This window comes from Camelus ferus, chromosome 11 (assembly GCF_009834535.1).
Source record: "Camelus ferus isolate YT-003-E chromosome 11, BCGSAC_Cfer_1.0, whole genome shotgun sequence".
NCBI classification, from domain to species: Eukaryota; Metazoa; Chordata; class Mammalia; order Artiodactyla; family Camelidae; genus Camelus; species Camelus ferus.
Window position 1 is genome coordinate 25,724,620 of NC_045706.1, and position 225,864 is coordinate 25,950,483.

General features: G+C 40.4%; 7 protein-coding genes, 1 long non-coding RNA gene and 2 other non-coding genes across 20 annotated transcripts; 7 read left to right on the top strand and 3 right to left on the bottom strand.

Moving 5' to 3' along the window:
* Window positions 1-12,310: 12,310 nt before the first annotated feature.
* On the bottom strand, window positions 12,311-27,630 carry SCD (stearoyl-CoA desaturase). The gene is made up of 6 exons (XM_006182922.3): window positions 27,161-27,630; window positions 26,354-26,636; window positions 22,362-22,492; window positions 20,714-20,919; window positions 19,033-19,265; window positions 12,311-16,281 (listed from the first exon to the last, which is right to left on the bottom strand). Exons 1-6 carry the CDS (start codon window positions 27,185-27,187, stop codon window positions 16,082-16,084), a joined length of 1,080 nt encoding a protein of 359 aa, XP_006182984.1. The 5' UTR covers window positions 27,188-27,630; the 3' UTR covers window positions 12,311-16,081.
* A 22,574-nt stretch (window positions 27,631-50,204) lies between these two features.
* PKD2L1 (polycystin 2 like 1, transient receptor potential cation channel) lies at window positions 50,205-91,746 on the top strand. Of its 3 annotated transcripts, none has more exons than XM_014557781.2 (15): window positions 50,205-51,139; window positions 51,668-51,781; window positions 82,931-83,058; window positions 83,635-83,888; window positions 84,850-85,074; window positions 85,244-85,472; window positions 86,137-86,307; window positions 86,481-86,662; window positions 86,968-87,088; window positions 87,412-87,510; window positions 87,720-87,841; window positions 88,979-89,105; window positions 89,868-89,983; window positions 90,233-90,356; window positions 90,667-91,746. In XM_014557781.2, the coding sequence occupies exons 1-15, from the start codon at window positions 50,905-50,907 to the stop codon at window positions 90,838-90,840; spliced, it is 2,421 nt and encodes an 806-aa protein (XP_014413267.2). In that variant the 5' UTR covers window positions 50,205-50,904; the 3' UTR covers window positions 90,841-91,746. The 3 variants fall into 3 exon arrangements, 2 of the variants coding, with proteins under 2 accessions (XP_014413267.2, XP_014413269.2); XM_014557783.2 differs by having other exon boundaries at window positions 51,068-51,139; window positions 51,646-51,781; XR_004323839.1 differs by lacking the exon at window positions 89,868-89,983 and having other exon boundaries at window positions 90,667-90,798.
* On the bottom strand, window positions 87,869-96,664 carry LOC116667069. The gene is made up of 4 exons (XR_004323840.1): window positions 96,530-96,664; window positions 96,323-96,372; window positions 93,457-93,488; window positions 87,869-89,090 (listed from the first exon to the last, which is right to left on the bottom strand). It is a non-coding gene; the product is annotated as an uncharacterized LOC116667069 (long non-coding RNA).
* Window positions 92,665-99,085, top strand: BLOC1S2 (biogenesis of lysosomal organelles complex 1 subunit 2). The gene is made up of 5 exons (XM_006182920.3): window positions 92,665-92,773; window positions 93,132-93,248; window positions 96,038-96,157; window positions 96,852-96,956; window positions 98,255-99,085. The coding sequence occupies exons 1-5, from the start codon at window positions 92,677-92,679 to the stop codon at window positions 98,284-98,286; spliced, it is 471 nt and encodes a 156-aa protein (XP_006182982.3). The 5' UTR covers window positions 92,665-92,676; the 3' UTR covers window positions 98,287-99,085.
* Window positions 99,086-101,098: 2,013 nt separating this feature from the next.
* CWF19L1 (CWF19 like cell cycle control factor 1) lies at window positions 101,099-129,161 on the top strand. Of its 6 annotated transcripts, none has more exons than XM_006182919.3 (14): window positions 101,099-101,253; window positions 103,971-104,055; window positions 104,903-104,981; window positions 105,501-105,602; window positions 107,047-107,261; window positions 109,401-109,519; window positions 113,194-113,278; window positions 114,838-114,978; window positions 115,884-115,998; window positions 116,765-116,844; window positions 124,722-124,931; window positions 125,752-125,871; window positions 126,322-126,419; window positions 128,727-129,161. In XM_006182919.3, the coding sequence occupies exons 1-14, from the start codon at window positions 101,231-101,233 to the stop codon at window positions 128,869-128,871; spliced, it is 1,617 nt and encodes a 538-aa protein (XP_006182981.1). In that variant the 5' UTR covers window positions 101,099-101,230; the 3' UTR covers window positions 128,872-129,161. The 6 variants fall into 6 exon arrangements, with proteins under 6 accessions (XP_006182981.1, XP_014413280.1, XP_032346995.1 ...); XM_032491104.1 differs by having other exon boundaries at window positions 101,190-101,253; window positions 104,919-104,981; XM_014557794.2 differs by lacking the exon at window positions 126,322-126,419.
* Window positions 117,616-117,687, bottom strand: TRNAA-UGC. The gene has a single exon. It is a non-coding gene; the product is annotated as a tRNA-Ala (tRNA).
* LOC116667385 lies at window positions 125,410-125,557 on the top strand. The gene has a single exon (XR_004324274.1). It is a non-coding gene; the product is annotated as a small nucleolar RNA SNORA12 (small nucleolar RNA).
* A 2,068-nt stretch (window positions 129,162-131,229) lies between the features above and the next one.
* Window positions 131,230-160,456, top strand: CHUK (component of inhibitor of nuclear factor kappa B kinase complex). Of its 2 annotated transcripts, none has more exons than XM_032491103.1 (21): window positions 131,230-131,429; window positions 134,900-134,994; window positions 136,714-136,828; window positions 137,538-137,607; window positions 138,488-138,576; window positions 139,745-139,834; window positions 139,972-140,096; window positions 140,362-140,469; window positions 141,076-141,211; window positions 145,306-145,500; window positions 146,508-146,610; window positions 148,430-148,553; window positions 148,958-149,109; window positions 149,833-149,894; window positions 150,836-150,945; window positions 151,583-151,632; window positions 155,263-155,359; window positions 155,624-155,771; window positions 156,309-156,425; window positions 158,409-158,508; window positions 159,249-160,456. In XM_032491103.1, the coding sequence occupies exons 1-20, from the start codon at window positions 131,325-131,327 to the stop codon at window positions 158,475-158,477; spliced, it is 2,160 nt and encodes a 719-aa protein (XP_032346994.1). In that variant the 5' UTR covers window positions 131,230-131,324; the 3' UTR covers window positions 158,478-158,508; window positions 159,249-160,456. The 2 variants fall into 2 exon arrangements, with proteins under 2 accessions (XP_032346994.1, XP_032346993.1); XM_032491102.1 differs by having other exon boundaries at window positions 131,242-131,429; window positions 156,309-156,442.
* A 2,012-nt stretch (window positions 160,457-162,468) lies between these two features.
* On the top strand, window positions 162,469-195,481 carry ERLIN1 (ER lipid raft associated 1). 2 transcript variants are annotated; one of them, XM_006182917.3, is made up of 12 exons: window positions 162,469-162,585; window positions 162,909-163,032; window positions 164,817-164,898; window positions 168,652-168,698; window positions 170,124-170,185; window positions 172,523-172,648; window positions 174,527-174,600; window positions 181,338-181,396; window positions 183,295-183,386; window positions 190,752-190,841; window positions 191,733-191,812; window positions 193,213-195,481. In XM_006182917.3, the coding sequence occupies exons 2-12, from the start codon at window positions 162,920-162,922 to the stop codon at window positions 193,432-193,434; spliced, it is 1,047 nt and encodes a 348-aa protein (XP_006182979.1). In that variant the 5' UTR covers window positions 162,469-162,585; window positions 162,909-162,919; the 3' UTR covers window positions 193,435-195,481. The 2 variants fall into 2 exon arrangements, with proteins under 2 accessions (XP_006182979.1, XP_006182980.1); XM_006182918.3 differs by having other exon boundaries at window positions 162,508-162,643.
* Window positions 195,482-202,892: 7,411 nt separating this feature from the next.
* LOC102505530 (cytochrome P450 2C23-like) lies at window positions 202,893-222,458 on the top strand. Of its 2 annotated transcripts, XM_014557792.2 has the most exons (9): window positions 202,928-203,107; window positions 205,159-205,321; window positions 212,822-212,971; window positions 213,597-213,757; window positions 214,245-214,421; window positions 217,044-217,185; window positions 218,159-218,346; window positions 220,255-220,396; window positions 221,816-222,458. In XM_014557792.2, the coding sequence occupies exons 1-9, from the start codon at window positions 202,928-202,930 to the stop codon at window positions 221,995-221,997; spliced, it is 1,485 nt and encodes a 494-aa protein (XP_014413278.1). In that variant the 3' UTR covers window positions 221,998-222,458. The 2 variants fall into 2 exon arrangements, with proteins under 2 accessions (XP_014413279.1, XP_014413278.1); XM_014557793.2 differs by lacking the exon at window positions 212,822-212,971 and having other exon boundaries at window positions 202,893-203,107.
* Window positions 222,459-225,864: the final 3,406 nt, after the last annotated feature.

A 225,864-nucleotide genomic window follows, 5' to 3' on the forward strand; every position in this document is an offset into this window, starting at 1 on the left:
TCAAATTCAAGACAGTAGGAAAGGAGATGTGATTGGGGAAGTTTATAGAAGGCCCTCAATTCTATTGACCATGTTTCATTTCTTAAATTTGATGCAGGGCGTATGGGTGTTTTGTTGTGTTCGTTTTTAAAATAGTCTGTATATCTTAAATGTTGCATAAACATCTTATTTTAAAGTTAGTTGGATCCATATTGTGGCAGGGCTAGAATACCACACTAAGGAGTTTAGATACTGTTTGGCAGTTAACAGAGAACTCTCACAGGCTCTTGAGCAGGTAAGAGATATCCTCACAGGTGTGCTTCGAGTCAGCTTAGACTAATGCTGTGTAAGATACTGGGCAAACTCACAAAGGTGTTAATGCTGTGTTGGTAGATATAATTGAGATGGATTCCTTGTCTGTCCTCTAGTTCTCTGACCTACACTATTTCTTTAAATCCTGAATAGCCTTTCTCCATTCTTAAAAGTATGTCTTTTTTTTTTTTAAATCAGTTGATTCCAGATGCTTCTGTCAACTCTTGATATTCCTTTCTCATTTTATTTGTTTTTATAAAGTCCTCTCAATACTCACTCTGTCCAATTTTCCTGTTCTGGCCTCCTGACCATTTACTATGTTATTCTTTATTTGGGAATATCTCATTTCCAGCCTTTTTACATTTTTCCTAAATTTACCTCTGCTACAAAGTTTTCTTGGACTAACTCAAAACCTTCAATTAAAAATTTCTAAGATATAAAGAAGATGTGATACACACACACACACACACACACACACACACACACACACACACACACTGGAATATTACTTAGCCATAAAAAAGGATGAAATAATGCCATTTGCAGCAATATGGATGGACTTAGAGATTATTGTATTAAGTGAAGTAAATCAGAGAGAGAAAGACAAATATCATATGATGTCATTTATATGTGGAATTAAAAAAAATACAAGGTTAATTTATAAACCAGAAATAGACTCCCAGACATAGAAAACAAACTGGTTAGCAGGGGGGAAATGTGATGGTTGGGGAGAAGGATAGGAGTTTGGGATTAACAGATATACATTACTATACATAAAATAGATAAACAACAAGGACCTACTATATGGCACAGAGAACTATATTCAATTCCTTACAATGAGCCTTAATGGAAAAAAAAACTGATAAAATATATATGTACGTATGTATACGTATAACTGAATTATTTTGCTGTACACCTGAAACTAACTTTGTAACTTGACTATACTTCAATAAAAAATAAGAATAAAAAAATTCCAAGATAAGTATGTTTGCAACACAGTCTATCCTACATATAGGACATTTATCCTACAATAATAGCTGACTAAATGGCTGAGTATGTGCCAGGCATTGTTCTAAACACTTTATATGTATTATCTCATTTAATCCTCATAACAAATCTGTATGTGCTGTTATGATCTTCATTTCACAGATAAAGAAACTGACCCAAAGAGAAGTTAAATAACTTGCTCAATAATTCTCTGCTGGAAGTCAGTGCTGGAGCTTGGAGTCAAACCCAGGGAGCCTGGCTCCAGAGCCCACATGCTGAATTCCACCTCATTGAGCTGCTTCCCCATGTCAATAAAGATACCCCCAAGTGGGAAGCAAATGTAGGCTGTCCTGTGGGGTCTAGGTTCAGTTAAAGGCAGAGTTATTCTATCAGTCTGGGTCCATTTAGGAGACAGACAGAAATTACACAGGAGTATACAAAAAATTGGAGCTAAGTAGAATATTTACATACCGAAGGTTAGACTCCACAGTCCCTTCTCCTCTTTCAGCTTGTAAAATGCTGGCAGTCAGGCTGAACTATTCAGGCAGGAAATTGAAGGATGCTTCTTTGCAGACTCTAACAGCCTTAAAGGAAAACTCTGTGATATTGAGAATGACTCAAAGAAACAATCCAGTATGGAAGACAGAGATCTGCTTGCACTGAATGTGCTGTCACATGCTCAGAGCTGCTGCTTGGCTTTTTAGTGCCCTGCTATTATACATGAACAGACAGCTAAGGATCTTCGGTTACTGGTGGAAACACATCTGCCAAAAGAAAAAACAGGAGAAAGAAAAAACCTGGAGGATAAGAAACTATGCAAAGAGAAGGAAAATATTCCCTCAAATTATGATTAATATTCTTAAAGGAATAAGAGAAAATATTGCATCCATGGAACAAGACAAGATGCAATAAAAAGGAAAATTCCTAAAGAACTTTCAGAAATTAAAGTATGATAGCAGATCTTAAAAACTCAATAGAAGGTTGTAGGGTGAAGTTGAGGAAACCACCTAGAAAAATCAAACAAGAGTAAAAGATGTGGAAAATAAAAGAGAAAGTTTTTTTTTTTTTTAATTGAGGATCAATTCTGGAGATTCTAGAGTGAGAAGAAAGAAAATGGAAGGGGGAGGAAATAATTAATAAAAAAAAATTTATCAGAACTGAATGACAAACATTTCTAGACTGAAAGAGTGCACCAAATGTCCTTTATGCTGGACAAAATGGTTTCATTCCAAGGCACAGAATCATGAAATTTTGGAAAACTGAGGACAAAGAGACTATCTTAAGAACACTTTTTTTTCATGAGACTAACAGAGGATGAGTTTCTTCAGAATAAGGAGAAACCAAGAAAGAGGGACACAAAGGATCCAGGAGCAGGGAATCCAACCCAGGAGAAAAGAAAAGGGAATCTCTGGAAGAATGCTGAAGAGGATTCCTGGGACAAGAGCTCTGCAGCAGCTTAGAGACCAACCAGGCAGGGTTGGAGCAGGTGAGAGGGCTCCAGGGCTGAGTTCTTCAAGAAGATGAAACTGATAGAATATCCAGTGGGACCAAATGTATTGAGAAGAGACATAGACAATTGGTGGATAGGTTGGGTTGAGTTAATGATTAAGTACATAGAAAGCTAAAAGAAAATAAATGGTAATCATTAGGTCCAGAGAAAACAAAATGTTGTGCAAGAAAGAAATCGTGGATATATGACATGGCTCACGCGTGCAGTATTTACACAGTCATAGTAATATAAACACTGAATTACACAAAAATTACAACACAACTGTTTTGTGAGGACAGGGAAAGGGAACCCTACACATGTGTATGCAAATAAGTGAGAACGTGATGGTGGTGATGAGGGTGAAGAAGGTGAAATTTTCATCTTCTATGGTGGGAAGTCCATAAATAATGTATTTTAAAAATCTAAAAATCAACAAGTAGCCATATAAGCATGTCATTTAGAGATACAGAGGTAAATGCCAAAAGAGTCAGCTAAAAAGAATTGAAAATGGTTACCTCTGAGGAGTAGAAAATGGTGAGGAGAGGTGGATGATGTACTGCTATTTTCAAAACAAGTCTTATAAAACTATTTGACTCTTTATGTACAAGTATAATTTACGTATAAATTAAAAACAAAATTCAAAGAAACTATAAGAGACTTTTCAAGTGAACAGAGCCCATTGGGAGATTTCCCCAATACTGCTCCCCCACCAATCTTTTATTACAACATTGTCTGATCTCATATCTCACCAACCTCCCCCTAATATCACCGCCACCTCAACAAACCAGGTACTAAGAGAGGAAAGGGAGATGCTGGTTGAGTCTGGGATCTGCTCTGCCAGGAGCTTGTTAGAAGTCCTGGGTCATCTTTAGTCCATTATCAGTAGATAACTTCTCCCTAAACCGTTTAAAGGTTTTCTACTGAAATTACAAATGTCAAAATTCAGATGGTTTCTCCTAATGTATTTCCTCTTCGTTACATTTCTCTAACTAACTTGACTCCAACATCCTTGATTCTAAATGCACCTTCTATTCCTTTCTTTAGGTTGTCTTTCTTTAGAGGCAGGGATGGCCTGCTTTTGGCAAATATTCACACTTGCCAAGGGTAACAGACTCTTTCTGCTACCCTTTCACCTCATTCTATTGCCTTCACCACGGATGAAAGACAGAGGTACTATTAGCTATGGTTACTTTTTGTATAGGACATTACCTGTAACCTACCAGATTCTAGAATATTTTTTCTTTTCACTGGCTAGTCTGCTGGTTCTGATTCTAAAGTTGGTCTATGACATAAATTAGGGAACTTTTTGGAGGACACAGTTAAGTGACCCTGGTAGATCAGGTGAGCTCATCCATTCACTGAACAGTACTCAGGGGAGAAGACTACCTTATTTTAGATCAGTTCAAAAGCAAATAAAACATTTCACACTGTCCTTGGCTCTGACCTAGACAACCCTCTCATCTGTGACAGACAAGGTATACTTACTCTGTTTTCAATTAAACAAAATTAGAAGAGGGATTTAATATCTTGGAGGAATGAATTGAGGATTCAAAAAGCTCTCAACTGGTTGCAAAGTTAGGATTAACAAATTAATGAAATTTACCAGGGATACTTTTAAAGTCCCATATTTATGTTTAAAATATTACTTTTCACAAACATAGCATGTGGAAGATTTAGCTTAACAGTTCAAGTGAAAAAGGCTATGAGCATTGACTAATTGCAAGCTTAGCTAGTTGACAGTAGGAAGTGGCTGCAGAGTGACTACCAAAAAAATAAATGTTTCTCTTTCTACCTCCCTGAGAACATGGGCAAGTTGTTTTATGCTCTATTAATCAACTCACCAGTAAATATTTATTGAGGATCTGCTAGGTGTTTAGTATGAGGAAAGCCCCAAGGCAGAGAATAAGAGGAAGAACTTGATCTTTCAACAGGTTGACAGTCAATATACATGTAGGAAATGAGAACAGTGATGATAATTTATATTTGAATAGTGCTTGAATTTCTCATGTCCAATCATTTATATCATCTCTTTTGACTTTTATCTGCCCTATGAGGTGGTAAGTCAAATACAGTCACCATTTTCAAGATAAGAAACTGAGGCTCGATTAAGTAAATCCCTGATTCTCAAGTATTTTGCTCTCTGGACCACTTTACACTTTAAAAATTATTGAAGTACCTCACACCGTACACAAAGATTACACCAAAATGGATCAAAGATCTAACTGTAAGAGCTAAGCTATAAAACTCTTAAAATAAGACATAGTGTAAATCTTTGGGATCTTGAATCAAGCAGTCATTTCTTAGATATTGACATCAAAAGCATAAGCAACAAAAGAAAAAAATTAATTGAACTTCATCAAAATTTTAAAATTTATACCATCAAGATACTACCAAGAAAGTGGAACAACCCACATAATGAGAGAAATATAGTTGACCCTTGAACAATATGGATTTGAACTGCATGGGTCCACTTTTATACTTTTTTTTTTTTTCAATACATTTGGCCAACCATAATCAGCTGATTGATTCCACAGATGCAGAACCCAGAGATATGGAACCTGCAGTTACCGAGGGATGACTGTATTTGCAAATTGTATATCTGATAAAAGACTGGTATCCAGAGTATATAAAGAACTGTTATAATTCAATAATCAAAAATAATAATAATCCACTTTTTAAATAGTCACAAAGGATTGCATATTGTATGATTATTTATATTCATACAATATGTGAAATGTCCCAAATAGAAACATCTATAGAGACAGAAAGTGAAATAGTGAGTGGTTGCCTAGGACTAAAATAGTGAGTGGGGGAAGGGGGTAACGGGAAGGATATGAGTAATGAGTACTAGTGAGTAGTGCGTTCTTTTTTTTGGAAAAATATGTATTTTTTCAGTATAGTTGATTTTCAGTATTATATTACTCTCAGGTGTACAGTATAGTGATTCAAAATTTTTGTAGATTTTAGTCCATTTATAGTTATTTAAAATATCAGCTATATTCCCCATACTGTACAATATATCATTGTAGCTTATTTATTTGCTACATAGTAGTTTGTACCTCTTAATGGGTAGGGAGCTCTTTTGGGGGCATTGAAAATGTTTTAAAATTGATTGTGATGATGGTTGCACAACCCTGAATACATTAAAAACCATTGAACTACACAGTTTAAATAGGTGAATTTTATGATATGTGAATTATATCTCAATAAAGCTATTATTAAAATTATTATAAATAATGCTGCTATTAATAACAGGATATATGTATCTTTTTGAATTAATGTTTTTGTTTTTCTCAGATATATACCCAGGAGTGGAATTGCTGGGTCATACGGTAGTTCTTTTTTTGGGGTTTTGAGAAACCTCAATATTGTTTTCCATAGTGGCTGCACCAGTTTACATTCCCACCAACAGTGTACAAGGGATCCCTTTTCTCCAAAAACAAGTACTATGCATAAAATAGATAGGCAAAAAGGATATATTGTAAAGCACAAGGAATTACAGCCATTATCTTGCAATAACTTTTAATGGAGTATAACCTATAAAAATACTAAATGACTATGCTGTACACCTGAAACTAATACAATATTGTAAGCCAACTTTACTTCAATAACTAATAATAATTAAACTTCTACCAGAGGCCTAGCTGGAAATGCATTTAGTAGTTATCAGCCCAATATGATCATTTTAAGCTCATTTAGTCCAGGTCATAAAGATAGCTTAAATAGATGTGCCTAAAACCATGAAGAGACAGGATATAGCTAGAAAATCAAAAGAGGCAAGGCTGACATCCATTCCATGGACTGAAAATAACAAAACATAACTCCTATAACCTTTGGAAAGGGCTTTCATGTACTTGAAATCATAGTCTTAAATCTAGGTAGAGCCTGAGAGGTAATTTCATCCATTATCACATCCCACATAGGAACCTCCTCACAGAATCTCTAGAGGTTGAACAGATCTGGTAAGGAGTGGCTTACTCTTCCCAAGATCTTGTAACAGCTGTCCTTGGGTTTCATTTTAATTAGGGGACCCCTGTATGTATGCAATTAAATTTGATTTTCTCCTGTTAATCTGTCTTAATGTTGATTTAATTTTTAGGCCAGCAGAAGAACTTAGAAAGGGAAGAGGAAAATTTTTTTCCTTCCTCAACATTTCCTTCTCCACTGATTAAGCCCTTTTTGTGTTCCAGGCTCTGTACCATTTAATTCCCAGAATAACCCTAGAAAGTAGACATCACCAACAGCCCCCAGCTCCCTGCCTTTTTTAAGGCATGGTTTGAGGACTTTTGGTAATTGTATACAGCTGTGTAACTACCGCTCCAATCATGATATAGAAAATTCCCCTTCACCCTAAAATTTCTCTCATGCCTTTTTGCAGTCACACGTATAATTTTTAATAAAATAATTTTGTACATAGTATTTTTAACCTAAATGTTTCTTTTAACAAGATGTATCAAACATCTTTTGATGGCAATTAATACTTTTACAAGATAATCTTAATGTCTGCATAGTGGTTCATTAAATGAATGTTTCATAATATATTTAACCAATCTCCTTTTGTCAGATATCTTTTTTTTTTTTTTTACAATGTCTTGCTCCCTCTTCCTGGAATTAATTTTTTATTTCTCTATTTCTAGTTTGCTTGGTTTGTTTTTTTGTTTGTTTGTTTGTTTCGTATCTCATACTTCCTTAGTCTAGGTTTTGCTGTGTCCTCTTTCTATCTGTTAAGTATTGGTACTTCCCAAGATACTGTCGTTGAATCTTCTTACTCTGTAACCCCTTCCCAGGTGATCAGTCCTAGATTCACTGTAAACTCTTTGGACCTAATTTTTATTTCTCTTCTAAACACCCCTGTCTACTGAGTCTTTTTTCTATGTGGATATTCTTGTAACTCAAACCCTACACGTCAAAAATTGAACTCCTGCTCCCTTTCCAAACTCTGCTTCTTTCTCTTTTGTTAAAAGACCTGTTTCACTCAGTGCAGGTGCTACCTTTCCAGTCACCACAGAAGAGAAACCTCAAAGTCATCTCTGACTCCTCGCCCCACTCATCTCACATATCCAATCATTTGAGTGCTATTGATTTGACTCCAAAATACCTTTCAACCTATGTCCTTCCTTTCCCTTTCCACCATCACTATCCTAGTTTTTAGGTCCTGTGACCTCCTCCTAACTGATCTTCCAGCTTGAATCTGGTCCTTCTTTGATCTGTTCTTTACGTTGCCCTCAGTGTCAACTTTCTGAAACACGGAGATATTTTCCTTTCCCTTTTGAAAATAACCAGTGGTTCACTGTAGTTTACAGAAGCAAGTCTAAGCTCTCCAGGCAGGCTTTCAAGCCTCCTCTCCACGTTCCCTCCCACTTGCTCACTCCTCCGGTTACATCAGCCCTCACTGTTCCCAAACAAGCTCCTGCTTCTGCTCGGCCCTGTGACTATCCAGTCTTGAGCCTGTTTTGCTGATTCTTTGCGCTCTTACATGACGGGTGTTTGCACCATTGCAGATGAGAATACAGATTAGCTGTGCCTTCTGGGCTGTCATGGTTAGTAAGGTCTCACACCACCTCAAAGGCAGCTGTGGATTAAAAGTCCACGTAGATAATTCTGCCTTAGGGAGGGGCAAGCAGTGAGGGGGGAGAAACTTTCTTTACATTTCTTCAAAGCGGAGAAGCTCTGGATCTGTGCTGGGAAGGAACAGCGTTCTCCATTTCTATGTAAAGCTCTCCCAGAATTCCCCAGTGCACGTATCTCCCAAGCCGAACGGTCTTTCAGTATTTTTCCCATTCCAGAGAATGGCAAACTGAGGTCTTGGGGAGCCGAGCTCTGAGTCAGGTTCCCCTCCCCAAAAGAGGCCGTGGCCGACCTCTGATTCAAAGAGAGAGAGGCTGTAAGGATAGCACCTCCTGATTGGAGCAGCCGGAGTCAGACAAGCTCCGGCGCTGCTGATTGGCTCCGGCTAGATCAGGCGCTGTTGGGCTGTTGTAAATGTAAATAGCTCTGTGACCGGCAGTAACCCCGGTGAGAGGGGTGGAGAGGGAGGCTCTTCCCCTCCATTCATGTCTGCTACCAGCCAGGCCCAGACAGGCCCAGACAGGCAGGCCCTTTAGCGGGGAAGCTTGGGCAGGACAAGGCTGGAAGTTGTGTCTTCGGAGATTTTAAGCTTGAGCTGAGAGTTAAAACACTTGCTTGCAGGTCTGAGCCAGGCTGGCAGCTTCCGGACAGAGCTTCCTTTCCTGCTCTCAGCTTTGACTGCTCAAGATGGTTTAATGGAATGTTCAGTGTAAGGATGGAGGTGTTGGAGCGCGCTCAGGGGTGGGGGTAGTTTTGTGGGGTGACACAAATGGCTGTGGTGGGTGTGCCGCAGGGAGATGGGAGCCTGTCCTTTCTTGTTCCTGGTCACAGAGTCCTATTTGTGGAAAAGGCAAAAGCAAAAAGGCAGAGCATGACAGAGGGGTTCCCACTGCCCAGCTTTGTGCCATGATCATCTTTCTACTAGAGGTGCAGCTTCTCCCACCCTCCACTCCAGGGTAAAGGGAAGTCTGTGGGGACTGGCTTTCTTGGAAGTAAGAAGGAGGAAAGGAAAAAATGGGCACATATTAAGAATAAAAGGTGACCTCACCCGTTGCTGGTGGGAATGTACAATGCTGCAGCCACTGTGGAAAACAGTTTGGTGTTTTCACAAAGAGTTAAACATAGACTTGCTGTATAACCCAGCAACTCCACTCCTAGGTAGAAACTCAGATGCATTGAAAACAGGTACTCAGTGACTTATACACGAGTGTTCATAGCAAAACTATTCACAGCTGTCAAAAGGTGGAAACAGCTTAAATAGTCATGAGCAGATGAATAGAGAAACCAAGTCTGGTATATTTATACAATGGAATATTATTTGGCCATAAAAAGAAAATGAAGTACTGGTACAGGCTACAGTGTGGTAACCCTCGAAAGCATTATGCTAAGAGGAGGAAGCAAGACATAGATGGTCATATATTATAGGATTCCATTTATAGGAAACATCCTGAATAGGTAAAGCGATCGCAACAGAAAGCAGACTCGGGGTTGCCAGGGCCTGGCAGGAGGAGAGGAGATGGAAAGGGGCTGTTGAAGACGTACAGCCTTCTTTTGATCTGATGAAAAGCTTTTGGAACTGGATAGAGGTGGTGCTTGTACAACGTTGTGAATGAATGAAATGCCACCAAACTGTTCACTTTAAAATGGTTACTTTTATGGTATGTGAATTTTACGTAAAACATATATATAGGAAACCAACAAACAAAAAGACCCAAGGGTGAATCCTGACTGCTGTTCAGAATTGTCTAAGGATTCCAACCACCATGCTAAGCCATTCTGTGCCCTTTCAGTTTCACTTTCCTCTCATCGCTCATCCCTCTGGTCTGTCACAAAGTTCTAAAGTCTGGCATGGCCCCAGCTACTCACTGCTCCTATGGGAGCTGGCCCCTGGGCCCCTCTGAGCTGGCCTTAGCCTGGATGCAGAAGTGCCAGGAGTCAGTACAGCAGACACTTGGGCTCTGTGAGCTCTCTGTGGCCTGAGTACAGCAGGCTGGGCTGGCCCGGGTAGGGGAGGGGCAGAACTGGGTCCCCAAAAGGGACTTTCTTTGCCTCCAGCAATCCCAGTATAGAATCTCAACTTCTCAGAACCTACAATTAAGGCCTGTGGCATTTGCTCCAAAGTCAGCCTACAAGAATCATCGCTTTGCCAGAGGCATTATAAGTTAACTATAGGTCACAGAATACAGCTACCACTCCCTGTGACTTTTCACACAATTTGTTGCAGAGAGAGAATTTTAAAACAAGACATGAGCTCTTTCAATAATTTTAGCAAGCACTGATTGTTTAGGTGCAGGAGACATTTGTAAAAGAAGAAATGCCCGTAAGGATCTCAAAACATGACAGGAGGGTGCAGTATGGTTTGCAGAAGTTTAGAGGAAATGTCAAAGTCAGGTGTGGCTGAATGTTAAAACAGGGCATGGGGTGGAGTGATTTGGGTTCTTCTGGGACAGAGGACACACCTGCAATTTGACTTTGCAACCAAGCTTTGCCTCTGAGTAGAACTGAAGAGCATGGGGCATCTACTTGTATATGTGAGATTTACGGATTCCAGGCTTATCTAGTTTGTCATCTACCTCACACCCACATGGCGGGCAGTTAAAGAGCAAAGTCCTGGAGCTGGATCACAGCAGCATAGCTCACTCTCTCAAAGCATATTTTCTCTCTCAGTGAATTCAGTTACCTTGTCAGTAAAACTGGGGTGAGAATAGCACCTGCTTCTGATATGATGCGATAATGCACTGTCGAGCCCTCAGTACCATGCCTGGTTATGTCATCATGGCGTCTAGGGGTCTGGTGGACTCAGAACTTGGGTTTCCTTCATCAAAAGTTTGCAAGGTTTGTGTCAATGCATGGCCTCAACCCCTTTATCTAATAGAAAAAATGGTGCATATATGGATTTTCCCAAGGCACCTGGTATCACAAAAGTATCATCCTAGACTCGCTAGAGTTTATAGCAGCCGTCCTTTTCTCCTGTGTCTGGTGTCTTTGTCTCCAAAGGCAAAGCAGAGACTTGGAAGGAACAGTACAATTATAGAATAACAGAAAAAATGGTCCAACCTGAACATTTCAAACAAAACAGAGGGAAAGAGGTGGGAAACCAGATATTAAGGAAGTGTCACTGTCAAGTTAAGTTATTGAGGTCTGGTAAGGCCTCAATGAATATGGACTTGATTTTAGATGCTTAGAATCACTGAGGGAGCCTTGCTCCTTGTCCAAGGTGAGGACAGCCTTAAATTAGAAAATGAGGGGGGTTGGTTCTGGGGAATGTTTAAAAAGCCTAGTTATTGTCCAGGTGGCTCCTGTTAGAGGATGGTGCTTCTTCAAACTGTAAAAAGTCTTTTTCTTTCCCACGCAAAGTTTCTCAGATAAAGTAGGTAAAGCTAAAGCCTTTCCTACCTAATGATCCTGAAGCCCTCTCTGTTTCAGGAATTTACAAGCCTTCCCTCAGATTGTTTTTCCTTTCTGCCTGCTGTTGTTAATCAGCAGTTTCAGGAAGCTACTCCCCTCCTCGCCCCCCACCCGACCCCACCCTCCCAACCCCCAGGAGGAAATACATTTTAGAAGAACGACCTGGACGGGCCCAGCCTGGGTTGCAAGGTAAAGCACTGCTCTCCAGAGTGTGGCTCCTGCTGCTCTCTTCCTCGCTCAGTATCTTTATTTTGGGGCCATATGACTATGGGACACACACAGAGACCTGGGGAAACCTAGGTCCAAAGTGCCAGCTGGCAGTTAATGTGTTTGCTCTAATGGCAGCAGACTCCTGGTTTCCTGCGCCAAGGCTGAGTTTAACCTAGAGTTACCCCTAGGAAAGGCAGGGAGGGCAGGGCCGGTTACTGGGGCATGAGTCAACCATTGCAGCTTCTGCTTCTTTTTCACTCTTAAAGGTACAGGAGCAGGACATAAATAGGGTGGTAGGTTAAGTCCCAAGAGACTTTGAATTGCAGCCCAAAAAACTCCCAGACACAGGCAGGGCAATCAGATTCACTTCACTTTTATTATGAACAAACACAATCTCAGATCAGTACTACTAGCTTCAGAGTTGATATTAATAGAAATTATTCCGAAATTATTCCAAAATTATTCTTAGATCACAAATAACTACTATCCCACATAAAAAGGGAAAAATCCCACCCAATCAAGGAAAAGATATCCTGTGTATGTTTCCATGGCAATGAGTTTGCAGTCTCAACTTTTGTCTGGCTAGTTATCCACCACTTATCTAATGGGTTTATATTCCATCACTCAGAGAGAACCATATGGATTGAGGATAGCATCCAGGACACATGGTTCATGGTGGACATGGTTCATGGTGGATACTGCTACTATAAAAATACTCAGGACATAAGAGAATTCCTCTGCTGAAGGATCCCAAAATGCTTTATAAAAAGCATTAGTCACGCCTCAAAACTGCCCTTTGAGGTAGGTCAGTATTATTATTCCATTTTAACAGAAGGAAAACTGAGGCACATTATAGTTAAATGACTTGCCCAGAGTCACACAGCAAGTCAGTGGCACAGTGGTAGGAGAGGCCCTGGCCGTAACCAACTGCATTAACATTGACATGGTGCTTTCTTTAACTTTTCACGCTGACCCATTTGAGCTACACTTACAGAGAATACACTCAGGATACTAGCTAACCAGGAGAAAAAAGTTTCCATTTTAAATGCTATAACCATCTTTTAATCTAAAAAAAAGAAATTATAAACCAAATACATTCAGATTCCTTCCACCCTCCATCAAATGCGGGCACTTTTAATAAAAACAGCCCTACAGAAGTTTCCAGAAGGGAATCCTGCAAATAGCTATACTGATCATTCTCCAGTCAGGCCCCCCTTTCTCCCAGCCACTTCTGCAGGCTCTCAGGTGCAAAGGACCTCCACAGAGGGAGAAAGGAGGGAGCAAGAGCAGGCTCTGACGCAACACTGATAAGAAAAGATGTAAGGCACCCTGATAAGTTGTCAGCATGCCTACAAAGCAAGGACTGTTAGAAATTCACACTCCATCAGATCTGAGTTTCTGGGTCATTAATGCGTCATTTGAATTCAGCTTTAGAATCTTGAAAAAAGGATTCCTTACTCAGCAGACACCCCCTCGCCCCACCTACATGTCCACATACACACTGGGGCCTTCGGCCTGATGAGCCCATCCAGCCTTGCGTAGAGTTGTGGTATGGATCAGATCCATCAACACAATCAGAAGAGAAGGGTAGAGTTGTCTTTGATCATCAATTAGAAATCTATTCAATTGATATAGGAAGAAATGCCCTCCTCCCTTCCATCACTGGGGCTCAACCATGGACAGAATGTTTGGTACTGTACATTTCCAATCTTAAGAGAGTAAAGCCAGGCTGCTGCATTGACAACTAAGGTTACAGGGACAGGAGTGGTCCAAGGTACTCGAAACACTGATCTTGTTTTTCTCAGACCTCTTCTATACTATTGTCTGCCCTAGGCTATGTTGTGGGGAGGGCTGGTTAGTTTGTCAAACAGAGAGTTCAGTAAAGTTCATGGCCTCTCAGATCTCAATTCTCAGCCAAAGCTTTGCCGTATACCCTGGCTCCGGGGCACGGGGCCTCCTCTGGAGTGAGGCACTTTGGAACTTTACCTTTGCTTTTTGTGCTTCCCAGTGAAGACTAGGCTCCTCCTAACTCTGCAAGCATCGCACCCATCAGCTGGGAGCATTGACTCAGGTTGGGCAGGCCTACCTGAGTGAGCAGAGGCACCCAGCATGCTCTCTGGTTTGACCCAGACAGAGGAGACTGAAAACAAACCCTCTTTTGCTCCGTGGCTGGCTCACTGACACAACACGAGCATTTGGCTTGGCTGTGCCTCATGAGAGAGAATGCCTGTGCTCGGGATGTTTCTAGCAGGATCTGCCAGCCTTGTCTTGAGTTATTAGTGTGGCCGAGGAGCACAAGGGTGTAGGTGGAGACTCTGGAGGCCAAGTGAAAGTGGCAGCTAGCTCAACTTTATAAAGAGAAACAGTGGTTCAGTGACCCTGAGCATTCTGTCTGTAGGAGAGGGAGCTGCCTCTGAAAACACACAAAGGAGGTGTGCCTGTCCAGAGAAAGAAGAAAACATCAGGGAGGAGATAGAACTGGCAGGAGAAAATGGACAGATAGGGCAGGAATCAATAGTCGGGGTAGTTAAGAGATTCCCACCTCACCCCCCAGGCAGTCCTATACTTTAGGCTAGGAGTTAACAGAAGGAAAGGGTGAAAGGGTTTGACACCGTAGGGAGAAGCCTTCTAGTTTTCACTCATTCCGAGGGAAACTGGAATGAATGAATGGGCCCAACATCTAACTTGTTTGTATAACCAGCCAGCTTCTGTATTAGGGCACCCAACACCTTACTCAGTAACCTTCTGAATCCCCCAGCAACATGTGTTCTCAGAGCCCTTCTCTTGTAATGTTGTCTCTTAGAAACTGCCTACAGACCCTGCCCCTCAACCTCTCCATCTCCTGTCCAGCAGTGAGAGGAAAGCAGACAGATCACCTAATTCTTCTTCATCTTCAAAGCCTCCCTCTCCTTTAGAGGAAAATACTCCAAGTGAATGATTTTAATATTCCAAGCAAAGTACGTGTGTGTGTGTGTGTGTGTGTGTGTGTGTGTGTGTGTGTGTGTGTATCGTTATGTTTGACCCAATTCCACTGCCTAAAATCCTCTTTTTTGGAAGGCATATATGTTCACCACTGTCCCACCAAAGCATCCCTTCTTTGGCTATCTCAAAATGCTGCAGCCACCTTATTACTATGAGGGGAGTTGACCAACAGCCCCAAGATGGCAAAGCAGAAAGATGAAAGAATTGTGACGATTCCATAAGCTGCCGCATTCATCAATTCTGGAAACAGCCAAGCTGAAGATTTCTTGTTAATATGGAATAAGAAATCTTCCTACCATTTAAGAAGAAGAAGAAAAAGATTCTTCCCCAGCAGAGACCACTTTTACCAAAAACTAAATACTTCTTTATCTGCAGCCTAAAGTATACTGGGACGTTGAGATTTGCTTTTGAGTTTGAGCATTGCTGAGCTCTACGGCCGTTCCCTGGGCAGAGTCAGGGGAGAAAGGCGGCGTGCTGTGTGGTGGGGCTTGAAGCTCTCACTGGGCAGGCAGCTGGGTGTCTGGTCATAACAGGAGCTTCATGCCTTGTTTCCTACCTCACCTCATCCTCACGTATCCATCATACCATGAATGCTAACTCTCTCCCCTGAAAATTTACCTGCTTTCAAAGCTGTGCCAAAATACAGTTATTTTTCCATTTCATCTAGAAAAAGCCTAGGCTGAAGATAATTAACAGGGGCCTTCCCAGAAGATGTCATATCTCTAGCTTGAACCACCCACCTTAAAGCTCAGGACAGCTCCAGGAAAGAGTTATCCTTTGGACTCAAGGAAGACTGTCTAGGCTTTGGAAGCTGGAAACCCACCAATGACTGACCAGCTGCTTGCCTGGGAGGCAATGGGGGTGGGGGGGAGAGACAGAAAGAAGGTGATAGGAACAAAGCAAAGAGAAGGACAATAGGACTAGAAGAGAGAGAAGAGAAGAGAAGAAATAAGAATATTAGCTTAGCATCATGAAGGCAGACTTGTTGGCTCTCAATTTTAAAAGAAATTTTAAAAGAATACTGTACTGGAATGGGTTAACATCATCATCTTTAGCATCCTGGTAGCATTATTCAGTAGTTAATAAACAGAACATTAAACCTCTGCCCAGCTGGCTTTTGGAAGAGGAGCCCGAGGGACCCCAAACTCAGCCACTCTTGTAGCTTCCGTCTCCAGTTCTTTTAACCTTGGCCAAGATGGCAGCCTTGGATACTTTCTTCCGGTCATAAGCCAGACCAAGGGCAGCCATGCAATCGATGAAGAACGTGGTTGGGTTGATGTGCCAGCGGTACTCACTGGCAGAGTAGTCATAGGGAAAGGAGTGGTGGTAGTTGTGGAAGCCCTCACCTGGAACAAAAGTGGAGAAAATTAAGGAGCTACACTGTAGATTGCTGATTTCCTGATCTTGGCAGACTGATTACCTAGCAGAGTACCTCAGACTTAGTAGAAATTGGCTGTTGTGGAATGAATGAATGAATGAACATAGTTTTTCCTAACTTTTTTTTGGGGGGGTGGTACCTTTATTTATTTATCTTTGGAGGAGGCACTGGGGACTGAACCCAGGACCTCATGCATGCTAAGCATGTGCTCCACCACTTGAGCTATATCCTCCCCCCTAGTCTTTTCAACTCTGAACCAAACAGATCCCCTCAGAAGCATCTTAAGAAATGACAGGGTAGATGCTGGTTGCCATAGCTCTCTGGGAGCCTCTGTGGGAGGAGGACTGCCCATTTCCCTGAGGAGAGATGACTGGAGAGAGGACTAGAAAGAAACTGCTGTTGCTGAGAATGGATTTTAGATGGGACAGTTTCAGAGCTTCACTAAATATCGGTCTGACACCCTCAAGGCTCTCCATTGTATGTGCAAGTGTTAGGGTGGGGAGAGGAGAGAGCCCAGAATGAAGAACTTTTGCTATGTTTTTTACAAAGGTGAAAAAGGAGTACACCTTTCCCCACTGCACTGGTACTATCTCTAGGCATGGAAGGTACCAACAGAATTAGGCAGCAACAATCAAAAGTCAGAAGAAAGTAGGCCCAGCCCAGGGGCCTGATTCAGAGTGGATTGTTCTGGCTTCTAATTCTTTTAACTTTAACCCTGGTGCAGAGGTGATGTCGATAAAACAGAAGATCTCAGAGGGAACAAGAATCAAAAGGCTTAGGTATTCCCTCCAACCTCGAACAACCTGAAATGAGCAGTTCACTTGGATGGACAGAGGAAAATCAAAGAAATTCTCGATTCAGGATAATTTTTGTAAAGGGTAGAATCGTGGAAACTCCACAGACAGAGAGTTCTCCAACATTTGGCAGGATCTTCTTTCTGAACCCCCTTCAACAATAACAATACCAGCCCTTATAAGGTTGGGGTAAAGTCGGGTGGAGAATAGCTAGTAAAGGAGCAAGTCCAGCCCTTTGAAGATGAAAGGGCCCCAGGAGAGCAGTGAACTCAGTAGGAGGGTGAGAGGACCCTAAGGCTAAAGGTACCGAAGGAGGATTGCTCATTTTCATAACTGACTTTGCAGCTAGGCTCTCTTTAGGCACTAGCCAGGCCGGTACTCATCAAGCTTAAAACAGAATCAGACACACACTTGTTGCCAAAGGAGAAAAAAAGAGAAGGGAGGTAGAGATAAAAAAGAGAGTGGGTGGAAGGATAAGACTTTGCAACTGGGGCAGTGAGATACAGCCCAAGAGAGGATCAAGGGGGGAGGTCAGCTTTGGCAGAGAGAAGATGTGCGTGTGACTTGGGGGAGGTAATTCAAGAAGAAAAAGATTCGAATGGCAGAGAAGCCAGCTACCAGAGAACAGAGGGTGAGGCGATAAGGGGGAGAACCACAGGTATGGGGGAACGATTGATAACTGAGACAAAGGAAGATACTGGCAGTCACTTTGAATGGACGGTCATAAAGAGGTCGGGAATGGGGAAGATCCATTTGCAGTTAAAGACCAATCTCATTCCAGAAACTTCTAGAGTGTTTATAAATTTTCTGTGAAAATAGACTCTATGATTGATTTCTAACATGGTTCAGAATAAGAACATGTACAAAGGTGGAAGGTCCCTGAAAGGAAGGGAAGATGCATAAAGGTTAAAAGGAGATGGGGGGAAAAAATGCCTTTAGTACAGAGAGTAAAAAAAAGATGGTCCGAGTTGAGAATATAAAGGAAGATTTTAGAGAAAAAAGTGAATGCCAGGCCATGGTGCACATAAATGTGTGGTGCGGGGAGGTTGCCTAGATATGCTGGATGACCAACAGCACTGATCACTAGTGTGGAAGAGGCTGTGGGGTTTGCATAAGGAAAACTGACTCCAGGCCTTAGTCAAGATCTATATTTAGTTCAAAAGAGAAGCAGAAAAAAAGTGCAGACAGATGGTAGAACCCTGTTGTCTTCAGCTCTGGCCACTGGAACTGGAATGATAGAAATAAATTCTTGAATAGTCGGCATTAGATCAGTGAACTTGAGTTGTGATCAAATGAATGGCTTTATCAGGAGTTTCCTAAGCCATGCTGAGGGGAAAGAGTTCCCAGAACAAAATAGCAGCAGAAGACAGAAAAATAAAGGATAAGAGATGAGAGTGGTAGGTGGTGATAAAGGGCCACAAGCAGTTGGTTTGATGACCCTCAGACTGGCATCACCAAGCAATAAGGCATAAATAGAGCAAGGTGATGAAAGAGAAGCTTATTGGATTAAATGACAAGTGTTTGTTCTACATGTTGTCCAGCATGTCGAAATATAAAACACTAGGCTTACCAGCCACCCAGATGATCCTCCTGGTCTACTTATATGTATTCCCTACCCCAAGCAAGACCACCACCCAGCCCAGAGATGACTGGAAAAAGGACAACTCAAAGGAGCTCATCACACACAACATCTGGGGGTTATTTGGGAACCTGGAATCAAAGGCATTGCTATTTTTTTACCCTTTTCTCTTTACATAGGACTTATCTCACCCTCAAGGATTTTCTAATATGCCCCTTAGTTTTATGGTGGAAATACAGCTAGAGAGGGGTCATAAAACAGGCTAAACTGGTTTTTCCTCACTCCTAGCCTAATATCCCAACCAACAGACCACTTGATGTGTTCTTTCTGTGGACTGCAGACTTACCCACAGCTCCCAGTGAAACCAGGATATTCTCTCGGGGGTTAATAGTCTTGTCGTAAGGGCGATATCCGTACAGGTGAGCAGCACTGTTCACCAGCCAGGTGACATTGAGCACAACGGCGTAACGAAGGAAAGTGGCAAGGTACAGGCTGTGTTGAAAAGTTTCACCCCAGAAATACCAGGGCACGAGTGTGGGCATGATGAAGCACATCAGCAGGATGCCGGGTTTATAGTACCTACATGGAGAGATCACACGCCTGGTCAGCAGAGACAGGACTCTGAAAACCTACCTGATTTTCCACTCTCACAGGGTTGGGCTGTCTCCTTCCTTCTACACTGGTGAGTACAATGTGGCAGGAAACAGAGCAAGAGGGAATGGGGTGGGAAATCTTTTGAGAATTATCATACTTTTCAGATGAGGTCATGAGGGTCAATGACTTTTCTAGGGTCATACCACCAGGAACCGGTGGAGCAAGGATTGGAATGCTTTGTCTCCTGACTAAATCTATCGCTCTTTTTTTTTAACTGCAGCATAATACCCTATTGGTTAAAGAGGTGAGGTCCAAATTATAGACTAATGTACTGAGTTCTCCTTCCCAGGTTTTCCCATTCTGCCTTTGGGCTCCTTCCTGTCTGTCAGTGCTCTGTGCAGAATCTATGTGTAGTATCTTGCCTCCATTTCCTGCTAGCCACCCTCTAAGCTGTCCTCTTCTTTTCCCTCAGCAAGGCACACTGAGTGTCCTGGACGTCTGCAGGCCTGTCCCTCTGGAGGCCCTGTCCCATTCCCCCAAATGGAGAGCAGGCCACTGACTCCCAAGGGACTGATTGCCTGCATCTCTTCAGCAGTCAAGTCTGATCCGCTCATATCATTAGCATTCCCTGCCTCCAACTCCTCTCCATTCTTCCTTCCACTTCCCCGGCACCAATCCCCATTTTCCTGACTTGTCACCCCGCTTCTCACCTCAGTGGCTCAATGGCTTCTCTCACCTATTCCGAGAGTCACCTTTCTAAAGCACACCTCTGACCATGCGACATTCTGGCTCAAAAACCTTTCCATGGTTTCCTACTGCCTGGGTTCAGTTAAGCCCTGCCTGCTTTGAAAACTCCGCAAGAATGGTATTGGTCTCTCTAGTCTTATTTCCTACCACACCCTGTACTTCAAGCAAAAGGACTCTGTTGCTGGAACATGCTTCCCACTTCAGCTCATTCTTTGTTTGCTCTGTCCCTCCCCCCCGCCCCCACACACCTGTGAAAATCTCTCCCCATCAGTGGATTCCAAAGCTACTTTCTTCACAAACCCTTCCCTGATGTTCCCCACTCCACGATCTCCCTCCCCTTGGTGACTCTCATGGGTATAGAAAATATTTTGCCACCTATCAAAGGTATTTGGACCCTTGGCTTGTCTCTCCTCTCCCCCATGGGCTGCAAACTCCTCAAATGTAAAGACTATGACAACATTCAGCTTTGTATCCATCATTGTCCTAGGTCAACAAACATTTGTTGAATTTAATTGGTTTAATTAAGAAAGCTGAGAGAGAAAGAAACAACAACAGTCTAAGGCTGTGGGCCCTTGGGCTGTTAAAAATTAGGGTTTTAAACTCAGTTTCTCAGCTTATTGTTGTTGTAGGAGTAAAAAGGGGTCCCCCGAATGCCAGGTGCCCATCTCCATCATGGCGCCACTCACCTCCTCTGGAACATCACCAGCTTCTCGGCTTTTAGGTCAGACAAGTCTAGCAAACCACCTTTCTCTTTGACAGCGGGGTGTTTGCGCACAAGCAGCCAACCCACGTGCGAGAAGAAAAAGCCTCGTCGGGAATTGTGGGGATCAGCATCTGTTTCCGAAAACTTGTGGTGGGCGCGGTGGTCTCGGGCCCATTCAAAAACGTCATTCTGGAGGGACAGAGAAGAGGAATGAGGCTTGAGGAGAGACACCCTCTCAGGGGATGCCCACGTGAGGTGTCTTCAAGAGCCCAGGGCTCAGCCCAGCCTCACAGAACACCCAGGAATCGAGGCTCCAAAGGAGGAGTTATAGAGTTGCCTCCTCTCTTCCCCCAACTTGCCGCTGAAGCTTAGGTGGAAAAGCAACTTAAAGCCTCAGGGGCATTTGAATAGGGCTGCTGCTTGAGGGTTACATGGTGGGCAGAATGGAGGTAGATCAGACAGAGCTCAGAGAGTTTCATCAGGAGAGAACACTGCAATTCTTCAAGCAAGAAATCGTGGCAGAGGTCTTCGTGGGCTGCCTAATTCCCTGGGCGTGGAGAATAAGAGGCAGGCAGCCTTGTGACCAAGCGTCCCAGTCAGTGGCTGAAGCTATGGCCAGCTCCATTCTGATGCCTTGGCAAGAGACAGCTCATACAACTTAACAAGGCCAGACACATAAATCATGATTTGACATTTCCGAAGGAGCTCTGGGCTCCTCTGGGGCCCTTTGTATCCCTTAGAGAGGGTTCCAATATCTTCCTCCTTGTTGCCCTACAGGGACAACATCAAAAAGTGTAAAGCCCTATGGCCGAGGTGATCATGTGACTGTGGGATATTGCCATGACGAAGGGGACCAATTTCCTTCTTTTTTCCTCTTGCTTCAAGCTAAGCCCCACACTACACGTCATCCTTTGCTCATTGCTGCTGCTGAATAACTGTGAGTTCTCACCCTCCAAATCCCTTCATTCTATCTGTTACAAACTTTCTGCTTCAACAAACCTCAATGCTTGACTTAGGCAGCCTGGCAGCCCAACATAGGACTATAATGTTGGTCTACCTAAATGCTCAGTGACACTATTTCCCCATCTGTGAAATGGGAATAATAATAGTATCTACCTCCTAAGATGGCTGTGAGGATTTAATGGAGTAATCTACGTCAGGGGCTTAGAATAGTGCCAGGCACATACGCAGCACTATGAGTGTATGTTCTTCTTACCTGAAAACAACAGAGTTCATGAATGTGTGAAACATTAACTTCAACCCCACTGTGGTGAAATAAGACATTCACCTAAAAGAGTGAACTTATTGTCCAATGTATGCCCAGGAAACCAGGGTCAGTCCCTACCTCAAGCACTTCCACAACAGCCAAACTGCGCGATAACAGGGCATCAAAAACGATCCAATACACTGCGAGTACTTCCTCTTTATCTCCTATTTCCCTTTTCCAGCGACTCAGAAATATGCTCATGTTTTATGGCTGTGAGGACTGAGCCTGGACTTGAGGTGACCGTAAGGAGAGAGGAAAGTGAAGTGGCTCTCCAGGTGCTGCTCCTCTCTAGGCACCGATCGCCACCATTCTGCCCTCGTCGACAGAGTGAGGAAAGAAGAGCTGAGCACAGCTGGCTTCTTACCTGGAATGCCATGGTGTTGGCAATGATCAGGAAGACCCGCAACGGCAGCCGAGCTTTATAAGATCGGTGACTCCACAGGCGATGAGCTCCTGCTGTTATGCCCAGGGCACTTATTATATAGTAGAAAAGCACTGCCGGGAGAAGACATAGTGGGAGTCACTAATTTGGGAAAGCATTTTCATGATGTTCTCCCCAGGTCAGAGTCTGTGTGTTCTAATCTCAGGCTTCTGGTAAGACGCTGCTTTACCCTGAACTTGATGGATACCCTGATCTCTTGGGCCTCTTTGATTTTACCACTTGAAAAATACCATCACCTCCCATCCTCCCAACCTAGGAGCTGGAATAAGCTTAGGAGTTCCAGGAACTTCAGAAAGGCAGGATGGAGAAGAGAGCTCTCACCCCTCCCCGCCGCCACCAGCCACTTGTCCTTCTCAGTCATGAGGGATGTTATCCCAGGTCTCATCTCCTCTGACCTTCAGCTCACCTTCTCCAACATTTTTTGGACCACAGACCACTCCTACAGAGCTTAAGACCCATAAGCAAGGGTAGTATTAAAATATTTAGCAGACAGTATGGTTTGGGCACCAACAATTTGGGGGACCCTAGATTCTAGGGGACTTTAAGGGGGCTTAGGACTAGGGCTACTGACCCACTGGTACAAAAGCATTTCAATCTTTTAGCAGGCATAGAAGGGGAAAATTCACCCTGCACTTAAGTCATATCTGCACAGTGTCTTAAGCCTCACCAAAGATTTTATATTCCCAGATTCACTGGATACCCTGAATGGGGTTTAAGAGCCTTACCTTGCAGTTGAAGAAATACATGCTCAGAGAGGTTAAGTGTTTATCCATGGTCACACAGCTAGTAAGAATTGGAGCCATGGTGTGAAACAAGGTTTTCTGTTAACAAGCAGTTCGTGTTCCTGAACTCTGGCATGAGTATGTATACCATCCACCTCCCCAAGATATGCACACAGTTCCCGCATCTCTCTTTTGCCAGGTCCTTCCTTCAGCCATACACCCTCCGTCAAGGCTAATTCTAGACAATGGGACAGGCTCAAAGCTGTGGGTGGAGCACCCCAAGGCTGTCTTGCCTCACCTTCCCGGAGGCCTGCAGCCCCGGGGGCGCCAGATAGTCTCTAACTGGGAAGTGAATAGCTGGGTGTACCCACCTTCCCCTGTTCAGTAGCTCCAGCAGGCAGAGGCTGGGGCCTTGGTAGAGCAGTGACTGTTGACAATGTTTCATTCCTAGGGAAGCAGCTAGAAACAATGGATCCTCAGTGGCCACTGAACTTAGTTGCTGTTGGAGACACCACACATTGCAACAAACTGTCCTGTGTTCTTCACCAGCCACAGATACCAGTTTCCTAAACAAGCCCCCACCCTGCCCATCTTCCTCTACCCCATCCTGTTCCCCCTACAGGATCGGGAAGATAGCCATGGAGCCAGAGTCCGTCTCAATGAAAGTTCTACCTGTAGCCCCTCTGGACTGGATTAGGGCCCCAGGTGGTTTGCTGGCCTCCGATGCAGCCTTTGTCTGCATTTGTACCTGGATAAATGACAGCTGAGCCAAAGCCTGCCAATAACCAAGGGCGAAGAAAAATGTCTTTGGCACAAAAGAAGAAGCACTCAACTCAGAACCAAGGAAGCTACTGGGGTTGTTCCATGCCGCAGAAGACCCTGGCAAGTTGACTCAGAAAGCACAGAAGATCCTAGCATGAACAGAGGAATTGGGAAAAGCACGCAAGACCTCTGGTGCCTTCTTCTATCAGCCCCTCTAAGCCTATATAATAGAAGGCCTTGTGTCAGTTGGAAATTCATTCTCTATTAAAGTCCAGATTGATAGTTAAGCAAAACCTCATAGCTATAGCCATAAGAGACTGGAGAAGTTTTGCCCCATGGCCCCTCAGGGGCCAGAGATAACTCTGCTGCTCTTCCCTCAGGGCTCTTCCAAGACACACTCAAAATTGCTCAGTCATGAGAAATACTGGAATCACAACCATTTGCTGATTTAACACTGTCCTTAGGGATAAAACAAGAAAAGGTGAAGTCAAGCTCCTGAACTCTGAAGGTGAGACCTCTGACCCTCCCCCCAACCCCTCTTGTTCCTTAAGGCAGAGAAGTTCTCATATCCCTTACCAAATTGCTCATTCCGTCAGCTAAGCCATCCACTGCAGGGCCCAGGGACAGGAGTGAAAAAGTCACCAGTCTCTGCATGACATGTTTCTCTGTCCAAAGGCACAGCACACACCCATGGGCAGGGCCCCGAAAAGGTAGCAGGCACAGCCCTGGTTTTGGGTTCACATTCTGCCTCCTGCACTAGCAGCCGATGGGGAAGAGCGAAGCAGCCAGTCTGGCCAAACTCTGGACTTAAAGAGGCTACTGGGACTCCTGAGGCTGGAAAGGGCTTGGAAGTGACTAAACACTTTGTGAAGACTCCTCTATTGGTCAGAAGGGGTAGAGAGAGGAGTCCACAGTCTCCCTGGGGAATCCTTGCCCCTGCTCTTGATTCCTTATGCTGCAACTGAAGTTCTGCTGGGTTCTCAGAAGGGCTGGAGAACAAATGTCCCCTCCGCTCACAAATATAAGAGCCTGTCCTGGTCTATAGATGAACTGATTTCCTGCACCTGGCCGGCCCCACCAAATGACCCATGTGTAACTTAAGGAGCACCCTTTCTAATCTTAAAAAAATAAAAAGTACTGTTGTCCCCAGTTTGTACCTGGAAAAATTGAGAGAACGGATCTACCCAGATGCATTTCTCTGCCTGTGGCATCAAGAGGATTTCCTAAGACAAAGCTCCACGGACCAGATCTACCATCTTTAGACCAAAGAGGTCCTGGAAGACTCAGGTGAAAGTAGGCCTACCAGCTCTTCTACTACTAACCACCCTCCAAGAGCGCAGCCAATTTCAAGCAGCCCATGCCTGAGACTGCTCTAGAAACCCTCAAGTTGTTTTCTGGAGAGGGAGTTCTGGCCCACCCCGCCTTAAGGAGTGGCAGTATGGGGCCCCTGGGTCTTTAGAGTTCCCTGCTCTCCCTTCCCAAGTCAGACTTACGGTGACAGAGGTGGAAATGCCTGCAGAGCGCATGTGTGTGTGCAGGGGGCAGGGCCCTGCTGTCAGCCAAAGCCCACGGATTCCTGAAAGAGCTGAGCTAAGGCAGATCAGGGACACATTGGAGACTGTCTCCCTACTGCAGCAGCCTCAAGGCCAGGGCTGCTCAGGGCTTTCTTTTCTGGTCTGGCCTGGCCTTCCCGGGCAAGGAGGCACTTCATGGCATCAGGAGAGAGGGGCTAATGGGACCCGAAACACTTCTTCAATCTTATTTCATGCCAAGAACATTTTGTTGAGTGGCATGTACAGTTCCCTGGAGAGCTACGTGGAGTCCTAGAGCAACCCATCTTGGTAATCTGGGTTATGCAGGAGCCTTCTTCATCTTTCTGGATAACTAAGCAGCCTGATTGGGCCACAGATCAGGGCAAAATCATTTCATGAATGACCACCTCTCTCTTTCTCCCTCTTCTACTAACTCTCTTCTTGAGTAGTTTCTCTCGCTATCCCATGACTGTGTTCAGCATATACCCCCTAAAGCCACTGGTCTAGTCCCATGGTCCCATGCCTTCTAGGCAGGGTCCCTGATTCTTTCGTGGCTGGCAGGGCTGGAATAAGCAGTCAAGCAAATGACCTGAAACAGAAAAGCTCTTTCAGGGAAAGCAGACTCTCTGGCACAGGTCTACTCACTTTAAAGCCTGCAGCACATGGTCTCAGTGTTCCCTCCCCAACACCTAAATTAAAGGACCCCCAGAACTGACACTCCTGCATCCCAAACCCCCTAGGCTCTGTTCCCAGCCCACCCAGCCTCTCATGACACCAAAGTGAAGTGGCTGGGAAAGCCTGCCCTGGAGGCGCTGGTGTTTTTATGTAAGATCCTACTTTATTAAAAGAGTGGAGAGAACCTGGGGTACTGGGTCAGGAGGACAAGGAAACCTCTTACCCCAGCAGAAGGTGTAGAACTTGCAGGTAGGGATCAATGTGATCCCATACAGGGCTCCCAAATGCAGCAGACCCATGAGGATGATGTTTCTCCAGACATACACAACCTTGGGCTTTGGGCCCTCCTTATCCTGGTAGCTTGGGTCATATATGTCATCTTTCATTTCAGGGCGGATGTCTTCTTCCAAGTATAGGGGAGTCTTCTCCAACTTGTCGCCTCCATTCTGCAGGACCCTGGAGGGAGGCGCTGTGATGGTGGTGGTGGTTGTGTAGGAGCTAGAGATCTGGAAGGGAGAGGAAGTGGCGAGTCAGGAGAGAGGAGAGGACACGTGGAGATAGTAGGAGCCACTTCACTCCCACAGCAAGCTGGGGAAGGGTGGAGTATAGGCACAGATCTTGCACCAATACCCAGATTAACGGAGGGCAAGGTCTATGCTAAATGGAAGTGAGGTTAAGTCTCCAGGAACTGTGTAGAGAGATTGGGGAGGAGGTTGAAACCTCAAGGTGAAGGGGCAATAGGAAGGAGTAAAACACTCGCATCCCTACGGACGCACAAAGGAAAACCCGCAAGTCTACATCCATAAAGATACCGGCACAACCGGATTTTTCTTTAAAGCTTAAAAGACAGCAGTTGGGGAACTACGTTCCCAACTTGAAATTCACATTCCCAACAAATTGACGGTAGGACAACTCGCAAAAGATGGCTATGTCCTCCGCGGGAATCTAAGCTCTCTCCTCACCGAGTCACCTAGAAGCCCAACCAGCGCCGGCGAACCCGCGGTCTGGGAGCCATTACTTGGAAGCTCACCTCCTCCTGCAGCAAGTGGGCCGGCATCTGGGCTCTCGGACACCGGGATCACTTTCCCAGGGCTGAGACTGCGGAGCTGAGTTCGGGGCAGCCCGGACTGAGCGTAGACTAGTTCCCGAGCCCTCTTGTGCTCGGCGATCCTCGGCGCCACTCTCGGAACCCTTTGCTGCACCGTGCGCGCTGGATTGGTGTCCGGACTGGACCCGCTGTGCGTGGATCTCCCCAGGTTGGGGATTTAAAGGCTACAGCTGGCAGTGGGTGACCGTGTCCCGTATTTCCTCAGACCCCTTTTATTCTCTGCCAACAAGAGGCAAAGTGCGCAGAGTTGGCTCACAGTGGGAGAGTCGCATGGGCGGGAGAGGGGAGGAGACAGAGAGCCGAGGCGTGCTGAGGGCTGGAGGCGCAAAAACTGGATGCTGCAGACACACCGCGTCTCAGCCGCCGCAGCCCTAGCCTCTGCCCCTGCCCCTGGGGAAATGCTAATAGGCTTCTGTAGACTCTGGCGCGTCATTGGCCGAAGGGAATTTGGTGCCACCTCGTCCTGCCGTTGCCATTGGCTCGGCGCAATCTGCTGTTCCCCCTGCCGCGAGCTCCTCACTCCCCCTCCCTTTCTCCTTCTCGGCTTCTCTTCCACCGGCCGCTGGGCCTCTGCCCGGCATCCTGCCGACTCGGGGGGCGCTCGGGAGCGTTCTCTCTGGGAGAGAGAGAGAGACGACCCGGTCCCGGAATGGGGGGGGCTGGGTGCCAGCCCAGGACTGGCCCCAGGCACTTCGGGAATGGATGGTCACTGGGGAAGTTTCCCGGGAAAGAGTGGGGAAGCCAGGCGGGCGACCACTAAGCACAACTCCACCCCCGCCTTCCCGCTTGCCGAGACGCGTGGGAGGGGAGACGGCATGCAAGCCCCGGGTCGGGGGCCGCCGGGCAGGGTGGAGCCCCGCCTCCCTCCGTGGCGAACGCGCCGGGAGGGGGTGGGGGGAGTCTGTCCGCGGCTGAACAATGGCTCTGCCCTGCCCCCCGGCGGCGCGGAGCAACCCCGGGACTGCTGAACTCGCGGGTCTACGGGCGGGAGGTCGCGCACACACACGTAGATGCACAGATGTGTGGACCTGCACGCGCGCACGATGTTCAGCCACTGGGCACGCCCAGCAGGGGACGTTCACCGCCAGGCAAAAGTAAACGATCTCATCCCTGTGCCAACGCCTCCGGAAAGTATGCGGGATGTTTCGGAGATTCTTCAGATTGTCGTGTTTGTAATTTTGGAATCGCCTTCATAAGAAAAGGCAGGAAGCACAGGCATGTACTTTCTCCCAAAAGCAGGAGAAAGGACTTGTATGTGGAACAAGAATATCTAACAGGTATTGAATTATTACTGTAAGCCAATTAATTCACATTTAATACTTACTCGTGACCTGTGACCCTGTGAGGTGGGGAGTCCATTATTCCTCTTAAAGATGAGAAAAGTGAGCTATGGAGAGATTAAATAACTCGCCTATGGTCACAGCAGACAGTAAGTGGTGGAGCTCGGAGTTGAACCAAGAAATGTGATGACAGAACCCAGGGTCTTAATTCCTGCTCAGAATTCTTGGTCCCTGAGATTTTCTGACTCCACTGATCTGTACCTCATGCCCCTGCCTTTTCTGGGGCTGTGGGAGCCTTACCATGAGAGTAAGCTGGGAACCAGGCAGGCTGTGCATCCTTCCAGCCTCCTGCCACACCCGTTCGTCCCCAAATACTGTCCCAGGACCCTTCCTCTGGGAAGAGGAGAAAGTGAGGAGTTCTGTGCCCACGACAGGCTCCTCAGGAAGAGGGCATCTGGGGATGCCTGGAAGGAGAACTAAGGAGCTCCTTAGCTGGCCACCAGTCTTGGGTTCAGGGCAACTCCCTGGCCAGTCACCAGCCACCTCCATTCCAGTCCTGGCTCCCCGTCCAGTGCAAAAATTCTGAATGAGACTAGATGTTTTCAGATGTGGAGAGCTGGTCTCATCATGGCTCAGAAACGCTCGACGTGTGGAAGAGACGTCTATGGACAGCTGTTCCTCTCCAGGCTCTGCCTGCAATGTCTGGTTTGCCTAATTCCTTTGCCAACTAGAGGGTTATTCTTCAAGGGAGAAGATTCAGTTTCTTTTGGGGTGTACCTCTGATTGTGGCCAAAGGTGGCTTTATGACTGAGACCAGCTTTCTTTCTCTTTAACTGTCCAGGTATATTTGAGCTTGTTTCCTCCAGATCCTGGACTTCATCAGGGAATACGCTGAAAAATCAGAGTTCCTGGAAACTGCCCTCCTCGCTTAGGTTCTGGTAGGTATCATTGCTGGTATAACTTAGTGCTGGCATTATTATTTAAGTCAGCTGCTAGGTCATTCATTTTCTGCCAGAGAAAGAAAAGGGAGGCCTGCCAAGACAAAAATGGAGAACAAGAGTATTTTATTCCTCTCTGAAGACAAGATGCTATCTTGTAGGGGAACCTTTGGGAGTTTAGGGAAGGTCTGGATTAGGGAGTTTCAGAGAGAAATGGTCAGAGCCCATCTCACTGTTGATGACTATGGTAGAAAGATGAATGGTTCCCTAGCTTGGGCTTCCTCCCTGAAGTTCATCTGAGGCATAACACATGGCTATGAATGTGTCTCCCACTACTTTAAAACCCTAAATAGCTTGCCACTGCCCACAAAACAGTAATATCATGGGGAAAGCATGAGCTTTGATATCAAGAAATATCAATCCGTGGCAATTTAAAAGTTATAAATAAGTATGTGATCAATATTTATATCCAATAGTGTTTATACATTGACTAAGATGATAGATATTTTAGCATATAATAGGAAGATATAAAGTATGCTTGGGAGATGGAGATTGGAGCTATAAATCTTGCTGTATGAAATGGGGCACAGGGAACCACAGCAGTTTCTGAACTTTGTGTTGATTCTTCAACTCAGGAGATGAAAAAACAGACCCTGTTTAGTCATCTTAAGTAAATAAGATGTCATTAGCTAGTAGTCACAGGTAATGGTCTCCCTGTTCTTCAGCCCTTCTCAAGTATTCCTGGATCTGGTTTTATAGGCCAAGAACATCTACAAAAAGCCTGTAGCTATTATTCTACTTAATGGTGAAATATTAAATTTTTTCCCTTAAGATAGGGAAACAAGCAAGCATGTAATCTCTTACCACTTCTATTCAATGTTGTGCTAGAAAACCTAGCTAGCATAATGGGCAAGAAAAAGAAATGAAAGGCATAAGGATAGGAGAAGAAGAAATAAAACAGTCATTATTTGCAGAAGACATAACTGTGTATATAGGAAACTTATGGATTCCACCTACCCCCCACCAGAAAAAGTCAAAATTCGTAAGTGAATTTTAAAAGATCAAGGATATAAAGTCAATATGAAAAATTATTCCATCCTATATACTATTAAAATATCAATACCTCTAGTTATCAGAGAAATGCAAATCAAAACTGCAATGAGGTATCAGTGCACACCAGCCAAAATGGCCATCCTTCAAAAGTCCACAAATGTTGAATGCTGGAGAGGGTGTGGAGAAAAGGAAACCCTCCTACACTGTTGGTGGGAATGCAGTTTGGTGAAGCCATTATGGAAAACAGTATGGAGATTCCTCAAAAGACTAAAAATAGACTTATCATATGATCCAGCAATCCCTTTCCTGGGCATATATTCAGAGGGAGCCTTAATTCAAAAAGATACATGCACCCCAATGTTCATAGCAGCACTATTTACAAAAGCCAAGATACGGAAACAATCTAAATATCCATCAACAGATGACTGGGTAAAGAAGTCGTGGTGTATTTATACAGTGGAATACTACTCAACCATAAAAAATAATAAATGCCATTTGCAGCAACCTGGATGGACCTGGAGATTGTCATTCTAAGTGAAATAAGCCAGAAAGAGAAGGAAAAATACCATATATCACTTATATGTGGAATCTAAAAAAAAAGACAAATGAAGTTATTTACAAAACAGAAACAGGCTCATAGACATAGAAAACAAACTTATGGTTATGGTGGGGGGGGTGGAAAGGGTTAAATTGGGAGTTCTAGATTTGCAGATACTAACTAACATATATAAAATAGATAAACAACAAGTTCATACTGTGTAGCACAGGGGACTAGATTCAATATCTTATAGTAACTTACAGTTAAAAATTTATGAAAATGAATATATGTATGTTCATGTATGACTGCAGCATTATGCTGTATACCAGAAATTGACACAGCATTGTAAACTGACTATACTTCGATAAAAAATAATATACAAAAATTGGAGAATGAAATGGCATCAAAAATATCACATACAAAGACTAAATTAACTAAATATTCACAGGATAGCTGATAGCTAGACTGAAAATAACAACTTTGCTGAGAGAAACTTTAAAATACTTAAAGAATTGGGGGGGAGAAATTGAGATATACTATGTTCATAGACGGACAGACAATGTTGATCTGTAGAATAATTTAATCCCTGTAAAAATCCAACAGGTTTCTTTGAAGAAATAGACAAGCTGATTCTAAAATTTAAGTGGAAATGCAAAGGGTCTAGAATAGCCAAAAACAACCTTAAAAAAAAAATAAAGAACAAAGTTGGAGGAATTAAATTGTTTTAATTAGGGCTTACTGTAAAACTAGAGTAGTCACAAGAGTGTGGTGTTGGAAAAAGTAGGAGACAAATAGATCAACAAAACAAATTAGAAGTTTTAGAAATCCACCAACATATATAAGGTTAACTGACTTTTTACAAAGTTCCTAGGTTTATACAACATGGAGGGAAAAGTCTCTTTAATAGATATTGCTGGGACAACTGGATATCTGTATAGAATACATGAAACTCAACCTCTAACTCACTCCACACACAAAAATTAATTTGAAAGGAGTCATAGAGCTAAATGTAAAACCGACATCCAAAAAGTATCTATGCAAAGCAGAGGAAAAGATCTTTGTGACTTTGAGGTAGGCAAAGGTTGTTTGGACAAGAGAGAAAAGGCAATAATTTTAGGGGGAAAAATTGATAAACTAGACTTCATGAAAGTTAATATTTTCTGATACCAGCAGGAACAATTAAGAAAACAAACAGGACAGAGAATGGGAACATATATCACAGCACATAAAGAGGTAAACACTCAATAAAAAGTGGAAAAATATTTAAACATACATTTCACAAAAGAAGGTATAAAAATGGCCAATAAATGCATGAAAAATTGTTGAACAGCACTAGCCTTAGATGTGACACACAAAGCATGGGCAACAAAAGAAAAAAAAATAGATAAATTGGAAACTTCATCAAAATTAAATTTGTACTTTAGAGGATATTATCAAGAAAGTGAAAAGACGACCCACAGAACTGGAGAAAATGTTTGCATATATTTGATATGGAACACATATCTAGAACATGCAGCATACAAATAACTCTTACAACTCAGTAATCAAAAAACAACTAACCCATTTACAAATTGAATAGACATTTCTTCAAAGAAGATTCACAAATGGTCTATAAGCACATGAAAAGATGCTCAACATTGTTAACCATCAGGGAAATGCAAGTCAAAACCAAAATGAGATACTTCATACACATTATGATGGCTGTATTCAGCAAGACAGATAATAACTATTGGTAAGGATATGGAGAAATTGGAACCCTGCTGCTGGGAATGTAAAATGGTGCAGCCACTTGTTTTGAAAACATTTTGGCAGCTGTTCCAAAAGTTAAACATGGGGTTACCATCTGATCCAGCAATTTCACTCTCAGGTATATTCCCAAGAGAAATAAAAACGTTTGCCCACACACAAACTTATACACAAATATTCATAGCAGCTTTATTCATAACAGCCAAAAAGTGGAAACAACCCAAATGTCTGTCAACTGACTAATGGATAAATATGATGTAGAGTATTTTTACAGAGGAATGTTATTCAGCAGTTAAAAAAAAAAAAAGTGCTGGTGCACCCCACGACGTAAATGAACCTTGAAAATATAATGCTAAGTGAAAGAAACCACTAAAAGAACCACATATTGTGTGAGCCCATTTATGTGAACTGTCCAGAATAGCAAAATCTATAGAAACAGAAAGTAGATTAGAGGTTACCTAAGGCTTAGGAGGGGGCAATAGGGAGTTTGGGGGTGAGGGTAGGTGGTGGGTGATGGCTAAGGAGTGTGAGGTTTCTTTTTGGGGTACTGAAAATGTTCTAAAATTAATTGTGATATTGGAGGTACAACTTTGTGAATATACTGGAAACCGCTGAATCATACAGTGTAAATTGATAAATTGTGTAGTATGTAAACTATATCTCAATAAAGCTATTTTTTAGAAACAACGAGATACCTCTGATACTAGAATGGCTAAGTTGTAAGGACTGAGAACACTCAATGTTGGTGAACATGTGGAATCACTGAAACCCTTGTACACGGCTGGTGGAAGCATGAAACCGTTCAACTACTTTCAAAACCCTTTGGCAGTTTCTTCAGATATTAAGCATGCATTCATCCTAAGATCCAGTAATTCCACTCCTAGGAATATCCTCAAGTGAAATGAAAACATACGTCCACAAAAAGACTTGTTTAAGAACATTCATTGTAACTTCTTTCGTTATAGCCTCAAATGGGCAGCATCCCCAAAGTTTGCCAAGAGGAGAACAGATAAGCAATTTATGGAAAGAATGAACTACAAACATATGCAACAACGTGGATGATTCGAGAAAACATGCTCGCCAAAAGCTAGACGCCACAAGTACATACTGACTGATTCCCTTTTTATGAAATCCAGCAACAGGAAAATCTAATGTACAGTGTGAGAAATTAAGAGTGTGGTTCCCTGGAATAGGGGGATTTGACTTGGAAAGGGGCCCAATGGAAGATTTTGGCAATTGAAATGTTCTCTTTCTTGTCTGAGGTGCTGGTTACCTGACCATATACAATTGTCAAGATTCATCAAGCATGATCTGGACATTTTATTGCATGACAGTTTTACTTTTGCTGAACTAGGAAGAGTCAGTGACCAGAGCAGAGCCCAGAAATGGAAGTCCTAAAATTTGCTTCATTCATTCATTTCAAATGCAACAGATAGTCATTGGGCCCTGACTCTAGAGCAGGCGCTGTTCTGGGAGGTGGGGACACTGGCAAAAAAGCTCCATGTCCTTACCTTCATGGAGCTTACATTCTGAAGGGAAAAGCAGTCAACAGAGTAAACAGTTACCTAATGTCAAGTGTAGAAGGAAAAAGAATAGGGAAATTTAGAGTAAGTTGTTCTATGGAATGCAGGACCTTGGGAAATTCTGGGCATGATCTGTGCTCAAAGCTCACATCTTTTTTTTTTTTTTTTTTAATTGCTGTCCAATGGCCTGAGTAGTCTCTTGCTTCAATATTTGGGCCTATTTCTGAGCTGAGTTCCCACTTGCCTATGACTTTTCTCTTTGGGACACAAACATTGTACTCAGGACTTACTGTCCTGGGTATTCCTGGGGCTGGACCCAGAGTGGGTGGGATCTCTGCCGGGTGAGGCTGATTGCTAGAGTGCAGGTGGTTGCAGGAGGCAGCCTGTGGGCAGAGCTCTCCAGAGGGGCTGAGTCTCTTCACCTGGCCTCTCATCCCTTTCTGACCTCTGCAGGCGTTGAGGATGTTACTGAGGCCTTCTGTGCCCCAGCTCTCATTTCATTTTGTCTCCCATCAGAGTCTGGCAGCTGAACTGTCTGACTTGGGCTGTTTGTTGCATATACCTGACTTCTGACTCACAGGGACACCTGACATAAAGGAGGACAGTTCAGAGGACTTTTCTGCCTCTTCCCACTGCTGAGAGGGCAAAGATGTTGATTGTCTTGTCAAAATTTCCTTCTACCCACAAAGAAAGGCCATGACCCCAAGCAGGTCACTGTCAGGAGAGATGAGAGAGAGACAGAGGGAGAGAGAAACAGAGAGAGAGGCAGAGAGAGAGTTAGTTATGCCTCTGGGATATAGAGGCGCTTCTCGCTTCTCAGTGAGGCATCAGCCGCTCCCCTCGTGTGAGGCCTCTCTTTAATGACCTCACCTTCCCGAGCATGGCTTTGGGGGTCCCACTCTAAGCAGCCCAGCGAGAGTGCAGTAGACTTCCCTGGAAAGCCAGGATCTCTCTGGAAAGGGAGTCCTCCAGGTGTTGGGGGTGGGGAAGGTGGCCCCCTGCCAGAGCACTCCCAGACTTTCAGGAAGAAGCCGATTTATGAGGTAAGGTTGTTTCACCCTTTCTCTCCTCCTGTGGTTGTGAGTCACTCTTGGCTGCATAATCAGTTGCCACATCTGTCAAGGCAGTCTTCCTTTGGACTCTTGACATGGCGTGGGCAGGGGTTTTGAAATGTAGGGGCAAACTCTGCATGCTGGTCCTTCTGACCGTATGTTAGTGTCTCTGTGCTTCCTGGATTCAGGTTGAAGCCTCCAGAGTCCTTATTAGAAAGACCCCGGAGTCCTGGGCGTTAAGACAGTAGCTCCGCATTGCTCCGTGGCAGACCAGAGCACACCCTTGTAGGTTTCAGTTTCTCTCCCTGTGCGCAGTGGGCGCAGGGGTGACACAGTAGCCGCCCCTGCTGACACCTGGGAGTATGGAAAATAACAAGATTCCAGAGCCTGCTCTTTTTTCTTCCAACTCTAATCCCAGGTTTCATCTCTGACTTGCTCTTTCAATGCTTTGTCCTTCAGTTTCTCTTCTCTGAAAGGGAGCAAGCAGACTTAAATTGCCATGTACTTCCCTGGCAAGTGAGAAGTTGATAAATATCTAGCTCTGATCTCCCAGGGGCTTGGGGAGAGGATGAGCGCCCCTATGATAGGCTTTCTGCACATGCATGACCTTTATTCTAAGAAATCATGTGATTCTCATGAATACCTACTTATCACATGGACAGGCTTGAACTGGGCACAGTTTGGGCCTCCCTTTTCCTTTTTCTTGACACATTTAGGGAGAGGGAGCTTCCCCAAGCCACATGCCTGGGATTATGGCACATTAGTCTACAGAAGAAAAGAGGGAAATGGAGTTGCAGCTTAGTGGTGGTGACTGGTCCTTGGGTAACGCTTCCCTTGAGGGTCTGTGACTGTCCCCAGTCAGATGTCAAAGGGGGGATGGGGGAGGACGTTCACAGATCTTCATGCAGCCTGGAAAGCCCACTTGACATTCCCTTCCTTTTGCCCAGCAATATCCACAAGTTGTGAGCCTGGGAAGGTAAGGCTTACAGACAGACTAGCTGTGAGCCTCATAGGTGCTCAGGGACCTCAGGACTGTCTTCTGGCCCAGCTGCCTCCAGCCTGTCCTTCCTTATCTCCTTCCTCACTCTTTTACACAGATCTAAGCCAAACTTTAGATGTACATAAGTAAAGATAACATATCCCCTTGACCTAACGTCCTACCCAGTGGGGACAGAAACTATGCCCATCTCCTCACCTATGACTGACAGGTACCCAAGACTTCTCCCAGCCACGATTGCTTCAGCCCCTCAGATTCTGAGATTAAAGTGCCAGTTTACTCAAACAAACAAGCATGCCAAGACAAGCTGTGATCCAACCAGCACCACATATCTGTCCATTCACACTGCCCGTGACATTGTGATATCAGGGCAAGAGGCCAGAACTGTACAAACTGTCCTCACAACCCTGACTTCAGGATTTCCTGTGGGGCCAGGCATCATGGACAAAGCATAGATGCCAGCACCCTGGCTGAGGTTTGCCCCAGCCTGTCCTCTGTGCCAAGAGAAGGGCAGGACCCTCCTAGGCTGTGGCATCTTCCTTGTCTCATGGTCCAAGCTGAGTCACAGGGAACAAACAGCCAGGAGAGCTAGAGTGGACTCCCTTCCTCTTGCCCAGAGGAGAGGAGACCAGACTGGTCTGCCCTTCTGGAGCCCCTCTGGATACCCACTGGCTTCCAGGGGAGATTGAGTGAAAGAAGGAATGGGGCCCCCACACCTCCATAAATGTATTGGTTCACTCATTCAGCAAATGTTTGTGGAATGCCACATGGTCCCAGGCACAGTGGTAAGTGCTGAGGGCTCAAGGAAGTCTTGGCCATTCACCACTGTGGAGGAGATCCTTATAACTCCAGATGATGGAGCTTAGCACAGGGTGCTATGGACTTCAGAGGAGAGGCATACACCAGACCAGCTTGGGAGAACCAGGGAAGACATCTTGGGAGGCAGTGGCAGTACTAAATCCCAAGGGGCCATTGTATGGATGGAGAGAAAGGCAGTTGACAAGTTTAGAGGCCCAGAAGAGGGAGAGAGACTCACAACTGACACTCTACTGACTAGGACCTGGAAATTGCTCCTTCTGGGCCCCAGTCAGAAAGGTGGTGCGAGGTCTTGTGCTGTGTGACCCTGGTTGAGAAGAGGCCAGTATGTTTATCCAACCAGCTCCTCCATGTTACCAGATGCCTACGTATCCACACCATCTGTAGGGCCATCTCTACCACTCTGCACCTCTTCTCCCCCAGATTCTCACCTGTCAGGCACAGAACAACAGGGTGTGTGTGTGTACATGTACACGTGTACACATATACTTGCCTGTACAGCTGTGTGTGCTGGGAGGGGCCTCTACTAAGTAATTACTCCCTATCTCTGGGAACTGAGGCTAAGTCTGCAGATCAGAGTGAGTGCCCCTGGGAACAGTTAGTGCTGTGGGCAGAGTGTGTGACCCAGGGACTGACAATCTGGGCAGGTGAGACATGGGAAGAAAGGTCTTAGGACCAGGCCAGAGCCAGCAATTTCACTGACACCCCAGGTAGATGAGATCTGGGAACAAAGATCACAGGACCCGGGCCACACCGGTGATTTCAATGGTGGCCGGACTTTGCACAGGGGATCCTTCCCCAGGCTGAGAGGGTATCGCATGCCTCGGACTTTCATCTAAGTTGGGCAGCGGAGAGGACAGGCACCTACAGGCCCCAGCCCTCCAGCAACAAATGTGCCAAGAGAAAAGTCTTTCTTGCCCTGACTCTGTTCTGAGCTGAATGGAGAGGACAGGGGCTTGCCTCCGTTGCCTTTGTGAGAGAGAGACGTGCCTGCATTTGCTTCCTGTAGGGGCTAAGAGCGCCCTAAGGGAGTCATACTGTCTTCTAGAATTCCAACCGGTGCTTCCTCTCTCCTGTAGGTGAAAGGTACCAGAACTTAGCCATTCCTTGCCCTTCACCCCCTCACTCTGGCTTCTCTCCTCCTTTTCCCACCCTCTCTGCTGCTCCCTGCAGGCCCCTCACCCCCAACAAGGCACCCTCTCCCCAGTCAACCCAGCCTCTAGCCTGATGCACCAAGGGCACAATCAGCCTGCTCAACCCTGACTTACTCTTTGCCTGACAGTAACCTCTTCCACAGCTGATGTCACCCTGCTTTGCACTGACACAGCAGCTGAGCTGGCCACAGCAGGGCTCTGAGGTCCAGAGGGCAGCTAGCAGTGTCCTAAGCCAAGCTTCCCTCTGTGTCCCCCCAACCCCCCAGCCTTTCCCAGCCAAGATTCTGCTGCTTTCCCTCTGGGCCAATTCCATCCTCTGAGCCAATGTATCCACCTGGGGATTGAGTGTTGACTGAGCCTTCCCTGTGTCCAGTGGAAAGTCAATTCTCTGTTCTGATAAGCCGGGCAGGGGTGTGCAAAGAATGGAGCCAGAGTTCTGGTCCCGCCCCTGGGGAGCTCGCCGATTTCCAAGAGAAACAGGACAAAGCACAATAGCCAACTGGGCATGATAGTATCTGATGACGGCAGAGTGTAAACATACCATATTAAGTAGGGTAAAGGTTCAGGAAAGGGAGAGGGGCCTTCCTAATAGAAGTGCCCCTAGAATTGGTTATAGAAGAAGAGGATGGGCTTGAGACAAACTCATTTAGCACTTTCCAAAGTGTCTACTCATATGCACTAGGCAGGTGTTTTAACAATCTACTAATATTTATTCACATATTTAATCTCATTTTGCACAGCTCAGAAAAGTTGTGCCAGCCAGGGGTTATTGGGATGGGGGATGATGTGGTGGGAATATATCAGCTGCATCTGCTAAGTGTGTGGTAGGTACTTCATAGATTGTGTCTAGCAAGTAGTTCTTTCCAAGCACTGAACAAATGTGCTAAGGGGAGTGTGGGAAGGCATCCTACGGGGTCCTGCTTCTCCACCACCCACCATTGCCCCCATCCTGGTTCCAGAATCCCAGAACGTAGGGTCCTGGCTTCTGGACAAATTATAGTCTGAAAGTCCCCCTGGGTCACCTAGAGGTGTCTTCCTTCTCCTCCTGTCCCCAACTCCACCTTTCTTCTCTGCCCAAGAGGAAAAAGGGGAAATCCCACATTTGCCCTCAGCTTTGCCTTTGGCATCTAAGGTGTACATAATATAATCAGGGTGGGATTTCCAAGCTATTTATGTGCTATTCCCACACCAGGAATTGGCTGGATCCCCTTTTAAAGCCCAGAGTTATTTTCATCTACCTCCCTAGGGGATTCTGGGTTTGCAATGTCTTCTGGCCCAGAGAAGCTCTTGCAGAATTCTTGGTGTCCCCATGTGCTCCTTTCAGGCAGCAGCCCAGGGAGCCAACTGTCTTCATCTCACCCCTCCCATGCCTGTCTTTCAGCTGAGGACTGGTCAGGGCGAGAGAAGTGCCAAACACAGAGCTCCACACACAGTGGGACCCTCAGCTCTGAGAGCACTCAGGGAGGCCCTCAGAGGCTACTTACTCAGTCAGTCCCTGCCATGCCAGGTACCCAGCAGTCTTCTCCCCTAAAACCCTTCTTACCAAACCTCTGCTCTCCCTGGAGAAATGCCAGCTTCTTCTTCCTGGTTCCCAAGAGCTACCTGGCCCTCTGGACCATCTGGCAAAGTTATGGCTGCCCTGTTATGTGCATGGCCTTGGGTGAGGCCAGAACTACACTGCCAACTCTGGTGCCAGGGGAGGGTCACCTGAGACAGGAAGACCCCAGGAAAGGGCTGGGGCCTGGTGCTGGCCAACCAGCTTCAGACTGGCGCCCGGGCCCATGGGTCAGGGCTGAAGCCAACACCCAGCTAATCCCATTACCACCTTTCAGGGCTTATAAACAAGAAGATGCCAAAGGCAGAGGCCAGGAAAAGGTAGGGCTTTCTTGGTAGGGTGCGTGTACCTGGATTCCTCCAGGAGAGAGGAAGAGAGTCTAATGCATGGGACAGGAGGAGCCTATTCTCTGGTCGCTGGGGGAGGGGTGGGCAGTGTGGAGTGAAATCAGCACCTGAGGTGAGAAGTGGGGACTGAATTATGCCCCTCAGAGGCAGGGAACACAGATGGCACTTGGCGGAGATTCCTGATGGCTGGGACTATTCCCTCTCCAAAGGAAAGCGTGGAGGCCACGAGAATAGGCCTCCCAGACCTCCAACTACTGGTGGAATAATTGACCAAGATCTTTCACCTGGGCCACGTCTAGGTGAGCAGCCTGGGAACTTCCACTTCCTAGGAGCAGCCCAGCCAATAATTGAGCTTAGCAGGGATGCTAAGGCAGGCCCCTTCCTGGGAGACACAGAATTCCCCTGGTGGTTTGTTTTGGCTCCCTGCAGGTCTTGGCTAACCTTTCTTATACTAACTATACTGCAGAAATCCACTCAACTTTCCTACCCTCTCTCCTTCACTCAGGGTCGGACTTAACGTTATGGTCTGACAGCTCTCCCGGCCTTCCTAGGCTCCCTCTCTGCTGTCTCTCACAGGTGTTGCCCCCACTAAAACCCTTGCACCTTTATCCAGTCTTGGCTTCTGCATCTCAGAGGACCCAGATTAACACTGAAGGCTACTGTGCCTCCAGAATGATAAATCCCTGTGGGTTAGGACCTGGTAGCAGGGCTAGATATGAACCTTTAGAGTTGCCCAGAAGAAAAGAATAAGTAACAGGAGAGAGCCGGGGAGAGAAACAGTCCCTAGGTTGGAGACCCTTTAAGTAAATAGCCTTCCAAATTGGTTGCCTGCTCTTTTACTACCGAGATAGGGCCAGGGTCCTTCTGCCACCTGGTGGACATTTTAGGCAAAGCACTTTTGCAGCTTAACAACTCTTGTTCTATGATTCTGCTCAAAGAGGGTGGGAGTAGAGATTTTATTCTGGTGTTTGGGGTCCTCTCTTCCTCATTTACAGCATAAATGATAGGAATTGGAATCCAAACTTTGTACTCAAACATTTATCCTTTAAAATTAGCACCAAGTTGCACATGTCTGTGAAGATATGAAAAGTCACTGGATTGTATGTTTTAAAGATTTGAACTGTATGGTATGTGAATTATATCTCAATAAAGCTGTTTTAAAAATTCGGCACCAGAAGAGGAGTTGGAAAGAACCGAAGCTTTTAGAACATGAGGATAGTTAGTTTCAATTTCTCGGGACATCCTCAAACAGGTGTGCAAAAAGGTCAGACAGGAGGTGTTCAATAAATACTTAATAAATTATGTGTGCAGTTAAATGGGGCTAATTCTTCCATTTCCTTACCACCCACCCTTTAACCTCTGCATCCTCATTCCTCCAAGTCAGGCATCTAATAGCCTTCTCTCTTTCCAAGGTCTCCTGAGAGATTCTAGTCTAAACATCCAAAGGCTTTTATCAGAATCCTTGACCTTTTAGCACCATTTGATACTGTCGATCAGCACCCCTTTCTTCAAACACTCCTCCTCTGACTTTTGTGTCTTGAAAGTCCTTGGTTCTCCTCCTATCGCTAATGACCATCTCTCTCTTTCTGGCTCCTCTTCCTTCCTCAAACTCCTTAAACTCTTTCCTCAATCCAGTCCTTTGGCAATCTTTTTTTTTTTTTAATTGAAATATAGTTGAATTACAATAGTTACAGTTTCTGGTGTATATAGCATAGTGATTCAGTAATACATATATACATATTCTTTTTCATTATAGGTTATAACAAGATATTAAATATAGTTCCCCATGCTATACAGTAGGACCTTGTTGTTTGTCTATTCTGTATACTGTAGTTTTTATCTGCTAATCCTAAACTTCTAATATATCCCTCCCCTACCCTGCCTTTCCACTTTGGTAACCATGAGTTTGTTTTCTATGTCTGTGAGTCTCTTTCTGTTTTGTAAATAAGTTCATTGTATCATTTTTAAAGATTCCACATGTAAGTGATGTCACAAGATATTTGTCTTTGTCTGGCCCACTTCACTTAGTATGATAAACTCTAAGTCCATCCATGTTGCTGCAAATGGCATTATTTCATTCTTTTTATGGCTGAGTATTATGCCACTGTGTGTATATGTATACACACATACGTGTGTGTGTGTGTGTGTGTGTGTGTGTGTGTGTGTGTATACACACATACTACATATTATTTATCCAGTCATCCACTGATGGACATTTAGGTTGCTTCCATGTCTTGGCTATTATTGTAAATAGTGCTCCTATAAAAATTGGGGTGCATGTATCTTTTTGAACTAGAGTTTCCTCTGGCTATATGCCCAGGAGCGGGATTGCTGGATCATATAGCAAGTCTATATTTAGTTTTTAAAAGAATCTTCATGCTTTTCCATAGTGGCTACACCAAATTACATTCCCATCAACAGTGTAGGAAGGTTCCTTTATCTACACACTCTGTCCAGCATTTATTGCTTGTCGACTTTTAAATGATGGCCATTCTGACTGGTGTGAGGTCAGACCTCATTGTAGTTTTGATTTGCATTCCTCTGATAATTAGCAATATTGAGCATCTTTTCATGTACTTATTGGCCATCTGTATGTCTTCTTTGGAAAAATGTCTGTTTAGGTCTTCTGTCCATTTCTTGATTGGGTTGTTGGTTTTTTGTTGTTGTTGTTGTTATTGAGTTGTATGAGCTGTTTGTATATTCTAGAAATTAAACCCTTGTCATTCACATCATTTGCAAATATTTTCTCCCGGTCTGTAGGTTGTCTTTTCATTTTGTTAATGGTTTCTTTTGCTGTGCAAAAACTTAAATGTTTGTTTAGACCCCATTTGTTTATTTTTGGGTTTTGGGAGACTGACTTAGGAAAACGTTGCTGTGATTTATGTCAGAGAATCTCTTGCCTATGTTCTCTCCTAGGAGATTTATGGTCCTGTCATTTGTTTAAGTCTTTAAGCCATTTTGAGTTTATTTTTTTTATGGAGTGAGGGAGTGTTCCAACTTCGTTGATTTACATGCAACTGTCCAGCTTTCCCAACACCACTTGCCAGTCCTTTGGCAATCTTTACTGTTCCTACGACTCCAGTAAATACTTCTAGTCCCATGATCCCCACATACTCTCCCCAGTCTTTATTACCCTCTCAAACTCTAGCCCAAATTATTCAATAGCCTCTCAGATTTCATCATCTGAATGTCTCATTAACGCTTTAGACTCAGATGTACTTAAAGCTGAATTCACCACTTTCCTACTGAAACCTACTCCTTTTGGACCTTCTCCCCACCCTCCTTTTAATAGTATCACCATCCTTCCAGTTCTCCAGGTTTGAGACCTTAGATCTACCTTTTTAAAAAAAAATTTAGATATAGTCAGTTTACCATGTTGTGTCAGTTTCTGGTGTACAGCATAAAGTTTCAGTCATACATATATGTATATTTTATATTCCTTTCCGTATTCTTTTTCCTTAGAGGTTACTACAAGATATTGAATATAGTTCCCTGTGCTATACAATAGAAACTTGTTGTTTATCTATTTTATATATAGTGGTTAGTATCTGCAAATCTCTATCTCCCAATTTATTCCTTCCCACCCCCTTCCCCCTTTGATAACCATAAGTTTGTTTTGTATGTCTATGAGTCTGTTTCTGTTTTATAAATAAGTTCATTTGTGTTTTTTTTTTAGATTCCACATATAAGTGATATCATATGGTATTTTGCTTTCTCTTTCTGGCTTACTTCACTTAGAATGATGCTTAGATCTGCCTTTGATTTCTCTCCTCCCATCCAATCAAGCGCATTATAATCCCAGCAGGTTCTGCCTGTGGGATGTCTCAAATATCTTTCCATTCCTTTCTATTCTTTCACCACCATAATTCAGGCTCTCGTTATTTGTTCCCCAACTAGCACAGCAACCTTCCAACTGATTTCCTTGCTTCCAATTTCCCCCCAAACCAACCCATTCTATTGTCAGACTATTTTTCATAAAATACAGCTTTGATTTTGTTACTGTGTTCAGCTACTTCCTTTGTCTTTCTGTTGCCTAACGAACTAAATGTCTGGCAATTGAGGTCTTCCATATTCGCTCTCAACCCTCTTTACAGGCTTGCTTCCTGTTCTCCAGCCAAGTGGGATTATTCTTTCAAAAGAGCATGCCCAGTTCCCACCGGCCTGCCTTTGCACATGCTGCTGTCCCTGCATGGATGATACCCAGGAAGTCATTATCACCGTAGCCAGACAGGCCTGATTTGGAAGCCTGAAGCCACTGTAAGTTCTCTCTCTGATCCTCGATGTAAAACAGAGATAATGAAAAGCTATCCCATAGGCTTGTGTGAGAATTAACTGAGATAATGTGCTGTAAAGTGTCTGGCATGTGGGTGGTTAATAAATGGTAGCTATACTTCATTACTGTCTCTTAAAATATTGTCTGTCCTTCAAAATCCATCTCAGTGCCATCCCCTTCAAAATTCCCTTCTTGACCTTCCCACTTTCGAACCTAGTCACCTTCCTTCCTCTGTGAGATGCTGTGTCTCTCATTACGTTGCTTATCATTGTCGCTGTTTTCATACCTGTCACACATTGCACCCATATTCTTCTCCAACTGTAATCTCCAAAGAAGTAGCAATTAGTCTTAGAGCAAAAGCAGGTGGTAAGCAAATCTATTGCATGATGACTCACATGTCAAGAAATGAACTACATGGATTACTTGCTGCCATGGAGAGCTGTTGTGGAGAAGGCAGCCAGCCAAGCGGTTCTCTGAGTCTGAAATGAAAATGAACCTCAACACTTTATAAACATAACTACTGATGGCTGGCTTTTTAAAAATAATTGTTTTTTTCTGAATATGAAAGTACTCATGATCATTGTAGAAAACTTAACAAAATAAAAAGCATCTGTAATCACACCATCCAGAGATACCACTACTAAATTTTTTTATTCTTTAATATTGGTTCCTATTTCCTATGCATCTAAGTAAAAATCTATACAGAAAACTTGGCTTCTGTAGATGTGTATGCCAGAATTTTTCGTATAGCATATCATGAGCGTTTTCTTAGGACATTAACTATTATTCAAACATGTTAATTTCCACACAATAACCCATTATGTGAATGTGTCCTAATTTATTTAATCTTATTAATCAAAATTATTGTTGGACATTCGGGCTTCCGCTCAGCTTTTTTAAAAAACTGTTATCAGTCATACTGATAAAAGTATTTGGATAGATTTGGAATTACAAGGCCAATGGAATAAAAGAAAATTAAGTTCTTGGTTCTGAATTCCTGTTCAGGAAGTTAAAAAAAAATTTTTTTTGAAGTATGATTGACCTCTATGGAGGTATGACCAACATACAAAAAACTGTACACATGTAATGTATAGCAATTGGTGCATTTGGAGATGAGTACACCTGTAATACCATCACCTCAGGACATTTTTAACCAATTTGTAGTTTCACCAGCTACTCTAGGTCTTTTATTAATCTGTCTCTTTGTCAGGTTTTGAAGAGAGAACCAGTTTCAGGAATGAAACAGTAGCTGGATTCCATGTCTTTGGGAAGAAGCTGATGCAAGAGTAATACACTCTTAGCTCACATTCCAGTGACCACCAGGGGTAAAGAGCACTGTAAGTGTTAACATTTCTTGTGGTGGTGTAACTTCCTCCTCATTCGGTCTTTTAACTCCGCTCATTTCCTTGTGCATACTAGCAGTAAAAGATTTTTGGATCTCAAAAAATGTCTCTTCAGGGACAAGAAAGGGGAAGAGAGATAGAAATCATCATTCCATTCCTCACTGGCCTCCGAAAGCTGGGCATCCTACCGTAAATCCTCATAGCACCTTGTGCTTCTCCCGTGCAGCACTTCTTATGATTATAAGTCATCCGTTATTTGTGTATTTGTTTAATGTCTATCTTCTTTACCAAAGTATAAGTTTCACGAGGCAGGGGCCCTGATGGTCTTTTTTGCTGCTTCATCCCTAGAGTGAAGCATAGATCCTACTGTATAGTAGGCAGTCGGTTAACATCTATAGAATGAATTACGACTGGAATGAGGACTCAGGATGGAAAAATATGTGTCTTCTGTACCTCAGAGACTGAGACAAGGAGTTGTCTTGGGTGCTTGCTCTGAGACCCTGAGATGATGCTGGCAGAGTGAGCCCCAGGGACATCTGCCCTGGTGCTCCAGTCTCCCCTCTTCAAGGCCTGGGACATTCAGCCAGCTGGGGAAGAAGAATTGCATTCTTCCCTGAGCCTCTCTGTCCTCCATCCTTTTTCTCTCTCATGCCTTCCTTTCTCCTCCCCATCCCTTTCTTTCTCAAACTCACGTGGAGCTCTTTCCTTCCTCACTCCACCCTCTCCAGCAGATGGCCCAACTAACACTCAATACCAGCGACAGAACCCTGCCTGCCACCGTAGGAGCTCTGCCCAGAAACGATCATGTTGATGGATTACTTCAGGACACTTGAGCCCTCAGTGTCTGGACTACACTCAGCAAGAGGATATGATTATGGCCTCAGATCTGAGTTTCCAGGTGCTTAGTCAACTGACAACTGATTTCTTTTTATTTATTTATTTATTTATTTTTGAGTTATCATAACATTTTGTGTATATTTCCCTGTGCTATACAGTGTAATCTTGTTTATCTATTCTACAATTTTGAAATCCCAGTCTAGACAACTGATTTCTTATTTTTGTTGGTGATGTCATCTGTCTTCTACCACTTAGGTGTGATTGCTTCCCTCCCTCTGTCCAATTTTCTGTAGAAAGGGAGGTACAAATGGACATGGATGTCCAGGAGGGTCCTCTGGAAATGGGAGGAAAGCTGAGGGTCTCATTCAAAAGGGTTCTCTTTGGAGACATGGAAGATGCAAAATGTATTCCAGAAGGACTTTTAAATCAGTGAGGTGATAGGAAGGGAGAAAAAGGCTAAAGTGGGCCATTTTGATGGGAGGTGGTTCACCTACAGCCTCTCTGTGAGGTCCCTTATTAAACAGAACCAAAGCCATTCCCTTTGCTTTCCTGGGCTGGGACAGCTGCAGCAGGGCTTCATACACCTGACCATTCCAGGAGATCTGGTTTGTTCTTCCTGATGTATGGAGAAGCTGGGGCTTGTGAAGGCCCCTGGTGTAGTGTTGCGGTGTTTGTTACACGAGAACAGGCAGGGAAGGAGTGCCTTTGGCTTAGCCTACTTCAGGTCTTGCTTGGTCCATTATGTTTGTTGTTGAAAACTCGGGCTACTCAAATTTCAGTATTTTTGTCAGGAAAATGACTCTGGTGGTATATTGGTGAAGGTTAAGTTCTTATACTCTTTTACTTAAGAGTTCTTTCTTACAGATAAGTGATTTCCAATGTCTTCTTATGAACTGTTTCCTACTGTTTATGTCTATGGGGGTGAAAAAGGTTGAGTCACTATGTAGAACACAGAAAGTGGTCTACAGCTTGCCTCTCCCTGTAGAACCTGGACTGTGAATCACCCCAGGGTTTCTTTCTCTAAAATACAGAAAGTGTCTTATCCTAGGGGAACTTCTATGGAGAACTTATAAGGAGATGGACCCAGCTTTCCATTCTCTAGGCTTTGATGTCTCTGGAGTCTTTGTCAAGGCCTAGTAGATCTGGGTAGCACTGAAGAAGCTGGCTGGGATGGGGATGTTGTAAAAAGGAAACGGACGGGTGGTGGGAATGGGGTAATCAATCCTCTTGCTGGTGTCTGCATGAGGATGGCATGTGACCAAAAAATTAATCCCAGTGAAGCAATGAGACCAATTCACCAAGGGGATAAGAGGCTTCATGATGAAGAGGTACTTTTGCTTTGGATAAGCCACAAGGCTTGACATGTAGTTTTGAAACTCTTCTAAGATGTGCTTTCATTCAAAGACCACTTGTGTAATACTCTTCAGCTGAAATGCTGTCATTCCATTCTGTCAGTGTCAGCTGAAATAAAATGGGTGGGGACACAGAGAGTCCTGGGACTGTTGTCCCTCAGAGACAATGACAACAGAGTCCTGGCTGAAGGTGGCTGTGTTAACCATGAACTGTTGTATATGAGTGGAATGCACAAGGATGAACGCTATGGTATGATCATTACATTTGTTGTGTGCTTCACAGTGCACAGTTTATAAAGACTTCTATTTTAATTCTAAAATTGTCCTTAAAGTCAGCAGGGCAGGCCTTGTTATCAACACTGTGTAGGTTGATACCCCAAGTCTCAAAAGAGACTTGCCCCAGAGCATACAGTTAGTGTGTTGCTGAGCCAAGAGTTAGACCGAGGAGTTTTGTTTTCAAGTTCAAGCCTCTTGAGTTTTGCTGAACTGGTTAGAGGCAGCCTGAGCCACAGGACTCCCGTGAAATGGGTTGCCCTTTTTAACAGAGCAAAGTCAAGTGCCAGTAGAAACTTGAGGGTGTGGAGAACTGCTGGCCATAAGATCATCAGCAGATCCCATTTTATTACCGCATTTCCAACTTCTTGAGTAAGACTAAACATCCTCAGAATGCAGAACACCTCTTGAGAAAATTTCTCAAGTTCTGTTGCATAACGCGTGCCTCCCAGGGTCACTGTAGGTTGATCAACACGTGGGGAGTGCTCAAGACTGAGGAGGGAAAAGAATGCTGGCTAGGTAGGTGACCACGACAAGTTCCACACCCCTGGCCTTAAGCTCCCGGGGGTCTGGGACCTGTCTTGTGATGAACCTCCTGAAGTCCATCCAAACCCCTGCTGATCCTTTAGAATACAAGCCTCCTTCAGAATACAAAATTACCCCCTAAAGCAATCAGAAGCCAGCTCCTGTTCCTCTTCCCTCTTCTCTGGACTATACTGCTAGCTTCTTGTTTCTCACCTCTGTCACAAAGTTCAATTTTACAAGCCACGAGTCCTTTTGCAATTGTTTGAAAAGTGTGTGGGTGAGAGGGGAGCAGCTCCTGTTTTTTCACTATGAGAGAATTTCAGACAAAATGTTCAGCACAGGCCCAATCCCTTACCTTTTATCTTCCCAAAGAAAATATACACCTGGGAGTGTGTCTCACTAGCCAATAAAATGAAGAGATGGAAACTCCTACATCTAGGAAAGCTCACAGAGTGGCCTTAGCTCCAGCCCAGACAGAGAGTTAATTCCCTTAATAGTATCTGAGCCTAAGGCAGGAGATCCATGCAGCAGACCCAGGTGTAGGACAGCCACTCATTTTTCAATCTTGTCTCAGATATTGAGGTACACTTATTTATTAAGGAGCTGAGCCCAAGCCTGGGTCGTCTGGGATCAGGACCTCTTTAAGGGGACACTTCAGACTGGTGACTTCCACCAGGCTTATGTTTTACTGAGCGTGAAGGTGAGCTTCAGGCCAGTGCAGCAATAAAGGAGCCCATATGGGGAACCAGGAGTTGGAGAGAGGGCAGGCCCCACTCCAGCCATCAAGGAGGAAGTAACCACCTGCACTTGTGAGGCCAACCCCATTCTGGGCCACCACACATGCCTGTAGGTGAGCCAGGGCAGGTGATCAGAGGCCAGAGCTGGGCATAGTCAGGGATGTGCTTAGGAGGTCCTTGCCAGGGTTTTAATTCAGAAACCAGAGACTGGAAAAAAAAAAAGCAGATCAGATGAGCATTTTGTGCTCCCATTTACAGTTCTAGGTCCAGTACTAAGCAGAGCCATAAGGTAAGATTGTCAGCTGAGCAGGGTCCAGTTATACACTCCCCTTAAGGAGTTCCAAGCCACAGGGTCCTTGCCCTTTGCTCTCTGATCCATTTTCCAATCAGGGCTTAGCCTTCAAGGCTTAACCTCTTCCCTAGGCTGATCCCCACACCCTGAAAGAAGACCTTTCTATCAGTGTAGCTCACCCATAAGCTGCAAGAGGGCAGATCTCAGAAAAAAGGATACAGATAATCTAGAATTCTGCAGGCTTTTCCCTTCTTCAATGGTCAGAGACCCTGTTCCTCAAGTATCTGAAACAGGGGGTCCTCCTGCCACAATCCTTTTCACCCAGCTGTGGGGGTGGAGTGAGGGATGAGAGCCCCCCTTCTCCACCCGACCAGGGGACAACTCAAGGTAAGAAGGTAAAAGATCTCCCTGACACCATTGGCCGAGCCTAGGAGGGAGGCAGTGCGTTTCAGTCTCCCTGCCCGGCCTTGGTCCCCACCCCGATCCATGGCAGCCCTTTCAGAAAATTTAGTGGAAATTAATTCAGACCTGCAGTGGAGTCCGCCAGCCTCCCTCTTCTCCCAGCTCCTCCCATGGCGCCTTCATCACCTTTTCTGTCAGACTCGGACCATCCCTCCTGGGCTTCATCTGCAAGCAGCCCTCGTCTCCCTGCCAGCACTCACCTCTTTCACCCCTTCTTCCTTCCAACCCCAGTCTCCACATCCTCCTGTTCCCCCTTCTCCCCCCTCAAGCCCCTGCCTCCCAGTTGCCTCGCACCCTCTTTCTTCTTGTCCCTGGCACTTGCAGCAAGAGGGAGAGAGAAAGTCCCTGACAGGATTGACTGTCACTCCCCATCCTCCCCCTCCTCTGCTCCCTCCCCCTAGCAGGTCCAGATTTCTCCCTACAAAAGGCTGGAGGCAGAGGCTGTGTGAGACCAGCTGCCTGCACCTTCCCTTTCCTTTGCCTTCTGCTGGCTCGGTTGGGCTGTGTCTTTGTTTTCTCTTTCTCCAGGTGAGAGTGGGTACCTGAGGTACCAGGTCCCCCTCCTCATTCTCCATGAATGCTGTGGAAAGCCCCGAGGGACAGGAGCTGCAAAAGCTGGGGAGCGGAGCCTGGGACAACCCTGCCTACAGTGGTCCCCGCACCCCGCCTGGGACACTGAAGATCTGCACCATTTCCAGTATGGTGCCCCCCCCACCCCAACTCGAGAAGCCTGAAGATGGACCCCAGGAAAAGACACATAAGACCCTGGTGTCCAGCTGCTGCCTCCAAATCTGTCATGGCATCAGAGGTACTTGGTAGAGGGGGCATTCTCCTGTGATCCCAGAGTCAGGAGAAGGGGTCACCAGAAGCTTTTGGAGGGGGATGTGATCTGAAGAAGAGGTGGAATCTCAGTCTCTCTCTGGTATTAGAGAATTATCTGTGTTAGAGCTGAATGCTGCAGAATACAGAAGTCAGGTGCTCTCCCAAAGAGAGAGCCTGGTACAGTCATCTCTTGGGGCCCAGAAGGTTATGTGGGGGCTAGTTTGAGAGAAGACATGGATGTGCTGATCCCCTGGATAGCCCTACCTGGAACAAAGACTCCTTTCCGTGCCTTCATTCTCTGTAACCCAGTGCCTTCACTCCTGTCTACCTCAGGGTGTTTGATGGGGAAGGACAGTCATAGGTGTGGTTAGAGTAGCCAGATTCAGTGAAAGGATAAGATGATGGGGAAAAGGGCTGGGGTGGAAATGGGAATTAAGTCCAGGGACACATGTGTGGGGTAACTGGGGGGAACCCTGCTGTTGGGAATCTTAGGCATCTTTCCAATGTCCCTTAGGACTTTGGGGAACAACATTGACTGAGAACACAACTGAGAACCGGGAACTTTATGTCAAGACGACCCTGCGGGAGCTTTTGGTGTACATCGTGTTCCTGGTAGACATCTGTCTCTGTGAGTAACACCTATCTCTGAGCACATCTGTCTGTGAGAAGCATCTATATATGCACAACTGTGTACATACCTCTGTGGGCAGCATCTGTGGGGACAGCATCCGTCTGTGTGAGCAGGCTGTATCCGAGATCTTTAGATCAATAATAACATTCTATTGTGTACCTTTTCAGCTTAAGATATTTTGATTAAAAAGGGTTTGTCACTGAGTTCAGAGGAAAAAGGCATATTGTTGGAAAACTTTTAATAAAAGTTGCTATGTCAAGAGTTACAAGGGGAATCCACTTTTTAAGTTCAGGTTCCTGATACCTACTTAGCAGCCACTGTTTTCAATCAGCAGGTGGAAGTTTTCACCCTTCCATAAAAAGTGGAAGCCACTCCTTTCTGTTTGGAAAAATATGGTTTGGTGGGTTTCATGTAGTTATTATACAATGTCTGATCCGCATTTCTTTAGAGGCAGGAAGAAAAATATTCAGCTCAGATCCTTGATAAAAGGGTTAAAGATGCAAATGGTGTGGTGGTCAATACAGCTATGGTTCTCGCATGTGAGAGGCCACCATGCCACAGGCACTGAGGGAAGCTTATCTGAAGCTGTAGCTATAGGTGCACACTGGGAAGGTTTGGTCTCCAAGCTGAGAGATCAAGTGAAAAGATAGATCGGTGAACTATGGAAGGATAGAGTCAAAGAACTGTAGATAATAATAAAGATGGAGCAAACATGCCATGAGGCCAATAGGTAAGCATGCTTTATACTTAGTTAATTGTTTCTTTAAAATGTTGCACAAGTGAATTTCAACTAGTCTCCTAGAATTGTATGTGTAGGTGTGTGTTGAGTGAAGTGGCAACTTGAACCATACAACTAAGGTGTCTCCATTTCTAGGTGGCTCTGTACCCCAGCTAGTTCTTTTTAGGATGCATGGATCTTTTGCAAGTAGAATCTGAAAGTCTGATAACATAAGTTTTGGTCACAAATTTCACTGCCTTTATGAGCCATACACTTTTATTTGAGCCCTCTAGGAAAGCTGAGCAGAAAGCACTTGCTTTTGGCTGTCCTCTGTTGAGACTCACTTCATGGGGATGGAGGGGACAGTGCTGAGTGTTTACCACAGGCCTTCAGCATGGAAAGAAAGGAGACAGTACACGTGGGGAATAGGAGTCGACCCAGTGTACATTCTTTGGAGCCCATTTCAGCAAAAGACTGACAGAAATTCATTTGTTGACATACTGATTTTTCATCTTAACCATCTGCTGGGAAGGACTATGACAGACTATGACAGGCAGAGCCTGTCTGTATAAATGACTCAAGTGTTTCTATTTTCAGATTAGCCTTTAGAGAAAGATTAGGAAGTTTCTAGCTGTCCAAAGTTAGGGTGAAGTATGCTTGCTCTTTTGTATGGGGCTGGAGAGAGTGAAAGCTTGGGTTCTGGAAACCCAGAAGTACAACCCACTCGTGTTCTCCACTTTTTGAGATCTCAATGTACTGACCATTGCTAGAGGGACTGTGACTTGCCAAAGTCTGAGTCATAAACTCAGTCTGATAATTATAGAATCCTTGAGTGGCCAGAAGCTTTAGAGGTCATCTAGTTCAAGGATGCAGAAATCTTTTCTCCATGATCCCTCCTGTGGTGCTCTGTCAGGTGACCAAGCAGCCGCATCCTGGGGAGCCTTCATGGGGGTTTCACTGCTTCATGGGGCAGCCCTTTTACTGTTGGGCAGGTGTATTTCCTTCCATCCATGGAGCTCCCCTTTCTGTGCCAGACATTGGACTGAGATAGGCAAAGATAACTGATCCTTAGACCTTTCAAGGGCTCACCTTCCCCTCTTGAGAACTTTCTTCTATTGAGCCATCTACTTCCCTGTTGCTCTCCGAAGCAACAACCCTTCAACTGTGTGAATGAATGTGTTTATTATGTTTCTCCTAGGTCGTCTGTTCTCTGGATTAAATATCTTCTAATCTCTCACCAAATCAGTAATTATAATATGGTTTCTAGAGGTGGTATTATGCAAAGATTGAAGGCAAGGGTTCTGAATATACACAGTCTTGGGTTCAAATCCCAGGCTCTACCATTTACCAGTTGAGGGACCTTGACAAAGTTGCTTAACTTCTCTGAGTTTCAGCTTTCTCATCTGTACCTATCCAATCCATAGGGTTATGTGAGGTTTACATGACGTAATACCTATGCAGTCATTACCTCAATGTCTGGCATATAGTAAAAAATATTCCATAATGCTCACCATCTTGGTTGCCTATCTCCAGTCCTGATCTAAATGTGCCCAGTACTGGACAAAGTCCTCCATGGGTGATCTGACCGGTGTAGAGTTCTGTGATGCTGTTACTTCAGTTGTGTGCATATTTGGGGAATCTGTGATGACATGCAGAGGAAGTGATGTCTGAACTAAAATCTGAAAGATGAGGAGGATTTAGCTCCCCAAAAATGAAGTGAAGGCAAGGGAAGTTTCTGGGAAGAGAGAACAGCATGTGCCAAGCCCCAGAAGTGACAGAGGGCACCGTTTAGTGAGAGTGCATCAGTGTGGCTGGAGCAAAGAGTTTGAAGAGCAAAGAGGTAAAAGATGACAAGGCTGGCCATTTAAGCATGAGTGGGTCATGAAAGGCCTTATAAGTTATGATAAGGAATTGGGATGTTATCCTGTGGACCCTGGAGGGGAAGCATTGAAGATCTATAAACATAGGAGTGACATGATAAATCTTGAGTTCTTCTAATTCTGGGAAGAGGACAAAATCCTGGATTTGGGGTCAGAGAATATCTCTGGGGAAGTTGAGTGAAAAAGATAGTCCTGTGCTAAGTATAGGAATGGTTATTTTATTTAACCCTCACAACAACCTTATCAAGGCCACTGAGTCAATTTAGTGGAAGTAAAGCACGCTGGTTAAGCACTAGAACTTTGAAGCCCCAGAGGGTTCAAGGCCTGGCACTTCCAGTTATCAGCTGTGTGGTCCAGAGCAAGTTTGCTAACCTTGGATAACTTGGGTAATGATCATATCCACCTGATAAGATTGTTGTGAAGTTTAAATAAAATGGCCCACGAATATGCCCAGCACAGTGCCTAACACGTGATAAATAATACATACTATTATTTTCAGTTCACAACAGACACTACAATACTGAAGTGGCATGAACCCAACCAGTGATGGAGGTTGAGGGAGAATTAACCTGATACCTTCAAACTTCTGAAAACCTCCAACTCCTATGAAATTGGGCTCTCAGTAAAGACCTTGAAATCATTAAACTACCCGAAGATATACCATTAACTGCCTTTGACTTTGAGAATTGAAGTCCCTGTCCACAAAGTGCCAGCCCCCTCAAGAACTATCTTATGAAAGAGGATTTGGAGGCCTTCACATTCTGATCACTCCTACAACATGTAACAAAATGGTACTAATACCAGGTTCCTAGACACCATCCTGTTCCAGTCCCTTCCTTCCTTCAGGCAGATCTTCAGGCAATGTTGAGCTGATATTGTCTCAGTAGGGCTTTTTTGATGCTCTCCAAGGTCCTCACCTTTGTGGCCTCCTCACCTTTCTGGCCTCTCAGCTTTTTGTCCGCCTCCATGAGTTCTGGCCACCTGCAGCTAGACTATGTATTCTCAGTCGGAATGCTATAGCCCCCAAAGGGGTGGAAGTAGTTTCTTGGATGGCAAGAAATACCCCACTTAGATATTTCAATAGCTTTTGGCTCTCCAATGGGCCACAGTACATAAGCAAAGGTAGAGTATTAAAATGTAATTAGAATTGTGGGTGATTAGGATAAAGTGTCTAAAGAGGCTCCTGGGTTGGAGTACAGTACAAAAAATTGTTAAGAAACACTAAACTAGACCCATCTAATTTTGCTAGTCAGTGTGCTAAGCTCTCCTGCCAAAGGACTGGGATACAAGCCCTGGCCTTAGAATCTGGCATAAAGTAGGGCAGCTGTTGTGTTGTTCAATCAGGATGCTGTCTTTTTTTTTTTTTTTAATATATCTTTATTGAAGTATAGTCATTTTACACTGTTGTGAGGATGCTGCCTTCTAAGAGCTGCCATGACATGTGATTGGATATGCACTTTACTGGTTTGCTTTTCTCTGTCAGTTCCTACGACTGGGTTCAGGTGCTCCAGGACCCATATTTGGTCTTAAGATAAACCCTGTGGCATAATGGAAAGACAGGAACATTGGAGACAGACAAACTGGATTCAGATACCAGCTCTTTCACTTACTGGTTTTGTGACTTTAGGCACTTCCTTGCTGGTAGAACAAGGTTGACAGTATTTATCTTATGGAGATAGCATGTATAAAGAATCTAACACCATTATTGATAGTAATTATCTTTGTGTTACCTAGTGGAATTTCAGAATACTTGGTCTTTTAGATTGGTTGTTAAAAATACCTTTCAATAAAAAAGCAAATCTAAAAAGGCTATGTACTCTGTGATTCTAACTGTATGACATTCTGGAAAAGGTAAAACTATGATGATAGTGAAAGGACCAGTGGTTGCCAGGGTCCAGGGGGAGGAGGAGATGAACAGGTGGAGCACAGAGAATTTTAGGGCAGTGAAACTACTCTGTGTGACACTATTATGGTAGATACATATCATTATATATGTGTCCAAACCCATAGACCATATAACACCAAGAATGAAGCCTGAAGTACGGACTTCGGATGATAATGATGTGTCAACATAGGTTCATCAATTATAACATGAACCACTCTGGCTGTGTGTGTGTGGACGTGAAGGGTATATGGGAAATCTCTACCTTCCATTCAATTTCTCTTTGAACCTAAAAATGCTCTAAAAATTAAAGTCTAGTTTTTTAAAAACATCTATTTGAAAAATACCTCTCAAATTTGTACTTGGCTTTACATTTAGGGATAGTATCATTTGAGCAGCATCCACTTCTGACATTAAACCTTTAAGGCATTTTCTCCAAAAGACCTCAGTTTATCACAACCACTACCACCATCATCATTATCATCAACAGCACTTACAGCAAACCTTTATTAAATAATTTTTCAATGTGCCTAGCACTACACCATGTACATTATCTCACTGACCACTCCCAATAAGTCTACGAAATTGGTTCTGTTATCACTATTTTACAAATCAGGAAAGGTTTAGATATCGCAAATAGCTTGCCCAAGGCCACGCAGCAGGTAAGTGGCAGAAGCAGGAATCCAATTAGGCGACTGTTAGCCTGACTCAAATTCCAAGCAGACTCTTTGCATGCAAATATGCTACACATTAATTATTGTCACCCATCAACATCTTAGCAAGAGTAACTGCCTGCCTTACCCTAAAAGAAGCAGACTCTCGAGAGAATTCTACTAGCTGATTACTTTTCTTTTTATCACTGTATTTAAAAGGTGATATCAAAACATTAAGGAACATTTTAAAATATAATTCACCCTCAATCGACCACCACAACATCAAAGATATTCTCCCATTACCAATCTTATCCATATATTTATATATTTGGCCTAGTTGTATCATATTGTACAGTTTCACTTACAATTATATCATAGTTCCTCATGTTTGTAAGTAATTTTTATATTTTCATTTTAATGACTACATTCACACCACAGTTAACTAAAATATATACTATACATGCTGCTTTTTCCCCCCACTTTTGTTGAATTATTGCCTTGGAATTTCCAGGGAGAGAGATTACTACGCCAAAGACAAAAGTATCTTCTTAGTGCTTGCTATGTGTTGTCATTTTGCCTCTGTAAGCAATCATACTAATTTATGATGCGGCTATTACTGTAAGATCACACCAATTTTGTCACAACTTCATCAACGTTGGATATTCTCATTTATAATTTTTATTATTCAATAATAAAAGGCCTAAGGCCTAACATAGTACAATTTGCCTTAATTTGTTTGTCTTTGATTACTACTGAGGCTAGACAGTTTTCTCGTGTTTTAATATTTATGTATTTATTTTTGTGTAAATTGCATAAGAAATATGTCTTAAGTGGGGCAAGGAATAGGATTGGAGGTAAAGTTTGGCACATTAGACCCTAGGTGAGGGGCCAGCCATCATGGGGCTCATTTCTCAGATGTGGGTTCCTGGGGCTGGAAAGAAAAGTCAGCTAAGCCAGGCAGCACCTGCACAGCACAGGTTCGGCCTGGGATGGGCTCTAGTAAACTGTAATGGTCAATCGTATTGACCATATTTCTTCTCCTTTATGTTTTATTCTAGGAACTAGGTAGGGTTAGACACTAGGGATATCTGGAGTCTCATCCAGCTAAAATAGATCTATCTTTTTAACACAGGCATTGTGGGCAAAGCTATCAATCTTTTCATAATAACCATATCAGGTGTGCAGCCCTTTAAACCTTACAAAGAGCTTTCACATCTATTATCTCAGTTGATTCTGACTGCAATCCTGTAAGGGATAGATACTATTATTTCCGTCCCACAGATTAGGAAGCTATTGTTATTGTCCTTATGTAGTCCAGGAATGATCAGTAATTCAGAACGGTCCCTGGTGGGTAGAGTCCATCCTATTCCTGAGCAGAGAAGCTGCTAGGGGGGCGATCTTCCTGCTTCTGCCCCTTCCCTCCCACTATCGTGATAATTCTGAAAGGACTTCCAGCCCTTTGTCTTCTTGGCAGGATGGCTGTAGCCTTTTGTTGATGGAGGAAACATTGAAGGTCTTTGTGTGGAAACAATGGCTGTTTGTTTTAGGAGACAGTATTGTTATCTCAAAGGTGCACCTGGGACTGGCTCCCATATAGGAGCGGCTCTGAGCCAGGACAAGGCTGGGTCTGGTCACCATGGAACTGGGGGGGAGAGCAGAGACCCTTGGCCTTTGGTGACTTGCATCTATGCATCCATTAATGTCAATTGGATGTTCTTTATCCATCACTGGTTGTAAGGAAATGGCTGCCTCTGTTCACTCTGCTTTTTTTTTTTTTTTTTTTTTGGTGGATTTTTAAGGTTCTGTTCATAGACTGGTGAATCTTGCATTAACAGGAAAGCCTAAAGTAATCTTGGAGATCAAGAATAATAAGTCTTTTTTTTAATTGTGATATAATTGACATATAACATTGTATTAGTTTTACGTGTAAAACATGATGATTTGATATACATATATATTGTGAAATGATTACCACAATAAGTTCAGTCAGCATCCATCCATACATAGGTACAAAATTTTTTTTTCTAGTAATAAGAATTTTTAAGATCTACTCTCTTAGTAACTTTCAGATATACAATACAGTATTAATTATTATAGTCACCATTTTGTACATTACATCCCCAAGACTTATTTATCTTATAACTGGAAATGTGTACTTTTGACCACCTTCACCCATTTTGCTCACCTCCTGGCTCTGGTAACCACCAATCTGTTTTCTGTATCTATGAGTTCAGGAGTTTTTTTGGTGTTTTGTTTGTTTGCTTTTTAAGATTCCACAATTAAGTGAGATCATGCAGTGTTTCTCTCTTTCTCTCTCTCTGTGTACATATGTACACACATTACCTTTTCATTATCCATTCATCCATCAGTGGACACACAGGTTGTTTCTATATCTTGGCTATAATAAATAATACTGCAATAAGCATAGGGGTGCAGATATCTTTTTGAGATAGTGATTTTTGTTGACTGTGATTAGGTTCTTGTCTCGTGGCAGAAAGAATTCAGAGACGAGATGTGGAGGTTAAGAAAGTAAAGTGAGGATTTATTAAGGAATAGATAGTACGCTCTCAAGAGGAGAGCGGGCAGGCTCAGGTGAGCAGCTGCCCTGAGTTTCTTTGGCAAGTTGGTTACACAGAGTGCAAAAATGAGTGGGTGCAATATTCATTGGGGAGGGAAGGGTTTGGAGTCAAATTCCTTGATTTTTATCCCAACTCCACCTTCCTGAGGGCAGGAGGGGTTTTGTCCTTATTCAGTCTGGATCATCATGTGTTGGTTCATGGTGTCAGCACCCTGTTGTTTACATGATGTATGGTTTCCTGCATTTCGCACCTTGCCCCTCTCTTTTTTTGCCCAATTCCTGCCATTAGGCCTGTGTCCCCCTTTCCTGGCTCATATCTACCTATCTGTGTGCTCTAACAATTTCATTTCCTTTGAACAAATACCTAGAAGTGGAATTATTGGATCATATGGTAATTTTATTTTCAATTTTTTGAGGAACCTTCATAGAAGATGTCTTTTTTTGACAGAGCATACTTAGAATTAACAAAGAAAGGAACAGAAAGCTATTGGAGGTTCAGGAAATGTCTGTGGGTGAGCCCCCATCCCCCATGTGGTTGTAATGATGGCAGAAGAAAACTGATCACATAGAATCATTACATTAGAGAAGGCACAATGGTGATGGAGAGAGCATGGGGCCTGGAATAAGATGACTTGCTTCAAATGATAGTGCAAGCAGTTATTAGACATGTGCCTTTCACAAGATATAGGTCAAGATACTTAAATCTCTGGAAGCCTTGATTTCCTTGTACATAAAGTAAGGATAATGTCTGCCTTTGTGAGACTGGTAGAAAACAAATAAGGTATTTAACACAGTGCCTGGCATATAGAGGGCTTTCAATAAATATCAGTTGTCATTCTGTTAGCGGGTAGAGGGACCCCTAAATTAGGAAGCTCACCAAAGTGTGGGTCCTTGCCGATGGCTGTGAAAGAATTCACACAGCAAACACAGAGGGACAAAGTGAACAGCCGCTTTGTTACTCAGAAGGGGAAATGGAAGGAAAGAGTACAAGCAGAGAGAAGAAAAGAAGGGAGAATCGAGCAGGGAAAGGAAGCGCTGGAGCGGGGAGCCATCAGCCAAGATGGCCAGTGGAGACAGCTCCGGCCCTGGACGGGCTGCGGGGCCTTTTGTTAGAAGGCTCTGCCATCATTGTCTTCATTCAGGTGCTGGTGTTAATAATTTTCTGCTACAAGCCCCTTCCTCCCTCAGATCTCAGCCCTGAAACAAAAAGCAATTAGCAGAAACTTTGGCAGTGACAAAGGAAGAGATACTGGGGTATGTCCTTGGATTTTTAAGGAACCAGCTGTGGAATAAGAGAAATGTCCTACCTTTTCATCAGCTGGGAACTTCCTTTCCCTTGTTAATCAGCCAGGTCAGTAAGCCTGCCTAACCACCTCTCTCACCTACCCCCGAGAGACTTCATACTCAAGAATCTTGGGAAAATGGACGGAGGGCTCTATCTTCTGTAGTTGCTTCCAGCTGTACAGGGGTGTAGGTCTGCCTACCAGGGTAGAAGTCTCTCTATCTTCTGAATCCAGATAACCTGACCCTGGGATAGGCTTCCATCCATACAGCAGCAGAATCTTATTTTGAAACTGCTGGAGATGATTTGAAATGAAGCAGGAAATTACTTGAATTAAAAATGGCCCAATAAGCCGGGCTAACAGGATAATAATGGCAGAGCCTAAGAAGGGCAATAGCCAAGGCAAGACATTGGGCATTTGCCCACCAAGTTCTTCATCCCATTTTCTGATGCTTTCTTTCTGCTCTAATAGACTTCTGATCTCTTCTTATACCTGCTCTGATTGATTATAATCCCCTGTGTGGCCAGGTTTAGGGCAGGCAAGGGAGAAAGAAATGGATTTAAATGTTGTGTGGCCTTAAGAGCTCGATTTTCCATGTAGAGAGTGCTGCCTCTTGGTTTCCACCACAGCGTACGATTGGGAGGGGCTGGGATTCCTGACAGGTAACACTTGTTGGAATTTCCATATTTACTTAGGAACCAGGAGGCCATGGTATGATTTTTTTTTGGTCATCCAGAGCAGAAAAGGGGTACTCTGTTGATTCTAAACAGTTTTTATTTCTTCTCTGCAGCTGCCTCCTGAGACTTAGTTGAGGGAGGGGCAAAGGTATAATCTTGAAGACAACAGCCTTGGTAACAAAAAGGAAAGTTGCTTTAACCTCCCCAAAAAAACCATCTCCAAAGATTCTGTTCAGCCATGACAGTTTTAAAGGGAAATGGGGGAGTAATCTCAGTTAATCGTTGAGATAGGTGGTCAGAGTTGTTGCCATCCCCCAATGCCTGCAGGCTTGGCCTAATCAACTGCTTGAGCCTGCTCTTCTAAGACTTGGGGAGGCCTGGGAGACTTCAGTTTTTCTATAAACAAGAGGCAGAAGCTGGGGGGATGGCCCACAAGGTCCTGTTCCCTTTCAATTCCCCCTTTTCTTTGATATTCCTTAATCTTGAGGAGAACAGGTGTTGAACAAGAAGGGAATAACATTTTGGATAGACAGAGAAATCATAAATTTACCAGAGTAACTCAGTTTTAGGGGGACTTGGCTTCAACCCCCCTTTTTCTTTCAACCTTCCCAAATCTTTCAGGGAATGGGGCAACAGCCATTCTGGCTACTTCCTACTGAAACAGGGAGTAATCAATTTGGGGAATAGACACTGAGTTGGAAATATTCCAGAGTTTCAAGTCCTGGATCCGAGTCTAATATGATTAAGAATCAACCCCTTGGCCCACCACTTTGGTGTAACATCCAGTTAAAAGTAGAAATGACAACCCGAACTTTAACAGACAAAATAGATCTCATTCCCTGAGGAATTCAGGATAATAAGCCTGAAACCCAGTCTGGACCTGGCACTTTGGGGAGATTTGTAGCCAGGTAGCCAGTTGTCTAATTTTAACTTCTGATGTGGTATTTACATGTATATAATAGGAAGTGTTGACCACTATATGTCTCCCTTTTTTGTTAATATCTGATCTAAAGCAATTTTGTTGTCTAAAAACTTAGTAATTACAAGAAGAGACCTTGAAACCATAAGGTTGCAGCTATCAGTTTCAAGCAGACACTGTTTTGAAAATGGCTGGTGATGTTCCAAGTCTGACACAGCTCTGAAAACTCAGCAATAGGTAAACTTGTCTGAAATCACGTCTAAGATGGTTACTTAGTTTTACCTTGGATGTCTGAAGTACAGTTACTCCATTTTGACTTTCAAATGCGTTTCTCTCCGTAACGGCCAAAGCAGATGTCACCTTGAATGATTTTAGTGCTTTTCTAGATATGAGGAGATGCAAGAATTTGGGCCCATAAAATCTTCTCCTGAACATATCTAACTATCTAAACGCCTGTTTCACCAGTTTTCCCAGAGCACAGAGGGCCTCATTTCTGATCTCCACCCTGAACTCCTTTCAGGGTGTGATGAAGGTCAGCAACTGCAGTGGCTTGTGACCTAATCCTTGCAGAGGCAGATGGCAAGTGCCAACTTTAATTGGCAGGGACCCCCATGATCATCAATTCGACCATGGCTTGGGAGGCATTTCATGACCATTTTGTCTAAAGGTGGTAGGAATGCTCATTCCTAAGTCAGGTGAGGATTTCACTCATAGGCCACTCAATGTGCTATTACTGGACTAGGCCCCTTATTAATAGCAACCAAAAGTCTTTGGACATCCTGTCTTACTAGTCTGTTATGGTCCAGGAAAATATTCCCTCTTGTTCCCTCTTCTTTTCATATCTAGAGTTACACTGTTATAACTACAAATCTCCTATAGAACTTCTGGTTAACTGCTTCAAATTGCCTAGTCGTCATTTTATAAGAGGCTTAGCCACACATTTAGTAATGTAAGAAACAACAATTTTGTAAAACAGGCAATATGCAAATAATATAACTACCAGTATGTTAAGTTAGGAATCTCCATTAGGTGCAGCCCAGTATATTCCCAGGTCATCTGACTTAGTCTGTTCTCTACCAATCCTTATCTTTAAGGGAAATGATATATTGGCATTGTCCATAAGACACCCAGCCCAATTTCCTAGTGTTATTAGGCTGGTTATCCTCAGGATGATTTAATCTTCCCCAACGTAAGGGAGCCTTTAAACTTAAATGACCATAGCCTGGTGTTAATCATGTAAGTCCATCCCATAATTGTGGGAGGTTATATTTTTGGCTGAAGTTCTGCTTGTTGCTCTGATTGAGCTTGAGTGACCTCATGAGAAAATTTGTATTTATGGCCAGGGTCAGAGCAGGTATTATTAATTGGCCAGGTGAGGGGATCCCACCTACTAATATTACTAGTGGCCTGAACAGAACTATAATTTATTTCTTTTAGGATAAAATTCCTAAGGGCTAACCAATTGTAGCCTTGGAGTGGAGAAATCCACCAAGGTAACCTAGAAGTACTGGATATAGGTGGTTGGCCATAAACCTAACAATTGGATTAACTTCAGCTCTGCGTAAGATTGTGAAATACATTTCATTCATAAGCAAAGGTGTGAGTGGTTATCAAAGTAATTGGTATACAGACTTGGTCCAGTGTCTAGGGTCAGCTGTCTACCTCAAATGTCATCTTCTTCTCATCCTGGTCTGGTAGCTTCTCTTTTGTTTGAGCATTGTTTTAAGGTGATTTTTGAAGTCAGCGGCTTTCTCTATAGGCCAGTCCAGTGCAGAGGCCTTTTCTGAGTGGAAATATGAATCCAAGAGTCAATTTCCTTCAGTTTCATTGTGCATGGGCTAGTCAAGAATACCTGATAAAGGGACTTTTCATCTAGGTTGGAGGTAGTCCTTTAAATCTTGTCTGTTTCAGTATGTATAATCTCCTGGTTGCAGGTCATTGGGCATCCGATCTTCATCCAAGGATAGATTATTGAGCTTTAGAAACAAAACTTAGAGTGTCCCTTTAATAATTTAATTAAACTTTGCAACAATATAACATAACAGCAAGGAAATGAGTCTTAGTAAATACAGACCTCAATTAACAAAACTAAAATATCCACTGAAACATAATCTTTTTCTCTCTATAATTACGCTCATTTTTATCAAATATTGCCAAGTCAAGATTAATTTGTCTGTAAATTAAGTCTGATTAATTGATCATATAGGCTCTTTTAAATTGGCTGTGCTGGAATTTCTCAGAAAGGAGTCTCAAACTGAATTCCCAAAAGGCCTCTCAAGGCCAGGAAAGCCACGTCAAGAACCTGTCACAGATTTTGCCTTACAGATTTAGGTGAATTTCTCCCTTTTTGAAGTCCCTAAAATACTTTGAGATTTTTGCACCTGTTAAGAGGTGGCCTTTCTAATTTACCTGGTAAAGCTTCTGGGAACCTAAGAGTTTACCAGTTTCTGGAGAGAGAATAGGTAGAAAGAAAAAGATAAAAGTTTCAATTCTGCTTACAAAGGTATGGTTTACCAAATTGCTGTAAGTCATTAACTAGCTTGAGGAGAACGGTTTCTTTATATCTGGAAAACACAAATTAAAAGCTAGTAATATTTCAGATAAAACCAAAAATTATAACCATATTCATCAGTTTGCTCAGTCCCATGTAACTAATCCTTTTTGTTAACAGTTTTCTGAAATCAGAGTTTCCATTAGACTTTTAAAAAAATATCTTACCCAGTTCAGCAGTATGATTTAAAAGTTATCAGAAACCTGTACTTGTCAGTAAAGAAGTCTTTTCTATAAACCTTTTTGAAGACAAGGTACTTTGCAAAGGCATCAGTGTAAACCCATAACTGTCCTTAAATGGTAAAAGACTTAAGGCACAGTTTAAAACCTGATTACAATGCAGTTGACAAGAAACTTGGTTACTGCTGTGACAGAAAACATTTTAGGATAATAACTAGAATTACAACTAATAACATTTTACCAAGACATAGCAGATCGTTAGGATTCTTTATAATTTCTAGAATCTCTGTATTAACAACATTTTCCCATACAATATAATCTAAGAAAATTTATTATTCATTTGACAATACTTCCCATGTAATTTAACATTCCAAATGAATCCTAATTAGTTTAAAGTTTCTCTTTGGGACGTTTCAGGGGCTCTCCGAAGCATCCCAAAGTTAGGATGAGTTAAAGGACCTTTACTACAATTTGATATTTGGGAAGTTTGTCAAAAAGTTTTAAAACATTTGGTTAGATAAGATCATAGGTCACTGTGAAACAATACTTATTCATTAAACCAAAATAACAATAAAAGATTTTAAAGGCAAACATAGAACAGATCACCCGAGAGGCAAAGAAGCTTTACAATCTGTTTCCAAAAGCAGATTAACATTTCAAGAAAACTTTGTCCTCTTAACAGAGAGAATGAAAATCAAATTCCAGTTTTGTACTAGCTTACTTTTAACAACCAAATCTATTTAGTCATTTAAGTCAACCTAAATTTAACCAATCCTGATCAAACACAAGAGTTCTTTTCTTAGGGTTCCTTTTCCAGAAACCTTCCATCACTTTTTGTATCCATTAGTCTGTCCCTTATTTTTTCCCCCATCTAGAAACAACCAGCTACAGGACAAACCTACTTTTTTTTTTTTTTTTTAACAAAATGTAATTCCATTTCTCATACCTTCTTTTCCTGAAAACACACATCTTACTTTCCTAGCATATTGAAACACTTCCCTCATTATAGTAGCTTTAATTATATATAATTTTAACCCTTGAAAACCATAAATTTTTAGTGAAAACTAAGCAATTATGAACTGTCTTTTACATCAGCATTCTGTAGATTAGTAAACATAAATACCAACAAAAATTTCTAAAAACACCTGCTTTCGTATAGAGAATATCTCAGGGTGGCACCAAGCATACTCATTAATATTCCTAAATACCTTTAGTTTCTCTGCAAAGGGAAGCCAATGTTCAGTAATTAATGTTTCAGTATCTTATTTTATTTGAGAATGACCTAATCATTTAACAAACCTTCATCATTTGACTTAATTTAGCACAATTCTAAAATCTTAAGTTACCAAATATTTAGAGAGATTATTTTTCAGTAGACATTCCTAAAATATAGTTATTTCTAAAGAGTTCACCTAAAACCTCTTATCTTATTGCATTTAATTTACTTGTAAGAATTTCATCTTACCTAGTTATTTTTCTCGCTGACAAATTTACAACAAATATAAAATCTTATTTGATCTCTAGTAAACGTAGGTACAACAGAGATATTATGCTTAACGTTGATGACTCTTAAGACATGTCTATATTAATCAAATCAGCAAACTGTAATACTGTTAGAGCAGGCAGATAGCTAGATACGAGCAGAGAAATGAGGACGCAGGCCAAATGGTAGGAATTAGGCAGAAAGGAGGGGCACAAGCCAAAAACAGGAAACCATACATCATGTAAGCACCAGGAGTCCCTGGGCAGAGAAAGAAAAGTAGAAACCTCTGGGCTGACAAGTGGTCACAAATTTGGGGGTGACGAGTGGCCTAGAGGCTGATAAGGAAAGGTGGAAAAAGACAGGAATCTCCAGCATCTGAATGCAACCTTTTGCTCATTATGCCCTCATTTCAATAAAATTAGCCTTGCAGGTTAGAAGTACCCATCATTCACTGAGGCCATGACACTTCCGATCCAGGCAAAATAAGGATAAAAATCCCTCCTCCCTTCAAGAAGGTGGAGTTGAGATGAAAATCAGGGAATACAACCCCAAACTCTTCTCTCCGCAATGAATATTCCACCCATGCATTTTTATACTCTATGTAACCAACTCGCCAAAGAAACTCAGGGCAGCTGCTCACCTGAGCCTGCCCGCTCTCCCCTTGAGTGTACTATCCATCCCTTAATAAATCCTCACTTCACTTTCTTAACCTCTTTGTGTTGTCTCTGAATTCTTTTTGAGACAGGACAAGAACCTGAACATCGATTACATCTACTGGCAACAATACCAGGTATTAATTTAATACTGAATATTTCCCAGTTCATGTGAACCCGAAATTCATTCTGGCCAGTTTCCTTTTATATTTCTGAGAATTTATATAAGCGCTTAATTTCCTCTAAGCCAATTAAATAGAGCTCTCATACAAATTTAATTTTGATAACTTTTTTTAGAGATAGAGACATCTTATATGTATAATGTATATATAGACATATATACATCCAGACACAGACAGAGATCTCATAGGTTTTCTGCTTGAGTTTTTAAAAGGTCTTTTACCACTTTTTTTTCTTTGGTTTGAAGTTCTGCTAATTAACCCAAGGCCGAAGTCTCAGGCACAGCAGGCTGTGTTTGTATTTCAACAACATGATAACAGTTAACTTCAAGTTTTCTCCTAGGAATATTTTTATTCTCTCAGGATCAGAATTCTGAAAAGACATTTCTATCAAGCCAGCTGTATTTAATCGTGCACGCAAAAAGTCAGTTTTGGAATGTCAAAAAAAGTCTCATCTTGGTCATTTTAGGGTTAGACAAGTGCTTGCAAGTATTGGCTCCATGCAAATTGTGGAAGCCAGCCAGAGTTCCAGGGGTAGCTGCCAGTCTGGGAGCAGGAAGTCTTTAGAAGCACGATTTCCTGCTTTTTTTAAGTTTTATTTTGTTATAAAGTGCAAATCTAAAATTAAAATTAAACTTTCAGTTTTAAGCCACATTAAAAAAAATATCAGCCAACCCAGTTTATTTCGAAATTCCCTCCAGGCCATTTTGCCTAAGAATTCCCTCCAGGTCCTTTGCCTAGAAATTCTCCCTAGGTTCTCTGCCTAGGAATTCCCTCTCCTGTGCAGGTGCAGAGCTAAGGCAGCACTCATAAAAAAGCCTGATAGCAAGGAGAGTAAGGATGGCAATAAGTACCCAAATCCACCAGAGTGTATTATTTAGCTGGAGGGTGGAAGAGAGGGAGGGAGAGGGGGCGGTGGTGGTGGGGAGAGAGAGAGAGAGAGGGAGGGAGGGTAGAGTGCGCCAGCTTAAGAGGGAGAGAAAGGAACAGAGATTAGTGGCCTTACAGACATCTCATGCCACAATCTGTAGGCTTCTTTTTGGGACTTGAACCCACAGGTGGGACATGAACCCATACCCTAATGAGTTCCCTGCCCACTGGGTGTGATCAGGCCCCTGCTCCTTTGTTCCAGGATGGGACTCCAAACGCACAATCATACCAAGGACTTTCACTTCTGTCCTGCTTCCAGGACTTTGAATTTCTGTGGGATTCAAACCCACAAGTAAAAAGAGAGAGAAATAAGGGCCTTTGGAAAGACTTCCTCTGGACAACTTCCAGCCAAGGGTGGAGATTGTTGACAACCCAGGTTTTGAGGACCGACTGAAGGGTAGCCTCAGCCACGGCCTTGCAATCCCTGAGAAATCAAACTGATCTGCAACTGTCCCAATGAGGTCCTCCCTTCAAGAAGAAAAGAGGGAAGAAACAGGGAGGGATAGTGAAAGAGGGGGAGAGAGAGGAAGGGGAGCAAGGGGAACAGATGTAGGTGCTGGCAAGAAATATGGAAAACTAAGAAATGAGCAAGAAAGCAGTCAAATGCTTACCTGGTCCGGTGTCCCCTATGGGCGAGTTGCTTCCGGAGGGAATGAAGAGGACAGAGAAGTCCTAGAGGCAGCCTCCTGGCTCAGTCCCATTTGTGAGGTCCGATGGGGAACCCCGAGCAAGCAGCACCCACAAATGTCCTGTCTGGAGTCCCACCTGGGGTACCATTTGTTAGCAGATAGAGGGACCCCCAAAGTGTGGGTCCTTGCCAACGGCTGTGAAAGAATTCACACAGCAAACGCAGAGAGACAAAGTGAACAGCCGCTTTGTTACTCAGAAGGGGAAATGGAAGGAAAGAGTACAAGCAGAGAGAAGAAAAGAAGGGAGAATCGAGCAGGGAAAGGAAGCGCTGGAGCGGGGAGCCATCAGCCAAGATGGCCAGTGGAGACAGCTCCGGCCCTGGACGGGCTGCGGGGCCTTTTGTTAGAAGGCTCTGCCATCATTGTCTTCATTCAGGTGCTGGTGTTAATAATTTTCTGCTACAAGCCCCTTCCTCCCTCAGATCTCAGCCCTGAAACAAAAAGCAATTAGCAGAAACTTTGGCAGCGACAAAGGAAGAGATACTGGGATATGTCCTTGGATTTTAAGGAACCAGCTGTGGGATAAGAGAAATGTCCTGCTTTTTCATCATCTGGGCACTTCCTTTCCCTTGCTGTTAATCAGCCAGGTCACCTGCCTAACCACCTCTCTCAACTCCGTATCATTTCCATATATTAAGAAAATATTGAAGTGTAAAGTTTAAACCACCAGAAACCTGAGATCTGTTTGAAAACACCAGGATAATGCTTAGCAAGGATCAGAAAGTGGTTGCCAGGGATTAAGAATGGCCATGGGATAACGATGTCATGCCCCTTCTAGCACACTCAGTTACCCGTGGCCCATCTAGACAGAGAAGAAATGTTACGGAAACGACAGGCCAGCCAAGAAACAAGCACCACTCGGAGGGTTGGAGTACTCAGATGTATTACGCCGGCGGGCTCAGAGGGGCTTCTGCTCCGAAGCTCTGAGCACCTCCAAGACGTGCACATGAGGTTTTATAGGGTTAATTACAAGTATGGGGCTATTAGCCAATAAGGTTCAAACAACAAAAAGCAAGGAATCAGTACACTGGAGCTTATCAATTTGGAACAGAACACGTTACTGACACTTGTTGAGCTTGGATTTATGAGTTAGCTTGTTAGCCCAGTAAACTGACACTAAACTTCAGATTTATGAGTTAGCCCGGCAGAACTTATATCAGTAAACCGACACTTATCACACTTAGATTTGTGACTTAGCTCGTTAGCCCATCTGGGCTTTTCCTTCACGTTACGAAGTCCTTCTAGTACTAGGGTGAGGTGATCTGAGCCAGTTTAACCTAAATAATAGGGATTTAGGCACCACCAGCAGGCCTGTATTTGCTGTAACAGAATTTCCTGGTGTCCCAGAATTTCCAGGGCCTAGATTACTGTTACAAGACTGGTGGGCCTGAACATATCCTTTTGTCCAATGCTGAGTGATAGCTTATCATTTAGTTTTTCCCCATGTGGGGCTGTCATTGATCTCTAGAGATACAGTAGTACATTTAAGTGCTAGATCTTAGGATTGGGAAGGGGTTTTGACAAAGAACTATGCATCGCAAGCAGAGAAGTGCAGATAGCATCAGCTGATGAAATCTGGGGCACCACTGATGTAAGCCAGAGGAAGAACGTGAAGCTTGTCTCATAAAGGCATAAGTCTGAGGGCTGACTCTGCTTCTTGCCAGCTGAATGACCCTGAGCAAATTGAATAAACTCTGAACTTCATAATTCATAGGAAACTGCTCATAGGTCAGGAGGAATGATCAGACCATGTCTGACAGGCTATAGGGAGACATTGCCTGGGAAAGCTCCCATTGCCACGCTATGGAGTGGTGGCAATAGGAAGTCTAGGGGTTTAAGTTCAGGAAATTCTCAGGTCTGGGTGGAGGTGCTAGTCAGAAATAAAGCATAGGGCAGTGGTTCTCAAAGGTGTGTTCTAAGGACCCCTGGACATATCCTGAGACCCTTTTGGGGTTTCATGAGGTCCTTTCTTACCCAAATACATATTTGTGACAGGTCATATTTTCTTCCATATTCTTCAACTAAAGCAACATATTGCAATAGGTTGAATGCTGAAGCACATATGAGAATCCAGCTGTCTTCTCTTAAGGCAGACATTAAAGAGACCTGCGAACATGTGAAACAGTGCCACTTTTCTCACTTAGTTGTTTTGTTTTAGAAAACGTAGTTTTTCATAAAAATGTTATTTATCTTCATGTATATCGGGTTTATCTGTGTTTTTAAATGAATGAATTCATAAATATTTAAATTTCTCCTCAGTTTTAATTTCTATAAAGTAATTATTGATAGGTAATTGATAGATAACCCAAATAAACAAAAACCTTCTGGAGTTCTCAGTAATTTTTAAGAGTTCCTAGGGATCCTGAGAACAAAACATTTGAGAAACACACTGGCTTAGAGAATGAGTCTGAGCTGGTCAAATCAGATTATTTCACAGAATGGTTGGAAAGGACAGATGAGACAAGGAGAGCCGTTGGCAAAAGTTCAAACTATGGACAAGAGCCTGCGTATTCACGCATTTATTCATTTATTTACCCAAATATTTCTGAAGTCCTACTATGTGTCAACTTTTAAAGGATTTGAAATACAGAGACTCATCCTCTGCCTTCAAGGAGCAAAGAGGTGGACACGTGAACCAACAGTGACATAAGGAATGCAGTGGTGGAGGGCTGCTCCAGGACCATGGCAAGATGTGGGGGACAAAAAGGTCAGAGAGACCTGGTAACTGTTGCAGGTCCCAGAGGCAGACAGCCACTGACATCTGAGGAGGCCCAAAGGCAGTGCCAGGGAGGTCTAAAGTCTCTGCAGTTTGTTTGCTTGTTTGTTTTAACGTCTTTGGCTCTCAGCCTGGAGTGGGCAAGGGTTGGCAGAGTTAACAGGAGCCAATGAGGCCTCAGGCTATGGATATGCAAGAGCTTTGCTGTACTCAGAGTCTGAAAGGGTAAGTATGAGAGGAAATGTAAAATGGGATTTCTCCTCATTCCATTACAAAAAAATTCCTCCCCCTGCAAAACAAAACAAAACAAAACAAAACAAACCCCAGGGAATATCTTTACTGAAATTTTAACTACTACATAACCCTTGTTTTAAAAAGTCCAATAATTTAGAGAATGTTAAAGCCCACTGTTATTAGCCACTGTTAATAGTTGGGGTATATCATTTCAGCCATTTTCTAGGCACATCAGAATATATATGAATTTTATTTTATTTTTTAATTTCTTTCAGGCTCACTAATTTTTTTTATTGAAGTATAGTCAGTTTACAATGTTGTGTCAATTTCTGGTGTACAGCACATTGCTTCAGTCATACATGAATATACATATATTCATTTTCACAAAAATATATATAAATTTTAGGTAAGAGGCTTCGGTTTGTTTACACTAGAAGGCTGTCTGTGAGATGAAATGTCCGCTGAAGGTGATAAAAACAGTATAGGAGGCTTTTGTAAGGTTTGGTGGCTGACGACAATAAAGTCAGCATAGGAGGATCTCTTGACACACTTGGCAGAAAATAAATCACACTTCAAAATACCTGCCAGGAACTGCTAGCTTGCAGCGAAGGTGAGAGGTAAGAACAGTGCTTCTTGCTGGGTGTTTCTTCATCCTGGACTGCCTCTTCCACACCTTCTTTCTTCTCTCTCATCTCTGGTCCCCTTTTCAGTCTTTGATTCTTCTTTCCCTTTTGACTTTCTTCTCTGGTCCACTGTCCATAGCCTTTTCCCTGTCCTCCTCCTGTCCCTGACACAGCTTCCTGAGAGTTCTTTGAAAGGCTCTCTCTGCTGGGAACTTCAGGGAAACATTTTTCACTTTTGATTCTTGAACCCCGGGGAAAGTTTGATCATGTATTATTTCAAGGAGTTCGTGTCCTTCAAAGTGGTAATGACATGGTCTCCATTTAAATTATTTAAAAATCAGTCAACATGTTAATTACTGAAATATGGCTTCCCTTTATATGGAACCATCTGAGAGCCTCCTGTTGTGTATTGAATGAGCATGCCCTATAGTAAAGGAGGTAATGCATTTATCTGCGGTGTCTGAAACTGTCTTCATATATATTTTTTTCTGGACTGCCTTTATTTTGCAATGTCTCATGAGCTAATCAATGATGAGACTACCCTTAACAGACTGTGTCACTCCAGAGAGAATCAGTTCCTGGCATTGGATAAACATGGTTTGGTCATGGTATTGATTATCCTATAATCTTCACAGAATCATTGATGCATGCAGCTTGGACTGCAAAATTACAGGTGAAGTCTAGGGCTTTTATATACTGAAATCACTCATCACCAACTCTACTATCTCAGTCACCTTTATCTGGTATTTTGTTAGGACAGTGCATGAAATGGTGGCATCATAATTGGGGTGACCCTTATATATGTGAGTTAGGTCTGTCTTGCCTGGTTTCCCATCTTTCCTGGGTCCACATTTTCAAGGATTCTAGCAATGGCACCCTTTAACATCAAGGGTTCCTCTCTTAGTGCTTCCTCAGTGTTAGTATTAAATATCTCTTTGGTGTAGTTAGATACAGGCAGCAAAAGTCTTTAAACCTCAGCTCTGTATGACTCTCCAAGGCCTTGGTTTTTCAAAGATGATCTGGGAAATCTCAGGCAAAATCATTCAAGGAAACACAGATAAGAGCAAGCATAGTCTTCCTGTGTAAAATTCTAGGGGAATATGTATAGAACCACTTCTGACTCATCAGCCAGAAAAGTACTGAGTCAGCTCTCTTATGCTATACTCCAGTTGGCACCTTCAGCTCTCTTGAGACAGTGTGCCCTTCTTCTTAAAGACCAAAGCTATATGTGTCTTATATATCTCTCATGGCATTGCTGAAGTTCATTCTATGTCTTGAGGTCTCTGAACATCATAAGAACTATGCTATTTGAGGGGCAATATTTTTCTTTACAGGATGGCTCTGAAGAAGACAATCCATCTTCCTCAGGACCTCTGACCTCCTGGTTTAACTGCTGTCTTAAAAAACTTTTCAAGTCATTCTGAAACCATGTAATAGTTTACAGTCCATCAGCTAAGGTTATACAATCTATAAGATTTTAAAGGTTATAAAATCTATAAGAATCAATTGCTTTTGTTCTCCCTTTCATCTGCACTAAGAAATTGAATAGAACAGAGAAGTTCCAGCAGCCAATCACAAGTGTATCCTTGTGGCCAGTTCAAGTCCCATCTTCAATCATCTAGGTATCTTATATTTCAGTATTTCATCCCCTGAGATAATCTGTTACATTGATTCAGCATGGACAAGTATTTACAGATCTTTCTTACCGTTGTCCTAAGATACCAGAGCTACTAGAAACTTCAGGGGGAAGAGGGGAGGGTATAGCTCAGTGGTAGAGTGTGTGCTTAGCATGCATGAGGTCCTGGGTTCAATCCCCAGTACCTCCATTAAATAAATAAATAAACCTAATTACCTCCCCCCAAACATTTTTTTTAAAGAAGAAACTTTAGGGGGTCACTAATTAATTCTTGGGTTCATTTTCTGCTTCTCTGAGTGATTACCTTCAGCCTGATTGAATTCTTTCAAAAGCAACTCAAAATTCTTTGGCCCTGAATCTGATTTCCTAAGAAGGACCTGGCCATGTGTAGTCATAGGTTCTCTAGAACTTTAGTCTTCTCAGCCTAAGTCCCAGAAGGCTTAACAATGCTCGTATACGTCGTTACCAGACTTAGTAAGGCAGACGTGAGTGATCTGGTTCTCTCAGCTGTACTGTCTCTAGGTACACTGGTGTGAAATCCTCCAGTGAACACTCTGCAGATTTAATCCTTCTCTCATTTCTGGGTCCCAACTTCTGCCTACTGTCTATCTTAAGAAACATGAGGTATTTGGAATCCAACTTTGAATGATCTGATGGCATTAATCAGAATGTGTGGGTGGTATAGCAAGCAAAGAAGAGTGAAGGGAGGAACTGCCCAAGAAGAAGAAGAAGAACAGAAGAACTTCTTAATAGGGGATGTCCTACTAAGAGAAGGTAAAATGTTCTGTGTGTTCTGTAAATGGTTTCAACCAAGAAGTCTGTGATTAGACTTCACTTTTCTTCGGATAGGAATTTTGTGCTATTAGCTTGTTGACTTCAACTCTTTTTCCCTCTGTGCTTCTCCTAATTTTCTTAGAAAAGTTCCTTTTGCAAAGTATCATCTAACATGGATGTATTCATATGGAATGCTTCTGTTTGGAGATTGATTTAGCTGCCGTAACAGTGGCTTAATTAGATAAAAGTTGGGGTTTTTTTCTTACATAATAATCTGAGGTATAAGAAGCCCTGGACTAATGTGGGGCTTTGCAACCATGTGGGGCCCAGGATCCTTATTGCTTTGCCATTCTCAACTTCTATCTTGTGCTCCGGCTCCTGCTTTTATGTCTGTGCTCCGCTCACAGGAAGTAGAAAAGTTGAAAGGAAAAGCACTTCCCTTCCTTTTAAGAACATGAGTCAGAGTTATAAGTGGAAACAGATCACTCCACTCATATTCCATTGAACAAAACTTAATCAAATGGTCACCATATCCTGCTGCAAGGGAAGCTAGGTAATGTGGTAGTTGGTTGGGCAGCCATGTTCTCCTTGATAAAATCACATCATTATGCAAGGAGGGGAGGAAAGGTATTGGAGGAGTAATTAGCAGTCTGTGCCAGATGGGAGAAGAAATCTTGTCCATTGTTTGGTATGGGAGCAGCAACAGCTAATGGAACCCAGGGAAATCAAGGAATTTATACCTCCCTGACAAAATCATCATGAAGGCTAGTGAGACCTGATTCTTTTCCATCAAGAGTGGGTATTAAAGTGTTTTGCTAAGCTGTTGTAAAACTATCATCAGAGGCTGTTGGAAAGGCATTAAGAGGAGTCAGTTTCAGGGCATTGTATTTTATTTCACAAGAAAGTAGAATCACCCTATAAGGGTAACCAGAGAACTTTTCCCTCCAAATTTTTTATATAACCAAAGCCAAACTGGATCCAGTGTTCTAAGAAATTGTTAGAGGTATTTCAGAGAGCTTCTTAGCAAGCCAGGGCTCAGGAAGAAGCCATCAGAGGAGCTGTAAGGTAAATTTATAGAACTGGTAAAGCTCAAGGAACTCCCAACTCTTCAACAGTTGGAGGATTGATGGAACAGTGTGGAAGTTCTATCCACATAATGACTGTCAGGGCTGGGATTAGGGGAGAAAGAGACCCCAGCTTTCTAGAGAAGCATCCTCAATGATTTTCTTCCAGCTTAGGGAAGAGCAGTTGGCTTCTGAGTGTCAAAAACTTGAAAGCGCAGAGTTTCCAACAGAGAAGTAGTATAGACAAATAACGAAATTATACACTTGCTGGCAGAAGCACCCCAGCTCTTCAAGGTTCTTTGTCAATTAGTTGAGAAAAGGGATCTCATTTCTGCCCAAGGAGAGTGCTGTTAGAAAAGGATGGCTATGTTCCTTTAAACAGTAAATGGGGACAGGGAAGAAGCTCAGTAGCAAATGATGATGGCCTATATAGCAATCACCTGGGAAAGGAGACACACAAAGCAATTGCTGACTTCTTGTTATTGCCCTGAGCTGTAATAATTCAAAAGAGAGGGCAAGAATATTCAATCTCTGCTATAAACACTGGAATAGATAAAATCAAGTTCTTATCCAAGCTCATGATGATGACTAAAAATAATTACTAGTCATATTTCTTTAATAGCAATATATTTATGCCCCACCTGTGTCCAAAGGGATCTGAGCCAGGTTACATTAAAAAGCACAGATGCAATAAAATATAAACCATTAGAACTATAATACGAAGACTTAGCAGCTCACAGAGAAAAAAATGTGACAATGAATATGTATGTTCATGTATAACTGAAAAATTGAGCTCTACACTGGAATTTGACACAACATTGTAAAATAATTATAACTCAATAAAAAAAATGTTAAAAAAAAGACTTAGCAAATGAAGTGGGAAGAGATAGGTGAGGAAGATAACGCAAGATAATTTAAGATCAGAAAATTTAAGATAAACCAAAGTACTGCAAATGAGAACAAAGCCTCAGGTTCCTGGTAGCCAAAGTGAAAAAGAAAACACAAATAGATCGCATAGTTCTCATTGTTGAGTAAGAAAAAGCACACCAGTAAGTAAGAAGATGCTAACTTGGGAAGAATTGGCTTTGTTGGATTTTATATAAGGGACATGGAATATCATAATGGATAAAAGCAATGTTAAAAATTGGAGCTACTTTTTTTTTTTGACTGTTTCTTGTATCTGTCTTCCTTAAAAATCCACATTATATCCTTATTATGTAAGGGCAATTTTTAGGAGTAGGAATGTGTGTGTATATATATATTTTTACATACATATATACATAGGTATATATATGTATTATATGCATATATACATATATAAATATTTATAAACACACATGTACATGTGTCTGTGTCTATATAAATTGTCATGATATTCTAAAAATCTGGCTTTACCTAGAAATAAATTTCAGAAAGCTTTGAGAAATTAATGGAAGGCATGTTCCTAGAATATCATCATCAGTTGGCTTGGTCAGCAAGCCGCCTTTAATATAGGGTAATAATGTATTTAAATTAATGTAGACTTTGGCACAGATATGCTCAAGTCATCCACTGCCCTTTAGAGATGTTCAGACAGTAGCAGTTTTTCTAGTTCCATTTTCCTCAGAAATGATGCAATCCTTTTGAAAATGTCATGGTTTCCATATAAATAAGGACTGTGTTACAATAAAATAAAACCCAATGAAAACAAGTTTAAACCTGAATGGGATTTTTTGTCTAAGTAAGTAAAATCCGAAGGACAGCAGGGTTCAGGGCTGATCAATCCAGTGGTTTAATGACATCATCAAAGACTCACCTGTTTCTGTTATTCAATTCTGCCAGCTGTGCCATCAGTTTCATTCTAAGCCTGGATCACCTGGGCTTTCTTATTCATATCTAGTATGAGAGAGTAGGTCCCAAAAGGTTCCAGAAATCTCTCTTCATGACTCCTTGGTCTGAAATGGATTACATGTTCATCCCTGAACCGATAATGGTACCGAGGGAGGGGGATTTGTAGATTAGCTTAGGCCTGAGCTCCCTGTCCAAGTCCTAAAGCCAGGGTTGGATTTAGCATCTGGCAACATATATGAGATGATCAGGAGAGGTGTGATACCTCAAACAAATCATGGTATGAACCAAGAAAGGATCTTAGGGAAGCAGTCACAAAGCCCAGCACAGCATCCAGCAGCTGGAAATTTCAACCAGTGACTTATTTCAACCAGTGAAATTTCAACCAGTGAAAATATTTTTTAATGATTTTATTATTTTTATATTCTATTATGATCATAGCATTAATTGAATTCCATGGGAAAGAGAAGAGAAATAAAATCCTATTATACTACTCTTTCACTGAAAGTCCATTTTTCCTTTAAGTTTTTATATACTTAGTATCTTTTAAAATATTTAAATGATAGCAGGAAAACAATTTTGCATTCTGTTTTTATTATCATTTCAATGGCTGTATTGTACTCCGTTAAGTGGTTCAGTGATATAATTTACTTAACCATTGCGTCTCTGTAGGACTTTAGGTTGTTTGTAATTTTTTGATATTATACATCACCCAGGTGACATATTTGTACATGTGATTTTTTTCCTTCTTTGGGACTCACCTATGTCAGAGTATGATTCTTGATACAGATTTATGTACATTTATCCATTTATACCAGAATGAAGAAATTTGAAGCTTCTTTTAAGATGTTTAAGATCTTTTGAGTTTGCCAAGTGCTTTTGTAATTTGCCTCCTAATTCAGATATTGAACTCTTCAAATAGTTTTCTTATAAGGACACCTTATAAACTTGCACAGTCCTAACCATTTGTTTTTTTTTTAACTTTTTTTTATTGATTTATAATCATTTTACAGTGTTGTGTCAAATTCCAGTGTTCATCACAATTTTTCAGTCATACACGGACATATACACACTCATTGTCACATTTTTTTCTCTGTGAACTACCAAAACATTTTGTGTATATTTCCCTGTGCTATACAGTATAATCTTGTTTATCTATTATACAATTTTGAAATCCCAGTTTATCCCTTCCCACCCTCCGCCCCCCTGGCAACCACAAGTCTGTATTCTCTGTCTATGAGTCTATTTCTGTCCTGTATTTACACTTTGTTTTTGTTTGTTTGTTTGTTTTTGTTTTTGTTTGTTTAGATTCCACATATGAGCGATCTCATATGGTATTTTTCTTTCTCTTCCTGGCTTACTTCACTTATAATGACATTCTCCAGGAGCATCCATGTTGCTGCAAATGGCATTATGTTGTCGGTTTTTATGGCTGAGTAGTATTCCATTGTATAAATATACCACATCTTCTTTATCCAGTCACCTAACCATTTGGATTGACTTTAGGAAAGAGAGTCAGAGTTCTTAAACAAAAGGATTTTGAGTAGTAGAGTGATGTATTAGTATAATGTAGAGCAGTGGCTAAATCCATGGTCCTTGGAGTAAATCAGACCTGAGTTTGAATCCAAGTTCTACTTGCTTGCTATATTATCTTTGGACAAGTTATTTAATACATTCTGGATCTCAGTTATCTACATAAAAACAGAGTTCCTACTTTTTGAGGCTTTTCAGGATTATGGGAGACAAGGTCTGGAGAGCGCTATGAATAATAAATGTCAGTAATGGTGACTACTCTTATTATTCAGCAAATGTGAATTTGACCCAAGCCAATGTTGAAAGGCATAGAGTGTGTGGGAGAACTTTGTTTCTGTCCAAGAGAGAAAAAAAATCAGATACTCTATGTTGGATGGCCACCTTATCTCTGAAGCATTCTCAAGCAGTCATTGTCCAATTTCTGAAAATTTCCTGGAATGAGGCCCTCACTGTACCAAGAAGATAGTAAAGTACTGGCATGCTGACATTTGATACACTGACGCAACTTCTGACTGCTCCCTGTTCCCTCCTATTCTCTGGCTAGTGTCACCTTTTGAAACACACAGAGCACTTCCCGTCCTTCACTGGATCTTAAAGGAAGGAACCAGGAAGGCCTGCAGCTGCCCGTTGCAGGAACCCCCTCCATGTGACCCTCAGTAGGCAGTTCTTTACTGGCACTCTCTGGGTGAAATGGAGTCTGGGTGAAATGGATGTTTGTGAAGTGGTCCATTTCATAATAGAAAGCACTAATGGTTAAGAAGTTCTGCCTTTTATGGAACTTATGTTTTTCCTCCTGTAACTTCTACCCCTTGGTATAGTTCTGTCCTTAAAGCAGAACAGAATTCATTTACTATGGAGGCAACCAGATTTGCATTTGAGTCCTGGCTCCATGAGTTGTTTACCTCAGGCCAGTTACTCAGCTCTCTCAGACTGGAAAATAGGGGAAACAATAGCACTTAATACATAGGGTTGTTGTAGGATTAAATAAATTAGGCATGTCAAGGACTTAATATAGGGCATGTGATAGATATTCCGAGTATCAGTGGGCATTTGACTAGGTGGAGCCATTTTTCTCGGAATATGTGGTCTTTACAGTCTTGGATAATAATCAGAGATGTTATGCCTCCATAAAGGATTGACAACCATTTCAGAGCAGTTCTCATTCTGAGCCGTAACAGAATTGGAGAATTGGAAAAGAGAAAAAGATACAGCTATGACTACCACCTAGTGGCCATACAGAAGGTATAACAATGTAATCAGCAAATGTCTTTAGGAAAAGTTTAGCTCACTGACCACCAGTTCTAACTGTGGTGGCTTTCTGAAGACAGAAGTTTGATTTTCAACCCATTTTCCAGATCCAGAAGAGCTGCATCTGAGTCCTCCAGATACGAAGATTGGGTTATCGCAGATTTGAGTTAGAGAGAATTAGTCTTTTCTTGGAATTAATGGAGTGGAGCAGGGAAATGTGAAATAATAATGCTTTCTTTCTGCTAATCTCCCACCTGGAAAAGTTTAATGTTGCTTGTGCTTAATCTGGGACCACTCTTTGGCCTTTCCTCCAAGACTGTGGATGAACTTCAGTCCACCCTAAGGCATTCCCTTTCCAGATGGAGTAGTACAAGAAAATATGGCCCAAGATTTGAAAGTGAAAATTCTGAAAGGGGATTATTCACAAGAGGTTGGCAAATCCTACTTTATTTTTTTGATGCAATAACAGACTTACAGAAAATTTGCAAGAATAGTACAAAGATTTCTCATACACATTTCACCCAGATTTCCCAAAGATGAATATTTTACCATGCTTGCTTTTCCTTTGTCATTCTCTCTCTCCACCCCACCCCCGCACACACACACACACACACACACACACACACACACACACACAAACTGTTTGAGAGTAAATTGCAGACATAGTGCCCTGTCACTGCTAAATACTCTCATGTGTATTTTCTAAAAACAAGAACATTCTCTTATCAAAATTAGGAAATTACCTATGATCCAGTACTATTATCTAATGAACAGACTACTACAGTTTCACCAGTTAATCCACTAATAGCCTTTATAGAAAAAGAAAATAAATTATGGTCCAGGACATAATGCTAACTAGATGCACATGTTGCATTTATTTTTCATTTTTTATTTACTCTATCTTAATCTAGGACATTTCTTTAGCATTTTAGGGCAATTTCTCTGTCTTCCATGACCTTGCTAAGAATTGAGTAAAATTCATAATCTTAACAAATTATTAAAAATTTTATAGAATTATAGAAATTTTAAAGAAAAGACAAGAATCCATGAGTTCCTACTGATATACATAAATGAATAAATTAATGAGGAAGAAGGGAAAGCTCTCCTTGAAGAGAATGCCCACTAATAAATGCATGAAGAATGATGGAATGAGAAAACCACAGCTTGACAACCATAATCAGGCAAATAATCAGGCAAAGGTCATCAATGGATGCTAAAACTCACTGATGAATAACAGAATATTTGCATAGTTTCAAAGTATTTCTCTGCAAAATACGTATTAATTACACAGAGAAAAACAATAATTGTACATTGAAGAAAGCTGGATGATACTGCCTTAACGAGGGATCAAAGTTAATATCACCAGTAATGATACATTTAGACACCTTGTGCCCCCGGATATGATGCACTGAAAAGGGCACAGTCTCTCTTTGGCACTCCTTGCCAAAATGCATAACCTGAATTTAAGCACAAGGAGACACCAGACAAATCTAAACTGAGGGCAGTCTATAAAGTAAACGGCTTCTGCTCTTCCAATTCTACCTTTTAACCAGAAAATTTATAGCTTCCCTTGACAGCCCTACTTTAGACTGGATGTGTGTGCTACAGTGGTTAAGGGAGATCTAGTTCTTCAGGGCAAAGGCCAGATTTGTTTTTGATCTGGGGATGCTCCGAGTCCCTCTGTCAGGAGACAGCTGTGTCCATCAGAATGCACCAGGACCAGAGGTTCCATGTCTACCTTCTCCTCCCATGACTGCAGAGTCACTGACTCCAATATCCAGGAGACATCTCTACTGTAAGGTGTTTGGCCAGGGCCTTGGTGTACTGTAGAATTTGGAGGCATTTTCCCCGGTCATAATATAAGACAAATAAAAGGAAGCACTTCCTAATACAGCAGGTAGAAATTTCTTGGCTCTGAGAAGTAAGCAGTAGAAAGTTGAGCTGGTTCAGGAAGAGAAAAGTGAATATTCAGAATGACAGTGTCAAGAGAGAATCACTGAATGGAGTTCAGTCTTTCTGAGGTGAGCTGGGAGGAAGGGTGGAGGGCTTGTAGCCACAACTCTTACATAATGTATTCCCTGGTTTCCCCAATGCCACCATCAGCCTCCTCAGCCAATTCTAGGGGCAGATCCCATCTAGGCAGCATCTCTGGTCCCAGGGCAATGGCTTTACCATCTCCTCTGGAGAATGGAGATGGGAACAGTGTTCAGGACACAGCCTCTTGGATTGATTTCTAGTGACCTATGGAATGACAAGCTCCAGTGCCTATTACTACACCAAAGTGATGTCTGAGCTCTTCTTACATACCCCGTCAGACACTGGAGTCTCCTTCCAGGCCATCAGCAGCATGGCAGACTTCTGGGATGTGAGTATGAGATCTCCCCTACCCATATCGTCTTCTTCTCAATGGCCTAAAGCCTGAGGCCACAGGCCAGGGTTCAGGGATGTCAGATAGTGAATAAGGCCATATCCAGCAACCAGGATTGAGTCAAAGGGTCAGGCAAGAATTAATGGGATAGACTAGAGTTCAGGTAGAGTTAGGTGAGAGATCAAGATGCTAATCAGAGTCAAGTCAATAGGTAAACTAGCATTGGGAGTCAGAGGTAAAGCAGAGTATGTTTTTTTCCTTTTTTTTTTTTTTTTTTTGGTAGGGGGAGGTAATTAGGTTTATTTATTTTTTTATTCTTAGAGGAACCACTGGGGATTGAACCCAGGACCTCATGCATGCTAAGCATGACCTCTACCACTTGAGCTATACTCTCCCCCAAGAATATATTTTAAATAAAGAGTAAGGCCACATCAGGTTAAAATCTGGCCAAGGTTTATGGATCAGTTGAGAGCCCACCAGAAGCAGGCTGGAGACAAGCTGTGAGGGGTCAGGAAGTGGGGGAAAAGGTCATTCTAAGGATAGGGGTCAGGCCCAACTCAGATCTTGGTCTAGTTTGCCCAGGGCCCACTACTGGACAGTTTGTATTGGACCAAATGGTACAACAACCGGAGCCTGGGCCGTGGATCCCACTCCTTCATCTACTATGAGAACCTGCTGCTGGGAGTTCCAAGGCTGCGGCAGCTGCGGGTCCGCAATGACTCCTGCGTGGTGCATGAGGACTTCCGTGAGGACATTTTGAGCTGCTACGACGTCTACTCTCCAGACAAAGAAGAGCAGCTCCCCTTTGGGCCCCTCAATGGCACAGCGTGAGTGAGTCCCCCCACCGATGTCACAGGGCTTGTCCCTCTGAGCCTGACACCATCCCAGGTTTGGGAACCATTTCCATTGAGTCTTAAGGAGACTTGGGGGCACTTGGTGGATCTAGGGGACAGCTTTCTGAGACCCAGCTGTGATTGAAGACCTTGGTCCACATCACTCAGGAACAGAGAAGGTACATTAGCAGACAGAGCATCACCTCTGAACTTGTTTCCAGGCAGAGGTGACAGTCACAGTCACTCTACTCTGGAGGCAGTCCTGCCAGAGAAATCATCCTTTCTTGCCCAGAAGTCCCTCAGGGGTATGGAGAGTGGATGAAGTTTGATACTGCCACACAAGTCATGGTTGGAAGAGTCTAACCCTTGGAACTGACAAGGGAAACAGAAAGGGGCCAAGGACAGATGAAAAATTAGGGAAGAAAGGGGGGAAAGGTGGCTAGAACAGGAGAGAAGGGGAAGGAAATAAAGGTCCAGGGAGGAAAGCTTGTGGACAGAACAGAGAATCATGGGGTCAAGTAGCCAGATGGACAATTTATAAGAGCAGAAAGGGTCTTTTCTGGCTGGTATAGGCCAGGTCCTTCCCTTGTGGGGACTCCTCAGGCTGGGGATCAAACATGGGCTTGGATTTGTCATCCATAGTCTTAGGTGACATCATGAAAAATTAGGAGATTGACATTTGTGTGTTTCAGCTGTGCCATTAACTACCTGGGTTATCTCAGACATCTCTGAGTCTTAGTTTTCTCGTCTGTAAAATGTGGGTAATATTTACCCTCCCTTCTCAAACAGTTACATTAAACAAGATATTATATGTGAAAAATATATTATATGTGGTATGTATATATAATATATATGAAACGGTAAAGCCCAATCATAAAGTGTTGCCATTGCCTTGGGAGACTAGTTTTTGGGACTGGCTTAGACCTCTCTGTTGAGATGAATTCTTCTGTGACAGGTGGACATACCATTCTCAGGATGAGCTGGGGGGCTCCTCTCACTGGGGCCGGCTCACAAGCTACAGTGGAGGTGGCTACTACCTGGACCTTCCAGGAACTCTACAGGCCAGTGCAGAGGCACTTAGGGACCTTCAGGAGGGCCTGTGGCTGGACAGGGGCACTCGAGTGGTCTTCATTGACTTCTCTGTCTACAATGCCAACATCAATCTCTTCTGTGTTCTGAGGTGAGTCCCCCTTCCCTGCCTTCCCTCCATCCATGGTTCCTGGTTCCCTGCTCCTCTGACTGAGACCCTTCCCTAAAATTGTACCCTATGGTGGGAGTGAGGAGGGGAGGGGATAAGAGGAACTGTCCCAGCTCAGGCCCCATCAGGGCATCTCTTCCTCCTTCCACAGACTAGTGGTAGAGTTTCCAGCCACAGGAGGTGCCATCCCATCCTGGCAAATCCGCACAGTTAAGCTGATCCGCTATGTCAGCAACTGGGACTTCTTTATCGTTGGCTGTGAGGTCATCTTCTGCATCTTCATTTTCTACTACGTGGTGGAGGAGATCCTGGAGCTCCACATCCACCGGCTTCATTACCTCAGCAGCATCTGGAACATTCTGGACCTGGTGGTCATCTTGGTGAGGGACAGATATCTTATACTTGGGACATACTGGGAGGTGGAGGGGGATCCACCCTGATAGGGGCTCCAAATTCTTCCTTTTGGAGTCCCAAGTCCTCCTTATGGACTTCCTGTCAAATAATATGTTAACAGCTCCCCAAGCCAAAGGCTGATGCTCCCCTCGCTCAGCCTTGGAAAACCCTGTCTCCCACATCTCCTCTCTTTCTGGCCTGTGGTCCAGGCCCTGCTCTTTTCTTTGCTATTACATTCCTCTTCTGCCTCTTGCCTTTATGACCTGTCCCCTTGGAATGCCTGCCTTTTCTTTTCTCTTATTAAAAATTTTTGACCTCTTCATTTTTGTCTCCTTCCTATTAACAAGACACATTAATTTCTGACCCAGGCTGGGAAGTGGTGGGGAAACTAAAATTGCTCAGCTCTGGTTCTCCATGGTCCTTCACAACATAGATATTTACCACTGGCCCCAAAGCCTCCTCTTGGGCTTTAAGACATTCCTCAATCCTATCCAGTTCTGTATGAACCTGAGATAGTCAACAACTCAGCAGGGAAAGATGTGTTTTTTCCCTACCTGTCTTCCCCACCCCAGCTCGCCCCGGGACCTCATCTTTGAACCTCCCTTGAGATCCTCTTGATTTCTCTGACCCCCCCGACCCCTGTGGTGGCAGCTCTCCATTGTGGCCATGGGCTTCCACGTATTCCGAACCCTCGAGGTGAATCAGCTGATGGGGAGGCTCCTGCAGCAGCCAAACACGTACGCTGATTTTGAGTTCCTTGCCTTCTGGCAGACACAGTACGACAACATGAATGCCATCAACCTCTTCTTTGCCTGGATCAAGGTACCCTGGGACTCCTCACCCCCAGCAATGCCTCATTCTCCCTTCCTCAGTACTTGTCCCATTTTCCTCGTCTGGCTTGGCAACTCCTGTGGTCTTCTTAGGCCCCTGGAGTGGACCATTCAAAGCTTTTCTCTTTTCTTCCTTAATTCCTTGGTTCTACATGGCCCTTCCAGATATTCAAGTACATCAGCTTCAACAAGACCATGACCCAGCTCTCCTCCACGCTGGCCCGCTGTGCCAAGGACATCCTGGGCTTCGCTGTCATGTTCTTCATCGTTTTTTTTGCCTACGCCCAGCTAGGCTACCTGCTTTTTGGGACCCAAGTGGAAAACTTCAGCACTTTCATCAAGTGCATGTGTGTGTCCTGTCCCCTTCACTTCTTTCTAGCCCCTCACCCTCCATCTCTATGTGTCCTTGAGGCAGCTAGGTAGGTGTGTGGGCATGTCTGTGCTTAAAGTATCTGTGTGAGAGTCCCTGGAAGCGCTGGTGTGTGTGCTCAGTACCTCTGTACCTCGTTCTGTCTCTATCAGATTGGGCTGGACCTGCTGTAAGGGATCTGAGTTCACCAGAGGGCAATAGTTAGAAGAGTGGGATGGGGGTGTGGATTGGGGTCAGGGCTATGTTTGGGCTCTGGGTGAAGCCAAGACCCTGGTCTCTCAGCTTCACTCAGTTCCGGATCATCCTTGGGGACTTTGATTACAATGCTATCGACAATGCCAACCGCATCCTGGGACCTGCCTACTTTGTCACCTATGTCTTCTTCGTCTTCTTTGTGCTCCTGGTAAGGATCCCTCTGGGGGGGGGGGGATTTGGGAACCTGAGGAGTGGAGGCATGGATGGCCTGCAGGGTGGAGTTTTGACTCCCTCCATGTTCCACACTAACGATTATGATCGATTTCTCAAATCAAGGATAAGGGAGCATGACCCATTGCTAACAGCATTGTGCTTGGGATCCTGAGATGTGGGACTTAGTAGGCTGCAGAGATGAGATGTTGAGAGCATTGGCTCTTTAGAGCATGTGTCTGGGACACTAATAGGGTCAATGGGTTCAATGCTGTTAGTGGGTCTGGGAGTGAGGACCCAGGTCCCTGCTTTATCCTCCAGAACATGTTCCTGGCCATTATCAATGACACATACTCAGAGGTCAAGGAGGAGTTGGCTGGACAGAAGGAAGAGCTACAGCTTTCAGACCTCCTGAAACAGGTGACTACTCCCTCTCCTGGAGCTGCACATCTGCATCAGGGTCCAGGTCCAAGGCTCTGAGTCCTGGTCTGTGCCTGACTGGTTAGGAGCCTGTGCCCTCATGTGCCTTGGACTTATCCCTGGGATCCTGTCACCTTCTAGGTGCGGGTGGGGGCAGGAGATGTTGAGGAGGCTGTGAGAACTGGTGCCTGTTTCCTTTCCCCTTGCAGGGGTACCACAAGACCCTACTGAGGCTGCGTCTAAGGAAGGAGCAGGTTTCGGAAGTGCAGAAGGTCCTGCAGGGTGGGGAGCAGGAGACCCAGTTCGAGGATTTCACCAACACCTTGAGGGAGTGAGCAACCAGAGATCCAACCTTCTCTGACATTAGTCTATAAGTCCTTGACCCTCAACCATCCACCCTTTGCCTATAAGCCTCTGATCTTGGCTTATGGTGCTCTGACCTTGGTTTATAGGACTATGAGCTTGGCTTATAGGTCTCTGATCCTGACCTTCAGAATTGTGCCCTTGGTTTAAAGGACTCTGAGCATGTTCTATTGTATTCTGGATCTTGTTGAACAACTCTTAGGACTAATGTAATAATATAATTCCATAATCACTGTATACATCCCTCACTCCTTGAAAACTTTGATCTTGGTACTGTGCTCCCCAACAAACACAGATCTTTTCCTTTAACCATCCTCTCCCTGCTTCCCAGTTAAACATATTAACAAACATTGAACAAATATATTGTGAGCACCAGCTGTGGGCCAGACACACAATTAAATGAGACAAAGTCATTGTCCTCCAGGAGTTTATAGACATATAAGCAAATAAACAGAATCAGAGAACAAGTTTGACAACAGAAGTGACTAGAAGAGAGGGGCATGGATTAATAAAAGCATATACAAAAGCAAGGAGGTCTGAAATTGAGCAACACAGACAGGAGTCACTAGTAGCTGAGTATTGTTAAGGTATCAAATGAAAGGTGGAGCACAGGGGGAGCTGAGGCCAGTTAAATGGGCTCAGGCCACACTGGGAAAAGCCTTGGACGCCACTGCTCTATGCAAAGAATAGGGTGCTCAGTAGGGATTTTAAGCAGGGAATGGATATGTTTAGACTTGTATTTTAGAAAGATTAATTACTCTAGTAGCATTATGAGGGATGGATTTCAGGGATAAGGAGTGAAGGGGAGGCTATAGGACAGAGGGTGCAGGGAGGGGTCAGGTTATCTGGAGGCAAAGAGATTTTGCATAATCCCCATAGAAGATCACGAGGGCCTGAACCTAGTCAGTAGGAGTCACAGAAGGAAGAAATAGATTCAAGTGATTTCTTAGGGGATCAAATTGCTAGATCTTGGAGATCCTGGCTTTTCTACATGGTACCCTTCTTCCCTCTTGCCAGAGACTGAAAAAAACAAGTAGGGAGTCCATAACTGAGAGACCACAGCCATGGCAGCTCAGAAGTCATTTCATCACTCTGTTCTCCTCAGGCTGGGGCACACGGAGTATGAGATCACTGAGCTCACAGCTGCCTTCACCAGGTTTGACCAAGATGGGAATCGCATCCTGGATGAGAAGGAGCAGGAACAAATGCGACAGGACCTGGAGAAGGAGAGGGTGAGACTGGCTGGCTGGTGGAGAGGCAGTGTGAGGAAACTGCTCACCCTCCCCTCCCTGCCTGCACACCCAGAGAACACAAACCCAAACTGAAAATCCCCTGATGGTTGGGCAGGAAAGAGCTCTCTAGAATAGCGGTTCTCAAATTGCTGCACATTAGAACCCCCTGAGGAGCTTTTAAAAATTCTCAGGCCACATATCCTATACCAGAATCTCTGGGGAGTTGGGAGGCTCAGCCATCAGTCCTCTTTAAAAACTCTCAAGTAACTCATAGCCAAGGTTGATCGCCATTGCTCACCGTCATTGACTACAACCTTAAGGAGAAAAGGGCCAGTTGCGCAAGAATTCCTGACAATTCCTTCAGAGAACTTGCCCTCTCCTTGGGACTCCTAGCCCCTGCTAGGCCTGCTTCATCCCTATCCAGTGTACACCAAAAAGCCAGGGTCAAAAGGGACGGTGCCAGGGCACTGTCCCTTCTCTCCCAAACTGAGCTGGCTTCTAGTGAGCACCTTGTTAATCAGTGCTTCAAGGAGCTTGCATTTTGTTTCCTTGGAGGTGTTTCCCCACCAGAGGTTAGGCCCAGCTCTGTGTCCAGCACCACCACTCTGCTTCTGTCATCCCCAGAGTTTGAGAGGGAAGAGGAATAGCAGGAACTGGAGCCCAAGGCCCAGTCCTGAGAGCCCACTGGAGCAGGTGAGGGAGCAGGAGCTGATGGCTTCCCAGAGTCACCTTCTCCTCTCTGACCTCTGACTTCCTGATCAGGTGGCCCTCAATGCTGAGATTGAGAACCTGGGCCAGTCCATTGTGAGTAGCCCACCAGGCGAGTCAAGTCCAGAGGCTGCCAGAGCAGGTGGCTGGGTTTCAGAAGAATTCTACACGTACGTGCAGCCAGGGGCCAAGGGTTGACTGTGTTTATGATATCCTACCTTGAGTTTCTTTCCACAACCTTCCAATTCCCTGTCCTATCCTGTGAAGAACTTCTGTACCCCTTTAATTCTCCCTACAAGGCTGGCCTTACCTTCCTTGCTCCCATCCAAACATACACTGTTCTGTACCCCCTATCCCTGGAAACACCCAGGCCCCTAGACACATATTTCTGCTCCTTTGGTCTCTCAAATCCTGCACAGGCTCACAAGGAGAGTTTTGCAGCTGGAGACCACCCTGGAAGGAGTCATGTCCCAAGTTGATGCCGTGGGCTCAAAGCTGACCATGCTGGAGAGGAAGGGGCAGCTGGCTCCCTCTTCATGCACGGTGAGTGGCCCTTTATCCGGCTCCTGTTGGCTCCCCACAGCTGAACTCTACCATCTTTTCCACTCAGTGGGTGGAGGCAAAACATTTTTGAAAGACCAATGATTTCACTGCTCCTTGGGCAACATGTTCACAGTAGTCAGTGTATCAGCGGAGGTGGCGGGGGGAGGGAAGACCTGAAGTTGGTTGCTCTAGCCTGAGGGCTGCTTTGGCCTCTAGGAGATGATCTGGGGTTGGAGAAACAGATCCAGGTAAAAGGAAAGTGGGACACAAACTCTTCTTTCAAGTGACTTGTCTCTTTTTCTTCCAACAGGGGGAACAAGGCATTTGGGAGCACCTGCAGGCAGCCCCAGCCATGGCTCCAGCCCCCTGGGAACTCCAGAGTGGACAGGAGAGTGGTGGGGGAGGGGTCCTAAGGCATCAGACAGCAGGCTCCTCCCTCACCACCTCCCTGGAAGGACCCTTGGCACGTGCCCTCCACTTCTAGGGCAGCAGTTCCCACCATTGCTGCTGCTGAGTTCCACCCTATGTCTGGCCATTTGAGCCAATGTTTCTGTGTGTAGCCATGTAGCTCTGTGAAATAACAGAGCTCTCACTCCCTGTACTCTGAGCTCTGTTTAGATGATTTAAAAAAAATAGTCAGTAACAAACAAAATAAAGGAAGGGAGGGTAATGACTTTCCTAAGCATCTGGATAGCCACCATTTGTGAAAAAAGTAGAAGCTGAGAGAATAGCAGTATCTACATGTCTTCCTCCTTGCCAGTGAATCTTCTCCTCTGTGCATCTAGAGATATGTTGCCAGCACCCATGGAGTTCAAGTCTTCTCCATAGACCTTCCCTGTGAAAGAGAATGGGAAGCCAGAGAGGAGAGGAGCCTTTCTCATGTGAGGAGGTTATAATGTCACAGAGGATCTGGAGTGATGATGTCCCCCAACTTTCCCCCAGCAAAGTCCGTGAAGACTCAGTGGAAGAGCCTGCCTTCAGACATGCCACTGAACACTGTGGGGGCTGTAAACCAGGATGAAGATGGAGCCTGAGGAGAATCCGGCAAAGAAAGGACTTCAGGATTCCAAGATCTTTGGATAAAATGTGGTGGGCTCCGATTCTGTCCTTCCATAGGACAACGTGGGTTCCCCTGGTGATAGTCAATAAAAATTCTTAGGAAACCCAGGACTTGGCAGTTGTTTCTGGGATTGCATGGGGGGAGAAGAGAGGCTGGAACTGTGAGCCATTCTTGTACTTGGGCTGGAGAAATCTCATCCCTGCTGGGAGGTGTAGAGTCTGGCAGTGACAATGTGAAGAAGCTGGGCTGCCCCAGGAGTCCTAAAATAAAAACTCTGGCTTATAGGAATGGTTTGAAATGGTGGGCACTATGATTGTACCACTGGAGAGAGTGGAAACAGTGATCTAGGGAGACCTTAGAGTGAAGAGAGTAAGGTGTGTGTGCGCACGCGCGCATGCACGCAGGGTGTGGGCAGTGAGAGTGCAGCTGGAGGATAACCAAAGACAAGACAAAAAACTCCTACAGCAAGATTTCAGGTATATAGGACTGCATCTTGAGACCTGCTATATAACCGCTCTCTTGCCTTGTGACCCTTATCCCTACCTTATTTTGCACCTTCCATTGCTCCCCAGTTTCTTTTTTCATCCATTCCCTTCACCCACCCCCATTCTCTTACCTCGTCAAATACATTCTGTACACCCAGGAGTCTTGTGAAACAGCTGAGTGTAATTAAGATAAACAGAGTGTATCCTCAGCCCTAAAAAAGTTATCATCTAAGCTTTCTTCAAGAAAGGCTGTATCAACCGAAGAGAAGTAGGTGCCAGCCTCCAGCTTAAAAATAAATGGTCCAATGTGTTGATGTTAATCCAGGACATTGGAAGGGAGAGTATTTCAGCTCAGGTCTAATGCCTGAAGGTTTCCCCAGAGCCTAGATGAGACTACCTTCAAAAGCATGGATTCCCTAAGCAGGCTTTCAGCGACTAGTACCAGCCAGGGTGAGAATTCTCTGGGGAGCGGCTAATTTGTCTCCGGTCACTTCAGTCAGTAGGCCACACCGGGCTCGACCCCTCCCCTCCCATACACGTTGTGTGTCTTCCTAGACTAGTGATTCCTCCAGGAAGGGGCCGCAGGATTGAGCGCATCCTTAGTTCCAGACGTTGGACTCTTGGCAGCAGATTGACTCACGAAAGCCCATTCTAGCTTCAATCCCGCCTTGGTGCTTACACTTTGTTATTATTCATAACGTACGGTACGACTTGAGGCTCAAGATCACAGGGCAGCGAATTCAGGGCGGGAGTGGGTGGGGCACGCCCGGCGCGCATGCGCAGGTATCCCAGAACCGGAAGCAGCGCGGGGCCGGGCATGGCGGCGGCGGCTGAGAGTGTCCCAGCCACCCACAGAGAGGAGCCCGTTCGAGGTATGCGGAGTGGATGGGGATGAAGTGTCGCGGGAGGCCTGAGGCTCCGGGTACGGGCCCGGGATGCCGGAGCGGGCAGGCGGGCACAGCGAGGCGCGCCTGTGTGTGCGTGCGTTTGTCCTGTCAGGGCGCCTGAGATGGTTTGGCCGCGGGGTCGGGTGTAAGCTGAGGCGGATTCAAGGGAGCAGAGTTGGCGTCTTTTGTGGCAAGGACGAGGCGAGGGACTTGAAATTATGACACATGAAGAATGGAGCCGATTTGATGGAATGAGGACAGGTGGGGATGTGGGGAGAGGCTGCTGTGCCTGGATTAGGACCAGGTGTAGGGCAGGGCACTTACTTATCCTCATTTGATCCAGATGATGCCGCCGTGGAAACAGCTGAGGAAGCAAAGGAGCCAGCTGAGGCCGACATCACTGAGCTCTGCCGGGATATGTTCTCCAAAATGGCAACTTACCTGACTGGAGAACTGACGGGTGAGGCGGGGCTTGGGTTGAGCAGGGGTCTGGCTCCAGACCTGGGAGGTGCTTTAGCAGCATCAGTCTGCGGCTCCCTTCCTAACCCTATAAACCTTGAAACATGCCTGTTTGAAGTTTGGGAGGTCAGGAATAGGTAGGAAAGAAGTCCATCCCTTCCCTGGAGAAATTTCACGAACTACTTTCAGAAACACCTAAGAATACTTACATTCCTGCAGGCCTCCGTAGTGTGGGCTGAAGCTGAGAAAACAAAAAAGAATTTATCAAGAAGTGCTCCCTTGGAGGAGGTGTATTTTGAACAGAGTTGTGAAGCAAATGATTGTCCCAAAAGTGGGAAATGACTAGTGAGTGAGGTGTTATAAGCAAGCAGTTTGTTTGGCTAAACTTTCATATTTACTACGTTAAAGAGAAATGAAATTGGAACTGACCCACAGATTTGGGGACCTATTAGGTTGGTCTGAGGATTTGGTGACCCACCCTTTGGAACATGATTAATTTTTTGGTCCAGTGTGTATTTCTAGGTGAACACATGACCCCTGTGTGGAGGAGGGTCCAAAAAATGACATCTGGCTTTTCATAAGGGTCTATTATATTGTTTCACTTCCCTAGGAAGTTGCTGTGAGCTAAATTTGTGAATCAGAGTCTATGAGAAAATGTTTGATACAGAATAGGAGGAGTTGTGTAATCAGCCTGATTACTTACTTGTTTATTTATTTCTGAGCAAGAGAAACCAGGCAACAAATCTATTTTTGGCTTTTCTTTAAAAATTCCCAAGATTTGGCAATACTAGTCCCTCATTCTTAAGAGGCTCTAGTTTACTAGAGCTGGGCACCTGTCTCCTTTAAATGGACCAGTGCTGTTCAATTTGTCCCCACTACTCCCTATTTTCTCTCTTTTACTGAGACCTGGTGTCAGTTGCCATTTATTACTGTTCTTATATTGTTTTTAGTAGTGGTACAGAGTGGTTTTCTGTACCAATATCTATCAAAATTGGTGAAGTAAATGATAGACTAAGAGGATTATGTTCCAAGAAGTAGGAGAGAGCATATTTCTATGTGGAAATGGATAATTTTGTGTTTAATTTTCAAATCCTTGGCTTGCTTCACTCATTTACATTATGTTGCTGGCTTCTAGGTATTTGAGTGGCCCTTGTTTTAGAGAGACTAATTTGATAGCAGTGAGAGTATGGATATGGAGGAAAGAGAGAAGAGCAATATTGCAGATGAAAAGTAGTGGTCTGTGACAGAGTGATGGGAAAAGGAATGGGAAGGAGAACATGATGCAAGAACATTACAGAAGTGGAATTTATAGAACTTGTGGAAGTGGGTATTGAGGGATGGGAGCCGCTTAAGATGTGTCTGAGGTTTTAAGCCTGGGTAGTGCCATCAGCCAAAATTGGCAAGTTCGAAAGAGGAACCATGTTTAGTGTGAAAATAATATTTTCAGTTTTGGCTTGGCTGATTTTAGATATTACTGGGACACTCAGGTGACTATTACCAAGACATTCAGGTGACTTACACATGTTAGTCCAGAGCTCAGTGTGTGATCAGAGCAGGAATAGAGTTGGGAGCCACCCATGTAAACATCAGTCATGTGTGACAGCTGAGGAAGAGTGGGGCACTGATAATTAAGTGAGTTGGCTGAGAAGAGATCTGGCATAGAAACTCAGAAAGAGCTGTGAGAAAGAGATTAGAAAATGCTACAGCGGCCAAGGGACATGAGCATTTCAGGAAGAGAGGGAGATCAGTAATGTCAGATACTATGGGGAGGCCTAGGAGGATAACAACTGCAAAAAGGCCATGAATTTGGGGGTTAGGATAGTGCTGATGACCTTCGAGCATGTAATTTCTCTGGATGATGGGAGCAGAGACCAGAATGGATGGGCTTACAGGAGTGAATAGTGAAGAAGAGGAAGCAGTGAGTGTAAGGTACTCTTTCAAAAGGGTTAGCAGTGAAGCTCCTTTGCTTTACTGAGCAAATGATGTAGGTGTAGAATAGAGGGAGGGCTTTTGGGCTGGAAGAAACATGAATATATTTCTAGATAGAGAGGGAAGTGCCAGGATGGAGAGGGTTTGGAAATGCGGGGGAGAGGAGGTGATTGAAGAGAGGCCCTGAAGAGGTAGAAGGGTTTGGGATCAGGAGCACAGGAGGAGGAGTTGTCTTGGAAGAGTAGGAGCACTTCTGCCTCTTGGGAAGATGTTAAGGTACAGAGAAGTTTAGAAGTGAGGCAAAAAGATTGAGGCAGCTTATGTAAGTGGGCTTGGCTTTTGGGAAAACTGGAGTAAAGGCCATTTGCTTTGAGCAGGGCTGGGGAAGGGAATTGAGGGTATGAGAAACAGACAAATGGTTTGAATAAATGCATAAAATGCAATATAGAATCACAAGTAATAAATGAGTTACTGAGAAGTGTTGAGGTCCTAGTTGATTTTATATGTATTTTGATATTTACATTTGCTGCAATCTGCCGTATTACATGTTTTCGTGCTGTAGAGGTACCAAGACTATTTCACTTCCCTTTTCTTGGTACATGAGTTTATCATTTCCCTTTCTAACTAAGATCCTGAAGCTTCTGAATCTCACTTGATTTAAATAGTGTGTTGATTGTTGCCTGAGTTTCTACTTAGACATTCAGAGTATGCAGGCTGAGTATAAATGTCATAGATCAAAAGTGGCTTGCTCCTTTGTCATTCCCTAGGTCCTCCCTTGAACTACTATTTGGCCTATTAATTCCATATTCCAGGGATCTAAGACAAATCTTAAAAGCATCACATCTTCTGTTTGTTTTAAAGCCACCAGTGAAGACTATAAGCTCTTGGAAAATATGAATAAACTAACCAGCCTGAAGTATCTTGAAATGAAAGATATTGCTATAAACATTAGTAGAAACTTAAAGGACTTAAACCAGAAGTGTAAGTAATAATTTTTACAATTAAATATGTTTGTATTTAATGTTCTTTTGTGCTTGGGGTGGTGGGGAAGGGAAGAGAATATGGCCTCTATCCTCAGGAAGCTCATTTTCTAAAAGTGAATTACAAAGTTAAGGTGAATTTCTTCCATTCTGAGGATTAGCGTACCTTGGTGTATGGTTATTCTGCTTCTGAATCTTGATTTGATCAGCTTATTCCTGGAAAACAGGGGGCAGAGGAAGGGTGGCCAGATTCTAGTGAACTGATTCAACAATGAAATCCATGAAGGACTACTCTATAAACAGAAAACCAGAACATCTATAAATGGAAAACACTGCTTTAGACTAGTAAGATATATTATTTCTATTGACTTACCTTTGTGTTCCCTGTCTTTAGAGCCCTCTTTCTTGGTCCGGGAGTACCCAAGAAACTGAATCAGTAATGGAAGGATTGCTTGAGGAGCAAGGAATTTAAAAGAGAGGAAAGTCAAATGAGAGAGGCTTAACTTTGTCTAGGTCATCTGATCAACTAGCTACTGTCTTCTGAGGTGTCTGCCCTACTAGTGATCAGAGCCATGTCACTCTACCTACTGGGTCTTAGGCAGAGCTGGAGAGACAGTAGCATTCTTACTTTTCCACTGTTTTCTACACTCCTTGTTGAAGCCGTATAAACCTGTGGTCTATCTTTGTTTTTAAAGATGCTGGACTGCAGCCTTATCTGGATCAGATCAATGTCATTGAGGAGCAGGTAGCAGCTCTCGAGCAGGCAGCCTACAAGCTGGATGCATATTCAAAAAAACTGGGTAACTATTTTTATTTCTATTTTCATTTGACAAGAGTACCCTCCTGCCAATATGACCTTATCTAATATGATAGCTAACGTTTATGGTATGCCTGCAGTTATCTATTTTAATCTTCACAAACCTCTTGAGAGTAACTTTTTATTATTGGTAGTAGTAATAAAATAACGTTTCCCGAGTACTTAATGATCTGTCAAGGCACTGTTTTTTTGTGTCTTTTATGTTTTTTATCCTTCCAATAATCTATGAGCTAAGTGTGTGATTTTTATCCCCATTCTATAGAAGAGGAAACTGTGGTTGAAGGGGTTATAACTTCCTTAAGGATACAAAGCTGGTATATGAAAGAGCTTTATTCCAAACTAGATCTGATTAATTATAAAGCTCAAGCTCTTAATTGTGGTTCAGCAGGCTGAAGCATCTTTAATGATGTAGTTCATGTCTTAAAAAACAGGATTGCTAATCAATGCCTTCTTGAAGGATTACTTTTCCTTTGAAGAGGAAACTGGCACTTTCAGTGTTGATGCCTTGCTAACTGGCTCTGGCTCTTGTATCTATAGTTAAAAATAATAAAGTTGTTTTTAACCAAGGTATAATTTACAGATTATTTTTATCATTGACAGTTGTTGACTACTTCAAGAGACTGGTCTTTAGCACACTGAGATTTGACATGGGTGGTGATTAATGATTTCATTGGCCACCGTTAAATTTACTAAATGGCGACTGTGAACTTTAGAAGGTGTTGTACCAGATGCTTTCAAGCTTTCAAAGAAAAAGAGATATATCATTAAGAGGCTTATTTGATTGTTTTCCTAGAGTGAGGGGTAGGGTTAAGAATATAAAAGGTGAAACCTACACTTACACTTCTTGAGACTTCCAGTCTGGCTCCCACAGGGTTCCTGGGACAGAGCCTAGAGAAGCAATTTCCTGTGCTTACTAAAGCTCCCGGGTGGCTCAAGTGTCCTTAGAGCTCCTTAATCCTGGTGGAGCCATCTGAGCAGGTGCTGTTAACAGGGTTAGAACTTAGGGAACTTGTGTTAGGCTCTCAATTCTGTGTGTGTGTGGTTGACTCTTTATCTTAAGTTGTGTGCATTGATTATATTTGGACAGATATCCAAATATCTGTCTTTAGCTAATATGATAGCATTTATGGACACAATTTGGATAGCTAGGAAGACTGAAGCTAATAGATTTTTTTTAATGTAATAGACATTTTTGATTTTGCCTGGAAATGCTAACTAAAAAGTATCTTTGTGAGAGTCAGTTTTAAAAGATACAACTTTCTCTCCCCCTCCCCACTGCAGAAGCCAAGTACAAGAAGCTGGAGAAGCGATGAAAACTTATTCCTATGGGACAAAGTCTTTTTTAATGTGGAAGAATGTTTTATAAGACCTGAATCCTGAGGCTGATGAATTGTCAGAACTCCTCAAAAGGCAACTATGCTGGTCATCCCAGAAAACATCCCAACATTGGAGTAAACTGGAGAACCGTGGCTACTCCTGAACTTCTTTGGAGGCAGTATCCCTCAGAAACTCACACTTATAACTCCTTACTTTTTACTTGAATGCTTCATCATCTATTCAGGACAGAGAGTCTCTCAAAAGTTCAGGATAAACCTGGGCTTGCCAGTAGAATCAAATGAGAGGACCTGTTTTCCCTGAAAGTAGTTGATTACTGCATTATTTTCTTAAATGGCTGGTTTTTGAGTGACTGTATAAATTTTTTTTTTCTGTTAAGGACGCTAATGTATTGCTAACAAGATTCTAAATTTAAAAAGGAAAACAACAACAACAAAAAGGAAAAAACAGTCTTGTTCTTGACAGTTTGTCACCTTGTGAATGTCAGTAATTTACTTTTCTATAACATTGCAAATAACAGAAAATGAAACAATTTCAGAACAAATCTTCTAGACTGAGCGGAAACAGTGAAAGGAGTGTTGTTGCAATAGCTTGGTGTATGTGATGGGCCCCTCCTGTCTTTTCTCTGTGTGAGTCGGATGGCTGGGGATGACATCTTGACATGTGCTCCCTTTTGGAAATATAAGGACAGGATGTGTATGTGTGTGTACATGTTAAGTGGGGAGGTGGAGCTGCCACTTGGGCTGCTACTTATTAAATAAAGCATTTTATAAAATATCTTCCTACTTGTGTCTGCAGGATCAGGGAGGCTCCTGGGACCTGATCGTGTTCCTTTCGTACTAAAGACATAAGTGCATGTGACTGACCTGTCTAGTTTGAAAGACAGGCAACCATATTCAGAGTTGGATGTCAGCAGTTAGGAAGGTCCCCAATTCTATCTCTGAAAGAGTTCTTTGTTCTGTTTCTGTCATTTCCCACCATTTATGTTCCAGCCTACCATCATTTATCCTCTGCTTCTCTGGACTATTGCTGTGATGTCTTCTCATCTTAACTATCCCTCCAACCCGCCCTCCACACTGCTGCCAGACCAGTCTTTCTAAAATGTAAACTGGCCACATTCTTATGCTTAGAATCCTTTTGTGACTTCTCATGGATGAAGGTTTTTTCTTCATAAACTTTCTACTTTACAATAGATTTATATTTGCAGGAAAGTTGTAAAGATAACACAGAATTCCATGGATGAGTTTTCATATCTCACTGTTTCCTCTTCCTGAAATTATTACCTGCCCATGTTTGACAAACTTCTACTCTTCTCCAAATTGTCTTAATCTCCACTCCTGGGCTGTGCTGTATTACCCCCCAAAGTAGAAAAAATATGTCCTTTGTGTACCAGTAATACAGGAGCATCAATATTTGTGAGGCAGATAACTTCATTTTTCCCAAAAAAGCATTGTAGAAATTGTGAGGAAAATCAGAACTTTGTTTTTCTTCCTTAAACTTATTTTACATTAATTTTGAATTTCTTGGCTGCCCTTGGTGAGTTTTTCCTGCCCCTCAGTTGTCAGAAACTTGCTTTTGTTTCTACTTCCTTAAACACTGTTGTCTCCTACCAATTGGGCTGAATTCTCCCAAAAAGTCAATGTTACAAAAAACAAAACTAAAAAGGTGGGTGGGCTATTCTAGATTAAAAGAGACTAGAGATAGAATTGAATCCAAGTGTGAAAGTTGATTGGATCTTGAATGAAAACAAATAAAGTTATAAAATAAATTTGGAGAGACAAAAAAACTTTAAATATAAATATGTGTTGCGGGGTGTTAGCTAAAAATTGGCACTTGCCATCTGCCTCTGAAAGAACTGGATCACGTTGGCACTTGTCATCTAACTCTGTATTAAATTACAAGCCGCTGCAGCCACTGACCTCCAACAATCCCTGAAAGGAGTTCAGGATAGAGATCAGGAATGAGGCACTCTATGCTCTGGGAAAACTGCCTGAACAGGCCTTCAGGTAGTTAGATATTTTCAGGAGAAAATTTTATGACCCCAATTCTTATGTCTCCTCATATCTAGAAAAGCACCATAGTCATTAATGGTGACATCTGCTTCTTGTGACTACCCGCAGCCTCTGCCTAAACGTGTGCTTGATTGCACATACCCCACTTCACTGAAATCAGATATAATACTGAGTTTTCCCCCTGCCTCTTTAGAACAGTTTCACAGAGCTATCTGAGGTGCTGTCTCCTGGGCTATAGTTCTCATTTTGCCCCAAATAAAACTTAACCCACAACACTCACATTGTGTGATTTTATTTCAGTCGACGGGGGATATTATTGAATTAATGTTGATTTTCTTAGATGTGTTAAATGGTATTTTGGTTATACAGGAGGATATTCTTAGGAAATACATGCTGAGATATTCCTGATGTCTTCAATTTACTTTCAAATGACAGAATAAATTGCTTATATACCTCGAAGGAGAGAAGGTGGAGGGAGAAGTAAATTTGCCAACTTGTTACTAGATCCAGATGATTGCCTTTGTTCTTTCCACTTTCTGATAGGTTTAAAACTTACAAAAAGCATGTGTGGAGGGAGTCTGTCTTCTCCACCAGAGTTACATTATTAGGTTGGGGCCGACATTGTTCCAGGAACTTTCTAGCAACTCAGTACTTTTAATTGGCCCCAAATAAAAAATTACAACTGGATTGCTTTTCATCATTTCACTTTCCCCCTCCTTCCCTCTCCATTCCTCCTATAGGTGAAACCTCCTGAGAGAGGCTTCTGTCCCTCGGTGCTCTCCGTAGATAACTGAGTTTTCATTGGCTGGGTTCGTTGACGTCTTACTGTAGTGCGACCGCATTTTCCGGAGGAGCGTGGGTTTGGTGTCCCAATTTGCCGTGGTCGTCTTGACCCAGGCTGTTAGGGCGGATGGCTCAGAAGCCCTTGCGCCTGTGAGTGACCCTGAATCTGAAGAGTGTGTGTGTGTCTGCTGGTGGGGTGTGTGTGTGTCTGAGTCTGCTGGCGGGGGGGGGGGGGGGGGGGTCTTGATCTAAATGGGAAGGGAGGAGGAAAAGGCGAGAGTGGGAGGAGGATAGAGAGCGCCCAGCGCGTTTTTGCCTCACCCGGTGCCAGCCTCTTTTCCCGGGCCATTTTCGCTCCCGAGGAGGGGAACTCTTGGCGACACTCGCTGGGACAGGCGGAAGCACCCAGCGTCAGGCCTCCTCCGTGTTAGGTCGTTCTGGCCTCTGACATCATTTCCCCTTCATTTCTCCTTGCACTCTTACTTACTTATTAACACAAAATTGTAGGCATGGGGTCCATTGATGGGCCCTGAGCAAGTGGTAGGCTAGAGAGAGAGGTGAGGTCTCTGCCCTGGCATTCTTTTTGAGAGGTTGGTTAGGAGAGGACTTCCATTCATCTATTCATTGAATAATTGCAGTGTGCTAGGTACCGTGCTAGCTGTTGCACAGATGGCTCTTCTGCCTTTGTGGATCTTACAGTTTAGAGGAACGGCTATTAATCGAGGAATCCAGATAAATGTTAAATTACGGTACTGATAAATGTCAGGAGGAAAAGTTTGACGATTCTGGGAAGATGTATAATAGGGTATTTGGCTTAAGGTGAGGGATCAAGGAAGTGAGGATTGAGCCCTGATTAATAGCTTTGTCTTTATCCTAAAAAAGTCATTGGAATGTTTCAGAATGTCTTGGCATGAATCGTGTTTTCACTTTGGAAAGCGATTCTGACTGCAATCTGGAGAACAAATTAGAGGCAAAGTAGGGGACAGCTAGGATTAGAGTGAAGGCAGAGGAGAAGTGTGGGAACTCAAGGTTTATTTAGGAAAGGATATCATCAGGGTTTGGAGATAGTTTGGTTATGAATGAGAAGGAATTGGCACTGTCTGGGTCCTAGATTTCTTTCTTCAGTGAGATGGGAAATACTGGAAAAGGGCCCACATAAGGAGATGATGAATTTTGAGGTGTTTTGATGGTGTACGAACCAGGCAGTGGCTCTCCCAGAAACAGCTGTAATTCCATGTGACAACTGCTATGAGAGAGAAGTGCAGGATCCTCTGGGAGCAACAGAAATTAGTGGCTATAGGGGTTGGAGGGCTTCCTTGAAGAGGTGGTGCTCAGAAGATAAATGAGAATGCTTAATAATTTATTACAGAGCTTGCTCTGAAAAGCTAAATGGGTTTCTGAAGTTTTGAGAAGAGATCTTTCTGAGCTGATCAGGAAGGCTTCAGAGATGTGCTAGGCCTTGAAGGATGGGAAAAATTTAGACTCAGGATGGGTAGGGTGGGACTGTTAGGAGAAATAACTACCCCAGGAGAATGGCAGAAGCAGAGAGTTATCAGATGGACAGTGGTGAAGGTTTCTGTTATGGAAGCTTGGAGAAAGCACTGGGGAGAGACATCAAGGACTTGCAGAAAGCTGTGGATCCTTAGGCAGTGGAGTTGTCTTAGTGTTTTTTAAAGAACATTAAACTGTTAGTTTTATATAGGATGGACAGGAAGAAGAGGAGGCATTGGAGAAAATATAAGCAAAGTATTCTCTTTGTATCCAATACCAGAGTCATTGTATTTCTCTCTGATTCTGCCTCTGCTGTAACTACAGGACTCTCAGTTGCTCAGCCTTGTAATTGTCCTCCATTCCTACTTCTCCACTCCAGTTTGTGTTTAAGTCTTGAGAGTTCTAAATTTCTCATCATTTCTCTCCTCCCCATCTTCATGTAACATTGCCCTCTTTGCCAGCATTTTTGCTTATAGTCACTTGTTCCTCCAGACCATCATTCACTCTGTTACTAAAATGATCTTTCTAAAACAGTCACTACCTAGCTTGAAAATGTTCAGTGATATGGACAATAAAGCACACCAGAAAGACAAACTGACAAAACAATAAGATCTATAATTTTTCAAGATGAGTTAAAAGACATTAAGAAAATGATATGAGAAGTGGAGAAACCATATAAATCATATACCTCACAACCTAGGGTCAGTCCCCCTTACAAACTTTAGCTCTTGCCAATTTCTACCTCCCTGCCGCATAACACTTTACACATACGTCCTATTACTGCCCTTTTTCTATAAATTTGTAACTGTCAGAGTATTTCCCCTTCCCTGATAGTGAGCTCTCTGAGGCTTAAACTGAGTCTTCATCTTCTTTATACTCCTAGCATGTCCTTAGCAAAGTACTTGGCATATTGTACTTAGCAAGCATGTTACAGGTGTCCAGAGTGTTTTTGTGGAGTGGATGACTGAAGCCTTGTGCTAAGGTAGTGGCAGTGGAAATGAAAAAGACGAAATGATTGTGAAGGATGTTTGTAAAAAGAGATTGATGATACTTGATGACTGGAAGGGAGATTTTTGACTCTTGATAACCAAGTCGACAGTAGACCCGTCCACAAAACTTGGCAAGTGAGAAGAAACTGGTTCAATTTTGGAGGAAATGATAAGCTAAATTTTAGATATAGTGGGTTGAAGGTGTTGGTGAGATCTGTAGGTGGAGCTGCCCAGTAGTCATTAAAGTTCACATGCATTGAACCTCTCAGGTAATCTCAGAGAGAGTGGGTCACATGCCTACCTGATCCAGGAAGACTAGTATGTGTCATATCTGGCAGGCCTATTTGGGTGTCCTGAATTGCCTTAACATTTATCTCTTACTTGCAGCTTGGCGTGTGGAGATGTTGAAGGGAAATTTGATGTTTTATTCAATAGAGTTCGAGCAATTCAGAAGAAAAGTGGAAACTTTGATGTAAGATGTTTCCTTTTACTGCATTTATTTGGACTGTTGTAGTCAGACACACTAAAATAATGTTTGGCCTCCTTTATACATTTCTCAATTGAACACACACTCTCCTTGCTTGTTAGATTGCGTTCCTTTTGTGTGCATGAGAACTTAGTAGCTGCAGAGTGGTATGGGAAGGGAGACCTGTTTACTGTAGACCTTTGAATACTTTTTGAATTGGAATCATGTTACTTTATTACCATACACAAAGCTGAGAACAAACTAGCAAAACTTCCGTGATTCTGACTACTGGGTTTGGGAAGCACAGATCTATTTCATAGGTATATGGTATAGATTAAGTCAGATAGCATATGTGCAAATGCTTCACAAACTAAAGAACCTTATGTAATTGTTACAGATTGCCAACTAGACTGTAAATTCCTGTAGTACAGAAGAGTATTCTAGATATGAGGATAATTTGTTCATTGGGTTAAATGTTGAATAAAGGCAGCAGCAGGCAGGAAATGTGTCCTTTATACCCTGTTTCTCTCAGGGTATCTAATATTTAAAGTTTTGTATTTCACAGAGGGATTCTTGAAGGTCGGATTTCTCCATTTTTTCCCCAGTCCTCTCATCCCCTTCCCCAACTTGAATTTGACAGCCAGTGAGCCAAGATTTAGTAGTTTATATAGAGTCAGAGTAACCACTACAATCACTGTGAAAGAATTATGTATAGAAATTCTGTAAATTGATTAAGGAAAAAACCTGGTTTGAGACCATTAAGAAGGGTAATTAGCTGAATAATGTTACTATCAGTTAGTTATGTATTATTTGATAATAAAAATCTCATATCTGTTTAAAACGCTCATTTTAGCTGCTGTTGTGTGTAGGAAATTTCTTTGGCACCACTCCAGATGCTGAATGGGAGGAGTATAAAACTGGCATCAAGAAAGGTACAAAACTTATTTTTAGCATATGATTTTTAACAAAATTTCAAGGCTAGGTAGTTCTTGCCAGGTTGGTTTTCACAAGTGTTAGTGACTTAAGAGCTTGCCTTTGATCTCTGCATTGACGTGGGAAGAATGCCTATGCATCTAAATGTTCACATTTTGAATTTGGTTGGATGTAGTTCCAGAGAAAGAATTCTCTTCTAAGTAGGAAAGAATTGAATAAATGCAATCATATGTGTCCTGTCCTTCTTCCAGTTTTGGTGTTTTTTATTAAGCAATTTGAGTCTGTGTTTCCATAGTTATATATTGACTATCCACTCTAAGATGTTACTTCATCAGTCTTGTGGTACCATTTAATAGTCAGACCACAAGGTTGGATGTAGGATATTCTAAGTGGTGAGCATGTTCCACACACAGGATTGCACACTCTACTTTTGCTGTGTTTTTCCTATGGGCAAGCAGTTCTCCGGTTCCAAAGCAGATCTGTTAACTATTTGGTGTGATGTCTGTTTCTCTCACTAGCTCCTATTCAGACATACGTGCTGGGTGCCAATAACCAGGAAACAGTAAAATATTTCCAAGATGTTGATGGCTGTGAATTAGCTGAAAATATTACTTATCTGGGTAAGTTGATACTTCTTGTGTTTGTAATGGGCATAATGTTTCCCAGGAATTAGTCTCCCAGGAATTTGTGGCTGGATTCTTTTGCCACTACTGCCTGAGAGAATGGGGGTCAGTGGGGTCTTGTCTGACGTTTACGTTTATACCCTTAAGACTATGGCATTTTTTCCTCTGTTGTCTCCTGCCTCTTCCTAATCTCCTTGTTATTCCACAAACCAGTATACACTCTTCCAGCCAACAAGAGGAGTAAACTACTTGACTACAGTGTTTGGAGTACCTAAGGTATAAATTGTGTTAAAAAAAAATTCCATGCGTGTGGTCTCACCATGTTACATTGCTCAATATATACAGCTTATTTGTAGACTCCTAATTTGCTATAGCTCTAGGTTTCACTAAGGTTTTGGAAACTCAAGTTTTTCGTGTTGATCCTTGGGTTTTTCACTCCTTTTGCCCTATTTCTGGTTCTAGGTCCACTCTTCAATTCCAGGTTAAAGTTGTTCCATCCACTACCCCCTGAAACTCTTCTAGTAGTTCTTTCAATGTCTGGCTGTTTTAAAAAGCACCGTCAAATTTTGCTTTTGTTCTCCACTTGCCCGCCTCCCCTCACTGCTACTGCTTCTTGGATCATTCAGCTCATTTTTTTCCTAAAATGGCTCAACTTCTTTTCACATTTCCTCTCTCTTGGTGTCTCATTTCTCTAGAAAGCCTCTACATTTCCTTTGCTGTAAATGCTCCTTTTATAGTTCTTTATTAGTATGTGTGTTCCTTTATTACTTTATTATTTTTTGTTAATATGTATGTTCCTTTATGAGTATGTGGAAAGAGCCATTTGGGAAGAAGATACTCAGTAGATGAAAGGGAGGTGAAAATTGATGAAGCAGGGTCTTGGAGGCAACAGAGGAACGGAATCAAGGGCACAAGTCAGGAATAAATTTAGAAGATGACAGTGTCTTAATTTTTCCCAAACAGTTGCTTTTTCCAAATGTTTTCCTTTTTTTGGAAGCGTCTGCCTTCATGAAGAGTACATCTATTCTAGACTACAGCTTACTCAGAACTGCAATTATTTTTTCTTATCATTGCCTCTTTCTGTGTCCAGGTGTCTAGATTTCTTTTAGTCCATATAGAGTCTCTAGAAAGCAGAAGTCCTTTTTATTAATCAGTGCTTCCCAAGTTTTTCATCTGTAAGTCACCTGGGATGGTCAGACAAGCCTGTGGGCTCCAGGCTCCCTTATGTGGGCTCCACATAAGGGCTGCTGTTGCTTACAGAACAGAAGTACTGTTGTATTTCATCCAGCATAGAGACCTAGCAGCCAGAAGTGTGGCTGTAGGAGAGTTTAGGAAAGGCAGAAAGGTAGGAGAGTCATGGCATGGGGCAAGAGATTCATCACCAGAGTGACATTTCATTCTGCAGTTTGACTAAAACGTGTCCATTTTTCTTTGAACACAGGTCGTAAGGGTATCTTCACTGGAAGCTCGGGGCTGCAGATTGTGTACCTCAGCGGGATGGAGTCCTTAAATGAGCTGGTCCCAGGTTACAGTTTTAGTCCCAAGGATGTGTCTTCCCTGAGAACAATGCTGTGTTCAACATCCCAGTTTAAGGGTGTTGATATCTTGCTCACATCCCCATGGCCCAAGTATGTGGGGAACTTTGGGAATTCTTCTGTGAGTAGTGTTTGTTTGGTTGGAATTTCTAAAAGCAAATTGCGCTGGCTTAATTTGAGCTTTTTTTGCTTTTTGTATGAGTATTTCAGCTCTTAGTTCCTTTCAGTGGAAATCTTTTGTGAATTTTTTCAGAATACTTAAAGCTATATCAGCTGACCAAAGTAAAAGTTGATCTTATGAAAGCATGATTCACAGATGAGATTGTGAAGTCTTAATTATAAATGAATGTTTTTTTAAATTATATTGTCCATTTCAACTACCCTTTCTCAAGCTGCTTCTTCACATGTTTTGAGGGGTCACTATCTTTCAGTGAAAAAATTTACAGCTAGTAGCAGCTCTGCAGTATTATTTCCTCTCTCCCATTCCAGATTATATCTTTTTGGCTATCAAAATATTTTAAAACATGGAATCATTATGAGATTGAGGATAGTAATCTAAAGATGGGAAACTAAATTGAAAACTTGGTACTTCTGTAATGGGAAAGCGTTAGTGTTGGAATGTATCAGAGCTAGCCATTGCATTTGATCTGAATATTTTTATAAGCAATCTGGAAGAGGATGTATGCCAGATTGGTGAGTGACAACTATTATGGGGAGCTTCATGGGTGGAAATAAGCTTAAGGAAGAGCTTGAAAGGTTGTATGTGGGGGCAGAAAGTATCAACTGACTGACCTTCAGTGAAGGAAAATGTTTAGGACAAATACCAATTCATAGATGCAAAGTTACCAGTGATGATCCAGAAAAGGGCCTAGTAGACAGACCACTTTCTGCCAACTTTAACACAGTGTGTCCATGACCAGAAAGGCCAACAAAATACCAGGCATTATCAGGATATTGAAAGGAGAAGGGACAATGCTCTCTTCCCCTTCCACAAACCCGTGGTTATTCTTCCACTAGAATACAAGCATAGCATAGAGAGGATACAGCACAGCTAGGGAAGATCCAGAGAAGAACTACTACAGTGATGATGGAGAGGAGAAACACGTGGGATATTCTGTAAGGAAGAATGAAAAGAATGAGGCTGCTTCATTTTGGGGGTGCTAAAAAAGTTTACAGTTTTTGTTTAAAGTTGATTAAAAAATTATTTTTGGAGGAGAGTAATTAGGTTTGTTTGTTTGTTTGTTTGTTTATTTATTTATTTATTTATTTATTTATTTATGGCAGTACTGGTTTTTTTTTTTTGGTACTGGGGATTGAATGCAGGATCTCATGCATGCTAAGCATATGCTCTACCACTGATCTATACCCTCCCCCTCAGTTTAAAGTTGATTTTGATGAAAGTTTATAAGTAGTCATGCAACATATACATAGAAGAGAAAACAGTATAGTTTACCAGTCTCTAAAATACTTCAGCTAACCTCAAGGCTAATTCCTTGCCCTTTAGTAGAAACCTGAAGGAAGCAAGCATAAAATGAAAGGAAGTTCTTGATTTATTTAGCGGAAAATTAATTTTGGTAATTTCTTTACTTGCAGCTAATATCTTCTCTTAGAATGAAGTTCATAAATAATATGGATAAGAGATCACACAATTTGTTGTTAGTGGAAGCTAGGGATGTACTGGGAACAAGCCTAGCTTTGACAAATTTTATGTTACAAACATTGTAACAAGGGTGTGATTGTGCCCTTTCAGAAACCATGCCTTCCTTGACAGAAGCAAAATAAAGGCTTGTGTGCTTTACATGATGAAGTCTTTGAATATTCCATGCCATATATTCAATGGCTACTAGGGGCCCTGAAGCTAGCTTTTAATTTTGATTTTCTGCAACGACTAATTTTGATTTTCTGTATTGTCGGAACTTAAGCAAATTACAGAAGCAATCTGTGAGCTCCAGAGAGACAGCACTTAGTTTCCAAAAAAAGATTTTGATAAACCTTGTTTTAGGTGTTAATATGGAGGAGTTACCTTCCCTTTTAACCTGGCTTCCAACAGTTGTTCCTATTTCTGCATTCATAATAGCCCAGTTCCCCTCATGTGTTCGAGAGTTTTCTGATTGCCATAAGAATGGAATTCATGATGTAAATCCTACTGCCCACATTTGTAGCCACAAGTAAATTCCGAAGACATTTCAGAGTGCCTTATTTCTCTGTATTTATTGATAAATCATCAGTCGATTATGGTGACTGTGTTTCTATTTTCTAGGGAGAAGTAGATACCAAAAAATCTGGCTCTGCTTTGATCTCCAGTCTTGCCACAGGCTTGAAACCAAGATATCATTTTGCTGCTTTGGAAAAGACCTATTATGAGAGACTTCCATATCGGTGAGTAGAATTTCTTTTCTTCTTTTTTTTTTTTTGGTTTTTTGAAGATTTTGCCTTGGATTTTCTGTGTAAATTTCTCATGTTCATTTCAGCCTTATAACAGCTTGGTTCCTTTTAGTTACTCAGGCATGAAACAAGTCAACTCTCAAATCATTCCACTTCTCTGAGTTTAGTTTCCTATTTTGAAATGCAAGGGATTGGACGATATAGTAGAGCTCCTTGAAGTTTTGAAGGTCTCAGTTGACAATGTGGTTTCATCACCATAGTTTGATGTAGTACAGTAAGTCCTGTTTTGATCAGGTTAAACAGTACTCTTTATAATCTTAAATTCAGTATGATCACCTTAGAAGTATTTCAATTTGGAAATCAAGAACTTGTATCAGTTTTTTCCCTCCCTCTCTCTCTCTCTCTTTTTTTTCAGTTTAGTTTGGAGGTGGGGTTTTTAAAGGATGTATTGCAGAGAAAATAAAACTAGTGTTTTACAAGTTATACAGCTAAGTTAACTCTGAGTTATCTTCATTGTAAGGGGCATGGATAATCCCTAAAATAATTTTTGAAAACTTTTTTTAAACACAAAAGCCATATATATGTTGCTAAAAGTTCAAAACATAGGGGTGAGCAAAAAGAATATAACTTACCCTTTCCCTGTACTCCACAGCCTAAGATATAACTATAGGTACTACAGATTTTTTTTTTCATATCTCCGTATATGCATTCCAGAAAAACTTCTTCTTTAAAACCGTGCACTAAAAGCAGAAAGCTTACAGGACAAGCCACTCACAACCTGTTTTTTGGGGGTGGGGTGGGGCTGGTAATTAGGTTTTGTTTGTTTCTTTCTTTCTTTATTATTTTTAATGTAGGTACTTGTGGTTGAACCCAGGATCTTGTGCATGCTAAGCGTGCACTCTACCACTAAGCTATACCCTCCCCCCTAAACCCTGTTCTATTTTTAAGGATCCAAATATACATTTCTCAGAGAACATAAACCAGTGGCCATTAGGCACATGAAAAGATGCTCACATCGTTAGCCATTAGGGTAATCCAAATCAAAACCACAATGAGATCCCACTTCTCACCCTACTAGGATGACTATAATCAAAAAGGCAAATAATAAGTGTTGGTGAGGATGTGGAGGAATTGGAACCTTCATACACTGCTGGTAAGAATAAAAAATGGTGCAGCTCCTTTGCAAAATACTTGGTATTTCCTTACCATATGACTCAGAAATTCCACTCCTGTTGCAAGTGAAATGTAAACATAGGTTCACACAAAACTTGTACACAAATGCTCAAACAGCATTATTTGTAAAAACCAAAAAGTGAAAACAACCCAAATGTCCATCACTTCATGAACGGATAAATAATGAGTGGTATATCTGTGCTATGGAAAGTTACTCAGTTTAAAAAAAAAAAAAGGAATGGAGTACTGATGATAAGCTACAATATGCGTGAACTGTAAAAACATTATTCTAAATAAAAGAAGCCAGACACAAAATACCACATATATGATTCCATTTATCTATAGTGTCTAGAATAGGCAAATTCATAGAGATAGGAAATAGACTAGTGTTTGCCAGGGGCTAGTTGGAGGGAAATGGGGAGTGACGGCTAATAAAGAGTTTCTTTTTTTAGGTGATGAAAATGTTCTAAAATTAGATTGTGGTGGTGGTTTAATATATATGAATATACCCAAAACTGTTGAATTATACGGTGTTTGAATTAGATCTTAATAAAGCTCTTTAAAAAGCAGCAAAAAACCCTGTACAACTTTTAAACCAGAGCTGTAACAAAAATTGTCATAACTACCATAATAAAAATACTAGCATAGTTAAATCTACATCAGCATTTGCACTTAAAATTTCTGTCAGGCCCTGCTTTGCATCCTGCATTGTGAGTCTTATGCTTCCAACTTTGAAAAGCAATTTATAATATTAAAAATACCCTTCAGTGGTAGCATTCGTCATCAGACATTTTTATTTTAAAATAAGTGAGGGAAACATCTTCACAACTTCTTTATCTGTACTTGCAGTTTCCTTGCTGGTTTAGTTTCCATTGCTACTATGACAAATTACCACAAAGTTTGTAGCTAAAACAATACAAATTTATTATCTTACAGTTCTGTAAGTCAGAAATTTGACACAGGTCTCTTTGGGCTACAAAGTGTTGGCCAGGTTGTGTTCCTTTCTGGGGGCTCTAGGAGTAACTGTTTCCTTGCCTTTTTCAGCTTCTAGAGGCCACCTGTCTTCTTTGGCTTATGGCCCCTTGCTCTGTCTTAAAACCACCAGCTCTGGTTGCATCCTTCTTACTACTCTCACCTTCTACAGTCACTTTCCCCTCTGACTCTCTTTTGCTTCCCTCTTTCACTTTTAAGGACCCTTGTGATTATGTTGGGTCTACCCAGGTAATCCAGGATCATCTATCTTAAGGTCAGTTGATTTGCAACTGATTAATCCCATCTGTCACCTTTGTTACCCTCTGCCTTGTAAGCCAACATTCACAGGTTATGGGAATTAGGACCTGGACATCTTTCAGGTAATGGGTGATGTGTGTGCATTATTTTGCTACCACTCTCAGATAGTTTAACAGTGGATACTGTTAGCAGTTTTTGAGGCTGCTGCACTGGTCACTACTCTCAGGGTATGTAGCTATTTTTCCTTAATGTCTTCATATATTGTTAAAACTTTTAATTGTAAGTAAGCTTGTTTCAGTCATCTTTAAAAGTTGGGGAAAGTTGCATACGAAGGAGCATGACTTTCACCATATACTGACATCAGTCCCATTTGTCAACAGTGAATGTTCTTACTATCTTTAAAAAAACAGGTTGTAGCAGGCAGACTGTATTTTGGTTTATTTGCTTTCAATACTGTGAATATAAAACATGTATTTGTGTATTTATTTAAAATGGTTTTATACTAGCTTTTTTAAAGATAAAATTGTATTTTGTGACAGATTCAGGAAATTTCTATAGCAGAAGGAAAGTAAAGAACTCTAAGGATTGATATCTGTATTAATAGTCAACTCACTAAATATAAGAAATATATATAACACCATTATTTTTTTTCTTTTAATTATAAATAATAGTTGCTTAATGTAGAATGCTTGTAAAACAGAAAAGCTCAAAAAAGTATTTTGGTATATGCAGTTCTCATTTTTTTTTTAAAAAAAAAACGTAGACACTCATGTATTTTTATATTTTTCCTAGAAAAATGAAATTATACTATATATTACTATTTGAAGCATGTTTTTTGCACTTAAAACTCACTTCTTTTTGGTTTTCATTATTATAGCCTTTGATTACACAAAAGAAGAGAGAATAGTATGATGGACCCTCCTGAACCTATCATCTAGCTCCAGCAATTATTTTGCCAATTTTCCAACTCTTTTAAAGCCAAAAGTTGGTTGTTGGTTTTTGTGTGTGTGTGTGTGTGTGTGTGTGTGTGTGTGTGTGTGTGTGTGTGTGCTTTTCAGATATGTGATCTCAATTTTTCCTAACAAGCACTGGGAAGTAGGGATGATTATCCTAGTAGATGGACAGGCAACATCTGAAATTGTTACTGGTGGTGATGGACTTGGGACCTGTGCTCTTTTCATAGCCTCACGGAGTCCACATATTTCATAACTGCAGATCAAAAGCAGTGTTTGTTGGTAACCTATTATCTCTCAAATATATTGTAGAAACCACATCGTTCTGCAGGAAAATGCACAGCATGCCACCAGATTCATAGCTCTGGCAAATGTTGGAAATCCAGAAAAGAAAAAGGTAAATTTTGAGTTTTTGGTGGTTGGTTAATATTCATTGTCTGCCTGATAAATGTTCCTCTTGCCCAGTTTAGCATTCAGATACTCTCTTATGTCCCAGCACTTCAGTGACTTTACTCTCTGTAATGATGCAGGAATGAAAGGTCAGGTTTCCGTGGGCCCTTTGTAGGCTATTTTAGAGAAGGGTATGGGCAAATTGGCCCAATGGAATAAAGGCAGAATTTCAAAAGAATGATATTCCTTTCTTCTCACATCTATGTGGTTGCCTCTATAGGTATTTTTCATGAGTTTGATGGTATTCTTGCTTTGCTTCTTTTAGCAACTTCATTTAGCAGAAAGAATAAAATCCTCCCAAGGATTTACCTAAGCCCTCCTTGGCGCTGGGAAATCTTAGTGATACCTGGAATCTATCTTTGTACTGAAAAACAGTGCAGGAGAATGAAAAGAGAATATACCAGAAAAGTATGTAGTTTTCCTCACTTCTCTGAGAGCATTTCTAATCTGTAGCATGGGCCAAAAGCAGGATATTGTGGATTGGGATAGCTAAGATCAGAACAATCAGTCAAGTGGGAAAATTAGTAATTTGAAGATTATCCCACTATAATATGTCATAAACAATGTACATACAAAAGATAAGCAAATTCATATTTTGTTTTTTCCATAATATCTTAAGCTTTTGAGCCCAGTGCGTTCTTAGCAAGTTGAGTTTGTAATTTTCTTAACTGCCCTTTCAGGACTGAGTATCACTCATAGTATTTTTAGTCTCTTGCTTTACTCTCAGGGATATGTTAGCCTCAGCCCTAAGCAATGCATTCTTGAAGAGTGCACATTTTAAAATTTGGCTAGTGTTATTAAATTCATTTCAAAATTTTTGTTCCAGTTTATACTTAACCAGCAGTGTATGAGTTTGTTTTCTATCCACATTCTTGTTGGGTAGTGTCAAATTTTTATTACAGTTTTTGTTATCCTGATAGACAAAGATCATATACCATTGTTAATTAGTTGCATTTCCCTGGTAGTGAGGTTAAGCATCTATTTATATCTCATGTCAAGTTTTCAGTATTTGTGCCATGAATCCAAGATTCTAGATATTTATGGGAATATTTACTTTTTTGTGACTAGTCCCGAAGAAAATTTATCAGCATATATTGGAGAAATTGTATAAAATCAGAGATAAACACTAGGTTGTCCAATTTAGTTTTCGTAAGAAAAAAAGAATGGCAGTGCAGTCGTTATTGACAAAGTACACAAAGATAAAGGACTCGGAAACAGAAGTAGTTTGTCTTGAAGGGTTATGGAGCAAGTCCTTCTGGGCCTTGCAGTGATAATTGTTTTGTGTGAGGGCTGGGGCTTAGATTAGTTGCTTGTTACTTCGTCAGCCTTCAGAGATCACTAAAATGGCATTGCTGTGGATATTGTAAACCACAGATGTGTTGGTTGCTGCTCTTTTAATCTTGCTCAGTTTTTGAAGCTTTATGTGAAATTTTCACAATAAAATAGGTTGATCGTATTTGCATAAATAGTGTTTCCCTTAATTTTATGTTTTTTTTTTCTCCAAAGTATCTTTATGCATTCAGTATCATTCCTATGAAACTAATGGATGCAGCAGAACTGGTGAAACAGCCTCCAGACGTCACTGAAAACCCTTACAGAAAATCTGGAAAGGAAGCATCCGTAGGAAAGCAAATTCCTGCTCCTGAGGTATGTTCTGATTGAGAGGTGGCATTTTCTGGGCAGGATTGCCCATTGTAGCATCCTTTTCCTGGTTATATTTTAGTTCATAAGACAAATTTCATCCCCAGAATCTAAATCTTTTTTTGCTCTCTTTGGAAAATCATGGCGGTGGTTAGAAAGCCTTGGTAGGTTTCAAGAAAGTTCAGTGTTTGTTTTTTTTTAAATGGTAATTTGGGGTTAACAGTTTCATATTTTAAGTCTTTCTTTGCCTAAACTTGGTTCATATGTTAGGGCTACACATGTGAAGTCTTTCCTTGTCTAAAGTTAGCTCTATTAACTTTTTAGGCAGGTATCTAACTGCTTGGTAGCAGTGTAATTTGCTATTTTATAATGAGTGCTAATAGGTAAATGAGATTCACTCTGAAGAAATTTTTTAATAGTAGACTTTTCTGAAATTCATTTTTTTTCCCTCACTAAAGAAAGACCATCAAGTTCCCTTACTAGTATGTATGGTCTTCTTTCTCAGACTGTTTTTCTTTATGAGCAGTCTTCTTATCTTTTTAATTAAACTTCAGTTAAGAGTTATTTGACCTGTGAAATTGTAAGACTGCATTACAGCCATACTGAGAGAGAAAGGAAAAGGAATTTGGGTGGCTTCATACTGTTCTGTTTTAGACAAGAATTGCTGCATAACTTGCATTTTAATTTGCTTTTCCAAAGGGGTGAATTTGGTGGTAGCTTGGACAAGTGTTGAGAAGTATGACTGAGAGTCCAGGCATCAGGATTGGGAAGATACTTTTCTTCTCTAGAATACGCAGCAAGGGCCAGGAGGAAAGATAGACATGACATGCATGGCAAGAATGTTCCCTTGTATGTGGACGGTGTAACAGTTAGTTTAATAACGTTTACTCTTCTACCTTTGGCCATTCCAGGAGGAATCGGCCTGTCAATATTTCTTTGATTTAAATGAAAAGCAAGGAAGGAAGCGTTCATCTTCAGGCAGAGAGAGCAAATCTTCTCCTCACCCAAAGCAGCCTCGCAAACCTCGTAAGTACCTCCATTCCAGAGGTCTCTTACCTGAACAATAACTATTATTTTGGGTCTTGTTTGGGAAGCAGCATTGCTAAGAAAGCCTCTTCTGGCAGAAGAAGATTGTATATTCAGTCATTAGACCAATAGTAAATAGAATAGAATAGAATTTTTAAAATAAATAAATTAAATTAAATTAAATTCAGATATGGCCTGACTTTGAGGCTAAGGCTATTTCTGTAAGAACTATGGAAAAAGCTTCTTTCCTTCGTGTCTGTCAAACATGAGATTAGAAGCCTACAAAACCAATGTAGGTGCGTAAAATAATAGAATAATCAAACTAGTAGACAAGATTTATGGCTGTTTCATTGAGATCCTCTTTCTCCACCCTCTTGTTTCAAAGATGAAGAAGCTGACTTTGGGAGGGTAAACTGACTCCCAGGGTCATGTTGCTAGCTAGTGGCATAGTGGAACTAGAACTGGGGCTCCAGACACCCAGTTGAATGTTCTTTAATTGCAGCTGGTTGCCAGTTACATGCTGTTGTAGTCAATATGTGGTTATCACTTGTGGATCACCTACCTATGGATTGGTTACAAATTTGGAACTCTTAATAGAGGTTTAGTTTTATTGCTAATACTGATGGGGGCAGGGATCAAGTAGACCCAGCCTGTCGTGCAGTGCTGTATCTGTACCAGTCTTTGCAGGATAGAGATCAGACAGGGCTGAGTTTATAGGGTAGTTATATGCTGGAGGGCTTAACATTTGTCTTTCTTCCACATGAAGCTCAGCCTCCAGGACCCTGCTGGTTTTGCCTTGCCAGCCCTGAAGTGGAAAAGCATTTGGTGGTCAACATTGGGACACATGTGAGTTACTTCCATGGACCTTTTACAGAGAAGGAGATGTTTTCTATTAACTTTATTGAGTCAGTTTACATAAATCATAAAATTAGCCTACTTTAAGTGTACAATTCAGTGATTTTTAGTAAGCTTACCGATTGTACAACTATCATATAATACAGTTTTAGAACATGTTCATCCCTCCAGTAAGATTCCTCATGCCCAGTTACAGTTAGTCCCCATTCCCACCGTAAGCCCTGGGCAACCATTAGTCTGCTTTCTGTCTCCATTTCTGTCTGGACATTTCAGATAAATGGAATCATATAATGTGTGGTCTTTGTCTCTGGCTTCTTTTCCTTAGCATAATATTCTTGAGGCCCAGTCATGTAGTATGTGTTAGTTTTCTGTTCCTTCTTCTCATCAAGGAGTATTCCATTGTATGGATAGACTACATTTTGTCTATTTATTCAGTTGATGGACATTTGAATTGTTTCCGCTTTACAGCTATTAGTGAACATTTGCAAAATGTCTCTGTGTGAACATGTTTTTTTAAATTGAAGTGTAGTTGATTTATGATGTGTTAGTTTGAGATATACACAAAGTGATTTAGTTATACACACACACAGAGACACAGACACAGACACATACATATATATTCTATTTCAGCTTCTTTTCCATTACAGGTTATTGCAAGATATTGGATATACTTCCCTGTGCTATACAGTAGGTCCTTTTTTAAAGCTTTTTTTTTAAAGCTTATTTTTGGTGGAGGCGGTTAGGTTTATTTATTTTTTTCAGTGGAGAAACTGGGGATTGAACCCAGGACCTCCTGCATGCAAGGCATGCACTCTACCACTGAGCAATACCCTCCCCCTATCTATTTTATATGTAATAGTGTATATATCTTAATCTGAAACTCCTAATTTATCCCTCCCCACCCCCTGTCCTCTTTGGTAACCATTTGTTTTCTATGTCTGTAAGTCTATTTCTGCTTTGTAAATAAGTGTTTTTTTTTTTGTTTGTTTGTTTGTTTTTTAGTTTCCACATATAAATGATACCATTTGATATTTGTCTTTTTCTGTCTAACTTATGTCACTTACTATGATAATCTCTGGGTCCATCCATGTTGCTGCAAATGGCATTTTTTTTAATCACTAAGTAATATTCCATTATATATGTATACCATATCTTCTTTATCCATTCATCTGTAGGTGGACATTTAGGTTGCTTCCATGTCTTGGCTATTGCAAACAGTGCTGCTATGAACATTAGGGTGCATGTATCTTTTCGAATTAGAGTTTTCTCAAGATATATGCCCAGGAGGGGGATTGCTGAATCATATGGTAACTATTTTTAGTTTTTTTAAGGAACCTCCATACTGTCCTCCATAGTGGCTGCACCAAATTTCATTCCCACTAACAGTGTAGTTGGGTTCCTTTTTCTCCACACCCTCTCCATCTTTTATTATTTGCAGACTTTTTAATGATGGCTGTTGTGACTGGTGTAAGGTGCCTATTAGTATGCCTTCTTTGGAAAAATGTCTCTTTAGGTCTTCTGCTCATTTTTTGATTGGGTTGTTTGGTTTTTTGATACTAAGCTGTATGAGCTGTTTGTATACTTTGGAAATTAATCCTTTGTCAGTTGCATTGTTTGCAATTATTTTCTCCCATTCCATACTTTGTCTTTGCGTCTTGTTTATGATTTCCTTTGCTCTGTAAAAGCTTTCAATTTAATTAAAAATGTAATTTTTTCATTTTTGCTTTTCATTACTCTAGGATACAGATCCAAAGAAAATAATGTCAAAGAGTGTTCTACCTATGTTTTTCCTTAGGAGTTATAGAGTATGCTGTCTTATATTTAATCCATTTAATGTAAGACTTTAATTCATTTTGAGTTTATTTTTGTATATGGTGTTAGAGAATGTTCTAATTTCATTCTTTTACATGTAGCTGTTCAGTTTTCCCAGTACCACTTATTGAAGAGACTGTCTTTTCTTCACTGTATATATTTGCCTCCTTTGTTGTAGATTAATTGGCCTTAAGTGTGTGGGTTTACTTCTCGGCTTTCTATCCTGTTCTGTTGATCTATGTGTCTCTTTTCGTGCCAGTACCATACTGTTTTAATTATCGTAGCTTTGTAGTATAGTCTGAAGTCTGGGAGTGTGATTCCTCCAGTTCTGTTATTCTTTCTCAAGATTGTTTTGGCTATTCAGATCTATTGTGTTTCCATACAAATTAAAAATTTTTTGTTCCATTCTGTGAAAAACAATGCCATTGGTAATTTGATAGGGATTGCATTGAATCTGTATATTGCCTTGAGTAGTATTATAATTTTAACAGTATTGATTCTTCCAGTCCAAGAACATGGTATATCTTAGTCATCTTCCAGCTTTGTCATCAGCATCTTACAGTTTTCCAAATAAAGTCTTGCCTCCTTAGGTAGTTTTATTCTTAGGTGTTTTATTCTTTTTGATGTGATAGTAAATGGATTGTTTCCTTAATTTCTTTTCTAATATTTTATTGTTAATATATAGAAATGCAGCAGATTTCTGTATTTAATTTTATATCCTGTAACTTTACCAAATTCATTGATGAGCTCTAGTAGTTTTTTGGTGGTGTCTTTAGGGTTTTCTATGTATAGTATCATGTCATGCAGTCATGGTTTTACTTCTTTTCCAATTTGGATTCCTTTGGTTTCTTTTTCTTCTCTGATTGCTGTGGCTAGGATTTCTAAAACTATGTTGAATAAAAGTGGTGAGAGTCGTCATCCTTATCTTGTTCCTGATCTTAGAGGAAATGCTTTCAGCTTTCCACCTTTGAGTAGGATGTGAGCTGTGGGTTTGTCATATGTGGCCTTTATTATGTTGAGGTATGTTCCCACTTGATCCTGGCATATGATCCTTTTAATGTATTGTTGGAGTTGATTTGCTAATTAGTATTTTGTTGAGGGTTTTTGCACCTATGTTCATCAATTATACTGGACTGTAATTTTCTCTTTTTGTGATATCTTTTTCTGGTTTTGGTATCAGGGTGATGATGGCCCCATAGAATGAGTTTGGAAGTGTTACTTCTCTGCAATTTTTTAGAATAGTTTCTGAAAGATAGGCAATAGCTCTTCTCTAAATATTTGGTAGAATTCTCCTGTGAAGCCATCTGGTCCTGGACTTCTATTTGTTGGGAATTTTTAAATTACTGATTCAATTTCAGTACTGGTAATTAGTCTGTTCATATTTTCTGTTTCTTCCTGGTTCAGTCTTGGGAGATTGTACCTTTCTAAGAATTTGTCTATTTCTTCTAGGTTGTCCATTTTATTGGCCTATCATTGCTTGTAGTAGCCTCTTATGATTTTATGTTGTTCCTTTGTCTGGAACATATTCCTCTGCCTCCTCATTTTGTCTAAATTTCTATTTGTATTTTTATGTACGTGGTAGGTTAGTTAAGTTTCTTGACCTTGGATAAATGGCCCTCTGTAGGATACGTCCTATGGGTCCTAGCAATGCACTCCCCTCTTGTCACCCAAGGGCCAGAGGCTAGCTGGTCCCAATGGTAGGGTCTGACCTATGTTTGCAGACTCATTCTGCAGGCTGCAGGATCATAGTTTTCTTGCTTCTGGTGTCTGCCTAATGGTAGGTGAGGCTGGTCTAGAGGCTTGTGCCGGCTTCCTGGTGGGAGGGGCTGGTGTCTGTCCACTGGTGGGTGGAGCTGGGTCTTGGCCCTCTGGTAAGCAAGGCCTTGTTTGGGAGTGTGTCTTGAGTTGGCTGTGGGCTCAGGAAGTCTTCAGGCAGTCTGCTGATGGGAGGGGATGTATCCCCACCCAGTTAGTTGTTTGGCCTGAGGTGTCCCAGCCCTGGAGCCTACCAGGATGTTGGGTGGGGCCAGGTCTTGGTACTAATGACCCAGGCAAGATGTCAGCCTCCAGGAAGGAGAGTTCATGCAGATGAATACTCCCGAAATGTCTGCCAACATGTCTGTGTCCTGAGAGTGAGCCACAGCCACCCTGTGCCTTCCCAGGAGACCCTCCAAGACCAGTAAGTAGGCCTGGCCAGGGTCCCATGAAATTATGGCTTTTGCCCTTGGTCCTGGTGAGCATAAGATTTTGTGTGCATCATTTAGTAGTGAAGTCCCTATTTCCCCGAGTCCCATGGAGCTCATACAGTTAAGCTCTGCTGGCCTTCAAAGCCATATACTCTGGGGGCTCCTCTTCCTGGTGCCGGACCCCCGGGTTAGGGAGCCTAATGTGGGGCTTAGAACTCTCACTTCTGTGGGGGAATCTCTGCAATACAGTTTTTCTCCAATTTGTGGGTTGCCCCCTGGGGTGTATGGAATTTGATTATATTGCGACTCTGTCCCTCCTACCTGTCTTGTTGTGATTTCTTCTTTATGTCTTTAGTTATGGAAGATCATTTCCAGTAGGTTCCAGTCTTTTACTGATGATTGTTCTGCAGTTAGTTGTGATTTTGTGAGTGTGTTTGTGAGAGGAGGTGAGCTCTGGCTCCTTCTTGAACATATGTTTTCATTTCTTTTTGGCTGGACACCTAAGAAGTGGAATTGCTTGTAGATTTGTGTTTCATTTTTTTTAAGAAACTGCCAAGCTATTTTCCAAAATGGCTGTATTGTCTTGTTTTCCCACCAGCAATGTATGAGGGTTCCTGTTTTTCTACATCCTTGCCAACATTTGTTGTTGTCTGTCTTTTTTGATTATAGCAGTTCTCCTGTAGTTTAATAGAGCCAGTTTCAAAAGCTTGGTCCCTCCTTGCCTCCTCTCTGACGAATAGGTGTGGATCTCCTGGGGTGCTACTCTTATATAATCCTTGAACTTTCTGTATTTTTAGTCCATACTACTTGGGAGTGATGAGTTGCTTTTATTAATTACTATTTAAAACAGGGATTTTCTTTGTCCCGAAAAAGGGATCCTTTGTTGCCTATATATTCATATTGGGTTAAAAATGTTGGTATTCTTATATCTTCAGGTTTAGAACTTTGCATTTGTTAATTTTTATCTATAGCAATTATGTAAGGTTGGGACTGATTCATAGTAACTAATTATATAAAAGACTAGAGTAATAGATTCTGTTTTGCCTAGTAGTAGAGGATATAACTTTCTAATGACAGGAATACCTACATCCACATTCCTGGTATGGGTATCTGGGAACCCAAGATGATAATTATAAAGTTGCCCAGTAAGCACTGAATCAGACTATGAGAACTGGATGATCTAGAGGGTGATTTTACTCAGGCTGTGAAAAACTGATGAACTATGTGTGTCTCACAGTAAAGTCATCTGGCTTCAGATTTCCTCAGATACTTTTCCTTGGGCAGGGCTTGATTAGGTATTAAGTAATATTTACTAGGCTTTGACCCTCATTTCTCTGGGACCCATATTGACAAGTATCCTTTTTCATTCACTTAGAATGAAGAAAGCTTAATTTTCACAGTACATTTGCACCTTAGTCACCCATGACTAGATCGGCTTTTTCCCAAGGTTCCTGAGGGAAATATTTACAAACATTTCTTAGCATGTGATGCTTCTGCAGACAGATACTTTCATCTGGTTTTCATTGATTTGTTCTAATTTTGGTTTCTGGGGATGGCCTTTTCTTTAACTTATCCTGACAATCCTGACTGAGGGCCCTTTCCTGAGGCCTCCTATAGACTGACCAGAGCCTCAGTGTCATCTTACACTCTTAAGTCATATCCTTCTCCTGCCATTGTTGTTTCTGACAGAGGAGTCCCAGTCTTAATTTGTGTGTCTTGGTCATTGGCACACTCCTTTCTTTAGAGGGAGGACTTATGGGGTCAAGGCCTGCAACACAGTTGGGCCAGGAAGCCTGTGGATGAAGCCTTAAGTGAGAAGCAAACTTGAAAAGTTCTTGCTTTTACAGGGATGCCCTTTTTGGATTATCTCTCTTGGACCTTGTTTTCCTCCTTGGGTTAGTTTATTCCATCGTTCTTTCCCACACAATTTGTATGGTAAGACAGACTTCAGACTGCCTTCTGTTTGGAAAGCTTCAATAGGTTCACAGTGCAGGGGAAAGAGATTTGGATTAGGTGACTTGGCTCTGTGCTGCTCTGGGCCACTGGGAGAAATGGCCTTTTCTTGCAGTTCACCCTTCTGTTGCCCAGGGTATCTGACTCAGGGTCTGAGCCTGGGGGATAATAAAGGAAATGTGTTTGCTTCTCATCTCAGCTTGAAGCTAGAGAGACAAAATGCATTTCTGGTGTTAATTGTGGCCTAGCTTGGTAGCCCAAATAGGAGGTCACATGAGGATTTTAGTCTAGTCTGCCTAGTAATCACGTTTACATTTACCTGTGCTGTTCTTTGTTGATAGAAACCTTTTGGGAACCTCTGGTGACCTGTGGGTGTCTGGCAAAGGGTTTGGTGTCCCTTCTTGTAACTATTCCTCTTGATCTCCTTTCACTACTTCCTTCCCCTGGTTTTCTCAGTCTTTGCCCTGCCTTCCTCAAGGGATATACGTGGAACTGTGCTGATGGCCCATGGCTACAAATTGGTAAAAGGATGGGTGGACTGCTAAGAGATCAGACTAACTACTGCAAAATCCATGCATTTTACTGGGGGAGAAACATTCATTGAGGTCCTATTTATACATTTGAGATATAATTGGAGGTAACCCAAGTACAAAACAGATTAGAAGGCGAGAGTTTGAAAGGGAGGGAGGAGACTGGGCAAGAACTGAAAAGTCCTGCCTCCAGGGGTGCTACTTAGTCTAGACCAGGAACCTTCTTCAGTAGCCTCGATGCACATCACAATATAAAAACTATGGTGGTAACCTCCCTGACATAAAGGAAAGGCTAGAAAACTCAGGCTTCTAGAGTAACTTTTTAAAACAAACACAGTGAAAAATGGTTATTTTAAAAATTTTAAAAATATTTTAGTGCTTATGAGGTTTTGATAAACTTTTGTCTTTTGGGAAATTAACTCTGAACACAGCTACATGTGTTCAGTCTTCTGCCAAGTAGATCATAGATGATCATGCTTTAGTTTCTGATACCTATCCTGTAACTCTATTGAACTTTCTCAGTGTGCATGAAAAATAAATGACTCTTTCCTTCAGCCTTGACTTCAAACCCACCACTCTAAAGCTATCATTTGGATTTTTTTTTCTAAAGCTCTAGTACCTTCATTTGCCTGCATCAATATTCACTGGCCCTTTCTCTACTCACTCAGTGTCTTCCTTCAAAGAAAGTCCGAGTAGTAGAGCAGTCTTGCACGTTTAGGTTTTGGCAGAAATATTTTTAGCTGCTATTTAGCTGCCGACATCCATTGTAGGGAAGCATAGTTTTCTTTGGTATACCTGAGTTTGAGGTTTCTCCTTCTTCCTCCCACCCCATTAGATTATATGTGCTTTCATTTTGTAGAGGTTAGTCAGCAACTTAAGGCTGTAGGGACATTGGATGCTAATCACATCATCTTAGCCTTTTTCGTGAGCCCAGGGGTTGTAGTTAGGGGTGGGATTAGATGCCACTGAAGGGAAGGTGGTCATTTTGAAGTCAGAAATGATGTCTTTATGTGGCTGAAGGTGACAGTAACTGAAAAAATTTGTTTTCAAGTTTGGAGCCTGGAAGGGGAAAATGAACTGTTTATTTCCACCTCCTTCAGCTCTGGTGTGTTTGTTGCCAAAAGCCTATCTATATGCTGTTCATTTGTTCCCAGCTTATTGGATACTTGCAGAGAAATTTGTTGTATCTAATCTTGTTCTTCAGCAGGTACTTGAGAAAATTGGTGTTATTACCTCTAAAATCAGATTTTACAAGTGGAGAATTTCTACTGATAGCCTCTTGACTACTTTTTTCCACACCCTCGGGCTCACTATTTGTAAAGGCTTTTCTCTCTGGAGAATCACACGTGTGGTATTGACGTCTCGCTTCTGTGTGCTTCCTCTTCAGTGCTACCTTGCCCTGGCCAAAGGAGGCTTATCTGATGATCATGTCCTCATCCTGCCCATTGGACACTACCAGTCAGTGGTGGAGCTTTCAGCAGAGGTGGTGGAAGAGGTGGAGAAGTATAAGGCTACACTGAGGCGGTTCTTTAAGAGTCGAGGGAAATGCTGTGTTCTATTTGAGAGAAATTTTAAGAGCCATCACCTCCAGCTACAGGTAGGTGGTCTCTGCCTAGGAACTTGGAAGGGCTGTATGGGGACCTGGATATTGATAAATATTTAAGAAATGTTAATTTAATTCTTATTTTTAATTAATGCTTAAATACCTGATTCTAATATAAGATTAAGTATTTAAATATTTAATTTAGTATTTAAATATTTAACATGAATCTTTATATTAATATATAATGTTCATTTAAAAGGTTAAAGAGTCTCTGGTGATAACTCCAGAGATTTCACAGGGAAGTGAACGGTCAATACAAGCAAACAGCACAGACAGTAAGTGCCTTATGAGAAAGGGAGTGGGTAGTTGAGGAAAGTTCCAAGAAAGATTTGGGCCTTGATAGGTAGAGCTTGGAAGAGAGTGGGTGTTTTGTGTGCAGCCCAGCATGAATGACAGCTCAGAGGTAGGAAATAGTCTCAGAGCCTGCAAAGGGCTCACAGCTCAGAAATTCAGATTGTTATGGATAATTTGTAGTTGTGGTAGTTTTCTTTCTGGCACATTTGTTAAGTTTTCAGATGGGCCTGACTCTGCCACATATATCATATAGGAGCTGGCAAAGGCTTGATGACAGAGAGATCTCTTCCTAGCCTTTCCCGTATCACAGATAGGCTCCCACATGTGGCAGGCAATCTCATAAGTTTAAGTCCTTACAGGCAGGCTGATGTAGACCTGTCTGGCCTGAGGAGAAATCTTGGCTGAGGGGTGTTTCCCCACCCCTGTGATGGATTTGCTACTTCTCAGGGACTGTGCAGAAAGCATTACCTCTCTGGGACCTGCTCAAAGAATTTCTCCTATCCCCCTGCAACCCCCCAAGGTCGTTCCTGTACCACTCAGCCGCTGCACTACTGATGACATTAAAGATGCCTTCATTACTCAGGCACAGGAGCAACAGATAGAGCTGTTGGAAATCCCAGAGCACTCTGACATCAAGCAGGTAAAACAGGAGGGGAAGGTGGTATTCAGAGAGAAGTAAAGACCTGATTTCTGACATGTTGAGCCTGAGGTACTATCAAGGCATTCAAAAAATGTTAAATAGGCAGGTGACAGCCGGGTACTAGAGCACAGGGTGTTGATTAGACTGCAGACAAAGATGGCATTATAACAATGCCTCAGTGCTTTCCTGGGAAGAACAAGAAGTTAGAAATTTCCTGAGACAGGAACTTAGAAAGGTGGGTGCCACTGGGGGGATCTTTATAATAGCTGCCATTTTGGCCTTTTATACTCTTGTTCCATTTAGTGTCTTGGGATCCGTATCTGCTCAAATCCTTTTTCTTATACTTCTAAATTGAATTCCTTGCCAGATTAAAGCTTTTAAGAGATGAGCTAGGATTTTCGATTTTTAAAGCACAAATTGCATGTCCTCATACTACTCTGTTTACTTTAGATTGCACAGCCAGGAGCAGCATATTTTTATGTTGAACTAGACACAGGAGAGAAACTTTTCCATAGAATTAAAAAGAATTTCCCTTTGCAGTTTGGAAGGTTTGTATATTTTTCTTATTTTAAATGTGTTTTCGCTAGACCTACTCTGAACCAAGTAGTGGGCTGCATGGCCAATTGAATAAAAAGCCGAACAAGAAACAATCCTTGCCCCAAGGAACCAGGAGTCTTAGGGCAAGTCAGGTATTTATGTATGTGACAATAATGTAATGCAGAATGTAGAAAATACCATAAGAAAGTTTTGAGGAATGATGTACTTTAGACATTCAGAGAAGGGAAAGCTCATTTCTGCTTGGTGGAAGGCGTCATGACAGGGCTGAAGTGGAGCCTGAGAGATAGATTTAGAGGGTAAGCGTTGGCATGTGAGCATTCTAGCCTAAGGGAGGAATATGCTACCATTAATAAACGTATGCTCTGTGCTAGACACAGTGCCAAGAACTTTCCATGCATTGCTTCATTTAATCTTACCAACTCTGTAGGGTAGGTACTGTCAGCCCAATTTACCAGTGTGGAGAATGAGGCTCTGGAGCAGTGCCCAATAGAACTTTCCACAATGATGGGCATGTTCTGTGAATCTACACTGTCCAAACAGTAATCATAGCTATATCAGTAATGACTAGTGAGCACTTGAAATGTGGCTAATGTGGCTGAGGATATCAATTTTTAACTTAATTGCAATTAGATAGGATTAAATTTAAATACCTGTGTCTGGCTAGTGGCTTCTATAGTGGACAGCATGGCTCTAGAGTGGTTAAGGAGCTTGTCCATGGTCACACAATGACCTGACCTGCTGGACCCCAAAATGTGAGGTCTTAACCTCATTACTCTGTAGTGTCCTAGAAGTCTGGATGAGGCTTCAGAAATTTCTGCTCCTCATATCATGCAGAACATGATGCAAAACCGTACAGGGAGTGGTATAAATTAGGCAAAGACTGAAGGCAGGAATTTGCTGACAAGAAGAGAAAGAGTATGGAGGGGAGCTGAAAATATGCAGAATAGATTATCTGATGCTGGTGTCTGTGATTTGCAGCAGTTTTTTCCCCCTAGTTAGAACTGAGCTTGGAGTCAACTTTGAACCCTTTCGGACCAATTTGGAAAGCCCCCAAGAGATTGCCACTATTGGATATGTCCAGAAAATGTAGTCTACATTTTCAAAAAGATAATTAATAAATGAGAACAAGTGTGTCAGGAGCTTCAGACATCTGACATTATCTTTGTGTTGCTGTTTCAGCTACAGGCACAGTTGTGGACACTGATGACATGGACACATGACTGCAGACATGCACAGGCACATAAGCTCACACAAGAGAGATTCTTTAAAGGATTTTGTGCTCTTGATAGTTGATTATATTTTCAACATTGAGTATTTTTCAAAATAGTGACTTGTAGTTACATAGCATTTCATAGTTAACAGAATATTTGAGAAAACATCTTTTTTTCCTGCTATATGAGAGGGTTGGTTCTATCTTCATTTTACAGGTGAAGAGGTAGGCTCACAGTCTGCCCAGGGAACTAGAACTTGAGCTTAGGTCCTTTGACTTTTAGAAGTTTCATGTAATTTGTTTTCGACCTGTTTACTGTAGCTTCAAAGTGGAAAGTGAACAATATATATGTGTACAAATAGAGTTATTTCTAATCTATCAAAATAAGTAAAATGGAAAGCGGTGGCATTTAGGAGGTAGCTTGTGTGTGTGGTTGTTTGTTGCCATGGAGCCTGTGCTGTTGTGCCTCTGTAGGCCCAAGTGTGCTAGGAGGAGAGGCAGAAAGTCAAAGTGAGTTGATACCAGGTGCCTGACTTTTGACCATGCCCTCAGCAAACTCCTGGCCTAAGTGAGATGACAAAACAAGAGTTTAAGGCAGGGTGTAATCACAGCTAGTTTGGTGCTTTGTGTTACCTCCATATATCAGAAAACCCTTATTTTGCATTTCATAGGTGAGGAAATCAAAACACAGAGACGAAGTAATCTGTTCAAGTCATAGCACGTGGCAAAGCTAGGAATGGAATCCAGTGTCTGATCTTTCTGATACCAAGGCCTGACCACTTTCTACTGTGTCATGTTGCTTCTCTAGGTACCAACAATGTAGTTCCAAGCTGTTCTGAGAAGTAAATGGGACTTGAGGGGTTAGAGAAGAGTAAGACCTGAGCTGGTCACTTAAAACAGGTGTGATTTTGATAGAATGGCAGAGATGGCATTCAGGGCAGAGAAAATGGTATGAGCAAAGTCAGAGGAATTTGCATACCTTCTTTGGGTGATGCTGAGGAGAGCTCTCTGGCTGGAGGGGAATAATGGAAGGAGGGGGTTTGGGGCTGACACTGTTTGTTTTGACTTCTTTGTGTTCTTTCTGCAGGGAGGTTCTGGCCAGTGAAGCCATTCTTAATATTCCTGACAAGTCTGACTGGAGGCAGTGTCAGAGCAGCAAGGAAGAGGAGGAGACCCTGGCTCACCGCTTCCGGAAAGACTTTGAGCCCTTTGACTTCACTCTGGATGACTAAGCAAAGGGAAAAGCACTATATGAACTTCACAGGAAGTAATAGCAGCCTGTTTTTTAAGAAATTGCAGTCTCCCGTGGGGACTGTTACCCTGCCTCTTTTTTGTGTATTCCCATGGAACCTGCCTGCAGCAAGAGGCCTAAGATTGAATATTTTTTGAAAAAGTCTCATTCTAGGATGAAGATCTTATGTTAAAAGCATGTCTGTCATCCAGCTCCAAGTACCGCTTGTGTTTATGAACATTTTCAAAAACATTTAAACTATCAAATAAAATCCAAATGCTTGCTTTTTCAGGGTTGGGAAGTATCTTGTGTTCATGTTACCTATAACCATTGAAATGAAGTAGTGTGTGGTAATAGTAGGAGGGGCCAGGGCTTTAGGCCCAGCTGTTATCCCAGGATCTTACAGGTAGCTTCTCTCTCAGCACCCAGGATGGAGAAGGGACCCACAGCCTTTGTCGTTTTTCTCTCATAGCATTCATCTTACTGATATAAAAGAGCTCACTCAGTCCTTCAGCAAATATTTAACTCCTGTGTGCATGCATTTTTCTAGGCTCTGGGAGTATAGCCATGTCCCAACATTATCCCTATTGTCCTAGAATTTACATTCTTTTTTTTTTTAACTGAAGTATAGTTGGTTACACTGTGTCAATTTCTGGTATACAGTACAATGTCCCAGTCATGCATATACATACATATATTCGTTTTCATATTCTTTTTCACAGAATTTACATTCTAGTTGGAAAGAAAGGGGGCAGATTTTTAAAAAGATGAGTTCTACTTAGGTACTGAATATTAGTTGCTGTTTGATAGTTATAAATTCATGGAGATCTGGGTTGATGATATTTGGTGTCTAGAAAGATTAAGCAAAGTGGTTTGGGGAAGGTAACATAATAAAAATGTGATACTATTTATTTCTAATTTTCATGACTAAAATAGTTTTTTGCTCTGGAGGCAAAAATCTGAGCTGTCTGAGGTTTTGAGTCCAGACAGGGTTCCGAGGATCATCAGGTGTTGTACACCCAGCAAACGAGGGCTTCATGCTATTAGAACAACCTATGCCACAATTATCTGTGCAATCTGCCTAGTTATAAGGGACATGCTCTTAGAGTTGTCATCACATCCAATTCTGATGCTCCAGCTCCATGGCTACCAAGCACATATGGGGAACAAGAATCTCTGATACCTCCCACTGCTGTGATACCAATGACCTACAACATGATGCGGTTTGTGTCATACAGTGTTCAACATTCTGCTTGCAATATTCAGGGATTCTGGTGACAACACATTTGCTCTGCCAAAGTTAACACTCAGTGCTTTCAAAGTAGCCAACAACACTGCTATGGTGCGCATGTGGTATCCACCTTTAGAAGTCTCAATATGTTACATCTGTGTGGCAAAATCATGTGTCACTAAGTGCTAGCTGGAATTCTAAGTATCTCAAAGGCCAGGTGGCACAAATTATGGTCCAAGTGCACATAATCTCAAAGGAGGCTCAAATGACCATGCAAAGGACACATTTCTTTACAGAATTTGATTCTATGCTGATGTTATACTTGAAGTGATGAGATCCCCAAGTTCTGTGAAGCTTACGACCGACTCAAAACAGGGACCTAGTTCTCCTATTCTAAGGCACCACTCAGAAGCCCTTCTTGTTGTACCAACTCTGCAGCGCTGCATCGGAAACAATCCCCACAATGAGGAACTACCGCGCTGGCAAAACTGTAACTGGAGGTATGCAAGCTCCGTGAGGCATTTAGGGAAAAACTCCCTGAGTCAGGAGGAGCATACTTTCCTCGGGAACAGCGTCACATCCTTAAGTATTTTGGGATTACAGGGGAGATCCTGGAACAGGTGTATAGGAAGTCAAGCAAAAGAAATGCTGAGCCTGACTGTGGATGATGATTAATCATTTAAGGAAAAAAAAGTGAACTATGAAGCCTAAGGCATCAGGGTGCCTGTTAGCGCAGGATTATTTCTAGTTTTTTGGATTCTGCAAAGTTTAAATCATTTACCAGTACCAACTCAGCAGGTGGTGGGGCTGGAGGATAGATGGCAAAGGTCTGAAGAAAGGTGAAGTGTAGATAGGGGTGGAGAAGGCGTTAAGTTTAGAAAAGACGGATACGGGCGAGACTAGTTTGGAAAGTGATTTGAAGGGAAGATAGGGTCTGGAGAGAGCTCAAATTTTTGAAGGCTAGAAAAACACATCTGAGTTCTCTCAGTCAGGAGAATGCCCAGGAAACTTAGAAAAGGAACAGAAGGCGCCCACCTCCTCTCCGGACCCTTTCGCCCGCTAGACTCTCGCGCCCTGCGGGGAGGAGTTGGGCGGGGCTTTTCCTGCCGCAGTTACCGGAAGTGATGCATACCTCTCGCGAGAAGAAAGACGCGCGAGCCTCGGTGGCCCGGAACCGGCCTCGGAACAGTGGCGGAACCCGAGGTCGCTTTCCCTCCCGCCCCATGGAGCGGCCCCCGGGGCTGCGGCCGGGCGCGGGCGGGCCCTGGGAGATGCGAGAGCGACTGGGTACAGGCGGCTTCGGGAACGTCTGCCTATACCAGCATCGGGTGAGGAGGGGAGCGCGAGGGAGCGGCGGTGGGTGTTTGTCAGAGTGCCTGTGGAACACAGTGACTGTCAGTATGTGAGAGATTATCGGTGAAACCTTGAGTAGTATCGTGAGCCTGTGTGTTTGTGTGTGTGTGTGTGTGCGCGCGCGCGACAGAGAGAGAGAGGGAGGGAGAGAGAGAGAGGGATTGTGTTTGTGAGCCTGGTAGCTGAGTCCGGAGTTGTATCTGAGGTCTTGGTCAGTGTGTGTGAGTTAGAGCTATTAGGGGAAACTTTTGTTATGACTGTGAAGATGTGACAAAGTGTTTACAGAGTGTGACGGTGCGTATGTGTCCCTCTGAACGTAGAAAATGTCAGGGTGTGTGAGGCAGGCGCACATAAGAATGTGTATCGTGAACACAAATGGGTGAGAAGATGGGGCTCAAGAAGGGGCTGCCTGTTGGAAAGTGTATGTTTGTATGTGTGCTTGGAGGCCATGTGATGTCAGTAGGGACTGGAGTAGACAAGGATGGTGTCATGATGGGTCCAAGGTTAAGCTTTTGGGCACATTGGGTAGGCTTTGGAATTGGGGGCTGTGTTCCAGGTGGGGAACCGTTTGAGGATCAGCTAGTGAAAATGATCATGGGTTCACAGGGGAAGGAGATAGATTGGGGGTAAGGTGCCTTCGCCGGTGGAACACAGCTAACATCAGACTTGGGAATTTTGCTTTGATTTAGTTGAGAATGTTTAACCATTGTAGCAACAGCTAATAATCACGTTTGAGCCATTTAGATACTACTAAAATGCTTGCATTGGCCTACGAATTAAGAAGTGAATTCAAGAGGAGGAATGATATTTGCTGTCTTATGGAATATGGGTGTGAGTAGAGAGGCTAGAATATAGAGCTGGAGGTAGGGTAGATGGGAATCTACTTGGAAGGAATAAGCTTGTTTGTGTGGCAGTTACAATGACAAATGTCACTCATAGAACTGAAGAATATTTGTGAAGTAGGTTTCTAGATAGAGCTTAGGAGGGAGTCTTGGAGAGAAGGAGACAGGAAGTTGAAGGACTAAGGCATTAAGTACTTTGACATCCAGACAAGTAGTAAATTTAATAATTTTCACCATCAGACGTAAGGCACTCAACGAGTAGAGAGAGAAACAGCCAAGTACCTCCAGCAGAATGTTGCCTATGGCCTTGTTATCTAACCTGCCCATCAGCCTGGTCACAAGAAAAAGAAGTATGCGTGCTGGCATGCTTTTGTGACTACTTTGCTTGGTCCCTGGCTGGGGATGAATGAATACATCCAATTCTTTTGAAATTGTGGTAAAGAGTATATTACAAAAATTTTACCATTTTAACCATTTTTAAGTGTACAATTCAGTGGCATTGTATGTTTACATTGTTGTGCAACAGCCATCACCTATTTCCGGAACTTTTTCATCTTCCCAAATTGAAACTCTGTACCCTTTAAACAATAACCCTCATTCTTCTCCTCCCCCAGCCCCTGGCAACTACTTTTCTACTTTCTGTCTGTATGGAATTCATCACTTTTTAAATGGAAGAGATTTGGGTTCCTCTAGAATCTTAGAAATCTCTCAGTAACTTTCCAGATGTCCACAGTGGTCCTTCCCCAGAATGGGACATGTGACAACTGGCCTGTAGTGAGAACAGAAGAAGTTCTCTGTCATAAGACTTGGAAACAGCATCATTATTTTTCCATTTACAGCTTTGCATTTACAGATTTCAAGATCCTTGTGTTTTGATGGAAGCCATATCTCAATAGTTCATCTACACCTATTAAATCACAATGAGAAAGGGAAAAGGATATGAGATGGTTTATTTAACTGATTACTGTGCTGGGTGCTGATGGTACCAGAATCAATAAAAACTGTATTTTCTGCTCTCAAGGAAATTTCAACTCTAGTGAAAAAGGTAGACACAGAAACACTTTAAGTACAATGTAGTAACCTGTATATCGAAGATATTTGTAAAGTGATATGGAAGCATGGCAGAATAACCAAAGAACTCTTCCTAGGGAATAGCGTCGCTATTTTGTTTGGAAAACAAATAGTTTGGAGAAACTAATCTCCGTGAAATGCTTTTAAAAAAGGATACTTTGGCCAATACATTGTATAAATGCTGCATGTAATATTTCTTCATTTGGAGAGTCATAACCCACATCAGCATATGAAAGCTCTGAGAAGTCCTATAGTAAAGAAATTAATTTAACTTAGTATTTTCCGGTTTTTTAATTGCAGTAAAATATAAATAACATTTACCATTTTTACCATTTTTAGGTGTACAGTTCTGTGGCATTAAGTACCTTCACATTGTTATGCAACCATCACTGTCTATCTCCAGAATATTACCATTGTTTTAAAAACACAGAACTCGTTTTGTTTTGGTTTGGTTAGGTTTGCTGGGCATATATAAACTTTCCACAGAATGTTCTTTGTGAAAAGGTAGAGTAAGAAAGGCCCTCACCGAGTAAGTAAAATATAACCTGAGAAATTGAAGGATCTTACAGGTAGGGGTCTTTTTGAAATAGATAACTTCCTACCTTATTCAGAAGATAATTTAGGGCTTAATGTTGTCCATGGTTGTACCAGATTGTCTCTGTGGTGGTAAAAGCTTACGTGGGACCTAGAGTAACCAGGTACCTACTCAAAACAAAAGAAAGGTTGAAGGGAGCGAGGCATGTGGTTAGGCTGGTTTGTAGTCTGTCCTGGTTCTTTACTCTCTCTATACGTCAACTGTCTTACCTCTAGCTACCCCCCATTTCAGACCATTCCATACAAGTTGTGTTGCTTCCTGTTCCTGGGCTGCATTATTACTATTGCTAGAATATGATGAGATCTGGCTACTTCCTGTAATGTGCATCAGGTTGGGTTTAATTTTAGTCAGGATTGGCTAAATTACTAGTCATAGGCAAGAGCTGTCAGATTTATTTTATAGATATGGAAACATAAGTACAATCGCTGTTAGGATTTTTTTATTTTAGGTAATTTGAAATGTAAAGATTAGGAACTAATTTTGGAATGTTTTTGTATTAAGTTTGGTCATATTAAAACTATTTCTTGCTGTTGAGGTCAGGGATCCCTGAATTATTCTTTTCATTCTTGTTATGCTGGAGCCTGTGACCCTTGTTAGTTGTCTTGACTAAGCTCAAAAAGGGGTTTGTTGGGGAGATAGGGTCTTTGTATTTTTTAGCAGTGTTTATGAGACAGTGTTCTGAAGAGATCTGTTACAGAATCAGCTGCTTTTTGCTTGTGTGCTTTGGTGTGTTTGAAGGTCAGTTTTAAAGCATTAGTTTAATAGTCTCATGGTTTATCTCGCAAAAGTATTGGCTCAAGAGTGCTGTGGATAAATATATTTAATTAGTAAAGCCAATGAGTTTTGTTTCCCCAGGTTGGTATTTCTTTGATAGCAAGTAAATCTGCACAAGAATGTAATTTATAATTTTTTTTCTGTTGATTTTCTATTTTGGCAGGAACTTGATCTCAAAATAGCAATTAAATCTTGTCGCCTGGAGCTCAGTACCAAAAACAGAGAACGGTGGTGCCATGAAATCCAGATCATGAAGAAGTAAGTGTACTTGATGACTTAAGTTTCCTCGGTTCTGCACCCAGCCAGGGAAGGAGGCCAGGAATCCATTCTTCTCAGGATCTTTTGGGGAACTTATTTTTCTCTTTCTCATTAAATATATGTGTTCTATTTCTAATAATAACATCACATTATGCTTAAGTAGGTGGGGTTTAAAAAGTCAGCTAAGTGTTACCAGAGTCAGCTCTCTGAGAGCAGAATCTCTTTCTCCTGGAACTTGGGCAGTGCGCCTCTATTATATTTTATAATTAAATAACAGTCACTACTTTCATTTCTTTACTCTCACCTACTTTTGTTAGATAGTGTATCTATTGCTTCGTAAAAAATTATTCCCAAACGTAGTGGCTTAAAACGACAAACGTTTAGTATCTCATAGTTTCTGTGGTTTCGGAATTTGGGAGTGACTTAGCTGGGTGGTTTTGACTCAGGGGATCCCTCCTGAAACATCACCAGATGTTAACTGGAGCTGGAGTATCTACTTCCAAGCTCATATATGTTGGCTAGAGGCATCTGTTTCTCACCATATGAGCCTCTTCATAGCAAAGATTAAATGTCTTCGTGGCATGGTAGTTAGCTTTCCCTAAAGTCAGTGATCTGAGAGAGAGAGCAAGTTGAAAGCTGATGTACCTATGGTCTTTCCTCAGAAGTCGCATTCTATCCTTTCCAAATAATTACTATTTGTTAGAAATTAGCCACTAAATATAACCTCCATTCAAGGGGAACAGAATTAAGTTCTTGAAGGGAGAACTGGACATATTTTAAAACCTTCACAGGTAGTGTGCTAGTAGGTACTTACAAATAATTCTTCTAATTGTCTCAGTAGCCCAGTATTTAGTCATTATCCCTATTTTATAGAGGAGGAAGTTAAAGCTCATAGAGTCATACACCTGGTAGGTAATAGAGTCTGGATTTGAAATAAGCACTTTCTGACTTCATTGTTCTTGGTGCCCTGTACTGGTTCTCAAACTTAGCTATGTAGCAGAATCACTAGGAAAGCTTGTTAATGATGTAAATTCATAGGCCCTATTCATGGGAATTGTGTTTCTTTAAGTCTCTAGCCACTGGGAATCAATTCCAGTTTTGAGATCCACTGCATGATGATGGTGATGGTGATGGCTGGGATGATATATTGTTAAGTTAGGAGAAAAAGATGTTAGGAGACAATAGGTAATGTGATTCAGTATTGGTAAAAAATGTATTTGTGCACAGATTAAAAACTGGGAGGAAATATGCCAAAATTTTAAGTGTTCAGAGCTAGGTGACATTTTAAGTGATTATGGGGGAGGCAGTATGATACAGACTTTGGAGCCAGACTGCTAGATTTGAGTCCTTCCTTGACTGCCTGCTCACTATGTGATCTTATGTTACCTAACCAATTTGTGTTTCAGTTTTCTCCTGTGTGTTGAGACTCTTGATAAATTTATCTATAGTAGGATTGTTGTGACAAGTAAATGAGTTAATGTATGTAAAGTGCTTACTATTTGGCATATAGAAATGTGATAGTAGTAATAGTGATAGTATTTTTTATCTAGATTTTCTTTTTAACAAATACTAATTTTTGATTACACAAATGAGAAATTAGAATATTATAAATAATGTCAGCCTTTCTTCCCCTGACTGCCCCCCAGTTAACTACTATTTCAAACTCATTCCCTTTTCATTGGAAACAAATTTTTAATTATACTGTTTTCCCCTTGTTAGGTTGAACCACGCCAATGTTGTGAAGGCCTGTGATGTTCCTGAGGAATTGAATTTTTTGATTAATGATGTGCCTCTTCTAGCAATGGAGTATTGTTCTGGAGGAGATCTCCGGAAGGTAGTGTGGATGTTTTGAGATGATGAGATAGTAAATCACGAACTTTATTGGCGATGTTTCAACCCCACTCCACACGGTAATCTAGAATAACAGTCAGTAAACCATGGCCTGTTACCTGCTTTTGTGGCTGCTCTTTTACTGTAGTGGCAGAGCTGAGTAGTTGTGACAGAGACTGTATGGCCTGCAGAGCCTAACGTGCCTACTGTCTGGCCCTTTACAGACCATGTTTGCTGACTCCTGATTAAGAACGTGCATTTTTTGTTGGTGGTGGTGTTTGCAGGATGGCACTGTATTGATGGTGTTTCAAGGGTTTATTTAAAAGTTGTTTTTTCTGTTGCAAACCTTTCTTTCCTGTCTCATTTTAAATCTGCGATATGGCTGTTCTTACTTATATCTGTAAGATTTTTCAACCTTTTTCAATTTCAAATACTTTTTCCCTTTTATCTTTTTTTTCTTTTTGTTATCTTTATTATCTTTTTTTTTTTGTCATTTCATTCTTTCTCCCTTTATCTTTACTTGTGTAAGCCTTGTCATGAAATTTACATGTCCTCAGTATAGATGTGGTAATTTTTCCCCCTTATCTTTTCTTAATCATGACTTCTTTTCTTATTTGAATATTCTCTCAGAGTATAGTGATTAATGATTGATGTGTCACTATTACAGCCCAGAAATATTGGCAATATACATTTTTAGACTTTTTTTTCTTTAGCTACTCAACAAACCAGAAAATTGCTGTGGACTTAAAGAAAGCCAGATACTTTCTTTACTGAGTGATATAGGTATGTAATTGATATGAAAATACCATCATAATTTTATGCCCCTTTGATCTATAAAGATTCTATGTATTATTTGGGAATTAAGGAGAATTTTTGATGTACATACAAAGCATAGATTTTTCACTATAAGAAATTTTATCTTTATGAAATTTTTTATCTATAAGAAATTATCAGAAAAATTTAACTGTTATCATTGGTGCTAAATTAAAACTAGGATATTTCGTTTTTTATTTTTTGTTTTTGGCTAGATATCCATTCAGCTAATAGATGTTCCAATTGCTGGAAAAAAAGTGGTGTGAAATGACCCTATTCAATAGTACCCCACCTCCCTGCTTGCTTAACACAGTAACTTTATTTACCAGTGGTATTGCATCTCGTGGGCCTAGGTCTCAAGTCAACTCTTAGGATGAAATCTCTTTTTAAACAGAATTACTCCTGAAAACTCTCTGAAATAACCAGGACCTAGGCCCTTGGAGGACACCTAAAAGCCATGACAGTGTTTCCCTATATATTTTTATTTTGCTGCTTTTCTTAGGTCATGGAAACCAAAGTCTACTTGAAGAGGGTGATTTAGGTGGGAGGGAAAGACTATAAATATACAGCAATTAATATAGGGCTTTGGGCTTTTCTTAATTGCTTGTTCCATTTCTTTTTAATATTAATTTTCATTAGTTAAAGAGCATATATTATAATTCTGCAGTATTTGTTTAATGTTACTGGATTTTCTGTGGAGAAAATCTGAGCTGCTATACTATCACTAATCATGTAGTTATGATGGTCCATATAAATTTGAGCATCAGAGCAGATCTGTACAAAATGTGAGATGATTTTTTTTAATTCAGTGTTTTCTATTACCTCAAAATATATTTTAAATTTTATTTAGGATCTGGGATCCGATATTTGCATGTAAACAAAATTATACATCGTGATTTAAAACCAGAAAATATAGTTCTTCAGGATGTTGGTGGAAAGGTAAGTGAAACCTGAAGAAATATTCCAACCAGTTGAATAGAATCTCCCTGGTGTAGTCAGTCTTTGAGGTTTGGTGTCTCCATATCACTCTATACTTCTCTATCACAGCCCTTGTTACACTGAACTGTGGTTTTATGTTTAGTTGCTTATCTCCTCGGCCAACGCAGTAGATTGTTGTAGAAGAAACTGCATGTGTCTTGTTCACTTCTGTTTTTCCAGCACAGTATCTAGCAGAGATAGTAGGCAGTGAGTAAGTAATTTGTTAATCCTTATAAAGCACATCCCCAAAACACATCCTCGATCTGCTTTACTTTAAGGAAAAAAAAAGTTTACTTAATTACGTTTCTTATTTAAGAAAAGTAAAGCAAAACTCATTTGCCTCCCCCAAAGTCCTAAGTTCTATATTTAATTAAAATTTACAACCTTGATTTCTCAGATTCCTAAAGCAGTCATCTTGGGAAATTATGAATTGACTCTTGAAATATTTATTTTTATCATAATAATTTGAGCAGTTTTCTTGCTTCTAGCCCCCAAGTTCCATTCCAATAAAGACCTTAAGCCAAGAGTCTGAACACTGAATTGGATTGGGTAGTCTTTAGTTAGTAAAGATAGAGGTCATTTGGAGGTGATGAAACCTTGATGATGCTTATTCTCTTTGGAGCCTTACATGTATGTTTTGCACCATTTGCTTTTTTTGTATCCAGAGACGTGAGGATATTCTTGAAGTTAGATAGGTGTCTACTCACATCAGTCCACTCTAAGATGGTATGATGTTTCCTCAAGTTTGGAAGTCACCCTCACCTTTGCCTTCCAGTTTAATGGATCAAGCTTATTCTGAACATACCAAAATAAAAATTAATAGCTAATCTGTATTTAGTTTTTACCATGTACCAGGCACTGTGTTAAATTACTTTTTTTCACTATGTTATTGAATCCTAGTAACAATTCTTTGAAGTAGAGATTGTTAGTAATACTGTTATGTAGGAAACTGAGAGAAGTAACTTGATCAAGATCACATGGCTGTTTAAGTGGTGGAGCTCAGGCTTAAAACACTTTTGTGTTATTCCAGAGCACATGCTCTTCACCACCACCCTCTCCAGAGCTTTGTAAGGACATTGTTGCCTTTCTTTTCAAATTTCTCAACCATTTAATACTTAATATTTGATAGATTATGCATAAAATTATTGACCTGGGATACGCCAAAGATGTTGATCAAGGAAGTCTGTGTACATCTTTCGTGGGAACATTGCAGTATCTGGTAAGACATATTGTTTTTTTGAATTTAAGTGTACAAAATTCTCATTCTTATTTCTGAAGGTCATGAATATAATAGTTCAAAAATCAAAAAGCTTTTCTCTTTTAGTGCTGATGTTTAAAGCATTGTTTCTCTTTAAGGCCCCAGAGCTCTTTGAGAATAAGCCTTACACAGCCACTGTTGATTATTGGAGCTTTGGGACCATGGTGTTTGAATGTATTGCTGGATATAGGCCTTTTTTGCATCATCTGCAGCCATTTACCTGGTAAGAAATGGAAAAGAAGTTTGGTATGCATAATGGGAAGGGAAATTTTCAGTTTCCTGCTCTCCCTTCCTTCTTTAAATGGTATAATTGCCTTTTAAACACATAATTAAACAAAATTAAATGGCAAAAATTCTTTTTTTTTAAATTTTATTTTATTGAATTATAGTCAGTTTACAATGTTGTGTCAATTTCCAGTGTAGAACCAAAAATGCTTAGTGTTTAGTGAGAACTGGGTTGTCAACTTAGGTAGCTTTTGTTTTTATAGGCATGAGAAGATTAAGAAGAAGGATCCAAAGTGTATATTTGCATGTGAAGAAATGTCAGGAGAAGTTCGATTTAGTAGCCATTTACCTCAACCAAATAGCCTTTGTAGGTATGTATATTTCAGTTGAGGAAGTTCACGTCAGTTTCTTCAGGGTTGTAAAAGAACAGAGTTGCTGTCTGTTTCAAATAGCATTATCCAGGGGAACTCTCTGTGACGATGGAAACGTTTTATATGTGTGCTGGCGATGTGAGTCTGTCTGAGCACTTGAAAGGTGGACGGTGTGACTGAAGAACTGAATTTCAAACTTACTTACTTTTATTTAACTTCAATATAAATACAAATAGCCAATTGTGACTGGTGGCTACCATACTGGACAGCACAGGTTTGGTGGAAACAAGAACTGCCATTCAACTGATTGGCTTAGGTGCTAAGAAGACTCTTGGGATACTGCAGTAAAGTGAGTTCCTTAGGGAATGGAACCCTACTCACCTGTTGGATTTGCCAGTAACTAACTTGCATATGTGAGTTTTGGGTTGTTTTTATGGAAAAAAAGTTTATCACCTGTCATTTCATGAATTATTCAAAAGTAAGATACAAAATGGGACAGGTGAATAGTGACAAAGGAAATGGACAACCTATAAAATAACCTTTTTTACAAACTAAAGGAAAATGGGAACATAATGATTTTTTATCCTATTTTTGTATGTTTTCTAGTTTAATAGTAGAACCCATGGAAAACTGGCTACAGTTGATGCTGAATTGGGATCCTCAGCAGAGAGGAGGACCTGTCGATCTTACTTTGAAGCAGCCAAGATGTTTTGTATTAATGGATCACATTCTGAATTTGAAGGTCAGTTTGAATAGGGTCTACTTCATAAGACTTGCATTGAGGTTAATAAATTTATTTGGAAAATGAGCATAAATATATTTTAATTATCTTTTCTTGATGCTTATTTGGAAAAGAAAATGATATTCTTAGAGCAGAGGTATTTTTCATTTCTTTAGTAAGCCTTCTCAGTTTTACATCTCAGTGGTCTTTGTTGATTACTCCTTTAATCTTTTGGATTTTTCCCCTTCTTCGTGTCAGTGCCATTTTACCTCATTCATTTAGGTCTAATCATACTGGATTTGGTTTGGTGAGAAATGTTCCTATCTGGCTGTCATGCCTCTATGCTTCCTTTCCATTCTACAGACCATGCAGCATGAACTGCCTATCTCATCTTCTGAAAACACTTTTTTATTCTCTTGTCCAAGAGGCTAACAGTTCTTTTTTGCCTACCAAGTCAAGCCTAAAGTGACCTGCTTGGCTTCTGGGGGCTTTCTTAATGCAGGTTCACCCCAACCCAAGTGCTTGTTTGCTTACCCTTTACTTCACTCACTGCTCCTAATGCCATCAAGCCCGTTATCCATTTTTGTGCTTTGACAGATGCTATCCTTTTGCCCTAAGTGATCTCTATCTCTCTGTATCTCTTCATCTATTCAGTTGGCACATACTCAACTCTCCTTTTCTCTGAATGGTTTCTACCTCATAGTTTGTAGTTTAATCATATTTACTATATTCTCTATTTCTTTTCTTCCACTCATGTCTCTCCATATACATTGTCTTCTGCAATGCTGGGATTTTTTTTTTTTTTTAACTATTTTTATTAACAGTCGCCTACCCTGCCACCACACTGTCCCTCTACTGGCATTCTGTACAAAACAAGGCATGTACTAGATTCCTCAGTAAATATTCCTTGATGTGAATAAAAGGTTCTGTTATGCTGTAAACCCAGAAACAGTTCTGATCTATGGTCTTTTCACATTTGTTGTTGGGTTTTTGGTTTTTTTTTGGGGGGGGGGGGTAGGTAATGAGGTTTACTTATTTATTTTTAGAGGAGGTACTGGGAATTGAACCCAGGACCTCATGCATGCTAAGCATGTGCTCTACCACTTGAGCTATACCCTCCCCTCCTTTTCACATTTGTTGATTGCTTATAGTAGATAGGGTTTCTAACATTGAAACAAGAAAGAGTCGTTATGTAAGGTTTTACTCCTATCTTTTTATACTTTATTAAATAGGAATTTGAGCCCATGTTGTTGTCATTCTTGGCTAACATTGAAAAGGTATCTGGCTTCTTGATTTGGTTTTCTTCTACTGTACCAAGAAATAAATCATCCCCCAATGTGTTAGACAAGCAGCACCTGGTGACACCTTTTAGTTCTTTGTTCCCTTCAAAAAATTTGGTTTTTATCTCAGATTTTCTTTTTCAGGCTTGTCATGGTAATCATAGCATCATTTCTACCTGGAAGGGGTCTGTGAGCATGTGCTTGTCATAGAGCCTGGGGAAAGGGTCCTCCTTGTGTGTTTTGTGGTCCGTAGACTTTAGTTCAGTTTGCAGCACCACTATTTGCATATCTGTGAATCTGGGACCCCGAAAATGTATGTGTGTATGCGTGTGTATGTATATATATTTATAGTTCAGGTACAGTAGTATCTTCTTTGAATAGTCAGTATTATTGTGAGGTACAGAATGAAGTTTGTGTAGGGTACTATTCATTGTAGTTCAGGGGTGCTTTCCAGACATGATAATAGGACTGAATTTTGAATAATAAGGGAGTGTCAATCCAGAGAATGGGCAAGGGTGAAGATTTACAGGCAGGGGAATGTCATGAACAGAGAAGCATGAACTGCAATACAGGTTGGTGTTATTGTAGGGCATTTTTCTGAGGAGTTTATTACATTGTTCAAGGAGGGAATAGTGTCTGTTTTATTTTCATTTAAAGAAGACAACAACAAAAGTTACCGAAATACTTCTTTCCCTTAAAAAGAAAAATAGTTTAGAGAGTCTTCACTGCATATTTTTCTATTTATTATGAAAAACTTTAAATATGGAAAAAGTTGGAAAAAGTGTACTGAGCTTGCCTAAAGATAATAGTGAAACAAGTATTTATTTATTCCTTCTTTGCCTCCTTTTTCATGCCCTTAAGTGTAACTGTATCCTAAGAGTCTCTCCTTGGCTTCCTCTTTTTCCAATATTACTTCTCTTCCTTTTCTTTGGCAATCTCTTTAACTATAAATTGCATATGGGTAACTCCCAAATTTATCTCCTCAGTTGTTACTTTGTATAACTCTCTGCAGTGTATTTATAACGAAACTTGGTGGTCCCAGTGGTACCCAAGACGTAATTCATTACAGATGGAGCACATTTGCTCCATCAGCTGCTTCTATAGCTTTTCCCTTGCTCTTTACTTGCACTATCACCTTTCTAGTTACCTAGGTTGGAAACTTTGGCTATCTGACTATTCCTTCTCCTTCAGTCTACATATTCAATTATTTTGTGAAATTTTGTGAATGTTTTAACAATTCTGAACTTGTCAGTTTCTCAATTTAGAATGCCTTCCCTAGTTCCTTTTTGCTTATTGAATAAAGTTCAAACCCTTACATTGGTGTTCAGAATCTATCTTGGTCTCATTTCATCCTACACTTCCAGTTTTATCTCCTGTTATGCCCTAAGGGGGCATCATTTTAGGTACATTTGAACTGAATAATTTATATTCTCTGATTATGCTCATCCCTTTCTACTTTTCTGCCTGCCTTGTTGTTTTCTGCCTAGAAGAATCTTTCTTCTTTTAGTCTTTTTCTTCTTCTAATCATTCTTCCTTTTCAAAATTTAGCTCAAATAGTGCCTCCTTTATAAATGCCCTTTTCCTCCCACCAAGTAATCTCCTTTGGAATCTGTACTAGTACTTTACAACTAAAAGTACCTATTGGATTTTGGTTTGTATTTTGGTTCTTTAAATGTTTTTTATTATCTTTTATTTGTCTATTATCCCATGGAGGTCAAGGATCATTAAGTTACTCAGTCTGCATGCCCACTACTAGCTCAACACACCTAATAGTATGTACCATAGTAGGTACTTATTAAATGTTTGCGTGAACAAAAGGATTAATTTAAGTTGTGTTTCCTCTACTTTTTTTTTTGCTCCCTTCTAGCTCTGCTTTGCTAGTGGGATACTGTGATCACTTATCCTAGTTTGAAATATACTCTGTGTAAAAATAAATGTCCACCTTAGGATTTTCATACTAAGTTTCTGCTATTGCTCTTAGTGGCCACTGTCATAGTGTGAAATCTGCCTAGGCTGGCACGGAATGGAAGGTCTCAGCTGGTGCACTTGTATCCATGTCAAGTTGGAAGATTCCCTTCTCTTCCCCCCATCTTTTTTAAACTTAGAAGGTTATTATATATTAAAGGAAAGTTTATACTTTACCTCTGTAATAAACATTTCTAGCAGAGATAATTTTAATCATTTGTATACACTAGTCAATTGTAAGGCACTGGGGAAACAAAGGTATTAATTTTGTATGGCTTATCTAAGGACAGTGGAAGGAAAAGGATTTAAAGTTATGTTGTGTTCAAAAGACTTACCTCTAACTCTGTAGCTGTCCTTGATTACCTGGGTAGAGCCCCACCTAACTCAGTATTAGGCCACTTTAAATGGGGCTTTAGGTGATAAGTTCTCAGAACTCTGGTTTCTTTCTTTGCCAAAATGGAGATTAGAAGATCTAATTAATGGGATGTTATGTGAAAGCACTTAACTTGTGCTTGGTATCTATTAGGCACCGTAAATGGGAACATTTCCTCCCAGGTCAGCAATATATTTCTCAAAATAAGCGTTGTCTTTTTAAATTGGGGTTTTTAGTTCTTGATTTTGTACATTTCTAGAACTTTGGAACTTTATTCCTTGGAACTAACATCTGTTGTAGTAGAAAAGTAAACTCTACTCTTCAGTTTTCAGAATGTCATTTTGTAATTAGAGAAGGAGATCTCACTTTGGAAAATGATTGAACCTTGTTTAATGCAGAGATAATGCCTTTTGCTCATATTTCCTTTAGTACCTAGCACTGAATCTTTTATGGAGCAAATGATCAATTATTATTTCTCCTTTTTCTTATTTGAACAGATAGTACACATCCTAAATATGACTTCTGCAAAGATAGTTTCTTTTTTGTTGCCACCTGATGAGAGTCTTCATTCACTGCAGTCTCGTATTGAGCGTGAAACTGGAATAAATACTGGTTCTCAAGAGCTTCTTTCAGAGACCGGAATTTCTCTGGATCCTCGAAAACCAGCCTCTCAATGTGTTCTGGATGGAGTCGTAAGACAATTCTAATATACCTAGAGTATAAGAAATCTGTTAGCATAGAGGGATTGCATGCTTTGCATTTTTGATGCATAGTTGGAATCCTTTGGGGTGTCATACGTATCTTAGAATTATTTTTTTAGTTTTATCCTACTCATTACTCTTATCATTGCTTTGCAAGTTGAAAAGATAGAAATGAAACTTTTATTGTTTTGAACTTTACATGATTTTCTTTTTGGAACCGGTTATCTCCTTCCTCTTTTTTCCCCTTTTTGTACTTGAAGCCTAGAACTTCGAAATTAGATGTATAGCCCCATAGTCCTGCCAGAGGATAGATGGGTGGTAAAATATGATTGTGATCATCACTCTTTTTTCATTTTTCTTTCTTTTTTTACTTTATTGATGCATATTTTATATATCATTGTAATATCATAGAATTTACCCATTTCAAGTGTACAGTTCAGTAATTTTTTTTTGCAGCTACCTTAATTCTACAGCCATCTCCATGAATCAGTTTAAAAACATTTCCATCTCAATAAGATCCTTCATGTTTGTAACTGTTAATATCCATTCTGCCCACCCCAGAAAAGCACTAAGTTACTTTCTACCTCTATAGATTTGCCTTTTCTGAAAATTTCATGCAAGTGGAATGATATAATCTGTAATCTCTTGTGTCTGACTTCTTTCACTTACTGTTACTCATTCATGTCATAGTATATATCAGTACTTCATTCCTTTTGATTACTGAATAATATTCCCATTGTATGGATATATGTTGTTATGACTTTTTGCTTTTGTCCTTTAGGGTCTAGTGATTGTTTTTCACTTTATTCCATACTACAGTTATTTATTTATTTTTCCTAAACAAAAGTTTAGACCTTAAATCTATGAGATATATGCTAATGAAATTGACTTCACCATTTGCATTTCACAGTAGGAAATCTGGTGCTTAGGCATTTAGAGAACCTAGGATCTTCAAGGACCTTTTTCCTTTTTTAAAAAATTGCTTATTTCTTTTTCAGAGGGGCTGTGATAGCTATATGGTTTATTTGTTTGATAAAAGTAAGACTGTATATGAAGGACCGTTTGCTTCTAGAAGTTTATCTGACTGTGTAAATTATATTGGTAAGTATAGTCCATTTACTGACTGAGCTTTAAATCTGAAATAATGTAATTTAAACTCAACATGATTAGTAGAAATGGTCTTTTGGTATTTCTGTTCTGTATCTTACACTTCAGGTTTCTGTGTGTGGTGAAAAATGGGTTTGTATGGTTTGGAAGGTGAAGAGGTAGATTTTAAATTACCACCAGATCCCTCATTTGGGAGATTTACTTTCCTGCAGATAGGGCTCTCACATTTAAAAACAATCTCCACTGTTAATTAAGCCCACTTTTTAGTTGCTCTTTCATTATTTAAGCATGTTCAAATACTTCATTTTATCCTTTGAATACTGTTTAACATTCAAATGATTTCATTTATCTTGAGAGTTACTTCCTTTTGGAGTAGTTAAGTGATCAGTTTCTGTCTACCCAAAACTAAAAACAAGCACAAAATGGTAAAGTCAAGAGCAAAATTGGGTATAAGGGTTAAAGGTATATAATCTTTCCTTTTCATGTTTCTTTTTTTAAACATTTCTAGATTTATAGAAAAATTGAGCAGATAGTACAGTTAGTCCCCTCCCCTACACATATAGTTTACCCTGTTATTAATATCTTACATTAGTATGGTACTTTTGTTATAGTTAATGGACCAATATATTATTACTAACAAAAGTTCATACTTGATTCAGATTTCCTTAGTTTTTATCTGATGTTCTTTTTCTGTTCCAGGATCCTGTATTACATTTAGTCATCACATCTCCTTAGGCTTTTTCTTGGTTGTGATAGTTTCTCAGATTTTCCTTGTTTTTGATGGCTTTGAAAGTACTGGTCAGGTATTTGTAGGATGCCCCTCTGTTGCAATTTACCTGATTTTTTTCCCTCATGATTAGACTAGCATAATGGGTTTTTGATAGAAAAATCACAGAAGTCAGGTACCATTTACATCACATTATATAAAGGATACATACTGTCAATATGATTAATGACTGTTGGTGTTGACTTTGATCACCTGGCTAAAGTAGCATTTGTCAGGTTTCTCCACTGTAAAGTTTAATCTCCCTGCCCACCCCCACCCCACCCCCCAACTTTCCATACTGTACTCTTTGGAAGGAAATCGCTATGCCAAGAACCCACGCTTTAGGGTAGACTAGTAGACATATAATTTGTTCGGAATTCTTCTGCACATGAGATTTATCTCTTCTCTCCCATTTATTAATTTATTTAATCATTTATTATAAAAATTTTATTTATTTTATATCATGGATTATAATCCAGTATGAGTTTATTTATTTTGTTGTTCAGATTGTTGCAAACTTCATTAGGAGCTCTTTCAGGAGTCTTGCATTGAAGAAAGCATATCTTATTAAAGTGCTGTTTACCCTGTATGTTTTCCTGAAGGTGGGTTGGTAGTCCAGGAGATGAAATTTGTTGTTCAGAAGCAGTAAAGACCATGGCACATTGTGGAGGATGTGGGATTTGATTTAGAACTTCAAAGAAATAAAGAATTTGGATTAGTGGAGAGAAAAAAAGTATTCTAGGCTGGAAAGAAGCAAGGGGGAAAAAAGACAGATACAGGAATAACTGTAAGCTTTGTGATTATGTAGTAATTATGTCTTCATTTCTATTTCCCTTTGTATCTGGAGCAGGGCTTACGTATTGCAAGTGATCAGTAAATGTACATTGAAATTGAATGAAGCAGTAATAAGTGGTTCTTTCTGGCATCAGTTTCTAGCATCTGTGGGAATGCTGTGCATATGGACAGGAAATCACAAAGAATAATAAAAGAACTATAAAATCTTAAAAAGTAACTCCCCTTTCTTTTTCCTTATCTTCTTACATGTAGTACAGGACAGCAAAATACAGCTTCCAATTATACAGCTGCGTAAAGTATGGGCGGAAGCAGTGCACTATGTGTCTGGGCTAAAAGAAGACTACAGCAGGCTCTTTCAGGGACAGAGAGCAGCGATGTAAGTGGCTTCTGTTGTTCATAGGTGCAGCGACCCATGCATTGTTGCTCGAGAATTAATCTCGCCAGTTTTCACTAGTCAGTATTCCATGCAATACTAAATTGCTGGGCCAACTTGGAAAGTAGTATTCTGATCAGACTTGTAGAATTCTTACCAATGGTCTGAAACCATCCAGTTGCAATAGTTTAGCAGTAGTTCCTGAATGGTCCTAGTATAAGAAGATTGTTTATTATCATAGAGTATCACAGGCAGGAAGTCTTTAGAGATTAGATTGTAGAGATTAGCTATTTCTTATAGATTGATAATAGAAACATAAGCTTTGGGCTTATGGCAGTTTGAGGTTTTAAATTTTTGTCCAATGTTTCTGAAATGCTGATGCCTTTTTTTTTCTTGCTATGATTTAGGTTAAGTCTTCTTAGATATAATGCTAACTTGACAAAAATGAAGAACACTTTGATCTCAGCATCTCAGCAGCTGAAAGCTAAATTGGAGTTTTTTCACAAAAGCATTCAGCTTGACTTGGAAAGATATAGTGAGCAGATGACTTATGGGATATGTAAGTGTGCGGTAATGTGTTTGAAAGAACTGTCTAGTCTCTTGAAGATAGCAAGCTGTTTCATTTACATTCATATTAGAACAAGAGACAGAACATCTCAAATCATCATAAACCATATTTGGTTTGAATGTTAGTGCTTTTTTTTTAACCTTTAATTGAGCAACTTTACTGTCGCCCCTCTCTCCCCTACTGGACTAAAATTGTTCAGCTCCAGAAAAATACAAAAATGATTTAAGAACTTGTGATTGTCAAACCTCATTTAAAAAATAGATACAAAGTCTGTAGTGGAGTGACTTCTTAGCCTGGGAAGTCTTAGACTACTTATCTTCCTGTAAATAATAATACAAATAATCCCAGGGTTTTTTTTTTTCCCCCAAACCTCCTACTGTGGAATCCCACCATTTTTTATTGTACACAGCCTCTGCCTCTATTGTCAAATGGAACGCTCCCTTCATATGTCTGTGTCTCTTCTCTTCTTCTTATAAGGACACTTGGCATGCTGGATTAAGAGTCCATCTTAATTTAGCTAATTGCATCTGCAGTGACCCTTTTTCCAAATAAGGTCATATACTCAGGTACTGAGTTAGGACTTCAGCGTATCTTTGGGGGCCACAAGTCAGCCTATAATGCCGTTTTTGATGTTGTTACGACAAGGAGATGGGTAGGTCAGTAATTGAAACTATGGCTATTTCTCAGATAACCAATTAAGACTTTTTTTTTTAGCCTCAGAAAAAATGTTAAAAGCATGGAAAGAAATGAAAGAAAAGGCTATCCACTATGCTGAGGTAAAATCACTGAGCTCATTCTGTGTGCTTATTAATTCCTGAGGTCTCCCTTAGAAATTGTCTTTGGTTTTGGTACATAGAATATTTTTCATCCTGAATATCAGATATCTAGTAGATGCTTTGTGTACATTGAGGGAAGTACCATAGTGGATAAAAACAGAGGCTTTTGTTAAAGGAGACTAAATGGAAGCCTCACTGAGCTTTAGTTTCCATATTATATTATGGGGACTATATCTTTTTCAGTAGGGTTATACAAATTAAATGGGAGTGAATAAGGAATGGTAGTTATCACTTATTTTTATTACTGGTTTAGATAGAATGGCTGGACATCCTGGTTTACCTGGGACAGTCTCAGTTTATACCTATTTTTCCATAATTATCAGTACTATTCACTCTCAAAACTATGCAGTTTTGGATAGTAAATTATATGCTATAGGTAGGTATAGATGATTCTCTAGGTGGCAGATTCCTTCCTTACCTGGTACATCTGTCCATGGTCCCACTAAATTGTTGCTCTACTTACCTGAGGACATGGGTGGGGCAGTTGGTACCCTGCACTGGGAAATCCAGTGTCTTTATCTTTCAGTATCCTTTTTCAAGGCAGATGGGAACAAGAAGTGATGAAAATCATAGAACTGAGATGCAGTGGCTTTGATGGCCACTTTTTCTTGTTAGTGACACTTCTATCTTTTTGCTTCTCAGGAGGAGAAAGAAAATGCTAGTAGTCTACTGTTGTCAGGGGAGAAAGGGAGAGGCATAGGAATAAGTTTGGTCTTGTGTGAAAGCTAAGTGTCATAATCTGAAGGATAAAAAGGCTTGAACAAGATAGTGTTTTGCATTAAATCATTTAGTTCTTTTATTGCAGCAAGTTATTCTCTGAGTTCTTCTCTGTGTTGTGTGGTAGTGAGACTGTCATTTCTTTTGTGTTTATTATATTTTAGGTCGGTGTCATTGGATACTTGGAGGATCAGATCATGTCTCTGCACACTGAAATCATGGAGCTACAGAAGAGCCCCTATGGACGACGTCAGGGAGACTTGATGGAATCTCTGTAAGGGTGCACTCGTGTTGTTGGTGTTGGTGTCTGTAATTTTTGGTAGCAGATTGTTCTTTCTTTGTAATTCTGGCAGATTAAGCCTATATGTGGTTCTTTTGTATAGTTTTCCTTTCTCCAAATATATTGGCACATATTTCAAAAGGAAGTTCTTTTTTAGTCACAGGAAGTTTTGGAAATAACTCTTTGGGTTGATCTTTGCATTTTTAATCAAAGCATCTTTTCATGCTAAGAATTTTCCAAGTATTCTAAGTTACAAACTATTTCCCTACTTACCATACTTCTGGTTATGAATAGACAACACAAAGTTATTGTCTATTAAATTCCCTAAATGAGGTTAACTTCCTAAGTGGATTAGAAACTTCAGATTTTTCTCTCTAATCATAGGTCATAATTTTTGTCATAATTCAACTGTTTTTGGCACCAAGGGTAATATATATGTGACGTAATCTTTGCATCTTAAGATCTTGCTTAGTACTCAATGAAATGCTCTGTAAAATGTTCGTTGGCAATATGTACTTGGCTTTAAAATGGGATTATTACTCTATTCAGGTAGTATTGTTCATTTCATGTTGGGGACTATTAAAGTCATTAAACTATATTCACATATAAAAGTATGTTTTCTCTTTCATAGGGAACAGCGCGCCATTGATCTATATAAGCAGTTGAAGCACAGACCTTCAGGTAAGACACTTTTTGCAGTATACAAAGGCATTTTAGGAAACTATCACTAGCTTAACAAATCTAGGAGATTGGATTTTAAATCAGCTGCAGAATAAATTCCAGTTTTGATATTGCCATCGAGCTGTTTATGGTACAGCTTTTTAGTTTGTGAGAGTTTAAGAAATTAGGAAGGCAAAGTAAAATTGAAATAGAAAAAACTTTAAAGGGAAGTGAAAAGAAGGAATGAAAGAGAAAAAAAGGAACTCACAGAAGGGAAAGAGGAAGCAAGAAAATGTGTGGAAAGATGGGAAAAATAAGTGCTGCTTAAAATTAGAGATTGGAAAGAATTTGACGTGGAATGTTCAGATGGATGGCCCACGTGCTAGGCCAAAGTAGTTTACTTTGAAAGTAATGCCTTCATCTACATCTGGTCACTGATTGCTTATTTCATTGGCAAAACTATTCCTGTTGAACTCTGCTGAATACAGAGCATGATCTGCTGGGAAGAGTACTGGATTGGGAACTCGAAGACTTGAATTCTAGACTGGGCACTTTACTGACCAAATGACCTCAGGCAAATAACCTTTTCCCCCTGTATCTCATTTCCCTCTTCTGCAAATTGGGGTTGAAACCTAGCTTTCTTAACTCAGTGAGTGTGTGTGGCAGTGTATTTGAGAGAATGTGAAAATGCTTTGAAAACTATAAAGTATGTATATCCACGATATTATCCTTCAGTTAAAAACTGATTTGTTTTGAAGGGTTATAGAAGAAATAAAAGGTGAAGTCTGTGTCCTAATTTGCTATATTTCTAAATTGTACATAAACAAACAAAAAATATACATTTTACACTTTAAAATTTATCAACACATGCAAATTAATACACATCTTAAATTGTATTTAACAAAGAACATGGTCTCTACATTAGTTTGGTGGGTGTCGTAATTAGGTTTGTTTATTTATTTATTTTTGGAAGAGGTATTGGGGATTGAACCCAGGACCTTGTGTATGCTAAGCATGCACTCTACCACTTTAGCTATACCCTCCCCCTGCCACATTGGTTTTTATTGTAGTGGAATTTGTTCAGTTAATTTCTGCAAACATTTATGAGGTACACATACGATAGGCATCTAACCCTGACTTGGGGTCAGGGTTGGTTAGAGGAGGTTTCCTGCAGGAGATGACCTCTGAGATGAGCCTTAAAGGATAAGTAGCAACAGGTAGGTGAAAGGAGGTGGGCTCTTGTATATACAAGTATAATAGGTAAAGACGTGTACCAGCGGTAGTTAGCATGTTTGAGGAAATGCAGTGTGACGGATCGTAGAGCTTCAGAAGGAGAGAGGATGTAGCTGGATTGTAAAGGATCTGTTATGTCATGGTAACAATTTTGGATTTCATCATGATGACAGAGAGAAATCCTAAGAAGTTTTTAGCAGGGGAATGGCATGATCAGATTAGCATTTTAGAAATACTTCTCTGGTAGCATTGTGGATAATGGATTAAAATGTCACTAGACTAGAGACACGTATTAGTTATGAGGTTGTCAAAATAATCATGGCTTAGGATAGGGCAGGCCATGAGCTAAGGCATAGAGCCTGAACTATGACAGTGGGGTGAAGAGGAGGAGGGTAAGGCAAGAGAGATGATAGGAGGTAGAACTGATAGTGTTGGGTGATGGGGTAGAGAGTCATGGATGCCTGCCAAGTTTCTAGCTAGAGCAGCCAGGTGCATAGTAGGACCATTCACCATAATGGGAAGTGTAGGAAAGATGACAGACTTAATGGGTAAAGAAGATGAGTTCATTTTTGAACATGTTGATGTTAAGGTGTCAGTGGGACATTCAAATAGACACGGCTAATTGTATTAGATATATATGTATGTATGTATATATGCATGTGTATATAAACACACATATGTATACACATATGTACATGGATTTAGTAGAGAAGTCCAGGTTAGATATTTAGCTATTTTGAGAGTAATCAGCCATAGGAGTAAAGTGATCATCTTGAAAAAGTATGTGGAATAAGAAAACCAAAGATGGAATTGTAGGGAGTACCAACAGTCAAGAAATCGCTGGAAGCAGAAGTGCCTACAAAGGTTGAGGAATGGACAGAAAAAAACAGCAGGAATGATATGATAGGAACAGGACAGAGAGAGTTTCAAGAAGAAAGTGATCAGTAAGGTGATACATCCATTAACTTAGTCAAATTAATTTTCCACAGTCATTGATAACATTTGTTTGGATTATCTTTATAAAAACCTTGCAGTAGCCATGCATATCAGCATTTACAGGACCAGAAATAAATTTGCTATCCAGGTAGCTTCTTTAAACCGATAGTCATCTTGAGTGACAAGTTGTGAGAAGTCTTGTCTATTGTCGGGCCTTATATAATCACACTGAGGTGTGGTCTTGGTGTCTTTTCTAGTTTAGAGTTGACTTGAGACCCTGTTTTTCAACTGAAAATGGTGAAAATCAACTTTCTTCATTCTTTATGTTGGAGAAGGTTAAAGTTCTGAGGTCTTTGACCTTCTAAAAAGGCTAATTATATGAGAAAGGTGTTGGGCCTGGTCCATGGTATTTAGGAAGAAGTGCTGTTTGGAGAGGAGCCTTTTTGGAGTCTCTGTGTCTGGTTGTTGGTGAGAGAGAGATAAAAAAACAAAAAAAGATGTGTGGGGAATAAAATTGAGTGCTAGGGGAGGTCTTTGCAGTGCTAACAAAGGACACAACTCTTTTAAAACACTTCTTTGAGACTCCTTTCATAGTAAAATGTGGGTAACAACAGTAGCCATCTCACAGGACTCCTGTAAGAGTTAAATGAGAAAATTATGGGTAGGTATTAGCAAATAATAACTATTATTTTTGCATTCAAGATTATTGTCCAGGGAAATACCAGCATGATCCATGAGCACCCTTCCAGTTTTTAACACTTAAATAGCCATTTTCTGAAATATAGCAATTAATGCTAGTTGTTTTGTTTTTTAAATGAAGTGGCTTCTCCTATAAACAGTAGAACTTACTCACTGTGACCACACAACCATCCCATTTGAGAATATTTGTCAGCTGCCAGTTTGCTTTAAAATGTCATACTACCCTCAGATTGAACTTTCAAGGTGTCTACAGGTCCTTTTATTAGTGCATCAGATTTCGCTTAAGTTGGTCAGCTTTTTTCAGCATTTGTTCATGGGTGTAAACAGATGGATAACATGAAACTCCAGTCGACCTAGCTTGGACTCCTTCCTTTGAGTCAGTGAAAGATTGATGAATTGTCCTGTTTTTAAATAAATTATGTTAATCATTCAAGGAATATTGATCTCTTGGCCAGAAAGCTGCCTATGTGTCTGGGGCTTGGGTTGGTAAGGGTTAAAGGTAGCCAAGATGATTCTTTTCAGGACAACTAAGGTCTCTGAAGATACAGTGATAAATTTATACATACATTACACACACACAAACAGCACAGATTTCATTTTTAGATATATGATTATTTATAGATATATATTATATAATCTTAAAATCTTTTATCCTAATCTAGTTTTGAAATTAAATGGAGATGTTAATTAAAACTAGTTTCAGATTTTTAGGAATTTTTTGTTTGGAGGCTGATATGTTCACCCAGTAGAGAGGCTATATGTACTGACTGAGATCTTTTGTAGATCACTCCTACAGCGACAGCACGGAGATGGTGAAAATCATTGTGCATACTGTGCAGAGTCAGGACCGGGTTCTCAAAGAGCTGTTTGGTCATCTGAGGTAGAAATAATGTTTTATTTTCTGTTGAAAATCTGGGATACTTTCATCATTTTCTTTTCAAAGTGTAGTACCCCTTTCTGGCAGTACGTTGGGTAGCTTGACCCCAGCTGCATGCATTTAGGTGTTCTGTTTGTGTCCTTTGCTTTGCAGATTAGTCATTAAATCTGATGCTGATTGTCATTCATTTCCCTAGCTGGGTTTGGGAGTATGAGATACGGTCTTAGAGGATGTGTAAATGTCTGACACAAATTTTTACCTCTCCAGCAAGTTGTTGGGCTGTAAACAGAAGATTATTGATCTGCTGCCCCAAGTGGAAATGGCCCTCAGTAACATCAAAGAAGCTGACAATACTGTCATGTTTATGCAGGGAAAGAGGCAGAAAGAAATATGGCATCTCCTTAAAATTGCCTGTGTAAGTAATTTTTAATGAATTATGTAATATGACATTGATTTGCTGTTATTTCCTGCAAAAAGGGACTTATATCAGCACGATCTGGGTCCTCTTGAAGATGTGTGTATTTTGTGTTGGTGTTCTTTGCCTGGTGTCTGACTAGCAATTCAGATGCAGGACTTTATGATCATCCCTCATTATCTGTCTCCTTTCCAGTCTCCTGTTTTTATACTTCTCCCAGCCCTAGACCACTGTGGTATCGCAACGCAATTTGGGGATAGATGTGCCTAACAAGTTAAAAGAAAACAGCCCTTTGTTCAACTGGAGTTTTTTTCTCCCACTAAAGTAGGATAGAGGGATAGATACATTTGGTTTTAGTCAGTGAAGAAAGGGGACAAGGACAAGATAGTAGTAATGTGTAATGGTGGGGATAGTTTTGTACAGAAATACTCTGGTTATGCATAAAAGTGGTGATGGAAATGTAAGTCTTAGGAATATGAACGCGTGGAGATGCGTGCCTGTAATTGTTTTTGTTTGTTTGTTTTATTTTTCTTTCAGACACAGAGTTCTGCCCGATCCCTTGTAGGATCCAGTCTAGAAGGTGCAGTAACCCCTCAGGCCTCAGCATGGCTGCCTCCAACTTCAGCAGAACGTGAACATCCTCTGTCATGCGTGGTAACTCCTCAAGATGGGTGGGTTCACTTTATAACAATAGATAGTTGTGTTTTCAACGGCATTGGTGGGAATGAGGCAATAGTAGAGTGTAGTGGTTACAGCATAGTCTTCAGTGCCTTACAGACCAGGGCTGAATCCTGATTGTCCCTTTGTCATAACCTTATGCAATTAACTTGACTCTTTTAATGTTCACATTTCCTCACCTGTAAAATGAGAAGTACTGTGAAAATTCAGTTAGATGATGTATATATTGTCTAACTTGGGAAGTGAATATTCAGCAAATGTTACTTATTAGTTCAGTCTGTGTTCTGAGTTCTTTATCTGTTGTTGGCTTATCAAATCTTTTACCGAAACTTTATTCCTAACTTAACCGTTTATCTCTGAGACATTATGCTCTTTTTGCTGTTATTATTTTGGGATCTTTGATCACCCCTCTAATGAATTGAGTTTTATCTACTCATTTTATAATTTATTATTTCTAAAATCAGACTTTTTTCAATGCCTTTAATCAGTTTTATAGATACCTCAAGTTTGAAGTCCTATATTTTCTTTTAATTCCTACTCTTCTGCTAAAAGCTGAATGACTATCCATTTCTGTTATTTTTCTCAGCATAAGATGTGCCGTATCCAGAGCCAGTGGCTCTTTGATAGCTTGTGTATTATTGCTTTTCTCACAACTCATGGAGACCTCTACAGGGCCAGCATTTCCTGGAAGCTCTGCCCTTAATTAGTTTTGCAAAAGTGCTCAGGAAGGCAAGCTGATATCAGGTATTTTATCTTTTTAAAGAAAGCAAGTTCCAGGGTATATTCTTGGGGTCATTATAGATTTGGCCCAGTGTAATACATACACAGTTATAGCACAGGCTGTAATTAATTATATAGACTTCAGGAAATATTCCATTAATCAGAGTTGATGCAAATAAAATTTAATACCTTTTTGCTTTCATTAAAGGCATTTAGATTTGTTAGGGGATGATAATGGTTGAAAATGTGATCTCTATACAGGTAATTTCCAATTGGAGGTTGTGTTTGCTTGCAAAAGTATATCCAACAGGAATTTTGAAACCTATTTTACAGAATATATTATAAAGGAAAACTGATTTAAGTTACAACATACTTGTGGTACTTAAGCATCAAGGATTGGGAACTGCTGGCCTCAATTTTTCCATCTGTTGAATAAGCTGAGTGAGAATTTAGTTCTAAGCTAATAGTGGCTATCATCCATGGCCTAGAACTGATTCTGGTAGGGTAGGAACTGAGGGTTAGTAAAAGGTAAGGATAGAAGCCATATGGAGGAGGAAAGTGTGGAAAGTGGAAACCAGATTCAGGATTTCCTTCATATACAAACTTTCAGGGATACTTATTGGTTCCGGGCAGCTCCCCTGTCACAGTGTTTTCTTCTGCTGTCCTCAGGAATCAGCTTGCTTGTTTTCTTTTTTCATTGCTGTCATCTATAGTTTCCAAACAGTTATTTCACCTTTGTTGATCTTTGCAGAACAGAGTGTACTTCTCCCCTTAGATTTGTGTCTCTAAAGTAATCATGCTGATATTTTTACTACTTGTAAGCAAGGGGAAATATCCCAGAAACAAAAAGAGATCTTCCATAGATCTCTTTGTGTCTGCGCCACAAGGATCTCTTTTTTGTTCCCTTGGTGAGCATTTTTAGGGGGAAAAATATTGGGGGAAAAATGTTGGGTATAAGCGCCACTTGTATTTCAGAGGAAAATCAGATTGGAGTTATAGTAGACTCCTTATCATTAGAGCTAGGCAGAGGCAGCAGCTTGGAGTAACAAGCAGGACTCTGTGGGGAGGAGGATGAGGAAACTGAAGACTACAGGAATCAGCTGCATTGGGTTGCTGGGTTGCTGGGTTGCTGGGTTGCAGCAAAGGCAGTAATCATCCTGACCCTAAAGACCAGAAAGTAGAGGAAATTCATATGCCCCTTTGCTGAATTTGAAAAGGCTTTGTTTTTTCATTCCACAGGGAGACTTTAGCACAAATGATAGAAGAGAATTTGAACTGTCTTGGCCATTTAAGCACTATTATTCATGAGGCAAATGAGAAACAAGGCAATAGTTTGATGGTAAGTTTTATGTGGATATGGATGTGTGTTTCAGGTTTGCTGGGTACAAAGGGTTTAACTTTCCACACCAGACTTATCTGGCATTTGGGATCCATGTGGGGGAATAGCAGAATTGGGCATTTGAGGAATGCTTGACCTCAAATCCCCATCTTCTCCTATTCATGGATATACTAGGATTATGTTATCAGTAATCTTCAACAAAAGCATTCTTGGTCACATTAAATGAGTGGTGAACTTTCTTTGCAATGTGACCACTAAAATTGAATGGTTTGTACTGTTTTGCTTCTGCAGTCAATTTTCTCCAATAAGATAGGGCATGATTTGTACTATAACTCAAATACAGCTGTCATATGCAAAATAAATAATGTTAATATGGTTGTAATTAATAGAAGTGCTTATATTAAGATTTGGTTACTGTGAATTGTTGATTTGTTAAAACTTGGAGAACTGCAATAAAATGTTTACTGAATTAAGTTTTACTATATTTAATCTCAATGTCAGTTCTTTATATTTCCTCTTTCATTAATTATTTGCTTTGAGTATTTATGAAAACTCTTTGAAATTTTTTTAATTAGCAGAAAATAAGGTAAAACTAAACCTTTAACTGTAACTTATACTTCTGGTTTTTCAACTTTTGATTATAAAATGTTCAAATATACAGAAAACTTCCAAAATGAGCACCCATATACCTACCATGTATAGTCAATATCTAATTGTAACTTTTTTATGCCTGGTTTTAGAATCTTGATTGGAGTTGGTTAACAGAATGACTTGCCACTTACTGACTGTCCCCAAACCTATGAAGTTGTTGCTGAATGTGTTGGAAATTTGTTTCTCTTCCATGAAACTATTCTTCAAACACCAGTCAGTGGAAGAAATGAGCATGATCAGAACCTACACATGAATTTACAAACACAATGTTTTGACTTTGGGTAATTTTAAACCCTGAACAGATAAAATTTTATACGTCAGTGGACTTGTTTAAATAGTACAGCTACTTAGGAATATCATTGGAATCGATTTGCCTTCAAACTTGGTAAAACATTACTTATTTAACTGTCTTTTAACATTTAACTTTTGGGCATAAGGCCAAAATAATGTATACAGAGAAGACCTCAACTGACATGTATTCTAAGTAAAAGCTGTTTGTGTGTCTGTGGAAGAGGCTGCACACAAGTAAAATTGTACTTCTTAAAGAATAAACCCTACCTCCTTGTGTTACTCAGCAGTTCTCTTGGCATTATAAGTAACTAGTTTAATTGCATTTTTCAATTTTATTGCACATTTGACAGTATCCCTTTCCTACAGAAGGGATTGTGCATCTGTGCCTTTAATACTATTTGATTCTTACAAATCTTAAGTGTGCTGTGTGTATATGTATTTAAGATGTACATTTAATAATATCAAAGAGAAGATGCTTGTTAATTTATAATGTATTTGAAAGCTTATCTGTTTTTTCATTTGTAAAAATGGGTCTTCTTGTTTAAGAAATGTTTCATGTCTTGTCATAGAAATTTATAAAGGTCTGCATTCCCTTATCTGTAATTCCAAAATCTAAAAAACTCTAAAAACAACGTTTTTCATAAGCTTGGTGACAAAACCATCTGCTTGCACATCTTACCTGAACTGACATTGAATCTACTTATCCCATTTAGTGTGAATATTCATTTATTTTGCTGCATAAATGATAATTTGTTTGATTGGGAGGAAGGTGCTGCCACAGACCCCGCTGGGGGTTCATGTAGTATGGTATATGCACTGAATTGCCTTTCTAAAATCTGAAAATTTCATAATTCTATAACATCTGGCGCTAAGGGTTTCAGATAAAGGACTGTGGATCTATCATGTTAAATAATTTAGAAGGTTATCACTTGTTTAAAAAAAATGTGAAATGCTTTTGTATTCTAGACAGTTTTTCACTTTGTGTATTAAATGATTTTTAAATTACTTTTGAATCTCTAGTCATTAAATTCAGATTAGAATAGAGTAGTTGAATATGCTTTGGAAAAATAGGAAGGCTCCATGAATAGAGTTGGAGCACAGAATAACGTAATGGTCTCTCACTGTACTTCCCTTAGGAATTAAACAGGACTTACAGTAAAGACAGCATTGGGTCGCTTCTTTAATATAGTCCTTTCTCCTGAGATGTCCTTACACCACTATCCATGTCTAAAATCCATGCTCATACCTTGCCCTATAAAGTGATGTCTTAAGTTACACCATAGCCATTTTTGCTAGTAGTGTCATTTTCCCAGTCATCAACGTTTGAAACCTTGGGGTTGTCTTCTCCTCTAACTTTTTAGTTGTCTGGTACTACTGTTTCTTTGAATATGGAAATTCTGACTACCAGCTGATAAAATAGGCAGTCTCTCTCTTGCTTCTCTAGTTCTAGAAGGTTTTAATCAATAGATATGTATTGGGTACCTGTTGCTTGAAGTATTGAGCAAGATGGCAAGACCAGAAACCAGTAACGTAGACGGTACAGTAAGAATGATTATCTGGGAGTCCGAACCTTGCAAGCCATCCAAGCATTGAAATTACTATTAAATGATTTTTTAAGTGATGGTGTATTTTCTAAATATTGTGATAACTGATTAAAGACTTGGTACAGGGTGGGGCCATTTTTATGGTTTGTGACTGGTGTGACATCAGGATAGCCTGATCTATGTGATCAGGTGGTGGTGTGAGCCAGAACAGACAGGTGGTGTGAGCCAGAACAGACTACTATAGTGAGATCACAGTCAGATCTGCTTTTGATACACAGGTTAACCACTCTTATTTTTAGCTGGGTGACAACTTTTCAGAGTTGAATGGCAGTTGTCAATTGTATACATTTCATTCTCTAATTCAAGCAATATTATGAAAAACTAAGAGAATCCATCCAGAAAACAGGTTGGACAAGTTATTTTTCATTCTTTTTGCTTTCTGGAAGTTAAAATAAGCTCTGCAAATATAATTTACCTGATGCAGACAAGGTCTCATACATTCCTAGGTAATAAAAGTCAAATGAACGATACAGGTAAGTGCATTTATTGAAGGCAGAGTGTAGAGTGGTCTGGGAGGGCTTGCTTTAACTAAGACTTAAATTGATTCTATTTACCCCTTCCCATTTTCATTGTTACTACGATCATAACCTTGGGCCTGCAGTTTCCTAACCACTTGCCTTCCCCGCTCCAATCTGTCTCCACTCTAAGCCATTGTGTAGACTCGTGGCCCTAAAGCACTGCTTTCCCATACTTCCCTGCCCAAGGGGTTATGGAGCCCTCCAACCTTAAGTCGACCTTGTCCATGGTCACACTGCTAGCATTTCAAGGCTTACTCATTACTGCCCAACCTATTCTAACATGCTGCCCTTATTTCCCTTGTATACATCTATCTCATTCCCATTTCCACTCTTTAATTTTGTTCTCTCTGCTTTTGGTAATAAAGGCAGATAATGCAAAATTTAAAAGAACTGGACAATATATAATGAAAAGAAAGTGTGTCTCTATTCTCTGGCCATCCAGTTTCCCCTTCCTACAGAAAAAGTGCATTCAAGCCTTTCACAATCTGGGCCTAGCCTAGCATCTCATTCCTAACCATCACAAAGGCTTCAGGAAGCTCAAATGCTTACTCTTCTTTTTAGTCTTCCTGGAGAAGCCCCCAACACAAACCTACGCTTACTTACATGCTTAGCTTTTTCTGTTCCTATTGCTTGAATGGCCTTCATAAAGCCCTCACTGAATAGCATTCTGACACGTCTCTGCACTAGAACAAACTGACCATCCCTTGTTCCAGAGGCCCTCTCCTTTCCTCTGCACCCCTGCTTACTCCACATTACCGACTTCCCTTCTCTTCCGGAGCAAGAAACGAGCAGGACACAGAGAAGAGTCCACGTACCTTCCCGCGAGATTGTCCAGCTGGGAGAATTTTGTCCCGTCCGCTCCCCGTCCCTCTAGTAGCTGGGCGAGCGCGGCGTCGGCGTGCGTGTCCGCGCAGCCGCAGTGCCTTGCGAGTGGGCAGGGCCGTCTATTGGCGGCGGTTGGCCCGGCCGGGGAGGCGGCTGCACGTGCGGCGGGGGCGATGCGTCACTGATCGGTGAGAGGCGGCGGAGGGCTCGGCCTCCGTCCGGAGTCTGCGGCTGGCCCGTTTCTCAGTTAGTGCTTTCTGCCCGGCGGGGGTCGGCGGGGAGCGGCTGTTGGTAGGGGGTTGTCACGACGCTCACCGAGCAGGGGCGACCCACGGGCCGCCTCGGTCTGAGAGGCCGACGAGGAGGAAGCGGGCTCTGCGAGGAGCGAAAAGGGGAAGGACTCCCCGGCTCTGCCGACGGGAGGGCGCCAGGTCGCGGGAGGGAAAACTGGGAACGGGAGGAGGTGGGCCTGTCACTCACGGGGCTGGGACTCCGTTCCTTCCTAATCCAGGAGGAACAAGGATGAATATGACTCAGGCCCGGGTTCTGGTGGCTGGAGTGGTGGGTCTGGTGGTTCTCCTCCTCTACGCCTCCATTCACAAGATCGAAGAAGGACACCTGGCCGTGTACTACAGGTGAGCGGCATGTGCAGTCAGCACAGGTTCTAGAGCAGGTAGAAAGGGAACTCCCATTAGAGTCTGGGAAGTTGTTCCCTTTGCAGTGTCTGGGACCTCTCTCCAGTCCTAGGAAGCGGTTTCGTTGCAGCCCTAGGGAGAGTAGGGGGCCTGTAGTAGGCCTCTGCAGAGCACCCTCCAGGTGTTGGACAGTTTCAGTGCTATGTACATCGGGTGCAGAGGTTAAGACACCCTACCGTTACTGCTAATAGACAGCAAAATCAGTTACTTGCAGAAAAAAAGTGAAGAGTGGAAGGCAGTGGTCTTTCCACCTGTAGATGAAAAAAATGGATAAATCATTGTTAAAACTCCATACAGCTGCACTGGCTTTCGGTTTGCAGCTGTAGATACTGTTTAGAAACTCTGGTCCTATTTGTGGTTGTTTCTTAGATTTCTTTTTTTTTTTTTTTTTTTTTTTTTTCCTTTTAAAGGTCCTGGTGTCTGATTTTGACTTGTAAGGCCATAATGACCACGACAATTGTTAAATTCCTGGACCTCGGGAGGCAAACACAGCACTGATGGGCCACCCTCCTCCCACCTTTCCCTTTTCAGGTTGAGGAAAGGAATGGTGTGGAATATGTTATTCTCTGGCTGAGATGAATAGCTCTTCCTTCAATGTAGTTACCCCAGTTCTTTACATATAGACAGAGAGAGGACAGTTTGGAGAATTTCAATAATGTATTTGAAAGAGTTCCAACTTTTTGCTGGCTTCCATCATCACCTAAAACTCCTTTTAGATCCGTATTGAGTCTTAGAAAGTCTTCCCTGTGAAGTGCTAGTTTCAAACACAGTTTTAGTAATATGTCTTAGCAGGTGGGGGTCTTGCATTTAAAAAAAAAAAGACAGATTAGTCTGTATTTCTATCTAGTTCAGCATCGTCTTCCTGATAGTAAAGCCAAGGAGAGAACATTTCAAGATATGGTTCTCAAAGAATTAGGGATGGACCTCAAACAGTTCATCTTTTCTTAATTATTTGTTATGAATTCTTTGCAAGCCTATTCATATTTTCAAGATAGGAAGCTAAGTTCTATGAATTTACTATTCACTATGTAAAGCAGGATCTTTTTTATATTTGCCTCTAAAATGCCTCCTTTTTATAACTTCCAGGATGTGCTTTCAGGTTTCTTACATTCTAGAATTTGGTGAACAAGTCCTTACTTATATCCTATCTATTTATAGTCTTATCCCCTCACCCTTCATTTTCTGTGCTAATTTCTTGTTGTTAGTTTTATCGAGACTTTATGCCCCCAGTATTTTCATTGCCTTGTAGGTAGATTAAAAGACTCTTGAGCCTCAGAAATTTTCTCCGTCCTTTAGAGTTTATGTTATCTTTTTTTTCCAGCCTGGTGACTAAATGTATTATGTTTTGATCTGGCTCATGTTATGTACAATTAAAGTACATCAACCAAGAGCCATTTGAATTTTTTTCACAAGTATTTCTTGGAAGGTTAAAGACTAAGGAGAATCTTTGTACCTGAGAGTGGTGCTGGAGACCCAGAGGTCTGGTTGGCAGAGCTTATTAAACAAGGTGTAACATGAGCAGTTTAATTTGATCTTTTCACCCTTTTAGGTGTGGCAGATATTTTAGGGACCAGTAGTTAGTTATTCATCATGAGTAACTCATGTGAGTGAGTTTTTAGTAGGTCAGTAGGGTGCATAAGAGTGAATATTTATTATAGCATTTTAGATTTGGAAAGAGAATTTCTCTCTTTATAATCTTGTCCAATTAAAACATCTTTTTGCAGGGGAGGAGCTTTACTAACTAGCCCCAGTGGACCAGGCTATCATATCATGTTGCCTTTCATTACTACGTTCAGATCTGTGCAGGTGAGTGATTCCTACCTAGGGAAGCCCCCACACTGGATAGACAGGTGTGACAGGAACAGTTACCACATTCATGGGTGGAGACAGATTTTCTTACTGCTTAAGCAAATGGTGCTATTTACTTAAATGCAGGAGTTAAAGTTCAAAGTACAATTGTCACAGTGTAAGTTATGATTTTGAACAGCCTCACTCTCTTGAAGTGTATTAGCAGCATGAGCTAGATAGCTTGGAAGGACTGACTTCTCCCATCTATGAAGTAGTATGCAGCAGATTTTCTGTTGGTGCTGTCAAACTAAAAGCAGGACTTAAGACAACTCAACCAGAGATACAAACCAGTGATTATTTGGTTTAGGATGGTGTTTGGTATCCATAGTAGCAAGCTCCTGGGCTACTGTTCATATGGAGGATCTGAATTTTTATACACAGCTTCTCTGCCACACATTTTTGCCTGGAACGTTAAGCAGAGTTTTATGTGGAGCCTTAGTGAGTGTTCTGTTTTGACAGCATCCCAGGATATTTGAAATGAGTGCCTGGTTCTTACGAATAGTGTCTTGGCCATGGGAGACACTTAGTAAATATCTTTTGATATAACAAGATGACAAAACAGGATTGGATGGTTACTACTTTTGCAAGTTCTGTGTGATCATAAATCATTGGATTCAGAAGGTTGTCTATTATCTGCTGCTAACAGGACTGAGGAAATTTGAAGTCTAGGCTTCCTGCTAAGTGAGAGTTTCATTGTGATTACTTAACCCTTCCAGTTTTCCTTCCAATTCCCTTTTAGATGGCTTAGGGCAAGAATCATGTCTGTTAAGGTGAAGTATAGGTTCTTCAGATTGACTTCCATATTGTTTTCCCATGTTTATTGTATTTACTCGCCTTGGTTGATGCTGTCACCTCTTCTCTTACCATCTTTCCCTTCGTTCCTTATCTCCTGTCTAAATCTTGCCAGTCTTTTTAAGGCTCATCACAAATCTCTCTCCTCCTATTCTGTATTTCTTAATGTCTGTATTGTGAATTGTGGCCCTTGATCTTATTTCCTTTAATATGTTGTCTGGTATTATCCTCTTAAGTTTTTGTATGTATTTTTTTTTTCCAGAAAGTCTCCAAGCTTCTTGAAGGCAATGGTTGTAACACACTTAAATTTCTAACTTTTCTACTTGTGGTGGAAGTTGTTAAATTGAGCTGATTTCTCAGGAAGCAGTATGGTGTAGTGAACATGGGGCCAGAAACCTGCAAACTTTGGTTCTTGCTCTGGCTTTGCCACCAATTGGTTGCATGACTTTGCAAAAATCACTTAACCATTCTAGACTTCAGTTTCTCCTCTGTGAAAGAAGAAATTTTAATTATGTGAACTTACCTACAGCTTAAATAGTTTATAATGATATGGCATTGTCAGACCCTTAGAAATTGGGGGCTCTTTTAGATCTTGTTCAAAGCCAGGCAGATCTGTCTCTGCCTTCTTGGAGCTCAGTACCTTGAATCATACTGATGCAGAGAAATATAAAAGAGATACAGACAATAAAAAATAGGTTTTAAAGTTTAATTGCATATATAACAAATATATGGTGTGTGTGGATATATATTATATGTATATGTGTTGTGTGTATGTGTACATATATGTACCCACATACACAAATAGCATGATAAACTATCATAAGACATGAAAATGAAATTAGTAAAAAGATTTCTGTGTAAACTATTTTACTTTTCATCTACAAAAAAGATTAAATGCTGGAGCCAGTGTGACTAAATAGGAATGTTCTGTCCTTATATGTGAAATAGCAATGTTCTAGGAAAGAATTATATTAATAAAACCCTTTTAAGAAATTGTTCTTATAAGAATAAGACAAACTTATTTTAGAAACTTTTGAAACACATAAGAAGACATAGCCTACATAAACAAATAGCTTAACAGACATGGCATTTGAAAGGAATATATAAGAAGCATCTTGGGGAAATGTGAGATCCTATATATAATGTTAGGAAAAAACTATGCTTAGGGAATATAAAAACCTTCAGCCTTTAAAATGTATATAACATAACCAAAAACTTATAAAATAAATACTAATACTGGGAAAATAATTTTTGAGGTAATATAAAAGAAGTATAAAAGTACATGAAGATAGGATGTTACACTGAAGACACAACATCTGAACTCTTTCCTAGTTCTTCTTGGTTTGAAAATTGGGTACAGAGTATCCTTTAGGTTTAAATAGGAATGTATATTTGAAGTTGATGCGGAATATGGAAATTGAATTTGGTTAAAGTTTTGAAGGAAATAAATTGAGCTCATCTCTTTATCAGCTCCTTCACTCTACCTAGATCCTGTCACTAATGTTTAGTATTACCTTAATCGTTTAGCCCCAGGCTTAATATTCTATTCCTTTCCCTTCTGGAATTTTATATGCAATTAGTTGTCAAACCCTTCCTCTATTATGTCTCTTAGATGACAGCTTTCAGTTTTCATGGCCTTTACTTCATTAAGGTGAATAAATTACTACTTTAGCTACCCAGCTGGTTTCCTTGTCTCCAGACATAATAGAGAACCACATCAGGCGCAAGCCAAGGGATGAAGGAGAAGTCATGTTTTTGAAAGGTACATTTTGTGGCTGTATATAAGATGGACTAGGGAGAGCCCAAGCCCCCCAGCAAACATTCCAGGGTCCTCTAACTAATGTCATCATGTGCTCTTCTCAGAATTCACCTCTGGTCTATATTGCCCCTACTGTTCCAGGCAAGCCAACTGCTTCCTGACACCTAGACACACAGGTTGTCCTCAACTTTGTGTACTTGAATAGAGTATTTATTGAACCTAACATGTTCCTCTGCCTTATCTGTTCTTAATTCTCCTCTAAACCTGGCTTATAAATACTTCACCTCAGAGAGCTTTTCAAACAATTACTTTACTCTGTCACTTAATACCTAACAATTCAGTGTACACTCTGTTATTTGTACCTGTTATGGATTGCTTTGTAAGGATCTTTGTTTCCTGTTGGATTGTGAGCTCTGGAAATGGACCATGCTTCCTTTTTCCTTTGTATTCCATAAAGTACCATGTTTCTGTGGGCTTAGTAATTAGGTGTAGTGTGTCCAGAATATAGTCAGTATGTACTCACCTATTGGAAGCCTTAGAGGGCAGTGGAGAGTCATTCTGGACCCGAACTACATAGTGACAAGGGCAGAGTAATTAAGTACAAGATTGTTGGTTCACTAGGAGAAAGCAGTGCTGATGGTGGCACTCTTACTAAGAAGGAAGTTGAATAGACTGAGATCACTACAGCCTGAGCTTTAGATGAAAAGGTTGCTGTTGAGTTCAGGGGCCCCTTGAAGTTGTAGACTACTTGTATGCATATAATAGTTACCTTTTACCTTCATTGTAAATAGTAATGTTAGTATTAAATATCAAAGTTCAGAGTACAAGTCCTAGCAGTAATATCCTTGTGGGTAATCCATGTAGTTTACAGTCCCAGGCTAGCTCCAGGCAAGTAAGGGACTGATTGAGAGATTGAATGTTGAAACTTTCCTGGTATGTTTTGATTCAAACATTAGCTATAAAATATTTTGTCTCTAGTCTTTCATGTCTGCTAGGATACAAAATGAGGTTACTCTGATAGCTAATCTTTGGGGACTGAAATAGTAATGGAGCTCTCCTGTACTTACCTCTCAGCACTTCTCTAGAGGTTTTCTTTTGAGACCAGAGGTTCTTTGGTGATATGTGTGCTGAGTATTGATGAGATATTTTTTCCTCCCCAGACAACACTACAAACTGATGAAGTTAAAAATGTGCCTTGTGGAACAAGGTAAGCATTCCCCTTGCTTACCAACCTCCCTTTGTTTCAGATGTAGTTTCTGTTCATAAACTGTGAGCACTTAAACACCTTTCAAATAGGCATGATAGGAACCCAGGGGGCTTTCTCTTCTGAGTATTATTTGAGAAAAGCCATATCTCCAAATAGGAACTTCCCGTCTTAGGAGCCATTTTAAACTCTCAGCGGCAGATAGTTTAAAATGAAATCAGCTCACATTCTTATCATCTGTAGTATTAAATGCCATCTAATTGAGAGTTTCTGATTCAGGAAGTCTGGAAAGAGACCCAAGAATTTGCATTTTCAGAAGAAGTTCCAAGGTGATACTGGTGCTGCTGGTCTGAGGACCTTAACTTTGAAAATCACTGCCCTGAATGGTTTTAGGGAGAGAAAGGCAAGCAGGGCCCAGATTATTTCTAAAATATAATCAGTACATTGAAGTGCAGTTGAAAAGAAAGTAAAGTTTAAAGTGTATTTTAAATTCTGCATTTTAAATGACTAAAATATCACTATTACAAGCCTATAAAAGAGGCTTGACATTTGTGGAAGGACAGAAATATTCTTAAAAACGGAGCAAATCCCCTGTGTTTTAAGTTAACATGTTTGATATCAGGTTCTCCCTAGGTCCATCTGTAACACACTTTTATGGGATCCCTTTAGAGATGACTCAAAATTGGCAGCTGATGAGCTGTTGGGTAGATTTTATTTTTATCTTCATGCTTTCCTGTGTTTGTGAGATTTTTTTTGGCAAACAGGTATTAACCCTTTTTTATCAAGAAAAAATTGTCATTTTAAGTTGGTTGAAGGGCTTACTTGTGTAGTTTCAAAATCTCTTAACTTCATGTGTCTGAAATTGAGGTTCACATGTCCCTCAGGGTCTGTGCTGGTAGGCCAGGAAGTGTGGGTAGCCAGTAATTAACAAGATCTGTCTTTCTGAAGTGTCGATTTTACTTCAAGTTTTGAGGGGGGTGGTTCTTTTTTCATATTAGAATAAATACAGATGAAAAGTAGACCAAGATAAGGCAGGAAACCAAAAGAATTTAAGCTTGCGGCTAGCCTTCCTACCTCTTTACCTGGTTCCTTAATGGAAGAGTTTGAGAAGTGCATTGCTTTAGCTGTTGACTTTAGTTAATACGGTCAAAGTGCTAAGCAGCTCTAGGTTATAAGTCTAGTCTTCATGTGAGCTGATCTGATCACAGAAGTTACAGAGGTGAGCCTTTGGTTATGAAAAGAGGCAGATGAGTATGTGTAGGGTCACTTGAGTAGTGATTAGTGAGATCCTTTTCATCAATCAGTAGTATATGTGTAGATTTTCCTTCTAAATTTCTCTCGTGTGGGATATGTTTGATGATATGGGATTAATCTGGGACTATAATAAGTTTGTACTTGGCTCACATTTCTCTGTTTCTTTGTTTTTAGTGGTGGGGTCATGATCTATATTGACCGAATAGAAGTGGTTAATATGTTGGCCCCTTGTGCAGGTATGATACCCATCTATTCTGTTATTTTTATAGTTATAATCAGAGTATTTGTAAATGAGACATTCCCTGAGAAATAGAAAGGTACCTTTAAAGTTTTATGACCTCATACATTTCTGAGATATATGTATATATAATCACTGCAATATTTTCCATTTCTAGAGAGTGGTGACAGAATTAGGTCACAAATCCTGGACAGACTTGACTTTCTCCAACTGTATGGGTTACTCTTCTCTGAGCCAAGTGTATCTAAGAGCATGCCAGTCACTGATTATTTCTAGAATTTCTAGAAAGTGGCATTTTATCCAGTCAGGATGAGGAATGATTTCCTTACATTTCTGTAAGCAATCATTTCCTTAGCCACATTGATTTTGACTGTAGAAAAATCTTTTCTAGTTGAGATTTGCCAGAACTTGCAAAGGAATCTGAAAGTCCTTAGTATGGGGAAAGCATTTTCTTGGTAAAAGATGAAAACTCACAGAGGTGGAATGGGAGTGTTTTTCAAATCAAAAACCTAATTAGAAGTTGTGAAGTAAGATTGGCCTTTTTTAATGTTTGATTTTTTCCCCCAGGTTTTTTTTTTCATTGTGCTAAAATATATATAACATAAAATTTACTATCTTAACCATTTTTAAATGTTCAGTGGGTATTAAATACGTTCACATTGTTACGTAGTCATCACCAACATCTATCTCCATAACTCTTTTCATCTTGCAGAACTGAAACTCTTTACCCATTAAACAGTAACTCCCTGTTCCCCGCTCCCCAGCCTCTAGCAACCATTGTTCTCCTTTCTGTCTCTGTGATTTTGACTACTCTAAATACTCTGTGTAGGTGAAATCATACAGTATTTGTCTTTTGTGATTGGCTTATTTCACTTAGCATAATGTCCTCAAGGTTTGTCCATGTTGTAGCATGTGTCAAGAGTTTCCTTCCTTTTTAAGGCTCAGTAATATTCCATTGTATGTATATACCACATTTTGTTTATCCATTCATCCATCAGTGGACACTTCGATTATGTCCATGTTTTGGCTATTGTGAATAATGCTGCTATGAACATGGGTGTACATGAAAAGATCTACCATTTTATTTTTATCCTTATTATTCAAATTTGCATGCTTAATATGTCAGGATACTGTGTTCGGCAAAAAAAATTCAGAAAGGTGAAGTTAGAGCCTTTTCCTTAAGGGGTTTTTATTTTACTTGAGAAAACATGATACTGACCTAAAAAAATGCATATTGGTGTGTAAGGTTATGTTAAAATTCATGTTACTGCTACAGGCACAAATAGCAAAAGGATTTCAGAGCAGAGAGCAAGGTGTCTTACAGTCAAGTGGATTTAGATTATATTTTTCAGCAATTAAGTATTTTCCTGTTTTTTATCATCTACTTTCCCTGGTCACAAATCAAAGGAATGGAATATGATTGGAAAAATAGATGAAGGGGAGAAATTGCTCATTTTCTGGCCAGAGATAAAATGAAAACTGTTGGATCACCAACTCATCTGGAAATGACCAAGGGAATGAGTTAATCAGCAAGTATTTATTGATGGCCTGTCCATCAGTTGTGATCTGGAATCCAGTTACATCTAGTCCTCCATGGCAAGACCGGTAGAACACGCCTTCAGTCTGAAGGGAGAAAGCAGCGTGTTTTAACAAGTAGAGCACAGATTCTGGTCTGGTCTAGTATGTACCCTTAGGCGCATTTCTGAAATTCTGTTTCATATTATGCAAAATTAGTAGATTTTTTGTGAGAATTAGTGTTAATGTATATAAATTGCTTGACATAAATCCTGGTCCTGTAAATGTTAGCTTCTTTCCCTCGTAACCTTTAAAACTTTTATCTTTTTTTTTTTTTTAACAACCTTTAAAACCTGCCTTTTTGAAAATGGTGTCTTGCAGCTGCTTCCTTCTTTCATTCTCACTGTTCCTCAAATAATCCAGGCCCTCTTTACCTCTTAGCGAAACTTTTGCCTTGGAATAATTACCTTACACTTCTTCCCCTGCCTCTGATTTCTGTGCCTCACAGTTTTTCACTCTGCTGCCAAAGTACAAATCTGGTTGTGTCATGCCCTTGCTCGAAAAATTTGACAGTTCCTTATTACCTCTAAGATAATATATATGCTCCTTAGTATGGAATTCAGAGTTTGCCCATTAGAATTACAAATACAATAATGTCTGGAAAATTAGGCACAAGGAACACATCAAGGTTTGGAGTTGGGTTTCATGTTCTGACTATTTCACTGGCACTTTTCCTCGTGTATATTTTTTCACTGTAACTTTAACCTTGGCTGAATTAGAGAATACATGGGGAAACATGGATTGTACCTCTTTGTTTCAGTGTTTGATATTGTGAGGAACTACACTGCAGATTATGACAAGACCTTAATCTTCAATAAAATCCATCACGAACTGAACCAGTTTTGCAGTGCCCACACGCTTCAAGAAGTTTACATTGAATTGTTTGGTAAGTATCTTATTTGTTTTAAATGTGTAAATAACCAATTAGAAATCTTGTTCAACTTGTTTGTGTGATAATGCTGTGATAATGTTAGTAAACACTGGTATTTGAGTGTTTCTTCTGAATTTAAATTAAAGCAATTATCTTTAGAACATTCTTTATCTTAAGTTTAATTCTTCTTTGATTAAATTTGCTTAAAATTGCTTAAATTAAGCAAATAGTTACTCATACAAGAGATTTTAAGAATGGTGACCATTTTCAGGAATGTATACTCTGTAACTTGGTAGAGATTGGAAAAAGATCATTACTTAAAAGACTGTTCTATTTTTACTATGATAACTTACTGAAAATTAGCTTTGTTGCTGTTAATAGATAATTTGGGGAAATTTAGGAGTCTGCTTTGTAGTTTCCCAAGATTCACCCCAATGTTTGATGATTTGCTATGAGGACTTAAAGGACTCAGCATAATCGCACTCGCAGCTGAGATGTATTACAGCAAAAGGGTACAGAGCAAAATCACTGAAAGGAAAAGGCACATGGGGGAAGTCTGAAGGAAACCAGGCACAAGCTTTTAAGAGTCTTCTCCCAGTGGAGTCATACAGGATATACTTAATTACTCCAGCAATGAGTTGTGACGACACGTGTGAGCTGTTGTCTGCCAGGGAAGCTCGTTAGACTCACTGCTCAGGATTTGTGCTGAGGGCTGGTCATGTCAGTACCCTCTGCCTAGAACATACCAAAATTCCAAATTCCCAGAAGGAAAATACCTGTTCATAAACCACAGTGTTTGTATGAACAGTTTAGGCACGGTGAGTCATTCTTATCCATTCTGGGAATAGTGAAAATCCTCTCCAAGTCCATGTTCTCAGGTGACAGCCTGAGGCCAAATTGCAAACAGGCCTTTCTAAGGATAGTAGCTTCAGCCTTGCTCTGTTAACTCTCTTCTGCACAAGTTACTTTTCATTTGTGATCGTGAACGCTCTGGCCAGGGATTGAGTTACTACTATTGGCTGCTCCTCTCCCTCCTGGAACTCTTAATGAATTTCTTAGGGGCAGGCGTAGGGGTGATTAATCAATTTAGAAATCTACCAATTCTTTCCTCGTTGATGATTGAGAACTGTTGGGGTGGTGTTTAAGAGAACTAGTCTGTCCTGATTTGTCGGGTCATTGGTTACTTAATAATAGTGAAAGTACTGTTGAGGTAGATAGAAAATTCATAAGTTACAAGGCCAAGTGAAGTGACATTTTTTATTGTCCATTCTTGTGTGCTTCAGAGACCTTCCTATGAGCCTTCCCCTCCTCCCTTTAAATCTAAAATAATAGGCAGAGGTCCATGGAAATGAAATTTAGTTATTTGGAGACTTGGATAAAGCTTGACTGAAGATGGGAATTTGCTTTTTTATGAGAATCAGGACACAGTAAGTAACAACACTGAATTAAGATTAGAAACCTAGTGAAAAAGAATGCGACAATGAATATATGTATGTTCATGTATAACTGAAAAATTGTGCTCTACGCTGGAAATTGACACACATTGTAAAGTGACTATATAACTCAATAAAAAAAAGTGAAAAAAAGATACTAGGAACCTAGATTCTCCATTTATTGGATAAACTTCAACTAGCTGCTTGTCATCTTTCTTCCTTAATTTCCTTGTTTAATAATTTGTCACACTTTTTCCCATACAAAAGGAAAACTAAGTATGTGTATATACACACACCCCTATATATATATATATATTTGTTTTCATATATATGAGAAATGGCTTAAGCTATATAAAAGAATAGTACCATGAAAACTTTAGGTCTGATAATGATTGGTTTTGTTTCAGTATTAAATATTTCTTGAATGTTATGAGAGCTGTTGTTCTTGGCTTTAAAACAGATCAAATAGATGAAAACCTGAAGCAAGCTCTGCAGAAAGATTTAAACATCATGGCCCCAGGCCTCACCATACAGGTAAGCCCTTCTCCTAGGGAAATTCTCTGGGAATTTTGAGAGTTTTGAATTTAATTGTCTTTTCACTGGACTGTTTAGTCAGCAGTTATTTAATTGAAGTGCTGTGGTGATCTATAGAATATCTGTCTCAGTTTGACCTTAGGTTTCTGCCAAAATAAAATATTCTTGTAGCTTACCATGGGTGGCCTTTTTTTCTGAACTCTTTAGAGGGAACAGATAAACTGCGGCTCTTATAAGGAAATAACATCCATATTCTTCTATGTGTGAGGCATTAGTAAGATACAGTAATGGTCATGTATCAGTGTAAGACTAATCCTTGCGCTCAGTAAGATTATGAAAAATAATTTCAAGTATAAGATTTAAATAATAACTAGACAAAGTAAATGTCACTAAGTATTAAGTGACAGATGAAGTGATTGGATGATTATTGCTCTGGGAGTTTAGAGGACATTTCAAGAGAGTCTGCCTGTAAATAAGTATGACTGAGTTGGGATTTTAGGTAGTTCTGGAAGAATTAATAGGATTTTTGTGGGGGAAAGGAGAACGGAAGGTATTTCTAGTGGGTGGAATGGCCTGAGTACAAGCAAGGTAGCAGATGAATTTAGTGGAGTGGTGGTGGCATTGGGAGATAAAATGGAGAGAACAGCTGCTTTTGGGGGGTCAGTATTTTTTCAGATTGGGCTGAAATCCATTAGTGGGTTATTAGTGGGTTCTAAAATCAACTTTAATGGGTCATGACCAGCATTTTTAATAAAGTGGAATTGAATAAGAAAAGCACATGGCATGTAGTAATTTTAAGTATCATTCTGTGAAACTTTAGTTTGTTTTACATGAGTGTGTGGGGTAGGTGTTAATACTGGGTGTCACTCTAAGATGACTTTTCTACTGTGGTCATGGTCTGTAACATTGGAGAGCTGTGGCTCTGGATCTGAATTACCTGATAAGTGGTAATACGGCTTCTCTAGTGTCTTTTCTCAGTTTCTAGGAGATCAGTTAATTGTTGTGATGAACATTATTGCAGCTAAAGGTAGAGCTTCCTCTGATGTCATGTGTCTCAAGTGTCACACCATTACTGAGAGTATATGTTCACTGTGAGTGATCGTGAGTGATCTCTTAAGCGAGTCTGTCTTCCTTCATGCTGTGCCGTTGTCTCCAACCAGTGCCTGAGGGGGAGCCACCAAAGTTAAGGAGTGATTTGAAATGTCCAGAGCTAACTTTGTAAAACGCTCTGGATTGTCCATTCATTTGTGGCTAGAGTAGCTTTTCAGTTTTAAACATAATAAATGTGAATGTCACAGATTCCTAAGATTCTGCTCAGGTTGTTGCTTGGAGATCTAGGTGGTTCTTAACAGCTGCCTGGAGTTCCTTGCCTTATATTACGTAACTGTTTACCTGTTGTTTCCAGTTTTATTTTGCTGTTCATAAGCAATAGTGTAGTGAACATTCCTGATACATCTTCTTGTATGTACAGGTTATCTTTCACAGCGGCCATGCAAATTTATATTCTTAGTAGTGTGTGTAAATACTTGTTTCTCCACAACCTCATCAGCACTTGAAGCAGTCAGACATGCTAATTTTTGCCATATGGATGGGTGTGAAGTTCTCTCTCTCTTTGATTTGTATTTCCTTAGTTGTTAGTGAGGATTTTTGATTTTTTTTTGGTCCATTTATACCCTTCTGTCAATTGCCTATTCATATCTTTTGCCCACTTTTCTGTTAAAATATTTTTCTTTTTCTTACTGATTTGTAGTAATACTTTGTGCATTTTGGATATTTTTATACACACAGGTGTTATGTATGTTGTAAAAAAAAATTTCTAGATACTAGGAAAAAGATGAATAACAAAGTGGAGTTCACCAGTAATCTTACTATGCAGAGATAACAGAGTTTGTTGTATCTTTCCAGACTCTTCTTAATGTAGAGGAACATCTGTTTTTAGTTACAAATAATGTTGAACTAAAATGGAATCATACCATAGCTGCTTTTTTCACCAACAGTATACATAAGCATCTTTTCAAGTCAAAAATACAGATTTGCTACATCATAACTTTTAATGTTTTCATTTAATTAATCTCTATGGCTCCCAATTTTTTATTATTATTTACATATTGTAATGAACAAGCTTGTACATACATCTTTTAAAATTCTTCCCTTAGGATAAATTCTTAAATGTAGGATTGATGAATCAAAGGGTATGCCCTGTTTGGGGGCTTTTTGGTACAAATTATTGCCAAATTGCCTTTCAGAAAAATTTTTAGCACCATGTACTCATCAGCAGTGTTGATGAGCTGACATTTCCTACACATTTGATTGTGTGATTGTACCCAAATAATTAACAGATGCTTACCTACTCTCTAAATCTTTTTAGAGAAAATGAATCTGGTATTTTGTATTAATTATTGATGTTGACTGCCCCTGGGATATTTATTGGCCATTTGTGAGTTGTTTATTACGTTTGCTCATTTTTTAGTTTTTATCTGTTTTTCTCATTGACTTAAACTATTTTTGATATGTTAATTATTGCAACTCTTCTTTAAATGCATAGGAAACATTTTCTCCAATTTTTTCTTTGCCATTTAACTTTTCCTTTCCCTTTGACAATTCTGAGTTTAATTTTAGTATTTTTAGTAGTAATTTTAGTATTTTTTCTTTGTGGCATTTTGGCATGCTGGCATGCTTTTAAGAGCCTTTCACCACTTTAAAATATAGAGATTTAAATAAAATCAGAAATTAGAACAGTTTTCTCTACTTTTACAATTATATTTTTAGATTTAAATTTTTAATTCATCTGGAATCCATTTTGATGTCATATGTGGGGTGGGGCTACAATTTGCCTCTCCCCCAATTTATTAGCATCAGTGATTACTGAATAATTTATGCCCCTCTCTCCTCCTTGTTTGAAATGCCATTTGTATTGTCTGCTGAATTCTATTAGATGGTAAAGCCTTTTTTGGACTTCTCCTGTTCCATTGATATTTCTATTTCCTATTCATTCATTATTTACAGAGTCCTTGGTCTTTTCCCATCCAATCTGCTTCTCTCCTGTTTTTCCCTTCTTGTTAATAAATGGCTTCTTCTTCCCCTCAGGCCAGTCTAGATGTGTGAGAAACATCTTTGACAACTCTCTCACCCGTAACATATAATCAGTCCCTGTATCCTGCTGATTCTACCAAATCCATCTGAAACATCACTGCCACCTCCTTAAGTCAAGTACCATGTCCTTACCTGGACTTCTACAGTAGTCTCCTATCTTGTTTCCTCACTTTCACTTGTCCACATCATTTTCTGCGCAGCAGCAAGAAGGATCTTTTAAATGTACCTGCATTTATTTGTTGTTTTTATAAAAACAGTTGTTGAACTGAAAAATGTCACTTTATGTTACTTTTTTTAAACTGATAAATCAAGGTCTCCATTGTTTTCGTTGCTTTGGTCTTGTTAGAAAATAGTTTCTTTAGACAGTTGGAATGCATTTTTAGAACTTCAAGGCTATTTTTCAGCTTTCCTATTTTTAACATATTATCATATGGTTACGATAATTCAACTTTTTATTCACTTTTAAAATCTAGTAAGGTATATTTTCAAAAATAATGGACCTTGATATTTCTGCCAGTTTATTCTAATGGATGGGTTTTCATTATTGAAATTTTCAATATACCAGGTACCTAAATTGGCATGTACATTTTAAAATTAGGAACATAATTTATGACTTAATTGTATCATCATTTCAATTTCTTTTAGAATTTCTGACTTAGGTGAGAGACCCATATCCCAGTTTAAATTAATATTCATGAATTTAATGAGTTTTAATACTGTTAAATATATAGTCATTTTTTTTTGTAGTCACTTTTTTTTAAGCATTGAGAAATGCAGATGATTCTTGGTGACTTTATTATATATCTACAGGTTTGTTGAATTAACTGTCTCTAGTAATTTTTTTGGTTAATTTCCTTAGATTTGTGTGTGTGTGTGTGTGTGTGTGTGTGTGTGCATGTGTGCACACAGTAAAAATCATGTGAGATCTATTCTCTTAAAATTGTAAGTATACAGTACATTATTATTGACTGTAGGTACAGTGTTGTACAGCAGACCTCTGGAGCTTTTATCTTGCTTGACTGAAACTTTATGAATTTCTCTAGATTTTTTAGTTATGTAATTATGCCATAATAAAAATTTTGATTTCTGCCCCCAGCCTAGTATTTCCCAGTCCCGAAAGCATCCTGTTTTAATTCTTCACATAACACTAGTAACCATCTGAAATTCTCTTATTTATTTATTTATTTGCTTTTTGTTGTTATTTATTGTTTCTTTTCTCCTTTTAAAATTTTAAAGTCCATGAGAGCAAAGCTGTATCCACAGTGGTTGGAGCAAACAGCAGTTGGTACAGACTAGGCACCCAGTAATATTTGTTGTTGAATGAACCTTCTCTGTAACAATCAGTGTTTTAATTTTTCCCTTCTCTATATTTACACCTCATTTTTACTTCTTGAATAACTACTGTGACAAATTAAAGTGGTAGGCTTCCTTGGTATTTTTTCCTATTATTGAAGGCAATGAGTGTATTATATTCTGGCTTTTGGTTAAAAATACATGCTTGGAACCCAGGAGTCCATTTCAATGGATATATTCATTTCATCAGACTTTTTTTCTCTTTCTCCACTCATTGTATGTGTGTGTGTGTGTGTGTGTGTGTTGGCCATTGTTTTTGGATGTGTTGCCATTTTATTTCTTAAATCTCCTATGAAGCAAACTACTCATGGTATCTGTTACAGTATGTGCTTATATTTCACATATTTGAAAATCACGGGATTTCCCAAGATTAGCAAACATGTAGTATATTCTTCAGCCACATACAGCAAGATAGAATTCTTCGGAAGACAGTCCTATTTTGTTTCTTTTTATAAGAATAAAAAGATACATGGCGAGTCTTGTAATTAAATGCAATATGACAGTGCTTCCCTCTAAATCATATTGGAAGTCATCTGTATTTCTGGTAGTCAACTAGTGAAATCTGGCATCTCTCATAGATTCTGGTTCTGAATTTTTCTTTGTCTTCTGGATAAATCCATGAGTTGTTTCTTATGGCCTCACTTGCCTCACCTTCAGTATCCATTGAGTGTTCACCATGGTCCCCAGATTCTTTCTCATTTCACTCTAATTCTTGTATATAGTTATGATAATCCTCAAAGTTATGTACAGATCGGACTTCTCTCAAATATGTGGAGGAGGCTATGTTGCTTAAAATTTTTTAAATCTTTTTTCAAAAGCCCTTAAAGAAGCCTGTGTGTTCAAAGGCCTTGTTGCTTAAAACTTCAGCCAATTTTCAGAGGGAAATTAAAACTTTCTTCTGTTTTGTGTGTGTTTACAGTAGGGTGGAAGATGGTGTGGGTTGTTTAACTAGTAAAATCAAACATTTTGGGGAGAACAAGTCCTTGATATAGAAAAGTCAGCCTTCAAAAACTGTATTTCCCAAGTAGATGTAACTGTGTAAGGGCTTGTGTACCCATGGCACAGAAAGCCAAACTCTGACAGTGGGTGTTTGCAGCAAAGTAAGGGTTTATTTGCAGGATCTAGCAAGGAGAATGGGCAGCTCATGCTCAGAGGACCCAAACTCCTTGATGGTTTTCAGGGAAATCTTTAGAGGCAACATTTGGGGTGAGAATGTTGAGGGGGCATGACTTTCTTCCGGGTGATGTTCCAGGAATCTTAATCATCAACCTGATTCCAGCCAGCCTGGAGTCTAGTATTGGAAGTCACCATCCTCCACCTGGGTGGGAGTCTTAGTTCCTGTAGAACAACTCAAAGATATGCATTAGATTGTTGTTATGTATATCCCTTGAGGAGAAAATAGGACTTTATTTTATGAATTACTGTTTCTTGACTGCTTTTCCTTTTGTTTCTGCATTTCCTCACTCACTCATTAGTAACTGCTTGAATCTATTACTTTGAACTCAGGAAAGGCCTAGGAGACTAAAGACTTTTTCTACAAACAAGAAATGGGACACAGAAGGGCTTTTGCACCCAGCTCTTGCACTCCAAAATTATCCTGTTTTGTAGATAATTATGCCAAAGTACACGATGTTAGGGAAACAGTGTCTAGTAAGCAGTGTCTACAGAGACAAGTAGACTTTGTTCTAAGTGAAATTCTAGGAAGAAAGAATGTAAGCGGCTAATTGGTATTTGTTAATTGTTAATTGATTCTTGTTTTCCCTCAGGGTTGGACTATGTACTTGTAACCATTGCTGAGTGATTGCAGGTTTAGGAAGTAATAAATTAATTTTCCACTGTCCACTGTATTAAGCTGCATATACTGACCTGGGTTTTTCTTTGTTTTTATTTTTGTTTTTGACTTTTTCCTTCTTTACAATTTAAATCTTGGAATTTTACCTTACTTCTGTTTCTTTGGTTTGCAAGTTTGAAAAGGAAACAAAAGTATCTAACTTAAGGGCTATGTGAAAGGTCTTTTAAGAGAGAACTTTTTCTGTAAAGGAATTTATTTACTTAATGAGTAGAATATTTTTTCCTATAGCTAGGCTTTTTTTTTTTAAAGGAAACAAGAAGCAGCTTATCTTTGACTTTGATGGCAGGAAAAGTAGATTTTCTAATGGGATCCCTACATGTGTTAGTTGTCAGCTATGTCATAGCTGTTTTATTAGTTTCATTTGAGGAGCTCTTCTGTAGATTTAGTTTGAAGATTTATTTTTCAAATATATTTTGGCTTTTTTACTTTTATTTTTTAGGCTGTGCGTGTTACAAAACCCAAAATCCCAGAAGCCATAAGAAGAAATTTTGAGTTAATGTGAGTAATGTGCATGGGATCCCAATATTTTTACTTAGGGCTGTCTACATATTAATCTACCAGTCTAGAGGAGGCGTGTGTGTGAGACGTTACACTCTGGGGAGGGGTATATGTCTATCTTCCACACTCTAATTCTAGTAATGTTACCTGTTCTGGTGTCTTAATTCCCAGTAGACTCTTATTAGTTTTCTCTTTATATATAGACATTTCAGGAGCAGCTTCAGTGGCTAAGGATGCAGTTTGCTGTAGGACTGTTGTTGGAAGCCTAAGGAGCTATAATTTGGATGTGAATAATACCTTGAGTTAAATATTAATAGCGAAGAGAAAGAGTCCTAGCGTTAAGGTTGAAGAGAGTGCCTGTATTTTGTTACTGTGTTATAAATGGTAAGAATAAACACATTGGTATCAAGTTTGCTTTTCCACTGTGTGTGATTGTATATCTAAAATTAGACTTGGTCTTTGTAATTTGCCTCTGGGGAAATTTTGCCTGAGTTGACCCCTGGTAGTCTTTTCTTATATGTGTCCAGAGCTGACTGGGAGTGAGAAGTTACTTGCTTAACGTGAGTTTCTACGTGTTACAGAAGATCCCTTTTAGGGAAGTACCTATTGCAGTTGGAATGACAGTATTATTCTCATATGACAGGTACCAAAAAGAAGAAACAAAAAAGTCTTTAGGAAATTTGGCTAATGTGTTAGGAGGAAAATTATGAAATGCTGGAAAACTAACTTTGCAGAAGTCAAGAATACAACAGATGTGTAAATACAGGAGGTCCAAAAAATAATAATAATACTTCTTTATAGAGTGATGTATTTCTGAATTCTTACTGTTCCCAAGTCTGTATCTTCTGTTAGGCAGTTTTATTTTCCCTTTTTCACTGTAGGAAAGAAACTTTTAAAACTATAAAACATGGAGTGCTAGGCTGGGTAGATCATGGGACTGATCCATTTACAGAGGGAAAAAAATTTCTTAAAGGTTCAGAATGTCTTAGGCTTTAACTATGATAGCTTCTGGTGATGGAACGATGAATACTGTGTGTTCTCTGCCTGAAAATAACTTACAGTATCCAGAATGTCATTTTATGTCTTTATCAGTATTGACTGGAGGAAAGGAGAGATCTTTGCGGGTGGGGGCAGGGGATGTTTGGGGAAACTATTGGAGTTACTTTTCAGATAATTCTGGATCTTTCCTGATTTTATAGATGATTGGCATTCCAGAATTAAAGGCTACCTTGGGATCATCCAGTCAAACCTCCCACCTAATATAGTCTTTTTTTATATCCTTCTTGCCATATAGTCACCCAGTTGCCACTTGCACATGCTCAATGATAGGCTACCTATTTCCATTATTAGAAAGCTCAGATTCTCAGAAAATTCTTCTTTACATTGAGCCCCCATTCACCACCTAATTAATAACTGCCACCTAGTTATATCTTCTGTACAACAAACAGATAGGGCCACTGCACAAGGGTGCCTGAAGAGGGGCCGAAATCCAGCTCCCTTCTGCTTGCCAAACCATGGACCTGATGGGCTGCATCTGCCCAGAGGTTAGTGCCTTTTGCTAATTGGTCCAGATTAGCTGAAGGCCTAACAGCAAAGGAGGCATTCATATATGCCAGACATTTCCATATCAAAGGCCCTTCCATGATACAGTTAGAGGAAAGGATCAGACTAAAATTCAGATATACTAAATCTGATTCCTATTTCTGGGTGACTTTGGGCAAATCATTTAACTTTCAACCTCAGATTCATTATTAGTAAAATAGGGTAACACCTCTCTTGCCTACCTTAATGGGCCGGAAAATTCTTGTTGAAAATAGTTCTCTGACCCACTAGAGAGTCAGAATTACTACCTGTGACTGCACATTATTTTTAATTTTTTGTAATATTTTACTCCACAGGGAGGCTGAGAAGACAAAACTTCTTATAGCTGCACAGAAACAAAAGGTTGTGGAGAAAGAAGCTGAGACAGAGAGGAAAAAGGCTGTTATAGGTACTTGGATTTCTTTTGGAAATGGATGTCTCTAAGTACATGTGTTACGAGGTAGTCCTGTTCTTTCTCAGTCTCATGTTGGATATTGATGGGAATCAAATAAGACTGCATCATATATGGTGGAGAATTCTGGAAATTCCTTTGTAAAGTCAGATGTCCTAAAGCTTTTAAAAGTAGATGGGGCCAGTACTTAATGAAGTGCTTTGCCTCTCCACCATGTTGTTGACCCTCTACTGTTGTCTTTTTCAAAGACAGGGAGAAGTGGATAGGGTTTGGGAGCAGCTGTAGCCTCTGGTGGACTAGAGTTTTCGTTTATACATGTTCAGAATAGGGAAATTTTTTGGCCAAAACTCAAGACTGTTTATATACATCCTTACTGTTGACACGCACCTAGTTTTATCTGGTTGGATAGATATTACCATCTCTGCAAGTACAACAGGATTGCCTACGGCTCATTTTGAATCACAGTGACTTCCCTAACACTCAGGTATACCATCTGTTCAACTGACATCTTAGGTTCTCAGTTGTTTGTTCGTTGGTATGCTAAAAATTTAAGGAGTTTTATATTAAATACTTCAAATATGCAGGAACATACAGAAGACAATATAACGAAGGCTTAACATTTTGCCATATTTCCTTCAGATAGTATTTTCTTTTAAGAGAAAGTTAATGTATCTGTTTGAAGCCTCCTTTGTACTCCTCCCTGGTATTTCTTGATCTGTCTTCTCAGAGTAGCTTCTACTCTGAAGCTGATGTGTATCTTTTCTGTCCATATTTTTATACTTTTTATCATTTGTTTGTTTTATGAGAAGGAGGCAATTAGGTTTATTTATTTATTTATTTTTAGAGAAGGTACAGGGAAATGAACCCAGGACCTTGTGCATGCTAAGCATGCACTCTACCACTTGAGCTATACCCTCCCCCCCCATATTTTTATACTTTTACTCTAAGTATATAACAATAAACAATTCGTAGAATTGTTTTAAATGATGAAAGTGATAACAAACTCTTTATTTTATTTCACAACTTCCTTTTTCTTTTTACCAACATAGTTTGAGTTTTATTCCTATTGATACATGTAGATCTAGTTTGTTTTTAATGGCTGTTGTATTTCGTTCTGTGAGTGAGCCTCAGTTGATTTTGATGGGTTACTGATGAAGAGTTAGGTAGTCTCTGCTTTTTCCATATTACAGGTAGTTCTGTAGTAATGCCCATAGCCATGTCTCTGTGCACACATGAAAGTTTTCCTAGAGAAATGCTACTCAGCATGTGATTGGGTCGATCCCCTGCCCCAGCTTTTTGTTTCTGATCCATGATGAGATGAGTACAGAAATTGAGAATGAGTATTTAGAAGTTCTTACAGCATTTTAACACAGTAATTCTATTGTCTGCTGGATCTAATAAAAAAACTGGAGTTTATATTTTTTTTAATATGTTTTAGTAATTCATTTTTATTATAACTTATAAAATATTGGCTCCTAACAAGTTGAAATACCAAAAAAAAAGGTGCTTTCCCACGGGTAGTTTGAGAAGCACTGCTATGGAATCTGTATCTCCAAGTAGAATTGCTGAGTCATAGGCTGCAAACTACAACACACTGCCAGATCGCTCTCCAAAGTGATTCTATTTCACCCTCTCCTCAGCAGTGTTTGAGTTCCAGTTTCTGTCCTGCCATATTCAATTCCCATTTCCACACATCGTTTTCTACCCTTGGAGTCATCAGATTTTTTAAAAATTTATGCTAGTTTGATGGTGGACATGGTATCATATAATTTCAATATGCATTTCCCCAATTACTAGAGTATTGTTTGTGGGTCACTCAGATTTCCCTTTTTTTGATACGTGAATTGCCTCTTAATATCTTTAGCCCATTATTTGGTTACTTTTTTTGAACTGATTTGTAGAAGTTCTTTATATCTTCTAAATATTAATCCTTTACCAGGTTTATGCATTACAAATATCTTCTCTCAATATGTGTCTTATCTTTGAACTTTATGATGTCTTTGACATACATTTATATTTAATTTTCATGTAATCAAATTCTTTAATCTTTTCCTTTCTGAGGTGCTTTTTCTGTCTTGCTTAAGAATTCTTCCCCAACCCCAAAGTAGTTTATTCTAAAAGTTTTAGTTTTGCTTCTCACGTTTAGGTCTTCAGTCCATCTGAAATTTATTGTAATATTTAGAGTGACATAGAAATTCAGGTTAATTTTTCCCAAATGGCAAGTTAATTGTCTTGGGCTATTTATTGAATAGTTTCTTATTTTCTCTACTTATTTCTAATGCCACTTCTGTTATATAATAAGACCCTGTTTATGATTTGTTCTGTTGCTAGGCTATTTTGTTGCAATATGTTGGTCTAGCCTTCTTCATAATTACCCTTATTACTAGGCCCTTTATTCCTCCGTATACATTTTAGAACCAGCTCCTCAAGTTGTATAAAATACTGTGTTGGGGTTTTGATTAGAATCACACATTACTTGTATTATAGTACATCAGTTTGGAGAGAATTACAATATTTATAATAGCAAGTCTTATAAATCTGTTATATTTCTTCATTTATGAGAATGAGAACTGAAGGAAATAGCTTTCAAAAAAGTGTCAACATTTTCTCCTTAAAGTTGCACACTCTGTTAGAGATTCGTTCCTATATATTCCTCAAGCTTTTTGCTGTTTTAAGTAGGCCCTTTTTTCAGGACACATTTTCTAACTGGTTTTTACTTTTGTATAGGTATGCTGTTGATTTTTTCATTTAGCAATCTTGCTAAAAATGTTATCATTTCTAATAGTCTCTTGGATTTCCCAGGCAGTCATTTGTTTTCAGATGAGGACAACTCTGGTCTTTTCCTTATAATCCCACAACTTTTAGTTCTTATCTTACTGCTTTAGGCTATGACTTCAGTGCAGTGTTGAAAAGAAAGATGGTGAGAAGCATTCTTGTCTTGTTCCTAACTTTAAATACATGGTCACAATGATATTTGCTGTACTTAACTTTTATGAGGTTAATGAAGTTTCTTTCTGTTTTCTTGCTTGCCAAGAGTTTTTATCATGAGTGGCTGCTAAAACTTTTAGAATTTTTTTCTGTAACTGTTGAGATGACCATTATTATTTTTATTTTTAAAGCAGTTAATATGATGAATTATATTAATAGATTTTCTCTTAAAGAATTATTTTGTCTTCCTGGCATAGACCCAGCTTGGTCATGATATAGGAGGTTCACCCTAGTACATTTCTCTATTTGGCTTGCTGATAATTTCTTTTAAATTTTTACTCTTATTTTTATAAATGATCAGCTTATAACATTTTTCTTAAACTCTTACACTTGGGTTTTTTGGTTTTGTTTTGTTTTGGTATCTTGGTTATACTAGCCTCAAAATGAGTTGGAGAGCATTTCTTCTTTTCCTGTGTTCTGGGGCATTTTGTATAAAATATATACTATCTCTTTGTAGATTTGGTGAAACTCAGTTATAAAAACCATCTTGGTCTAGTGGGGTTTGTGCTTTTTTGTATGCTGATTTGGTTTTTTTTATTTTTGTATTTTATTACTGAAGTATACTTGATTTACAATGTTGTGTTAGTTTCTGGTATATAGCAAAGTGATTCAGTTATTCATACATACATTCTTTCTCATAATATTTTCCATTATGGTTTATTACAGGGTAGTGAATATAGTTCCCTATGCTGTACAGTAGGACCTTCCTGTTGCTTGTTTGTTTTTTATGGTAACATTAACCTACTGATTTAATTTCTATGTTGTGTCAGATATTTGTTTCTTTTTAAGTCAGTTTTGGTAGTTATATTTTCTAGAAAATTGTCTGTTTCATCTGATATTTCAAATTTGGGGGCATAAATTTGTTTGTAGAGTTCTCCTATGATTTTTTTAAAGCCTTTACCAAATCTGTATGCCCGTTTTCATTCCTTATATTGTTTATTTATTTCTTCTGTTTTGCTAGATCAGTTTTGCCAGAGATTTGTCTTACTCATCTTTTCAGAGAACTGGGTTTTGATTTGATTTAATTCTTTTGCCACTTTCTTTTTAATTATTATTTACACTTATTTTTATTTATTCTCTACCTTTTTTGATCTTACTCATTGGTTGTTTTCTAACTTCTTCAATTAACGTAATTCTTTAGTTTTCAGTCTTTTTTAATGGAAACATGTAAGATTATACATTTTCTTCTAAGTTCTGCTTTAGGTACACATCACATATTTTGAATGTAGCTTATTTATTGGTCTTTGGTTTTAATTAAAAAAATTTCCATTATTTCTTTTTTGACTCACGAATTATTAAAAGTGTATTTTAAAATTTCTAATTGAATGGGTTTTCAGGGGACTACTTTTTATTGTTGATTTCCAATGTTATTACAGTGTAGTCAGAAAATATGATCTGTTATATGGATTGTTTAAGTATGTGTTGAAATTTGTTTTGTGGCCTATCAGTACATAGTCCTTTTTTGGCAGATGTTCTATGTGTGCTTGGAAAGAGTGAATGTATATTCTCTGTTGGATGCGGGTTTCTCTGTATATCCATTATGTCAGGATTATGGATTGTATTGTTCACATCTACTATATTCTAATTTTTGCCATCTTGAGCTATCAGTTACTGAGAGAGGTGTGTTAAAATCTCTCACTGGAGATTAGGTGGGATTACCATGGATTAGTTGATTTGTAACTTTTTTCTTTATATATTTTGGGACCATATCATTAAAATCATTCAGTTTCAGAATTGGATTGTTATATCTCCCTGGAGAATTGCTCTGTAATAACCCTCTTTTATCCCAGATATGCTTGTTGACTTAAGGTCTGTTTTGTCTGATGATAATAGAGCTATGACAGATTTCTCTTGGTTAGTTATTTTCTTGATGTATCTTTTCACATCCTTTTACTTTCAACTTTTCTATGTCATTATGTTTTAGGTATGTCTCTTGTAAACAGCATATAGCTGGATTTTGTTATCTTATCCAATGTGAGAATCTGTCTTTTAACTGGTGAGTTTAGTCTTTTTATATTTATTGTGGTTACTGCTATATTTGGATTTGTTTGTATTATTTAATTTTGTGTCATTTACCATGCTTCTCCCCCCCCCCCTTTTCTGATTGGTATTGATTGAATTTTCTTTATTCTTTTCTTCCTTTTACTTGATTGGAAGTTTTACATTCCACTTCTAGGATGTATAACTAGTCATTACCTGTAAAATGTTAATAAGCACACCAGGCTTGATAGACTCTGAAGTTAATCATTCTTTCCCTTCTCTTTTTGAACAATACCTTAGGATACTTTAACTCTTACCACTGTCCTCCAATTTTACATATTATTGTTGCCTAGTATTTTAGTTTTATGTTGTTTTTATTCCCTCATTGATTATCATCATCATCAATTCTTACAGTAAACATTTTATTTTGATTTAAATATGTTGTGTAATTTTTTCCTCTTCATTGCTCCTAGCCATTCATTCTTTTTTTTCTGCTAGCTTTTCTTCAGTGAAGGCTACGGAGTGGAAAACTTATTCAGTCTTCCCTGGTCTGAAATACTTCTATTTCATTCTTGAATTTAATCTACAGTTCTTAGCCTAACTAAACTTACTTTACTTTGTCACTTTGGCGGCATTATTTCATGTTTGTTTGGCGTCTTCTCCTCTTTTTACTTTTAAGAGTTTTCTCTGTCTTTGGGTGTTCTCCATTTACACTCTGGTGTGTCAGTGGGTTGATGGGTAGAGTATTTTGGTCTCACTGGAATTGCAGCCCTTTAGCAGATCTAGGGTTTTATACAGAAATTTCAGTTCTAACATCTCAAGGCCTCATCTCCCAGCCCTGCGTGGGGAGTAACCCAAGTCCCTCTCCCTTACTTGTCTAATAACCACCCCGACGGCTGCCACCATGAAAGCTCTCAGCTCTCCCTTTACTTGTGTCTCTTGAGGCTCTCCCATTCTTTCTTGTGATCTCAGCAGTGCATTCAAAAACAAATTTGTTATATTTTATCTAGCATTTTAATGTGTTGGTAGCTGAAGGGTTTCTTATTAACCTACTCCACTGTTTTTCTAAAACTAGAGGTCAGGCTGTTCTCTTTTATTGAACAGTGTTAGGGGGATTACACATCAGCTCCCCATGTTGAGACACCATTCTCTGGGTTCTAAGGGCAGGGTCCAGATTCCTCACCTTTTACTCCAATTTTATCATGAGTTTGTTTTTTTGTTGTTTTTTTGTTTTTTTTGTTTTTTGTTTTTTTACTTATAGCTAAATTTTTAGCACAATTGAACATAGTGGTCCATTTTTAGGATGGTATGATAATAGATTGATTTTATGCTGTTGGGAAAATAGGGAAGTATGCCTGAAGTTGTTGGTAAAGGAGTCTGCCTTCTGGAAAGTAGAAACCACTCTGAAGTGTTCTTTCCATTATGTACTTCCTCCAGAGACCAGAGGTGAGATAAGTTAAAATACTCAACTTCTTTGGCTGAAAAGGAGAGTTGAGAATGTTCTTCAAGAATTGCAGTGATTGAATAGAAAGTATGATTAGAGTCTTTCTTCCCTGGTTCTGGATCCTTTGGTTTGGCCAGCGGTTTTTTAGGGGTGTTCTGTTTCCCTGTCTGAAGTTGCCTGCTGTGGGCTACCTTGTTCACTCCCAGCATTCGTTTTCATGTTCTCAGATGAATTACCCTGCTTTCCTTTTTATCTCCTGCAGCTGTCCAAATACTCCTCCTCTGGTAACCCTTCATCACATCATCTCCCTAATGGTAACTTAACAGTTGATCCTGAGTATATATCAGAGCTAAATTCCATAGCCTGTCACACAAGACATGGTCTTCCAGCCCTCTCTGTAATCTTTTCATTGTCTTCTCTTGTCAGCTGGCTCCTTATCATCTCTTAGTTGTGACTTGCTAATTCATATCTTCCTGTCTTTGTTTATACTTTCTGCTACATTCTCCTAGGTCATGCCTGAGAGATTTTTCCAGAAGGCCTTCCTTAGTTTGACTTGTCTTCCTTATTCTTTCTTTCTCCTGCCACATTATATAATTGTCCTAAGTTGCCATGCATTTGTGTTGCTCTGTTTTTGTTCTTGGTACTTTCATGAAGTATCTTTTTTTTCCCATTAGCTTGTGGACCATTGCAGTTTAATCCCACGAAGGACTGGAACTTTTTTACCTTTTGTACTCCCCCTTCCTGTAAATGTAGCACTGTCAAAATAGAACAGTGAAGTAGGAAATAAATTCCTCTTTTTCTGTTGAGTTGTTTATAGTTTGGATAGATAAAACTTAATTGGCCCATAAAACCTTATATAATTAAATGTTAGACCATGTGCTGCTGTTTCTAAGTACCACTGGAACTAGAGAAATGGTTTTGAAGGTGTCTTCTTTTCTATATAATTATAGAAGCAGAGAAGATTGCACAGGTGGCAAAAATTCGATTTCAGCAGAAGGTGATGGAGAAGGAAACTGAAAAACGCATTTCTGAAATTGAAGGTACATCAGGGAGGAAAGAGGCTCTGACTATCCTGAACTGCCTCTCTGTCTCAGGGATTGGCTCATGATTGTGGTGGGTGGGAAGGCCACAGACAGAATAATCTAGCCTTGAAGGAAGTAGCTGGCCTGATATTGTAGACAAATTTTTTTTTAATTGTCAGTACATTTCTAGCTTTTATTTGATTTGTGACTATGGGTAACTCAATTTTTCATTTTCCATCCTTAAACTGGGTCTTATTTGTTCTCAGGCAAAGTAATCAGTTGTAAAGAATGTAAAAGATAAGAAACCTCACCACCACCAGTTTCTTTTCTACCTGTCAGACAAAAAATAACCAAACAATTAGCTGGGAAAAAAGCAGCCCCAGTTTTCATAGAGGCTCCCCAGCTCTTTATTACACACAGTGAGATGTTGATGTCTTAGCTCACAGTCTTGAAGACCAAACATTGAGCCTTTTGATTTACATGCTGCTGTTTCCTGTCATTCTGCTTTAACTGATTCTGGATCAGATCTCCAAGGGTGGGGACAAGGCAGTAAATAGAGCAGAGCTTTTATGTGTGAACTTTACTTAAAGCCTAGAGCCTGGCTGGAGATTGAGGCTTTGGGGGATGGAGGAAAGAAAGAGCAACTTTAGGTGGAAAAATGAAGAGGGCTTAGACAAGCTGAGAGTTAACTCAGCAGTGACAGGAGTATCACCGTCTGAGCAGGTGCTGTCTGGGAACTGGGATTTGGAAACTGGTAATGTTGTTAATGCCTTTAAAGTAAATGATCAGAATATCAGGCAGTGGATAAAGGGGCTTCTACTTAAGGTAGAGTCTGAACTCTTAACCAGCTGAGGAAATGGATTGCAACTTCACTTTGTTTTAAACACCTGACTCTGTTTTGCTTTCTAGATGCTGCATTTCTGGCCCGAGAGAAGGCGAAAGCAGATGCTGAGTATTACACCGCACACAAGTATGCCACCTCAAACAAGGTGACCAGCTCTCCCTGCCACGCTCCTAATAATGTAGTTTAGGTGTTTGCTTTCCTTTGTCGGGGGCTCTAGTGTGATAGAGGTGATTTTCATCCAGTGTCAAGGAAGGGTGGTTACCATCACAGCCTCTAGAATCAGCCAGTTCCTTAGTGAGACATAGACATACATTGCACACTCTCTGTGTAGTTCCTTATAAAAGTGGGGGGCTAGAGGCACCAGATACATACATCCGGGTCAGATGCCATAAATTCCTTCATAAGGGCTCAGTAATCAAGAAAGTTAAGGGTCTTTTTCTGAAATGACAAGAGTGACAAGAAAAGAGTGAAGTTCATTTAGAATTGCTTCCCAGATAAGATAGCCCTTCAGGGTAGATGCTAAGCTTATTTATAGCAGCATTTTTCATCAGACATTCTTAGCATTTTGGGCTGAGGTACTTTTTCATTGTTGAAGACTATCTCATGCATTATGGGATATTTTGCATCCCCGGCCCTTGCCTACTAAACTATCAGTAGGCTCACCAATTATTTTAACAATCCACACCCCCGCCACATTTCCAAATGCCCCCAATTGAAAACTGCTTGTCTGTTGGATTTAAAAAATACTCTAATCATAGGGAATTTCATATGTGGTAACTTGAGAAAGGAGGGTTGGTGATATATGGGTGAACAGTTTTTGTGCAGGTACTGGGGTGAGTTTAGCTCTAGGGAGTAGAGACCTAGTTAGTAAGAATTACTCACATAAAAGTCAGCTAGAACCCCTAGAATTCTGGAAAAGGAAGGATGTGACCAAGGTTTATGAGATTATCAGTTGTACAGTAGAGTGGAACAGAGAAAAAGTTGAGAAAGAGGTTGCTAAGGTACATGATACAGTTCGAAGGATTAGAGTCAAGATTTAAGGTATAGACAGGGCTTAAACCTTTCTGATTTAAGAAGAAACAACATAATCTATATTCAGAAGAAATTATAGGAAATGATAGATTGTCAGAATGAGAGTTGTCAGTACTTTGAAATCCAGTATAAATTTAGAAATAACTTAACATATTGGAGGACACAGCTCTATAGAAACAGCATGGTATTTGGTCAAGATGAAGGCAAGATGAGAAATTTCAGTTTTGAAGCCAGTGATCCCAGTCTGTCGTGGGAGAATCTGGCCAGGCACAAGTATCAAGAGTTTGTCATTGAGGTCAACCCTATGCTGAAAGGGGCAGTAGTTCTATGCCATTTTGGAAAATGCCGTTTATGTGATAGCCACACTTCAAAGTGAGAGAGGGTCATTGGTAACGATTCAGAGTTGAGTAGTGATATTCAGCAGAGCAATAGAGAAAATGTATGTAAGGAAAGAGAGAGATGACTGTCACACCAAAGTGTCCCGATGTCTTTGCTTTTCTTTGCCTCTCACAGCACAAATTGACCCCGGAATATCTGGAGCTCAAAAGGTACCAGGCCATTGCTTCTAACAGTAAGATCTACTTTGGCAGCAACATCCCTAGCATGTTCGTGGACTCCTCTTGTGCTTTGAAATATTCAGATGTTAGGACTGGAAGAAAAAGCTCGCTCCCCTCTGAGGAGGCTCTTGAACCCTCTGGAGAGAACCCCATCCAAAACAAGGAGAGCACAGGTTGATGCAAGAGGTGGAAATGTTCTCCTGAATCAAGATGTGGCCCAAGGGGTTAAGTGGGAACAATGGTTATAAGACTCTTCAGATTTACAGAGAACTCAAGCTCCCTCTGTTCTGCCTCTCCTGTGGTAGTCCTGGTTTATCAGCTGACTGCAGGGTAGAGCCAGCTGTCTGGCACCCAAAATGGTCTTTTCAGCCACAGTTTTATCAAGTATCCTGTTGTGTTCCTTTCTAAACTGGTACTCATGAATGAGGGAAACTCTGATGCTAAGATACTGCCTGCACTGGAATGTTAAACACTAAGTATATGACAAGCTGTGTTTTTCTAAGCTGAGATCTGTTGAATAATGTTTACATTGGTCCCCGGGGAAGTGTGTGCTCAGCCATTCAAGAGATAGGAGGCCAGAGAGAAGATGGCCACGATGTGGTAAGTGTAAAGAAGACTGATCGTGCCGGGACCCAGACTCTCTCTTTGGGGTCCAGGCCCAGCATTCATCCATGTGATTAGCATCTAGTCTGCTGAAGTTCCCCAGGAAATGATCTTCCACTTGAGCAACCATTTGCTTAATATGATTTGCACCTTTTTGTTTTTCTACAGTCAAGATGGTGGCCTGCTGGGATGTGCCACCCAATCAGAGATTCCTCATAGAGATGCCTAATCATTAGTTTATTACATTAGTAGGCTCAAAGATAGAGCTTGGTTTGAAGTTTGGGGTGAGATGAAACCTTTGTGTTGAACCGAAGCTCTGGGGCCCTGTGTTCCCCTCCATTGGGTGATGACTGTCTGTGTCACTGCCCTGGGCCATGTGTGACTAAGGTGCCTGGTTTTTAGCCACAGACAGCTCTATATGTCAACTCACAGCTCTGGCCAAGAGTGGAACAGGGCTTTAACCAGAAAAAGGAGCAGTGTCCATTTCCTCCACTGCACAGTATTATAACTGCAGGAAGTTTTTATTTGTAAAACTGGATTTGGGGTACATTCATTTGCCCCGATACCTCTGCCTAAAGGTTAAATCCTGGGGCTGCCATGGTTACTAGCACACTGACTCTCCTTCTCAATATTGGTCATCAGGAGCCCACATAGTGTGGAGCAAAGAGTGACCTAGAAAGCATCCTTGGTCATCTTTGTCTCCTTCCCTTCTGGCCCTGAGATGCTGACATCAAAGCTGTTCCCCAGCTTTCACCTAATCTAGGAGATCAGTATTATTCCACTGACTTTCTGGGCAGCCAATAGATTTAATCTTCCTTGAGAGAAAGACAGTTAGCCTGTGGCGATGGGAGATCTGTTTCATCTGTACCTTTTTTTCCTTAAGATTAATTTTCCTGAATCAGTGTGCCCTGTAGTTAGGCCTGAGTTTATGCAGTTTGTTAAGACCCCTTTTGTGTACACTATGTTCAAGTCAGACAGAAAATTCATGGGACCACTTCCAGAAACTTTTCAGCTAACTGTCAGTCTCATGACAGCTTGTAGGTTGTGCCAAACACTTTCTATGGAAAATGAATCCGATTTGAGGTCTTTTCCCTGGGCCTTATCCTATAAAGGCGTTTGTAATATGGGAAGAATCTTTATTTTGTTTTGTTTCTGCTCATTTAATTATACGTGTTTTCTTTATGAATGAATTTTGTGTTCTAGCCCTCTTTAAAAGAACTTTTGAACTATAAAATAAACTCTTCACCTGTCATACGTTGTTGCTGCATATAAATAATGATTGTTGTGGGAAATCTGGATCGTTGACCTTTGTATTTTCATTCCTAGAGATGTTTCCTATTCCCGTGAGCTAAAAGCTGTTGCCCCAAAGTGATGGCTGTGGGTTTCTTACAAGCCACAAGCCCTTGTGGCAGAGTTGAGGAACAGGGAAATAGCGCTGTGAAGTTTGCAAGAAAGGACTTCCGCTTAAACTCTCGTGGAGTGTGCTTCCCTGTGCTCGCTGGAGCTCTCAGTCTGTCCCTCCTTCAGGGATGTTCCTTTTGGTAATCTTGAAGTCTAAATTTGTATGTGAAATGCTACCTTTTTTTAAAAGAAACTAAATAAAATTATTTTACTATCAGTGACTTGTGTTTTTCCCATGTGTCTCCACTCTTCTGCCGCTTACCCTGCTCCTAGGGCTGTCCTGTGCGGCTCAGCACGGGAGCCGGTTTCCTTACTGGTTTAACTGAACTGTAGAAGTTCTTCTTACAGTCTTCCCAGAATTCTCCTGTAAGAATTTTGAAAGCAGGGTTTCCATTGTTTCCTGACTCACGGAATTTAACGGGGGTTGTTCTTTGATTCTGTGTGGGATAGGCCAGCAGCAGAGGAGCAAGGGGGTGGGTGGAGCATGGTGCCCTTCGGAGACTGCCTGAGAGGAGGTGGGGAGGGTTATCCGGAGGTGAAAGAAGGACAAATTGTATAAATTGTAACTGGCAACAGTGTGATAGGATTAACTTCACTAATTCAGATGTTAGCCCAAGAGCTGGGGTTGGACCTGCTCTTCCCAAGCTCTCTGTAGGACAATTTCACAGTGTCTCAGGAACAACTTTAGAGGGATGTTGGGGGCAGTGAGGCTTGGTAATTGGGAGTTTGGGAAGGAGCAGCCCTTTACTCAGGTTCCTGTGGGGTCCAATCCCACAGTATCCTACATTTGTGACTACAGACCAGGGAAGTTTAATTCAAACTAATTATCCTGTAGGCTTTTAGTAGGTCTGAAAATGAACTGATTTAGAATTAAGTGATTTCTGCCTCCTGCTGTGGGGAAGGAATCTTGTGAATGAGCAGTTGTGAATTAAAAAAAGAAGTGGCTTCTGACTGCTTTAGGATTAAGTCCCAAATGTGTGCATGTAAGGCTCTTCATGACTCGCCCCCACTGGCCTCCACCCCAGGTCCTCGAATGTACCTTCTCTCTGTCCCTTTGCATGTATTATTTCATCCACCTGGCTCACTTTTCCTCCCTTACAGCTCCAACTTCCCTTTGCTAACTCCTAAGTAGTCTTCACTTCTTCAGCGAGGTCACCTGGCACTGCTTGCTCAGGTCAGCACCCCAAGCTCCCCTCTTTGTAGCACTCCACATGCCTCACGTTAACCTGCTTAGTGTCTGTTCTCACAAACGTTCGGCTCCCTAAGGACAGGGCCTGGGGCTGTGCTCTTCCCAGGGGTTGTATCTATTGCTCGTGCCTGGCAGTGCCTGGCCCTTGTGAGTTGGTCAGTTATAAAAGAACAAAAGGATGAATGTGAAATGCAGGTGAGTAGTGGGGGAAGAGGACACAGAAGTTAGGCTAGAGTGTCCATTTCAGAACTTGGTGTGTGTCCATGGGAAGTTACCTAATATCTCTCAACTTGTTTGCCTGTCCTTGGGGAGCTCTTCAGTGGATTCAGCAAGATATGTTTTTGTACATGGTGAATGCTGAGGTGCATTAGTTCACCCGGCCTATAAGAGTCAATGTGTGTTTCTGTCTCTATGTAGACTGTAAATTCCTGCGGTGGACAGAGAGCACAGGGCCTGATACGAGTGCAGCATAAAATACACATTGAATTATGTCCTCAGCAGCAGTGGCCTAAGCTAGCTGGATTTTGAACTTCAGCCATAACCCTCTGGGAACATCTCAGCAAACTGAGCCAGCTTCTCTGCTCTCTTCTGCTCTCTTGCCTTTGTATAAGCATTTAAAGCTAACTTACTGTTAATTCATTGCTCACTATCCCAAGTGTCCATTATTACATAGACTGTAACTCAGAATGACATTTTTCTTGTTTTCCTTACCATGTTTCTTTGGAATTAATACCTTTCTTCTTTTTTCCTATTATCTCTTTGTATCCACTTTACTACCTTTTATCTGCTACAGGCTGAATGTGTCCCCCTGAAAAGTCATGTTGAAACTCTAACGCCCCATATGATAATATTTGGAGATGGAACCTTTGAAAGGTAATTAGGTTGTGAAGGTGGAGCCGTCAGTACCCTTACAAGAAGAGATGCGAGAAAGATGTCTCTCTGGGCTGTGTGAGGACACAGCAAGAAGGAGACCGTCTGCAAAGCAGGAAGAGCACTCTCACCAGGCACCAGATCTGCTACCACTTTGATCTTGGACTTCCCAGCATCCAGAACTGTGAGAAATAAATGTTTTTTTAAGCCACCCAGCTTATGATATGTTGCTCTAGTGGCCCGAGCAGACCAAGATACCAGTTATTTCTATTTTTTATCTTCAAAAAAATTTTATCTTTCCTTCCTTTCTTCCTATAAATGTTTACTGGGCATCTAGTCTGTGCTAGTTGCTAAGGCAACAAAAAGGCTTTTAGCTTTGTGTGGAGGGAGGGTAGGGTGGTCAACAAATAGGCAAGTATAGTAGTGTGGTAATTACCACAGCAGAGTAGACACTGGATGCGAGGAGCACAGATGAGGGTCAGCACAGTCTGGTGGTTTCTAGGACGCAGTGTCAGACCTGAGCCAAAATTTTAGGGATACACAGGAGGCAGCCAGCCAGCTGAAGAGAGTGATGCTGATGGTGGAATGTGTTCAGGCAATGGGAGCACCACATGCTATTGAATTTTAAAATGCAGGTCACTGGGTCCCCAGGCCTCAGCAGTGCCATGCATGCAATTAACATGTTTTTCACCCCAGGGTTCCTCCCACACTGTGGAAGCTGCAGTGGTTTGGAACATATACTCAACTCAGAGCTACATAAGAATTAATATCCTGAGGGACAACCCTCAACCAATGGGGGGACAGAAGTACAAATGGGCAGAGAGAAATCTTTTCAATGGAGACAGAAACCCTCTTGACACAACATGATTTATGTTAAATTTATGAATTAAACATAAATTCAGCAAGTATTTGTTGAATGCCTGGTATGTGCCAGGAAACCTAAAACCTAAGTATTGGACCAACAATGAACAAAACAATAATGAATAAGACAGATACTGTCTTTGTTCTCTTAGAATCATAAGTCTCATGGGAAGGTGGACTTTAATCAAAGAATTTCGTGTTTCAGCAGCACACATACTAAAATCAAAGAATTTCAACTATAATGAGGCTATATAAATGGGAGGAATGTAGTGCTAGGAATGTTAAAAAAAAAAAAAAGTGAGAGAAGGGAGAGATAAAGAATGAGAAACTGTGCTAGCCAGTTAAAGATCTGGGTATAACAACAATAGAAAAAAATTTTTAATGGGCAAAAAAATCCCAGTAGACATTTCTTCAGAGAAGATATACAAATGTCCGGTAAGAATATGAAAAATGTTCAACATCACTAGTCTTTAGGGAAATGCCAAGCAAAACCACAATGAGAGCACTTCATACCCACTAAAATGGCGATAACAAAAAAGACAGACAATGACAAGTGTTGGCAAGGATGTGGAGAAACTGGAATCTTCATACATTGCTAGTGGAAATAAAAAATGGTGCAGCTACTTTGGAATATGTTTTGACAGTTCCTCAAGGTGGTAAACATAGAGTTACCATACGACCTAACAATTCTACTAGGTATCTACCCAGAAGAATTAAGTCATGTCCACGCAAACTGAACTGTATACGTCCTCCACCCCACCGTGAAGCATTTTTTTTTTGAAGTACAGTTAGTTACAATATGTCAATTTCTGGTGTACAGCATAATGTCCCAGTCATGCATGTATATGCATATATTCATTTTCATATTCTTTTTCATTAAAGGTTATTACTAGATATTGAATATAGCTCCCTGTGCTATACAGAAGAAATTTGTTTTTCATCTATTTTTATATATAGTGGTTATCATTTGCAAATCTCAAACTCCCAAATTTATCCCTTCCTACCCCTTTTCCCACAGTAACCATAAGATTGTTTACTATGTCTGGAGGTCTGTTTCTGTTTTGTAGATGAGTTCATTAGTGTCCTCTTTTTTCTTTTCTTTTTTTTGGGGGGATTCCACATGAGTGATATTCTATGGTATTTTTCTTTCTATTTCTGGCTTCCTTCACTTAGAATGACAATCTCCAGTTCCATCCATGTTGCTGTAAATGGCATTTTATTTTTTTTATCACTGAGTAGTATTCCATTGTATAAATATACCACAACTTCATTATCCAGTCATCTGTTGATAGACATTTAGGTTGTTTCCATGCCTTGGCTATTGTAAATAGTGCTGCTATGAACATTGGGGTGTGTGTATCTTTTCAAATTAGAGTTCCCTCTGGATATATCCCCAGGAGTGGGATTGCTGGATCATATGGTAAGTTTATTTTTAGTGTTCTGAGGAATCTCCATACTGTTTTACATAATGGCTGCAAAAACCTTTCAAGATTTTTAATTGATTAGGTAATTTTAAAACTGCCCTTTCCTAACGTGTTTACCAGTCCATTCTATTCACTTGCTTTCAACACCAAAACAATATCAAAGTTTTAACTTTTGAAACATTTCAAAGTCAATTTACTTCACTGTGGAATGTCTGCAGCCAAATGCTTGAAAACAACTCAGCGTAAGCATCAGTGGACACTGGTTTCACAGGTGCTGGAAGGAATACAACAATGTATGTGAGATCCCTAAGCTAATTACCTCTGCCTGGGTTCTTTATGCACAAATCCTTCATCGGCTGTGGCTCTATCCCAGCCTTGTGGCTAGTGGATATGTGAATGTGGGCTAATAAGCAAGCTTGTTTAATAGAAGCAAATAGTCTGTTGTGGAAAAATAGAAGTGGCTCTGAAATCAGTGAAAAATAGTAAAGTTGAAATCATTTAATGAAGAATTTTAGGGCTTAATAGATTTTTAATGTTTTCTATAATAAGTAATAAACCCACAGTAGACTTATTTTTTAGATTTTGAAAAAGATTTGTTACAACAAATTCCCCATAAAATAATGTCTAGATTCTGAGACATTACTATTAATAGTAAGATTTATCTCAAAGAATAAATCAGTAAAAGCATTAATTATCTCAAATGCAAATACAAATGAGGTAACATTTTCCAAATACCAACTTAGTAATCATCTTTTTCTTTATTGTGGAAAAATATACATAAAATTTACCACTTTAGCCATTTTTAAATGTACAGTTCAGTGGCATTAAGTACATACAAAGTTTTGTGCAATCATTACCATAATCCATTTCTAGAACTCTTTTTTAAATTAGATAAATTTATTAACAGAAATTTTCCCAGAAGAAAAATACTAGATTGTTTCACTGTAGTATTTTATCAAAATTTTCAGGAAAAATAATACTAAGCTTTTAATTAAATTTTGAAAAACTCTTATTAAAAATAAAAATAGAACACTTACAAACTTATTTTATCTGGCCATCATAAACCTGTTTTTAAAACCAGACAAACACATTATAGAGAACAAAACTGCAAACCAATGTTCCTCATGAACGTAGGTACAAAAATCCATAGCAAATTATTGGCAAGTCAAACGCAGCAAAACAGAAATGTTTTACTACATGAGAAAGAAGAGCTGTTAATCCCAGGAATGCAAGATTAATTTAACATTTAAAAATCAGTCATTGTTATACAACTAACAATGCAAGGTAAATGCAGTCTTCTTCCTTTTCTCTTGTAAGTATCTGTACGATGTAAATGTCCAGGGCATAAGGGTTGTCTTTCATTTGTTGTATAGTGGTGGATGCTGTCATCTTCCAATAAAATAGAGATATTTTGATTTCCATCATTTTCTAATTTGCAGACATATATATTAAATACAGAATAAGTAGAAATGGATTTTTCACATTCATAAAAAAATCAGTCATTGTAAATTATAATTTATTTTTATTGAGTTAGCTTTGGGGGGATTATTTTTTATTCAACTGTAGTTGCTGTGCAATTTTATATGTTACAGGTGTACAACATCCTGATATTCACTATTTTTAATGATTTCACTCCATTTATAATTATTATAAAACACTGGCTATATCCCTGTGTTGTACAATATATCCTTGTGGCTTATTTTATACCTAATTTTATACCCAATAGTTTATACTCCTTAATTCCCTATCCCTATATTGCCCCTCCCCATTCCCTCTCTCCACTGGTAACCACTAGTTTGTTCTCTATATCTGTAGGCCTGCTTCTTTTTTTGTTATATTCACTAGTCTGTTAGATGTTTTAGATTCCACATATAAGTGGTATCATACAGCACTTGTCTTTCTGTCTGACTTATTTCACTTAGCATAATGCCCTCCAAGTCCATCCATGTAGCTGCAAATGGCAAGTTTTCATTTTTAATGATTGAGTAGTATTCCATTGTGCATATGTGTGTGTGTACAGGTATATATATACACACACACACACACATACCCCACATTTTCTTTATCCATTCATCAGTTGATGGACCCTTAGGTTGCTTCCATATCTTGGCAATTATAAATAATGTTGCTATCCTCGCCCACATTTGTTAATTATGTTCTTTTTGATGATAGCCATTCTGACAGGTATGAGGTGATATCTCATTGTGGTTTTGATTTGCATGATTAGCAGTGTTGAGCATCTTTTCATATGCCTGTTGGCCATCTGCATTTTTTCTTTAGAAAAATGTGTATCAGTTTTGCCCATTTTTCAATCAGGTTTTTTTTTTTTTCATGCTGAGTTGTTTGAGCTGTTTGTATATGTTGGATAGTAGTCCCTTGTGAGTTGTATCATTTGCAAATATTTTCTCTCATTCAGTAGGTTGTCATTTCAATTTGTTGATGAGTTCCTTTGCTATGCAAAGCTTTTACATTTAATTAGGTCCCGTTTCTTTATTTTTGCTTTTATTTCCTTTGCTTTAGGAGATGGATCCAGGACAGATCTAGATGAATCTAGAAATCTTTCAACATCCAAAACAGAAACTCTGTACCCATTAAAACATTAACTCCCTTTTCTCTCCTCCTTCCAGCTCCTGGTAACCTTTGTTCTACTTTCCATGTCTATGAATTTGAGTACTCTATGTCCCTCATATGAGTGAAACCAAACAACATCTGTACTTTTACATAATGCTTATTTCACTTAACATAGTTTTCAAGGTTCATTCATGTTGTAGCAAATACTAGAACTTCATTCCTTTTTAAAGGTGACTAATATTCTACTATATGTATATACTACATTTTATTTCTCCACTAATCTGTTGATGGGCACCGTAGACTTTTAGCTGACGAGGGAGATAGGATAAAAATTATGTTTGAGGAGGACCACCCTGAAAGCTGTTATTTTTCCAAATCAGATCTTAGGATGTATGAATTTTTTTCCCCAAATTTGTGAATTCAGTTATTTAAACAGTTTCAGAAAGTTATGAAAAATAAAATGCAGCTTTATATTTAATGAAACATTAGTACTGAAAGAAAAAGTACATGTAATGGAGAGGCTTAAAAAATCAAAAGTTGCAGATTTTTTGAGTGAGAGGTGGGAAAGATGTGAATCCTTCCTAATCTCAAGCTTCAGGAAGGTAAACAGAGCCAAAACAAATTCCAAGTGTTGTTTTTTTTTCCCAAGTCCAAGAGCTCAGAGCAACCTTTGGCTGGCAGGTCACAACCTGCATATATATAAAACTTTGCCAACAGGCAATCCTGACAGTTACTAATATCAAGAAGCTAAGATGGAGCTGCTGGAAATCATTACTCTTGCTCTTATGATTTGTGTCACTTTCCTGGGTTTCCTTTTTGTGTGGAAGAAAAGTCACAAAAGGGGAAAGCTCCCCCCTGGCCCAGCTCCCCTTCCCATCATTGGGAATCTGATGCAACTAAATCTCAAAGACATCCCTGCATCTCTCTCCAAGGTAAGAGGGTTTCATTAGGGGCTGATCATCTCCAGGCAAGGGGGTCATCTTCAGGCTCTTCAGATCATCTTCAAGATTTCTTAGTTTTACTCATCACTGTATGTCTATTTCTGTATTACAAGATAGATAGCCTTTTTTTTTTTTTCCTGGATTGGATCACTTTAGAGCAGGTAAGTGAGTTGTGCTGACCTGACCTGAGATATAGGTTGAATTATAGTGAATGGGGAAATTCTGGGGTCAGAACATATTTTAATTGAAAGGCTTCCAAGCCCCTCTTGCATATAACACTTAGCAAAAGGCAAGCCTAGCAAATGTGAAAATGTAATAAGTTTCCTCTTATATTATTATTATTTCTATTTTATACTAAATACTCTATGGGATGATTTGTGGTCCTCCTCCTAAAGAGTGATTCCCACATCTTGTTCTGACACAGCCCAACTCTGCTACCCTAACTGACATTCGCTCCTGTGGATATATTCTTTGGGGAAAAGATACCTCCATGAGTTCATTGTGCAAGCATATATTCTCCAGAACAACCTAAATGTCCACAGATGGATGAATAGATAAAGAAACTATGATACACACACATACACACACACACACACACACACACACACACACACATACTGGAATATTATTTTTCCTTAAAAAAGAAAGAAATCCTGTCATTTACAACAACATGGATAAAGCTGGTGGATATTATCCTAAGTGATTTAAGCCAGACACAGGACAAATACTGTATGATCTCATTTCTACGTGGAATCTAAAATAGTCAGACTTACAGAAATAGTAGCATGGTGGTTGCCAGGTACAGACGAGGGGGAAATGGGGTGACGGTGCTCAATTTTGCTGTAAAGAGGTAAGTCATGCTGTAGTAATTGGAAGTGAATAGAATCCAGTGCACAAGTTGGAGAGTTGGGCCTTTTTTAGGAGCATGGAGAGTCATTTATAGTAACAGAAAACTATGTACATGGGCACAGATGCAGGTAAACAGGTAGATGCTATGGTGGAAGCATATGGAAATTCTCTTCTCTTTTTTTCCACTATCTCTGTGAAATAGCAAAGTCTTCAGCTGAGTGTGAGGCTGGGTGAGAAGGGCCTGGCATTTTGAACCCCAAAATAAAGAGATACTCTCATTCAGAGGAACAAAGGAAGTAAGTTTCATTTTCCTGGGACAGAGAAAAGGGGTACAAAGGGACAAAATTTTCCATCATTTAAGGGTAAGTTAAAAAAAGGAAAGGCAGAAAGAAAAAAAAAATTAGGTGACAAGTCCAGAAGTTTTGCCTCTTAGAAATAATCATCATAAACCAAAAAATTGAGGATTATAATATACAAATGGGTTTTTTTTTACAAATGGATTATTAAATGTAATTTTATTTTTCAACAATTAAGAACTTGAACATGTTTCCATACCATTATATATCTTCACATAAGTAATTTCAAATGGCTGTTTTGAATTTAATTGCGTGGATGTAAAATAAGTTTGAAAACCAACCCCAGCTGTCAGCTGTTATAGTACTTTACTTTTCCCCTTGACACAATGCTATCATAAATGTATAGATTTCATCCTTTTTAATACCTGCTTCATAAGCTCTCCTCCAAGCCCTTATCCTGGTGGCTTCCTTCTCACCTTTAGTTTTATCTTAATTGTTACCTCCTCATAGATTCCTCACCTCTCTATTTTCTTAAGTTTCCCCATGATCATCTAACAGTACGTTCTTTATCATTTTCATAGAGTTATGAAATTTGTATTGCAGTTTGTATTGCAAATGTAGTTTGGCAATTTACTGCCTGTTACTTCCACTAGACTCTAAGTTCCTGGGCTGTGCACAGTGTCTGACACAGTATAGGTGCTTAGTAAATATTTGCTCAATGCTTGCACATATAAAGGAAGGAAAGAATGAACCCATGACTGTACCCCAGGGTTAAATTCCTAAAATGAAATTAATAGGGCAAAGTCTAAGCTACATGTGAATTACTAATTTTCACCAAAGCCTCCAATGGAGAGATTTCACAATAGCACTCACACAACCCCTTGCATCTCGTTCCAGTTGGCCAAACAGTATGGCCCTGTTTATACTCTGCACGTTGGCCCTCATCTCACCGTGGTCTTACATGGATATAAGGCAGTGAAGGAAGCTCTGATTGATCAAGGCGACGAATTCCTTGGCAGAGGAACTGTACCAATTGTTGACAATACCCAGAAAGGATATGGTATGTTTCAAATCAAAATACAGGTTACTTCTCTTTAGCAAAAAAAAGTCTGATTAACTAACTTTATGAGTGTCTGTTCTGCACCAAGCAACAAATGAGATGCTGCAATACCACACTGCAGTTCTAACTACCCACAAGTAGTGCAGACACCATAGGTTAAGGGTGTCGTTCCCAAAAAGACTACCCTCACTTCAGATGCTAGCCACAAGTTCAGGGGTCTCCAGGCTACCCATACTTCTGACCAACTGGCTAAAAATTTAGGGTTCCCATGACCACCTCAGGTACAATAATTTGCTGGAACAACTCACAGAACTCAGGAAGATGCCATACTTAGAATTACAACCTTACAAATGGAAAGACACACAGGGCAAGGTTTGGGAGGGTCCCACATGCAGAGCTTCTGTATTCTCTTCCTAGGAATCAGAATACATTACCCATTTGATGCATTGGTGTGTTCACTAACCAGAAAATTCACCAGAGCTTTGGTGTCCAGAGCTGTTAACTGGAGCTTCATTAGTTGGGCTCTAGTTCTTCAGTAGGATAATGGGCTCACAGACAATTCATTTTATATTATGTTTCAAAACTTAGATATGTGTTACATATATTCCTTTATGTTTCAGTTATTACACACACACACACAAAAAAAGTCCTAGAACAGCCTGAAAATCTCCTCCAAACCATTAAAATTGTAAAACTGCAAGTTCCGGAGAAATAGAAACTTAATTCTTTTCAAAGCATATTTATGAGCAATTAAATATTATGCAGTATACTAAGTGATCAAAGAGAAGCAATTATTTAGCTCTCTTATATAAGATCGGGATGAATTTGCTCACCTGAAGAAGCAACCAAACCTTTCCTCTACTTGTTCCCTTTTTTCTAAACAAGGTGTGTGTGAGTTTTATATTAATTTTTAACTGGAATAGGAGGCTGCTGAGCTGAATTGAGCTCAAGAAGGGAAAAAATTATTGCTCAAAACATTGCAGTTTTCACAACTCTGAGACAACTGGTTTACAAATTTCCTATAAAATTCTTGCTACTGGTTCTTACTTGCCTGTAATGAGAAGAGATAATTCAACTCTTCCTTTCCTAAAACTTTCTATCCTGGAAAATAACAAAGAGAAGAGGGTGGAGGGTATAGCTCAGTGGTGGAGTGCGTGCTTAGCATGCGTTGTACTGGGTTCAATCCTCAGTAACTCCATTTTTTAAAATTAAATAAATAAACAAGCCTAACTACATCCCTGCCCACCCTCACCCCCCCCAAAAAGAGAAGAACCATTCACTGATATTTTAGTTTTCCTTCTTCATTAATTTATTATGGCTGCCATAACAAAGTACCAAAAATTGGATACAAACCTTAGAACAACAGAACTCTATTGTCTCACAGTTTTGGAGGTCAGAAGCCTGAGATCAAGATGTCAGTGAGGTTGGTTCCTTCTAAGAGCCATGAGGGAGAATGTGTTTCATGCCGCTCTCATAGCTTCTGGTGGTTTGCAGGCAAACTTCGTTGTCCTTGCCTTGTAGATGTATCACCCCAATCCTTGCTTTCATGTTCACATGGCATTCTCTGTGTGTGTATGTCTCTGTGTCCAAATTTCCCCTTTTAAGAAGCATACAGTCACATTGGGTTGAGCCCACCCTAATGATCTCATTTTAACTCTGCAAAGACCCCATTTCCAAGTTAGGTCACATTCACAGATACTAGGGGCAAGGGCATCAGCATATTTTGAGGGGAAACAATTCAACCCATAACACCTTCCTAAGTGAGGTATCTGCTAAAATACTAGATGGCTTTCTGATCTAGTGATGTTTGAACACTGTAATATAGTGCTGCAGATTCCTGCAGTTTGTGTCTTAACTAATCAATTTGTTGAAACATTTTCTGTTAACTATGAACTCAATATTTTGCCTAGTTTCTTAATCTTTAAACATTTATCTCTGACAGATTGTAACAGCTCAAACCTTTATGTTATTCATTTGATCCACACACCAGTATTAGGTGCCATTGTTCACTCACTAAAGTGCAAAAAATTAAAATTACTTAGTGCTCTTCAAGGTTTGGAGAAACAGCCACTCATCCCTTACCTGGAGGAGTGCAGATGCTATAACATTTTTGGAAAATAATCTAGTGTATCTGTGGACTAGAAACTGCAGTGACTTTTTGAGGAATCTAGTTTACATAAATAGAAACAAATGCACTATGTAATTATTCACTCACACACAAGCTCACCCTAACACAGTAGGTGTGGGGAGGGCATCGCTTCCTTGGAATACTCCAAGCCTATAGGAATGTAGGTGTGCTAAAGAGAAAGAAGTATATTTTTAAAAAATATATTTACATAATAGGTATAGATTCTGAACAAAGTGAGAAAAATAAGAAAGCATTCCAGTTATCTCCTGTTGTGTAACAAACCTCCCAGACTCAGGGATATAAAACAACAACTTTTTTTTTCTTTTTATACTAATGGATTCTGTGATCAGGAATTTGAACAGGGCACAGTGGAAGTGAAGTGGCTTTTCCTGATCCGCAAGGCCTCGGGCCTCAGAAGACATCCGTTTTTTCCCAAATAGAGCAGCTAAGGGTGATTCAAATGGTAGAGGGCTAGAATCATCTGGAGTCTTCTTCATTTCCAAGTGTGGCTTCTGGGCAAGGATGACCCAAAGGCTGCACTCAGCTGGGACTGTCAACAGAGCATCTCCGAGTGGCCTGTCCACATGACTTGGGCTTCTCGCCAGTGCCAGGAATCCAGGAAGGGGTGTCCTGAGGTGGGGCATCTGGAGAGTGAGCATTCCAAACTGCAAAGCTTCTTTAGACCAAATCTCGGAACATAGGACCATGTTTTATTTGTTGCAGGTAATTCCCAAAAGCCAACTCAGATCCAAATGGAGAGGAATTAGGCTTCCCTTCTTAATGGGAAAGTGGTGGTGGTCACACTGCAGAAGAAAATGAGGGTTGAGAGATACTGTTGTAGTTCTCACTGGAAAACACAATCTGCCCACAGTGAGCAGGTGAGAGAGAAAAGTATCACCTTTGTACTGATAAGGGAAAACTTGAAGAATATAGGTTTAAGTGGGAGCCAAATGGTCCTGCAATGGAAGCTAGAATCAGAGAGGATTCCGCACTGAGTCATAGACAACACTGGACCAAAGCTGAACTCTCCTCAGAAGAAACTGACTAGTCTGTGTAAGATTCGTGTGCATATATGTGTATATTCCCAGATTTGGACTCCCCCAAAACACTTTAATTTGGGGACAGGGCAATAGAAGATACAGGTTTTCCTGTGGAATACTGTCAAAAGCTCTGACCTTAAACTTTTACTTGTCAGCATCAGTGAATCAAAGCAGCCTTCACATAGCTCATTTACTGTCATCAGTCCCTAGGAATATACTGGCACGCTCTCCTGCCATCACATTTGCCTAGCATGGATTCCAACTCTGGAAGAATTCAACCATCTTCTCTGTGCTTGTGCCCAGAAGATAAGTGCTGCTAGAAAAATTCTCCAGGGATTACACTGGCTTCCCTTTAAATTAATACCTTTAAACCTCAATTAGAATTTTAATACCACGTATTCCTCTGTTTGGCTCCCTTTTCCAGTCTCAGAGACTCTTCTTTCCTCCTAAGTAACACCCCCACTATGCATATCTATGCTCAGAACCATTGTATCAGAACACTCATTGTAACAACAGAAGTATCAGAAAGAATTCTCAGTTTCTTAACATTTTATCTATAGGTCTATCTGCCTCTACACTCATATTCTCCTTTTTCCCCCCTCCTGTTACAATTGAAAAAGTATCCCTTTTCTTAACAGGGACAATTTCCATGTGTGCTCTAAATCCTATATTATCTCACCTTCCCAAGAATCTTACTTTTTTGATAATGCCTTCTTCATCCCAGATTATCCACGTTTCTCTGCTTGTCCTGAGAGCCAGTCCTCTCTTTTCCCTTATTGGTCCTGGTTCACAATGTTAGAGAGGCCACAGGCTGAAATTCAACCGCTGGCTCTGGCTGGAATCAATCGAAGACAGGCACTGGTCAGAGACTGGAAAGTGGGAGAGCCAGAGGTCCCCGTCTCTCTGTGCCTCAGATGGCATCTCTTCCATGAGCTGCGTGTCCCCTGTGGCTCCAGCTCCTTTAGAATTGGGCCACTTGGTTTCAGCCCTGGCCAGGTAACCCCAGCCCTTGAGCTCTGGTCACACCAGCTCCTCCCCTTGTCCCTTCCATGGGGAGATGGTAGCAACTTTCCGTTGTTGATAATTACCAGTTGTCTCCCTGTCCCTGGTTTGGCTTCTCAGTGTTTCCATATCTTAAAACTAATTCCCTGGGTTAAACTTCCTCTGTTTTAAATATTTCGAGAGACTTCTCTTTTCTTGTTTGCACTGAGAGTGATAAACTCACTCACATGCACATTTTCCTCAGCACTCTCCTCACAACTCCCTTTAGTTTGTCCCAGGTTTCTTATCCCTTAACAACCAAACTTCTCTAAAGAGGCATTCACAATGAAGGGTAATTCCCCTTTAGAAATCTGTCTTGAGAGATAAGGCAAGATGTGGAAAGAAATTATAAACAAGAATGTTTACAGTCGTAATATTTTTTGAATCTGGCATACAGCAGTGTCAACTAAACAAAAAATGCACAACGTGAGAGCTGTGAGTTCAGTTTTATTTGGGGACTTACTGAGGACTATAGCCCATGAGACACCTCTCAGATACCACTGAGGAACTGCTCTGAAGAGGTAGTGCGGGAGGTCAGTACACATACAATTTGGTGAAGGGAGTACATGCAATCAAGTTCCATCTCAGTGGAAGGGTGCTGCTAGCCATGAGGAACAGATGTCTCCTTTAATGGCTTTAGTGCTTTTCTAAGTATGAGAAGATGCAGGAAATTGGGTTCATAAAATGTTCTCGAAATATCTAATTATATCTGAAGACCTGTTCTGTCAGTTTTCGTAGAGCACAGTGTGCCTCACTCCTGATCCTCCACCCTGACCTTCCTTAGTCTTGAAAGTCGATGACTGCAGTGACTAATGACCTAATCCTTGTAGAGGATTCTTTAGTTGGCACAGGAGAGCAGTGCAAATTTATTAAGTGGAAGAATAAAGAGCAAAAAAAGAGCAATATTTAAATGTCTAATTAATTTTAAATAATTTAATCAAATTTATAATTACCTTTTGATTTAAAGGTGATATAAAAACACCATTTAAAAATTTGGAGAGATAAAAATATTCCTAAAAACAATAATAATAATGTTATTATTGATAATTATTATAAATGTTAGATGTTATAGTAATTGGATTATTATTAAATTGAAGTAGGGTTGTAATAGCTATAATTATATAGCTTATTAATTATATAAGAGCTCTCTTATAATTATATAAGAGCTAATATTTATTAAATACTTATGTGCCAGATACTGTGCTAGGCGTTTCACATGCATTACCACATTCAGTCAACACAATGGCCCCATGAGGAAGATATTTTTTATTTCCGTTGTAACAGATGAAAAGCTGAGGGAATAGAAGTTAAATAACTTGCCCAAATTAGAAAGTTTTGAAGCAGAGATTTGAATTCAGTTTGCCTAGCTTTAGAGGCCAGAGCCACTAACCATACTGTCTCAACACACTAACATATTTATTTTTATCTTCATGTACTATCTCCCAGATGTTGTCCATACGCACACATATTTTACATCGTTGTAATTAGAGTGTACAGACGCATTTGTATACTGATTTTTCTTTTAAAATATTAACATTTCTGATATTTTTACATGGTTTTCATGATCATAATTTTAACAATTGCTTAACTTTTCCTAATATTGATTTACTATCATTGTATAGTTGGCAGTTACTCTATCATTAGCATTTAGATTGTTTACAAATTTCTTAAATTAGCGTTGATGGCATTGCAGTGTACACATTTTTACCTTTTGTTGAATTATTTCTTTGTGTAAATTCTTAGGCGAGCAACTAATGGGTCAAAGACAATTTGAATAGTTTTTTGCTATAAATGTTGGTTTAATTCCCAAAATATGTAGTGATATGCAATGAGGCTAAATGAACACACCAAATTTGCCACAAGCTTGATTTTTTTGGGTAAAATAATTTTTTAATGCTTGCTATTTCAGTAGATGTGAAATGAATATTTAAATTATTATAAATCGAATATCTTCTGTGTGCAAGGTAAGAGATCATCATGTGTCACAGGAAATAAAATGCACCAGTCACTAAAATAAAGAACATCTGGTATAGGAATTAACACCAGTAAACAAATTGCCATAATTCAAGACAGAAAAGACAAATTGTATTAAACCAATTCACTTAAATGGAAAGAGAGATTACCTCCAGTAGATGACAGGGAAGACTCAAAGAGAAGGTTTCTGAGATGGCTCTTAAAGGGTAGCTAGAAACTCAATGAAGTAAATAGGGTGGGAGCAGAACAGCTGAGGTGAGCAAAAGGAAGAGAATGAACGAAATGCGGGTGCAAACAATGGAGGCGAGTTCAGTGAACAGCTGTGACCGGCCCATCAGCTCAGAGTTAGAGCTGAATGGCGGACAGGTTTGAGGGTTTAAAGGTGTCACAACAAGGCTGTTGAGTCTACCAAATGCTTTTTAAGCCCTAGCATAATTGTCCCTGTATTTGATTTTGAGTAACCTGGAAACTGTAGCTTAGAGGGGTGGTAGATGACTGTAACTTTTCAAATCTGTAAAAATATTAGAACCCCTTGTGGTGGTGTAGGATGAATTGACAAGAAAGGACAATGAGAAAGACATTTTGGAGGTGGAATCGGCAGGGCTTCCCAATTGCAGACATGTAGGGTGAAAGGGAAGAGGGATGTGAAGACGCCCTGAGATTTGGGTTTGGGGCACTAGGAAACTGGTGGTGCGTTAAGAGAAGTGGGGAATTCAGGATACGTAACTGATTTTGTACAGAGGAAGACATGAAAAAGCACTGGTATAGAATATACTGAATTCCTTTACTCCTGTGTTTCTTCTTATTCAGATTAGGCTGACATTAGCTTAATCTCAGTAAGACAGAGAGAATAGAAACATAAGTTCCATATCGATCTGCTTTGAAGCTGCTTATCCTCTAACAGAGAAAAATCACATATGGAACTAAACCACAAAGTTAGAGAGAGATGAAGTGTAAAAACAGACACGCATGAAAGGGGTTTGCAAGAACACGCACCATCTTTAACAACTTTAACATCTTTACCATCTTTAACAAAATCAGAGAGCCTTTCCCACGCTTGGAAATGTTCTCCACCTGCCAATGATCCCCTGCCTGATTCCATCATCTCTGCCCCCTGTTGACCAGAGCTTGGGTTTTATTTCCTTTGTGACAAATATCTCCCCCAAACCACAGAATATGTTGTGCTCTTAAAATTCCAGTTTCTGGATCCCTGATAAGGGACACTGGGAACAGTTTAAGGTAGACATGAGCTCCACTCTAGGGAAATCTGACTGCATAATACAAAATGCTTTCCTGCTCTTTGCTTCTTTTCCTAAGGAATCATTTTCAGTAATGGAGACAGGTGGAAGCAAATGCGGCGCTTCTCCCTCATGACCCTAAGGAACTTTGGGATGGGGAAAAGAAGCCTCGAGGAGAGGGTCCAGGAGGAAGCCCAGTTTCTGGTGGAGGAGCTCAGGAAAATGGAGGGTGAGTTCCACTGATCATCCTTTGGGGGCAAAGGGGACTTGCTACACACACAGCCTCCAACTGAAGTGCCTCCTTTGAGAAACACTCAGTGGTCCATGATCAGCTCTATTAATTAGGGGGTTGGCTAAGAAAAAAAGGTGAGAAGAAAATGACCCAAAACTGTTGCTTAGGAAACTCTCAAATCCCTTTGTTTGGATTCATTTCCCAACTTCAGCACTTACTGGGTATGTAAATTTGGACAAGTTACTTAACTTCTCCAAGAGGCAGTTTCCTCATCTGAAAAATGGGGCTAAAAATCAAACCTCAGAATGAGGGTTAAATAATATACTTTGTAAAACATTAACACAGTATCCAGCATGCAGTAAATTCTCCATAAAGTTACTTGTTGCTCTTATGATTATTATAGCATTCATAGAATAACATAATAATTAGTAGTAGTAGCATGGTATAATACTATAGAGCATATAGTATTAGTATTGGTAGAAGAGGCTTACATCCTAATTTCGGGAAGCTTAGAGAAAACAGACTATGTATCCATCTGAGCAGAAGGGAGGCCCTGTTCTTGAAACCCTGATGCAGGTTGATGAAATTTCTCAGTGTGAGAGTTGTTTTTTTCTCACACCAGCTCAGCCCTTTGACCCTACCTTCATCATCTCCTGTGCTCCCTGCAATGTCATCTGCTCCATCCTCTTCAATGAGCGTTTCCACTACAAGAACAAGACGCTACTCTTCCTAATGGGTCTGTTAAATGAAAACTTTAATCAAATAAACTCTCCCTGGAGCCAGGTAAGGCCAAGACTGCATCTGCCCTTGCGGTTGATCTCAGGGGTCCACTGGGAGCCTGCGAGCAGGGTAAAGGGCTGTGAGCTCCCAGACCTGCCCCAGCGAGCACAGTGCCAGCATGAGCACCATCACCTTCCCTCCTTGTGTGTCTAATGCCGAGGGGATGAGTGCAGTGTTTCTTACTCCAGCATCTGTGGACAGTTGCCCTCTGTTCACTTATATGGGTTTACTCCCACAAAAGAAGACAGAGTGTTCCCAGGTGCCTTGGTTTCTTTTAAGACCCCTACATGCATTCTCCTCCTCTGTGACTCTGAAGTTGGCCAAGGGTGGATGAGGAGGATGAAAGGAAGGGCCACTCTTGTGCACCTGATGAACACCCTCCCTTCTCTTCTGCTTGGAAGCTGGAGGACGTTCTCCCTGGCCAGACACCACTCAGAAACCTTAGTCTCCCTTCACAAACTGAATTTCTGGTGTATTTTCTACATTTTAGATTTACAATCTATGGCCAAACTTCATAAAGCATCTCCCTGGAAAGCACAGAACATTTTCAAAAAGGGTTAAGGATGTTCAGTATTTTATTCTGGAAAAAGTGAAGGAGCATCAAAAGTCCCTGGATCCTAATAGCCCTCGAGACTACATTGACTGTTTCCTCAGCAAGATGGAGCAGGTACTGTAAGTGACATCTTTCCCTGATACTCTATTTTATCATTCCATGGAAGTGCAGGAAAGCGTAATCACAGCATGTAGGTAACTCTTGATATTTTTGCTATCTTATAGCAGTGGGGTACACTATTAACAATAATATAAATTTTAGAATGGTCCAGAGCCCTCTTTTTCCTTTGTATTTCTGCTTACTTCCTACACTTGGACATTAGCATTTAATGAAATGTTCTTTATACATATTTACTATGAGCTACATCATGTATGAAAATGCATGTTCCTGAGCATGTATTTATCTTGGGGTGGGTAAGACACACATGCATCTTCCCTACATGTTCTTTACATGTACATAGTCAGCCATTTTTGCCACAGTGCTTCCCAGATAGCATGTCATTGATCAATACATTATAAAAACCTGATTGTGTTTTCCCATAGAAACAATGTTGTTATTTGAAATTGGTGATGGGAAAGGATTCTAATGCAAATGCATTATACTTTAACCATGGGTAATAATAGTAAATATATTAAATAGAAAGTATCACACAGCCACCAACCCTCAGAATGTCACTGATTTAAAACACCAGCGTGAGTGTCCATGAGCACATCAGTAGAAAAACAGTCAAGACTGTGACAAATAGATTGTAAAAAAGATACTTAAATGTATAAACACATGTAACAACTTAAAATCTGAAAATTATTCTTTGAGTCCTATAAAATTAACCTCACTGATGCCAGAGTTCCCCAAAATATGTATAAATGAAAGAAAAACACCACTCAACTGTATCGTAAATGTACAAATTATAGCAAACATTTAATTAATAATAACTTGTATATTCTTCTTAATCTCTATGAGGGCTGATTTGAAAAGACTGATTTCCTTAGAAAACATATCAAAGGAAGGCATGTTGATACGCCTTTTACTTAATTCTCAGAAATTTCCCTGGAATCAGTAGAGGCATTTAAGCTCATTCCATTTACCAAAGATGTGCATCAAAATATCATCTTCATTCTGATGGGAAAAGTTGTTGTTGACTCTCAAAGGACTAGGCATTTGTCTGGGAAAGAGGGAAAAAAAATAGCCAGGTTTTTAATCCAATCATTTAAAATTTTATTTAGCACCAACTCTGTATCAGTCATGGTGCTTAGTAAAGGGAGTGAGATGATGAATCAGATAATACCCTGCAATTTTCTTTTGTAGCACTTGTCATAGTTTAAGAAAATATTTATTTAAATGACCTCTATATTCACCACTACACTGTATATATACTCCAAAGGGCTGAGGCAGTGTCGATTTCCCACACTTTGTATTGCCAGGAACTAGCACAATGCCCAGAATATTATAGGTGCACGTAAATATTTGTTGAATAAATAAATTAACTGATTAATACATATATAGTCCTTGGCATAATGTAGCTTACAGTCTAGTGCAAAGATCATCAAAACAAGCAGTAACAATGCAGTGCTAATGCAGGAGTTACAAGTTGCCATGGGAGAACTTGGCAGGAACACTAATGCTAGTCTAATGTGAGTCAGGGAGGGACTTCTACACCAAGGCCCACTGGATATGTCCCTGCATACGTAGGTGAACAATCAAGCCGAGAGCTGAAGGGTGAGTAAGGATTATCTGTGTAAAGATGACAGAGAAAAATATACCAAGCAGAGAAACAAGGTATGCAAAGGCCCTGAGGCCTTTTTAAAAACCAGTGGCATTAAAAGCCCACCCCACCCCCAAAAAGAAATCAGCAATGAAAACAATTTAAACATAGTAAAAAAACAAAGATTTTTATTAAATAGTTTTATACATTAAACATTCATTTATTCAACAAATTCTTAGTGACAGCTATTATGCCAAGGGTTGGAGATACATCAATAAAGATTTAATCTGTATTATTTTTCATATAGTCATGGTAAAATAGAAAGCTCACTCACTATTTTTAAGCCCTGGATCAATTTATTTTCTAACCACTTTGTGGATCCCATGCAAAAAAATATAGGTCAAAATGTTCTATCTACAAGTACAGTTGCTGTGTTAGAAATGCCATTAATAATGATGAGTGTCATATGTGAGCGGCTGGGGCTGGGAATGCCTGAGTCCTTGTAAGTGAAGGAAACAGACCAGTCACAAACCAGTGACTTCTCTACATTGTGCTCTCATACAGCTTATCATCTAGTTTTTTTCATTAAATATAATAAAAGAAGATGTATATATGAAGTGTTGTTCTAAGATTTTCCACCTATGAACTCTTTTAATCTTTATAATAACCTGATGAAGTGTGTTCTACTTTTTATCCCAATTTCACAGATGATGAAACTGAGTAAAGAGGTAAAATAGCTTGCCAAGGGTACACTTCGATCTGTTCATTGACTAACCTGGTATTTGAACTGGAAGTTTTGATTCCATGACCTATTTTTTATCACTACACTACAGTGCACAAAATGAAGCCTATTGCTAGTGAAGAGGTGTGATTGTGGAGTTCTGATAAGCCATTGCCTTCTTTTTTTTAATAGAGGTACTGGGGATTGAATCCAGGACCTTGTGCATGCTAAGCATGAGCTCTACCATTGAGCTATACTCACCTTCATTGTCTTCTTTCTAACTCATGTGGCCCATTAACTCTACCGTCTACAGGAGAAACAGAACCCAAAGTCTGAATTTCACTTGGAGAATTTGACAATCTGTGGATCAAATCTGTTTGTAGCAGGAACAGAGACAACCGCAAGCACCATGAGATACGGGATGCTGCTCCTAATGAAACACCCAGAAGTTCAAGGTACAGCAAATATCCTAGTGGCCAAATAAAAGATGAGCTCCTGGTACTGATGAGGGCAGGAAGACACTGATAGTGATGATTTCTCTTTGTCTGGGCTGCCTTAGAGAGCATCATGCAAAGGGCCATCCATGTGGCTTTGTGTTTGTACATCAGAATTATATCAAATGATGCTATGTAAGAGAGACCTTTAAGAACTCAAAAGTCTCTCAGTTAGGTTTAAAAACAGAGCAGCTTCTGAATCCCAGCTCTTCTATATATGATGAAGTGCTGGAGAGCAAGCCCTATTCAGATGAGGGCTGCTTGGCTTCCCCTGCTGGATTCTTATCCTGGGCCTGCCAGTACCTGGCCATGTGACCTCAAACAAGTTATGTCAACTTGTAGGCCTCTGTTTTTCCATCTTGAAAACAGACAAGATTCCTCAAAGTGGAGTTTTTGGATCAATATAATTTAAAATTCAAAAATGAAATTGTGGTAGCTCTGTTTGCTCAAGCACATTCTCAGAGCACAGGACTTGGAAAGCTAGGGTTTATATTGCGCAACAAAATGGTTTTCGCCATTCTCACAAAATCTGTAGCAGAGTGGATGAGTCTGACCAAGGAGACACTCCCACCAGAGGGAGGATCAAACATTTCTCCTCTACAGCTGCTTTGCTAGGAATTATGGGATAAACCTTAATCCCTGCCACAGAGGTGGTCTCCTCACCTGTACAGGAGGACAACCAGTTCATGCAGGAGGCTGAGGACATGCCTGACCTAGCTTTTATGTTTCCTGCAGCAGACTCTCTGGTCTTTGCAGCAAAATAGAAAATAGAATTTCCATGAGGAACAGATCATGGGCTGTTTAACAGCATGTCTTTGACCTTTGGATCCTTTTCTAGGCCACTTTCCATTAAACATTGTAAGCATTTTCAGGTCATTTCCAGATCTTCAAGGGAACATTTCTTCAGTAGCATTCATGATTCATGTCTCTGCAGCCAAAGTTCATGAAGAAATTGATCGTGTGATTGGACGCAACCAACGCCCCTCCATGATGGACAAGATGAAGCTGCCCTATACAGAGGCCGTGGTGCATGAGATACAAAGATACATCACCCTCGTTCCTTCTAACTTACCCCATACCGTGGTCCAGGACACAAAGTTCAGACAATACGTCATCCCCAAGGTTAGAGGTGTCTTGGAATCTGGGAAAGCTGGCTGGGATAGAAGGGGCAGCAGGGAGCCTCAGTGGGGCCTCTGAGAGGCATCTCAGTTCTGTTTCAGGAAGAGAAGCAATTGAGAGTCATGGAACGAACACAGGGTCAGAGTCACCTGGCCTGGGTTTGAAATCTGTCATTGCCTCAGGCCTTTCTTTCAGTTCTGTGGTCCTGTCTCTGCCTTCCTGGAATAGGGGGAGCTGACCTGGGGTTTCCCAGGCCCCCTCCCACTCTCATATAAAATGTATTAAGGGAGAAATGACTTGCATTAATGAGAATCTCGCGTGAACTGAAATCTGACTTTTCATGATGGATTTTAAAAAAAGGGAAGAGATGGAAAATGTGTCTGCAGCTCTAAGATAATCAAGCCTGGCTCTCTTCCCAGGACCTCATATATTCAGAACCTGTGGGATAGTGCTGTCCATAACAGTCAACATTTGCAGAAAACAGCATTTATCAAAACATTTACGTGCACCTTGGGCATGCAGTCAGTCTTCTGTAGTTGTTAAGGGCTTAGGTTTTACATTTAATCCATTCACGAGTATAGAAGAGGAAGAAAAGGTGCCAAACCTGTAGAGTACTACTAAATAGAAAGAGCCCCCATCTTACCGACAAATGTCAATGCAAAAGTCTACTAGCACTCAAATCTAGCATCACATTAAAAATACTGTACCACCAACAAGCGAAGGTCATCAGGGACACAGGCGAGGTCTCACACCAGAAAATACTTGTGCTGAATAGTCATTTAAAAAGGACTTTTAAAGTTCCTTTATTTATATGAAGTAAAATACTAAGCAAGCCAAAGAACATTATAGAATGCTACTGTTTGGAAAAAGTGGGAAATATGTCTGTCTTTTTTTTTTTAATCCATATGATTTCTTCCTAAGGATATATTATAACTGGTAACAGTGATTATTACATTAAAAAGGAAACTAGGAGACTTGAGTATGGGGAAAAGAAAGAGACATTTTCACTTTATACTTGTTTGTACGTTTTTGGGGTTTTTTTTTTTTTTTGGTATTTTATACCATGTGCATGCATGCATTACCTACTACAATAATTGTGAAATAATGTTTCAGGAAATTTAAAATGAAGTAAAAATAGAAAGAGGAAGATTTCACTTAAACAGAGGTGCTTTATGATCAGATAGAACTTGGGTCAAATTCTAACCATGCCACTTGCTAAAAATATAACCTCAAGCAAATTATATTTCTTCTCTTTGAATCTCAATTTCTGCATTTATACAATGTTAGCCCCCCCCCCCCAGAAAGCATACTGGATATGGCTGAAGTGAGAATTAAATGAGGTTTATAAACAACTAAGCACAGTGTCAGGTGAATGTGAAGTATCCCATGTAAATGGCAGTTATCATTATTATGTTGTCATTTATACCTCACAAAATCTTATGGGGAAAGAGGAAAGCCTATTGTCACCGCACCCCATTTTATGATTGAGGAAAGTAGGGTTTGATCCAATAGATTCTGTAGATTACAAGGTTCCATATCTCATTTTCTTCCCCTCACACCTGAATTCAGAAAGAAAAAAACTGTGAAAAGTGAGTTTTCCCCATTGGAGGCAGCAATTCCAGTAAAGCGTAAATCTAGATAGTATGGGTTGCACACCTTAGTTTTTTCAACAATTGATTATTGCACATTGACCATAACATTGTTCTTTCCACAGAGAATCATCTTATTACTCGATAAAAGATATTATATGATAGGGAGTGTGAAACAGCCATCACATAAGACAGTCCTTGCCAGGCAAGCTTAAGAGTGCTTGGTCCTATTTAATCCACTATAGTTAAGAATGTTAGACTTTTTATGAATCAAAGATAAGCATGATAATGTGCCTCTCCACTCTCCATTTCTTGGTTCCAGGGCACCACTATATTGCCATTACTGTCTTCGGTCTTGTACGATTGCAAGGAGTTTCCCAACCCAGAGAAGTTTGACCCAAACCACTTTTTGGATAAAAATGGCGGCTTCAGGAAAACAGAATACTTCATGCCTTTTTCCATTGGTAAATACAAATACACCCCCTCCAAACCATACATTTGCACATTTTGGACAACTTTTAGCTTCATTGAATGTATGGCATAAGTAATCCACTGATGATAGTAAAGTCAATCAAATCAATGTTATAAACCCCTATATCAGGATGGAGCCATTTAAGTTTGTATACCAATAGGATCAGGTGAGTATTCCAGGGACTATTTTGTTGTTTGGTGATTGAGTATAATGCCAGTTTTTACAGAAACCAAGGCAAATCAATTCAATTTAGATGTCACACATTACCAGATGACAGAGCGACCTGATTTTGCAAACTCTCAAACTCTAGTCTGTTGATTTCCCCTTTGTGATGTTCGACTTTTCCTAAACAAAACATTCCAATTTCTTTTAAAATTATTAACCATTATTAACTTTCTTATTCTTAGAGTCAGAGGCCATCAAAGAGACCTTGGCCACTTCACCCTTTCTTCCCCTCTGAAATTGGGAGCCTTTTTGCAAGAACTGTTGGCTCCCAGTTACTATTTCCCATGAGCTCATAAAGACAACTGGAGTTGGTCAGCACACATTCTTTCTCTTTGTTATCCTATTCAATCATTTGATTCTTATTTTCAAAAATAACAGTTAATATGTTTCATTTCTAATTACAATGATAGTAAGTATTCAGTATAAAAAATGGAAAATGCAGAAAAGCAAAAAAAAAAGAAAGAGAAAGAAAGAAAAAATTTTGCATTTTCACCCTAGAGATAATCACTGCTAATATTTTACTATATATACTTCAAAAAATTGTCTATGTATACATAATAGATGTATATTCCAAAATAAAATCTGGTTCATTCTGCGCAATCTATTTGATAACCTGCTTTTACTTAGTGTGTTGTGATAAAAGACAGCCTGTAGTATTAAATAATACTCCATATAAACAAGTTTAGATTGCATTGTATGATAGACGCACAAGGATTTATTTAACTAATCCAATATAGATGTATGTCTAATTTTCATCCAAGTCTTTAGTGTCATAAATAACAAATGCAAGTGACAGCTCATAATTGGATCTCACTCCTACAGATAAATCCCCAGAAAGAAAATTACTGAATTAAAGAATGAAAATTTAGAGAGCTTTGATATGTATTGACAAATATCCTTCTAGAAAAACTATACCAGTTCATTGTCCTCCAGCAGTTTCTGAGTGATCCCTTTTGTTTTTGTCTTTGTATTTTATTTGCTTTTGTTTTCTTAATGGCAGTCCTGGGGACTGAACCCAGGACCTTGTGTGTGCTGAGCACGAGCTCTACCACTGAGCTATTCCCATCCCCCGTCAGTCTCTTTTCTGGTTGGTGTTTTCAGTGGCTTTTAGGAGCCTCTAGTATTTGAATATGAGCTATTGTATTTGAATTTGCTGTGCGCTAAAGGAAATGTTTCCTCCTTCCAGGGAAACGGTCCTGTGCTGGAGAGGGCCTGGCCCGCATGGAGCTGTTCCTCTTTCTCACCACCATTCTGCAGAACTTTGTCCTGAAGCCCCTGGTAGACCCCAAGGAAATAGAGACCAAACCCATTGTTACTGGGCTTTTCAGCTTGCCACCACCCTATAAGATGTGCCTTATCCCTAGATAAAAGAAGAAATTTTCTCTTTTAATAATTTAAACCAAAGTAATTAATTTTTCCTCTTACTCCCTCCTTCACCCCAATAGTCTCTCTTTTTGTTTTAAATACTGCCTAGGACAGAAACTCTACTTACTAAAAGTTTGATAGACATTAAGTCTAAAAATTCCTTGACAAAAAGGAGCTGGGTCCTGAAAACTCCAAGGATACAAACAGTACACTTATACTCTTTACAGTGCTTTATAAACCATGGTCCAGCAGAACCAAGACCATACCGACAGAAGGCCTCTGTTGGGACAATCAGCAAATAGTGAAATAGATTTCACTCTGTCTGTGGCTTTGAAGATAAGCTGATTTTCTATAGTTTTTCAAAATAGCGAAACTAATATAATGATCTATATGTATTTTTTCCTATTTCCAATTGAAAGCACTTATATGATTTATTCACAAAATAAATTCTTTTTTTCCACAGATTTTCTTTGTGTATTTGACTTTAAGCCTCAAAAATTCCTTTCCTTGAGGAGGGGCGCTCTATAATTAGGATAATGGTAAATAGATGATATTAAATGATAACCCCCATAACAAATCTCTCCCTGCCCCACCCCATCTAACTGAAGCCATTGATTTCCAGGGGGGCCCAAGGAGCCCCCTTGAATAAGAAGTCAAACCATATCCACAACTAGGATTTAGACATGCATAGCGGCCATCTTATTCAGAAAGTGGTGAGGGGCGGGGCTGGGGGTTGGAGACCAAGAGGGTAGGTTGCAAGAAAGACTGAGAACTGCCGAAGAGAACAGTGACCCAGAAGAGAATGCCCAGCAGTGACCCAGTGACATGCTGTGAGTAGCAGCTGCACCAAAAGGATGACTCAGATCCCAGCAGGCAGCCCAGCCTCCAGAACACTGGGAGGGAAAGAAGCTTTAAAAGCAGAGCTAACTTTCTGCGCACATATTCAAAACTGAAAGCAGGGACTCCAACAGATATTTGTACACCCATGATCCTAGCAGCTTATTCACAATAGCCAAAAAAAGGTGGAAACAACCCAAATGTACATCGGTGGATGAATGGATAAACAAAATGTGATGTATATGTACAGTGGAATATTATTCAGCCTTAAAAAGGAAGGATACATGGTCTAACACAAGCTACAACTTGGATGAATCTTGAAGACATCATGCCAAATGAAATAAGCCAATCACAGAAGGACAAATATTGTATGATTCCACTTACACGAGTAGTCAAACTCACAGAGACAGAATGTAGAATAGTGCTTGCAGGGGGAGGGGGAGATTGGGGAGTTATTGTTTAACGGGTATGGAGTTTTAATTTGGGAAGATGAAAAAGTTCTAGAGATGTATGATGGTGATGATTACATAAAAATGTGAATGTACTTAATGTCATTGAATTGTACACTTAAAAATGGGTAAAATGGTAAGTTTTATGCCATGTATATTTAACCACACACAAATGTATACACACACAAGTAGAGCTGAGGTACTTGAGTTAGACAGGTGGGGATTTGGAAGCTGTAAATTTTGGATCTAAATGTTAATATGATTTGCTCACATGTATCTTTGCCTTCTTCCCACCCTCACACTCCTTCCTAGCTAACAGGAATTTTGCCTTTTGTCAATCAGATTCTCCTCCTTTCATGCATCCTGAGAAGTTTTGAAATGGCCAGTTAAGTTCCCTGACTCGGGTTGCAGAACTAGTGAAATAATGAGAGACTAGACAGAAAAGGAAACTTTAGTTTGGGAGACCAGGTTAAACCACATAGTGAAGAACGTAAAGAAAAGGGAAGAGAGAACCAAAGGGTGATAATTGTGGGGAGAATTCAGTTTGATTTAGTGACTTTGGGGAGACAGGGAGCAGACAAGTGAGAAATTCTAGGGAAGCTGCTGAGAGCAAGGGAATTGAGGAGCAAAGGGAAGAGAATGGAAGTATGGCTGTGGCTTAACATTCTTTAAAAAACAGAAATAAATAATGGCATTCCCTTTTAGTTATTTTTGGCAGTTAGACTGTTCTCTTTACATGCATGTCCCTTCAGAGACTATGCCATGCAGGGTCAGCTCCACGATTTTATTAGCCCCACAGGCTATGAAATCTGGAGCCATTTGGATTGCAGATCTAACTGTCCATTTGTACACTGCTGAGATGAAACTGAAGAAATATCACTTTGAGCAAGTCCCTTAATGTTTCGCAACCTTAATTTCCTCATTCATAAAGTGGAGATCACAACACCCACTTTCAGAGTGGTTATGGAGATTAATTGAGCTAATGTTGCATTAAGGCAAAACCATTCATTCAAGATATCTAATAGAGCATTAAAATGAAACTCTCTGTCTCCATTTAAGCTGGGACGCCCAGGCAATAGATACCAAACACGACCACGTTCCAAGACGTGGTGCTAGATTACCCATCAGAAGTTGCTACGAAAACAGTTTGCTAGAAATTGTTGCTCCAAAAGTAGTTTCTGCAACCTTTAGCCCCTCATCTTCCAGGCAATTATCACAAGATTGAAGTTGAGAAACAGTATTTCTTAGGCAAGAGTAGTCAGAATGTTGTGTTTCCCTACTCTCACCAAGAGGGATAGAAGGAGGATGCTTCCACCTCATGGTTAACTGAGCAACAATTTAGAAAGATTGACTAGTGTTCCTAGGATTGGGGTTGCATAGTGTACTGAGGTCTGAGATATACCTGGGGAAGTCTTTGAGAGACAATGGCTTCAGCTAGTTTGGAGTTGCCTATACTCAGAATTCCTTAGGTCAAAGGATGTGTGGGTGTTTCCCATAGATAAGTTGTTAGCCTATGGGAAAGGTAGACCTTAAAGGGATTCTGCCCAAGAGAACACCACCTAACTTTGGGTTATGGGCATGGTTGGCTCCTCCTATATTAACAAACTTAGGTCAGAAAAAGTCTCTTCTAATTCAGCAATGAAAAGACAGCCCAATTTTAAAAATGGGCAAAGGATTTGCATGAACATTTCTCCAAAGAAGATATGCAAATGGCCAGGAAACACATGAAAAGATTCTCAGTATCATTAGTCACCAGGGAAATGCAAATCAAAACCATAATGACATACCACTTCACACTTACTAGTAAGGTAAAATTAAAAAGACCGACAAAAACAAGTGGTTTCAAGATGGTGGAGAAGTTGGAATCTTCATGTATTTCTTGTGTGAACGTAAAATGGTGCAGCCACTTTGGAAAACAATTTGGCAGGTCCTCAAAATATTAAGTATGATATTACTTATTACATATGACTCAGCAGTTTCACCTAGGTATCTACCCAAGAGAAATAAAAACACACAACCACACAAAAACTTGCACAAGAAAGTTCATAGAATTATTCATAATAATTAAGAAGTGGAAACAACTCAAATGGATAAACAAAAGATATTATAGCCATACAATGAAATATTTTCTGACCATAAAAAGGGAATGAAGTAAAAACCTGCTAAAACATGGACAAAACTTGAAAGCAGCCAGACACAAAAGCTCATGTATTGTAGGATTCCATTTATATGAAATGTCCAGAATAGACAAATCCACAGAGACAAAAAGTAGATTAGTGGCTGCTTAGGGCTGGAAAGTGATTGCAAATGGATATGGGGTTTTCATGGAGGGTGGTGAAAATATTCTGAAACCAGATGGCAGCGATGATTGTACAACTCTGTATTTTATAAAACCCACGGAACTGTACACTTAAATGGGCGAATTTTATAGTATGTGAATTATATCTCAATGAAGCTGACTTTTAAAAAAAATAATTTACACACAAGTGCAAAAACATCAATAATTAGCACAAATTGTCCTGATAAAATAGAAGTATGATGACTAGTAAGTACTTTATGGCTCACTGGTATTTTGTAAACCCTG

What these genes read in the sequence shown, in the direction of transcription:
- ERLIN1 (XM_006182917.3), top strand. Translation starts at nt 162,920, where the DNA reads ATGAATATGACTCAGGCCCGGGTTCTGGTGGCTGGAGTGGTGGGTCTG. An exon ending in CTACGTTCAGATCTGTGCAG is followed by an intron (nt 164,899 to 168,651) that starts GTGAGTGATTCC and finishes TTTCCTCCCCAG; the next exon opens with ACAACACTACAAACTGATGA. An exon ending in AGTTTACATTGAATTGTTTG is followed by an intron (nt 172,649 to 174,526) that starts GTAAGTATCTTA and finishes GCTTTAAAACAG; the next exon opens with ATCAAATAGATGAAAACCTG.
- CWF19L1 (XM_006182919.3), top strand. Translation starts at nt 101,231, where the DNA reads ATGGCTCAGAAGCCCTTGCGCCT. An exon ending in TGAAAATATTACTTATCTGG is followed by an intron (nt 105,603 to 107,046) that starts GTAAGTTGATAC and finishes CTTTGAACACAG; the next exon opens with GTCGTAAGGGTATCTTCACT. An exon ending in AAAGCAGCCTCGCAAACCTC is followed by an intron (nt 115,999 to 116,764) that starts GTAAGTACCTCC and finishes TTCCACATGAAG; the next exon opens with CTCAGCCTCCAGGACCCTGC.
- LOC102505530 (XM_014557792.2), top strand. Translation starts at nt 202,928, where the DNA reads ATGGAGCTGCTGGAAATCATTACTCTTGCTCTTATGATTTGTGTCACT. An exon ending in TCCTCAGCAAGATGGAGCAG is followed by an intron (nt 214,422 to 217,043) that starts GTACTGTAAGTG and finishes TACCGTCTACAG; the next exon opens with GAGAAACAGAACCCAAAGTC. An exon ending in GACAATACGTCATCCCCAAG is followed by an intron (nt 218,347 to 220,254) that starts GTTAGAGGTGTC and finishes TCTTGGTTCCAG; the next exon opens with GGCACCACTATATTGCCATT.
- PKD2L1 (XM_014557781.2), top strand. Translation starts at nt 50,905, where the DNA reads ATGAATGCTGTGGAAAGCCCCGAGGGACAGGAGCTGCAAAAGCTGGGG. An exon ending in AGCACTTTCATCAAGTGCAT is followed by an intron (nt 86,663 to 86,967) that starts GTGTGTGTCCTG and finishes CTGGTCTCTCAG; the next exon opens with CTTCACTCAGTTCCGGATCA. An exon ending in TGGCTCCCTCTTCATGCACG is followed by an intron (nt 90,357 to 90,666) that starts GTGAGTGGCCCT and finishes TTCTTCCAACAG; the next exon opens with GGGGAACAAGGCATTTGGGA.
- SCD (XM_006182922.3), bottom strand. Translation starts at nt 27,187, where the DNA reads ATGCCGGCCCACTTGCTGCAGGAGGAG. An exon ending in GTTCTACACCTTCTGCTGGG is followed by an intron (nt 22,493 to 26,353) that starts GTAAGAGGTTTC and finishes TTCTCCCGGCAG; the next exon opens with TGCTTTTCTACTATATAATA. An exon ending in CTGGTGATGTTCCAGAGGAG is followed by an intron (nt 19,266 to 20,713) that starts GTGAGTGGCGCC and finishes CTCTCCATGTAG; the next exon opens with GTACTATAAACCCGGCATCC.
- CHUK (XM_032491102.1), top strand. Translation starts at nt 131,325, where the DNA reads ATGGAGCGGCCCCCGGGGCTGCGGCCGGGCGCGGGCGGGCCCTGGGAG. An exon ending in CTGGAGGAGATCTCCGGAAG is followed by an intron (nt 136,829 to 137,537) that starts GTAGTGTGGATG and finishes TTTTTTCTTTAG; the next exon opens with CTACTCAACAAACCAGAAAA. An exon ending in CATCTGCAGCCATTTACCTG is followed by an intron (nt 140,097 to 140,361) that starts GTAAGAAATGGA and finishes TTGTTTTTATAG; the next exon opens with GCATGAGAAGATTAAGAAGA.
- BLOC1S2 (XM_006182920.3), top strand. Translation starts at nt 92,677, where the DNA reads ATGCGCAGGTATCCCAGAACCGGAAGCAGCGCGGGGCCGGGCATGGCG. An exon ending in CAGAGAGGAGCCCGTTCGAG is followed by an intron (nt 92,774 to 93,131) that starts GTATGCGGAGTG and finishes CATTTGATCCAG; the next exon opens with ATGATGCCGCCGTGGAAACA. An exon ending in CCTGACTGGAGAACTGACGG is followed by an intron (nt 93,249 to 96,037) that starts GTGAGGCGGGGC and finishes TTTGTTTTAAAG; the next exon opens with CCACCAGTGAAGACTATAAG.